The 263,062-nt window shown below is 42.9% G+C and overlaps 3 protein-coding genes, 2 long non-coding RNA genes and 1 pseudogene across 8 annotated transcripts; 3 read left to right on the forward strand and 3 right to left on the reverse strand.

The window, feature by feature from the left end:
* Window positions 1-11,117: 11,117 nt before the first annotated feature.
* On the reverse strand, window positions 11,118-12,520 carry LOC117999474 (annotated as a pseudogene).
* A 95-nt stretch (window positions 12,521-12,615) lies between these two features.
* Window positions 12,616-84,860, reverse strand: LOC118005797. Its single transcript, XR_004677878.1, has 5 exons — window positions 84,385-84,860; window positions 74,327-74,437; window positions 16,576-17,649; window positions 13,975-14,020; window positions 12,616-12,631 (listed from the first exon to the last, which is right to left on the reverse strand). It is a non-coding gene; the product is annotated as an uncharacterized LOC118005797 (long non-coding RNA).
* On the forward strand, window positions 83,769-91,399 carry IL12A (interleukin 12A). The gene is made up of 7 exons (XM_034998050.1): window positions 83,769-84,460; window positions 85,148-85,302; window positions 88,412-88,525; window positions 88,876-88,917; window positions 88,993-89,034; window positions 89,132-89,275; window positions 90,748-91,399. The coding sequence occupies exons 1-7, from the start codon at window positions 84,445-84,447 to the stop codon at window positions 90,901-90,903; spliced, it is 669 nt and encodes a 222-aa protein (XP_034853941.1). The 5' UTR covers window positions 83,769-84,444; the 3' UTR covers window positions 90,904-91,399.
* Window positions 91,400-96,946: 5,547 nt separating this feature from the next.
* Window positions 96,947-128,472, reverse strand: LOC118005801. 2 transcript variants are annotated; one of them, XM_034998071.1, is made up of 17 exons: window positions 128,326-128,472; window positions 118,654-118,688; window positions 118,447-118,533; window positions 116,261-116,302; window positions 115,908-115,937; window positions 112,548-112,592; window positions 112,151-112,198; window positions 111,937-111,983; window positions 111,786-111,835; window positions 111,294-111,511; window positions 110,933-111,183; window positions 108,983-109,117; window positions 105,665-105,803; window positions 103,385-103,438; window positions 102,819-102,899; window positions 99,979-100,248; window positions 96,947-98,421 (listed from the first exon to the last, which is right to left on the reverse strand). In XM_034998071.1, the coding sequence occupies exons 1-17, from the start codon at window positions 128,355-128,357 to the stop codon at window positions 98,402-98,404; spliced, it is 1,584 nt and encodes a 527-aa protein (XP_034853962.1). In that variant the 5' UTR covers window positions 128,358-128,472; the 3' UTR covers window positions 96,947-98,401. The 2 variants fall into 2 exon arrangements, with proteins under 2 accessions (XP_034853962.1, XP_034853971.1); XM_034998080.1 differs by lacking the exon at window positions 118,447-118,533.
* A 32,586-nt stretch (window positions 128,473-161,058) lies between these two features.
* On the forward strand, window positions 161,059-190,208 carry LOC118005811. Its single transcript, XR_004677879.1, has 8 exons — window positions 161,059-161,201; window positions 162,049-162,254; window positions 163,805-165,461; window positions 166,224-166,448; window positions 171,172-171,250; window positions 187,415-187,559; window positions 188,608-188,680; window positions 189,206-190,208. It is a non-coding gene; the product is annotated as an uncharacterized LOC118005811 (long non-coding RNA).
* A 66,102-nt stretch (window positions 190,209-256,310) lies between these two features.
* CUNH3orf80 (chromosome unknown C3orf80 homolog) lies at window positions 256,311-261,141 on the forward strand. Of its 3 annotated transcripts, XM_034998099.1 has the most exons (4): window positions 256,311-258,493; window positions 258,861-258,965; window positions 259,094-259,187; window positions 259,528-261,141. In XM_034998099.1, exons 1-4 carry the CDS (start codon window positions 257,927-257,929, stop codon window positions 259,581-259,583), a joined length of 822 nt encoding a protein of 273 aa, XP_034853990.1. In that variant the 5' UTR covers window positions 256,311-257,926; the 3' UTR covers window positions 259,584-261,141. The 3 variants fall into 3 exon arrangements, with proteins under 3 accessions (XP_034853990.1, XP_034854010.1, XP_034853999.1); XM_034998119.1 differs by lacking the exon at window positions 259,094-259,187; XM_034998108.1 differs by lacking the exon at window positions 259,528-261,141 and having other exon boundaries at window positions 256,311-259,181.
* Window positions 261,142-263,062: the final 1,921 nt, after the last annotated feature.

Below are 263,062 nucleotides of genomic sequence, written 5' to 3' on the forward strand. Positions count from 1 at the left end.
AGAAACACTGGCCCCACAGATACTGATTTAACTGGTCTGGGGTGTGGCCTGAACTCGATACTCATACTGAGAACCACTGCCTTAGACATTCTTCTTTTTTAGCTTTTCTTTAACTATTTTTGAAATATCTACAATTTTGTCTAATTAAAACACGTTCCTGCTAATTTGAAACTTCTGGAGAGAGCTGACCCAGGAAGCGTGCCACAAAAACGCCTGAGCCCACAGAAGCACAGTAGCGTGACCTAAGCCTCCTGGGTCGTCCACAGCCTCGAGTCTCGACACTAATGCTCAGCCCACCAAGAGAAACTATCCTAGTTTTTTGTTTTTTTTTTTTAAGATTTTATTTATTTATATGAGAGACAGAGAGCATGAGAGTCAGAGGGAGAAGCAGACTCCCTGCCAAACAGGGAGCCCAATGCGGGACTCGATCCCGGGACTCCAGGATCATGACCTGAGCCGAAGGCAGTCGCTTAACCAACTGAGCCACCCAGGCGCCCCAACTATCCTAGTTTTTTAAATCCTTGCCAGAATTGCCAATTCCAACAAAAACTTAGAAATGAGTTTTTTTCTTTGTCTTCCACAATGCTATCTCTGGCTGGAAATGTGTTCTGAAGAAACCCACGGCCTCTCAGTTCTTCAGTTGTTGGAAGCGCATTATCATAACCAGAGAGCTCCTAACTGGAGAAGGAAGAGAGTGAGCTGACACACACAAGGGCCCCCGAAAACACCTCTGGGGGCAAAGCGGTTCTCTGCAAAAGTAGAGCGGTTCTTCCCACTACCCTGAGACCCTCAAGAAGATTATAGCCAGTGTACTTCTCTGCCCCCATATGGCTGTCACCAAGTGACTCACCTCCAAGGGGATTCTTTCAAGATTGGGTCTTTCCAGTCCTTTTGCTTATGTTTTTCAGCAAGGACTGGGATTATTCCCAACAGGATTCTGACCTGCTCTAGGTCACCCTTCTGCTCATGAACTAGGAGCCTTACTAGTTAACCAGGCTTTGTTAGAATGCTCAGTTCCCTGACCTCAGAAATAGAGAATAGGGCCACCTCTCTTCCTGATTTTAGGAGCGTGAAGTCCAGACAAGAGCACACAGGCTCTGGGGCCAGAGGGCCTGGGCACAAATGCTCACTACCATCTTCCCAGGGATTTGACCCTGAGCGAGTTACTAAAGCTCTGTTTTCTCTTGTTTTATCACCTGTAAATAAGATCTCTCAGGATTATTCTAAAGCTTGAATAAAATAATGTCCATGAAAGCACCTGGCACCCAGTAGATCCTCAATAAATAATTATTGAAAGGAGAAGTAGATGATCAGGGTTTGGATGGAGGAAGCATTCTGTATTTTATCAGTTTCTGAGATTTAAAATACCCTTGTGGGTCCTTTTTTTTCTTGTTTATTAATCATTAACTTACAAAACAGATACTTAAGGAAAAAGTTAAAAAACTCCAATCTCTAACACCTCCCTCCTCCAAATATCAATGTTAAAACTTGGAATGTATTCTTACACACTTTTCCCCATGCTTACACAAACAGATACACACATATAGGTTTTGTGTTTCACTTTGTTTATACAAAGGTGGGATCACATCAAACAGGGCTTTGCAACCTGCTTTATCCATGGACGTCCTTCCAGGTCAGTATATACAGATCTAAGCCATTCTTTTTAATAGCTATATAGTAATGCCCTTCAGCCATTCTCTTAAATGATAGACATTAAGGATCTTTCCAGATTTCTGCTACTAAAAACAATGATGCGATCAATAAGCATGCATGTACTTACATCTACTTGTGCTTTCATTCTGTGATCACCTCATTTTTCTTTAACTGTTACTTGGTATCATGTTTAGATACTTCAGATTACAGAAAGCTAACTAAGGTAGGAAAAACCAGGTGAGGCCTCTGCAGAGAAGTTCTGACAAACACCAACTCATTTTCATCTGTCATCATTTCATCTTTAAAGAGCATGGGTATCACTTCCTTGACATAACTGTATCTCTCCCTCTGTGTATTACACAGCCTCCAAGGACCATCATCTGCTTCCTGAATACAGGATTTTCTCCATTTCCTGTTTGAGGGTAGAGGCCAGCCTCAGCCACTCCAGTAACTATAGCCCTCAGCACAGAACCAAGGAGGGAGGCTTCCCTGGAAGAGAAAGTCTCTGATCATTGGGACCCACCCTTTTGACAGTGGCATTAACTGGTGGCACTCTAGTCTTCCTGATGTCTGATGCCTCTCCTCTTAGCTGAGAGGTGAGCTCCTTGACCTGGCTTTTACCCAGGTTTAATCTCACTGTTCTCAAGCCTGCTCCCCCATTACTGGTTGACTCTTTCTTAAGTCCTTCACCTCTCCGAACTTTTCATCAGCAATCCAGCGACTTCCCTTCCACAGAATGTATCGTCTCTGATAAACAGCCCTATGGCAGATATAGCCGGCCATCTGCCAAAATGTATGCCTCCTCATCATGTTCATAGTTAACAAGAGTTTTTCCTGACAAGCAGCTGAACAGACAGGGACTACATTTCCCACTCACCATCCCCTTACGTCGAGATGCAACCCATCATCGATTTTCACCAATGGGATGTTAGTGGGTGTGAGGTGTCTTCATTCCAGCCAGGGCTTTTAAGAAGTGGTTTGCGTTCCTCACATGTTCTCTTTCTCCTTACACCAGCTGCAATCCCAAGGACCTAGAGGGTGGCAGAGCCACAATATGGAAGGAGTCTGGGTCCCTTCGTTCGCTGCGTGAGCACAGCTGCCTGCTGCTTATAGGATTTGCCTCAGGCAGTTACAGGAGAAATGAACTGTGATTTTGTCTGAGCCATTATACCGCATCAAATCTCCTTGTTACGATGGCTAGCATTACTGTAACTAATGCAAGTCCAAACAAGAACAGCCACAGTGCTTTAAGAAAGAACTGGAACACAAACCCAGGTCTGTGAAGACAAACCCTGTGTTCTTAACGATCATACCACATGACTGCTAGAGACCCACCTCTTTCCTCTAGAAGATCTTCTCTAGTCAGTGACTCACGCTTTTTCAATTCATAGACCTCTTCAGTTTGGTTGAAATACTGTCCCCCATTCTCTCTTTTTCTCTAGCCATTTGGCAGAAAGCAGAGAGGGCCAAAATGAGATTTGTCATGAACAAACAATTCATGCCAGAAACAAAACATTTTATTATGAAGCTAGAAATAAATATTTATCAAGTGACTACAGGATACTTCTTCGGTGTCCATCTGGAAGAGCCTTGGGTTTCTACAACCCTCAAGACCACATTTTGATTACCATCCCAGCTGAATTCTGATGCTCAGAAAACCCAATTACCTTTTGCGCTGACATTCATTTATTTTCTCTAAATAAGATATGACACATTCATTATGAGATAGGTTGATGGGTAATGAGTTTTCCAGAATATTTTAATTGAGGTTTACAGTCAGTAGTCGGTATAAATTAATATTATATTAAATAATTTATGAATTCATGGTCTGGCTATGCAAAATGAAAGTGTCTCCCTAATTTCCGAGATGAGAATCCAAAAGGTATTTCATTTAATAGCTTTGGTAGGAAACAAGTCACCAGAACTAATTAATTGGTTGTAAGAAATTCTTCGCCATAGCATAATTTTCTTCATACCTTTCTCTATTCTAGAGCAATATTCTGCTTGTGGTTATAACATGGCCTTTGTTTAAAAACTATTCAATCTACTTCCCTGCACCACGCTATAAGAATACAAGGTAGAAAAGCAATACTTATGGGAAAAGAGATTTTATTCTCACCCTCCAGACTAGGCATTCAAACTTTCTTGGTGATTATTTACTACTAGAGTCTCTCTTCTTTTATATTCAATCAATATCTTATTTGCTTTTAGGCTTTGCAGAAAATAGTGGCGTGTATCCTGACTCTGGCAGACCATAGACGAGGCTAGAAGTGAGTTCTTTAATTTTCTGCCTCATAAAGTTACTTCGCTCCAGATGTCTCTTAGTTCTCGGTAGAAATTACAGTCTGTAATGACGTGTCATCTCACCTTGTGAGGGGGCTTTTTAGGTCACAGAGCATCCCCACGTATTAGGAATGGCATTTCAAAGACAGCCGGGAGCCCATACTTCACCTTAAGAGCAATTTAGATAGGAGGGTTCGAGGTGAAAACGGTGGTGACTCTCACAGGCAAGGAGGAGAAAGGACTTTACTAATCTATCACAAAGCATCTATTTCCTCTTTCCAGTGATGCGAAGGACTCTTGTCCTTCTGCTTAAGGAGGCTGGTTTTAAGAAATTTCATTGTCTCAGAGGCAAATCAGACTGAAAATGAAGTGCCAGGCAACTCTGTCAGGCCAAGTAATTTTTTAAGGGAAGTAATACATGCCTCAGGAGGAATAATTACACGTGGGACGTTTTGTATGGCGGTAATAAATCCGTCTCCCTACAGTTCTGGCTAAACCAAGAGTGGGAGTGGAAGAGAACATGGGGCTTCTTGGAGTTCCCACACTGGTCTCCCCCACTGCAAGTGGGGGTGCCGGTCCTTAAGGAGACAGAGCTTTCACTTTCTGGACCCGAGGCCAAGGGCAGGAGAGGTGAATGTGAGGACTGAGGAGAATAGAAGTGCTGTTCAGTAAGAGACCCCTGGGCCCCGACAGCATCTGCTGATGGGGGCGGCTCCACTCCAGGCCTTACCTCCACTTCCTCCAATGCATTTTGGTGCCTGGAGCCCATTTGCCAAGCAGGTGCTTTTGGGGGTGTTGCCTCTGTGAGAGTCAGAGCTGGAGAGCTACCCAGTGTGCCTTTCAGGGAGGCGCCATTTCCTGTGAGGACATTCTTCAGTCACCACCGTGGGTCCCGGTGAGCCTTAGAGCCAGGGCCACCCCAGGAGTGCGGGGGCTTAGAAGGCATTTGCCAAAGGCAGCCTGGGAGGGGCTGAACAACTGAGGTTTTATGGATTTTGTAGGCAATACCTAAACAATTAAAAACCTCTTTCGAATACGAAAACAATGAATCGTGGCTCACTACATCAAAAACTAATGATGTATTGTATGGTGACTAACATAATGTTAATAAAATAAAATTTAAAAAAAAAACAACCTCTTTCTAGTTTCCTCTACTTCCCAAGCTGATCTGGGGGCTACCTCCCCCAAAACAGGCAAGGATCATTAAGGAAATATAAATGAATGAGGTTTGCAGGACAGGGGCAAATCCAACAATAAAAAAATTAAAAATTAAAGTTTTTAATTATGCCCTCTTTGACTACACTTGAAATTTGTTGTCCATTTGCCCCTTATCAAAAAGAGTCCTAGATAAACCACCGAGGTTTTGAAATCTCAGTTCGTTTCAAGTCTTATTTTCTTTCTCTCCCTCTTGTTTCTTTTATGGTCAGCCCAACCCCCTGATTTGCATAGCTGGTGTGCCAATATAGTACTAACAATGCTCTCCCCAATACACTAAAGTAAAAATTCTAAATGCCCACTTCCTCTTTTTGAAAGTACACACATGTGTATCACTTCCTAAATTACATTCATTGTCAAGAATCTTAGACGATAAAATCATCTAACAGTTGGTTTTCATCTGAGGTAGCTAGCTACTTCTTTAAAACGTTGCAGTTGCCTTTCTCCATCTTGGGAGTCTCTGTACTTACTAGCTGGAGCCAGATACGCTCACTCATCCTCAGAATCTGGAATTTCAAAGAAAGCAGGGAGTTCACGCGCAAATGCCTCTCATTTCAGGTGTTTGCATGGATCTTCCTCCACCACCCATTACTTAGGCGAGCACTGTTGCTTTCACATCACACCAGAAAATGAAAGCCAAATCTTTGGGCTACTTCAGATTTCCGAGACAAGCAGCTATGGTCATTCCGAACTCAAAGTTACCCAGGCTTCTTGGCTCAAGATGAAAGCATTTTCACTGGGAATTCCTTTGGCTTCAGTTTCCAGGCCAGTCATGCAAACAATCCAAAAACATGGATCAGTCTCACCACACTGCAAGTGGGGGTGCTGAGTCTTTAGGAAGATGGTAGCTTTACCTTCCCAGTCCTGAAGCCAAGAGCAGGAGGGGGTGAATGGGATGATTCACCAAAAGAAGATTGGAGGAGAATGGAAGGGGCATTTGATAAACTAGTATAAGAGGCAGCTAGGAAGGCGGGGGGTGGGGCAGAGATACCACAGTATCCTGATATGCAGGTGGAGAAATGTGGAGGGGGACTTGGACTGCTGGGTTATGTACATCTCTTCCAGAAGTCATATATGCAAATGCATTTAAGGGCTAGACTGGTAATACAAGTAACAGAAATAAATTGGGTGTAAGACACTAAGAATGATGGGGAGCCCATGCCCTGACTAAAGGGATTCACAGCTCAATAAACGCTAATACTCATCTAACTGTTGGATTCACCTGGCTTCTGCAAGACTTTTCCAAGATTGCAAAATATCCTGGATTTGTTACAGAGTACATTACTTCTCTTAACTAATGCTTTAGCTATATGATATTAGCCGCCACTGAAAACCATTCTAAGATCCCCACAAACTGTATTATTATGTTTACTGACAGAACGATATTACTACAAGCTTACACAATGACAACTTTATGAGTGCTGGAGAGATATTCCTTTTCAGGTTTCAGAATCAATAATGATCAAGTTTCTCTGATGGTCATCGCAAACTTTTTAAAAAAGACTTTACTTATTTATTTGAGAATGAGAGCGCGCAAACCGGGGACGGGCAGAGGCCGAGGGAGAGAAAGAATCTCAGGCAGGCTCCATGTCCAGTGTGAAGCCCAACACGGGGCTCGATCCCACCACCCTGAGAGCATGACCTGAGCTGAAATCAAGATTTGGACACTTAACCAACTGAACCACCCAGGCGCCCAATCATTGTAAACTTTTTGACTGATAACGTTGCCCCCTTTGCTCTGGCTTCCAGGAAGCAAAGAACTACATTTGCAGCCCACCTATAATACATTGGATAAGAACTTGGGTAATATGACTCTTAGTTTACTATATTATCCCTATAAGTTGCCTCAAATTCTTTGGAGGAACCAAGAAAGGTATCATAAACAAATATCTCTATTATCATCTATCTATCTATTTTTACTTATTTCTTTATCTCTATCTATTTATTTAGCCCTCTCTGGCTACCAATACTTTCAATCTTCTCCCAGTGGCAGCATCCACTGGGAGAAGGTAGCTGCCAAAGACAGAAATCCATTTTTTTAGAAGATCAGGGGAGCAAAAACCAAGTCTCGATGTCAATTATAGCCCCTGAAAACCTATTTTGTCTATCGTCTCTTCCATATCTCCACTGCCATATTGTAATCAAATTCTGCTCTTGTGGTCAGTGGTAGCTACACTTTTTATATTCCCAGCGTGTGTCTATTCTTCTAGTTTCTTTGGAGATCTCTTTCCCAGCTTTCTGTTGGGATTCTGCTGGAGCTGTCAGACTTGGTGCCTGCCCCCAAGATCATAGGAATGGCCCAGGCGGTCACCCAGAAAGGAATCCCCATTCCCCCAACCTCCATGAATAATTGGTTTATGATTGTGCATGTGACCCCACAGAGGCAATCAGAAACTTCCCTGGAATTGGTATATGGATATTGGAGTTGCTACACGGAGAAAATAAGAGTCTGGTAGCCATCTCATTCACTCTGGAGAGACACTATGAATCAGAAGCTAAGGAGAGCAGCAGAGCTGAGAGATGGTGGGGAATACGGAGAAAGAACTGACGACAACCTATGAGTTCTTGGATTGAGTCTGAAGCCGGATCCTCCCCTGGACATAATATCCCATTTTGCTTATACTCATCTTCCCATCGAGCCTAACTCAAGCCACTCTCCCTCTGATTTTGAGTGGGTGGCATCTGAGCTTCTTGTTCATCCCAAGTTCCCCCTGGCCTCCAGGGAGACACGACATTCTTTATTCTTGAACTGCCTTCCTCCCTGTCTTGAGCTCAAAGGCCATCTCCTCTGGAAAGTCTTCCTTTGCTTCCCTACGTAGAATTTGCTGTTTATTCTCCTTTGTTCCAACAGTGTCTTCATTTGGGTAATTGCATAGTATTGTCATTGTTTTCGCCTTCCTGCAGCCAGAGTATAAGCTCCCTGAGAACGGGGAAGGGCATTTATCTGCATTTCTGCCAATGGCATGACAGGAGCTAAACAAATATACACTGAACGAGTGAATGAATGAATGTGCTATCCCACCTGATGGAGAAATCCTACTCTAGCTTCTCTTTTCCTATGCAGTTCCCCACCACCATTTCCCCACAAGTTCTTAGACTGACGCCACAGCTTAAAACTCCATGACTTTTCAAGACCGCAGGTGTCTTAAAAGTCCTCATTCGAAATTCAGTGTTCTCATTAAGGCCTCCGAAGCAAAGCCAATTCTGAAGCACATTAGGCCCACCTGATAACACAACCTAATGAGCTTTATGAACTGGGAGGAGAGGCTTGAGGTCTAACTTTCCATTAATTGTTTACAAAATTACAAGCATCTTTAAGAGGAAAGGACTTGAGGAACACCTGGGTGGCTCAGTCGGTTAAACGTCTGCCTTCGGCTCAGGTCATGATCCCAGAGTCTTGGGATCGAGTCCCAGGTCGGGCTCCTTGCTCAATGGGGAGCCTGCTTCTCCCTCTGCCTGCCACTCCCCCTGCTTGTGCTCTCTCTGTCTCTCTGACAAATAAATAAATAAAATCTTAAAAAAAAAAAAAGAGGAAAGGGCTTAAATACAAGATGTCAGATAATCTACCAAGCTGAAGGGGCCCACGTGGTGTGGATTGACTCGCCTCAGTTACCTGAACAGGTGTTAACAGTGACAACACTCGGAACCTCAGACAATATACTCTGAGCTAAGATACATGTGCCCCATGGCCATCTGGGAAGGGAGTTCAGGCTTGTTGGCTTTTCTGTTGTAGAGTCTATGGTTTCTCTTCCTGACCACCAGAGTAGAACCTTGGACTGTGCCCTGAAATAGAGCGAGGTCTCTTCTTGCTAACCCCCTGATGCAGAGATGCAGAACTAATCCTATGAGGTTAGACTGCTTTCGTGAAATTCCAAGGGCTGAATCAAAACCGGGGAAAGAGGAGGCTACAGTGACATAAAGGTAGTAATAAGAATACCTTCCATGTATACTTTCTGGGGAACTAACCAGTATCCTGTTAGCCTTGAAAAGTTATTGAAACTTCCCAGAGGTGTCCAACTTGCCCCCAGGAAATAATCTAGACCTTTCACATTATTTCATTATCTCATATGATCTCAGAATTTTCCTGAGAATAAGGGAAAGGAAGCAGGTGTGCCCTTTTTTTTTTTTTTTGAAAGAGAAATGGACAGAGAGGGATTAAGAAGGGCATTTCCCAAGGCTTGATAACAACCCTGCAGCCAGGATTAGAACGTCACACTTGTTTTTTGTGTTTTTTTTAAAAATATTTTATTTTACTTATTTGACAGAGAGAGACACAGTGAGAGAGGGAACACAAGCAGGGGGAGTAGGAGAGGGAGAAGCAGGCTTCCCGCCGAGTAGGGAGCCCGATGCGGGACTCGATCCCAGGACCCTGGGATCATGACCTGAGCCGCAGGCAGATGCTTAACGACTGAGCCACCCAGGCGCCCCTAGAATGTCACACTTGTATTACTAACCAATACTCTTCAAACCTGTAGGTCCCCCCAAAATGTTTAAAACAACATACTCCTTGAGGTTGGTTGAGGAGGCTCAGTTGGTTAAGTGTCCAGCTGTTGGTTTTGGCTCAGGTCATGATCTCAGGGTCATGAGATTGAGCCCCACATTGGGCTCCATGCTCAGGGTAGAGTCCACTTAGGATTCTCTCTCTCTCTCTCCCTCTGCCCTTCCCTCTGCTCATGTTCTCTCTAAGTAAATAAATAAAATTTTAAAAGAAAAAAAAATACTCCTCATACATCACTAAATTCACTTCAAAATTTGTCCATCATAAGAATTTAAATTCTTAAAATCATAAGAATTTAAAGAATTGCAAAGAAAGTAATTTCCAGAACTTTCTAGATATAAACATTTAAAAATATATTTGGTACATCCAATAGAATGTATCTTTTAAATGTATCCAATGGAATTTAAATACTAAGGCAATTTGACTAGCACTTCCATTTTTTAAAAAAATGAATAAATGAACAAGCTCTTCTTTAACGGTTGGAAATTTTGTATTTATATCATTTATTTATTATTGAATTTATATTTCCATTCCACTTCTGCCTAAAATTTAGTCCTAATGTAATTTTATTTCATTTATGAAATGTTTTATTGATCAAACTTCTTTGCACAAAAATAGTATATAAATATCAATTTATTTTTTTTAAGTTTCCTGTGACCATAAGGTTCTAAGTAATAAAATTCTTCTATATTGTTAATGTTATAATTACTATTATTAATCAGTCAATTAAAACAATAGAAATATATTATAAACTTTGAATAATCATAGAATAAAAAGGAAATTATATTGGAAATGCACCTTTTATTGAGAGGAGCTTGTTTTCATTTCCAATTCATTCATGTATTCAATGAATATTACTTATTAACAGAATAAGACAAGAGTTTGCCATCATTTCTATTTCCATTTTTGTTTTTATAGATGTAAACCTTGAGAAACCCCATTCATAAACAAGTAGGTGGAAATGGAAGGTGTCTTGTTACAGCAATGTCAATCAATTCTGTGAGTTCCCTGTGAAGTATATGCCAAAAATCACATTGTGATTGATCCACCATGAAAAATTATTTTTAGCCATCTATCAGGTGACAACCCATTAGGTTCTACTTAAATTTTGTTGACGAAAGAATTGGAGACCACTTGGCTTGCAAAAATGTATTAGTCAGTCATTAGAGCCATTTACTGTCTTAAACCCACCCCTATACCACCAGGCATTTCTTCTCAGGTGCTTTTTACCACCTGGGGGAAAGCATCTCCGTAAGACTGGGAGAAAAGTCATTAATTTATTGAGTAAGAGAAGCTTGTAAGAGGGAAGATGGGGGAAATCCCAGCAGGACAACTTTTTCAGCAGTTCCCGGTCAGATCCACTTTGAGAAATGGTTCGTGTGGAAGTTGATTGATACCCCTAAAGCTATCAATCCCCGCCCATGTCATGGAAAGTCTTTGTAAACTTTCTTGGGATTTGCATACTGATGTTGGAAGACCATTGTATGAGCTCATTCTTCTACCACTTTTAAATATATCCTTCAAATCTGTGCCCCATCATTACACCTTGTACATCAATCACCAACGATGTGGTGGGTATTTTTCCAGTTACTGGAGATACAACCACCAATAAAAGAGACGGTCCTTTGTGCTAGTAGAGGAGATAGACAGGAAGTTATCGGAATTTGACTCCATTTTACAGTGAGCAAACTAGGGACATGATCATGACAGAGTCAGAAATGGAAAGCTCAGGCCATTGCGGCCCCTGGGACACAGCTGTCATGTCTCCCGGTAGCCTGCAAGGGCCGGGCGCTGTGACCTCCGTCCTCCGTTTCCCCAGCTCCAGGTGGAGTGCAGGCACACACGGGCTCTCCATACATATTTGCTTAATTAATTGTCTGATAAACTGTCCTTTAAATGAGGACCACTGTAGAGTCATTTACAAAATCACGGCAGTTTTAGATTCAGAAGGAAACTTAGTGACCACTTGATCCCATTTCTCCTTTACTTTTTTTTAGGAAACTGTTTATTCTCCATCAACCTTATATCCATTTTCTGTTTAAGAGTCTGTGGAAGAGCAGCTTAGGATCACGCAGGGGTTGTTCCTACCCACCGAGGGGCCTGAGCAGTGGGAGCTGCAGGGCAGTCCTGAGCCGCGGCTGGGAGCTCCAGTCTTCCGTAGGGAACTGCAGGACACGTGCGCACCAGCTGAGACCTCAGGCTGAGCAGCAGTAAATTCGGGGTCTGGGGCAGCCCGTTCGCCCGGAAAGTCCTCCTCGGTCACGGCCTTTTCCGGAGAGATCAGGCCTGGCCTCCCCTGGGGGTTCACGAGCGATGGTGCCACACGTGTGCAGAACTTCCCGGGCCAGCATCCCCCGCCCCCGACCCACTGCGCGAGCCCCGCGCTGTTGCGTGGGTGGCCGCGTCCACACAGCGCCGAGGAGAGTCCGGTTACCCAAAGCGATAGCAGGCCGGTTAACAGAAGACATCTCTGTGAGGGGCTGGTGGTCAGCCCGGGGATCCCTAACCACCGGGAGACACAGCCCCCTGCAGGCCGCCAGCCCCTGGTTAGCGAAGGTTCCGGGAGCCAAGCGGCCACAAGCAGAGTGGCTCCCGCGGCAGCAGCTGACTTGAGCACAGCCCCCGGGCCCCTGGGCCTGGCGGATATGACACTGACATCGGCCCGGTTTTTGATGGCAACAACGGCACCAGCTGCTGGCAGAAGCTTCTCATAAGATCTCTCCAGATTTGAAATACGCCATCGCTTTTCCTTTTGTGTATGTGCTGTTCCATTTGGAAGTCAGGGTTGGTGCCACCTAAGTGGGTTCCTGCTGCAAGGAATTACAGGACATCCTCCTCCCATCGCAGGAGGATGCCAAGGGCTCTGAACATTGTGGAAGTTTCCCTTTAAGTTCCATGGGGACCCAGAACAATGTGGACCCTCATATGGACCCTCAGCACAGAAAAGCCACTTCACCTTTTCTTGAAGAAGAGAAATGAAGACTGGAAAGGCAAAGTGACTTGTCAAGGTTACGAATCTAGTCAGTGATAGGTCTTGTATTTGTGGCCAGTGGAAACTCTAGATCCTTCCAATCCAGGCAAATTCTACATCCAGTGTCCTTTAACATAGCCCAACTTGACAGCCTCCACTGAGAAATATTCCTGCTCCATAACCAAGTAACCTCCCAACAAAGCCTTAGCATCTACATGAAATGTGAAATAAGAAAATGTTTCTATTTCATTAATCCCCTTGGAATTCACAGGAATAATGTATCATAACAGAAACAACTGGTCAGTTGGGTCACTGAGAGTGGCTATCCATATAATCCAAAATGTGGTTTCTTGTTTTCAGCTTGGAGAGTATGAATGAAATTTTTAATGAATGGGATTCTTACACGGTTTCACTGTGAATTTAATATCTATAAAGAAGCCCAGAGGCCAAACTTCCCATTAAGGGTTAGCAGGATCACTGGTCAAGAAGATTCCCTCAGGCAGAGAAATAACAGTTCAAGTGGAAAAGCAGTTGCTTCTGTTCTGAGGTCTCTGGGGTAAGTCCTTGAAGTCACTGCTGCCACTACCAGAGGGAAGTCCCTAGTGGCCAAAGAAAGAGGTTCCAAGTAAAAGAAAGAGTTGTTTAATTACACTGGCACAAATGGAAACCAAACAAGTAAATAAGAGAATTTGAGAGGAGAATTTGTTGCTTTGGTTTCTGAGTCTGCCCCCAGTGGTTTCATTTTGTGTATCTGTGGCATTTGGTTGAGGTGATGTGCGGTGAGAAGTTTCTGCTCATGGCTTTCCAATAAGAAATCCTGGAAACCACACTCAGGGGTAAGGACCAAAGGAACCCAAAAGAAGAAATCCTTTCACAGCTATCCTTCACCCTCTACGGATGACCCCCAGATAAGAAGCTCTATCCCTGAGCTCTCTTCTGCATTCCAAGCTGGATTTCTCACTCCCTCCTGGACGTCTCTACGTGAAACTTCCAAAGACATCTCAAATCCATTCTCATTGTCTTTGCCCCCAAAACTGATCCTTCTCCTGTTTTTTCTTGCTCAGCAGACCACCCTACCATTTACCCAGGTACCCAAGTCTGAAACCTAGAATTTCTTCTTGACTCTTTCTCCTGTACCACTTCAAACTCAGTCATCTCCAGGTCCTGTCATTGCTGTCCTCTAAACAAACTGCACACCTTTCTCTTCCTTAGAAGGCATAAAGCCAGTGCCTTAATGGATCATCAGTTCTCACTGGAGCTCCTACCTGGGCTCCCAGCCTCCCGTTGGTCCCCTCCAGCCCACCCTCCACATTGTTCCTCATGGTCTTTCAAAAATAAAAGTTCAATTACCTACCTTTCCACTCTTTAAAGTCCTTCAGTGACCCTGGCAACAGAAACATCTATAAAATATGATGAAACAAAAAAGGAATCTGTAAGTCTGGACACAAGAGTAGAAATTCGAGCCCTGTTACTCATCTTGGGCAAGTCACTGGGCCTGTCAGAGCCTCCATTTCCTTATCCATAAGGTTTTAGTCTATATTATTTATTTTTTTTAATTTTTAGTGATGAAATAATGTTAGTTTTGACCCACAAATTTAATTTCAGAATTCACTGGGAGGCTGTGACCTGCTGTTGATAAGTATTGAACCACACAGTTTCTAAGTTTCCTTCTAACTCTGAAGATTTGGATAGGCCAAGTCAGAAAAGAGAAGAGCTTAAAAGACTAGGAAGAATCCCTTTTAACTAATACCATAGAAACACTCACTTATATACGATGAGGCCATCCCATATCCTAGTCAACAGCTCACTATTTTGCCATTTGTAAATATGGAAACCACAGACACTAGTTAAAAATTAATCATGGGGGCGCCTGAGTGGCTTAGTTGGTTAAGTGTCTGCCTTCGGCTCAGGTTATGATCTCAGGGTCCTGGCATCAAGCCCCATGCCCGTGTCGGGCTCCCTGCTCAGGGGTGGGTCTGCTTCCCCCTCTCCCTCTGCCCCTGGCCCCCACTCATGCTCTCCCTCTTTCTCTCAAATAAATAAATTAAATATTTTTTAAAAATTAACCACATAATATATATAATGGAATATTATGCAGCCATCAAAAAAATGAAATCTTAACCATTTGCAATGACATGGATGGAACTAGAGGGTATTATGCTAAGTGAAATAAGTCAGTCAGAGAAAGACAATTACCATATGATCTCACTGATATGTGGAATTTGAGAAACAAGGCAGAGAATCATAGGAGAAGGGAGGAAAAAATGAAACAAGAAGAAACCAGAGAGGGAGACAAACCATAAGAGACTCTTCATCTCAGGAAACAAACTGAGGGTTGCTGGAGTGGTGGGGGGTGGGAGGGATGGGGTGGCTGGGTGATGGACATTGGGGAGGGTATGTGCTATGGTGAGCGCTGTGAATTGTGTAAGACTGATGAATCACAGACCTGTACGCCTGAAACAATACATTATATGTTAATAATAAAACAAACAAATACTTAATATATGTGCAGAGCTTTTTAATAACCACTTTGTTGCATAAAATCTTGCTATGGAAAATCAAAATAATAATAATAATTTTTAAAAAATAAAAATAATTAACCACAGACCTCAGTTTAAAATTGTATAATTGGTTTTATGATAGTATCCACAACTCCCTGTCTCTTTAGGTAGCCAGTCCCTTTTAAAAAATACAAAAAAGTGTGGAGAACAGGGGTGCCTGGGTGGCTCAGTCATTGAGCGTCTGCCTTTGGCTTAGGTCATGATCCCAGGGTCCTGGGATCGAGTCCCACATCGGGTTCCCTGCTTGGCGGGAAGCGTGCTTCTCCCTCTCCCGCTCCCCCTGCTTGTGTTCCCTCTCTGTCTCTCTCTGTCAAATAAATAAATAAAATCTTTTTTAAAAAGTGTGGAGAACAGCTTTTTTTTAATTTGATAATATACCTTGCAGATTATTCTGTATTAGTATATTCAGATACACATCCTTGGATGGCTGTATAGTATTCCATTTCTAGACAGAGGTTTATTTAATTAATTCATTACTGATGGCCATTTATACTGAACCACAAACATCCTAGAAGTGGAATTTCAAAGACAAAGAATATATGCAGTTTTCATTTGCTAGATATTACCAAGTTATCTTCCATGGAAATTTTACAAATTTACACCCCAATGAACCAGGTATGAGTGACAGTTATCCCAGATCTTCACCAACATTTGCTTGAGAATCAGCCACCTGGATTCATATCTCAGCTTTGGCATAAGATATGTGATCTTGAACAAGCTGCTGAATCACTCTGAGCCTCAGTTTCCCTGTCTTTTGGCAATACCCACAGGATTGTTACAAGGATTAAATGCAGTAACGAATGAAGAAGATATTTTATAATTTATCAGATGTGTTTGGCAACATCTCGTTTTCTTTTCTTTTTTTAAAGATTTTATTTATTTGCGAGAGAGAGAATGAGAGACAGAGAGCATGAAAGGGAGGAGGGTCAGAGGGAGAAGCAGACTCCCCGCTGAGCAGGGAGCCCGATGTGGGACTTGATCCCGGGACTCCAGGATCATTATCTGAGCCGAAGGCAGTCGCCCAACCAACTGAGCCACCCAGGCGCCTTTTTTTTTTTTTTTTAAGAACATCTCGTTTTCTACCAGCCCTATCCCAGTAACAGTAATATAATATTTAACTTTAACATACTATTGTAAATCAACTTATAATTGTAATAGTATAAACCCTTTGAAGGCTGTCAAATTTAAGTAGTATGCCTCCTAGCCTCTGTGGCAAACTCTGTGCTCAATCAATGTTGACACATGATGTCTCAGAACACACATCTTCATCTTTAAATATATAGTTTTCAAGTGAGTCTTGCTTATTGATGGTCTTGGAAAGTTAACGCTTTCTAAGCTCTAATGCAGTGCATGATGGACTGACGAAATCATTGCAGGTGACCAATATCTCTTACCAAAAATAGCTCATTTGTTCTGTCAGAAGTTGGTTTTGCAGTGCCGTAATATACCAAAGGAAAATTCTCCAAGCAACATTCTTTAGAGTCATTCACTAGAACCTAAGTATTTTTTTTTAACAGCTTTACTGATGTATCATTTACCTATCTGGAGTATAAAATTGGTGATTTTTGGTAAATGTACAGAGTTGTGCAAACATCACCACAATCCAGCTTTAGAACATTTCTATCAGCCCAGTAGGATTCCCACATGCCCATCCACATGTCCTCTGCAAGTCTGTTGTGTCAGTTCGCCAGGGATGTGTGGAGAACTTGGATCCTCTCTGCTCCCACACTGCACACTCTCAGAAGGCAGGTGTGTAGAGAATTTTTCAAGCTCCTCAGTGATTGTCTCATTTCCAGATCTCTCTATGAAATTTCTGGCTTGTTGGCCATAAGATTGCTTTTTCCAACCTGACAACAACCTCTGCTGAATGAAGTGCTGGCCGCCCTCATTCACTTGCCGCCAAGATCCTGACGACATGACTGGGAGGTGTTTTTCACCTTTTGCTGGAACTCAGTTGTGCTCTGTCCAGCAGCAAACCTGCCGTGGGTGCTTTCGGCTCGCCGCATTCTACTAGAAGCTTTGCACTGACTGAGCTGGGACGGGAGTGGGGGTGGTGGGGGGACAGTGCCAGGCAAGAATGCCATATCTTCCCATTCTTCATACCAAAATACAGCAGTTCTGGATGAAAAGAACACTTCTCAATTTGTTGTTTGCCTCTGGTCGATTTCCAGAGCCCTGAAGTGGATGCGGTTGACAATGCTGTCTAGTTTTATCATTAACCTCTAGGGGGATGACATACTGACTTGCTCTTTCTGCCCTATTGGAGTCTGGAACTTGAGTGTGAACCTGAGCAGCCTTCCTCTACTGGACTTCTCAGTGTTCCAGCAGCTCTGACCGGCGGCCTTCAGTGGACAGTACTGTAAGTGATGAATTCTTTGCAGGGAGAGCCAGGACCCAAGGTCACTGTGCCAGACCTGGCAGTCCTGAGGTGGCCGGACAGCAGTCAGCATACACGGTTGGTCTTGGTTCTGCAGGGGAAATTGATGGACAAAATGAGCCCAACAGGACAAAAAAAGCAGCAGTAAAAATATGTATTAAATGTAGCCTCTTGTGGCTTTTTAAACGCTAAGAGCTGAGCCCCTTCCCAGCTCAGGAAAATCCAGAGGTGAAGGACATTTGGAAGACAGCTGAGGGGCTGAAGGAAATTACTGCCTTGAGACTGAGACATTTTGTTGTAAGCAGTGTAGCAAGTCCAGTGTTCCTCTTACATCTACAGAGAAGAGCCCTTTACTAATATCCCAAGAAGCCAATAGAGCATAACAGCTTGATGTTTGGGGTTGGAGCCAAACTCGCTCAGGTGGAACAGCCCCCCACCTTTCCCACCTGCCCCTTTTACATGCTGTGTGACCCTGGGCGATTTTCCTAAGCTCCCTCTGCCTCACCTGCCTCTTCTGTAAACAATACTTGCCTCAGAGGGTTTGTACGTGTGGAAGGTCTTTGAATCATTCCTGACCGGTGGTATAAGCTCAGCAGATATTAGTTCTTATTAATATTTATAAACATTGTTTCTAGGGTTCCCCAGTGCATCCCTCATGAGAGGTTACTGGCTGTGAAATGTCCTTACCAGCTCTGGGATAGAGGAGTGGAGTGAGAGCAGGAGCTTAAGAATGGGGCTGCTTTCAGATGCACAATTGTGCCCCCCAAGTGGTACCAAATCCACTCAGAATGACCTGCTGGCCACCACGCTTCTCAGACAGGTGTTTGGGAGCTCCTCCGGACCATCCCTCCCCAAGCCCAATCCCTGAGCATCAGGCCCCACTGTGCCTGGCCCACATGCCTACTGACCAAGCACCCCTTTCCTCAGGCTGGGCACCCGAGAGTCAGAGATCCTCTCACCTAGATTCTCCTAGCTCTTCCCTTCAGCTCCTGTGGCCAGGTCCCTGGCAGCTGGCTCTCCCAGAGCAGCCTGCTAGCTCAGCCTGGCTCCAGGCAATGGCCGACACCCCCTAAGGTGACACTTAGGAGCCCTATTTACCCTGCCAAGACAGCAGGTATCTGCTTCTCTGACAATCTGAAATAACTAGCCACCGCTTGATAAAGACACACTCAGTGAAAATACATACATGTCATATTCTTGGTATAGGTCAAAATGGCAATCATTCCAAAATTTGACTTCAGTTCTTGTTTAGGGCTGCATGAGACACCACAGAGTGTTTTAGTAATTCTTGATCTCTTAAAAATATATGCCAGGCCCATTTACGGAACTCAGGATTAAACACACTAAGAGTCCTTATCACATCGAATTCCCATTTTCATGTGATAAAACATAAACTCAGATCTGAACCATATGGGTTTAAGTGATAAAATCAAGCTTAAGACAACCAAAACAAAACAAAATAAAACAAAACAAAACACTAAGAAAGCAGTGGGCCTAATGGCTCAAGGTGTAGCCAGTGAGCACAGACTGCCTGAGTTCAAAGACTTGCTCTTCCCCAGTAGCTGGGTGAGCTTGGATTAGTTCATTAACCTTGCTGTGCCTGTTCCTTCATCTGGAAAATAGGAATAGTCATAGTACCTGCCTCATGAGGTTGGGTTTGGTTTTTGGTTTTTTGAGATTTTATTTATTTGACAGAGAGAGAAAGAGAGAGCACAAGCAGGGGAAGCGGCAGGCAGAGGGAGAGGAAGAAGCAGACTCCCCACTGAGCAGGAAGCCCGACGTGGGGCTCGATCCCGGAACCCCGGGATCACGACCCAAGCCAAAGGCAGATGTTTAACCAACTGAGCCACCCAGGCACCCCCTCATGGGGTTCTTTTAAGAAATAAAGGGCGTGATGTGTGTAGCACACCCTTAGAATAGTACCACATTACTGATGCTCATAAAGTTTAGCTATTCTATTTGTTCTTATTGTATTATTTGCTGGTCAGATAAATCAGCATTTCCTACTTGTTGGTCCATGGAACTCAGAGAGGCCACAAAAACTTACCACTAAATGGACTTAATTTTTTAAATTTTTTATTGTTATGTTAATCGCCATACATTACATCATTAGTTTTAGATGAAGTGTTCCATGATTCATTGTTTGTGCATAACACCCAGTGCTCCATGCAGAACGTGCCCTCCTCAATACCCATCACCAGGCTAACCCATCCTCCCACCCCCCTCCCCTCTAGAACCCTCAGTTTGTTTTTCAGAGTAAATGGACTTAATTTTTAAGACAAAAACTCACATTGCGCTTAATCAATAAGGTAAATTATATGTGAAGTCAATATGTTGGAAAAATTTGTATTTTCAGTGATAAATAAAGCCAAAATGATTATTCAAATGTTTTACTCTCTTTATTGTAAATTTTCATAGAATGAAGTCTATGCTTGCACACCTTTAACAGCCTGTGAAGGAGAATTTTCATATTTGACCAATCCACAGTAAACCAGTGTTGGGAGATGTTGCTAGGAGAATAAGCACTTAGAAAGAGGCTGCTCCACTCCTTAATTCCCATGTGAATTTATAGGCACAGTAGATTAATGACTGTGCCGGGACACATTCAGCATCAATAACAACATTAAAATAATTAGAAAATAGTTATTTAAAACAGTGTGCTAAATATATTTGTAATATCTATAAGAAAGGCATAATAGTCACAATATGTTAAAACATCTTACTTATCAATAAGGCACAGGCTAACAAGGCAATTTATAAATGACAAAAGAGAATAAATGGACAACTTATAAAAGAAATACAAATGACTACACAATAGGAAAAGGTGCTTAACCTCACTAACAACACACAAAATGTCAAGCAGATATATTTACTCCTAACCCACTGGCAAAGACAAAAATAAATAATTGATGTTACTCGGGATTAGTAACAGTTGGGTGGCAATGTGAACTGGTAGAGCTTAGAGCAAGAATGCTGCCAGAACTTTCTCTCTCTCAGGTGCAAAGCCAGCCGGGAAAAGTGTCTGCCTCGGAGCTCCACCACGTCCCAAAGGCTCTAGTCTCATGCGCTTCCCTAAAGCAAGCACCGTGGCTGAGGAATACAGCACCACGGTTGGCTTAGTCTGAGCCAGTGGGGGGGGGGGTCCCACCCAAAGGAGACAAAAATTTAAAGTCACAGACCGCATTTAAAGCCACAGAAATGAACAGGATCACTCAGGGAGAAAATTTAGAGAAGAGCCCAGCACCATGCCAGTGGGAAACTATCATGTAACCACAGATACTGTGTGTATCTTTCCAGGGTGGGTCCATGCTTTCACATTCCTATTTATGTGCATATATTGTTTTATTAATATATAAGACATGACCTCATGTGTATCATTGTTTCCCTCACCAGTATGTCCCGGAGTAATTTTCGTGCCTGGTATCCCCCAGTTTAAGGCTTCCCTGGGCTATTTCTCTGAATTAACTCTTGACTGGGGCCAAGAAGAAAGTGGAGGTGGTCCGCTCCTTATGCCCCAACCCACCTCACCCCTACCTTCCTGATAATGGTACCACCATTTCCTGTGACTTGGTTTCTCTTTCTTACATTTTATTTTTTGTTATCCTTTTCAGAATTTATTATCCTGATTTCGTCTCTTTGGGGGTACATCTATGCTGTCATTTCAATGAGTTTTCAGGAGAATATGTGTGTAAGTCACATGGTCAGTCTGCTACAGCAAAGCAAAAGTCTCCGTAATGTAATATAAGGGATAAAAGCAAGTTGTAGAAATATCTATATATACATATATCTACATCTATGTATATAATACATATATGTTTACATATATACCATTTTTAAATTAACAAATGTATGCTCTGTATGTTTAGAAGTCAAGCAAGAACTTTGTATAGTATACATCTCTATATTTTAAAAAGTTTTTTGAATGGGCATCAAATATTTTTACAAAGAAATATTTTTAAAAATCAGTAAGCTGATTTTTAATTTTTTAAGAGAGAACATGGTCATTAGAGAAATCATTGAAAATTCAAGAAGAAAAATGAGTTAGAAGAAAACCTTCCATAAAGTGTGGAATTACTATATTGTACATCTGAAACTAATATAATACTGTAAGTTAACTAACTGGAATTAAAATAAAAACTTAAAGAAAACCAATCTCCTTTCACTTTGTTGATAACTATTTGTCAGAATAATATTTTGGCTTGTATCCCCTTTATCTTTTTTCCCTGCAAGTATGCACATGCTTTTTCTCCTCAATGCAGTAATTTTGAACATAATGATGTTTTCTCTTAATAATATGTCCTGAGCATCTTTCCAAATCAATAAAGAAGTATCAGCTAATCTAAAAGAATAGATTTAATATTCTCTTTCCAATAAAATTAGAAATCAATATAGAAAGATAAGGGAAAATACATTGGAATTTTAAAGATATCATTCTAATAGTGTATGAGTTGAAGAGGAAATTACAACATAAATTTCAAAATGTTGGAAACTAAAAGATAACCAAAGCTCTACAAATCAAGAATTGTAAGATGCAATGTATGTTATATTACATTATGTTAGTAGTCTTAAATGCATTTATTGGTAAGTAAGAAATCTTTAGTAACAAAGAAAGATTGAAAATAATTTGATTTTTTAAATCTGTGTGGTAGTTACATGGGTATTCATTACATATATATGTTTTTGGTTTTTTGTTTTTCTGGATATTTGGGATATCTCATATATTAAAACTTTTTAAGAAAAATAAATGAGTTAACTCAGGAAACATTTGACTCAAAGTAAACTCAAAGAAAGCAGGAAAAAAGAAATAAATACAAAAGCAGAAACTAATTATGATCAATAAAGCTAAAAGCCAGTTCTTTGAAAAGACAATAAATAAGCCCCCCGTTATACTGATCAAGAAAAAAGAGAGAAGACACGAATTAGGCACAAAATAACATTAGAAATGAAAGGAAGATATAACTACAGATGCAGTTGAAAGTTTAAAGTATAAGAGAAAAACATTATAAGTTTGGAAAATATAAATTATAAAAATAAATTCAAAGAGAAATGGAAGACTTGAATAAACCAACAACTGTTTAAAAACTTGAGTAAGTTGCAAGGGAAAGAAGTGCTCCTTTGTCCTCTCACAAGCAGCACAGTATGGTCATAGGCAGGTTTTAACAACATTCAATAGATTATTTTATCCAATACAACCATCACACAAAAAAAAACAGAACATTTTTCAAAGAAAAAAAGAAAGCTACCAACTTATTTTCTGGAACAAAACTGTTTTAGCCTGGGCTTCCCTGAAAACAGAGCCTGAAACTCAGGCTTGCGTGTGGGTCGTTTATTTGGAATATGATCCCGGGAAGTCGAAGTGAGGGACGGAAGATTGAAACAAGGAAGGAGGAAAGCTAACGTAAGGATACTTCATTGAGTTGGCTTCCACTAAGGGAGACCGAAAGGCCCTATTAATTTCATCTCGGGACTGTCACCCTGGGAAAAGAAAGGAAGGTGCATAGGCTCACCTGAGTAGTTTGGTCAAGGTCCGACCTTGGTCAAAAGTGCTCCCCTGGGCACCTGGGGCACCTGGGTGGCTCAGTCGGTCAAGCATCTGCCTTTGGCTCAGGTCATGGTCCCAGGGGCCTGGGATTGAGTGCCCATCAGGCTCCCTGCTCCACGGAGGGTCTGCTTCTCCCTTTCTCTCTCCCTCTGCTGCTCCCCCTGCTTGCACTCATACTCTCTCTCTTTCTCTCTCTCAAATAAATAAATAAAATCTTAAAAAAAGAAAAAGAGTGTCCCCCAACAGGTGTTAGCTCTTCACTCCCCAGCACAGAGCAGGTTTTGTGGGCATCGCTCACCTATGCATTGGGAAAGCCCGAGGAAGGATGTGAAAGGAACATGGCATGAACTGAGACAAGGTACGGTAGGTTGTCCTGGGACAAAGCCAGCATGGAACTGGTCATCCAGGAGTTAGAGGTAGGGCTGGAAAGATGTTTAATGCTCAAGAGATGTTTGATAAAAAAACTAAAAACAGGTTTTGCCACCAAAACCAGATCAAAACTATATAAGAAAAGGACTCTATGGGCCAATCTCACTTACACAGACGGATACAGAAGTCCTAAATAAAACCTAAGCAAGTCCCAAAAGGGCTTATCTCAGGAATACAAGTATTTACTATTAGGAAATACCCATCTGTGTGACTCAACACACTAACAGATTAAAGAATAAAAACAAAATATCATCTTCACAGATGTAGAGAAAACATTTGAATATCATTCACAAATTTTAAAAATCTCTTAACAAACCAGGAATGCAAATAAACATCCTTTTATTAATAAGGCTACCCTATCAAAAACTAACAGCAGCACCACAAAAAGATGAAGGCCTAAAAGTTTCCCATTAAAATCAGGATCAGGGGCGCCTGGGTGGCTCAGTCAGTTAAGGGTCTGACTCTTGATTTCGGCTCAGGCCATGATCTCAGTGTGAGATGGACCCCTGCAACAGGCTCAGTGCTCAGCAGGGAGTCTAGTTGAGAGTCTCTCTCTCCCTTTCCCTCTGCTCCTCCCCCACCCCTCAAATTAATAAATAACTCTTTAAAAATAAAATAAAATAAAATCAGGAACATGTCAAGATGCTCACTATCATCTCTCTATTAAATAAAGAAAAGTTCCAGAAATAAACCCTCCTATTTATGATCTGTTGATTTCAACAAGAGTATCAAGATGATCCAATGGAGAAAAAATTGTCTTTTCAATAAATGGTGCTGGAGCAACTGAACAGCCACATGCAAAAGAGTGAAGCTGAACCCCTACTTTACATAATATGAACTCAAAATGGATCAAAGACTTCCATGGAAGAGTTAAAATTATAAAACACTTAAAAGAAAATAGAGACATAAATGACTTCAGATTAGGCAATGATTTCTTAGATGTGACACCAAAATCACAAGCAACAAAAGGAAAAATACACAAAGTGGACATCATCAAAATTTAAAATTTCTCTGCTTCAGGGATGCCTGGGTGGCTCAGTCGGTTAAGCATCTGCCTTCGGATCAGGTCATGATCCCAGGGTCCTGGGATCGAGTCCTGCATCAGGCTCCTTGCTCAGAGGGGAGGCTGCTTCTCCCTCTGCCTGCCACTCCCCCTGCTCGTGCTCCCTCTCTCTCTCTTTGACAAATAAATAAGATCTTTTAAAAAATAATAATAGTAAAAATAAAATTTCTCTGCTTCAAAGAACACCATCAAGAAAGTGATGATACAACCCACAGAATGGGAGAAAATCTTTGCATATCATATGCCTGATAAGAGACTTCTATCTAAAAAATATAAAGAACTATTACAACTCAGTAATAAAAAGACAAACTGGTTCAAAAATGGGTAAAGGATTAAAGAAGATCTACAAGTGGCCAATAAGTACATGAGAAGATGTACAACATCACTAGTCATTAAGGAAATGAAAATCAAAACCATGCTGAAACACTACTCCAAACCCACCAGGATGACTATAAGCCAAAAGTTAGGTAATAACCATTGTTGGTGAGAATGTAGAGAAACTGGAACCCTCATACACTTAATGGTGAGAATGTAAAATGGTACAGCCATTTTGGAAAACAGTCTGGCAGTTCTTTAAACAGTTACCATATGACCCAGCAATTCTACTCTAGATTTATACCCAAGAGAAATAAAAACTTAAGTCTACACAAGACCATGATTTCGTGAACATTCATAACAGCATTACTGATAATAGCCAAAAGGCAGAAACAACCCAAATAGTCATCAACTGATGAATGGATAAATAAAATGTGGCATGTTTGTATCATGGGATATTTTTGGCAACAAAATGAAAGGAAGTGATTTGGCAATGACTTCTAGGATATGACAACCAAGGCACAGGCATCAAAAGAAAAAACAGATAAATTGGACTTCAACAAAAATAAGAACTTCTGTGCATCCAAGGGTACTATCAAGACAGCAAAAAAGACAGCCTACAGGATGGGATAAAATATTTGTAAATCATATATCCAATAAGAGAATAACATCCAGAATATATCGAGAACTCCTAAAACTCAACCACAAAAAAAGACCCAATTCAAAAATTAGTAAATTACTTGAATAGACATTTTCCCAAAGATCTACAAGTGCCCAGTAAGCACATGAAAAGATGCTCAATAACATTAATCATTAGAGAAATGCAAGACAAAACTCCAGTGAGATACCACTTCACACCTAGTAGGATGGCAATAATAATGAAAATGGGTGTTGATAAGGATACAGAGAAACTGGAACCCTCATGTGTTGCTAGCAGAAATATGAGATGATGCAGCCACTGTGGAAAACAGTTTGGTGGTTTCTCAAAAGGTTAAACAGAAACTACCATATGACCCAGCAATTACACTCCTAGGGAATTGAAAAGAATTTAAAGAACTAAAAAGTAGAGACTCAAACAGATATTTGCACATCAATGTTCACAGTAGCATTATTCACAAAAGCCAAGAAGTGTAAACAACCCAAGTGTCCATCAAGGAATGAATGGATATACAAAATGTGATATATATATATGATATATATATATATATCATATATATTTTATATATATTATATGTATATAATATATATGTAACATATGTAATGAAATATTATTCAGTCATAAAAAAGGAGTGAAATTTTGATATGTGCTATAACTTGGATAGATATTGAAAACATTTTGCTTAGTGAAATAAACCAGACATAAAGGACAAGTATTGTATGATTCCACTTACATGAGATACCTACAATAGACAAATTCATGGACAGAAAGTAAAATATGGGCTACCAGCGGCTGGAGGGTAAAGGGAAGGAGTACTACTTAATGGATAAAATGTTTTTCTTGGGGATGTTGAAAAAGTTTGGGATATAGATGATGGTGATGATAACACAACATAGTGAATGTACTTAATGCCACTGACACGTAAACTTACAAATGGCTAAAATGATAAATCTTATGTATATTTTACTACAATAAAAAAAGAAATGAAGTATTGATACATGCTCCAAAATGGATAAACCTTGAAAATATTATGCTAAGTGAAAGCAACCAGTCACAACAAATCACATATGGGATGATTCCATTTATATGAAATTCCGGAATAGGCAAATTCACAGAGACAGAAAGAAGATTAGTCCTTGTGTAAGGCTCAGACGGAGGGAGAGCTTAGGAGTGTGCAGTTTTTTATAGGGTGATGAAATGTTCCAACAATGATTATGATGACCCTTACATGACTCTGTAAATATGCTAAAGCCATTGAATTTCACAATGTAGATGAGTAAATTATATGGCACATGAATTATGTCTTAATAAAGCTGTTACAAAACACCAAAAAATATTCAAAAATTATTTAAATTATTTAAAAATAAGAAAATAAGACCAAAAAATTAAAAAGAAGAAGAAGAAAGAGAAGAATGCAGAAGAAGTACACAGGAAAATGAAGAGAGAATGAAAAGAAAGAACAGAAGCTCTTTTAATCAGTAAGTAAACACAGAATTATTTGTTTATGATATAACTATTATAGAAGAGTTGACTCTCAACCAAACGTTTTAAATGTTGTTGATTCCAAGATCAACACACCAAAATCAATAGCAGCCTCTAGTAGGCTGAATAGTGGCCCCCGGTGATATCAGGTTCTAATCCATGAAACCTGAAAATGTTGCCTTGTTTGGAAAAAGGATCTTTGAAGATGTGATAAGTTAAGGATTGAGATGAGGAGATCATCCTGAATTATCTGGATAGACCTTAAATGCAATCACATGTTTCATAAGAGGGCAATTTCACACATACACATACGAAGAGAGAGAGAGAAGGAGGAGAAGGCAATGTAAAGATAGAGCAGAGAGGGATTTGAAGATTGACCTTGAAGATTGGATTAATGTGGACTCAAACCAAGGAACACTGCAGCCACCAGAAGCTAGAAGAGGTGAGGAACATGTTCTCCCCTAGAACTTCTGGAGGAAGTATAGCCATGCCAACAGCTTGATTTGGGCCCAGTAATACTGATCTTGCATTTCTGGCCTTGAAACCGTAAGAGAATAAATTTGTTTTGTTTGTTTTGTTTTTTAGATTTTATTTATTTATTTTGAAAGAGAGAGTGGTGTGGGAAGGGGGATGGAGAGAGAAATGCAGGCAGACTCTGCACTGAGCATGGAGCCCAACTCGGGGCTCCATCTCACAACCCCGAGATCAGACTTGAGCCGAAACCAAGAGTTGGACACTTAACCAACTGTGCCACCCAGGTACCCCTAAATTTCTGTTGTTTTAAGCCATCAAGCTTTTAGAAATGGCAGCCCTGGGGAACTAATGCACAGCCCACCAGAAGAAACTAATTAAAAAACGTAATGAACAAAAGTTCCCACTCATAATAGCAGTAAACACTTTAAGATACTTAGGAACAAATCTAATACTGTTCAGCACTAATCACAGAGTTTCTGGTGAAGCACCAGGTCTTGCTTCCCTAGCAGACTAAAAAGCCCTTTGAGTTTTGAGAACACATTTTTATTTATGAATGATGTATCCAGTGCCTCCTATGAACTGGTTAATCTACCAGGTACTAGAGATTTAAAAATAAATAGACATAAAGCCTGACCTCAAAACAAACAGACAGGCAGTAACACTAGAATGCAACAGGTATTTCAATAGAATTAACAGTTTCATGGGAATTTGGCAGAAAGAGGAGCCCTACCTTGAAAAATTAAGTTTCACAAAGGAGAAACCTCCTGAGCTACCTCTTCAAACTTCAGGCCAAGAAGAGGTGAAGCAAGAACAGTGCAAGTAGAAGGAATAGTGAGTGTAAAGATAATGAAGTATCAGGAAAGAATCTTACATATTTGGGGAACAGGAAAAAGTTCACTCCGTGTCCACTGCGGGCACTATTCTGTATGTATTGCATACTTCTTAGGGAAAAAGCTGGAAAGGTAGGAAGAGGCCAGATCAAAAGGAGAAGGAGGAGAGGAAGAGGAATAAGGAGAAGGAGGAGAGGTAGAAGGAGAAGAGGAGGAGGAGAGGAAGAAGGAGGAGGAGGAGGAGGAAGAAGGGGGAGGAAGAAGAAGAAGGAGGGGAAGAAGAAGAAGAAGAAGAAGAAGGAGAAGGAGAAGGAGAAGGAGAAGGAAGAAGAAGGAGAAGGAAGAAGAAGGAAGAAGAAGAAGAAAGAAGAAGGAGAAGGAGGAGAGGAAGGAGAGGAAGGGGAAGGAGAAGAGGGGGAAGGAGAAGAAGACAAAGAAGGAGAAGGGGAGAAGGAAGGAGAGGGGAAGGGAGAAGGAAGGGAAAGGAAGAGGGAAGGGAGGGGGAAGATGGGGAGGGGGAGGAAAGATGCCTTAAGCCAAACAAAAGGACTCTTTGAAAAAAAGGAAGCTAGAAAAAGTCTTTAGCTATGGAAGAGGTTTGATTTTTTTCTAGTTAACTCTGATGGAGAGTGGGAACAGACTGGTATCATGGAGGCCAATTAGGAAGCAATGAAGCAATGAAGCAGTCCAGACAAGAGGTGGTGAGAGCTTCAGAAAAGCAGTGGAGGTTGAGGAAAGGTGACAGGTTGGAGAAGTTTTAAGCATCAAGCCCATGGAGATCAACTGGACGTGGAAGTGAAGGGGCAGTTGAAGAATGGCAACTCCATGAGAACAGGGGATGGTTGTCTGTCTGTGCACTGCCATGTCCCTGGCATTAACACCAATTCCTGGCACACAGTAAATACTCAAAAACCAATTGTCTAAGGAATAAATGTAGTACGACTCCCAGTCTGTAAGGTGGAAGATATATTTAATAGTGACATGAATAGGCAAAAACATGGGAGGAGGAATCTATGTATGGGCAAAAATGCAGTGGTTTATTTGAGTCCTGTTGGTTTATGTGCCTCTAAGTGGGGATTTTGTCTGGAACTCAGGAGTTTGAGACCACTGGAAATAGATGAGATTTCCAGGAAAAAGCATCAGAGCAAGGAGGGCTAAGATCAAGGATGGACCCTCGCCCTTCCTTCCACCCTCGTCCCCTCATATACGCTGGGTTTTCACCAACTCTCAAGAGGTAGTCAGCAAAGGACACTCAGAAGCAGCTCCAGATGTAGGAGGAGCATGTTCCCCTGATGCCAAGGGATAAGAGTTGAGCAGGAAAGAGTGTTTACCGTCTCATAGGCTGCAAAGAATCCAAGTAAGATGAGAACCACAGGAAAGGCAATTAGGACACTGGATTAGTCTGCTCGGGCTGCCATAACAAAATACCATAGCCTGGGTGACTTAAACAACAGACATTTATTTTTCTCACAGTTCTGGAAACTAGAAGTCTCAGACCAGGGTGCCAACATGGTTGGGTTCTGGTGAGGACTTTCTTGCGGCTTGCAGAGAGCTGCCTTGCCTCTGTGTGCTCACATGGAGGAGAGAGTAGGAGGGAGGAGAGAGAGAGGCTCCATTCTCACGACCTCATCTAAACCTAATTAACCCCCAAAGATTCCATCTCCAAATACCATCACATTAGGGGTTAAGCTTTCAAAATATGAATTTTGATGGGGACACAATTCGTCCATAGTGGAGACTGTTAATGACCCTTGAGAGAGCAACTTGAGAGGAGTGGGGAGAGCAGAAGCAGATAGTAATGGTAGAAAGTGAATGGGAGTAACCTTTGATATTTTTAGCTCTTTGTGCCTGGAATATAGTAGGACCTTACTAGATAACATTAAATGAATGTTTGTGGAAGATTCTCAGAACTTTTACCTGTCCCCTTATTCACTTAAAATAGTTACACCCTATCTTGAGTTTCTCCTGCATCCTTCTTCCAAATCCCTCTGGACTCACTTTGCTTCAGATGTCACAATTGTTCTGCTGAAAGCACCTGATGACCACGCCCCAGTGGAGAGCACGAGCCAGCTGCATGGAAGGACACTGAGCATAGCGACACCTGCATCAAACTGGGGAGTGTGCCCAGGTCTATGCAGGGCAACCTCTACCCAGCTCCAGCCAGCTCTTATCATAAAGAATTGTGGGCCCCGCACTGCGGTACATTTGTATTTTCCAAGAGAAGTCATAATCTCAGATTATTACGTGAAACTACCCAAGTTTTCCATTAGCAACTAATTCAAACTAGTTATGGGGTTCAACAAAGTGCACCTGCTGGACTCTGAGACACTCAATCCACACGCAACTCTCAGATCGCCATGCTGGTCCCTGCTGTAGATCTTGCAGGGAGTAAATTAAATGTAAATGACAGAAACTTCTACTACTACATAATAAATCAGAGAGTTCAGAACCTCATCAACTCCTAGGCATGATCTGGGTTGAGAATAAAAATAAGCTTCCCCTAAATTCATGGAAACATAACCCAAATTAGAGTTGCAGAGGACACTCAGAGATGTCAAGTACATTCCTAATGGATCAAGAAGGACAAGCAGGCTGTTGACGACGCAGCCCTTCATGTCTCCATCAGAACAGATGTTGGTTAGAAGAGGCCACAGGGCAGTGATGTCACTCAGATCCAGACTCTCATTAGGAGCAGGATTGGGGGGTGGTGAGGGGGCGTCAGAGAAAAGAGGACCAGAGTCTATTCCCTTGACCTCCCAGAGACCTGTTTCCTCCTTTATACAACCAAGAGGCTGAGCCTGGGTCGCCCTCCCCAGTCCCTTCTGCTCTGTTATGTGCACTGAGTGGTGGGCTGAATGTGTTTCTGTTCCCCTGTCGGGATTCAGGTTGTTTTCTGACCTGCAGGAGCAAGCAACACCTTTTCCATTGGATGAAAAGCTGTTGCCACAGGCCACAACCAGTCGGCACTCTGAACCAGTCTTGGGGGAGAATAAGCAGTGTCAGAAATTCATCGTCATAACTAGTAAGTGAAATTTGGCAGAGAAGAAAGACAAGAGACAAGACTAAAGGGAATAATTTGTTTTGTTTTGTTTTTCCACTCTGCATCCTTTCCCTTATTAAAATGAGAGAGACAATTTAAGAAAAAGTCTTGCTCTTAGAGGAGTAAATTGCATTCAATTTATTCATTCAACCACTCACTCAACAAATATTTATTGAGTGCCTCTGGGCTCTAGCCTCTGTGCTAGGCTTAGGGATAGATATATATATATACTATGAAAGAAAGGCACTGTGAGGAGGCAGATGCCTCCCTAAAAATGCTATTTAAGCTGGAGGGTGGAGGAGGAGCAAGGCACAAGAACTGTTCAGGGAAGGGTGTTCGAAGAATAGGAAATAGCAAGTCCAAAGAACTGAGTCAGAGAGAGCGTGGCAAGTCCCAGAAACTGTCAAAGGGCCAGCTGGCCAGAGCCTGCTAACAAAAGAGGGCGAGTAAGTGGATTCCAAGATTCCTGGAGTGGTGGCCACCATTCCGATGGCCGTCATGAGTTTGGATTTTACTCCAAGGGCAATGGAAAGTTGTTTGAAAGGGATACAAGTAGGGGGTTGACATTATCTGATTTCTGCAAAGATCCCTCTGGCTGCTGCATGAAGATTAGATTTGGGGAAGACAGGAGAAACCTGATCATGAGACGGACACAATCATTCAGGCCAGGATGATGGCTATGGAGAGCAGTGAATGGACTGGGATATATTCTAGAAGCAGAAGAGAGAATATGCTGATGGCTTGAATGTAGACGGTGTGGGAATGTGAGGAATCAAGGACGACTCCTAGATATTTACCCTGAAACACAGACGTTTGTGGATACTGTTTACCACAGTGGGGAAGGCTGGCACAGGAGTGGGTTCAAAGAAGAAAAAATGGTTATTTTAGTAAGTAAGTGATTTTTACTATTTTAGAAGAACCCCTTAAACAATGTCCCAGGTCACAGTGCTGATCATGTCATTGTCCTGCCTCAAACATGTCAATCGTAGTAGTAGTATTATTATTGTCATTCCACATAATTTGCAATTCCTTAAATATGCTTTTCTCTCCTCACACCTTTTAGCCTTTGAACATACTGTTTTCTTTCCCTAGAACATCCTTCCCTCTTCGTCCACTTGATGAACTCAACTCAACTCAAAAGGGATACTTCTTCATAGAAGATTTCCTTGATTGCTCCAGGCTGAGTTATGTGTGTTTTCTAACAGGGAGACATAGTACTAATTTAGAGCACAGAACATGGAGTCAGACTGCCTGGGTTCAAATCCTGGCTATACCACTCAGCTTCTGGGAGTCCGTCAAGTTCAGGCACTACACCTGGGTTGAGTCTATACCCCCCAAATTGACCGGGACAGTGCTTGGCACATCATAGGGGCTCAGGAAATCTGGAATGAATCAATGTGTATTGGAATGTTGCCAGGTAAAGATCTCGTGAAGATGCATAACTGACTTTCTTTATTGTTCTCGTTAGGCTTCAAACCCCCAAACCAAGTTTTCCAGTCTCCCTTCCAAACGAGAGGACATTCTCCAGAGACATATATCAGAATGCCCCAAATGAGAAGCAATTGCATTTATTTTCCTGCGGTGTTTTCTCTTCTTTAGAAGAATTTCTCTACCGTGAGCCCGCCGTCCACACTCTCAGTAAGCAGGTAATCTGCGTGCCTTCCTGGGCGCCTTGCCCGTGCCTGAGCTGAACGCCCTCCAGTGCTGACAGCTGGGCCCGCCGGCACATGGGTCCTCTCGCTCTGTCCCCAGTTCCCAGCAATGGTGGCACTAGCCTGAGAGTTTGAGCCATAACCACACACACCGCACGTATACGTTCTCCAGGTTTCTTCTTTATTCAGCCACCCAGCTAGATCTCGTGTTCGTCTGGAGATCTGTGCAGTGTGCTGGGAGGCAGAAGGGAAAGATGGCAAGATTTGAAGTCTGCAAATCTGGGCCCAACTCGTTAGGCGATCTGAGCAACCACTCCGAATCAAGTCTTTTAAATGAGGACAAGGATGGCTCCTGCCCTGCAGGAGTGTTCTGGGTGTGGCAAGCTATTGTTAAGAGCACTCTGAAGACTAAAAATATCTGTGGAAAACATCACATGATTGGGCATCCTAAAAAAGGAAGAGAGAATAATAGATTTAGTGATGCTCCTAGTTATCCATTCTCTTAATATTGTGAGAAGTGCTTTAAAATTCATGGCCTAGTTTATTAAAATTGATTGTCTGACATAGTATGTGCTCCGCTCGAGGCACATAATAGAGCAAAGCAGGGCTGGATTCACACTCTGGGCTCTGGGCTCTGAGTCCGCTAGTTTTTCCATTCTGCTGGACAGCTGGGGTCCAGGTCAGCTGGAGGCCCGTCTCTCTCTCAAGAGGGTAGGTCATAGCCTATGGTGAGTTCCCCCACATATTCCTCTACTCTGATTCCCCCAAATTCCTGATTCCCAAATCTTCTTGGTTTCAGGGCTCCTCAAGACCACAAATTCATCTGTTAAGACAGAGGAGGCCCCTCTTTTTTCCTGAAGGCCTTGGCCCCTGGCTGAGTCTAGCTGTTAGCGGCAGAGGGAGACCAGCATCCATTGCTTCAGAACAAGCCTCTCCACCTCTTCACAAGAGCCTCAGCAAGCAATTCACACACATACCTACAACCTGTTGGGTGCTGTCCCAGGCCCCTTGTGGGTACAGAGTTGACCCAGGTCCAGTCAATCCCTGACCTTGAGAATGCCTAACTGGGCAGCGGTGGAGTCAGGATTTGAACCCAGACAGGTCAGGAATTTTATACTGAAAAGGTTCTCAGAATTCACGAGGTCCAATATTCTCATTTTACAGATGACAACGCTGCTTCAGCATTTACTAGGTGCCAGGCCATATTCTAAGGATTTTTAAAATGTGAGATAGGTACAAAGGAAAAAATGGAGCCTAAGAACTTTTAAGAAACTTACCTAAGATCACATGGCAAGGAATAAATGGCAGAGCTTCGGGCTTCCACATCCACACCCTCAACCTGTCTTACTGAGTGAGGAGTAGCATGGGGACCTCAGGCCCCTCTGCCAGGTTACCAGCCCTTCCCCACACACTCGTCAGGTGTCCTGTCCCCCACTTCCGGCAGGCCCGACAAGGCCCAGCTTTGAGCCAGAGGGCAGAGACGCTGTCAGTGACAACCCAGAGAATGAACAAGAGAGGGGTTTGTCCTCTGCTGTTGTTCCTCTAGCCTTTAGTCAGCCAGAGAGAGTGGTTTCCCAGGATCTCCCAAGTCACACAGAAAAGCCCCAGCAACACAATGGGGACTGAGAAAACAGCCCTGTATCCTTCCAGCTGAGCCCTCTCCACTGTTCTCTCTCAAATCCTGCAGCCTCCTTTGCCCTTTACCTGACTGTGAGAGAACAAGTCCTCAGTCTCCAATTTGAGCTGACATTTGAGTGGAGAAACTTCAACAGATGGGTCGAGACAGATCTGCGGATTGGATCCAGGGGGCGGCTCATAAAATGTGGTGTCAGAGCCCCTTCGAGAGGGCTCCCAGGCAAAGCACTCCAGCTGGCCCTGGGTAAGGTAGGCCCATGGAATCTGGATGGAAGCCTCTAGCCTGCCATCTGAGTCTGCTGCAAAGACACTCTCGTCTCCGCATCAGAACATTTTTGCAGCTACTTCCTACTGCAGGAGAACAGACTCCAGTCTTTTCTGTGCTGGGGTCTCCAGCTCCCATCTGTGTCAGCATGAGCCCCTTTCATACCCTTGAAATACCAGGGATCTGGTCTGAGAAAACCCCGACCCTGCTGCTGGTTTAGGGCCTCACAGTTGCTTTCAGGCCATCATCTGCTCCACATTTATTGAGCATCTACTATGTGCCAGGCATTAGGCTCCATGCCAGAGATCAAGTGATGAAGAAAGCAAATATGGTCCCTGCCCTTAAGGAAAGAATGGTCCAGTGGGGATACAGGCCATCATGACCAGGACCATGAAGTACAGGACTAGGGAACTTAGCCCAGTGTGGGTGGTCAGGGAAGGCTTTCTGGAGGAAGAGATATGTAATCTGAGGCCTGAAGAATTAGTGGAGTTTAACCAAGCAGAAGTCAAAGGAAGGAGGACTGGGTGGGAAAGTGTTCTAGGTAGAAAGGAACGCGTGCAGGAATGAATGTTGTGAAGAACGTGAGGGGTGGGTTGGCAATGGACTGTGGAGAAAGGCTGGAGAGATTACAAAGGCCCAAGTTGGATTTATGAAGAAAATAGAGGCCGTTATTGGGTTTTATGTAAGCAAGAGTGTGTCTGGCTGACCCCTCATCGTACCACAGGCTGTATTCAAGTCGGTAAATGACCTGGCCCTCAGCTCATATGCTACCTTCTCAGAAAGGCCTCCCTGAGCACCTTAGCTTGCACGCAGAGAAGGCACAGAGCTCAATTTGAATGAAAGTTGGAAATTTTGATTGACATAGGCCGTGACTAATAAGTTATGGGATCTGGCTCGGGATTGGGGGTGGGGCTGGGGTGGGAATTCAACAGGTCTCAGTCATAGCTCTTGGAAAAACTAAAGCCCTCCAACTTATAATCAACATTTGAAGCTCTCCACTCCAAACAGTTCCACAAGGTCAGGGACCGTCTGGTCACTTGCAGTAGCAAACACCAGAGGGAACCAAAGCTAGGCGTTTGAGGAAGAAGTGGAGGAGACCATGGGCGTTTCACAGAAAAGGGTAAACAAGAACTTTCATTTTCTCTTGGCCTCAGAGCGGGTATGAACAGCAATACCAACACATTGAAGCCTTTCACCAGAAACAGCATTACTACGGCAAATAACCCGGATAGAGCCTCATTACTCAAGCTAATGGTTTAAAAACCCCACAGGGCTTAGCAGTGAGCATGAGGGAAGTGACAGAAGGAAAGACCTGTGAGCTCCCCCCAGGTGGGGGCGGGGCTCAGGAAGCCTAGCCCCGCCCTCAGGACTAGCAGGACTGGGCACCCGTTTCGGAAACCAAAACAAAGAAGGGGTTCCGGCATGGAGTTGGTTAGAAAAAAGAGGGAAACAAAAAATCCCACGACTGTAAACGGTGGCTCCCTGAGCACAGCCAGGGTGAGTGGAATTTCCTTTTGCTGTTTAGGAATGAGCATTTCATGAGGCAGATCTCCAGACAAGACAGAAAGCAATGATTCATTCCCTCAGCCTTCTGTTTCTGCCTGCACTCAGCTCAGGAAGACATGAGGCCCTAGTGCTCAAGTTCCCATTCATCTTTACTCTTGAAAGGTCACTTTGAAAAGACTGATGAAAACTTGACAAATGTAAATATTAGCCGTGTCTTGAATGATGAGCGTTTCTCAAGCAAGAAACTAGCAGTTATTTTACGGAGGAGTCTAAAATAAAAATCACCCTGTGGAAGCACGTCTTGCCCTAACACTACAGCTCAAGTACCCGGGGTTTGCAGTCCCTCAGGTTCTGGGTTCTGAGAAGAGAGGATTTCTTGATGCAGGTGAGACCCACATGGACAGGCATGGACCAGCTTTGACGAATTCTGGCTTCTCAAAATAAATCCGTAAACGAAGGGACTCTTTCAGTGATCACTGAAAATGATAAATGGGCTGGGAAATTGATAGTTATGTGAGAAGACACCAGAAATGGTTTGAAGAACTAAGTTGAAGAAGAAAACCCTGGGGAAGCTGAGGGAACCTTGGGGAGAAGAGCAGTTGGTAACAGTCATCAGATATTTAAAAAAAAGAAGTTATGTAAAAGATGGTGAGCCAGATCTTTTCAAATCTACAGGGGGTCGGGGCTCCTGGGTGGCTCAGATGGTTAAGCATCTGCCTTCGGCTCAAGTCGTGATCCCAGGGTCTTGAGATCAAGACCCACGTCCGGCTCCTGGCTCAGCGGGGAGCCTGCTTCTCCCTCTGCTTCTCCCCCTGCTCATGCTCTCTCTCTCTCTCTCTGTATCTCTGTGTCCCGAATGAATAAATAAAATCTTTAAAAATAATAATAATAAATAAATAAATAATAAAAAAAAATCCACAGGGGGAAATGAGAAAGTACACTTAACTAGCCACTTAGTCCTCTAGCCCATTTTTGCACACTCCTTCCTCCAACTACTAAGCTCTGATCCAAAAGCTACTTACTGAACCTGGAAGTTTGTGTTTCGAGACCATATATGCTCTTAATTCATTCTATGGCTTTATCTTCATAGCTATCACTTTTTAAAATGACTGCCAAACAGCTATTGACCACTCTCTAACAGAATATGCGATCATTGGTAAAATACAAGATTTTGAATAAGTAGACACATTACCTTAGCCATCACTTCTGTCCTTCAAAATCCCCTCGCTACCCATGGCCAAGGTCACTGGCACCTTATAAAAATGATAAACAGGCTTCAAAGATTTCAAGAACTCTCTGGGCTTCTCTCACACCGCATTTGGCATCAAGCCCTCTCCCTCTGGTGTGGCTCCCTAAGATGCCATTCTGTTGTCCCAAACCTGGAGTCTCCACAGAGCCTCTGGATGGATGACTCGGTTGTCCTGAAACTTTGGGTTTTTGGTTTTTTTTCAGCCCCAGTTCATTGGTTGTCTCATCCTCAGTTTCATATCTTGCAGCCTATCCGAAAATCCCACCCAGCATTACCAATCAGCTCTTATTCCACAACTCAGCTCCCTGAAGAAGGCTTCTATTCTCCGGGAGGAGAAGCTCACAAGTAATACTGGCAGGAATGCTAACATAAGATCAGGAAGACCTAGCCAACGTTGTACGAATGGTGCTCTTTGGAACAAGTTGAGTTAGTGGATTACACCAACACCAGGATTCCATGATCAGATAAGAAGGGAAAATATTAGGTTTATCACTCTACCCCAGTGACACACAATAGATACACAGTAAGTACTATTAACTGAATACATGAATTAAAGACATATCTGCAAGACTTTTCAAAAACTTTAAAGTTCTGGTATGCATTATAAATCTCCAAGAGGGTGACGATTTGCTCAAAACTTGCTCAAGGGATCCCTCTCTTATTTTTCACTGAACATCAACTAACATTTCATGGAACACTATTATATTGAAGAACTCAGTCTGGAAAATGCTGACCTAGTTCCTTTTTTCCCTCCAATGTGATTTCTCTGCTATGTTTTAGCCAGTCATATCTTTGACTCAAAACTACCTAAAAATAAATAACTATTTTTGTAATGCATATTTTTCTCCAAACCACGAGAGTTTCCTACCTGTGCAGTCAGTTTTTCAGGGAGTCCCCCAAAAAAGCACCACAGGAGAGAATTACTGGCCTTTTATAAGATCCATAGGCATTAAAGAACTTGACTGATTGTTTGGGTCCCAAATAGTAGAGGCTATTTGGTGATTTATTGTTATTTTCTGCCCAAAATACCTGATTCAAATAAATTAGGCACCCACAGTTTTTAATGTCAGTATGGCTTTTATGCAGTAGCTTTCCTTTGAGGGGCATGTATGTATCCTAGGAGCTTAAGTGCCAATTCACAATTCAGTTTCCCGTGCTTCCCTAGAGACACCTGCTTCCCTTGCCTTCTGTAGATGCCAAGAAAATGCCTGAGCCAAGAGATGTAAAGGAATCCACAACTTTTCATGCATCTGTGCCTTATATGCATTTACAGTTAATTATTATAATATTGTATCTATCCAGAAATCACTGTCAGAAGCAGGTAAGAAATACGAAGTTGAAACGGTCCAAGTGGCCAAAAGAGACATTTATTTCATGGTTTACGGCCAGAAGTGTATACACCTTCTTCATTGCAGTGCCCCTCATACTTTCACTCAGAGCCAACTTATTTTTTATCTCGTACATAATTGCAACAAGTGTAAGGACTTGTTTCAAAGTTTAAGAACAAGTTTAAAATCCTAAGAATTTTTTTTAAAACAACAGCCTGCTGGGCATGACTGGCAGATGGCACTACAGCAATGATCTGCTCCTTGAGCCGGCATCCCTTTGGTTTTGAGAGCCGTGGGCTTTATGTCTTTATACCCGTAAGGCTGGCTGGTCTCTCAACTGCGGAAGCAATCCCCCTTGGGAAGGACGGGCAGGAGAAGGAGCTCAGGACCAGTTCCTTGGTGGCTCAGCATCACGCTGGCTTCAGAGTCCAGTTCGGATGGTAGTACCCCACTTGTCCATCACTGAGTTCTGTCATGTGCCAAAGACACATCCCCACCTTATACCAATCTGGTCCCTTTTGAAGTTTGCTTTGGGTCAGTCCACTCTCATTTGAAAGTCGATTTTTTTTTCCGTCTAGGTATGATGATTCCACTTTTCAACACCAAAAAGCAGGACTGGAAGTATGATGACAAATAATTTTCTGACTTGTGTATCCTATTTAGTGACACATTTAACAAATTATCATTAAAGCCAAATCCATATAAAATGATAAATTCAGCTATATATATTTACTATATATATCATTAGCTATACAATTTTTAAACATTAGAAGTTGGAATTTGCCCTTTAAAATCTGGGTTATGAGGCCACCTTTGTTCCATGTACCTATAGAAGGACATATTTGTTTCTTGAATTTCTTGAACTTTACTTCTCTCTGCTGTGGGGATATTTTTGCATATAAAAACATGTCCAAGCATTTTAGTTTCTATGGCACTAGGAAAAAATGAAGCCCATTTTCTTTACGGAAAAAAAAAGTAGCCAATTTCTATGCATATAGGCATATGTGTCTCCCTCTGGGGAGAGGAACCCTGGCTTCCTGGCCAAGTCAAACAGGCTGGTTCAGCGCAGAGGCCTTTTATAGCCTGAAGATCTGGGCTGCATTTCCCTCATCTGTAAAAATATAGCACAAAACAGGGCTACTGTCAAGTTTCAAATGAGATAATATGCGTGCTAGTGCTTTGAGAAGGGCTATAAAAATACAAGCCATATAATTACCAGCGGAGTGGGGATTCCAGCAGGCACCATGGTAAATGTGGTCACAGATCAGGGGTAAAGACTCCCAGGACACCCTGCAAGGCCAGGCCCCGCTAGTTCTTAAAGCTGCAGAGAGGTCCCCACCCCCACCCTGGCAGGATGAGACAGAGACTCAACTTATCCTTTTCTGCTTCTTGTGGCCCTAGAACTCTGCTCCCCCAACCACTCCCTGATGACAAAGTAAAGTAAAACAGACAGCAGTAGAAGAAAGCAATGTGTACTCATTCTTATGAGCCTTGCCACGTTAATACTGATCCTTTCCTGGGACAATCGATTTATACCTATAAGTCTGGCTGACCTCTCAACTCTGGAAACAATCTACCTTGGGAAGGATGGGGCAGGATTAGGAGCTTTTATATTGCTCCATATATTGCTCCTATTTTAAATTTTTATATACATAAGACATACATATGATATATGATATATATATAGAGAGAGAGAGAGATGTAGCTGTAGATACATAAAACCAGGAGTTTTATATTGGTGTGAAGCCAGTCCTTTCACTGGAATCATCCATACCTTGTAATTCTACATGTCCTTTGAATTCTCTCTATTGAGGAGCCAATCAACTATGGAAAGAGCCCAGATGTCCATCGACAGGTGAATGGATAAAGAAGATGTGGTGTATATACATATATATACATATATACATATATATACATATACATGTACACACACACACACACACAATGGAATATTATGCAGTCATCAAAAATAAAATCGTGCCATTTGCAATGACATGGATAGAACTAGAGGGTATTATGCTAAGCGAAATAAGTCAATCAGAGAAAGACAATTATTATATGGTCTCACTGATATGTAGAATTTAAGAAACAAAACAGAGGATCATAGGGGAAGAGAGGAAAAAATAAAACAGACAAAACCAGAGGGGGAGACAAACCATAAGAGACTCTTGGTCATAGGAAACATACTGAAAGTTGCTGGAGGGGAGGGGGGTGGAGGGATGGGGTAACTGGGTGATGGACAGTAAGGAGAGCATGTGATGTAATGATCACTGGGTATTATATAAGACTGAGGAATCACAGGCCTGTACCTCTGAGACCAATAATACATTATATGTTAATTAATTGAATTAAATTTTTTAAAAATGTTTAAAAAACAAAACAAAGTACCTAACTAACTAGTTCTCTACCAGGACAGTATACACAGAAATGAAATAGTCTGCCTATGGTGACTTTGGCAGCAATAATGCATCTTAGTTCAAGACTAACTGTCTTAGTGTTTCCCTGTGTACAAAACTTACCCCAAGTGATAAGCTCTCTTTCTCTAGACTATGTGTCTGCCCCCCCACCCAAGTTTGTATACTCCATGCTTGGGTACATGTTCTTCAATCACGTCTTCGTTCATTCAACAAACATGTATCAATCTCCTTCTATTTCTAGTCAGATTTGCCTAAAATATCTTTTTTTTAAAGAGTTTTTTTTTATTTATTCATTTGAGAGAGAAAGAGAGACAGAGATAGAGAGAGACAAAGAGAGCACAAGCAGGGGGAGAGGCAGAAGCAGACTCCCCGCTGAGCTGGGAGCCCAACACAGGGCTTGATTCCAGGACCCGGAGATCATGATCTGAGCTGAAGGCAGACGCATAACCGACTGAGCCACCCAGGTGCCCCATAAAATATCCTTTTTTAAAAAACACATAAACCCTCTGCCTCCTCCTGTCTTTCAGAGCCAGCCCACATATCACGTCCTTAGGGCTACCTTATTTGTGAATAATTGCTCATTGACTTTATCATACAATATTTTACCTCCTCACACACCTACCTCCCTTACCAGGTTATGAGTACCCTCAAGGCAGGACTCAGTCTTGACTCTATTTTATTCCTAGTTCCAAATACTGGCACATAGTAGACAGTCAAGAAATGTTTGTTAATTTGAATTCTATGAGACGGAGCCTGGGTCAGAGTAAGATGAGTAAGACAAGGGCCTTGCCTCAAGGAGCTCACAGCTATCACCTTCCAGTTAGCCTTGCCTACAGCTGGGAAGTTTTCACTCCCCTCTCTTCTTCCCCTTGTTCTTTCCAGCCCTGGATTATTAGGCAAAATAAGCACTACTTAACTGACCAAGGGAAAGGGGCACCTTGGAGTTTTCCTCCTGGTGCTGATGCCCTTAACTCTTTCACTGCCATTCTTGACTTGAGTGGAATATCTTAATAATTGTCTTTATCTGCCTACGTTCACCTTGAACCAGCATCATTAAAAAGGCATTTTCTGGGACGCCTAGGTGGCTCAGTCAGTTAAGTATCTGCCTTTGGCTCAAGTCATGATCCCAGATCCTGGGATCAAGCTCTGCATGGGCTCCCTGCTCAGCCGGGAGTCTGCTTCTCCCTCTGTCCCTACCCCCCATGCTCTCTCTCATTAATAAATAAATACAATCTTTTTTTTTTTTTTAAGCATTTTCTTTGGCACGGTGACTCAACTCTAAGTTTGGTTTGAAGGTGTTGTCAGATATCTCCTTTTTTTTTTCCATCTCTCATGGCATGAGTGTTTCACTTCCAACCAGTGATTTGTGTAACAGACCCTTTATTTGAAGTGATGGAAGGGCCAAGAGGGTACCACTGTTGACTATGTTTAGGGTATCAGTTGACCTTAATCTAGCCCTGGTCCATTCATTATTTGTTAATAACTCTAGTGAAAGGCTTGTTGCAGGAAAATGAAACACCTGGATAAAAGGAGGCATCTTGGTCATTGAGTACAATCTGACCCCCATCCAACTGCTCAGTCTATTTGCTTACATGTACCCACCCCTGTGCTCTATTCCATTTCCACTTTGACATCCACTTTCTCCCAAGACAACTCCCCCCAACATAATATAGACGTCCTCACCGTCCTGTTCACTTATCTGGAGTTCACTCCTAGGAGAACCCAGCTCCAGTCCCACCTCCTGTTTGCACAATGTCTAGAAGTCATAGCACATTGCACCAAGTCATAGACATGGAGTGCCACTATCCAACAGCCCATGAGTTCTCTTGGATTATTTTTAAATGTGAACATATACATATATTTTAACCCTCAATTAGATGGCAAGTTTCTGGAAAACTAAGTCTGTGTTTTTTGGTATAGGGGAATGTGAGCAGTAGGTGTACGATAAATGTTTTATATTAAATGCTCTCCAGATTTCAGTTATTCATGGGACCCCATCTTTCCCCATTCTCCCCCTCCCCAAGCACAAATCAGTGTTGTCACTCTTTAGTCCAACTTCAGGCAGATTTAAGAGTCTTCTCTCACTATCTCTCACTCAGGGGCAAGTCTCCTGCATGAAGGACATCCCCATGAAAATTCAAATCAAGATATTTATGGGAAGTTTGAGCCTGGCGCCCTCACTTACGTATCCTCCTAAAGAGCAGGGATGTTCCACTTCCTTGTTATTGTAAAAGTTTTCTTCTGTCTTTCAACAAGTGAAGATCACCTGGGGAGGAAACAAGTAGTCCCTAAACAAGGAAGTCTCAAAATGTCAAGTATCTATAGTCAGCAAAACTGTCTCCAGGAGCCCTAGGCAGGGACTGCTGTCATGAGAGGGTGGGTGAAGTGATGAGCTTACAGTGGTGTGGGGTGGTGACACCAGTGACCTCAGCTGCCACTGCACATCTGCCCTCTGCAAAGTAAGTTACAGTCACCCTGTCGTTCACTCCTCACCACTCTCCGATGAGAGCAGAACCTGTATTACCCCCATTTAACAGACGAGCAAACGGAGGCTCAAACGGTTTAACAGCAGGCCTGACTTCCAAGCATAAACACAACCACTACAACACATTGAGAAGTTTTTTCTAACGACTCCTGAGGCTCAAGCCCAAGAAATGAAGTGGTGTTAAACACGAGCAGAGTATTCGTTTTGAGCACGAACTGATTCTGAAGTTGATTTTTCTAAAATGACTCCAAATGCAATTTGAAGTAATTCCCAAGTGTCTAGGTTTATTGTGTCAAGGAAGCTCTGAGGATTATAGAAGAAAGTTGTTACAAGATGCAGCAAGACCAACTGCTCTGGGTGATCTTGCAAGCTTCAACAACCATGGGCAGAAAAATAAATTCACCCAATTGTGCAGAGCAGAATGGTGCTCCAGGTGAGGCATCTTGATCCAGCCAGTGATCCCACCTTGACCTTGGGCTCTAATTGCCTTTATTGTGGACATGATACAAAGATAGCATTTAATTTATGAGTCACTCAGCTCTATGAGGGTATGGTTGGCAATTCAAAACTTTTCGTTCAGTGTTCTAGAGCTGTGTTTTTAAAACTCATTAGTTACATGTTAAATCAATTTAGTGGATAGTAACCATCAAGAGAGAAAGGGAAGGAGAGAGGGAGAAGAAAAAGAAAATAAAGTGCGTTCCACACATCATGAGCAATATTGTTTTGTGAAACAATTTTCAGCTGGAAGTCATTTTTTAAATATAGATGTTTACCTGGAACATGATGTAAAAATCACAGCCTGAAAACACTTGAAAAACACTGGCCTTGGGATGCCCAGGTGGCTCAGGCTGTTTGGGCCTCTGACTCTTGATTTTGGCTCAGGTCATCATCTCAGGGTCGTGAGATCGAGCCCTGCATCGGGCTCTGCACTCAGCATGGAGTCTGCTCAGGATTATCTCTCTCCTTCTCCCTCTGTCCCTCCCCACTCTGTGCTCTCTCTCTTTCTCTCTCTCTAAAACAAATAAAAATCTTAAAAAAAAAAAAAAAAAAGAAAGAAAAACACTGGCCTTGATTTTTGAAGTAAAGTTTCTTCAAAATACAGGCTATTGGGCACCTGGGTGGCTCAGTTGGTTAAGCTTTAGTCTGCCCTTGGCTCAGGTCATGATCCCAGGGTGTTGGGATCAAGCCCCACATCAGGCTCCCTGCTCCCCGGGGAGTCTGTGTCCCTCTCTACCCTTTCCCCTGCTCATGCTCTCTCTCTATCTCACTCTCTCTCTCAAATAAATAAAAATCTTTAAAAAAATACAGGTTATTGAGTTCCCACTATTACTGAGCTAAATGGAATCACTTCTAAGGTTGTCTTTCTTACCAACCTTGCTGAGCCTACTGAAGAAGTTATGCTTACTGTGTGGCCTTGGGTTAATCCCTGAACTGGAGGAAACCCAGCTACAGCAGCTCCTGCTCACAGCCCCCAGCACGAACCATGTGTGGAGCCTACACCTGCTGCAGAAATCCTCTAGAAGGCACCATGGAGAACAGGGAGTCACTCTGAGACCGAGGAGAGAGCCCTGAGGGGTGTTCGGGTCCAGATGGTTAGGTAGCTACTCGACACTAAAGTTAGCTTTCATTCCTGTCACCGTCATTAGCCAACCCTTCGTCTGACCTTTCCCACTGATGTGGCTTGGCAGAAAATGGGGCTACACAGCATTGTGTAAAATCCTTCAACATCAATCACATTTTTCCAGAGAATTCACATATCCGCCAGCCCAACTCTGAGGGACTCATTCAGGTCCAGGAAATGTGCTAATGAGTCAGGCCCTGTTAGCATAATTTCATTATTAAAAAAGGTTCCTATCCTATGAGGAACTATACATTTGCACTGTCTCCCTCAGCCTATTCTAATTTTAGGATGTGGGGTTCCATGGTGCAAAGCACACTTCTCTATAAAGCCACAGGAATCCCTTCTGAAATTACAGCTGGGTAATACTTTTTTGTTTCTATTCCATTATAACATCAATTCACTGACAACATGTACCAAAACATCTAGGAAATTTTCAAGTTTTGTACAACAGTTAAAGAGATTTATGCAGAGCAATACTGTCACGACTCATGGTTTCCAATAAAAGGGGAAAAAAACAGACTCCTTATTTCTTACGAATAATCTATCCATTGAAAGGTCATCCACTTGTTTTGTAAAGATCTCCAATGCTCACATGGTCTATAAGCTCTTGGGAAAGTGGGGTGTGTCCTCATGTGAAAAGAAAGAGAAAGCATTAGGAACCTCATGTTTTTAAGATTTTAATTTCAATGCTATGTATTAGAATGGAAAAGTAGCAAAAGAGCCACAACAACATTAATAGCTGCAGTTTATTCCATATTTACCATGTGCCAATTGCTTTATATGCAGTGTCTTATTTAATTCTCCAAACGATCTTACAAGCAGAGCTGACATTCAGCTAGGATGCAGTGGTAGACTGTGGAGTAACTGAAATGTTTCTTCACCAGTTAGTATATATTCACTGCCCTGAGACCACTGAGTGACAGTGCCCTCCCTCTCCATGCACACAACACCTTGTTCACCCTTTCCTCTTCCCTGGGGACATCCAGGACTATTCCAGGACTAAAGCATAGATGCCAGAGACTGTTGTGATTGGTCAGTGTCCATGCTGTACCCATGGTTAAATATTTCCAATGTCACCCCTGACTTAGGAGGTAGACATGATTATCCTCATTTGCAGATGAAGAACCAGAAGCTTTAAAGAGTATGGCACACTCTCTTCTCCAAAGTTGACTACAACAATATTTCCAGTCATGCATGCTCTTCAAGAACCTTGTCACTTCCCCATCAAGAGTGGGCCTCTGTTTCTCCTCCCCTAGAGATTGGGTTAGTGATCTCAATGAACAGAATGTGGCCAAAATGATGCTGTGTGACTTCTCAGGCTAGGTTAGCAAAGGCAATTCATTTTCTACTGTTGAAATACAACTACCACGTAGAAAAAGCCCAAGCCACATGAAGAGGCCATGTGTAGGTGCTCTGGCTGATGGTCTCAGTTGGGCTCCCAGCTGACTGCCAGCATAAACAACCAGACATGTGAGTGAATGAGCCTCCAGATGACATGGGGGGGGCAGCCCCCACCCGTCAAATTACTCCTCAGACTTTGAGTCTTCCAGCGAAGGCCCCAGATAGCAGAGAACAGAGACAAACTGCCCTGAGATACCCCATCGAAATTTCTCACCTTAAAATTTATGAGTATGCAAAATGGAGGGAATTTGTTACATGGCAATACATAATCATAGGAAGGTTAAACAATTTGTCCAAGGTCACACACCTAGTAAGTGGTGAAGCCAGAATCACCTGACTCTGAAAGCTAGCATTCTTAACCACCAGGTGACACTGCTCCTGAGGCAACATGGTAGCCAGAATATACCAGCTGGACCACCTTTCAGCTGGATGTGTGGAGCTGATGGACGGGCCAGGGTTGCCATCACTCTCCATGGTGCTAACCCACACACCTTTTATCCTGCGGCTCTCTTATGTATGGTTTCCATTTCCAATTATCATCTCCTGATCCAAGATATCTGCTCCAATTCTAGCCATCACATCTGGATTCCAGTCATTAAGAAGACAGAAGAGAAAAGCATGCAACCCTCCTCTCAAGAAAATTTTCTGGAAAGCGCCAATACTATTTCTATTTAACATACCACAGTTCAGAACTCAGTCACATGGTGCACCTTGCTGCAAGTGATGTTGGGTGGCCTAGTGTCCTGCTAAAACCTAGAAGCATGTTTCTGTAGATTCTAGAGTGTAAAAGAAGAGATCCGATATCAAGACACCTGGCAATCTCTGCCATAGAAAAGAAAGGGGATTGGGTAGAAATCAATGATTTCCAATTTGAGCCATGTTAATTCTTCACTTGCTCTACTTTCCCCCAACCTTTTGTTTCTTTAAAAAATATTTATAATCTATTATTAAATATTTTCTAGAGGATTTGAACTGATTTTGCTGTGAAAGTTTTGAATGCCCGGAGACAACAGGAATCCCCTGGTATGTTGCAAGGGGAAATTTGCCCTAAAGATAATCTGGGTTCACTCTACTGTGGCCCATCAACCCCCAAAGGAATAGAAATGCCGAACAGACCAAGAACCTAAAAAATATATTGTCATGTTCAGCCACACAGGATTAGCTGATGGTTTTGGCTTGGTTGAGAAATAAAAGTTACAACAAACTTTGCAGGAGCCCATTTCTAAGTTGCAAAGTGTATTTTTTCCCCTCTTAAGTGTACATCGAGAAAGTATTTCAGATGACACCTTCTCAGATGACTACAATGCCGAAAGTGATTTCACTTATCCCTCCCTAAAATTTGAATGTCTACTTTCTTTTCCATTTCTAGGATTCTTCCCAACATGAAAACCATTTAGGTGGGTGGAGGCGGAAAGCAGTCTTGGACTAAACAAACACATCACTTGAACTTCTCATCACAAGCCACTAAGATACACATTTTTCAGTGCTTGATGATTCAATCACAAATAATCCTTTAAAGAAGGGACCTGAAATGCCATGGCCAAGGCAAGCAAGTTTAAAGAAAGGAAAATGATATTATCCCCAATAGGCAAATCTGTCTTTACATCATTTTGATAAAAATTTGCCACCATGTAAGTAAATAAAACAGAAAGTCCAAGATGGCTTAGCAACAGGGAGAAAAGACTAATATAAAATGTTCCACTGGCACAAAAATACAAAATCTGCTTTCTGAATTGGAGTCTATTTGATCTTTTTTTTTTTTTAAGATTTTATTTATTTATTTGAGAGAGAGAGAATGAGAGACAGAGAGCACGAGAGGGAAGAGGGCAGAGGGAGAAGCAGACCCCCTGCCGAGCAGGGAGCCCGGTGCGGGACTCGATCCCGGGACTGCAGGATCATGACCTGAGCTGAAGGCAGTCACTTAACCAACTGAGCCACCCAGGCACCCAGAGTCTATTTGATCTTAATTAGAGATGTCTTCAACTTGTTTCTGCAAGAAACGGGACTAGAGTTTGGATGGAATGTTTTACCCAGGCTTCCAGGGGAGCTTGGGAAAGAGTGTGTAACAAGAAGGCCTAACCCTAAGAATTCCTCCCTGGAATCTAAAATCCTGATCCTGAAGTAAAACTGGGTAGGAACTCTGTGACCTGCACTTTCTGATGAGAAAGGGGGCGGGGGTCTGTGTTCTGCCCACAGGGGAAGACGGAAAGCTTGAGTGAAGATAAATTTTGCTATGGATGCTTCCCTCCACCACATAGAAAGCCAGCCAGAACAGAAAAGGAGCAAAAGTCTGCACAGCATTTTGTGATAGACAAACAGCTTTCACCCTTAGACCTCTATAAGGCTCTTTGCAGCTTGGAGGGAAAGCATATCATCCATACAATTCTGACCATGGAAACCAAGGTTTGGATCACTCATGATTTTCTAGGAATCACCAGCTGGTGAGTGGAAGAGTTCGTACTCCAGGCAGGTCATCAATACCAAAGAGATTATTCTTTCTATGACTTCACATTTCTCTCTCTCTTCACTTTTCCAGGTGTCCACTGTGTAAGGACACACCACATAGGCGTTGGTTTTTAAAATATGTCCACAAATTCTTCAAAACTCCTCCTTAAAAATAGAGCCTACCAATTCTTTTTCCTTTAAGCATGAACTGGACTTAGTGACTCGCTCCTAACAAACAGAATATGGAGAAAAGACCACGTAATGACCAGGTCATAGAGGGCTGCTGCTGTGTCTGCTGGTTCGCTCATCTGGGGGAAGCCAACACACAAGTTGTGAGGGCAATCAAGCAGCCTTATGGAGAGAATTAAGGCCCCCTTTCAACAGCCAGCAATGAACTGAAGGCTCCTGCCAACAGCCTTGTGAGTGAGCCATCTTGGCAGGGGGCTCGCCCAGGCAGGTGTTCAGATGACAGTAGCCTCAACTAGCATCTTGACTGTGGCCTCATGAGAGGCTCTGAGCCAGAACTGCCCAAAACCCACTCTCAAATACCTGACACATAGAGACTGTGAGATAACAAATATTTATTGTTCCAAACCACTAAGTTTTGGGGCTAATTTGGTACACAGAAGTAGAAAACTAATAGGGGTGCCTCAGTGGCTGAGTCCGTCGAGCCTCCGACTCTTGATTTCATCTCAGGTCATGATCTCATGTGGAGAGCCGTGTCAGGCTCTGAGCTGGGTGCCTGCTTTGGATTCTCTCTCTCCTTCTCCCTCTGCCCTTCCCCCTCTGTTCATGCTGTCTCTCTCTCAATAAATAAATAAATAAGTTAATTAATTAATTTTTAAAAAAGAAATAGATAACTAATAAACTAGAGAGCTCTTCATTCTGTTCCTTGTCTCCCGAAAGTGTATTCTTTTCACCATACCATGTGTTTTTGTTTTTGTTTTGTTTTTATCCCTCTCTACTTTTCAAAGAGTCCAGATTGTTCAAGTACAAACAACCCAGGGGACCCCTCATGCTATTCTTTGGCTCCCAAGCCCTAACTTTTGGGCACATTTTCCCAAATTCATGATATCCTTTAGCTATTCTGTTCATCTAATTTGAGTCAGCATGTTAATGTTTAAAAATCTGTATCATCCCTTCCAGATACTATGTTTATATTTTAACAGGGAATTTCAACATCTGAACCTAAAGGGCAGTTGCAACATCAGGTAGAGTGGGAGGGGAATTTCTGGCCCTTGAACTGCACTCATAGTATTCCACTGTATTCTCTCTTTGTGGACACCCTACAGGCTATGCTATGCAATTACCCAACATATCCAGGGACACAGATCCTGGATTTGAAAAAGTCCAACAAAGGAAGTAATTGAAAAATGAAAAGTAGAAGGTTGAATCTGAAAAGGCCATATACTGTATGGTTCCAACTCTATGACATTCTGGAAAGGGCAAAACTATGGATACAGTAAAGATCCATAGTTGCCAGGGGTTGGAGTGAGGGAGAGATGAATAGGCAGAGCATAGAGGATTTTTAGGGCAGTGAAACTACTCAGTACAGCACTGTAATGACAGATACATGTTCTTATGCATTTGTCCAAACCCACTGAATGTACAACACCAAGTGTGAATCTTAATGTAAACTATGGACTCTGGGTGATAATGATGTGTTGTTGTAGGTTCATTGATTTTAACAAATGTACCACTCTGGTGGGGGACGTTGATAGTGGAGGGAAAAGGACATGTGTGGGGAAAGGGGGCATAGGGGAACTCATAGTACTTTCTACTCAATTTTGCTATGACTCGAACTGTTCTTTTAAAAAGTCTATAAAAACCTAAAATATAAAATTTTTATAAAAGTATGTTAGTCTGGGGGTGCCTGGGTAGCATAGTCAGTTAAGCATCTGACTCTTGGTTTCGGCTCAGGTCATGATCTCAAGGGTCATGGGATCAAGCCCGGCATCCGGCTCCACGCTCAGCAGGGAGTCTGCTTGAGAGTCTCTCTCCCTCTCCCTCTGCCCCTCCTGCTCGTGCTTTCTCTCTTTCTCTAAAATAAAATAAATAAATCTTTTTTCTTAAAAAAATGTAGGTTAGTCTAGATTCATAGATTGTGTAGAAGAGAGGCAGACAGCAATGGAGGAGACCACAGTTTTAAGGAAGGCCTACATCCAACACCAGAATCCTTGATGTCCGTGCAGTGAGGAGCCAATATGGCACCTCACCAAGAGCAAAATCAATTTCTGAGCTATCTGTTTTCTGCCCAGCCTTGGACTAGATACTGGTGGTACAGAAATTATAAATGACTTTCCAGATCTACAATCTACTTAAGGAAACAACATAACACACAAGAAGAAGAATAAGCGAGAGCAACCAATACAACCCGGGATGATAGAGATTGCTGACTTGTGTGGTGGTGAAGCTAGGTGTGAATTAACTAGTAGGACAGGGGTGTGAGAAGTGGCTGAAGTGACAGTTAAATGATGCCAGGTGCAGAAGATAAAAGATAAAAGGTGCAGAATTGGGTGGGAGGAGTAGCTATCTCGGTGGGGATTCAAGTGAAGGTATCTTAGAGAAGCTGACTTCTCAGTGATGTGTTGGAGGGCTATTGCGCATGGATTTTCAAAGACGTTACTCTACTATCCAGGAACTTGACCTACTCTCCAAAGTCCCAGAAAATGGAGAGCGCTCCCGTAGACAAAATGGAACATGCCTGCATATAGAGACCTGCCTGGTGCTAAGTACTCGCTTTTGCAAGAGGACCTGGTGTTTTCACACAATCAGGTACTCTGCTCCCAGACGCAGGCAGCCTGTGGCACCACCCATCTGACCCCAGCTAGGGGTTTCAGGAGCCCGCTCATGATGCAGGTGAAGCAGGGCTGGTTTGTGGGCTGGGAGTACAGAGCCCAGGGCACTCAGAGGGCACAATCAACTGCCAGACATACAACAGAAATGAAGGGTGAGGGGGCTGCTAAGGGGGAAGCAAATCTGGAGGAAGGGCCAGCAAGATAGAGACTCTCTGAGTTCAGAAACTCAAAAGCTGAGACCATTTTATAATACATCACTCTTCAATGGGAAGAGGATGGCTAAGGTAGAGCCCTTAAGCTGTGCATCTTCATACAGCTCCTAGCTGTAAAACAGGGATGATGACAGAGCTTACCTCACAGAGTTGGTATGAGGATTGGGTGAATTCAAATACCTACAGTCATTTGGAATTATGCTGAGCACGCAGTACGTGCTTAGTAAGTATTAGTTGTTGCTGCTGATGTTACTAAACCCAGACAGAGGCAGCAACAGCTCCTGGAAAGAAAGTTGCCAGAGGAACCCACACAACACTCGGTGACAAAGGTGCCTCGTGACAGCATGCTAGAAACGTTTTCTAAACACATTCTGCCGGGCTGACTGCCCTCTCCCTGCTGTAGGGATGGTCCATTCTGGCCCAGCGCCCGGGATCCTGCCAGAGACTGTCTTGCCCCAGCATCGGTTTGGGGCTGCCCGGGACTGGGGCCCACTGGGGACCATCGAGCGGCCACCACAAGCCTCAGCCCCCAGCACGCGGTCAGCAAGGAAACACAGCCTCCTCCTTGCAGGGGGAGATGTGACCCGAGCAAATCACGTTGCCCTCATCTCTGGCACAGCCGACCCTGAAGCCTGCATTAATCCCCTTGGTTTGGCGAAGGAGCAGTTCCCAGGGTTATCTTTAGAATTCACCCTCCAAATGCTTTAGCAAGGAGAGACTTTTACTGATGAGTGAGGGGATGAAATGTGTTAGCTCAGTTGTCACAGTCGCAGAAGGAGGGGCCTCGTTGTGTCAGTAGGACAGAGAAAGTTAGCGTTTAAAAAACACCAATGGCATCTCCTGAGAACTTTCTCTTTTGCCCTGCCAAATCAGGTCTCCTCGTCACCATCCCCATTTTATGTGGCCAAGGGTGAAAGATGCAGAAGTCCCGGGAACCTCTTGCTTCTCTTTATAGAGACCCTCTCCCCACAACTATTCTTGGGCTAAAATCTGTGTTCTACTCTTTGGCTCAGCTGGCTCCTACACTTGGAAGCATTTAGCAATGTTGGTCACTCATTCAGAAATATTTATCAAGGACTTACCATGTGCCAGGCACTGTACTAGGCCCTGAGGGTGAAAAGATAAATAAGATAAATTGTGCTCCAGGGTCCCCGTCCACCTGGTGGGGTCACAACCATGAAAAAAGCAATGTAGTAAATTCTGTATCATAGGTTGGTTATCTTATTTTAAGACTTCGCGGAGTGTGCATGAGAGTCTATACCCATAACCCACCACCTGATGAATGTCTTAGAGTTTACCCCTGTCAAGGAAAATTACGTTTTAATAAAAGTGCTGAAAGGCAGAAAGGCTTTCAAGACAAAAAAGGAATTCATCTCTGTGGCAGACACTCCTTACTGGTGAGAGAGATGGGGGGCAGGAATTTTCCATGCACTTTTCAATCATCTGATTCCACCTTCCTTAGAAGGCATCCCCAAAAGCCAAGATTATAACTCAGATGCCCCACCTTCGTGCCGAGCATCTTATCAAAAGAATCACCTATACTAAAGGTTTCTCTCTGGAGAGGGGAAGGTTTGCGGGCTGTTAAGAAAAGCAGTGTTTTTTACCATATCTTTACACTAAGGACACTATTTCTCCCAAGACTCAAACCTTTTCTCAGGGGAACAAGATGTCAGCAGTCTATCGTTAATGCATCATCTTCTATCTGCTAAGAGATACCGATGGGTCCCTGGCCATGGAGGCGGGCTTGTCGTGGGTCTGCCCTACAGCTTCAGCTAAAATTAGGCTTTATCTCAGCTGGAAGGGTCTCCTTCTTTTGTGGAAAGCTATTTGGGATGGAAAGGGATATAGTTCTTATTTTTTATGAGCCACTTCTGGCTAAGGATAACTTCACTGGGTGATCTCAACAGTAAGGAAAAGGGGAAACACCCTACACATTTTGGGTATCCTGGAAAGAGCACCCCTTTGAACTCTGCCCTGCCCATTGCCACTGGCCATGGCCAAAATTAGGGATAGACTGTCCTGGGGGCCTATCCCTGCTAGGTGGAGACACTCATTTAAAAATAAACAAAACTGGAGAAAAAGCTACTGGAATTGGGTCTGCTGGTCAACAGACTATCCATAGGACAAACACGGTATGAAGGGGTCCAAGAGAGAAGCCAGGAGAAACAGAGACACAGAAAGTTAACAACCTACCTGCAAATTCACCCCATAGAGCAGACACTATCTAATAGCCACCTCTACCCAAGGCCCGCTAAGTGACTGAAATACTAAGTGCTGTAAAAGAGGAAAGAGCCAACGAGGAAAGCGATTCTGTGGGTCAGGGGGCAGCAAGTCAAAGAAAACTTACAGAGGACATGGGACTTGTGTTGGACCCTTAGAGCCCAGACCAAAGTAAAGTAAAGCAATCTCAGAACCAACAGCTGTAACTCAAATGATATTTTCAGGTATCTGAGTCAGGGATATGAATTGTATACATGAGGGGTCTAGCATACTAACTTACTGAAGCTTGAGCTGGCTCATGTAGTAATTTTTATTAAACTATGAATTGACTTAAACTGGAAAATATTAGTTTTTTTTAAATGACCAAATCAACCCAAGTGGCAATAAACCAACCATATTTTTCTAAGATGACCAATAAAAATTAAAACAAAGGCGTTCATTCATTCATTTGTTCCTTTGTCTACTAGTGCCAGTCAATGTTCTAAGAGAATGTAAGGTTCTTGCCTTTGAAGCTTACAGTTTGGTAGGGGGAAGACAGACAATAAAACAGATTGAATAAACAAGTAAGTATCTGGAAGTAATAGGTTGAAAATAAAACCAAGTAATGTACTAGAACTATTAATTCAGATTGGGTGGTCAGGAAAGGATTTTCTGGGGGAAGTGACACTGGATAAGAAAAGGAAATGATGAGTAGGAGCTGGGAAGGCGAAGATAGGGTACTGGGATGATTGTTTCAGGCCAAATAAACAACCATGAAGGACCTAAGGTAGGAGCACTTAATGTGTTCAAGAAACCAAAAGAGAACAAGGGCTAAAAAGTGGTGAGCAGGAGGAAGGTGGGACAAAATTAGTTAGGAAAGCTAGGAGGACCATGTCACGGTAGGCCTCATGGGCCACGGTCAGGGGCTTGGACTTTGCTCTAAGTGTGATGAGAAGCCACAGATGGTTTCAACTGCTGAGTGGAAAATGGGCTGTACAGAGTGAGAGGCGGGGGCAGGGAGACCACACCAGGTGCCGTGGCAGTAGCCTGGTGAGAGAGGGTGATGGTTTGGATGAGGCATGCATGCCCGCTGACCAGATCTCAATTTTTCCATTGCCATCATGGGAAAGCATCAGCAAGCTGTTCTTAAGTTACCTGGTGGTTGAAAAACAAAAATGAATTCTCCCAAATAAGATTCAATCAAACCATATAGGGATGCCCTTTTCCAACAAGCCATGCTAGAGTTGTCTTAGTCTCAGACAAAAGAATAGAGGAAACACCCCTTTTGGTGTCCTTGAATCTTTAATAGCTTTGGAATTTGAGAAGATGAGTTTGAACTAGCTGGACTGAGTCTTGGACAGCAGAGATTGAAAGGGAGTTTGGCTGCCATACTGAAGAGCAGGGGACACCCCTGCATCTCCAGCTAACTAAATCAGCAGTTATCTGTCCTTTTGGTGGAGGATTATTCCTGTGGAAACTGAGTTTTGTCTTCAAAGGATCATAGAGAGTAAGGTTAGAGAACGGGAGTTGGGATTTGAATATGAATCTCTTCTGGTACATTTTGAGCTCTTCAGCAAATCACACCCCAGTCTAAAACTGGTTCTTCTTGGCTGGGTGGGAGAAGAAAGGGTTAGATTTCATCAGTCACCATGTGCACAGAATATTATATAATGGTCTACAAGGTACACAGAAATTGTAAAATGCATATTATTATTTGCCAGATGCCAGCTGTGTTTACATAACTTGATTTTCTTGGTTAGTGATCTCCATTTTGTAAATTAGTTCAAACCAATAAATCAAACTCCATTTCATGCTATGAGAGAGCTACAGATTAAGCTAGCAAGCCCTATGTGGGGTTCTTTATAAAAGAATAAGAGAGTCAAACTTGTGTTCTTAATGCCCATTTTATATGCATGACTTGAGTTGAGTTCCTTATGCATAATTCATGTGGTCATTTACAGGCTTTTTCATGACTCTTCCTTTAAGGGTTAACTAACAAAGGACGTTATCAGCCATGGCAACCAAGATGTTATGCAAATCTATCTCAGAGCCAACGGAAAAGGGGGTGGGTTGATTAATTAAAAAGATAGAGGAGGAAAGAGGGATACACATCCCTCTTGATGTTACTCATCATTTATTAATGTATTTAACTGAAAAGAATTTTGAAGGGTAAATACGTGTTCGTGCATTTCCTCTGGGTGTGAGGGCACTACTTATCCTGTGAGCAGCCATTTGAATGAATGCAAAACTACTGATTTCATTCATTTCATTTCCTCTCCCTCCAAGGAACAGCATCATGAGAAGGTGGATTTGGTATCAGGTGACACCAGATTTTTGCTCCCCTTAGCCCATTAAACTAATCAAGTCACTTCTTTTAACAACTCACTTTCTTGCATATGCAGTACAAATAAAAATATTTGTCCCTATTTATTTACCTTGGTATAGGGTGGGAGGGGACTACACAAGGGTATGAATAGGAGAAGACAGCAGTTATTGGGAGTCATCTGGAAGCTGCATGTCAGAAGCAGAGACCAAGAGAGGTGACTCTCCCAGAGCTATTGAGGTGATAGAGAACTAAGTGAAAGCAAAGTTCCAGCAAAGCATTCCCACCACAAAGCTGACATAGCTGCTACTCCTTTAAATTGCTGGAGAGAAACAAAGTGGGATCCTCTAACTCGCCAACTGAGACTTTGCAATTTTCATTTCCAAAAACTGATCCAAAAGCAGTGATAGGGTCTGACTCCTGAGTAGTTAAAATGTTTACCCTTTACCTGAAGAACAAATGTTTCCATCAAGTGCAGCTATAAAGCAAGACTGAATCAAGAAGCAAATTAGTCTTCCTTTCTTCTCTCTCTTCCTCTCTCCCATTCTCCCACTGCCCCCCTGCCCCATCCTACCTCTCTCTCTCAGGCTTTCATACTGATTGAAACAAGGTCAGAGCTCCTGTCCAGGAGAATCTTCCAGAGACAGAGAGCGAAGCCATCAAAGGTCTTTCTGGATTCCATAAACAGTCCCAGAATAGCTTCAAATTAATGGATGACTACTCCTTGACTAATAGAATCCCCGTGACAAGACAGCAGCCAAATTTTCTATGACTACCTGGCTTTTGACCTTATTTCCTGTACCTGAGAATTGAAGACACCTACTCCCATATCCCGAGTGTTTGCTCTTCAGTATATTCTATTTAAAATTATGGTGTAATTACATTCTAATCCCACATTACAAAGAATTTGTGGATTGTTCTGAATCAACTGTGGAGTAGACAACACCTTGTTACTGTTCCAAAATAACCTCTGTTATTTTTTGATTATACAAATAATATATGTTTATTGTATAAATTTTGAAAAAAAAGAAAAGTCTGAATAAAGAATTAAAAACTCCCTGTCAGTATTTGATGTGTTTTCTTAGTTGTTTTTTTTTTTTTTCTGAACATATGTGAATACATCTGTAATTACAACATTAAAAGCATGGTCTATTTCCCCATAGAAAAAAATTATAATTGGGATTGCCTCTGATCTGGATTTCAGCACTTCATCCCAGGGGCCACAAATGATGTGCCATAAAACATAGCTACAACTACAGAGTTCTATAACCATTTAAAATTAGTCTTGAATGAGCAATGTTCATAATTCCTGCTAATATCCCAGATTACAATGAGGTCACAGAGGCTTCCAAGACACTGAATATCACTAATTTTTTTAAGAGGTGAGCATTCTTGGAACTAAGAATTCCCTTCCCAACCTTCCAGGAAGAGGAATCTCCAGAATCACCAGAACAATGGATTTTCAGAGCTTTGCTCTTTTCCTAGCAAAGTTGGTGCCCACAACCCCAGTCTCTAAGTCTGACCAGTTGTTGGATTGATATCACTGGGGTCTTTGCCTGTCCTCTCTGGAAACTAGAAGCCAGTTAATCCCATAATTCCTTATAGTAAAAAAGGTAAGCCTCTCTCAGTTTCTCATACCTCACATAGTCTTAATTCTGTATTCCTTAGAGCTTCTTTCTCATCTTTTTCCACCGTGATTTTTTTTCTAAGGAAACTTCCTACCATTCCCTTTGGAATCCTCACTCTGTGTAAAAAACAAAACAAAACAAAAAACAAAAACCTCCAAGTCTCCCATTTCTAGTAATATAGGTTATTTGGAACAACATCCTGCTGGAAACAACTAAAAAAGAGCTGAATTCACTTTTAAGTCTTCTTGAAAGAATCAAAGAAGTCAGCAAGGAATTCTAAAACTGAAGAGAAATTCTGATAGCCCAGTGAGTTCAATAAGCAGAAAAGTTACTAAGAGCATGTGTCCATTCTGAAAATTTTGAACTTTGGCTTTAATGGCCTTGTGGGTGAAGGGCATATTTACCAATCCCTGGACCTGCACAAGACCGAGGGTCTAACAGGAGACACATAGACAGGCTCCATAGTAAGCTAGGATTTCCAAAGAGTACAGCCTGAGAGTGAAGCTAAACTGGCTCACCCTGGGAACCTCAATCCTTAAATCTACAAGGTGGTCCTAGGTTATTAGTGTCCCAAGATCCCAAGCAGAAGCAAAGAACATTCTTTCTGTAGAATTCATCATAGGTTTTGAGTTATTACAGATTTTTTTCAACTATAATGACACACGCACAATCACAGCTAACAACTCCAGAGCAATAAGCAATAAACAAAAACCCTCGTGCACAACCTCAGATACTGAAAGTATCAGATAAAGACTATAAAACAATTATGCTTGTGTTTAAAGTTTATGAAAGACAGGCTTGAAGATATCTGCAGGGAACATAAAACCATAAAAAAGCAATATAATGTATTTAGAAAAGAACCAAATAGAACTTCTGTGAAAGAAAAATGCAATAACAAATTAAGAATTCAGTGGATGGGGCGCCTGGGTGGCTCAGTTGATTAAGCGACTGCCTTCAGCTCAGGTCATGATCCTGGAGTCCCTGGATCGAGTCCCACATCGGGCTCCCTGCTCGGCAGGGAGTCTGCTTCTCCCTCTGACCCTCCCCCCTCTTATGTGCTCTCTCTCATTCTCTCTCTCTCAAATAAATAAATAAAATCTTAAAAAAAAAAAAAAGAATTCAGTAGATGGTTTTTGATGCTGCTGAAGAGAGAATTAGTAAGCTGAAATATGGGTCAGAAAAATTATCCACAGTGGAGCACAGAAAGACAAAAAAATGGAAATCACAGAAGAGAAGGTAAGAAACAGAAGACAGAGGGATAAAGTCTAATGTGTATTTAATTGGTGTCAGAAGAAGCTAGATATTATTGGGGCAAGACAGTATCTGAAGAGATAATGGCTGAAAATGTTCCAGAGTTGGTGAAAGATGCCAATCCAAAAATTCAAAAATCACTACAATATTTAGCAATATACCTAAAAATGTTAGACACATTATAGTGAGAGTACAGAAAACTAGAAACGAAGATAAATAAAACCCTAAAAACCTCCAGAGGAAGAAAGGCATCAACTTCAAAGGAGCATCAATTAAACTGACAATTTCTCAACAGCAATAATGGAGACAAGAAGACAATGCAGTCCTATCTCCAAAGAGCTTACCAAAGATTACTGCCACTTGAATTTTATTTTTTTTAAATATTTTTATTTATTTATTTAACAGAGAGAGACAGCGAGAGAGGGAACACAAGCGGGGGAGGGGGGGAGGCGGAAGAGAGAGAAGCAGGCTTCCTGCTGAGCAAGGAGCCCAATGCAGGACTCAATCCCAGGACCCTGGGATCATGACCTGAGCCAAAGGCAGATGCTTAACCATCTGAGCCACCCAGGCGCCCCTAGAGCATAACTCTTTTATTTTCCACTGATATCCATGCCACCAAGCTCAGTCGCCCACTATCCGTCTTGATTTACACACACACACACACACACACACACATCCCTACCTTGGCCCATTGACTGAAGACATTGGCCCTGACTCCAGCTTTCTCTCTGACCCATCTCACAACATCGCCAAGAGTGACTTCAACATCCACATGACCAAATCAGCTCACAACCCGCCCTTCAATTGTGGACACCACCCCCACCCCCAGTTTCAATACTCTTTGATCTTAACAACCCATTCCCATGGTCATATCCTGGACCCTAAAGTGCTGTTTTAAACATTTTATCTTATTTTTAAAGCACAAAAGCAATACAAACTCACTGTAAAAGAAACAGTGTAAATACTATTAACTTTTTTTTTAAAAGAAAGAGACAAAAAGAAAATTAAAATCACCCATGATCCCACCCTCCAGAAATAACAAAACATGGCTGTGCGTGTCTGCCCCCAGGTGTTTGGGTGCCTAAGAGAAAGCCAACCTGTCTTTCACAGCATGGGCCTGTCCTTTCAACTAAACCATGTGCTTGTCTGCATCATGTGACAATGTCTCTTGATAGTTAACAGCCAACAGTTAACCTGTGTTCTGTTCTGGATGCAGGTAGACCATTGCTTTGACCTTAACAAGCTGCCTCCTCTCTCTAAATTATATTGCCTTTTCTGTAGAACAAAAGCATTGCCTCTGATGGGTTTGTTTTTTTTTTAAGATTTTATTTATTTATTTATTTATTTATTTATTTATTTATTTATTTATCAGAGAGAGAGAGCACAAGCAGGGGGAATGGCAGGCAGAGAGAGAGGGAGAAGCAGACTCCCCGCTGAGCAGGGAGCCCGATGCGGGACTCGATCCCAGGACCCTGGGATCATGACCTGAGCCCAAGGCAGACGCTTAACGACTGAGCCACCCAGGTGCCCCGACTCTGATGGTTTCTAAGGTCTCTTCTAGTATAGGATATTCATATTTCTAAGACTTCCCTAAAAGCGAAATTTGGGGGAACACCTACACAGTCAGCCTGGGCAGCTGGCTTACCGTACCATCAAGAGCCAAAGGCCCAATCTGACAAACACTGTTATCATCCAGAAGGCCCGCTGTACGGATTCACAGCGCTGGTGGTATTACTGTGCATTTTTAATCAAGGGCTATTATGATGAACAGCATTTTCCCATTTCTATTTCCTGCACTCCCTTGACACCTCCATTCCCATTTTCAAAGGATATGGAAACAGCTCGCTTCGCTTCAGATGTCAGTGTTTATTAACAATAGGGCAGGACAGATGTGCATGTGAACCAGCAGAGATTAAATAATGGAGACGGACATAAAAGCTTTTTATGTTGATGTTCTTACATATCATTTATTGACAATACAATCTTGTTTAATGCTTTCCAATCCCATTTCGGGGTTTGTCAGGAGCATGCTGGGACATTGTTCACAAGCCATTTTGTACCAATTCCTTGGTAAGCAAGTGAAAAATCTTTGGAGGGTAGCAGGCTAACGGTGGCCATAAGGAGAATTCAGACCGTGATTCTGTGTTTGGTGCCCAAAGGGTCTCTGCTCCCCCAAGCACTTGGTTCAGACAGCTCCCAGGCTCCATGCCTGAGTGAGGTCTGATCATCACCTTCCCCTTACTGAGCCCCTCCTGCTCACCCATTTTGCTTACTTGCAGGTTGCATGAATGACTGGCAAAATTCAGGACTGTGACAGAACTCTGAAACAAGCAGTTGAGGCAGACAAAACGCCTCGGTCTATGGGAGCGTGGGATCAAAACGAGACATTACGATTTGGTGAATAAGTAGAAGACTACAAACAGAATACTAAAATCCCAAACAAATGTAAAAGCAGTGTTTACATGGTACATCCAGTCCAGGGTCAAGTACCTCTGAGCATAAAGAGAGATCAGGAGCTGAGAGGAATACCAGGTGTGTGTACCGGCAATCAGAGAACCCCTGACCCACATCAACATACCCCCACACTGCATATTTAATATGGAAATCTATTCAAAAATAGTTGAAGCATATTTAACATCAGGTTTCTTCACATTTACTGAAAGAGTATATAGTACAGTAGTTAAGGGCTCAGGCTCTGGAACCAAGCATAGCTGAGTTCAAACCCTACTTCCACAAACTACACTTTTCTCAAGCCAAATGGGAATGATAGTAATACCCCCTTCCTAAGATAATTGTGAAAATTAAATGAAAGGATGCACATAAAGTACTGCGTATAGCACCTACCACATCCAGGAACTCAAAAATCATAAGCTATTGTCATGGGATGTAGGTGAGCTCTTTTTTGGCTACTTGAGATAAATGGTTAGAGATTAAGTCAGTTTCCTTAAATCTCGACCAATACCAGCAAACATATTGATATATATATAAGCTTAGTTCCAGTACTTGTGATTATGATTTTCTTTAATTCCACCTATCTTCCTCTTTACTTATTTATTTATTGTCCTGTGATGTTAGGACAAGGTTTTTTTGGTAATTTTATATAGTTGAAAGTCCCTGTAGAAATTTAAATGGTCATATTAATTTCTTTAGTTCTGCCTTTCTGAAGTAACTAGCACATGGTAGTGTGTCTCTTTAAAATAGGAACTTGTCACGTGTCAAAATTATTCTTTAAAAGTATAAACTTCTGGGGAGCCTGGGTGGCTCAGTTGGTTAAGCAACTGCCTTCAGCTCAGGTCATGATCCTGGAGTCTCGGGATCGAGTCCCGCATCGGGCTCCCTGCTCAGCGGGGGTCTGCTTCTCCCTCTGACCCTCTTCCCTCTCGTGCTCTCTCTCTCTCATTCTCTCTCTCTCAAATAAATAAATAAAATCTATAAATAAATAAATAAATAAATAAAGTATAAACTTCTACACAATCACTAGGGCGTATTTTAAGTGAGTCATTTTTTTTCTTTCAATAATTCCATGTATGCAAAGATTTAAAACTATAGGCCGTAAAATTCATGGCCCAAAAGGGCCATCAAAGTTCAGGCAGCCTTAAGGACACGGCACACCGTCAGCACTGAATAATAATGTATCTTAACCATTAACATTGACTCTTTCTTCGCGTTTCGAGTTTTATGAAAATCGTGTATAGAAGATGTGCCAACCTGTGGGGATCGTTGTGCACAGTGCTCGAATGTGGAAGCCACAGACGTGCACAGTGTCATGGGGGCGGTGCCTGCACACCAAGTAGATTGGGGGAGACTCCAGGATTGATTAATTCAGTGCTGGATCACCAAGGACCCAGATTCTACATTTCCACTCTGCTATTTATCCTCACTGGGTCACCTTGGTCCTCAGGCTGCTTGCCTTTCTGGTAACTTCCCATCCAGATAGAAGGGTACCCAAAGGGAGAAGAGGTAAATATCCGACTTATGCATTATGTTTTAACTTCCCCCTCTGGAAGAAAAGGATGTCGCTTTCTTTTCCCACCAAACACATGCCCCTTCTTAGTCCTCCATTCTCCCAATAGAGTTACATCACCATTTTGATTAGAGAGATATTCAGTGTTTACACTCTGATGACTATTTAGACATTACTCAGACTGAGTCAGATGTTATCCTATGATTTATAGTCTTTCTTGTAAGACTTTGGGCTTTCCCTGGAGTTTACAACTACCTATTTTTATTTACTTATTTTTGAACATACTTACTATTGATTCAACCAAAAAGTCTCCATTAATCATCTAAATTCCTCTCCAGATGTTCGGAAACATGAGAAATTTATAAAATCATATTCTTGAAGAATTTTCTCTTAGAGACTTCTGACCTGTTCTGATCAGAGCTAGCTGCCATTTGGGGATACTTGTTAACATCACCCTAAGATGTTCTTTTTTTCCGTCTCTTTTTTTCAGCAATTCTTTTTTTTTTCTTTTTTTTTTTTTTTTTTGGTTTACTACTGAGTTTTTGTGGTGCACACCCTTCTGTAGCCTCCCTCAAAAAAAGGAATGGATCAGAGGTAAATTTATAAGATCTTGAAAATGTCCTCATCTTCATTTGCTTGATAGCTTGGTGGGTATAGAATTATAGATTGTAAAATGTTGTAAAACATTTTGTTTCTGATATATTTGAGGACATTTCACCACTTTCTTCTAGCTTCTAGTTTTGCTGGTGAAAAATCCAGAACTGTTATGATTCATCATCCTTTGTTACATAATCTGTTTTCTTTTCTCTCTAGGAATTTGTAGGATCACATCTACATCCCTGTGTTATGAAATTTAATGAGATGATGCCTTGATGTGAGTCTGTTTTCATTTATGCTGATAGCCACTCAGTGAGCTCTTTCTGTTTCCTTTAGTTCCAGAAAATTTTGTTGAAACATTTCTTTATTGATTTTTTCCAGTTCCACGCTATAAACTTTTTAATTGCCAATGTAATAAGCAAAACACATAAATTTTTAAATGTCTGATTTTCATTTCTTTGGTTATAGTGATGTTGAGTATATTTTCATACTATCTTTACTGTTTTTATTTCCTATGTTAATTATCTGTTTGTGCCCTTCATCCATTGCATACCCTTTCTTTCTAGCAGGACTTTCCCTACTTTTAGGTGAAAGATTCTTCAGCCATTATTAAAGTATTAAAAAACAAGAAGAAATATAGGAAGACAATTCATATGATGCCACCACCCAAAGATAGCCAGCCACAGTAGATAATTTGGTGTTTTCTTCCATCCTTCTTTCCTTTTTGTTCTATGCATATGATTGTGGATCATGTTGTTATCTGACAAAGTTGTGATCATTCTGTTTGTACAATTACGTGCTCTACAATTGTATTTTTTTATTTTTAAACCTCTGAAGAAGGCACTTTCAAATGTTGAGTCACTCAATTCTTTTTTAAATTTTTTATCAAAGAGTTCTATCCTAAAATCCTAATTTTCACTAGGCCCACATAGCACTTGCTCTGAAATCAAGGCAGGGAAAGGGCTGTATACCTCTGGAGACATGTGTAATTGGAAATTTTAAAAATAGTTCTGTGACGAAAGGGAATAGGTTCAAGATAAGGGTTGTGAGTCTCTAAGATTCCAAACTCAGGAATTCCCCACTCTTGGCAGAGCTTCCTGATTTCTCTCTCTTTCCCTCAAGAACTGTACCTAGACCCTCTTTATTCTCTCCTTCCAACACTCAGGTCTTCACCCCACCTTTCTTTCCTCACTGCCCATTCTAGATCCTGGTGGCCCAGAGGCCTTCACCCCTGGTGAAGAACTCTCCAGATTTCTTTCTCCAGAAATCTTCATGACTCACTCCCGCACCTCCTTCCAATCTTCACTCCCTGGTCACGCACACCCACACCCACTTGGGCCACACTCCCAATTCCCTATACCTTATTCCACGGTTTCTTTTGTTCCTAACCACGCAAAAGTATGGTCTTTAGTATTTATTCTGTGTCCCCTATCCACCCCACTCCTGAGGTTAGAGATCTTTGTTATGTTCACTAATGTATCCCCAGAGAGACTAGGACAGTGCCTGGCACATGGCATGTGTCAATAACTTACTCATTTTGTTGAATGAATAAACGATCGCTCAAACAAGCACTCCACATGCCTTTACCACCCTGGCTCTCTCCCACCCTCACTGTGTCAATTTCCAAACTTGAATTTAGATAACACTCATTTTTTTCAGCCTCTGATGCTGTGGCTTCTACTATTTTCAGGCTGCTGAGAGTCTGCCAAGTGGATACACCACAAAATCATATTGCTAAGCCTCACGTGTGCCTTTAATCATACCTAACCATTTTTGTATTTAGCTCATGTTGCCTCCCTAGCAAATTCCACACTGTGATGTTCTAGAGCACCTTTCCTTTTTGAATTTGCACAGAGCCAGACTGGAGTCCCACCTATAGCCCATGTTCAGGCCTGAGTGGTTGTTTTCATTTTTGCAATACCTTTTTTCCAGCTCTTAATTTGTCCGTACATTTGTTGGCCTCTTTCCCTCATCTACTTCTAACTTAAGCACTCTTGCTGAATTTTCAATCTACTCACAAGCTGCCCTAAATCATTTTGTTTTAATAGAGAGAGTTGTAAGTTTTCGGTTTGTTCTTTTGTTTTTTTGTTTTTTGTTTTTTTTCTTTTAGAGTTCTTAGGTGATTTTAAAAGGCTCTTTGGAGCTTAAGCTTAATGGCTGCGTTATATTCCATTATGTAATAATGTACTTAACCTATACTATGTTGGACCCAGATATATTTTTCCAGTTATTTTGTTATTGTAAAAACTTAGAGACATAAATCTTTACTTTGCAGTTCTGCAAATTCCTTATGGTAGGTTTCTAGATTTATTGGGGCCAAATGGTATAAACACTTTAAGATTTATGATAAATTTTGCCAAGTTTCTTTTCAGAAAAGCTGTACTGATTTATGTTCCTAGTCACAGTGATCATTTCATTATACCTTCACCAAGACTAGGTGTTCTCATGTTACCATTTTTTCCCCAACTGGATAGCCAAAGAATAGTGTTTTATTTTAACTGCATCTCTTTGACCATTCAAGTTATATATAACATTTTTTCACATATTCATTAACTATTTATACTTGTCTTTTTGCAAATTGCCTATTAATGTTTTTTTTTCTCTTTCATCTATTGAGGTATTCATGTTCCTAAACATGATTATTTATTTATTTGACAGAGAGAGAGAGAGAATAAGCAGGGGGAGGGGCAAAGGGAGAGGAAGAAACAGGCCCCCTAAGTAGCAGGGAGCCAAATTTGGGACTCGATTCCAGGACCCCAGGATCATAACCTGAGCCGAACGCAGATGTTTAACCAAGTGAGCCACCCAGGTGCCCCATGTTTTTAAACATTTTGTGTGTGCACTTGATAAATTTAGTGTAGTAACTATGTGTAACATTCAGCAGAAGTAATTTTCCAGTTTGATGATTGCCTTTTCATTCATTTCTGCCTTTTTATATACACACACTGTTTTTTGTTTGTTTTTAAAGACTTACTTATTTACTTGGGGGGGACAGAGAGAAGGGAAGAGAGAAACTTAAGCAGACCCTGCACTGAGCAAGGAACATGACAGGGGGTGGTCTCACCACCCTGAGATCACGACCTGAGCTGAAACCAAGTCCAACGTTTAATCGACTGTGCCACCCAGGCGCCCCTGTGCCCACTGTTTTTAAATCTTATTAAAGCTATGTATCATTGCCTTTGGACTCTTTGCATTTGCTTTTAGCCTTGAAGAGTCTTCTCTGATCCAGAAATTTGATACTCTCCTCTAGTTTTTGTTTTTAATAGTTTGAGATTTATTCAAGTTGCTCTTCATATACTGGCATGGCAAGTGTTATCATATAAATTTTTCTTCCAACTAACCAACCACTAATGTTCCAGTTTTGGAGTTTTAGCTGGACCAACAAATAACACCATTTCCCCCTCGTGAATTAGAAACTACTTAAGAGATAAGGATACAATGTGGGCAGATGTTGTCTTCTTAATGCTGTAAAGCTGATTGAAACATGTAATGTTAGATAACCAGCCAAAATAATCTGCTAGTGCACCTCCTCCCTGGATTAAGCTGCCTCCCCCCGAGGCCCTGATAGACGCCCAGTGAATCCCAGAAGTGCAGGAGCAGGAACCCTCTCACTAAGGGACCCCCAAGCAGGGGGCAGACCAGCATCCAGTTTATCTGCAGGCCAGCAGATCCAAATGAGGGAGGAAGGGCTTGTGTCACAAGCACTCTTGTTTCTCTTAGAATTCTAAACTCATCAGTCAGGTATTTCCCTCTTCCTCCCCTAGAAAGGAGAAAGTGAGGGCTTGGGAGGGGAGCGGGCAGTGTGATTCTAGTTGATGACCCTGTACCTAGAAACACACACTCAGGAAAACAGCTTCTCTCTATCCCTTCCTCCCACCCCACTCTCCCCTCCCCTCCCCCCACCCAGTGACATCCAGCACCATTCACTGAAGAACCCTTCACTGCCGTCCTGTTTTGTGATGCTATCTTTATCATTCCTGTGGATGTTCTATGGGCTATTTCTGCCCTCTCCTGTTTCACTAAACTCCACTAACAGTAGAAACAAATTGATAACATTATTGCTATTTTCTGTTGTCTTTTACTTTCTGGGAAAGCTGATCCCTCCCCGCCACCCCTCTTCTTTTTCTTTCCTCAAAATGTATTAGTTATATTGTCTGTTGTCCTCTAGATGCACTTTAGAATGATTTTGTCATATTCCAAAAATAACCCTTTGGGGATTTTGACTGGAGTTATAACTATAATTTGGTAGGAATTGACATTTTTATAATATTCCATTCTCCCTCCCAAGAACATGGTATGGTTCTATTTATTGAAGCTTTCTTTTATATCTTGTAGTAAAATCTTGTCATTTATTCATATAAATCTTTCATATTTCTTGTTAAGTTATTCCTAGGCATTTTATCTCTTTTGTTGCTATTGGGAATGCAATATTTTTCCCGTTATGTTTCCTCACTGGTTATAGTTAGTATATAGAAAATCTAGGGGTGCCTGGGTGGCTCAGTCATTAAGCGTCTGCCTTCAGCTCAGGTCATGGTCCTGGGGTCCTGGGATTGAGCCCCGCATTGGGCTCCCTGCTCTGCAAGAATCCTGCTTCTCCCTCTCCCACTCCCCCCACTTGTGTTCCCTCTCTTGCTATGTCTCTGTCAAATAAATAAAATCTAAAAAAAAAAGAAAAGAAAATCTAGTAATTTTCAGATATTTATCTTTATATGTGTGTGTGGATCTTTCACATATTAAGTCATTCTTTTCATTCTTTTATTAATATCAATATTTCCCCGGGCCATGCTACTAAAATCATCTCAGATCTCCTTGCAAAACCCTGTGTTCTCTGTTCAGTCCTTACCATCCTTGACTTCTTTGCTGACCACTCTCCTCCTTTTTAAAAAGCTATTATTTATTAAGTACCTCTTGTGAGTCAGGAATTATGCTAAGTGCTTAATTTAGATTAATGCATTCAGTCCTCATGATAGCCTTATTTTAAGTAGGTCTTATTCTACCCATTTTACAGATGAAGCTGAGACTTAGAAGGATAAGCAAAATTCCCCAAGGTCACACAATAAGTAAGGGGTAGTATTGGGCATTCATGTGTTCAAAACCTTTTCAATCCTTCGTCGTCTTCTATGACATTTTTTTGCCTTTTTCCTTTTATCCTGTATTCCTGTTGTTCATTTTTAAAATTTGGGACATTTTCGGTCATTTTTCTTTCAACTGTTTTTTCTGAAGTTTCCTCCTTCCACACTCTCTCTGGGACTCTGATGACATGAACATCAGACCTTTCGATATTCTTCCATAGGAAAAAGGGGTTCTGCCTTTCCTATCCCCTCCAAATCTTTTTTCTCTGTTGTTCAGACTGGATAATTTCTATTGATTGTCTTCAAATGTACTCACTCTTTCTTCTGTTATCTGAGGCCTGCTATTCTGTCTATCTGGAGGGCTTTTTATTTTGGTGTTTGTATTTTTCAGTTCTAAAATTTCCATTTGGTTCTTTTATATTTTCTACTTCTTTGCTGAATCTTTCTATCTTCCCATTCATTTCAAGACTGCTTGCCTTTACTTCTTGGAGCATTTCTATAATCACTACTTAAAAGTTACAATTCCAAAATCCGTGTCATTTCAGCAGGGGCATCTGTCGCTTAGCTTTTCTTATGTGAGATGACATTTACCTGTATGACGAGTAATTTTGGATTGTACCTTTGACATTCTAAATGTATGTAATGAGACCTGGAATCATGCGAAGATCCTATGGGGAATTTTGATATTTTTGTTTTAACAGGCAATTGACCTGATTGGGGTCAGTCCACAAGTTCCAACCCGCCTTCTGTGGATCGTAGTTCCAACAACAGTTCAGTTTTCAGTGTCTTTGCAGGGCTATTCAGATCTGTGCCCTGTGTGTGCCATCCAGTGACCAGTAAGGGACCAGCATGATGTCAGTCCACAGGTCTGTTCTCATAGTCCAATAACCTGTTTAGGATGCAGGTCCAAGTGAGCCCAGGAGTGAGCCCAGGGGTTCATAAACTATCTGATGGGGTTGATTTCCTGAGCTGTTCTACCTCCATGATCTTCTTGATACATTTTCATTCCCGGGCGCTTCCCTTTCAATCTGGGTGTTTAGTCTCCCCCCACCCCCTGGCTGTGTACTTCCCACAACACAGAGTATGCATTCCCAAACGTGAAATACACACTCAATATGATAAGGCCAATTTAAGTGCCGTGTCTCCCAGCCTCAGCCCCACACCCAGACCAGTGACAGTTTGCAGGGGGATGCCTTGAGCTGATTAGCTCACACCAGTTAGGATGTTCCTCAGGGGCTGAGGATGGGCTGGACATCTGACAAAATCAAGGTGCTGTGAAGAACAGGGACATGGCTGCTGGGGAGACAACGAACAGTGTCTATACACTGCTTCTTTCCTCCTTTTCTTCCCTAAACCACTAAATGTTACCATCACCCTCCTAATCACTCAGGCTTTTAAAACCTCTGTGTTTTCTTCACCTCTGTGCTTCCCCTTTCCGACCCCTGTGAACATCCAGTCGGTGCTCAGCCTAAAGATGCCTCTTCAACAGGGACTCTCTCTTTGATGTTCTCTGTCTAGCCAATTTTAAAGCTTCCTCTTATTTCCTTGCCCTCAGATTTCTCCTCTCCATAGTCAGCTTCCTTAGCATTGTGATCAAGCCTCCCCCCCCATCTGCCCTCTGCCTTTCCAGAAGTATCAGTTTTGCATGCCCCTGGGGTCACCAGACACCCGCCTCTACCGCATCTGCTACATTTGACTGAATGTCAGTCCTTAAACATACACTGCAGTTTCTGCCTTTTGTGCCAGCTGTGTCTTCCCAAAAGACCCTTTTAACCCAATCACATTAGCCAAGGCTCAGTGAACACGCCATGTTCTCCCTGAAGGCTCAGTGACCTTACCAAGGTAGAATCTGTCTCTTTCCCCTTAGGTTTTAGGACATCTCTACTGTAGCTCTTGATCACATTTGCCCTGAGTTCTACTATTATCTCCTTCATCAGGGCATGAGCTACTTAAGATGCAAGACCATCTCTGATTCTCTTTTGTAGTCCCCAACGTATCTGGCCCAGTACCTCAGACGCAGTAGATACTCAAGATACGGTTGTTTCATTAGATTCAATTAAATGGGCTAATCTTTAGCCTCTACTGTAACATTCTTGGGATCAATGCAGTCCAGAAAAATTATCCTCCTTCTAATGGACTTCTGTAGGTATCTTGCTCAGAAAGGAATTTAATAAGAGAAATTATTCTCTCCCCAACATAGCCTGGGCACTCACCTCTATGCCACTGTAGTTCCTTACAGTACTCCTCATTTTATATCATTAATCATTGTTTAATTATTTGGTCAGTATCTCTCCTGCCCCAAACTTTGACATCATTCTTTGAGGGCAGAAACTGATAATTATTCTTCTCCACTGTATGACTAACACCTACCACAATTTCAGGTTTGCTGAAAGCACTCACAAATACTTATTCCTTGAATGGAGTTCAATAATTAAGAGCTTCTGAGGAGAAATAAACAGAGGTTTAAATCTGTTATACAGCACTGCAAATTGCAGTGATAAGAAATAAACTCAGAAGTCTAGAAGCAACTGAACAACAGAAAATAAGAAACACCATAAAATATAATCTGTCCTTATCAACACAATCTCAACTTATCCTTCTCCCATTCTCTTCACTCTTTCTTAACTTCCCAAATTCTTTCATTCTTTCTTTTCCTCCTTTGTTCATACATGGGGATGGGGTTGCCAATTGTCTCCTTGTTTCCAGTCTCATCTTCTTACATGTGATTTAGAGTTTTTAGCTTGTCTTATGGCTGCCTAGATAAAGTTGATATTTCTTTGCCCCGTCCCTTGCAGCTTAGTGTGGTCATGTGACTAAGTTCTGGCCAGTGGAATGAAAATAGAATGATGTATGCAACTTTGGGGTCATACCCTTGAGGGAAAGAAGTATGCTCTCCCTTTCCACTTATCCCCTTCCCAACAGCTGAAATGCAAGTGTGATGTCTGGAGCTACAGCAGCCACGTTGACCCACAAGGTGGAAGCTACATGTTAGGGTAGAGCAAGAAGATGAAAGTAGCTTGGATCCCTAGCCCCATGTAGTTACCAAACCCACCTTGGCTATCCACCCACATTGTTAAGAAAGTGAGCTAGAGAAATGCCTACCTTATTTAAGCTGCTGCTACCTTTGTCTTTAAAATAACATCAGTATTTACATCCTTAATAATACAATGCATGGCCATCTTTATGACCATTTTTCCCAACAGAAAAAAAAGGGGGGGGAAATGAAGGTACTTTTTGAAAAAATCCTGCACCTATAGACCAAAATTCTTGGCTATTTACCTTGTGACAATACTTCTTTCATCTGGAACCTATCTCCAGAAGAGAATGGTATGAGCTATAGGTGCAAGATGTCTCATTCTCAAAGGATAATGTGTTTTACCACAGGGGAATTAATGCAAGCATAAGACACTTTGCAAGAAACAACCCATGTCCATCAATAGATGAATGCATAAAGATGCAGTACACACACACACACACAATGGATTTCTCAGCCATAAAAAAGAATGAGATCTTGCCATTCATGACAACATGGATGGACATAGACGGTATCATGCTAAGTGAAATAAGTCAGACAAGACAAAGACCATATGATTTCACTTACACGTTGAACCTAAAAAACAAAATGGACAAAAAGCAGAAATAGACCCATAAATACAGAGAACAAATTGATGGTTGCCAGAGGGGAGGAGGACTGGGGGATAGACAAAATGGACAAAGGGGAGTGGGAGGTACAGACTTCCTGTTATAGCATGAACAAGCCATGGGGATAAAAGGCATAGGAAATATAGTCAATAGTACTATAACAGTGTTGTATGGTGAGCATAGTATAACATGGAGACTTGTTGAATCACTATATTATATACATGAAACTAATGTAATATTGTGTGTCAACTAATCTTCAAAAAAAATAAATTAAAATATTGATAGCTTTAAAAAAAAGACATTTTTGGGGTTTCCTGGGTGGCTCTGTTGGTTAAGCATCTGCCTTTGGCTCAGGTCATGATCCCAGGGTCCTGGGATTGAGCCCCGCATCGGGCTCCATGCTCAGTGGGGAGCTTGCTTTTCCCTCTCCTCAGCCCCTCTCCCTTGCTTATACACGCTCTCTCTTTTTCTCTCAAATAAATAAATAAAATCTCTAAAAAATAATAATAATAAAATATAAAAAAAGACGTTTTCCAAAATTTTATAACATGCTCTATATCTTGAAAACATATAGATGCTTGCTATCTTGTGATATTTCTATTAAAAAATAAAGTTGACCTTTCAGTATCTAAATGAGAAAAGAAAAGTTGTGATTGAATGTCTACTGAGAATCGTTTTGGTTTTAAGTAAAGGGTTAGAAGTCTGTCCCCATTTGGACTTTTGGGGCCAGAGGGAAAAAATCCAGCAATAGCATTACCCATTATTATTTAATGTTACTTTGAGTAGACAGCAAAAGAGGTTCTATTGAAAAAGTCTTCTGAATTATGTTTGTCTCTCAGGGTTCTGAATCTTTCATTCACTTCCCCCAAAAAAGAACTAAATACTTACTTTAAGGTCTGAAAAAAGCAAGGGAAATTATTGGCCAAGGATCCCCCTAAAACACTTAGGGTGAGTACTGAGATACTGCGCATTTCATTAATTTAGGGGCTGAGAACTGTGATTGCTTACTAATATTTATGCAACTTCTCAAACTTATTAATGATAATAACTTCATATTTTGTATTTAAAAGAAACAGTAGACTCTTAGCATTCTTAGATTTAACCTCCTGGTTTTTATCCATGAAAAACTTGGGATGTGTATAATATGACATGATCTTATATTTTGCTGCATTTCACAGAGGAAATCATGCCCTTGAATGATCCATTTGACAGGTTCACAAAGGTCTATGAATGTCAGGATCTCACCTTCAGAATTATGACTATCCTCTCTTCAGCAGGAGGCTTGCCTGGTTCAATGGACCTTGTTCATCAGAAATCTGGAGGGCTTCCTTCTATAGATCCTAGAGTTTACAGTGCCTGAAAGACCAAGAGAAGAGACCATCTCCTTTCAAAACCCTTTTGTTAGTCATTAATAATAGAGAGAGGCAAGTGTTAGTTACTGATCCCTTTTCTCTACAAATTATTCTCTTGCTAAAGGGACAGAGAAAATATTACTAGTAGATGTGCAGTTTGGAAGGAAGACTCAATCAAGAGATCTCAAATGAGTGAGGCCCTTCTCAGTGGCTTCCTGGATTAGAAGCTCTGATGCATTCATTGCTCTATTCAAGAACCTAGCACAAGGTCAGGTGCACAGGAGGTGCTCAACAAATATTTGTTGAATGAATAAATAGATTCTATGGATAATTCAAGGAAACATAAGAAATATTCCTGCCCTTAAAGAGTTTACCAGTTATACCGACATAATACATAAATAAAAAGAAACCAATTTTCTAAGAAGCTAAGAACTGGTACTGATTTTAAGTACTGTAGCTTTGCTGGAAGGTAGTTCTCTAAGGCTTAGATGAAAAAGTTGAAGGTGAGATGAGCCTTAAGAGAAGGGTAGGTACAGGGGAAGGAATTCCAGAGAGAAAGATGGGCATGAATATGTAAGGTAGAGCCAAACACACTGGGCAGATACGATGGCAGAAGACGGTTGGGGTTGAGGATGAGGTTAGAAAAAGAAGCAGAGGCTCTGTGTGGAAGGCCTGAGCCAGCCAGCCTGAGCCAGCCAGACTTTTCTATGGGTCACAGGAAGCCCTTGTGGTTTGCTCCCCTGGAGGAGAGAGCCAGGCGGGGGCAGGAAGACCAACTGCTCTCTAGTCCGCATGTCCAGGTAAGAGTCTAACTTAAGGCAGTGGCAGGAGCAATGGAGAGAGGAATGAGATCGGGAAGCACAGTGAACCACCCCTGTAGGATCCGTGAGATAAAGCTGCAACACTTTTCACTGGAATCACAGGAAGCGAGTCAGTTCACTGTGGGCTGCTTTGACATAAGATGCACTAGAATAAATTCTAAAGTAGAAAAAACTTTTCACTTATAAAACAGTTCTATTAGCTTGGCTTAAAACATTTTTTCAGAAATATTCAAGTTCATTTATTTTTAAAAATACACAAGAGTAGGGGCGCCTGGGTGGCTCAGTCATTAAGCATCTGCCCTCGGCTCAGGTCATGATCCCGGGGTTCTGGGATCGAGCCCCGCTTCGGGCTCCCCGCTCGGCGGGAAGCCTGCTTCTCCCTCTCTCACTCCCCCTGCTTGTGTTCCCTCTCTTGCTGTGTCTCTCTGTCAAATAAATAAATAAAACCCTAAAAATATATATATAAATATAAAAAAATAAAAATGCACAAGAGTATACAGAAACAAGTAAAAACTACCCCAAACCCACTCCCATCCACCAAGATTACTGTTATTATTTTGGTGAATACCTTTCCACACGTTCTTGTATGCACAGATATATACAAAGTATGATAGAATTTTATTAATGTGTTCCATATGTGTTGTTCCACAATCAATTTTCCTCAGCCCCTAATATGTTGTAAACATTTTTCCATGTTGATAAACATTGACCTACATATCATAATGTCAGTCTGCCTATATCACAATGTTCCATTAATGGATATTTAGATTCTCTCTCTGTGTGTGATACCATAAACAATCCTGTGATTAACCTTATATGCATATAATTTCCCATCTGTATAATTATCTCCAAAATCTAAGAGGTTTTGGTTAGGTCAAAAGCATATATAATTTTATGTTTTGATACCTATTTCCAAACTGCCCTCCAAAAAGTACATCCCTTCATTCATTTACTCAATAACTATTTCTTGAACACCTACTCTGGACCAAGCACTATTCTATATGCTGAGAATAGGACAGTGATTAAAATGGACAAAGTCCCTGCCCTCAGGGACTGTACATTCTAATGCAGAACAACAGACACTAAACAAACAACTAACAGGTAACATATTGTCAAGTAGTGGCAACTGCTAGGAAAGCAAAATAAAACAGTAGCAGGCTGGAGAGTCACAGAGTGGACAGAGGAAAAAGCGCATTTTACACAAAGTCGTGAGGAAGCAACGATGAGGAAGAGACATGTGATCGGACCTGTGAAGATAGCCGAGGGTAACAGTGGTGCAGAGAGAAGAAACAGGAAGTGCAAAAACCCTGCCGTGAGAACCTGCCCAGCATGTTCCAGAAAGGCAGTGACTCCTGAGAGTCGCAGGAAATGTGGGTGGATAGGGAGCCAGGTCAGACCTGAGAATGCACACTAGGAGCAGTGTCCGTGAGGGGCTTCGCAGCCATTCGTAGAGGTGTTTGGATCCATTATATCGGCCAAAGGGATCTGAGATTCTAGTCTGAGAATAGTAAAAGAGAAGGGAGAAAGATGGGACCAGATCTGCTTTTGTGTTTTGCCCCTTCTCGGTCTCCTATTCATTAGACACTCTGCTGAGCATGGAGCCTGACGTGGGGCTCGATCTCATGACCCTGAGATCATGACCTGAGCCAAAACCAAGAGCTGGACACTTAACCGACTGAGCCACCCAGGCGCGCCAAGACCTGTCATCTTAATAAAAACTCAGGCACATGGGCTCATGATAGCTGATTTATATTAATTTTCCCCAAGCCATCTAACACAGAATCTTTAACACAGAAGGTGGTATAAATATAAATATTTGCTGGATAAACAAAAGAATGTATTGACAAATCTTCTCTAAAAGTACCTTTACTTTGTAGGTGCTCTTCTATTGTTTTGATTAGCGTCAATTTCAGAGGCTACCTTTTGACTCTCTTCTCCAATTCTGAAGCTCTTTGAGGACAGCTCCCTGAGCCCTGCCTTGGCATCTTCTTACATCTGCGGGGAAGGTCTGAGGAATTTAAATGTGACCAAAGAGAGCAGTATTTAAGACACAGGTTTGAGTAAACCCAGGGCTTCACTCTGCCCCAACATATCTGCCTGAGATCACAATTTCTTCTACAGTGATACTTTAGAAGTCACACAGAAAAAAAATAATACTAAATAAGAGCAAAAGAAATTTAAAAAAAATTAACTTCAGGAGAAAACGTGATTTGCTGACAATGAAAATTGCAATGTTGGTTAATTTACTGTTCTTCAAACAAAATTAATAATAATATTTTCTTCCGTTATAAAAGTAATTCATACTCATTGTAGAAAAATGTTTCAATACTGAAAAGCATAAGGTAGAAAATAAAAATTACACAATAACCCATTATCCAGGGACAGCCACTATTGAAATTTAAACATAATTTTGATCCTACTGTACACACATAGTCTTGTATCTTTCTTTTTCCCCTGACAACAAATTCTGAACATTTTCCCAATAACATGTGTTTTTTTTTTTTTAAGGATTTATTTATTTATTTGAGAGAGCACGTGGAGGGCGGGGCTGAGGGAGAGAATCCAAGCAGACTCCGCACGGAGCAGGGAGCCTGACGCGGCTCGATCCCACAACCCATGAGATCAAAACCTGAGCTGAAACCAAGAGTCAGATGCCCAACTGACTAAGCCACCCAGGCGCCCCCTAATAACATGTTTTTAATATTAGTAAAAGATATGTAATGTTCCAACTATGCCTTTGCCATAATTTATATTATGTGCCTATTATGGACAATTATTTTCAACCTATATTATAAACTCTTACAGTGTTGCAGTGAACATTCTTGTACATGATCGCTGAACAAATCTCTAATCAATGCCTGAAGTAGAGCCCAGAAGTGTAACTGTTTGGCCAAAATATACGATGTTTTTAAAGTCTTTTGTTAAGTGTTTCAGAAGTTCTTTCCAGAAAGGTCGTATTAATTTACACTTCCTTCCTACTACCCTCAACCACCCCTGTCACCCCATTATAGGCTAAGAGATTGGCAAGGATGTGCTGGGTTCAAATCCCAGCCCCACTCTCTTAGGAAAGTTATTTAACCTCATGAAAGCTCAATTTCCTCATCTGTAAAGTGGGGATAGTAACGGGGTATCCAGCTCATAGGCTGTTATAAAGATTAAATGAAATGGTAACATAAAATTGCCTATTATAGTCCCTGGCACATAACATGCAGTCAATAAGTATTATCAACTGGTACCAGTAACCAGTAAAATCACTCCACCCGATTCACTCCTAGCCAGCGTAATATTTGGGTGCAAAATTCCCTAACACAGTCGGGAAAAGTACCACGCTTCCCTATTTAATAAAACTATTTATAGCTGAAGTCACGCAATTATTGTATCCACACACAAAGCCTCGGTATTCTGAAAATGGCAGCCTCTTTAGTTACCACCTGCAAGCAAAGAGGATCTTCTGAAAGGTGTTTTCTGCGCTTTATACATTATTTTCACAATGGCATTTCTCTTATTATTTCAAGGGAAACATATCTACTCCAGGGGCAATGGCCACAATTTGGAACTCTTGCAGCACGAACATTTTGGCCATAGGCTTTCAAAAGAGATCAATGCTTGCTTGTTTGTTTGTTTTAAAGTCCCTAAGCAACTTAACTAAGAATTTCATTCCAATTAATTTGGAATTCACTGAGTTTGCTGTTTGGCTGCCCCGGAATTTTTGGTTGAGGTGATCCCAAGATAAATGAAATCATTTGTAGAGAGCCGTTTATCAGATGGAGGCCCTAAAACTTGCATGAAATCAGTTTAGCTCTATTTAAATCCAAAATAGATCATTTTCAGTTGTTTTATGAGAACACATTAGCTTAATTTTTTATAGAGATATTTATTGTGTGTGGAAACATTAGTCTTCAGCTCTAGAGAGAAACAAAACTGTTCTGTATTTGTTGTCTGAGAGGATCTTCCTACCAGTGGCATGAATGTTCAGAATGTGTTCTAGATTCTTTGAAGTTCCTTGACAGTGGGTAAATTTGTGTCATTATTTAGGAGAGAAACCCTGGGACATTTTACATTGTAAAAACAACAGAGGAAATGAAATTGTAGGATATCAGTTAAAGGTCCGGGTTGTTGTTTTCACCTGGGACTTCTTTGGAAATCTACTAAATAAAAAGCTTGGGTCTCCTGCCAAAAGGTAGTATTTGGGAACAGAAAACTGATTCAACTCTTCCCTTTCAGAAGTACAAATATGCCCAGTGTTTTCCTGTCCCATTTTCCTTCTCCATACTCTGAGATCAGTGTTATCAGACCCTATAAATTTCCCATGCAGTGGGTCACCAAATAAACAGAGGTATATGATACCAAACAGTTGAGTTTAAATGTCTTCCTGTCTAACTGTTTTGGCCAGAAGAGATGAGTCATTCCTCCTGTGAGATGGATTAGGGAAAAATTCTCATTTTGAGTTGTCCAGAACCTGATCCCACCCAGATCAGCTTCCAACTCCCTACTGCTACAAAGAATGACTTGCTGGATGTCCTCATATATGTCCCTTTGTGAGCCTGCGTAAGAATCTCTTTGGGATAGACACCGAAGGTAGAACACTGAGTTCTCAGGTGTGCATGTATTTAATCTGACCGAGTCAGATGACAGGACATAGCTGCATCGGTCTACTTGCATTATATAAAGTATTCTGGAGGGCGCCTGGGTGGCTCAGTCGTTAAGCGTCTGCCTTCGGCTCAGGTCATAATCCCAGGGTCCTGGGATCGAGCCCTGCATCGAGCCCCGCATCGGGCTCCCTGCTCAGCGGGAAGCCTGCTTCCCCTCTCCCACTCCCCCTGCTTGTGTTCCCTCTCTCGCTGTGTCTCTCTCTGTCAAATAAATAAATAGTCTTCAAAAAAATAAAAATAAATATTCTGGAATCCGACATTCCCACCCGACACTTGTCAGTATCCAATGTTCTAATTTTTGCCAATCTAATAGGTATAAAGTGGTACCTCATTCTTTCTTTCATTTGTGTTTTTCTGATTATAATATATTATGCTGGTTAGCCTTGGGAGTTTCCTCTCTGTAAATCACTTGTTCATAAGCTTTACCAATTTTCACTGGGGTTTCTGTCTTTTTCTTGTTGACTTGCAAAGAGGTCCTGGTCTACTCTCCTATGGGACAGTGCAAAATATCTTCTCCCCTTCAGTCAGCTGTCTGTTAACTGTCCATGCTTAACAGAAATTCATACTACAGAAATTCTTAGTTTCAGGGCACCTGGGTGGCTCAGTCAGTCAAGCGTCTGCCTTCAGCTCAGGTCATGATCTCAGGGTCCTAGGATCGAGCCCCACATAGGGCTCTCTGCTCAGTGGGGACCTGCTTCTCCCTCTCCCTCTGTCCCCTGCTCATGCTCTCTCTCTCTCTCTCTCTCTCTCTCTCGATCTGTAGCTCAAATAATAAATAAATAAAATCTTTTTAAAAAAATTCTTAGTTTTTCGGTAATCAAATTTATCAGTATTTTGCCTTATGGCTTGGAGCTTTGATGTTTTTAAGAAGTCCTCCCCATTCATGAGTGACAAAGATAGCCTCCTACATTGTCCTCTAGCACTATAACAATTTTACTTTTCTTATTTAGTCTTTAATCTGCTTCCAAGTGGATTTATCTCTGTATGCTGTTTTAGGTTGGAGTCCAGTTTTATATTTCACCATATAGTGAACATTTTCTACTAAACAATCCATGTTTTCTTCACTGACCTGGGTGCCATCTGAATCTTATACTAAATACTCATATGTACACGTCTGTCTCTAATTTCTCTATTTTGTTTCAATGGTCTATTTGGCCATTCTTTTGCCAAACACTATTCTTATTACTATTGCTTTGAATGATGTCTTTATATCTGGGCTACTCCCCCTGTTTATGACTCCTTTACAAGTTTAGCTTAGATATTCATGGCTTTTATTCCTACATATACATGTTATGGTAGGCTTATTATTAAGTTCCTCAGAAAATTATTTGTAATCTGCATTGGGATTGCATTGAATACGTGAATTAATTAGGATAGACCTGAGCTCTTTATATATTAAGATCTTCTACCCAAGGGTATGGAATGTGTTTCCATTTAAATTAAATCACTCTATGTTCTTGATTAGCCTTTAAATTTTTTTTCCAAAGACTATTCTATACTTACACTAACTCATGTAATAATCACAACAACCATTTAATCTTCTAGTATCACCATTTTCCAAATGAGGAAACTGAGCCCAGAGAAATAAGGGACTTGCCCAAGAACTCACTGCAAGTGAGTAAAGTAAGTAACAGAGCCTACATTCAAATAATTTATAGTCCATACTCTTAACCACTGTATTGCCTCTCAGTTTACAGGCAGTAACTTTATAAACTTTATAGTTTGGCTGCTATTGTGAATGGTATCTTCTTTGTATTATTATTCATTCATTATCTGATAAATTATTTTTATTATATTTTCTAATTTATTGTTGCAGTTGTAGAGAAATGTTGTTCTTTTTTTTAATTTTTATTCCAGTATAGTTAACATAAAGTGTTACATTAGCTTCGGGTGTACAATATAGTGATTCAACAGTTCCATACATCACCAGTGTTCTTTTTTTTTTTAATTCCAGAAATGTAGTTGATATTTGCATCCATTGAAGTTGCTGATTTCTCTAATTAGTTCTATGGTCTATTGTTTCTGTTGCCTTTTTTTTTTTTTTTTTTTTGGTATATCAACTGTCAATAATGGCCATTTTGTCTTGTCCTTTCCAATTTTTAAGTCTTCTCATTCCTTTTTCTTGCCTTATAGCACTGGCCAAGACTTCCAGTAAATGGTAGACTCTCTGTAGAAGAGATCAGGGACAAAGAATGTCTCTTAAAAAAAGCAATGTTGTCCTAGAAGAAGGTTTTCATTTTATCTTGGCTATACTATATGCAGCATATCAGAGAACTGTTTCACAGAGTATAGGTTAGAAATTGTGTCTGGTGGTCAAGAATCCATTCTAAGCAGACAGGCCCTGTGCTTATTTATGCCACAGAAATTACTTTTCCTTAGGAGATAGCCCTTCCAGGGGAGACATAGCTCAGTTGTGATAAATTTGACTTCATTCTGACTTTAAGTACATTTAATTCCATCCTAAAGCCCTATAGCAACAACACAGCTCTGCACCTGTCACTTGCTTCACACAATCTGCTAGATGCAATTGCTTCTGACAACACATTGGTCTCCATCCCCATGGGGGAATTCACAGACAGCAGCATTGGAAGGAGCCTTAGAGATCAAGTGTTGCTCTCATTTTACACACATCTGAAAGTCCCTATAGTGGGTGCCTCATCACCCTTGAGCAGATGATACACCTTGGGGGGCTGATGCTAACAACTGAGAGAGCTTGAGTCAGACTAGAGGCTAACACAGCTTTCTCCTAATTGGCTTCATCACTCCAGCTTCAATTGGCCATGCTTAGCATTCCTGGCAGCATCTCAAGGCTTATAGTGACTCATCCATCCTGACTTCAATGGGGACTTAGAGGAGAGAAAGAGGAAACATCCACTCTTCTTCCTTGCATCCTCAAGGCTTTTCCCTATTCAAGATTGGTTCATCTGTACAGAAGTGGGTATTGGTGGCTCCATTATGTAGTCCTGGAGCCTGAGCACAGTCAGACCCATCAGAAGCTCTGAGTAGGTGACCAAACACACCCTTTCCTTTTACACATACCCAGGGTGACTAACACTTGTGGTAGAGATGAGTGAACTGAAAAGCCCCACAGGAACCTTACACCCAGTACATCCAAAATGGAACTTCTCACCATCTCCTCCAAAATCACTCCCCTCTTACAGTAACCCCTGCCCGGGCCCTGGAACAATCTCCATTCCACCATCCTCAGCACCTTCCTGCCCATCACACCTAAGGAGTTACCAAGCCTTGGCCACTCAGCACCCTGAGAGTCTCTCTGGCCCACTCTCTCCTCCCCATTCTGATTGAGGCCTTGGCCATACCCTCCCAGCTGCTCCCTGTGCTCTACTCCTGACCCCTGGGATCCACCTTCCATACTACTGCCGAAGGGAATCTTCCTCATGCCTCTCTAACCATGTCTCCTGCCTAAAACCTTAGAAGGCTCCCCACCACCGTCAGAGCAGATGCTCCCTAGCATGGCAGCTACTACTCTCATAGCACAGCCCCATTGCTCTCTCCAACCTCACACCCTGATGGCAGGACCCCCAGATCCCCACTTCCCTCTACCCTCCCTGACTGTGCTTCTGATCCCTGTTCCCCCTACCTAGAACCTGCATCCCATTTAGTGGGAACAGTCTAATGCCCCTAGAAGCATGTTGGGGGGCCCTGCTCCTGGGAGCCTTCATTGCCTCCTCACCCCTTTGTCCTGCTGAGGTGCCCTCTCTCTGGGCTTCTCCTAAGACCCTGTGCATCCGTCCCACTAAATCATAACATTGTCTCACTGTAGGAAACCGGATTCTCTATGACAATAGTTTATTGCATAACCAGTCTGGTTTCATCTCTGTTCATATTTAAGATACAACCGTGAATAAAATACATGGAGTCAGATTGAGTGTGGGAGTGCCCCCAAAGGGACCTGTTCACCACTGGGTGCCAAACGCCTAGCACAATGTCAACCTGGCACACGGGGGCCCCTCTGAATGAACAAATGATGAGCGGATGAATGACGAACGCCCCTTCAGGACTGGGTGGGCGGTCACGATCAGGGCACATGCTGGATGTAGATGGATAGTGAGGGGCACCACTCGGCGCTGCGTGGGGAGGGGGCGCTGCAGGGCGGCGGGGCGAGGGCTGGATGGCCAGGGGCGGGGCGTCTGAGGCCGGGACCGAGGGTGGCCCGCGAGGGCTCGGGCTTGCCCGCGGACCCTGCGCCGCGACTCTGCGCGAATTTCGCTTTCGCTTTGGGCCAGCTGGAGGCGGCGGGGCCGTCCCCAGAAGAGCTGCGGCCGGGCACCGTGGAGTTAATCCGAAAGCGCCGCAAACCCCGCGGGCCGAACTCCACGTGTCACCGAGAAGCTGATGTAGAGAGAGACAGAGAGAGAAAGCAAGCAGGAGACCAGAGTCCCGGGAAAGTCCTGCCGCGCCTCGGGACAATTATAAAAATGTGACCCCCTGGGTCGGCCTCCCACCACCGCCCTCACCTGCTGCGCCCTCAGTCCGCGTCCAGCGCCGGCCCAGCGTCCACGCAGGGCCCGCTCAGCATGTGCCCGCCGCGCGGTGAGTCCCCAGCCGGACCCGAGACGCCGCGCTCAGCGCGCTCGCCGCCGCTCGGGTCGGGAGGGGCGGCAGCCGGGGAAGAGGAGGCAGAAGGTTGGGAGCCGCTAAGGGAAGCCGGGAGGGCAGTGCGCAACCTCGTGCGGAGGTGGAAGAAAGAATGACTGCGTGCTTACCATGCCCTAACTAGGACACTGTCGCCTTATCTAGAAACAGCCTCGTGGGCTATCATTATGCCCACTTCACAGGTTTGAAACTGAGGCCCCACGCGGTACCTTTCTTTCTCAGGGTCCCTCCGCTACAGCTATGAGAGGGCAGATCCCAGCCAGCAAAGTGAGGCTGTCTCCCCGCTGTTTCCAAAACATTAGGCCGTGAGTCTAGGCTAGTCACTTCCCTACCTGGCCTCAGTTTCCCTACTGGTGAAACAGAGGCTTTTTCTGGGTGAGCGCTGAATCCAACATCCTTGTCTGAGCTCATTAGGGGGCTCTCACAGGTTGGCTTCTAGCCCTACAATAGAGCCCTGCCTTCCAAGAACTTGATTCATTTCTCAGGTGTTGAAGGAAGATTGGAAATGGTGGAGGGAGGTTGGTGTGGTTAAGATGTGGATGGGTGGAGATGACCAGAATGAATAGAAGGTAGAGGCAGGCCAAACCAAGCTGACAAGCTCAGCCTGCTCCTCTTCCTTTCCAGGCCTCCTCCTTGTGACCATCCTGGTCCTCCTAAACCACCTGGACCGCCTCAGTTTGGCCAGGAGCCTCCCCACAGCCTCACCAAGCCCAGGGATGTTCCAGTGCCTCAACCACTCCCAAAACCTGCTGAAAGCCATCAGCAACACGCTTCAGAAGGTGAGTTTTTCAATATTCTTGTTCCCACTTTGCAGCCTCTCTAGGGAAGGGGCTTCTCTGAACCCCTGGTCACCTGAAAAGAACTGCGGAGAAATTGGGGACGTTAATCAGGAGCTGTCAAGACAGGGAGACAGAACTTTACAAAGGGCCCAACTATTAGCTAAAGAGTCTCAATGGAATTGTGTCTCCAGAGAAAGCAAGAGTGGTAATAAATTATAATGGCACTCATTTTGGCTATGTCTACACAGAGGAAAGTGGATATTTACAGTGTGCCCTGTAGCCTGCCAACAGAGATGGAATTGTGTCAGGCCCACACTGTTTTTCTGACACACTTATCAATCCAGGAAACCATTATTAGGTGCAGCCTCTGTGCTCCAGGGGCTACAAAGATGAATTAGATTTGCCCCTCACATTGCTCACCAGCTTCCAGTGTGGTAACACAGTTCTCTGTCTGAGCAACACATTCCAGGGGGCCTATGACAGTGGGCATCCAGCCTTCATTTTCCAGGGAGAGAGTTATCTAATATTATTTACAGCTTCATTCATTTTTTTAGGTTTCATATTTTAATGCAAAAACATCTTCTTTCCTTTTAAAAGTACTTCTATACCTATAGCTTCTGCTGGAACAGCCGAAGACTGACGTTTTAAAAGTTGTCTTTTGGCTTCTTGTTCTCTAGTAAATCTTTCCTGAATATTTTCTAGCTTGTTGTTTTATGAATATATTAAAATAAGCTCAAGGCCACAAGGCCTTCTAAAGAATTCTTTTCCCCCTCTAAGCTTTCACAATGTGCTGCCAATTGCTTCTCACAGTTCAATCTTAATTAAAAAGGCCAAGTGAAAACTGCAGAGAAAAGTGCTTTGACTCCTGAAGAAAGTTTCAATATGGATACAATTGAGGAGCTGCAATTTAAATAGATGCTTTATGTGAAAAAGCTAACTCTTCGACTCCCCAGTATAGCATTAATGGTCAAAAGACTGCAGAACTCAGTTTGATATTTTTTTATACCATTCCTTTGTCAAATTAGCTAGAACAAATCAGCTGGCTACTTACAGAAGAAAGAGGTGGCAAATGCATGCGATTTACAGCCCACAGATTTGTAGAGTTTGGTCCATACCTTTTGTCTTTGATTTTGAGTTTGATGCCATTGAAAAAGAGGACCTTTCATATAAGAATCCAGATTTCCAGCTTCTCTTGAAAAGATCTAAAGAACTACAACAGAGGGACCATATTTCCAAAATGTAATTCTTTACCACCTGCTCAGGATTGTGACTGCCCAGGTGTGTGTGAACACCTCCAGGACCAGTGTGTAGTTTCCCATTTCCCGTATAACGAATTACCACAAAGTAAGCGGCTTTAAACCACACCAATTTCTTATCTTACAGCCCTGGAGTTCAGAAATCTGATATAGGCTAGAGTCCAGGTGTGAGCAGAGCTATGTCCCTTCTGAAGACTCTAGGGGAGAATCCATTTTCTTGCCTTTTTCAGCTTCTAGAGGCAACCCCCATTCCCTGGTGTATAGCCCCCTTCCATCCTCAAAGCCAGCAATGGCCAGTTGAGTTGTCCACATGCTGCATTATTCTGATGGTGACCCAGGAATTACATTGGACCCACCCAGATAATCCAAGATAACCTCCCTATTGTAAGTCAGCTGATTAACAACCTTCATTTCATCAGCAACTGCAATTCCCCTTGGCCGTGTAACATATTCTCAGGTTCCAGGGGTTAGGAAGTGGATGTGGGGTTGGGGGATAGGGCATTATTCTGCTTACCACAGAGATTTTACTACTTGTTTCCAAACATGCTCTGCATCTCAAGTCTCGATTATGGTTCATGCAGTTCCCTCTGCCTGAAATTCTCTCTCCTCTGCCTGCCACCTTCTAATCCTCTTAATGCAGATGTCTCATCTCTGGTGAAGCCTTCATACCCTTCTCAGTACTTCTCACCTGCTGACATGACTCCTCATCATTTGGGCACTTTCCTGTCTCTGCAGTTGAACTTGGAATCTGGGAAGGGAGCAGCAGATGATAGTCCTTTTCTTTGTCATGTTCCTTAGTACAGTAAGTCCCCCCTTATCCAAGGGGGATACTTTCCAAGACCCCCAGTGGACCTCTGAAACTGCAGACAGTACCAAACCCTATATTGTGTTCTTTTCCTATACACACATACCTATGATAAAGTTTAATTTCTAAACTAGGCACAATAAGAGATTAATAATAATAACTGATAATAAAATAGAGCCATTCTAACAACATAAGTTATGGGAATGTGGTCTCTACATACCTTACTGTACCGTACTCACCCTTCTTGTGATGATATGAGATGATATAATGCCTACGTGATGGGGTGAAGTAAAGTGAGTGACACGGGGCACTGCGACGTAGCATAAGGCTATGCGCGTTGGAAGGAGGAGCGTCTCCTTCCGAACCACGGTTGCCGGCAGGCAACTGAAACCAAGGGAAGTGAAGCCACAGATAAGAGGGGGGACTGCTCATACACTTGGGGCTCAATGAACAGAAAAATGATCTCAATCTTCAATCAAATTTACGGACTTCTTAGATAAATTTCATAATTCTAATTCAACAGTGCTTTCCAGCATGCTCCTAAGATGACATCTGTGTGTGTGGTTGTGTATGTGTATCTGAACCGCAAATTAAATGTCCACTTGTCTTTAGGGCTACATGTTTGTTATATCCATCAGGTTGGGACCTTAACAGTTCTGCCTTTAGAAGTTCTACTTGAAAAGGATATTCATAAAACACAGGTGCTTTGGCAAAAGGAAAAAACTGTCTTCACCAGAAACAAGTGTCACAGCATGGTGTAGATGCTGATTAGCATAGCCTGTTGAAATGATTTATAGTGTTTACATAATGGAAAAATGGATCATCCAGAGAAACAGGTCCTAAGCAAAGGGAGAGGAGGGATGGAGAGAGAATATAAATAACCTGTTTCCTTTTGTCTTAGGAAGATCCCAAATTTCCTACAGGTCAAAGAGATGGATGTCAGAAGCAGCCGGCTCTCTTTTTGCTGGCAGCCTGCGGGGCCAGCCTTATATGAAGCCAGGTGCCTTATTAATAATATAAGCTGGGTTACTCTTTATGTTTTTTACAGGCCAGACAAACCCTAGAACTTTATTCCTGCACTTCCGAAGAGATTGATCATGAAGATATCACAAAGGATAAAACCAGCACAGTGGAGGCCTGCTTACCATTGGAATTAACCATGGTATAGATGATTTTCTTCCCCAAGCATGTAATACAGTTAAGAGCTAGGCATCAAACCTCATCTTCTTCCAAAAATGTGCATGTTTCTGGTTTCTATCATCGTGAGATTTTAACAGGTCCCACTTCAGAAGTTGAATTTAAATATATATATATATATATATATACAACAAATATGTGTTTTACAACAATGTGAATATACTTAATACTATTGAACTGTACACTTAAGAGTAGTAAAGATGGTAAATTTTATGTTATGTGTTTTTTACCACAATAAAAAAGATATGTGTGAGAAAAGCCGGGAAGACGTATATTAAGAATTAATATCTTTGATGTGATTTTTTTTTTCTCTAGAATGAGAGTTGCCTGGCTTCCAGAGAGATCTCTTTGATAACTGTAAGTCAGAAAATTAAAGGTTTCAGCCTACATGATGAATTCATATCATTGATGTCTCATTATTTTTTCTTCTAGAATGGGAGTCGCCTGGCCTCCAGAAAGGCATCTTTTATGACGGTAAGACACAAATACTCTTTCTTCCCTCAAATGCAATGTGGGGGAAACATTTTTAGCCATCTCAGTGGTTCTTTCCCCATTTTGTCATATCACTTAGACCCTGTGCCTTAGCAGTATCTATGAGGATTTGAAGATGTACCAGGTAGAGTTCAAGGCCATGAACGCAAAACTTTTAATGGATCCTAAGAGGCAGATCTTTCTGGATCAAAACATGCTGACAGCTATTGATGAGCTGTTACAGGTAAGACCTTTATACTACCAGTAAGAGCACCTTCTTCATGCTGAGACAGCTAGTCAGGGTCCATGATGAAGTATAAAATCGCCCCTTCCTGGATTGGGAGAGGCCCGAAATCCCCCTCCTATATCCCCTACAGAGCCTCTTGACAAAGGGCACTCATGAGCAGGCCACGGCAAGAAAAGCAGACTCCCACTTGTTGATCATGTGGTATACACCAGCCTCTCTGCAGATGTTTTCATAGATTTTCTCTTACCATACCCACAACAACCACATGGGGTGTGTACAACGGAGAAAAGCCAAGCTTAGAGTCAGCCGCTTGTCCAAATGGCTTGTAAGTGACAGAGCCAGGATTGAAACCCCCATCAGAGAGATTTCACGAGACTTATCTTCTCTTTCACTTCTAAAGGCTCCAGGATGTGCACTGAGGGGCCAGCATGCATACCTGCAAATACTGTCAGAGAAAACAAGTGGGGCTAATGCCTGGGTATGACCCATTTTGAACTAAAATGTGTATGAAATAAAAGAATGACCTATCACCTGGGACATCCACAGTGTCACTCATAGACAAGAACTGGCTTTGTAATTTTCTGAATCACCATAGCACATGATGCTAATACAAAACAGAGAAATATTCACATAAGAAAGAGCAGGGTGACTACCTTGGTGACAAGGGCATGGAATACAAATAAGTATGATTTCTCTCTTTGTGCCAAATCACTGTTTGAAAGGCAATGAGCTTCCTGCAAGTATCAAAGAATGTTAGCATCTAGAGAGTTATTTCATTTTCGGGGGCCCAAGAGTCGACTTGAGCATTGGAATCCATTCTACCAGGAATCAGCCAACCATGCCCAAACCATTCACCCCCTCCGGGAGTCGGTATTTTCCCTTGTAAAATGGCGTGGCTTTACCCACCTTACCTTTCTCTTGGGCTTTTTGCAAGGAACAAGTGGAAGTATTGATCCTTGTGAAAATATAAGATCTTGCATTGTGTTATGAAATGAAAGGGTAAAACTGAGAGATCCATTGCCAGGTTTATGTATCTGGTACAAATGAGTGTCTGTAGCAAACAGGTCTGTTACTCAAGGAGTTCCAATCAGTAGCAATTCATCACCTCTCTGTTCTAAAAGGGACTTAGCTTCTTAGTATAACATACAAAAATTAATTAGGTATTGCAGCAGATGTCATCTGAACAGAATTGTTCCTTTCTAAAATGCAACTCCCACTGATGATTTTCTAAATAGCTTTAAGTGTCTTTTCAGAGCCCACTGAAGATACATGTGCTTGGATAATGAGTATTTCTTCTCTCAGGTTCTGCCTGGCCATCTGGCTGGGAGTAGATTTGGGTCGAGTTTAGGAGATATAATGAGGGAGTGGGTTGCAGACTCTGAGACATGTATTGGCTTCACCCATTTTTACGGATGAATGTTTTAATTTTGGAATACCATGTATGTCATCCTTAATATTTATCCTCATAGGCCCTGAATTTCAACAGTGTGACTGTGCCGCAGAAATCCTCCCTTGAAGAACCGGATTTTTATAAAACTAAAATCAAGCTCTGCATACTTCTTCATGCTTTCAGAATTCGTGCGGTGACCATCAATAGAATGATGAGCTATCTGAATTCTTCCTAAAAAGCTGAGGTCCCTCCCGACCTTCAAGTCATTCTTATAATAATGTGAACCAAAAATATTTTTCACAGGATGTGGGTTAAGAACCAGGGAGGGGGTGGCTTGACCTGGTCCTACTTAAGCTAGTACAATAATTCTCATGCTTGTTTACATTAGTTGCCCCCGCAAATCTGAAAGATGTGACTGTTATATCCACAGGCTGCCTTTGATCAAGTATATTTCACATTTACTATGGATAAGTTATTTTTTAAGTTTTTGTGAGCAAATTGCTAAAGAGGGAAAATGTCCTCACTGAACATGTTTTTCTTTTCCCTTTAATAGAAGAGCAAGAATTTATAAGCTATTTCTGTACCAAAGTGTTTGTAGAAACAAACGCTCAAGCATAATTTATTTTAAAATAATTATTTATATAATTTTGTGTTCATGAAGGCATGTGAATTAACTTATATTTATTTATGTTATATTTATTAAAGTATTTATTATCAAATGGATTTGAGAAATACCTTATGTTCTAAAAATAAAATGATTGAATAAAATAAGTCTCATATTTTTTCTAATATAATTGGAATACTTTAAGCGTTAAAATACACATTGTGGGAAAACTGAAAACTCCAATGTGAACAAAATTCCCTTGGAAAGAATGCCACAATATTCTTACCCAAGTCCTACTTCCTCTAATCTCCCATTTTAAAGGGAGACTTCTAAGACTAGATACGCTTAAGGCCATCGGGTGAGTTACGGTTTTTGAGAGTATATTTTGTTCAACACCTGCATCTAAAAGTAAAATACATAAAAATGTTTTTTCCCCGTAAACCACAGCCCCATAACATACTGTGTGCATTAGACAAATACATAATAACATCCTCCAACTGGGAAAAACATCATTTAGAGGTCTTCTAGTTAAATTATTCTAATTTTTGTGACCCTTTGGGCCCTCAGGGGGAAGCTGTTTCCAAATTACAATGAGAAAAATTCTCCATTTGCTTCTAATGATACAGAACTTCTGCCTGAACCACATGGATAATTGCCTCTCTTTGACTTAAGAGATGTGCTCTTAATGACCCAATATTAAATTCCATCTTTTTAATTCTCTAAACCATGTGAATTTTAAAAGATTCACCTGGCAGAATACCATGTAATTTTAGTGCTCTGATAATCATCTTCCTCCTTCATATGAAAAGGCTATAAGAAAGGCACTATTTAGGGGGTCCTGCCCCCTTCCTCATGTGACTCCTCCCCACCACATCCCAGCTTGTATCCTTGGGGACCCCTCATCTATGTGGCAGACTGACTCGTTTGTTGAGATTCTCACCCCACTTGGTATACAATTAGATAGAAATCATCAGAAACTAGATCCCAACACCTACTCCCTTTTTCTTGAGGAACTCCTCCACAACCTTGAATGACCTGCAAGTGATTCACAGACAGGAGTTTCTTGCCTGTAAGTGTTGGGTTCGGGGTTTCAGTGGCTTTGATAATGGGAAGAAGAGCTCGATGGTGTGATGGGCCATCCTTACTTGGAATGACGACTAGTCTGTGGTCTGTGCCCAGAAACAAGGAGAGGCAAGCGGATCATCTGTCTATGGACAGGGTTTGTATAGAAGAACACAGGTGTTACTTTGGTTCTAGAAATTACCATGACTGGCCCAAGAAACCTCTTCCCAACTAATTCCATTCTTCATTATGTGGTTAGTTTGTCTCTTTTTTCTTTTAATCCTGGGCCTACAATCTACAAGTTGTATAACATGACCAAGTTGTTTTAACCTCTCCTTGTTTCCTCTTCTAAGAAGGGAAGACGATGCTAGAACCTACCTCAGAGGATCAGAGCGAGGGTTCCATGGAACAGCTCATGCAGAGCACTCACACTGCACCCGACATGTAATACATACACCATGTGAGCCATTTTTGAAAATTATTAGCAGTCTTTGGGCTTGGTGACTGGGCCAAATTGGTGAAACCCTCCTTTGCTACTATTTTCTTACCTGTGAAATTCAGAAAACCGTAGGCCCTATTTCATTGCTGTTGTGAGGATTCGATGACACAGTACAAGGCCAGCATCGAGTCAATGCTCAACATCAGTTTGTTAAAAGTGTTAAGATTGTTTAGATTTCCGCAATGCCCTGTCCCTGCACAGCACTCAGCACATCATAGGTGTTCACCAGGTGCCCGGTGCAAGTCCCTGCCTTCACAGAATAAAGGATGGGGAGCAAAGGAACTTAATAGGACCAAGGCCCCTCCTCCCTAAAAATATTCCCCAGCCCTAGCTTATTAGAGATTCATTTGATCAACAAATTATTTTTAAAAGGAAATAAAGAGTGAAAGTGTTTCTCACACCTGAGAATGACTTAATCCGAGAATCAGCATGAAAACAAACCGCTGACAGCTGCCGCACTGAGGGCCCGGAGCTTTGGACAAAGGGAACGGTTCTGGGGAGCAGCCTGGCCAGACATCCAAAGGCAGGTATTGGACAACTCAAGAGATGCAAAAGCACCTTAGACATCCTAATGAGGAAAGAAAACATGGGGACAGAAAGAGAAGAAAAACCAGCTTTTTCTTTTTTTAAGATTTTATTTATTTATTTGACAGACAGAGAGACAGCGAGAGAGGGAACACAAGCAGGGGGAGTGGGAGAGGGAGAAGCAGGCTTCCCGCCGAGCACGGAGCCCGATTCAGGGCTTGATCCAAGGACCCGGGGATCATGACCTGAGCCAAAGGCAGGCGCTTAATGACTGAGCCACCCAGGTGCCCTGAAAACCCAGCTTTGTCTGGGGCGAGCACCGACAGACAGGTGAGTCCCCTTGGCTGTATCACTCTGAACCACTCAGGTGCTATCTTTGTTTGAAGACTAGACGCTTGGTTCTAGCCAGCATGATCTGGCTTCCTAGTTTAGGACAAAGTGCATTACAATATTGCCACAGAGTGAATGTTTGTGCCCCCTTAAAATGCCTACATTGAGGCCCTGATCCCCAAAGTGATGGTACTTAGAGGTGAGGCGTTAGGAGGTGAGTTAGGTCATAAGCGTGTTGCCCTGATGATAGGATTTGTGCCCTTGTAAGAAGAGAGGGGGGAAAGCCCCACCCCCCCGTGGGAACACAGTGACAAGTGGCTGTCTGCAAACCAGGAGGAGAGCCCTCACCAGATACGAAATCTGCCTGCACCCTGACTTCAGACTCTCTAGCCTCCAGAACTGTGAGGAATGAATGTCTGTTGTTTAAGCCACCCAGTCTCTGGCATTTTTTTGTAACAGTCTGAGCTGACCAAGATATCTATTTTAAATAAGGGAGAAAAAAAAACAAACAAACCCAGCCACATTTTCAAAAATTGAATTGTATCAACTTTTTGGTTGAAATGTATTTGGTGAGAACAGGTTAAAAACTTCAGTTGTATTTATGTTTCTTTGAATATGATATTAAAAATATGAATGTGAGGGGCACCTGGCTGGCTCAGTCTGTAAAGCACGTAAATCTTGATCTCAGGATCGTGAGTTCAAGCCCCATGCTGGGTGTGGAGCTTACTTAAAACAAAAAAAAAATATGTAGGGGCACCTGGGTGGCTCAGTCAGTTAAGCATATGATTTGATTCTGGCTGAGGTTGTGATCTCAGGGTCATGGGATTAAACCCCACATCAGGCTCTACGCTCAGTGTGGAGTCGGCTTGGGACTCTCTCTCTCTCCCTCTGCCCCTTCCCTCACTTGTTCTCTCTCTCTTATTATAAAATAATAAATAAAATCATTTTAAAAATATGAATGTGAATTATGACATCAATTTAACATCAGAGAATATATTCACGTGACCTTTTTTAGAAGCAACATTAACTAATGCTTACCGGGTGCTAACTAAATGCTAGGCGTGTTTCTAAGTGTTTACCACAAATGCATCAAATCTTCCCAATAATCGCACGAGGAGAAACTATTACCTTCCCCTTTTTATAGATGAGGAAACTCAGGTAAGAAACCACGTAAGCTTGCATGACGCGTAAGTGATGCGCCATGATTCGACCCCGGGCAGCCTGGTTCCAGCCCATGTAGCCACTGCAGCCTTTCCCCTTACTGGGTAGTAAGGGCCCAGTAAATCAAGGGACATTTTCATCATAAGCCTACAAACACCATCATGGTTATTTATACATCTCTCCCCCTCGAGACACTATGAGAACCTCAAGTGCAGGAAATGCCATGCTGTTACCCATGTCTATGTGTTCTTAGGCCCTGGCACTGAAAGGTGGTAGAAAGGAAGAGAAGGCAAATCTTCATGGGCTTCCCTATGTTTCTCATTTCTTTTTCTAATCTGGGAATAAAGAAGAAAGTCTTTAGTCTTTAAAAATCAAAGTATTCCCAATTACCAAAAAAAAGTTTAAAATTGTAAAAAAATGCACACATGTGCTTAGTTCAAAACAATTTTACACGCTTATGCTGGAGAAAAGTCTAAATTCATAAGCCTGTTCGTTTATGTAACCCACATAGCTATGGCTTGGCATTATGTGGTCACTGTCCTTCAGAAGCCACACGCCAACACATCACACTGGTGAACCGAAGAGTCGTCCACTTCCTCGTGTGCCCAGGTCTCACACACACACACCCCTTGACGGCAGTTCCAAGAGGCCCAGGTGATCACGTCACTGGCTGGTTCCCACACTGCCCCTGACCGGAGTGGTTCGGAGATCCAGCCAAGCTCCTCGACAACCCCCCATAGCCCTCAGTAACCCCCCAACCAGAGAAGCTCCCTTTCTGATCACTTTACCCATGCAGGTTCCAGACGAGATTTCACAAATGGCTTTTACAGCTAAGGAAAAGTTAAAAACTCACTGAACTAGTCCAAGTCTCTCCTGTAGTTGAGTTTTTATAAGTAACAAAACCATCTCTTAGACTTCCCAACCTGCTTGAAAATAAAGCACCACTGTAAATGCACAGAGCGCACCTTTTTTTTTTTTTTTAAGATTTTATTTATTTATATGTCAGAGAGAGAGAGCGCGCACAAGCAGGGAGAGCGGCAGTCTAAGGGAGAAGCAGGCTCCCCGTGGAGCAGGGAGCCCGATGCGGGGCTCGATCCCAGGACCCTGGGATCATGACCTGAGCCGAAGGCAGACGCTGGCAGATGCTCAACCGACCTAGCCACCCAGGCGTCCCTAGAGCATACCTCTTCTAAAAATGAAATTCAAGCCAGAGGTGACAGCAAACAGCAAGAATGGACTTCCACAGAATAAAGATGGCTGACTAACTCCAGGATGTCTTGTCTCACCAGGAATCTACATCATGACAGGAACACACTGGATCTAAATTCCACTGGGGGGCTTCAGGGCAGAGCTGGAGGTCCTCATTAAGAAGCAGGAAAAACCTCAGAACTCTGTGCTCAGAATTCAACCCCAGGACTTCTGCTCCAGAGCCGTTATCAGAAACACTCAAACCACAGGCTGTGGACTGGAAAAGATAGAATCCCAGCAGTTCTCCAGTTGGGATCACACCCTTCAGCAAGCCGTATGCAGCTTTAGCCCCAAGAAGAACTTCCAGCAATGGGCAACGGGTTAGACCAACAGCTGAAAACCACCCTCCTCCTGAGAATCCCTTTAAAAATCCCTTTAAAAAATATGATGGCCTCTTCAGAAAATGGGAGTGAAAATGTACTCCCACATGACAAAGCAGAGGAGGAAAATTTTCCCCTAAAGCAATTCAATAAAGCTACAAAATGAGTCCCTAATGTGCAGAAAAATCCCATTAGGGAGATGCACAGGTGAGGAACTAATATGAACCCACCTGGTTTTAAATAAAAACACACCTTCCAATAACGAGGGGGGAGGGGTGTCGTCACACACTCAGTCATTCCTGGAGTGAGGACAGTTAAGGGGACAAGGGGATGGGCAAATTCTCCTGAATTTCTACAAACTCCTGGGTGAACCAACTTACTGTGGTTTATGCTCAGTCCCAGTTCAAGAACTGGAGAGCTGGCTACAAAACCAACTAATGCCCAAACAGCCAGGATAACAGCAATCGAGAAATATGATGCTTTAAAAAATACTTTGTAAGTAAATAATAATACAAAGAAGACACATGAGTACTATACAAATGCAGATTTATTTTTCTTCCCTTCATCCATAGTATGAAAAAGGTTGAAAATTGTTAGGAAACCGCTTACATACAAAGCACCTCTGAAATTATGCTTTTCTTCGGAAAACAACTTATAAAAAATAATAAACATTTAAAAATTCAAGTCCTTTAATAAAGTATTTTACACTCCTGAATGTTAAAACTCCTGTGTTTCCTAAAATATAGTACAATTTAAAAAAAAACTCATAAAGTGACACTGATTTGAATTCCACAGGATCCCTGACAATTAAAAATATGTTCTCCCCTATAAAGTGAATCTGTTCTTCACAGGCAAAACAATATTAAAGTGTATTTCTCTGATTAATTCATTGAGATTTATTTTATTCTCCAGCTAATTCTTACAGTAGACTAATGGTAATTTATAGTTTCTTCAAATAAGTTAACAAAACATATCCAAAATGTTAATCACCACATGCATGATTCTGGGAGAGTGACAATATCTATACATACCCCAAAAAACCATTTCACCAATTAACAAGAGCCAATGTGGCTCATTATTCCCTGGGGCAAATCTTCTTCAAGAAGACATGACAGTTTTCCCTTGGTCCTGCTACAGCTATTTCTGAGTGGCATTTTTCCCCCCAGAAAGTAAATGATCCCAGGGTGAAAGTCAAGAAATGTAGTGTTTAGCGTTGCGATTTTGGAATGTTGATGAAATTTCTAGGGACTCTCTGACCATCCATCTATCCTCACCACATGAGATAAGACTGCCTCTGAGCATGCACCCCAACATGTGATGGGGACAGGATTACCTTCCTCTCATCACTCTAGGACCAGGTAACATGATTGGTTTTCCGGTTTAACAGACCACCAGCCAGACAGGTTAGTAAAGTGAGCTAGGGAAAGCATCCCACCTAAGGAGATATATTGTACCTGGGGGCATGTGTGTCTGTCTGAGTGAGGGCTAAAAGAACAGGAATCTCTCGTCATTATTAATGTCACAATGAAAAAAAGCTCAACTAAATTGGTGCAAGTCTAAGCACACTACCACTTACTTGCTAAAAAGTTTTCAAATACTTGATATGAATTTCATAGTTCACAGACTCCAAAAGGAAAATTACCACATTTCTCACCTGACTGAGTGGAGTCATTTTAAGCACCTTTGTAAGGATAGATGTTGGATGGGGAAGCAGGGCAGGATGGTGTGAGCAGGAGGTGCAAAAAAAAAAAAAAAAAATCTCAATGTTGTGAAGGTTTTTTTCTTCCTTTAAGTTTTCTAAATATTTTACATTTTCTGTGCCCCTGAATAATGCGAGCTGCAGAGTGGCTGCCTGTGTGAAAGGAGCTGCCTTCCAGACTGTGAAGTTCAAGGTCTCATCAAGTCCATACCCAATTACCAGTTGAAGTGGTCTTTTGCAGATAAAAGTTCCTGAGGCTTCCTTTTTCAGTTCATCTTCCAAACTTCACCTTTCCTGTAAGAAACCTAACAAAAGAAAGAATCAAACAAATTCAGGGATTCACTGTTGGGGAGAAAAGGGGGCATGCTTTTAGGGAAAATCACTTGGCCATTTCAAAAAGGATCTTCTGCAATGGCTGGGTTTTCCTGAACTGAAGATAAGCCACTGCAATTTAAAGACTACAGTTACAAGATAATAAAACATCCTGATAAAAATACAAAATTCCACCAATTAACTGGATATTCTGGCCACACAAAGGCACAAAATATTGGTAAATTTTGATTTTTTTTTTTTGCTTGTTTGTTTTTAACTCAGAAGAGTTTTGTTTGCCTATTTAATGAGGGAATTGGGCTAATAAGCTAGCTTTTATGATCTCTTTCAGTGCTAAAAAAAATCTCACAAACCCCTTTATGGTTCTAATGTATCAACAAGTCAAGTGTCTAGTGAGATCAGGAGCAGAGACAAAAAACAAAATAACAACCCATTTTAAAGATTTTTCTGTGAGATTATTCAAAGCTTATTACTCTGAAGGAAGAGGCTGTGATTATTTGGTTATGACAACACAGAGGCCATTGTTGGCAACAGGCAGAAGCGCCTATATGCAAATAAGCAGATTTCCACACGTGGGCCTCAGTAATTTACAAAATTTCAACATATCCAGGAATATGAATAAAAAAATCGGCACCAAAACTCAATATTCTATTTGAATAAGCTTGAGGCTTCTGCATCCAAAATCTACTGGGGAAATAGGCCCACAGTATTTCAAAGAATCGGGACAGATCACAGAATGATTTTACTGTTCATATAAACTTGTGGGGCATTTACACATTTTTGCATCCTTTTTGGAATAAAAAGCCCAAACAGAATTCCAATAAAGCCCTCTCTCTGACTTCCTGAGGCTTTGGAGAAGTAACACTGCATTTATCAACTACAGTAACAATAGGTAATAAAGGTTTGAAGTGGTTTGACCCATGTGCCAAATCAAGCCACACACACAAAAAGAAGTAATTAAAGACAAAGGAAGGAACTGTGTAGTTTTCTGTATTAAGCCTAGCAACTTTAGCCCTGCTCTGGGCTCTCGGCTTTTCCTCTTCTCTGCTACTGGAGGTTCACTGGCGCCACCCAGTGGCCTTCCCCAGCACTGCTTCAGCGCCACAAGGCCTAGAGGCTGAATGTCTCAAGTACCATAATGTAACATCCTTATCCACCCCTTAGCGAGCCTTACTACCTGCCTGGAGCTTTCCATGCATTATCTTTTTTTCATTCTCACAATAAACCCAGGACATAGGGGTTTTTGCATCCATTTGCCAGATGGGAACACAGAGGTTTAAGTTAGGTTGAGAATTTGCTTAGTCACAAGCCAGCCAGCACCTGAGATGGGATTTGAACCGTTCCTCTGAGCCCACGCACAAATCAGCTTTACTTAGATCTCTACTTATGGCAGTCCACACGCTTACTCGACCTTTACATAATTCTCTGAACCCAAGCTCACAAATAAAGCAACACATTCTACGGTAGAAAGTTGCTATTTGCAAAGACACAGCTTGATTCTAAGTAAACGACTAAGATAATTTTCTGCTCACCTTTCATCACATCTTGGACTTCAACAGAAACGTTTTTCAGGCACTTATATAAATTCTCGGCTGTGGCATTACCCTGCTCCCTTTCTTGCCACTTCTTCAGCATCCTAAAGTTACACATCGTAATGTCTTCTTTCTTCTCCCGGATATCATCAATATCGCCAATCTCCAACTCCAGGTTGGCAATGGCAATTTTTATCCACTCCTTCCCCAGCTTCGCGGCGAGGGTAATCAACTGTGCATCTGTTAACAGCGTTCTGGTCTTTGCTCCATCTAAAAGCAAACAAGGAAGTCCACCATTCCTTTCAACATGTCAATCATTTATAGCAATTTATAATGAAAATGTATTCTCCTTATGTAAGAAAGGACACCATGATTTGTAACATTAGCTGCCTTTAAAATATATTTAAGTCTCCCTGCTTTCCACACTATTATAAGGACTGAAGGGAACGATTTCATATAATAACATTAAACTGGAGTATAATGTTCACAATGGTAATTCAGTAACTCGGGGAATGAGACTGTTTTACAAAGCAGCACAAATTGGGTGGGAATAAAAAAAAATCAGACTCCAAAAATAATTTATATAGCTCAAAAAGAAAAATATACAGTTACATCGTTGCCTAGCTCTGTGTCTTTGTCTGAATGTTAGTGCCACACATAGACGGTACCTTAAGGGCCACTAAAGCGGGCAGCAAGAGATCTGAATCGCAATTTCCATTATGCCATCTCCTGGCATTCAGGGAGAAACACAATCCACAGAAAAGTCATGAGATGTATCTGTAATATCTGTTGAACTCTAAAAAACAGCATCATAATCTTGGAGGGACATGTGTTTGCTACTGTTAAACCATCGGCCCCATGAAAAATATGAGCCCTATCACTAAGCTAGATTTTTCTCTTTTCATGTTTTTTAGTTGGTTGTGCAATAGTGTAGCAAAGCTCACTGGTCGCCTAGATTCAGCAAAGGATCATAAAGGCATTACAAATACTAGAGGTGAAATTAGAAGGGAGTGCGAGGTAGAGTATTTTCTGCCCTTCCTGCAGGACCACAATACCTCTGCTCACCTACAGCTGACAATTTACTAATAGGAATGTAACCTTTGTGCTGGGACCCTTCCCCACCTCACAGATCCCTAACCTTCTAGATTGAAGAATGGGTCTAAGCAATGGCCTGCGCCCTCTAGTGGCTTCTTGAGACGTGGTGCATTGCTCCTAGCTCTCCCAACGGCCGCTGCATTGGAAGCTGCGCGGGCAACCTAGGAAAAATGCAAGTTCTCAGGACCAACCCCAGATCTGTTTCTGATTCTGAACCTAAACTTTAACAAGATCTCCAGCTGATTCCATTGAGCCTGAGTGCTGACCATATTTAAAAAGTATTAATCACACTCATAGAGTAAATCTAAAACCACCAGGATGGTGGTGACTTAGTATCTCAAAGAACGTTGTGGAAGTACCTAAAACAAAGTAAATCCTTATTAAATTATTTAGATACCACACTGTCAACTCCAAAAAGGCTGGAAATCCTTAATCTTTCTAGGGAGCATTTAATAATTTTAATTCTATTTCTACCTACTTGCTATTGGAGCTAATTTTAAATAGCCAGAAGTTAACTGCATGTAACAAGAAACTTATAACTGTGTCCCAGTTATAAGATGAATACGGTCTGAGGATCTAATGGACAGCATGGTGACTAGAGTTAATACTGTATTATATACTTGAAATTTGTTGAGTAGATGTTACATATTGTCGCCACCAAAAACAAAACAAAACAAAAAAGTGAGGTGATGGATGTACTAATTAACTTGATTGGTAAATATTTTACAATGTATATGTGTACCAAATCATCACATTGTACGCTTTAAGTATACACAATTTTATTTGTCAATTACATCTCAATAAAACTAGGGGAAAAAAACGTATTCCAATATAGTTAGGTTTTTAAAATAATTCTAGAGCCTCACTTATTTTGATGTTTACTTAACAAAAATAACAATAAACATTTCTATAGTGATACACAATAAAAATCATCCACATGCCACCCTCACAATCTGTTCTAGAAAGTAGAGAGTTAACTTGCTTCACTTTACAGAGAGTTTATCTGCTTTCAGAGATTCATACCTTACAAAAATAGTAAAAGGATAGGTATTTTGATGAAGCAGTTAATTTATGGAGTTATATGAGGTTCCTGAAGCCTTGAGAACTTGAGTCTCACATAATTTGAGTCTGTTTTTAAACTTAAGTTTGTAAATTCTGGCTGGACTTGAATTTTGAGCTACATACTCCATCTTCTGGTTCCTTGGAGTACTGTTGTTAAACATTTAAATCTCGTATTTTCACAACTATCAAGCCTTGGTCTCTGCCATTTAATTGGAAGAAATTGAGACTTGCCTCCAAAAATTGAGCTGGAGGCTCTTTACCCCAGATGTAGCTAGTAACCATGAAGCCAATGAATGCACACAGGGACATTCACAGTTTCATTCAATCGACATTCATTGTCTTCTATATAAAAGGCTCCATGCTCATTGCTACAGGAAACATAAAGATGGACAGTTCATAGCCCCTACGCTTACAGACTATAAGGGAGCTCCCCCTGGTGCCCCATTCTATTTAGACTGAGTGAAGGGGTTCCACTGGAGGACTCAAACTGGAAAAAGGGTGGGGCCGACCAAGCACCCATTCTCTGGGCCTGAAGAGCTGGGACACAGGAAGAAGGTATCTGGGAGGACAGGCACAACTGGGATGCGGCTCCAGAAGACTGACCCAACAGCCGGGCTTGGATGACTATCAGTGGGGGAAACGAGGTAAAATAATTTATAGCCGCTGATGATCTTTTTACACACCTGAAGTGTCAACCTGCTTCATTCTCTTGTCATAGACGTCCTCATCAGGTAAGCTGCTAGTCATTTTTCGCCGCCTGTTACCTTAAAAAAAAAAAAAAATCAACAAATTGGCTTTCCCTTGTATTTCTTATTTTCTACCTACCTTTTTTTTTTTTTTAAAGATTTTATTTATTTATTTGACAAAGAGAGACACAGCGAGAGAGGGAACACAAGCAGGGGGAGTGGCAGAGGGAGAAGCAGGCTTCCCACCGAGCAGGGAGCCCGATGCAGGGCTCAATCCCAGGACCCCGGGATCATGACCTGAGCCGAAGGCAGATGCTTAACCGACTTAGCCACCCAGGCGCCCCTCTACCTACCTTTAACCTGGATTTTTAAGGAAATCATCATTCAGGTAGAAACAAATTGAAAATTTATTCAAAGGTTGTTCAGATGATTAAGAGAATAACAGAATACTTAGCAGATCTTTAGTGATACCACATTTGCCCAGCAAAATAAAAATTCTAGTGGATAGAAGGAACAAAAGAATAGGTTAAAACTCGTTCAACGTCCAGTTAACTAGCACTTACAATTTGTGCTTCTTTTCGAAATGTTCTGATTCTGATCATGTTGAACCCAGTCACCTGTTAAAGGATAATAGGCAGCAATTGGAACAGACAAAATTTGATTTAAAGCAATTTATGAAAGTGTATGAAGCTCTACAGTCTTGGCAGTCTCTCTCAAGTTCAAATATGAGTTTGGGGTTTTAACTTGGTATGTAGGCCAATGCACATATCTTTGAGATAAATACTGAGCACCCCTTCCAACAGGTCCTACAAGACAAATGCTTCCCAAACTCAAGTCATCTGCACACAACTATCCCAATTCTTGCCAAACCCATATGCCAGGTGAAATGCTACTTATTCAGTATTTCTTTACATCTCTAACTACTGTAAACAGAACACTGGTATCACTTGCTATATGGATAAGGAAGTCATTAAGATAAAAAAATGTTTATTTTAAATGTTATTTATATGTACCCCACCTAAAACAATCTCATATATTATCATTCTGTACTTTGGAACATTGTAAATGGGGAGTTCTTTCTGAACCCATCATTGTGATTCTACATCACGTCCACCGTTTGAGATGCTGTCCCTGCTCTGTAAGGTGTCTGTGCCTCATCCAGGCCTTCTGTAGGTGCCTAGGGTGAAAATGCCTTAATAGTGATGAGCAATCTCAATTAACCATTAGTTTAGCCCCTCCCCCCCAAAACACTGGAGACCAGAAACACCTTACAATGCAGAGTTTTATTAAATATGTTTTTAAAAACCAAGCATAAAAGGTCTTATAAAGTGGTCTTTAAAATGACCAAGAGACTTATTCTTAGCCTAGAAAATGTGTTATTCAGATTGTACATGTTGAGTACCTCTATTACAGTGGCATTAGCTGTGGCCAAAAAGTAACATCTGGCTAACTTAAGAGTATAATACTGGGAATAAGAATCAATCCCATCTACGGAAAAGGCTCGTGCTTAAACAAGGACTGAGAATTCCAAACTGCTTCGATCCGGTTTCACTGCTAGAGTATAAAGACACGACAGGAAAGGCAGACTATGCAGACTATAACAGGCAGCAATCTGCATGGCGGAAGGACATAAATGTGTGACCAGCACACAGCACGCATCCCACGTCATCATTAGCAGGGACCTAATTCATTTGTCTACACGTGACCCAATGGGTACAAAAGAAACTAGCTGAAAATGGACTCTAATGTTGTTCAGATGATAAAGAGACTTACAGAATACTTAACAGACCCTTGTTATTATTACATTTGTACAGCAAAATAAAAATTCTAGAGAATAAAATTAATAGAAGAGGGGGTTAAAATTCCTTTGATATCCCGCTAATGGCACTCACCGCTTGTGCTGTTTTTTGGAATGATACTGGATTACGTATGATACCGGGAAAAGAGTTAAGGTATTATAATTCAATGCAAATGATGCAAAAATAATTTCTACTACAAACATGTGGCATTGGCAGGAGGGACCCCAGTGCCATGCGCAGAGGAGGATACAACAGCCACAAGCAGGTTCAGGGTCTTGCCCACACTCACTCACAGAGCTGCTCAATTCTAGGGCTGGAACTAGAACTCATAGGACCTCACTCCCAACCACTCTTCTGCCTCCCTTTTGGCTCCAAAATGTGCCCACTAGATATATGTCTGTTGTTTTAATAACTTCCTTCAAAGAGAATTGAAAGTCAAGGTCAGATCTGCCTGAGGAGGCGGCCAAGGGCAGCTATGGGGTGTCCCCCTGCATCTCCCCTCTTCCAGAGGAAGTCCACATCAGCCGCAGCCCTCTCCAACTCCTCCCAGCGCAGGGGAGGATGTTGAAAAGGTGATTGCCAAGGGACTTCCCAGCGCAGAAATCTTAAACAAGGGGAATGCGTTCCCACGGCAGAGCTGTAATCACACAGAGCAGGGCTACCAGCTGCAGATCAGATAGGCAGGGTGAGGCAAATGAGACAGGAAATCAGCCAAAACGCAGATGTACATCCAGGTCATGGGACAGACTTTGTCAGGATGTCCCTAATTCACATTAAAACATCTGAGATCCAAACCTCAGAATGTAAGGGGGGGGAGCGAACCAAACCCTCTATGGGCTAAGCCCACCCGCTGCCTGAAGCTTCCACACCTCACTGAACTGCCCACTGACCAAGGGGTCTGGCTGTGGGTGCCTGAGAACCAGAGCCTTGCCGGGGTCTTTGTGTCTCTTAAATCAGATTTTTAGATGTTATGGTAATGGAACAATCACTCTACTTGTTTGCCCCCCCAAACCCGAGTTTTCATTCAAGATACGAAACACTTACATTCTCTCAGTTTTGCTTTCCATACAATTTCCTCAGAATCCATTTCGACCAAAAGTAATTTAAACTCCACTGGTTGCTCCAAATACACTTCAATGTAACTTTTCAATTTTAAAAGTGAACCATCAACAAATTCAATTTCCTTTAAAAAAAAAAAAAAGTGATTTTTTTTTTTTTTTAATAAAAGCTGCATTAGTTGACAACATGAAATGTCAAATAAGGAATAATAGAAGGGTCAGTGCTGACTTGAATGCTCACTGAAATTCTGATGCTGGAAATCTCACTCCTTAATCACAGACCCTCTGATTCTCTTGCTTCTCCTAGTCCCTCTACTCAGACCTGCTTTTCTCCCTCATTGAGGCTTCCAGTACTTTGGCCCTATTTTTTTAAGGTGTAACTTTTCAGCCCTTTCTTGGTTTCAGTGTTTCATGTTCCCAAACTAATCACCCTTTCATAAGTGCTTTTAAGCTTCCTCACCATCTTTCACTTCGATCATTCCACAACCTGGAATTGATTCAAGACATTTACAGAACTACACTGTGTGTTTCATCCACATCGAATTCCCTCATCGAATACCACCTTGCCCCAGCAAACCCTTTCATTGCTATTTTATGGATAAAGGATCTCAGAGAAACTAACTTGCCCAAATCCACACTAGGAAGTGGGAGAACTGAATTCGCATCCACACGTTCTGACTCAACCACCACATTTAACCTCTACATTTATCCACTATAGAGCCTGCCCCATGCCTTGGACTTCCTCTGCTCCTCTCCAGACTGGCTAGCAAGCCTGCAGGGAGAAATCTACTTTAAAAAAAAAAAAAAAAATCATTGAACTGCACTGGGCATCACCCTTAAAAACCAACAGTCTTACCCTGTCCCTCTCCCTTTCCATTATAAACCCCTACCATTATCCTCACCATGGGTCACCAAGGCCTACAAAGCCAAGATCTCTCTCTCCCAAAGCCCTCTGCATTCCCATTTCTCATTCCCATTTCTCTGGTGCCTTGGGCCTGGCTGCACATCCCCATCACCTCACTTAGGCACTTACAGTTCCCTCTTCCAGGAGGGCTGTCTCTCCCAGTGAATCCCTCTCCCTTCAAACCCAGAACAAATGTCACCACATAGGAACACTTCCTTCCTGGAAACCCACTGCACCCATCGCTATGGTAATACCACATTACACGTTAAAATTATTTCTTTACATGACTACAGTATGTCTCTCTCTATACTGGCATCTTTTGAGGGAAAAGATCATGACTTACTCATTTTAGTTCTTCTCCCAGACTGACTTGTAATTGGTACTTTTGATAAATGTCAGTTAAACAAATCATTAATGGTCTAAAATCTGTAAGAACACCTTAGATTTAACAGTTTCACAACTCTCAGAGTACCCCAAAACCAGTACCTTATATGATCATTAGGGCAATCCTGGAAGATTATCCCCATTAATCCAGAAATTTGGTTAAGAGAGAGCACACAACTGGTGACAGAACTCGACTATTTAAAGCCCTCCCACCGTCATCATCTTGTGTAAGTGAGACCTCTGGGGACCATCTGAGTCCCTTCCTAGACAGATTTACCCACTCAATGTGTGTTATTCCCTCTCCTAGTGGCTCTTAATCTTGGCAGCACATTACAGTCACCCTGGAAGCTTTAACAAGCTCAATGCCGAGGCCACTCCCAGACCAATTAAGTCAGTATCGCTGGAGTAGGACCCAGGCCACAGACTTTTTTAAAAGCTCCCCTGGGAATTCCATTTGGCAGCAAAGGCCAAGAATCACACTGTTCTAAGCAAACCCTTCGAATTTCATTTCACGTCCCAGACAAGACTGCAGCTGGCTTCTCGTGATCATCTTGAGGTAGCATCTGCCAGGGCTTGGTCAGCTGGCAAGGGCTAGGAATCAACCTCTCAGATCCCAGTGGGAAGACTGCGGCATTAGGGCCACAGGCAGAGTGGGCTCAGGGCCAGGCTCGTCTGCCACCTGGGCATGGGACCTGGGCAGTTCGCTCGCCCGCTTTGCACATTAGTCCCTTCAGCTTCACTGTTGTGAAGCTCAAAAAAAAAAAAAAGAACAAAAAAACACACCAGGTGGGAAGAAACCCTTTGCAACTGGAAAGGAAGGTATAGAAGGCTGTCTGACCAACCTGACTGCTTCTACAGGGCCCCAGGCCTCTGATAATATAATAATGCAACATGGGCCACTGCCATCAGCTCTCTCATGTTTCCTATTTTAACGTAATGGAATCCAAACATGTTTTCAATTTTTCACAAACTATAAAACAAACAAAAAGAGGTGTACAAAAAGAATTTCCACACAGATGTCTAGTTAGATAAGCTACAACACGCATTCAGAGCACGCAATGAAAATAAGTTTTAAAAATAACTTTGTCACTTTACAGGAAACCGAAATCACTTACAAATGTCATGATGTGTACACTGAATAGTTGAAATCTAGTGACAACTGGTTCCCATAACTATTTTTCTTTTTTTTTTTTTTTTTTTTTTAGATTTTATTTATTTGCGAGAGAGAGAATGAGAGACAGAGAGCATGAGAGGGAGGAGGGTCAGAGGGAGAAGCAGACTCCCTGCTGAGTGGGGAGCCCCATGCGGGACTCGATCCCGGGACTCCAGGATCATGACCTGAGCCGAAGGCAGTCGCTTAACCAACTGAGCCACCCAGGCACCCCTGGTTCCCATAACTATTTTTCAAATGCCTCCCAGTAAGAAAAAGCCAGTATCCTTGTTAGCAACTCTTTCCCATTAACCTTCAGTGTTCTGTGACTTAAAATTAAACTTAAGGGGGCGCCTGGGTGGCTCAGTCGTTAAGCGTCTGCCTTCGGCTCAGGTCACGATCCCGGGGTCCTGGGATCGAGCCCCGCATCGGGCTCCCTGCTCAGCAGGAAGCCTGCTTCTCCCTCTCCCACTCCCCCTGCTATGTTCCTTCTCTCGCTTTGTCTCTCTCTGTCAAATAAATAAATAAAATTCTTTAAAAAAAAAATTTAAAAAAAAAAATTAAACTTAAGGTTTTTATTCCTTTGAAACTAACATTGTTTCAAGAATTTAATTTAAAAAACTCAGGAAAATTTAAAATCTTTTTAAAGGGAAAAAGATTAAATTGCCTATTTTTGCGACGGTGGCAGATTAATTCTGAAATTCAACAGCATCTTTGGAATAAGCTACAAGTTTAGCAAAACAATTGCTTTCCTATAAATAAATTAAAAATGAGAACAAAATGCATTCTTCTAAAACTTTCAAAATAACTTATCCACAAAATACACATCCCTGCTGCTACTCCAAGTGGTTTTTTAAAATATATACCTCTGGGGTGATTTCAGCTTCTGGTTCACTGATCAGTCTGTATTTCTTCCCATTCTGCAATAACTTCTGGCAAACAGGAGGCTTGTCAATTTTCATGAATTTCTTAGAGGAGTGCTTTACCGACTTGGAAATATCCTACAGGTAGAAATAGGTTTTGGCTGTGAAATGTATCAGCAACAACTCGAAGAACCGTAAGTGCCCAGCAGTGTACGTGCCGCCCTGCATTATCTTCGTGTCCCCCTACAGAATGACAGCGATGGCAAAACCTTCATAGCGCTCTAAAAGGGAGGCTAATTAGGCACCTTGGACCCATGCTGCAGGCTTCCAGGTCTCCAAACATCTTTCTGCCCAAGCACACCAGCCAGAAGCAACACACGTGCCCTGTATGGGACCGAAAGTTTGCTTCTGAAGGATTTGAGAAAATTGCATGAGCACTAGCATTACATATTTGTGTCGATTATCTGCCCATCGTGTGAATACAAAGCAACGATTTTATTGTATACAGTTCTGCTTTACCCAGAGCTTGCTTCTACCCAGCACTTCATGTGTTTCTACCCCCTAGTTTCCCCACTGTCCCAGAGGGGTCGCTGATCTTATATGCGCAGTTCAGATGCCCCGAGGAGGCGAATGGAGACTTTGGCCCAGGCTCACTTGTAAAGCAGCTGTATAGCTGAACATGAAATCTGGGTTTCCTGAATGCAAAGTGCAAGGAAATCTTCCTACAGAGGAAAAAAAAATCAACCCCAGAAGGTGTAAAAGTACAGCATCAATAGGAAGCACATCCTGCCCTAACCATGCCATGCTCCTATGGTTCCAGCGATATAATCAGCTCCTCACCCCCGCTTCCCAGGAAGTAGAGATAACATCCTTTTAATTAACTGAATTTACTTTTAAGAAACATAAAGTTCATTGAATAATGGTACTTATTCCAAATCCATGCTAATTCTACTTTACTTTACTTTTTACACCATTTTGAAAAGTAGTTTCCCAATTTAAAGTATGAACTTTAACAGGATTATAGGAAGCATATTTTACCTTCTTAGGAAGAAACTAAAAACCTATTACTCAATAGAGTTCTTAAATTTTAATATATATTGCCAATTACAATCAATACAACTTATGTTTAAAGCCATCCAAACACTGTAACCTAAAAACACTGGAAATAGGTAGCTTGATATTGGAGGGGGCCAAGGTCTGGCTACGCCAAGATGGGCCACTGTGGCATGAAGATCGTTTTTAGTTAAAAAGCAATCAAGGGTGGGGGTTGGGTGAAATATGTGAAGGGGATTAAGAGTACACTTATCATGAAGAGCCCTGAGTAATGTATAGAATTGATGAATCACTATATTGTACACCTAAACTAACATAATCCTGTATGTTAACTATACTGGAATTTTTTAAAAAATTAATTAATTCAAACAATTTTTTTAAAAAAGGCAATCCGAACCCAGCAGATTCAGGGAAAGCTCTCCCCCACCTCCTGCCTGACAGCTGCCTAAAAGAATCTGCATAGAGGCCCTGCTCCAGGAAGAGAACTGTCACCACAGATAACTACACTAGCACATGAACTAGGTAAGAGAGACAGGGAGGGGAGGAACGTAGCAAGGCCTGTGGGATCAAAGTCCTCTAGGTCCCATGGCTTCTGAGTGGCCCAGCAGATGCTTGTTTACCAGACATTTACTCTTTTTCATTTTCCTGTGAATTGCATTTCTTCCCTTTGAAGTCCCAGACCCCTGCCCCCTTCTCCTTAGATCAGAATGACCGCCCTCCAGGAATCAGAGAACTTGGCATGCACCTAGGCACTGACCCTATAACCTCTCTAGATGAGTGCCAAATGAGACCCACAGTGGGGGGACACTTCAATCAACAGGAACGGGACCCACAGACACATGGCATCATGTTTGAACACAAAGTAGTCAAACACTTACTATTCATTTTCATTAACTTTACCTTGATGAAAGACTCGTTATTGGTTGCTATGTACACTCGAAAAGACAAGGATGGGTTATGGTCAATGGCTTTGTAGAGAATCACAGCCCCATGGTGGTATACGGTCTCTTCACTTTGAATAACAGGTCCCACAGGAGAAAGAGAGTTCACACGCCATTTGACATGGGTTGTAGAATGATCCACGGTAGATTCTAACGAGGCCCCAGAACTTTTAACATGTAAGACTTTGAATGTCATATTGGCATCATGGTCTGTTAAAATATGAAGGTAAATTAGCGCTCCAGGCAGCACACGGGTGCACACATACTCTCACATATACACACACGTGCACACGAATTACTTTTAGGAAACAGGTACTTACGACCCAAGCAGAGGGAATGTGGAAACTGAATGGAGGTAATACAGGTTGGGTCACATTTAACATCAAACAAGGGTCCACCGACAACCCAGGGTTTAACAACCAGGTCTGCATATTTGCTCCAGGACAAAACGCAATACTTGATGTCAACTTTTCTGTTAACCTCAAATATCAGACCAGTTTCCGTGCACTGGTAAGTTCCCTCTGTGTCCAACTTCAGTCTGCATTGGACAGATAAGAACACCTTTTTAGTCCTTATGTTTGGTCAGGAGAGGACTTCTTAAAATTATTTATGTTTTTAATTTCATTCAAAAGCACTAATGAAATTCTATAGCATTTTGAAGAAGCATCACTACCAAAGAAAACAGTCCAAGTAATTACATAAAGTATGTGAAATTAATTACGTTGTTTTGTGTTTCCCCTACCTGGGGTCATTTTTATGTACGAAGTTAAATTACTGACGATGTTAAATTTTCTCTATTCACAACTACTTACAAAAACTGTTCCCCGGAAAGGAGCCTGGGGGTCACTTGTTCATTGTGTTTCTGGAGAAAAAGTACAGACATATTAGCAAGTAATACACAAGTAAATGTTATTTTCTTAAAGCAAATTAGAGAATCATATTCTATAATGAAAAGATACTTACATTTTCAGCATTACAGTGTTCACAGTAAGGTTGGATCTTTTTCAGTTCTAAACGATAGAGAAAAAGTTTCACTTCCATGAATGTGATTGGCATTTTCAAATACAAATTTTTAAATAAATATATGTGATATGACCAGATGACAAAATTCAGAGGTACATGCCCTTTCAGCAGTAACAATATTTAAAAGAATATTTTGGAAAACGTCAGTTTATACCTGAATGTGAATGATCTTTGGGCAATTCTTTATCCTCCCAGTCTTCCCCTGTGAACGAGATCATCACACATACATCGGCACAAGTCTAGTCACAGGGTAAATGGTGTACTACTCAAGCACCCACCTTCAGCTTCCCAACCAACAGAACTTTAAACATGTATTTAAACACCTCCACAAGTCGATCCAATGACACATTATGTTTGTCAATCCCATTGTAGGTCTAAGGTGCAAAAATGAGCTCGAATGTGACTCGAGTTTCAGTACACCCTATTTTGGCACATAAATCTTTATGTGATCTTTCTATGCGGCAGCAAAGGCTTTGTCATCATCCTTTACACCGACCCTCTCACCCAAGCATGGGAGAGAAGCAGAGGAAACCGCATCGCCCGGTTCTTACTCTGAGCAGAAGCTTCCTCCGCGCAAGACCCTCCTGGCTCCCCATCTGTGAAGACAAGAGGGGCATATGAGCAATCTCTTCATTAGTTATTCCTCACCGGGGCCAGTGTCTCCACTGGAGAGCTGCAGCCCCCACTGAAGATTCCTTCATGGCCCAAGATAATGCCTGGTTGGCATCAGCCCTCCAGCTATTAGGGCTAGAGATTAGCCTGGAAGAAAAGAATTGACATCCGATTTTAAGCATATTTAAACTGGAACGACTGTAAGAGTCTCTGATTTAGCATGCAGATTCCTTCCATATGGCTCAAGGCCCTATACGATCTAGCTACCCATTACCTCATCTCCTGCCTGCCTCCCCGCACCTGCTGCCCTCCAGTCACTACCCACCATTTCTCCACCTCAAAACTCACTCCTGACTCAGGGCCTTTGCACGGACTGTCTCCTCTCACAAATATTCATGTTGTTTGCCTCCTCACATCTTTGTGGTCTCTGCTCAAACGTCCCCTTATCTGAGAGGCTTTCCTGACACACATGCACACTCCCCTTCCCTGAAACAGGGCCTGCCTGACATACTCACTCTGCCCCCTTCATTTTCCTCTGGGGCATCTCCCCCACCCGGCGCACTGTAGTTTAGTGTTTTCTGCTTCTTGTTTCTCTCCCTACTAGAATGTAAGCTTCATGAGTACTGTACCACAAGGGCCTGGTAAGTGCTCAGTCACTATTTTCTGAATGATTAGAATTCTGTAGTACAAAAATGTATTAAGAAAGGGAACAGCAGGGGCGCCTGGGTGGCTCAGTCGGTTAAGCGTCTGCCTTCGGCTCAGGTCATGATCCCAGGGTCCTAGGATAGAGCCCTGCATCGGGCTCCCTGCTCAGCGGGGAGCCTGCTTCTCCCTCTCTCTCTACCCCTTCCCCCTGCTCATGCTCACTCTCTCTCTTTCTCTCAAATAAATAAAATCTTAAAAAAAAAAAAAAAGAAAGAAAGAACAGGAACAGCAATGAATTTTTCTATTATCTACGTTGGTCACTAGTTGCATGAGCTTGGGCTCTCTGGCAATATTACTAAGTCTCCCCATGCTTCACTTTCCACATCTATCCAATGGGGATTAGAATAAATACCACCCCCCCCCAAAATTTAGGAAAATTAAATGACCATTCCCTAATGCTCAGTAAATGTTAGATAACTATTATTAACTATTATTTTGCTATGATGATAGGTGGGACTCATTAAAAAAATTTAAGAATTCTAGACAACAACCCTGTCACTTAAGGCAAGACCTAATGTGTCAAATGCTTGGATTTATATTGTAAAGGTCAACCTTTGGGAGGGTCACCCCATGGGTAAGGCACTCCTCAACACATATACAAGGTCCTATGCCATCACCAATGCCCAGGAGGTACAGACACCCCCTGCCCCCAGGATAGCGCGCTCCTGCCTGATCTCCTGACCTATAGGGTCAGTATCCAGGGACCAGGGCTTGCAAGAAAGAACCAGCTTTAAAAAAATAGCATGACGATAATGTGGCAAATAGAGACTAAAAGTATTCAGGGTCCTGGACTCAGAACACGATAGATCTGAAATACTGACCCAACTCCTGCATCACACCATCCTCCGATCATATTTCCTCAGTTACTGTCCTATAAAGGATCATAAAATTCTAAATTATTGATTGGCTGTCTGTCTACATTGTATTTGATCCACAGCCCATGGGTTTTCTGCCTTAGGAGCAGAGGAAGTGAAAGAGATCAGAGAATCCTATCCAGCTGGCAAACACTGAGTCTCTGACCAGGTCTTCCCAGCCAAAGCAGAGAAATCGAAGCAATTCTCCCCAATTTATCAACCATGGCTTCCCTTCAATCCATTGGACATGGGTGACCCCACATTCATGCCTGTGAGTAGAAAGCATATCCACTCAGGAGGAGGACAGGTGGGCCTGCATCGCCGGCTGGCCCACAGAGGAGCAAACATTCCAGTGTGGCCTACCCGGTCTTTCCACCTGACCTGAGAACGGAGGTGAATGGGAGGGTACCTCTCTGATCTCTCCCCTAATGGGAAGGATCAAAGACCTTTTAACAATGAGAATAATCTTGGGGGAAGGCAGGACCTCTTCCACGACCTGGGGCTCCAAGGACAAGCATCCTCAGCCCTCCCACAGAAGATGCCAGGGCACTTTGACTGCCAAAGAGTACCAAGATGTTTGACCCAGTCAAGGGCCAGCCCCTCCGAGCTCCACATATGCCCTGCGGACCACACTGACCCCACCCACCCACCAGATTTTGAGCCTATCTTGAGCCTCCTTGACTCCGAATGCCTTCCACCTAGGTTGCCTGCCCTGGTGTGGCCCAGGCCTAGCTTTTGGACCCTGAGGGTCCTGACCCTGGACTCCATGTCCCTATGGCCCATTACCCAGTTGTTACCAGGGACAACATCAGAAACCTGGTCCCTATGCCAGCTTTCTAATTTCATTTCTATCTTAATCCAACCTATTGAGGCTGGACTTTTGACTGCATTTTGAAGGATGAAATAATCCATAATGTACAGAGAATTGCGGGTGAGAGGATTGGCACACATTTTTTCTTTATGGGTATCAGAATAGGACATTTCCACAAGGGTGCTACACACTATTCCAGCTTCTTATCAATGTATAACATGATTTCAGGAAACTTACAGTTACCATCACAGGTTCTCCACAGAGAAACTGCGGAGAGAATCAGATCATATACAGGACTTCTGAATGAAGAGATTTCATTTATTTTCAAGTACTGCAAAGGAGCCCTCTGACTGCCTTGCTACAGTGTTCATGGGCAGATCAGAGTCTTAAGACCTGGGGGAAAAAATCCTACAGTAAAATAAAATCACTTAAAATACAAGCTTAGTCACTCACAAAACTTTAGACAAAAACCATATTTTATTTTTAGAATCTATCCCCTTCAAGTGGTTTCATACTCAAGTTGTTCACAAATAGCTAGAACAGCATGCCAGAAACTCTAAACCACAAATGGTACATCTGGAGCGGCAAATAGTTGCGTCGGCCCTAATCTGTGAGCAGCGAGCACCACAGAAGGAAGCTCAGGCTGCTTGCGGCCAGCCTCTCAATCTTTCCTCCTTAAGGCACCTAAGAGCAGAACGGCACACATACTATCTTGGTATCAATGCACATCACGAGCATATGCTTTGTATGCCCGGTGTAGGGAGCTCACATTCTCAAAACACTTAGAGAAGTTTCCTAATGTTAACCTTAATTTTGCACAGAAAAAAGATAATGAGCAAGCGATCGGTAATGTAAAAATCCCAAAGGCTATCCTTCCCTTTCTTCCTTTCAACAACAAAAAATAAAATCGGGAGGAAGGATATACTCACTTGTTTGTTCTGGTTCTGGTTCCTCATTATCTACAAAAAGAAAAAAAAAGTCTAAATCAAATTCTTTTGACAACCAAGAGGAAACACAGGCTGATGGGAGAATAGGTAAAATGTTTGGCTTTCGCCAATAGCAACCATTTCCTGCCTTTCTTCTTCAGCTCATCCTGTTCTCCCACTTCGCTTGCCAACTAGAAAGTATTTACCATGTATGTATTTCTTCAGGACTTCACAAAACCACGCTAGTAACAGGTCCTCAAACAATATAAGAGCTGTGTGCATTACTTTAAGATAAAAGTAAAGGTTCATAGGTTTAACCAGAATTCCATAATTAAGGAAAGGCATACATTACTCACCAGATTCACTTTCAGAGCTGCTCTCAGAGCTGCTGTCCTCCCCTGAATAAAAACATACACCACAGGAAGTACACAGTGAATAAAAAATATTTTTTAATTATACCTATTATAAAATAGATCCGAACTCAACTGATTTCTTCCTAATTTAATAAATTCTCATTGAGTCCAAAACTAGTCTGGTTCCTATAAGAGGGGGCTTATTTTTCTTCGGAAGTGGATAAAACATACTTGAGTTATTAAGTATGAGCTCCGATCACCCTCTGGCTGCAGTAACGATTTCATCTGGTCGTCACGCAAGCCCTTCCCAGTCGTGACTTGCCCTCGCTGCTCCTATCTGGCTCCTGCATTTGCACATCTGGACAGTTCACACGCACAAGGCCAATGACACAACCGTGCAGAAATTCTGGAGTGTGTGTGCCATTGACTGAAGCACAGGACAAATGTAGTCCGTATTATCCAACTACTTCTGGAAAGAGTAGTCCCCAAGAATGCTCCCTCCACTTCCTCACCCCCGACTCAGTGCCTCAGCCCACTGCAATCACGCTTCTGTTCCCACAGCTAGCTGGAAATCCTCTCCCTGATGTCCCCAAAGGACCACTAACCCCCAGAAAACGACTCCCACAGGTAGACACCCACCACTCCCTCCTGCCCGCATGGCCCTCCGGTGATGTCTGTCCTGGTTCCCCTACCTCTCTAAGTGCTCTCCCCCGGGGCGGCCTTGCAACTCCTCTCTGCCACCACCACCCTCCCCCCCAATTACTAACGCCCCAGGCCCCACTCCTCATTCCCAGCCTCCTTTCCCCCTCGAGAGCCCTCAGAAGACACGGCAACCACTCCCCAATCGGATCCTGACCTCCACCTCCAGGGGCACCTGGGCCTCTCCTGGCAGACCCCAAGAGCTCCCCAGGCCCAACCTGCCAGCCAAGCTCATTCCCCACTCCCACTCCTCATCCTCTCCTCCTCCCAGTTTCCAGACACTGCCTCCCCCTCCACGCAGGCTCTGGATTCAGCATGCACACACATGGAAAGCTATTAGCATTATTCTCAAACCCTCCTCCCTACGTCCATAACGAAGGAGTGGCAGCAGTTACAAGGAGGGAGGAAAAGATCTGAGAATAATGAAAACAATAATAACAGCGCTAAAAGCAGCTTGTTTTGAGTGTTCCATGTGCCAGGCATGTATGTATGTTTACTCGTTTACATGTACTTACTCATATTTATTCACTCATTTTGTATATGTATACTTCACATATATTTATGTAAAATGCTTCACTTGTATTTACGCATGTCTCCTCACGACTGCCCAATGATGTAAGCGGAGGCCAGACCACCCCCACCCTACCCCCCACCCCCCACCCCCAGGAAGTCTGGAGCTAAGATTTCAACTCTCGCAGTCTGGCCAGAACCTGCACCCTCAACCACGTTGCTACACTTACACACATGCTTATTATTACTCCAGCAGGTCAGCCCCCGGGAGCTGGTGACTGATTGGACGTGGGCCTAGAGGGGGTAGTGGGAGGCAGGTTCCTGTATGAGAGGATGCCTGCGGGGAGGTGAGGCACTGGCTATGTAGGGACAGACGCTGGGAAATCAAGTGATGGGACGTGGCCTTGGTCCTCCAGGGCTGGAAGCACAGAACAGTGGTTCTCAACCTTGGCTGCACCTTGGAATCACCTGGAGAGCTTTCTCAACACATCCATGCCCAGGACTCGGCCCTTCCCTAGAGGTTCTGATTTAGCCGGCCTGGGGTGGGGCCTGAACAGCAGTATTTATCTTTAAAGTCTCCAGATGATTGCAATGAATTTTAACCACTCCCCTGTTCCCCAAACTTGAATGCCAGGATGACTGCCACTCCTCCAAGCCTTTCCAGATACCTTCCCACTGCCTGGAAGCCCCTCCCCAAGGCCCCACCTCCAGAGTTCCCAGGGATCTGTTCAGACTCAGCCCAAAGTCACATCTGCTGTCCTCCACCCCACCGAGTTAGCCACGCCTCCTCGATGATCCCTCCTGTCACATTTATCCTCTGGCAAACGGCGGCTGATTGTCTTGCTGTTGGTCTGCCAGGCCTGGAGCTATGTCTTACCATCTTGAATGCATGAATGAACATCTGCCCGGCTTCTAAGTACCAAGCAGACCAAGACCAGCCTCCTAGGTCAGTTCCCTTGCTTATGGAAACTGCCACCTACCAATCTGGAGCGGTTTGCCTCCTTCTTCAGTCTCTCCTTGCCCTCTGTGTAAGGAGGCCAGCTTGCCAGCCAGCAGCCAGGGAATGCCTGAATGTAACAAAGCAGCTGCAGTCCATAAGTAAAATAAATTATAATTTTCTAAAACTGCAAATGCTTCATACAGTATCAGTTTTTTAATAACTCAACATTGACTTAGGAGTACCATACCTTTTTCTTCTGAAGAGACATTGTGACGGTCATCACTAGCACAAGAAAAGAAAAAGACTTTTAAAAACTGATACTAATTTTACATAAGATAATTACGAAAATCTTCAAAATGTTCATTATATTGTTTCTCCAGAAATGTTGCAAATTAAAGAACTCTCTCCCTCCTCAATGGTTTTCCTGCCCCTCTCATTCTCCACCTATGGGCTGACTCCACCTACAGCCAAGCCAAACACACCAATAGGGCTTGTTGGATGTGCACCTGACCCCCTTCTCGTCCCGTCACACCCCCAGGAGCCAGCACCACACCTTCAAGGTTCACAGGATTGCCATTCCATGCCCAGCCATCTGGCTTTCCTCTGTCCCGTCCCTAGGCACACAGTCCTAACGGCCCAGCCTGCATTGGCCTCTAGGCCCTCCATCTGGTTCCGTGAGTCATCCTCCTTCTCCCAGGTCGTCTCATTCTGCCTCTCTGGCCTCCTCCCTCAGATATGGCACCCTGAGCACTGAGGGCTCTAGAAGTTCTCTCCCTTGTCCTCACCACGGCCTGAACTCTCTGTGCCCTACGCACATGGTCTCCACTCTCCTGCTCCCCATTCTCCCCTGGACTCAAAGCTACCTGGCTTCTGCTCTCCCACGCTACCAGTGACTCCTGGCCAACAGACCCAATGGGCCCTCTTCAGTCCTTAGTGACTATGGCCTCATTAGATGAAGTAGGTGGCGTGCTTCTCCATGGCTTCCACGTCCCTTCTTACCTGGTCTGCTGCCACCTCCCACCTCCCCTGTGGCAGTGACCTCTCCCCTCTCTGTGTGCTTCATCCACTGGCTCCATCTGCTCCAGCCTCCCGGGCAGCAACGTGACCCGGAGTCACCTCTGCGTACCCTCCTCTTCCCACCTCATACTGCCTCATGCGCCCTTCACACCAGGGTTTCCCATCCTAAATCTGCACCTCCTTCCCAGGCCTCTTCTCTGAGTTCCAGGTGCCCGGGGCCTGGGGGGCACTTCAGTACTTTAAATTAACCACAGTCAGCACCTAATCGTTGCTTTCCATCCTCATCAGAACCTGCTCCTCCTTACCTGCCTTTGCAGAGAATCACATCCCTGGGGCACCTACCTGGAACCTCCGGCAATCACCAGCTCCTGCCCCCTCTTCCTCATCAAGCAGCCAATCCAAGTCCTCCTGAGCCTCCCTCTAGACATCTCTCAAATCTGTCCCCTCCTTGGCATATACTCTCTGCCTCAGTTTAAGTACGTTCCCTCTCTCTCTCTTCCTCTCCCTCTCTGTCTCTCATCATTGGCTCTCACCTGGTTAGTTGTTTATAATTTTCTCATACTTAGTATACATGCCTGCAGTCTCCCTCTCTTGGTTCATCATGTGACTATCAGTGTGATCTAATCACGTCTTTGCTTATACCCTTCTGTGGCTTCTCAGTGCTTTCTGGCTAAACCTAAGTTCCTAGGCAGGGCGCACAAGGACCTCCACCTGCTCCCTTGTCTCCCACCCATGCGCTCCCCCAGAGTGAAAGATCCTCAGTGTCCCAAGCACACCCTGGATAACACACACACACATATACCACTCTCTCTGTATCACCACCCCAGCCAGGGTCATTGCCTATGGCCTTGCAAGTCATATGCCCCAACTCTGGGGGCTCCATGAACATGCACTATGATGTTGGGGCACCCCCTGGAGTTGTGTGTGCATATAAGTAACAGCCCTGCCCTCCCCTTGATGCCAAAACTCCTATTTATCATGTAAGAACAGCACTTCTCAAAGTATAGTCTGAGGAACATTAGAGCTATATGAGGTACCCTCTAAAAACAGTTGTTCTGGGCCCACTGAATCAGAATCTTTGATGAATAAATGAAAATACAGAAAGAAAACAACAATGATGTTATTTGCACTTATACGTGTTTAAAATCTTTATTTTCTCATTCAATCACCCCAAAAAGCCTCTGAAGGCCATTTTACGAATGCAGAGAGAGGTTCAGACAGGTTAATTAACTTCCTCAGGGTCACAGAGCTAACAACTAGAGAAGGAGCACTTGACTCTAGGCCATTATGACTTCAAAGCCCACGTACTTGCCTGGCCCAAAGCCTTCCCCGCCCCGTGCCCACCACTCCACCCCCAGGTCCCAACCCTGGTTGCAAACTGAGGACCAAGACCGCAAAGGCAGCAGACCAACTGCTTTCCCTTTCCCTCCTCTTCTTCCCCCAAGTCAGTTGGGACCCCCAGATGTTGTAAACCTCCTTGACTCAGGATTTTAGCTGGTAAACTTCCCCAAGTATTTGGTATTTCCCAAGCTCCATGGTTCTAGGAAATACACACATTCTCATTTTCAGACTTAAATCCTTTTGTTTTTTAATCCACAACTCTTGCTCAAAAGGTCAGGCTGTGGTGGTGAACTTGTAATTGGGAAATGCTTCAAGAAACCAAGAAAGGCTAAAATATGGTTTTTAATGAAATTTATAAAAGGACAAGCCAAACATGACATCTTTTTTCTCTAGACTCCTACCTCTTATAATGCAGTCACTATGCCTTTTAATTTGAAGATAAGTATGAGAACATGGATTGAAAGTTGGCCATTCTTATTGCACAAAATATGCCTGGTTAAAACCCACTTCTGTGTTCTCAACAAAACTGTGTTTTTCTCCTTACTAGCACTTTCATTTTCCCCTTTCTGCAGCTGCTTATCTGTTTCCAGACATGTATCCATCTGCTTAGATATTACAACTTTTGCTAAAACCCAGAAAGCCTCTGCATAAAACCTTCATTTTCTCCGTGAAGTAGATGAGAGTGAGTGGTGTCCAAGATGAGATTAGTGAGGCTGCGGGGTACAAGGCCAGCTCCCGGCACAGAAACACCCACACGAACGCCAGGACAGCGAAGGGGGAGGGGCTTAGACGCAATGAGGAGGAGCCCGCCCCCAAGGCAGCTCCCGCCCCCAAGGCAGCTCCCTCCCACCCCCACCCCCGCGCCGCCTCAGGAAAGCCACATGGGGCAGGCAGACCCTAGTGGACCCAGAGGGCTCCTTGCCACTGCATGAATGCTAGGTGCCCGCCCTCTCTTCTATCATGGACACTGTTACCACCATGGAGAGAGAGCACCCATTCCAAATGTTTTCAGTTTAATTCAGGGACTAAAGATAAGTAGGAAAGGGGCATGGACATCTACTACTCAGCACTTAAAACTCCTTAAATGTTGATGTGGACTCCATCTATATTACTAGGTAGAATTTTACTGCAGTTCCAACACCAGCATCAAATATAAATGTTGCCTCATACCTATCGGCTTCCAGGCCCCAGACTGGCACAGCCCCTTCCCTTAGGGGAAGGGGGAAACAAAAACACCCTGCATCTTGGCACAGTAAAATCCCTGAGCTGCTGCAGGACAGAAAGAACAGGCTTAAAAACCTCAAAGGGCTAATATTAAATGAGGGTGTTTATTGAATGTTTGTTGGAAAAATGAGGATTCTATGAAACTATGTGCAAATGAGCAAAACCAAATGTTGTCGGAATTAAGTCATAGCTGCAATGAAATGAAACCTGAGAGCAATACCAAATCTTCATGTAGGTGCAGGACCTTAAAACTTCCAAAGTGCTTTCAGACCCACAAGAGCACCAGCTCCTCACATGAACTCTGCCAGGAAGGCAGGGCAAGGCCTGCCATCCCCACGTGCAGATGAGGACACTGCAGCTCAGAGGTGCCCAGTCACGTAGCCAAACCTGCACGGGCCGGTGAAGGATGCACGAGAACCAGAATGCCTGGACAGGCTGATATCAGGCATAAGAATGATTTCACCCAATCTGGCTCCATAAGTAATAATTCTCCACCCAAATATTTTTTAACAATACTTAAAGTAAAAATAAAACCTTAACATGATAACAACTTGTATTTGTTAAATGTTTACTGTGTGCTGGAAATTAAGTCAAGGACTTGGCATTATGTCCATTAGCTCATTTAACCATCACGACCATCTTTTAAGTGCCTGACACTGAGCTAGTAGTATCCCCATTTCACAGAAGAGAAAATAATGCTCAGAGATCTTGGGTAACTTATCCAAGAATCGTGGTCCATCTGATTGGAGAGCCCAAGCTTTTACCAGTACAGTTTTACAACAGAAAGCTAAAAATTCTGCCAAGTAGATAACGACAAAACACCAGTCTTTCTTCCTACTAAGGCTCCTACTGCCTATGTTTTTAGGCATACATAATACGCCCCAAATCCTCGTCTAACTTTTCACCAGAATTAAACCAAGCAGTATTTTACTTCTTTTAGCCCCTATCAACCTTCTAGAAAACAGACCATAACAAGTAAAGTAAAACCCATAAGTAAATCAGTTAAAGAAAGTGGAAAAGATTTTATGTTAGTTACAAACCAGAGTTAAAATGCACAATCATGAAATAACTATACTTCCTGGGGCATAATCGCAATGCAAGTAATATTCTCTATAATATAGATCTCTTTTCCATCAATTCAAATTAACAAACGCCTATTTACCATATGACAGATGCTGCGCTAGGCAGAGGGGATATAAAAGTAACACAAAACACATGAACCCTGTGCCCAGGGGGCACCCAAATGGAGGAGGAGACAGATCAGAAAACAAATACATATGTATACGATGCAGGAAGAACAAAATAAAAATAAACATAAGCTATAGTGTTAGCCCAGAGCAGGCTCTGAAGAACTAGGAAGAACCGAGCTCTTATGCTAAGATCACAGGCACATGACTGACTACACAGCCAATTAAACCATGATGCTAAGGCCATCTTGCATTTTCAAAGAGTACTGCATCCCCACAAACAGGATCCTCCAGCTGTTAGGCTCAGAAAAAGCTGAACATGAAAGGAACCTACAAGATCTTCCAGTCTGATGCATCATTTTACAATGGGAGATGGGAAAATAGGAGAGGGCAAGTGAATAAATACCCAGGATCACATAGCTAGTTATAAGCAGACACAATCTCACAACTTGTCTTAGGTCTCCTGGCTTATCAATTCATTCATTCAGCTAACACATGTGGAGTGTGTGTGCCAAATATGAGCGAACAAAGCAACTGATCTGTGCTTTCCCCAGCCCAGCAGCCTGATGGGGAAGCCTGACTTCCTGTATCTAAGACAGGAAGTGCTTTGAGAGAATGACAAGAGAGCTCCTCTAAGATTGAGGAATTGGGGAGGGCTCCCTGGGGAAGTGACATTTAAGCTGAGCGACAAAGGACAGCAGAAATGGACAAGAGAGAAGGACTGGGAATAGTAGGGGCAGCTCCTGTCTGAGACAGGAAGGAGTGGATCAAGGTCCAGGAACAGGAGGAAAGCAAGTGTGGTCAGGGGGAGAGAAGCAGGAGATGAGGAAGGTCAGGGAGGTGGAGAAATCCTAACTCTGTAACCAAACTGATGGTAACCCCAAGGATGCTAAGTGGCAATTATTCAGTCTGCTGAGTAGTATCTATATTTCCATCTTGGGAAGATTGACATCTTAAAAGCAGAGGAGGAAGTCAATAGTGCAGGGTCCCAGAATCTGCTGTCCTCAATGTCTTACATGGGGACCACGTGAACCCGTGCAACCCTCTGACAACCTGCAGGTTAAGACACTGCTTGTGTTGAGTCCAGAGGCCTAAGCATTTCCCCAAAGAAAACCTCAGTCCCCCAGGCCACAAGAGCCAGTCCCCCTGCCCAGGCAGTTGTAGTAGTAGGTGATAAAAACCTCCCACGGGGCTGTGTAACTTTAAAACACACTCCAAGGAAACTGTCTGCATTCAGAACTGAGCTCTAGAAGCCAAAAGTCCCCTCCATACAAGCCAGGACAGAAAGACTTCCATCCATGCCAAGCTCTCCAAGACCAGCCCTGGGGTAGGTCAGAGACTCAATAAAGGGAAGGTGGGGGCAGGTGGAGGAGTGGGGGACAGGAGAGATGTGGGTACCCTAAACCACCAGCTGTCCAAAACCTTGAGGATACTTTCTGAACCAAATTGGCTTCCCATCATGACCTAGTTTCTTCTCTTCTTTCTTCCCAAAGATCACCACTTCCAATCAGCTTGCCCACAAAAGAAGCCATCCTATGGGTCTTTTTCTTCAATGTTCAGGTCCCTGAATGAGAGCACAGTCTTGGGTTCCTCCAAAGGTACTCAGTGCTGGTAAAGATGGAAAATCCACAGGGCTGGCTCAATAGGCTGGCTCCTTCACCTACCCCTATCCCCTTTTTAAATTTCTCCAATAGGAAAAAATAATGGTGGAACTGGTAGATCTTTGGGTACCAAAAGGCTAAAGGATTCATTGCATATTATTTGTAATAGGCAAAAACTGGAAACAACTACCATGCTCATTAAGAGTAAGAAATGGATGAACAAAACGTGATATAATCATATAATGGAATATTATGAACAATGAGAATGAAAGAACTGCTTACACACAACAATGTGGATCAACCTCACAAACATAATGTTGCATAAAACAAACCAGACATGAAGGTTATATGCTATATGCTGCTATTTTTATAAAGCTTACAAATAAGCAAAATTAATCTCTCATTCCTTTGGGAAGGAGAAACAGGACTGTGAGTAATCAGAATATGAGAGAGGCTTCTAGAGTGCCATATTTTATGTATTGATCTGGGCAATGGTTACATAGATGTGTTCACTTTGTGATGTGCCACTTAAGATGCTTGTGTTTTCTCTATGATTGTGTACACACACACACACACACACACACATGGGTTTTCAGCATCTTGGAAAAGGAAAGTATCTAGAACTTTGGCTTTACAGGCCACAGTTGTGAATGGAGAATAACCCTGGCTGGTAGGGGAGCAAGATGAAGAGGCTAAGTGCATTGAGGATATGGCCTAAAAGGCAGCTAGCTGTGGGGTGGCAGGAACTGGGGGAAACAGTTTCAGGGTTTACTCCCTTCCTCCTTGTACCTGTCAGTGAGAGCTTAGCCTAATGTACTCCAAAGGGAAGTGGGGCCAGGAGAGAAAAGGGCTGGGGACCAGGCTGGCAGGGAGAAGGGAGGCCACTGGGACATTTCCAGCAGTGAGAAGACAAGGAGGGAAGGAGGAAAAGAGAAGAAAGAAATCCTGAGTGAACAAGGAGAGCTCTCCTGAGCTGAAGATGTGTGGGGTGGGGAATTGCCATGACTCAGCCCCGCAGAAGGAATTTCTCTTCTCCGCTCCTTGAGCCAATAACATCTCATGCACACCTGGATTAATGGAGTTATTGCACTGCTCTGCGGTAATTTGTTTACAAGTCTGGGAACTGATAAAACAATGAGTGCGAGCGAGGGGGTGTGTATAGCCAAGGATTCCACATCCCCAGCATCCGGCACATGGTTTGGCATAGAATTTGCACCGAAAAAAAAAAGTTCATTGAACAAATAAATGACAGAAAGACTAGGGTAGACATAAAGACTCTATTCCTCAGTATTTAAAAAATCTGTAACAAACAGCTTAAATGGTCAAAAATATGAGAAGGGAATGCTGTGCAGCTACTAAAAATTACAAGCAATTTTACAGCTTACAGAGACTTGCACCTCACCCTTGGCTGATACTGAATTTTATGGACTTTGTTGCCATGCTGAAACATGAAAATGACACATTAGCAACAATCTCCCTGAAGAGGCCAGGAAGATCAGAGATGGAGGACTAAGGAGTTTTCGTGGAAATAGGTGGGGAGGGTACATATCCTACAGTAATACCAACAAGGGCTGGTAGTTCTGGGTGGCCAGCAGAAAAATTCGGTTAGCTCTGTTTGTGTAAATAACTGTGTTAATGTCACATACTATATTTCAATTCACTTCCTCTCTTTATTGCTTTGGCAGGGGGAAAACTTCACTTCTAGCAATAATTTAAAGTTCTCTTTAACAATCATTCCCAAGACTTGCTGTTGGGTGAACACCTCTGTAAGAAGAGTTTTTGATTTTCAATGTGGACTCAGTTCGTGTCCTACTGTGGTTTTGTTCATGATCCGAACGTCAAGAAATCAAATAGTAAAACCTATCTACACACAGCCTTTTCTAGGCTGCCTTCCTGATTGCAACAGTGTTTTAAAGAAAGGACAGTGGCAGAAAAAACAAACCTCCCTCCTCCCTGTGAGAAACTGGGCCTAATGTTTAATGATCCACGAAAAACTGAAGTCGTGGACACTTTAAACCTTGGCAGTCTCTCCTTGTTCTAGTTGTTCCTGTAGAAACTTGGTTTTGCAGCAGTGACTGTCCAAAAAGAAAATTTTCTGCAGTCTGAATCCTTGCTGAGCGTTTATGCACTGCTTTTGGGTGACTTCCTGCAAGCGCTTAACGGCAATGAAAGGATTACCTAAAGGATATATTACACAAACCGCCCATCACACGTCTTGTTGAAACACCACATCCGATGCTAAAAGCCTCCTCCTGCAGATGACAGTAACTCTGGAGAACACGCCCACAACATCCTTAGAGCATCCCCAAACTAGCTCTTAATAAACATTCCCATGTAAAAAGCAGCTGCTTTTAAAGCTCTGGTGAGGGACGCCTGGGTGATTCAGTCGGTTAAGCGTCTTTCTTCGGCTCAGGTCATGATCCCAGAGTCCTGGGATCGAGTCCCGCATCGGGCTCCCTGCTCAGCGGGGAGCCTACTTCTCCCTCTGGCTGCCGCTCCCGCTTGTGCGTGCTCTCTGACAAATAAATAAAATCTTAAAAAAAAAAAAAAACTTAAAAAAAATAAAGGTCTGGTGACAAGCAGAAGCACTGGCTACCTTTACAGTTATAGCAGAAATCCTTCAAGCACTGTTGACTGGAGCCTTCTGTGAGCGAGACGTTGTGTTAGCGCCACATGGGGGGTGAGGGGCTGCCGGGGGTGGGGCCTCCACGCATCGGCAAGGGCGGCGTTAAGGGAACTAATTCTACCCTCGACTCAAACAATTTAAAAGCCGAGAGTGTTCAGCAAAACCCCGGGCACCCTCCTGGAGCGAGTCCTCTTCCAGGTACAGAGGGCGCAGGGGCTCCCGAGAGCTGAAGCCCGGGAGCTAGGGGCAGATGAGGACAGCAGAAACCGAGGCTCGGGGGCGGGGAGTCACCGCGGAGGCGGGAAGCGCGCGAGTCCACCCGCGGGGAGCAAGGGGGCGCCGCAGGGCGACCTGCCCTCCCCGGCACCCGCCGGCGACCCGCAGCCGCCTCCACCAGAAGGATGTGAATACGTCGGGCCCACCTGCCACCGCTGCGGCGCCGAGCAGCAGGCGCCCAGGAAAGCGCGGCCGCTGGGAGCCGCAGCGCCGCCTGTAGGCCCCGCCTCTGGGCCGGGAGCGCGGGGCCTCCGGAGCTGCGCGCCCCCGCCTCCCGCGCGGGCACCTGCGCGCGACCCCGCCGCCGCCGGCCTTACCCAGGTGCGGCCCGCCGAGACCGCGGAGCCAGGCATCGAGGGTCCGAGTCGGGCCCGGGGGGCGCACTGGCTCCCCACGCTCTGCGCCCGCGCGGGGCAGGCGCCGCCCGCGAAGTGTGCTTTGTTTGTGCGGCCGGAGCGGGGATGCCGGGACGGGAGTGGAGCCCTCGCCCCCGCCGGCACAGGGCAAAGGGCAGAGCCCGGGAGGGGCCGGGGGTGCCGAAGGGGGCAAAGCCTCTTCTGCAACGCGTCGACGTTGGGCCCGGCCGTCCCCCGACCCTGCTCTGCCCCTTCTCCTTCCGAACCCCCCAGCCCCGCAGATGCGCTCACCTGCTCTCCACGACCCCCACGCCGCGGTTCATCGTCGCTCTGCCGCTGGGAGGGGGCGCCACGCGCGCCCCGGGCTCGGCGCTCAGTGCGCACCCGGGCGGCTGCTGCAGGGACTCGCGTGCGGAGCGCTGCCCTGCACACTCGGAGGCGGACGACGCTGCGCGGGGAGGGAAGAGGGCGAGCGAGAGCCACCGGGGGAGGGGACTGACTGGGAGGGGGTGCCGGGCGCGCATCCGCAGCGGCGGCCGGAGGCTGCCGAGGCTCCGGTAACGGAAACGCACGCTCGCCGGCGGCCCCGCGCGTGCACACTGGCGTGCACACCAACGTGCACACTCGCACACGTGCGTGCGCACACCGGCCCAGCCCCGGCTGCTTGTCGGCGCCCTCGCCCCGAGGGAACTCGGCTTGATGACCCTAAGCGGCGGTTTCTGTGAAGAAGGACCCGCGCCATTCTCTCAGGAGGGGTCAGAGAGCTCAAGTCACATGGGAACTTTTTAAAAACACCCCCCCCCCACGAAGGGGTTCCCAGATTTGCTTCTTAGGATCTATAAACCCCCTGAAATTCTGTCAGGTTTTGTATCTAAAATACAAGTGCCTGGAATGAGGTACCACAGCTTTTATCAAATTAACGGCTTCGAGACCTCCCCCCGCCCAAAAAAACCATAAAGATGGATGGATTAAACCAGTGGTTCCCAAACTTTGCAATGTATTAAATCACCCAGAGAGTTTTTTAAATAGCGATGCCCCACGTAGCATCTCACACCAATTAAATCCGTGAAGTGGGACCCAGGCATCACTATTTTTTAAAAGTTCCCATGTGATTCCAATGCTCAGGAAAGCATGCGAACCACTGCCTAGACGGTTGGTGGTCCTCACCACACACTGTTCTCTTTTACCCCATTTTTCAGCATAGTTGCTTGTCTGTTTTCCACGAAGTGGTGGCTGTCACAGCACCTAGCCCAGGTCTGGCTCACTTCAGGGCGACTGCAGGAAGGAGGCAAAGTCAGAGTCCAGGATGGGTCCTCTAACTGGCAGCCTTCTCTTTGCTGTTCTGAAATTCTCCACAGACTGAAATACCCCTGGCCTCCTGGAAATGGCCTCATGTAATGCTTGAAGCTGGGGAAGAAAATGGCTCATTGCAGCTTGAAGAGACATCTGTCTTTGAGATTCCTCCAAAAGGCTCAGCCCCGTGCCTGCCTCACTGTGACTGGAAGGCCCTGCGCTGGCAGTGTGGGTAAGCACAATCAAAGTCATAACCCCTACTGGTGGAATACCTGTGAGTCCAACACTGTAGTCGATACTTTATATTCTAAGAAAGAGCTGTCCTGGCCCTGTTACTGGGCCTTGGTGTTCTCCCGCCGAACATCAACAATTTCGCAGAAGATCAACACCAGACAAGGCCTCTCTGGGACCATGATGGATCAAGACAAGAACAAGATCACTCAGCAATCATGTCGGAACACAGACAAAATGTGAACATGGTCCAAGCCACAAAATACCAAACATACAGCTATCCTGGCTAATAAGAGGGACTGCTGCTTCTTGGCCACTCATGCCTTTAGGCTTACTCGAGTCTGCCCTCTCTATGGCTAAGATTTATGAAGATACACATTCATAGAACTACCCCTGCTTTCTTAAGCCTGCCCCCAAGTCAGTTAACAAGAGCCCAGATCCTTTAATGATATTTTCTAACATCCTCTCACTGAGATACCTTTATGGTGTCCCTCACCAATGAGTAATAAATCCAGCTTGTATAACTACAGGTGTATTCCAGTTGGTCTTTGGCAAGAGGACATTAAAAATAAACTATCTTGCTTAATCATTGCAATAACAACACAAGGTAAATATTACACCCTCTTTACATATACACTAACTGGGGTTCTAATAGATCATATAACTGGAGCTCACACAGGGCCACCAGCTGTCCGTGAAAGCTGGTTCATGTTCACATGGGCTTGTGGGGAGCCAGACTAGTCTGTTGCCTACCCACACAAACTTTGGCTTCCAGATGAGCCTGAGCTCTAACCCCAGCTCTGCTATGGGAATTTGAGCAAGTTATTTAACTTTTCTCATTCTCAGCTTCCTTGCCCCTCCCCCCAAAGAGGGGATGTCTAAGAACTGGTATTTTTTTAATTGAGATATAATTGACATATAACATTGTATCAATTTCAAGTATACAACATAATGATTCCATAATTTGTATATATTGTGAAATGATCACCACACTAAGTCTAGTGAACATCCATCACGGCACATAGTTACAAATTTTTTTCTCATGATAAGAACTTTAAGATATACTCTCTTAGCAACTTTCAAATATATAATACATTATAATTAACTATAAGGAATTGGCATATTTTGTATAAGCTCCCCAAGTGGCCCAACCCAGCACCTGTTGGCCCACCGCGGTTTGGGATCTACTGGCCCTATACTCCCTTTTCCTCTTTCCCATTCACTTCTCAACCAATTGTAACATTGTTCCTGACCCACTGCCCACTCTTGCTAAGGTCAGCAGTTACCTTGCAGCTGCTACATCTGAAGTATACTTTTCCATATGCTATTGACTCACTTGACCATTCTCCCCTTCCTGAAATTCTCCTTCTTTGGCTTCCAGGAGGCCCACATGGTATGATAAGCAACTGAGGCCCAGAGAACTAAAACACTTGATCCAACAGCCTGTGAGACACTAAAGCCTGTAAACAACCATGTGAGTGAGCTTGGAAGTGGATCCTTTACCCCAGTTGAGTCTTTTCATGACTGCAGCCCTGGTGGGCCAAGCTACTTCCAGATTCCTGACCCACGCAAACTATGACATAATAAATGTTTGTTGTTTTAAGCTGCTAAATTTCAGGATAATTTGTTATGCAGCAGTAAACAACTAATACAAACAGGAAACAAGATCTTACGGTTAGTGCAGTAGAATCACATCATTTGCACTTCAACTTAGGTAAATTCAACCTTAGTTGGTTTGAAAAAGAGGGAGAGAGAACAATTTACACAGTGTCGACAATTCTGCCTTCTATTTCAGTGAAATAACAGGATAAGATGAAAGAGGTGGGTCTGGTTTCATTAATCAGTCTGTTCCAGTCCTGGGCACCTCTCACAGAGGAGAAAGTCTTGATGGTGGCTGTGCAGCTCATATTTTTAACTATCCATATTTAGTACAAAGTGGGGGAAATGAGGCTAATTCACTGACTTGGGTTCGATATATAATGCAGTCAAAATAACCCCTGAAATTCCTTAAGTAATCAGGACCTGAGCCCAGAAGTCCCCAAGCAAAGAATAGTACTGACGTTAGGCCAGGGCCACCCTGGAAACTTGCTTTAGATGGCCCCACTGTGGCCCTCCTCCATTCATACCTCCCACAGGATGAGGAGCCAATAAGGCCCAAGGGATGTGCCCTTCTGGAGACTGTTCCCCCCCCACCACCCAACTTATCGACCAAATTCAGGGGATAAGAGATCCCAAATTCCCTGTCCAAATGGTCCTGAGCCCATTTCTAGGGCCTGCATAGGCCTTTTTCCTCGGTCCAACTTTCTGTGGGTGGAGCATATCACCAGAGTGTACAGGCCAGGGTAAGAGACACCAAGGGCAGCTGCTTAAGGGGATATGGATGGCGCTTGGGTGGTCCACATGGGAGCTGAGTGGTCCACATGTGTGTACAGAGCCCTTCACCATGCGGACAAGGCAAGCAGTGGAAAACCAAGAGGGTGGCCTACGGACCCCGAGCCAGCTCTCCTAATGCTGCCTCACACTGGTAATGGACTCTGAGAAGTCTAACTTGACCTGATCTTCCACATCATTTTACAGGAATATCTGTCAGGTCAGGAAAATGGAATGTATTTCATTTAACAGTGGGCTAGCTTGATTTATAACTTTTAAATATTTAGACATATTACTTAGGGACATGCATCATTACTGTAGCCTTGGGTCCAAATGATCAGGAAGCTCTGGCCAAGAACCAAATTGCTTGTATTTACTTCAATTTACTCTAGTTTTGGCCTCTCTTTGCCTGAGGAAGTGGAGGCCAAGGCATCATTTGAATGGGAGAGGACACCACAATAAAGTGATTACTTTTCCATCTCCTTCTCCTTTTATTTAAATATATTTGTTTATTATTTTTCCCAACACATTTGGTTAAATCCATGAAGATGGTGTGTCTTCTCTCTCTGAGGCCCAAATGAGGCTTGTTCTTGGGAACCCCTGTTGGTAAAGTCCATACTTGGATTTTTTGTATTGTGGTGGTTGTTTAATCTTTTCCCTGGGGTAAATACTCATCTCAGGAGTGTTCATTCCAGACTATTTTCCCCAAACCTTCCTATATATTATAGAAAATACCATTTTTATGTATGTTTGTCTCAAAAATTGTGTGACATGTGCACTGCTTTTCAGTTTGTTTTTACTCTACAGTGTATCTCAAAGGTTTATCTATCTAAGGACAAATTTTGTTATTTATATATTTATCACTATTTGATTTATATAATTTTTAGTCTCATTTTGATACTAAAGATACTATATGAAATTTGTATGTGAGTCCTGCTTGTTTTTAGATTAAAAAGTAAGTTTATTTATCTTAATATTTGGAGAATGGAGTATTAGTAGAGAGAGATTTGAAGAGAGGATTTCCTGAAGATATCTTGGAGAATTCCTTAAATACTATAATATCAGGGGCACCTGGGTGGCTTAGTCGACTCTTGGTCTCAGCGCAGATCTTGATCTCAGGGTCGTGGGTTCAAGCCCTGCATTGGGCTCCATGCTGGGCGTGGAGCCTACTTAAAAAAAAAAAAAAGATACTGTAAGATCAGAATGAGAATCGTTCCTTGAAGCTGTGAACAGGAGAAGATCAGGCATTTCCTGATTTAAGTATGTCAAAGACTACTCAGTTTTCTCTCCACATCTGTTTTCTCTGTGTCATAGACTCTTATCTTCTAGTACCAGGCCTAGAAAAGCAGATGCAGCCAAGATATCACCACTAAGAAGTTCTTTTGCTACTGACATTATCCAGTAGAAGTCTTTAGTTATGTATTCAAACAACTCTTGGTTTTCTTCCTAAAGGCCATTGATATATTCTCTTGGGTTCTGAACTACCTTAGAGCTTGCCGTGTTTGTTTTCTAGAATGAGGGCATCCAGGTTTTTTTTTTTTCATTGTTATGTTAATCCCCATACATTACATCATTAATTTTAGATGTAGTGTTCCATGATTCATTGTGCATAACACCCAGTGCTCCATGCAGAACGTGCCCTCCTCAATACCCATCACCAGGCTAACCCATCCTCCCACTCCCTCCCCTCTAGAACCCTCAGTTTGTTTTTCAGAGTCCACCGTCTCTCATGGTTCGTCTACCCCTCCGATTTCCCCCGCTTCATTCTTCCCCTCCCGCTACATTCTTCTCCTTTTTTTTTCTTTCTTAACATATATTGCATTATTTGTTTCAGAGGTACAGATCTGAGATTCAACAGTCTTGCACAATTCACAGCGCTTACCAGAGCACATACCCTCCCCAGTGTCCATCACCCAGTCACCCCATCCCTGCCCCCCCACTCCAGCAACCCTCAGTTTATTTCCTGAGATCAAGAATTCCTCATATCAGTGAGGTCATATGATACATGTCTTTCTCTGTTTGACTTATTTCGCTCAGCATAATACCCTCCAGTTCCATCCACATCGTTGCAAATGGCAAGATCTTATTCCTTTTGATGGCTGCATAATATTCCATTGTATATATATATACTACATCTTCTTTATCCATTCATCTGTTGATGGACATCTTGGCTCTTTCCACAGTTTGGCTATTGTGGACATTGCTGCTATAAACATTGGGGTGCACGTACCCTTTCGGATCCCTACTTTTGTATCTTTGGGGTAAATACCCAGTAGTGCAATTGCTGGATCATATGGTAGCTCTATTTTCAACTTTTTGAGGAACCTCCACACTGTTTTCCAGAGTGGCTTCACCAGCTTGCATTCCCACCAACAGTGTAGGAGGGTTCCCCTTTCTCCGCATCCCCGCCAACATCTGTCATTTCCTGACTTGTTAATTTTAGCCATTCTGACTGGTGTGAGGTGGTATCTCATTGAGGTTTTGATTTGGATTTCCCTGGTGCTGAGCAATATTGAGCACTTTTTCATGTGTCTCTTGGCCATTTGGATGTCTTCTTTGGGAAAATGTCTGTTCATGTCTTCTGCCCATTTCTTGATTGGATTCATTGTTCTTTGGGTGTTGAGTTTGATGAGTTCTTTATAGATTTTGGATACTAGCCCTTTATCTGATATGTCATTTGCAAATATCTTCTCCCATTCTGTCGGTTGTCTTTTGGTTTTGTTGACTGTTTCCTTTGCTGTGCAAAAGCTTTTTATCTTGATGAAGTCCCAATAGTTCATTTTGCCCTTGCTTCCCTTGCCTTTGGCGATGTTTCTAGGAAGAGGTTGCTGCGGATGAGGTCGAAGAGGTTGCTCCCTGTGTTCTCCTATAGGATTTTGATGGACTCCTGTCTCACATTGAGGTCTTTCAACCATTTAGAGTCTATTTTTGTGTGTGGTGTAAGGAAATGGTCCAGTTTCATCCTTCTGCATGTGGCTGTCCAATTTTCCCAACACCATTTGTTGAAGAGACTGTCTTTTTTCCATTGGACATTCTTTCCTGCTTTGTCGAAGATTAGTTGACCATAGAGTTGAGGGTCCATTTCTGGGCTCTCTATTCTGTTCCATTGATCTATGTGCCTGTTTTTGTGCCAATACCATACTGTCTTGATGATGACAGCTTTGTAATAGAGCTGGAAGTCCGGAATTGTGATGCCGCCAGCTTTGCTTTTCTTTTTCAACATTCCTCTGGCTATTTGGGGTCTTTTCTGGTTCTATACAAATTTTAGGATTATTTGTTCCATTTCTTTGAAAAAAGTGGATGGTATTTTGATGGGGATTGCATTGAATGTGTAGATTGCTCTAGGTAGCATTGACATCTTCACAATATTTGTTCTTCCAATCCATGAGCATGGAACGTTTTTCCATTTCTTTGTGTCTTCCTCAATTTCTTTCTTGAGTATTTTATAGTTTTCTGAGTACAGATCCTTTGCCTCTTTGGTTAGATTTATTCCTAGGTATCTTATGGTTTTGGGTGCAATTGTAAATGGGATTGACTCCTTAATTTCTCTTTCTTCTGTCTTGTTGTTGGTGTATAGGAATGCCACTGACTTCTGTGCATTGATTTTATATCCTGCCACTTTACTGAATTCCTGTATGAGTTCTAGCAGTTTTGGGGTGGAGTCTTTGGGGTTTTCCCCATAAAGTATCATATCATCTGCAAAGAGTGAGAGTTTGACTTCTTCCTTGCCGATTTGGATGCCTTTGATTTCTTTTTGTTGTCTGATTGCTGTGGCTAGGACTTCCAATACTATGTTGAATAGCAGTGGTGATAGTGGACATCCCTGCCACGTTCCTGACCTTAGGGGGAAAGCTCTCAGTTTTTCCCCATTGAGAACGATATTCGCTGTAGGTTTTTCATAGATGGCTTTTATGATATTGAGGTATGTACCCTCTATGCCTATACTCTGAAGAGTTTTGATCAAGAAAGGATGCTGTACTTTGTCAAATGCTTTTTCTCCATCTATTGAGAGGATCATATGATTCTTGTTCTTTCTTTTGTTAATGTATTGTATCATGTTGATGGATTTGCGGATGTTGAACCAAACTTGCAGCCCAGGGATAAATCCCACTTGGTCGTGATGAATAATCCTTTTAATGTACTGTTGGATCCTATTGGCTAGTATTTTGGTGAGAATTTTTGCATCCATGTTCATCAGGGATATTGGTCTGTAATTCTCCTTTTTGATGGGGTCTTTGTCTGGTTTTGGGATCAAGGTAATGCTGGCCTCATAAAATGAGTTTGGAAGTTTTCCTTCCATTTCTATTTTTTGGAACAGTTTCAGAAGAATAGGTATTAATTCTTCTTTAAATGTTTGGTAGAATTCCCCTGGGAAGCCATCTGGCCCTGGGCTTTTGTTTGTTGGGAGATTTTTGATGACTGCTTCAATTTCCTTAGTGGTTATAGGTCTGTTCAGGTTTTCTATTTCTTCCTGGTTCAGTTTTGGTAGTTGATACATCTCTAGGAATGCATCCATTTCTTCCAGGTTATCTAATTTGCTGGCATAGAGTTGCTCATAATATGTTCTTATAATTGTTTGTATTTCTTTGGTGTTGGTTGTGATCTCTCCTCTTTCATTCATGATTTTGTTGATTTGGGTCATTTCTCTTTTCTTTTTGATAAGTCTGGCCAGGGGTTTATCAATCTTGTTAATTCTTTCAAAGAACCAGCTCCTTGTTTCGTTGATCTGTTCTACTGTTCTTTTAGTTTCTATTTCATTGATTTCTGCTCTGATCTTTATTATTTCTCTTCTCCTGCTGGGTTTAGGCTTTATTTGCTGCTCCTTCTCCAGCTCCTTTAGGTTTAGGGTTAGGTTGTGTACTTGAGACCTTTCTTGTTTCTTGAGAAAGGCTTGTATTGCTATATACTTTCCTCTTAGGACTGCCTTTGCTGCATCCCAAAGATTTTGAATAGTTGTGTTTTCATTTTCATTGGTTTCCATGAATTTTTTAAATTCTTCTTTAATTTCCTGGTTGACCCATTCATTCTTCAGTAGGATGCTCTTTAGCCTCCATGTATTTGAGTTCTTTCCGACTTTCCTCTTGTGATTGAGTTCTAGTTTCAAAGCATTGTGGTCTGAAAATAGGCAGGGAATGATCCCAATCTTTTGGTACCGGTTGAGACCTGATTTATGACTTAGGATGTGATCGATTCTGGAGAATGTTCCATGGCACTAGAGAAGAATGTGTATTCCGTTGCTTTGGGATGGAATGTTCTGAATATGTCTGTGAAGTCCATTTGGTCCAGTGTGTCATTTAAAGTCTTTATTTCCTTGTTGGTCTTTTGCTTAGACGATCTGTCCATTTCAGTGAGGGGGGTGTTAAAGTCCCCCACTGTTATTGTATTGTTGTCGATGTGTTTCTTTGCTTTTGTTATTAATTGCCTTATATAATTGGCTGCTCCCATGTTAGGGGCATAGATATTTACAACTGTTAGATCTTCTTGTTGGATAGACCCTGAGAGCATCCAGTTTTTTTGTTGAAGTTGCTTTTCATGGCATCCTAGGACTTGCTATGCACCGGTTTCTCCAAATGACAAAACAAGCAGTCCTCCAGCTTCCATGGAGGAGTGTTGCCCCCTGGCTCCACTGTCATTCGGAGCTCACCACAGTACACCTTCCTTCCAGTGAAACACACCACAACTGACAACATGGCCTTTTGCCCAGAACTAACAGATTTCCAGCACTGAAGTTAAATCATTTATCTAGAAGAATCTTTATCTAGTTGTAATGGACTGAATGTTTGTGTCCCCTGCCCACATAATTTAGATGTTGAAACCCTACCCCCTGCTGTGGTGGTACTGAATGTGAGGCCTTTAGGAGGTAATTAGGTGTACATAAGGTCATGATGGTGAAGACCCCCGCCCCCCCAATAATGAGGTAAGTGTCTTCTTAAAAAGAGAAAGACAGGACACCAGAGCTCCCTTTTCATCTTGTGAGGAAATACCAAAAAGGCGGCGACCTGCAAGCCAGGAAGAGAACTCTCACCAAAAACCAAATCTACTAGCACCTTAGACTTGCCCAGCCTCCAGAACTGTGAGAAATAAATGTCTGTTGTTTAAGCTGCCAGGGCTGTGACATTTTGTTATGGCAGCCCAAGCTGACTCACACACTGGTCTTTAGGCTTCTGTTGTCAACCAATGTTATTATATTTTGGGGAGGACTATTCTGTTTCTGCCTTTATCTGGCTAGACTTTATCTCTTTGCTTCATTTACTTTGAGACAAGTATGTGAGGAGGAATTTGAGGAAAGTAACTTCAGCTAGGAAGTTATCATTCTTCCCTCCTACAACCCCTGATATCCCCATTCTAATCGTGCACCTGAAGATATAACTACTCAAAGAGTGATTTCCAGAACTAGCTTTATGACAGACACATCATCATGTCTCCGATGAACTCTAGGGCTGCTACAGACCAATAAAATATTGCTCAACACAATTTTAACTCGCCTTAATTTTTAAAATTAAAAATCATCTGGGGTTTTTTTAGGAGGAAATAGGATTAATTATAATTCCAGAAAAACTGGAAATTTTCCTTTTAGTGCGATTTACTATCATTTTATGTATAAACCCTGTCTTCCCATTTGTGATGACAGAATCCATAAGTACAGGTCAGGATGTTAGTTTGAGCTGAAAACAAATTTAGTAAAGGCCTTGCTACACAAAGTGGGGTCCACAGGCCAGCAGCATCAGCATCACCTGGAAACTTGTTAGAAATGCAGAATCCCAGGCCCACCCAGACCTACTGAGTCCCAATCAACATTTTAACACAACCTCCTGGTGATTTGTAAGCACTGCAGTTATGAGAAGCACTGATATAAAGATATTGGGTAGTTCATAGACTCTCCAAGAGGGCCAGAGAGCAGATTTGGGATATTGCTGTCTGGAAGAACACCCCAATCATTCCACAGAGGGGCTCAGCGAGGACAGGAGCCTGGACAGCCACTACTGGGCAGCAGACTTCATTCACTTTTGGAGCCCATGTGGGTCCAGTCCCTTTTTCATCTCTCTAGCTTCCAAGCCGAGGCATAAGGCAGATGCAGAAGGTTGCTGGGGCCCACGTGACAGCTGCCCCTCCAGCTTGGGGGAGGCCAGGAAAGGGAATGGCATTTTCAGTTTAAGTAATGACGGGAGGGGTGTGCCTCCGAAGGGGAGGGAGTCTTCAAAATATAGGCAAGGAGGTTCAGCTGCTGGGTGGCCATAAAAAATGGCAGATCTCCACTTCCTACGTATTTCTTTTTGGAGGAATGGTGGAGTCCAGCTCTGCCATTATCTACCCAGTCACCTTTAGCAAATCCAGCCTCTATTCCCTCATCTTTCACATTATTTTAGTATGATGGCTTCTATTTACACAGAGCTTTATAGTTTGCAAAGCATGTTTTCCTTTGAGCCACAGAACAACTCTGGGTAATAGATAAGGAAGGGAGTATAATCTCCACTTTATAGGTCGGAAAAGAGAGGCACAAAGTGACCTGTCTGCAAGTGCTGAGACCACGAATCTTCAAGCTTCAGGTACTGTAACCCGGAACCACAGTTAAATCAGTTAATTCATGTGAAAGTAAATTGGAAGTGTAATGTGTTATTCCAGTGAAAGGTATTTCTTGTCACTCCGGTATTGTTCCACAAATACACTTCCTGATGGACTGAATCACCCACCATGATTCTGTGGGTCCCAGAATCAACAATCCCCTTTCTCTCCTTGTGGTATGGTAAAACTATTGCCAGGAAAAGTTAATAATTAATATCAGTGCTGGTGTGAATATTAATGAACAACAAAAAATACCACAGGAACCCAGATGGAAGAAGTGACTAAACTAAAATTGTTTCATTGTTTACAGTCATCTGCAGAAAGTGACTGAGAAGACATTAAACATTTCTTCTGAACTATTTTTGAAGAACTAAAATGGCCGCCAATTCAATTATTTGTTCTTTGTCCTCATACTTTATAAATTCTTCTATAAGTTCCCATGTCCAATTCTAGGAGGTAAAAAGGCAGCTAGAGAAAGGCCCAGGACAATGATTAGACCAGAATTCAGGTCTTCTGTTCTCAAAATCAATGTTTATTTTGAGTTCATAAATAATGAGGCTTTTCTATTTTTTTTCTAGAAAGACACAACAGTTTCCTTTTATCTCTTTTAACAGTAGGTCACACCGTATGGTTCCTTCATCATCTGTTATGAATTCCACTAACTCCAGTTCTTTCTTTGTCATTGATGTTACATCAAGTGAAAGACTTTTCAACAGGGTTTTTAACTGGGTGAAGTCTCAAGGTCAAATGTCTTTGGCAAAACCTGCCCAAGGAAATAAGTTTTCAGCTAACATAGTGGAGGAAAGATTATTACACTTTTTTTACTATTATGAAGTCCCTCTGTGCAAATGTATGATAATAAATGTTATCACCATCCCCTCTAAACTAAAATAATTTTATTCACATTCATTTATTTGCCTAAAATTGAGAGATTTTACTAAGAAAGAAAGGAAGAATGATTATTAGGACAACCAGGAGTCTTCTCTTCCTTGAACCTCACTGCTCTGTGACTGTGACCTTGGACAAGTAACTTGTCCTCTCTGAGCTTCAGTTTTGTTCTTTGTACAATGAGAATAGTAGGATCATAAGCATATTGTTAGGATTTAGCTAGTGCGTGTAAAGTAATAGTTCAGTGCCCAGCACAAAGTGAGTGCCTAATAAACATTAACTACTACTAATACTGAAAAGAATTGCATGATTGAAGCACTAGATTGGAGCTACTATGACGAGAACTGTATGATGGCTACAAAACTTGGATTAGAGTGTGAGCATATAACAAGGATTATTTTGCTGGGTATTATATTATTGCTGAGCTTTCTCCTATCGCTATTTCAAGGAATTCTGGTAGCTAAATGGAATATTAAGATTAGATAGTTTCAGATTCTTGGAAAACTGAGGTTTAATTTCCCCAGATAGAAATGGCGACCCCAGGTAGAAATGGTAGAAGAGTTGGATGTGTGTTAACCTGCATTTTCTAGATACAATATCTAGATAGTAGCCTAGAACAATGACACTCAGCCTCAGTTTGACAAAACTTCAGGTTGTCTCCAGATATTTGTAAGCATACAACGAATTCTTCAAAATGAACTTAACTAAGATAATTTTTATGCATATGCAGTATACACTGTGTTCTGACATTATTTTATGCAACATTTACTGAGCTCTGACCACGTACCAAGCACCCTGGTAGGTACTGGAGATACACTGACAAGTGAAAGTAGAGATGGGCCCTGCCTTCCTTGAGTGGGCAACCTCTTAAGGGAGAGACACTTTAATCACATAATTGCCCAAGTCAATGTTAAAATTGCAACTCCAGCATTATGAACAGGAGGTACATGGTGCTCTGAGAATATACAATAGGGGAAAAAGCTACACAGGAAGATAAGGAAGGTTTTCCTGAGGAAAGTCATGCCCTTTTTCCGTCTGAGGCATGAGGAGCATAGTGGACATGTTCTGATGCAATCTGGAATTAATCCAGGTTTTGTGGGGCCTAAAAAGCATATAATTTGGGAAGTTCTCTTTCAGAAAAGGAATACAAACATATTTTACTTTGGAAATTTTATATAAACACATTGACCCGGGGTGCCTGGGTGGCTCAGTCATTAAGCGTCTGCCTTCGGCTCAGGTCATGGTCCCAGGGTCCTGGGATCAAGCCCCACATCGGGCTCCCTGCTCGGCAGGAAGCCTACTTCTCCCTCTCCCACTCCCCCTGCTTGTGTTCCTTCTCTAGCTATGTCTCTCTCTGTCAAATAAATAAATAAAATCTTAAAACACACACACACACATCAACCATGCAAACACATTAAGGGCCCATGTAAGTGAGCAGCTCTGAGGCTCAAGCTTCATCGGTTGTAGGTAACCCTCTCAGGATGGGATAGACTAACTTGGTGATGGCTTTTGAATGAGCAAGCGAAGTTTCCAGACCCTGCCCAAGGTGACAAGTACTCCAATTCCCTCTTAGAGCTGGGGACCAGTGAGAACTTTTAGAGCAGTCTTTATAGTAACCTCAATTTTTAATTAAAAGGCCCAAAAGAATGGGGTACCTGGGTGGCTCAGTCAGTTAAGCGTCTGCATTTTTGGCTTAAGTCATGATCTCAGGGTCCTGGGATGGAGCCCCACATCTGGCTCTCTGCTCAGCAGGGAGTCTGCTTCTCTCTCTCATTCTCCCTCTGTACTTTCCCTCCCTCCCTCTCTCTCTGTCTCTCAAATAAATAATCTTAAAAAAAAAAAAAAAAGCTCAAAAGGGTTTGCTGGGTTACTCTAGGGCCTGGACTATAACTTTCAGATTTTTTGAAAGTGGTATTCATGGGCAAAGAGATTTTCCATCCTTCATACCCATGATGTGCAACTCAAGGCAAAACTCAACTAGGGTGACCATCCATCTCAACTGGCTTGAAACTCTCCCAGTTTTAGCACTAAAAGTGCCTATCCTGAAGAAACCCCTCAGGCAAAAGGGGACAGATGGTCACCCTCACCCAATAGAGGGCGGCTCGTGAGTCCTTACCACTGGGATGCCTCTTCTGGTGGAAGTGGGTGTGACAAGCATAATTATTGCTCACCCACTTTCCCTTCCCCTCTATTTCCCAACAGGAAGGAGGTGTACACTTTTCTGTTCTTTTGAAGTTAGGTGATGTCATGAGACTTGCTTTGTCCAATAAAACATGAGTGGAAAAAATGTTTGGGACTTCTGGGTAGAAACATTTAAGAACCAGTACGTGTATTTCTCCATATTTTCTTCCTCATACCATGACACTGGCAATGTCTTAGATGGTGGAGACTTTGTCAACCTGAGTCCCTGAGTAGGGATGACATGGAGCAAAGCCCCCCCACCAACCCTCAAAGTCATGCAGTGTGTGGAATAAACTGTTATTCTTTTAAGCCACTGGAATTTGGATGACTTTTGTTACTGCAGCATAACCCAGTCCATCCTGACTGATACAGAAAGTAAAGCCAAGACCCTACTTAGAATCTACAGAAGTAGTATGGTTTTAATGATTTTCTTGTGGAAAATCTTCTATATTATTACTATAATAAAACTGTTGTACATATCCTGATAGGATACTGAAAGAAGAGAAAACCAGTGTCACTTTTCCAAACTCTCTGGCAGGAAAAAGGTCCTAGACTATCCTGAAGACCTAGTGAGAAAAACTCCCTGGGCTTGGGATTCCTCTAGCAGGTGTTGCCCTCTCGACGTCACAGGATTAGGCAGGTGCATGATGCCCAGACCCTTCAGAGAAAATGAGGCTCTGCCACAAGTGTGCTGCACTATAGATTACAAAATTTAACATGCGCTCTGATAGTAACAGGGTTAAATTAGATATGACATATAAATATTTAAATAAGTCTATGGAGGTATCATTTACATACTGTAAAACAATTATAAGTGTACAATTCCATGAGTTGTAGTAAACTTGCCAGGTTGTGCAACCATCACATTTTCACCCATTAGAACATTTCCATCACCCCAAAAAGATCCCTCTTGCCCAATCACAGTTAATACCCATTCCCACGTCCAACTCTAGGCAACCACTAATCTACTTTCTATCTTTACAGGTTTGCCTTTTCCGGACATTTTTCAAGTTTTTTTTTTAGATTTTACTTATTTATTTGAGAGAGACAGTGAGCGTGAGAGAGCACAAGCAAGGGAAAAGGCAGAAGGAGAGGGAGGAGCAAACTCCCCACTGAGCAGAGAGCCCAACATGGTACCCGATCCCAGGATCCTGGGATCATAACCTGAGCTGAAAGCAGACGCCTAACCAACTGAGCCATCCAGGCACCCCTGGACATTTTATATAAATAGAATCATACGTTATGTATTTTTTTGTGTCTTCTTTCAGTTTACATCATGTTTGTAAGTGTCATCCACATTGTGGAATGTATTAACACACACACACACACACACACATCAGTATCGGTATATATATTTTTAGGTAGCCATATATTTTTTTGAAGAGGCAGGATATGGTGGAGAAATCACAGGCTTCAGAGACTGTTAAACTTGTGTTGAATCCCAACCCCCGGAAGCTCTCAAACTGTCAGTTCAATTATTCCCCATGCCTTTAAAAGAGTAACAAAGTCTCTGTACTTGAATACAAGTATCCCTATCATTCCCCAACATCTTCTTTCTCAAGGTTTCTATGGAAAGGTGTCTGTACATCAGAAACAGTATCTCCCTGTGGAGGGATTAACTGAGAAGGGGCAAAATCCCAGAAACCTCACAGTGACCATTTCCTCCTCGCTCCACACAACATTTCCTCAGCCCTGCAGACAGAGCACCTGGCATGGTCCTTCTCCTTCCTTGGGCCAGGTTTCCAGAGGTGCTGAGGAGCCCTGGAGTAAAGTAAACTGCCCAGAGACAAGCAGCAGGAGGAAGACAGGAAGGCAGAAGAAGGGGGCAGGATAACTCAGAAACCCAACAAAGCAGCAGCAAACAACCCTGCAGATACAGCCCAAACAGCCTTCAAGAAAAAAAATTCTGGCATCAGGGTGTGCGTTTAAGATACAGATACCAAAATACCTGTGTGTAAAACTTTGGATTTCCTTACTATAGATTTTATATACCTCGCTGTTCCCACAGTGCATCAAATATTTACTCCCCTAAAAGATAACACAAATGTAATTAAGAAGACATCATGATATTGCAGAAAACATTTAAGCCCTGAGCTGAGGGAAAATGCCAGGGGAGACACTCTCGAAATGCCCTATTCCAGTGGTTTCCAGCCCTGGCTGCACGTTAGAATCACCTGGGGAATTCTCAAAAAGACTCGATGCCCAGGCACACCCCAACTGTGTTAGTTCCCCCTGACTGGCAAACAAATTACCACAAGCATGGTGGCTTACGCAACTGAAATTTATTCTCTCACCGTTCTAGAGGCTGGAAGTTTGAAATCAAGGTATGAGCAGGGCTGCGCTTCTTCTGAAGGCTCTAGGGGAGAATTCTTCCTTGTCTCTTCCAGCCTCTGGTGGCTTGAGGTGTTCCCTGGCTTGTGTCCACCTGGTTGCAATCTCCACTCCATCTTCGAGCGGCCTCCTCCTCTTCTCCATCTGTCTCTTCCCTGGTGTCTCTCTAAGGACACTTGTCAATGGATTTAGGGCCAACTGGGATAATCCAGGATGATTTCCTCTTAATATCCTTGGCTTAATTACATCTGCAAAGACCCTTTTCCAAAAGAGCTGACATTCACAGGTTCTGGGAAGTAAACACACCTTTTTGGGAGCAACCATTCAACCCACAAACAGCTGCTAGAGAATGAGTGTTCGTATGCCCCCAAAATTCCTATGCTGAAGCCTAGCCCCCAGTGTGATGGTATTTGGAAGTGGGGTCTTTGGGAGGTGACTAAGTCATGAGGGTGGAGCCCTCTTAAATGGGATTAGTGCCCTCACTAAAAGAGGTCCCAGAGAGCTCCTTCACCCTTTCCTACCATGTGAGGACACAGCAAAAACACAGCCATCTATAAATCAGGAAGGTCTATAAATCTCACCACACACTGAATCTGCTGGTGCCTTGATCTTGGACTTCCCAGCCTCCGGAATGATAAGAAATAAATTTCTGTTCTTTATAAGCCACCCAGTCTATGGCATTCTGTTTAGCAGCCTGAATAAACTAAGACCGAAATCAACCAATTAAATCAGACCTTTCAGGGTGGAACTGGGCATTAGCAATTTTCTTTTCTTTTCTTTTAGAGAGAGATTGAGAGCAAGAGAGAGATTGAGAGCACGAGTGGGAGGAGGGGCAGAGGGGGAAGCAGACTCCCAGCAGAGCCGGGAGCTCAACAGGGCACTCGATCCCAGGACCCTGGGATCATGATCCAACCGACTGAGCCACCCAGGCATCCCTGGGCATTAGCATTTTTTAAAGTTTCCCAAAGTAATTCCAACTTGCAGCCAAGTTTAAGAAACACTGATCTATTTGAACTGCCACTTCCTGCCCAGCAGAGGCCCTGGGGTGGGAACAGAAGAGGCCCAAAGAGAGCCCAGACAAAGATTGAATGGACTGCCCATCACAAAAGGAGGAGAAGAAGGGAATGGTTGGGAAGAGGGAATCCCTATGGAATAATATAAGAAATGCCCAATGGAATAGGAGAAGCTTCTGGCTTCCAGGGTTTAGAATTTGCTCATAGGAGGGAGTTTGGCTAAAGGTTAAGGGCAAGGCCTTGACATCAGATAAGGCTGGTTTCAAATACTGGCTCTGTCATTCGTTTGCTTGTGACCTTAGGCAAGCCACCTAACCTCTCCGCACTTGAGTTGTCTCATCTCTCAGAATGGAAAGGAGACAGCAGCTACATGCCATCGGTTACTGGACTTAAAGGTTACCAATGGAATTTAGAAATGATAGACCAGGGGCGCCTGGGTGGCTCAGTCATTAAGCGTCTGCCTTCGGCTCAGGTCATGATCCCAGGGTCCTGAGATCGAGCCCCGCATCGGGCTCCCTGCTCGGCGGTGAGCCTGCTTCTCCCTCTCCTACTCCCCCTGCTTGTGTTCCCTCTCTCACTGTGTCTCTGCCAAATAAATAAATAAAATCTTTAAAAAAAAAAAGAAAAGAAAAGAAAAAGAAATGACAGACCAAATTCCCAAAGAGCTGGCTTTACTAGGTACAGAAAAAAAATGCAAAACGATGGGAAAGAAGTTTAATATACAATCCCTTGGCTGTTTTTACCTGTAATAATTAAAGTGAAAGTAAAGGGGAGCATTGTGGCAAATCCTGGTGCTGGGCCATACTCGAATTTGGCTGGTCAGAGCTAGGGTTAATAGCCTCATGGTCATGACCAAAGGGACAAATTATGCTCAAACAACAGATAACACCTCTGCAACCTCTGGACACCAAGAAAGCAGTCCAAATGGTGCAGGGAAGAGGGTGTGGAGGGTATGCAAAACCAAGAAACTACTAAACCAGAGGACATGGTGTGAAGGAGCTGTCTCATTTTGTAGATCGATATCATCAGCTTCCTAAAGAACTTTTACTAAAATAGATTGTGCGAGTGATTAACTGAGGAACAGTCTTCTTGATTTTGAATACAGCAGAGTACAAGAGCATGTTTGGTTGATGCGGGACCCACCACTTACTATTGAACAATCAGACATGGCGGTACACACTCCAAACACACAGCAGGCTGTTCCAGAAGGGAAGCTAGCCCGGTAGACTGGATAAAAGCCACTGTAAACTTTGTTTACCCTGAGAAGGTACATTGGTGGTCCCAATCCTTAAATGCTGAATGGAACTGCCCAGATGAGGCAGCTCATAGGCTGCATTGGCAATCCATGCTGATTTGGCTTTATGATGATCAGGATGTTCATCCTCTTAATATACCCCTTACCCAGGTCATAGCAAACGCTGTGATTAAGGGAGCCCCTTTTGCATAGATACCCCATATAAACATACTACTGCAAAGGCAAGCAACAGTCCAAGAAACCATATCAGAATTGTTTTCTCAGCTTACCTGTAGTCTAAGAAAATTAGGCCCATTCACCAAAGAATGGGGGAAAAAGGAGGATAGTCAAGGAACGAGTCCCAGCAGGATAGTCTTTAAATAGTTATTAGGAAATGGAATGAATATGGAGGACACTGATGATGTTAAAAAAAACACTGATCTTAATATTCCACTATGGGAGATTGAGTGGACTGATAGCAGCTACTGCTGGTGCCCCAACATTGAAGGGCTCTAAACAAATCCACTCTACTTACCCTGGTTTGGAGGAAATTCAAAAGCTGGAAGGCAAAGATAACAATGAAAAACATGACATCGTATCACTGGTGGCAATGGTCAGGCAAATTAATCAGGATGAAGATTGATAAAAGTAGCAGGGTGTCTTGGCCTGATCCCTAGCTTGGGAACCCAAGGCCATATGCACATGTGTGGCCAAAATGGCCAGGGGGTGGACAAAACTTTTTCTGGGACTCCTTAATGCAGGAGCCCAATGTGTAATTTCAAAACCTATTGGTGAGGTCCTCAAGGGGGCCACAGTTAGCTTGGGAGCATAGGGGGATGCAATGGTAGAAAGTTTGGATGAAAATTGGATTGTCTGAACAGACTATGTGAGATAGTTGTATCCCTTTTATCTGGATGTATTATGGGGATGGATATTATGTCTGATCGGGAAACACTTCCTACATCTTGTATTGTAAAAGTGAAGGCATGTAATTGTACCTTTGGCCATTATTAATTGGACATGCTAAATGAGAACCTATAGATTTGCTGGTGCCCACACAGGTGGTTAATATGACACAACTCTTGGATGCCTAGTAGACAAGAGATGTCCACTTTAATGACATCTCTGTAGGTTAGCCTTGTGTGGCCCATGAGAAAGAGAAATGGCTGATAGAGACAAACAGCAGATTATCAAGGCTTGAATAAAGTACTATATCACCTACAGCATTAGCAGTCCCTGGTGTGGTTCCAACACTGCAAAAAATATAAGCCAAAGATACTGGTACTTGGTGCTAGATCTTGCAAATGCTCTTTTCTTGATCACAGTCTCAGAAAAGAGCCAACCACAGTTTGCTTTCGTATGAGAAGGATACCAGTTTACAATGACTGTGTTGCCACAGGGTTATTCAAATTCACCAGCTTCCTCCCATAATTTGGTTTGATAATATACTACATTGATGATATCATGATAGTATCAGACCCTGAGGAACGAGCCAAGACTACTTAAATGAAAGGGTGACACACATGACGAACAGAGGCTGGTTGACAAATCCAGCGAAGATCCCAGAGCCCATCCAAAAAGTAAAATTATTAGGAGTAACGTGGGCAGGAGCCCAACTTTGACATGCTACAGACAACTAAAAACCAACAGTCATCGTTGCCCACCCCTGGAACTAAGGCCTGCGGTGGTGCTTGGTTGTGGAGGGCATGGATTCCACGTCTGGGCGCATTGCTTGCTTCCATCATAAAACTACCTGAAAGAAGGCCGTATTTGAATGGGAGACTTCACAGTAGCAAAAAGTGATAGCCCGATCAATATTGGGCCCTCATGATTCACACTGAGATATGATCTTGGAAGTATCTGCAAACTCACACTTAACACAGACTAGAGCTTATGGCAATAGCCCCTGAATACTTTGCTGGGGGTGACTGCTGGGATTTGAGGCCAGAAAATTTCCAGATGCAGCAGTATGGTACATATCATATGAGAGATGAATATTGGCTTGCTATTACTGGGCATTAACTGAAACTGTGTCTGTGAGTGAAGGACCCAAAATAATCTTGAAACCTGAAATATGCATTAATATCTTGGGTGATGTCACAGAAACATTCCAATAAGGAAATCAGTACCATGAAGAGCTTCATAATAAAATGGAAATGGGTCTACTCAGGAACATGCTCCTGGAGGAATGAAAGGAGGTTCTCATTATTGCTGGAGTCCAGCTCCAGCCGGGGTGGGTCTCTCGTAGGAGAGAGGACGGCGTCGGCGAATGAGGAGACACAGACACAGGATCAGGTTGCAAGCATCTTCTCCTGACAGGCTCAGAGGAACTTTGTTTATATGTTAGGATATTTTTGTTTTTCCAAATCTTAGATCATTTTCTGGATTACAGCCATAGCCTTCTTTCATTTTTCCTTTGTAATGGTTAACATGACCTTTATTGATTTCTGCTTATTGGCTTTGGCTAAAACTAAAAAACAGTACGCAAAGAGAAAGGTGCTAGACAGAGCGTGACCGTCTTGTTATTTTGTTCTATAGAAACTAATTCTTCGTGGAAATATTCCCACAATTATAAAGATTGCCATAAACAAAATGAAAGAGAATAGCAAGAGCCAGCTGTGGAGTCTCCTGTTTTCAGGATCATCCCCCATACTTGGACTTTGTCAAACAGCATGAGTAGCTTGGCTCGCGCCACATTATATTCAGGAGTGGGTAGCCTCATTTCTACAGAGCCAACTTTGGGATCATTGGGGGAGCTGCCAGATCCTATTGACACATTGGTGGTGTCATATGAATGACTCTTGACTGACCAACAAAAAGCTATGTGGTTTATGGATGGCAGTTTACAGTACAAGCAGCATCCTATTTGGAAGGCTGCGGACTGTGACGAGCTGGTGAAAAACTATAACTGAAGAAGGCGAGAACCAATCAGCACAGTGGGCTGGATTACATCTATTTTCCTTGCATTGATGGAGGAATTGAACAACCATGAGAAGAACCCCGAGGTCAGAGTGTGTCTGGCTCATGGGCTTGGCCATACAGTCAGGCAGATGGACAATGAAAAATCAGATTATTAGGTGGCGGTCAATATGGGACATAGTCCTATGGGAACTTAAGGGGTGCATTAAATAGGATGTGTCAATGCCCAGTAGAAGAACTTCTTTCCCAGATTGGAAGGTGATTGGAATCAGCAACTGGTTATCTTGGTTCATTCACCTGAGGTGTTCAACTGGGTCCAAGGAGAGGGGAGCTGCAGCAGCACAGAGATGGGCTGGTCATCAGCATGTTCCTCTTGCACCCCCAGCGGCACAAAATGCCAACCAGCGCTGCCCTTTCTGCCAGCTAGGAAGACAGAAACTACAGGCAGCTGGGGGGGGCGGGGCAGATCCCCGGGGAGAAGACTCGTGCGCACAGCTGGCAAGCCGACTACGTTGGGTCAGGGCCAATAGTGCTGGGAGCCTATAAATTGGTCCTGGTGGAACAGACACTTAATTTGGACTGGGCTTTGCATACCTAGTGGTAATGCAAATGCTCAAAACACTATAAAAGGACCAGAGCGGAAGATATAATTTGGAACCCGAGTTACATTTCTTCAGACCAAGGAATGCACTTTACAGCCCATAGTGTCCAAGAGTGGGCAAAGAGCTCTCTCTCACACAAATGGATATAGCATGCTGCTTACCATTCTCGGAGTAGTGGTTTGATAGAGAGCTGGCAGGGACAACTGAACATTTACTGCCTACATTTGGGGAGATAACGGCATGAAGAGCTGATGCACACCCCTTCCTGAGAGTGTGTTCACATTCAAGCCCTCCTTGGCTCCCCACTCATTAGATTGCTCTGCTTCTCTGGAGGATTTGGGGGATAGGGGGTGGGGAGGGTGCTAGGATGACTATATAATCGTTCCCACATCACCTCAACTTTCTTTTTTCGTAACTGGTGGTGATCATTCTGGGACCAGGACTGCAACTGTAGGTACCAAAAGCAGGAGAAAGTCGAGATGATCCCGACCAAGAAACTCTAACTATGCCTTTAAATCTGTATGTCAGAATTCCTAAGGGCCTATGGGCTGCATTGTACCTTCACTGCATCTGGCAAAATTCAGGTTGACCATGAGTGCAGCTGTGTTGCTCAAAGCTCTACAATGCCTACTCATTCTGCACCTGTGTAGCCCTACTCTGTATGAAGAGGAGTGGATTGAGGGAGAAGCACTCTGGATCAGCACAGGGGCTGAACCTCACATCCCTTCAAATGGTGGAAAATTTGGGTAAAAATAAATGACACATGGAGAGGAGAAACAGTAGCTGGGGGTAAAGGAATGAATAAATGGGTTTATGCAACAGGAGAAATCCAATATTGCCCTGATGCCATTAGTGAGGCTCAAAGTAACAGAAGAATATTGTCTCCTAGCACAGTTATATCAGGTGCCTGAAAGGGTAAAGCCATATGTTTGCCAAGACCATCTCTGCTTTGGGAGTCTGACAAGGACAAGTGGAAATCTGCAGATCTGACTAGCATTGCTCTGGGTGACATTTTAGTCACCTGATCTAATGAACTGAACCAATTATTAAGAACCAAATAGAACTCTAGTCATGTTCCCACATCTTTTGGCTCTTATTTTCCAGGTTACATCTCCTACCAACGATATCATTAAGTTAGGAATTTCCAGGAAATACTTCCTACTGGGCCACCGAATTGTGTAGTATACAGCTTCTGGCCAACTGATTACTGTGTAAACCTCGAGGATCAGATGCCTATGAAGGTCTCGAGTCACAGGGATCAAAATATAGCAGTGGTATACCCCATATGCCACAGAGTACTGAGAACAAATACATACTACCCTTGTTTTGGTGGATGGCAAGGTATGAAGCAGAATAGGAAAAGACGATGACTTTCTGGGGAATAAAGCAGTGGGCATCACATGGTGGAGCTGAGTTCCCCTGGAAACGGCCTCACCCCAAGATGAAGAAGGCTATGGTAGGCCTGATGGCACATTCAGACTATACTACACTATGTGGGACTACCACTCATCTCGCCCCAGCAGGGGAGTATTCCTGAGGACAAAACATGTATCCCAACTGCACCCAGGCCATCAGTACACAATCACAACAGCGTGCATGGTAGATTCAGCCGCATTGACCCCCTGGACAGAAAAGGGTCTTAGGGGAGATAGGTACCCGTCTCGGTGTCAAAGGACAAAATGAATTTGCTCTTACTGAGGAGCCATATTCAGAGGATGACAATAGAGTTTTGTTTTGTTTTGTTTTAAGATTTTATTTATTTGAGAAAGAGAATGAGAGAGAGAGAGCACATGAGAGGGGGGAGGGTCAGAGGGAGAAGCAGACTCCCCACTGAGCCGGGAGCCCGATGTGGGACTCGATCCCGGGACTCCGGGATCATGACCTGAGCGGAAGGCAGTCGCTTAACCAGCTGAGCCACCCAGGCGCCCGACAGTAGAGTTTTCCTATTACTGGCATGAAAGGTAGCCTGTAAAGGCCTACTGTGCAGCACCCAGGGACAAAAGCCATCCAAGTCAGGGATAATTAAAGACATTTTTATTGGATGCCCAAGGCAACTTCAGAATAAAAATCCCACTTTTTATTGGGCTAGTAGTCAAAGAAATGGACCCTGTAAATTTATAAAACCAGTTTCCAATTAAACTCACTTATTGCTTTTAGAGTCTGTGTCGAGAGCATTCTTATAAATCCTTAAACAGATTTCCATGCAGTTCGATTTTCTAAGGGTCACAGTTTTATGTCAGAAACACTGAAGTTCCAAGTAAATCAAAGAAGATTCTTTGCATAAACCGCGTGGTCTCCCGTATTTCAACTCCAGCTCCCAAAGCGCTCTTCCATGGGCCACAGAGTCCAAAGGGCTCATTTTAAACTAGGTTTAGACGCCTGTTCCTGTGCCTCTGTTTCAGAAGGCCCCAGCCAGCCTCACTGGCCTCATTCCCTGAAGCTGCAGCTCAAACTACAGTTTTACTGGGTTGGGAGGAGGATAGGAAAAATGCCAAACCATGAAGCAAATGGTAAACAATGAAATATTGATGGCGTCAAAAAGAGCCTGAGGGAATCACAGAGGCTCACATTACTCAAAAGCCTTGCGGGTTTGATAAAATTGCTTAGCAATGTACCTAAGGATAGAAAAGCCCAAATACACTGCACAAACTCCAACTGTGGGGGTAATCAAGTTTTTCAAACAATAAAGAAAAAATTAAATTCTGGATTTTAAGATATTTATTGTCACCTTCCTCTCTTAGACCTATAGGCAGATCAGTTGAAGAAATATTTAGATTTGAAAAGAAATGTCTAAAAAATCCAACCTCAGAGCTGTACACTGTAAGACAAAGCCTCCAATATGCTATCACCTTTTAGATACTCATCAGCTTCTAATAAAGAAAAAAGATAGCTTTGAAATTTTTGGAAAACATGCTTTGAAAGAACTTTAAAGTACATTCTCGGGGGATATTAAGTAGCTGGGTTGAGAATAAAACACTGTACCATTTAGCTTCTGGTAGAGGATGTGAAAAATCTCTTTAGAAAGTTCCAAGCCAAATAATTTGGGGTAATTGCTTGAGCATCTGGAAATACCAACTCTTTCATGACTTTGGTCTGACCTCAGAGAGATGCAAACATACATGGGAGAGCCCATCAACTTTTCCATTGTTTATATGTCCATGCTTACAAAATCATGAGCAAAAATGAAAGTAGTTTGATATATTGCAGTGGATGGAGGTTTTATGGGTAATTTTTTTTCTTTTCTTCTGATTTATGTTAATGTTGCTACTCTTACCTGATTTCACAATCACATTTTCACAAATGTTTCCTGCATGATGCTTCCTCTACAGCCAAAAAGATCCAGGGTTACACAAAAACAGTTGTGGGGCAAGTAGGTTCTTGACCAGATTTGTGTGAATTCTCCCTAGAGCCCAAGATGAGGGATCTTAGGATAAAAATAAAGACTCCCAGCAAAACCAAATACCTGATAACCTTCTAAATAAGTGATAAAGGAGCCGATGAACCACTGGATTTCAAATCTAGCCGCACATCAAGATCTGCTATAGAATTTTAAAAATACAGCTGCTCAGATTCCTAGGCATTGTGATTCAGTAGCTCTGGGGAAGGGGCCAGACATCTGTATTTTTTCAGATCTCCATAGACTATAGTTAGGAATGAGAATAGACAAGTTCCTGCAAGCATCGTGGGGAAGTTACTTTTCATTTTATATCCAAATGTATGTTTTGACCTTTTTTTTTTAGCATGTAGATGTGTCTATAATAATAAATAGTATAAAAACAGTTTATTTTAGGGGCGCCTGGGTGGCTCAGTCGGTTAAGCGTCTGCCTTCGGCTCAGGTCATGATCCCAGGGGCCTGAGAGGGAGCCCTGCATGGGGCTCTCTGCTCAGCGGGGAGTCTGCTTCACCCTTTCTCTCTCCCTCTGCCTCTCCCCCTGCTCGTGCTCGCGCACTCTCCCTCTCTCTCTCAAATAAATAAATAAAATCTTTTTAAAAACCAGTTTAATTTGCAATCATATATACATATGATTCACAATCACATATACATGGAAATTTGTTCTTGCTACAGGTCCCACAAATGCCTCCATTCTCTGCTTCTCCCAGAACAGTTGGTAGATCCCTTCGAGTTCTATCCCTTTGACATGCAAATGCAATACCCCTTGCGAATTGGTCCTCAAACAAGGCTGTGCGTCAGAATCACCTGAGAAGCTTTTCAAGCTATAGACTTCCAGGCCCATCCCAGGGAGATCTTATTCGTAACATACAAGGTGGCATCAAAGATCTTCATTTTTAAAAGGCTCCCCAGGGAGTTCTATCATGTTTAGAATCTGCCACCTTAGGGGCGCCTGGGTGGCTCAGTTGGTTAAGCGACTGCCTTCGGCTCAGGTCATGATCCTGGAGTCCCAGCATCGAGCCCCGCCATCGGGCTCCCTGCTCGGCAGGGAGTCTGCTTCTCCCTCGGACCCTCCCCCCATCATGTGCTCTCTCTCATTCTCTCTCTCTCAAATAAATAAATAAAATCTTTAAAAAAAAAAAAAAGAATCTGCCACCTTGGGTTGAGGGGGAGCAAATTAAGCAGTTCCCTATCAATCACTGATATCTTACGAATATGAGGATGCAGGGCAGATTGGGCCATAGTTGGTCAGAGGAAGGAGAGGGTTTATAGGAGGGCACTACATTTGGGAGGTGCAGAGAAAAAAGGACATCGACAGACCAATTCTCCCACCCCATAGTTTGGCTAGTTTCTAGCCAAAACCTTGCACTGAACAGATTTTGGCTGCATCTTTTACCTTTTCAGACTTCCAAGTTATAAAATACAGTAAACTCAGTTGCCTTTCAATTGTTTTGGTCTTTGGGACTATTTTCAAGTAAATAATATATGCAAAAGCCATGACATTAAAATGAGAAGCAGAACATACTAAACCGTAAGTTCGCAAGGGCAAAGGTAGGGCTTGAGATCCCTTCCAGTTCCAGCCATGCCTACAGATGGCTTGGTGGATGCCCAGTGAAGGTCCATTGCTCACTAAAAATCCGGCAAGCCACCTGGTTTTTACTTTAGCTCCTCCTTTTGAGTGCATTGGGACAAATCATTCAATCAGGACTTCAGGCTTTTTCTGGCAAATTAACAAGAATGTTTCTTGAAAAACTTTAAGGACAGACTCCCCCCCCGCCCCCCATGAAAGTTGCTACAAAGTTGAAAATTTGTTAAATATAACAGAATCAGTTCTAGACAGGATTATAGTAGAGTAAGATATAGGGACTCTAGAATAAAAATAAATTAGAAAAAGTCCAGGATAGGTTTGCAAAATCCCAGAGAACTTGTACAAATTGAACATGAAAGGTATTTAATGATTTAAAGAGCTAGTGAATCTAGTCACGATGGTAATATGATATGAACATGTCACAAGACAGTATCAAAGCTTCGAAGAATTTCTATAAGCCAACATTTTAAAGACATATTTACTTGTTCAGACATATTCACATCTGTATTGATACATTCAAACAAGATTCATGAAAAGATATGGATGAAGGTAACACTTAAATGACATTTACTTTTGCTTTTGAAATGGAGATTCCCTCCCTCGCCTTTAAGCTATTTGGTTCCCAGTAACATCTTTTCTTTCAAATTCACTCCCTTAGTTTAATTTTTCTAAGTGCCTTTCTCCACTAGCTTTCAAATAAATTATTTACCCCTCTGAAATGTTTTAAACATCAACCCAGCCAAAGCTGATGTAAGTGAACCCAGAGGAATTGACCACACAAAATGAAAGGTTTTTTTTCTTAAATGGGGCTACAGAAAAACAAGGCAAAATTGATAGAAGAATAACCTTAATTCTCCACTCAGGAGAGGAAATGCGTGCAAGACAAACTGGGGTATGATGACATTTTCCTAGACGTTTCCTTTTCTACCAGGAGTCAAAATGTAGCATATTCGGTGCCTGTTAAAATGGATAAGTTGCTAACATACAAAAATTAATTGTCGTATAGAAAAGTGTTAAGGTATTTTGTCGAAAAAGGAAATATTGCAACAGCATACAGTATTTAGTATGACTGAGTTAGCATATAGGATTTAATTAAAGAAATGTTAAAAAAAAACAAAAGGCATAAATTCCACAAGGTTTTATTTTCTGGCAGATGACCAAGGACACAAAAAAATGAACTGTGATTTTTCTCAGGTTCACAATGCAAGAATGAAAATTTTCAGACTTTGACTTTTACCTTAAAATAAATGCAGAAATGGGGACAGCTTTGGCCAGAAAGGGGATTATGTACTGGGTATGTTCCCACCTCGATTTAGAAAAATGCTCCTGGAGGATGAACAATAAACCTTTTAAGTCTCTCTCACTGCAGCTGTACACAAAGGAGCAAGAAAGACCTAGAAAACACAGCAGACGCTGAGAAGGAATGGGACAGAGCTTCTCCGTGGAAGCAAGTGTGGGCGAAGCAATGAGTTGGGATCTGTTCCCACAAGAATGTTTACATCTTCATTAAACCAGAGACTCCAGCCAAAGAAATACCTCCAGGGATTAAGAATCAGGATTCTTTTTAATGCTTTAGCTTGTAATGAACTACTAAAGAAATTAAGTTGATACAGGAAGAGAGAACCCACCTTATTTTCCTGCCCTCCGACCGCAGATCCGTGGTTTCGAGTGAGAAGTGACCTTGGAATTCACAGAATCTATCTCCTCCACCTTATTTCATCATTGAGAAAACTGAGGCCCACAGGAAGTTTTTTCTAATCTTCCCACCTCCCCTCCGTGCCCCAGCGTGGTCACTTGCTAAGTCCCTTCTGCTTGTTACTACTGCTCCAACACTGGTCTGGAGGCCTCTTAGAACTCTTAGATTTTGGTCAGCAGAGTCCTTAGATGACTTAACAAACCACCAGCAAGCCACTCACTCATTCACACACACACGCACGCACGCACGCACACGTGGGCACGCACTGCACACACAAGCGCAAAAACTCGCTCACAAAGGACAAAAGCAAAAACGAATCCCTCACGTAAATAGAATAACAAGCAGTAACTACAGGGTACATCAACACAACGGAGTTATTGTAAAAGCACAGGACTGGAGACTGCTGCTGTACAGAAATGTGAGAATGAAGTAATATCCAGGAGGAAAAGGCAGTCAAAAAATTCCCTTTATTTGCAGTGGAGAAACCTGACATACATCAACAGTGATCAGTCCTGTGGATAGGGCTTACTGTTGATATGATGTGAGGAAAATGACACTCTGTCTCGGTGGCCTTTTCCGAAAACGTGTAACCCCAGTCTAATCAGGAGAAAAAGATGAGATAAATCCCAAGTATCTACAAAGTACTTGACCGGTACTCCTCGGAACTGTCAAGGCCGTCAAAAACAAGGGAAGTCCGAGACACGGATACAGACAAGAGGAGTCTAAGGAGTCACGACTAACCGCGATGTGGCATCCTGGATGGGATCGTGGGACAGGAAAAAGACACTAGATAAACACTAAGGAAATCTGAATGGACTTTGGTTTGTTAATAATAATATAGCGGTATTGATTTGTTATTTGTAACAAATGTACCGCACTAATTAATATGAGTCGTTCGTAACAGGGGAACCTGGGTGCAGAGTATATGAGAACTCTATGCTATCTTTGTGATTTTTTTTGTAAATCTAAAACAGTTCTGAAACAAAATGTTTATTTACAAAATTCTATTTATATAGTACATATACTGGTGCTTCTGAAGTCAGAAAGATCAGCTTACAGTCTAGTTTCAGCTTCTTAACCTCATCACCCTGGACGACTCTTGCCTTCATTTTCCTTCCTTGTCTCTAACGATTGTAGAAACTGAAGGGGATCCAGATACTTCATCCCGAAATAAGCCACTTTGGCATAAGGATTATTTTTATTATTTTAAGCTAAAGGCAACTGAGAAACAGCAGACATAGGAAGAGCTCTCTGCCCTCCCCCTCTCTGCCTAAAAGCAGGGCATAAATTCCCCTTCGCAGATGTGACATAAACTTCCATTTGTAAAGCTATTCCTCTCTCCCATACCAGGAAGAGAAACAGCTTAATCACTGCAGAGGGTGCCTGGAGTTGAAGTCAGCACAGCAAATCTTACTTAACAACCCTTGTCTACCACACAGTTCCTAGTCAACTTCCCACACTTGACTGTCCTTCAGAGCCCCAACACCTTTTCCTTTACCTAATCACTTCTCCACAGTTTATCATTCTTTGTAAAATAATATATAAGCCCCCAACGCTAACGACTTCTTTGGGTTTTCACATCCTTCCTGTGAAGTCCCCATGCATATAACCATTTTAATAAAATCTGTCTGCTTTTCTCTTGTCTGTCTTTTGTCAGTTTAAATCACAGGCCCAAGTTCCAGAACATAAGAGGATAGAGGAACCATTTTTGCTCCTCCAAAATCAAGTGAGATCAATGAACTATATGTGGGATTGTAGCTAAGAGCATTGGAAGCTTCACATTATTTCCTGTTTGTATGACTGATAAGTACCTTCTTTAGAATTCAATTTCCTCATCTTTTAAAAAAAATTTTTATTTCAATTCAATTTAACTAACATTTACTATATTATTAGTTTCAGAGGTAGAATTCAATTTCCCCATCTTTAATCTAGAGGTGATCATAGTACCTTTATCTCAAAGAAACACTGTAAGCAAAAGATGAGATGATGCCGATGGAAAGTGCCCAATGCAGTTTAGGACATGTGAGCTATTATTATACTTAGTCAGTCCCTGCTGCATAGTTGACCCTCAGTCAGAGCTCATTCCTTTTTCTTGGCTCTCCTGATAGAGGCACAGCAGGGGCAATATCTGGCCCCCGCTTTGTTAGTTTAAAAAACACATTTTATCCATCCAGTTAGGTGTGATCAGGTCCAGAGAAACTGAGTCATCTTAACCAAACTTCAGGAGATTAGCTCACCAACCAGCAAGCTAGTGTATTAAGTTTCCTAGGAAATATAATGGTCAAAGAGGCTGAGTCTGGCTGTGAGGCTGGTTCCTCCCAGTTGGAACATCCTCTGATGCTCATCTCAGGTTCAAAAGTCTGCTCAAGAAGGACTGGGGTGGGGTGCAAAGAATGTTATGGTCTCTAGGGAATATGTAGCCAGCTCTTGGGAATTTATGTTGCTAGTCCACTGTTATGAGCTGAACTGTGTCCTCTCAAAACTCATGTGTTGAAATCTTAACCCTCAGTACCTCACAGTGTGACTATATTTGGAGGTGAGGCCTGTAAAGAGGTAAGTAATATAAAAGGAAGTCATTAGGGTGGGCTGCCTTCCAATATGACTGGTGTCCTTATAAAAGGAGGGGATTAGTATACAAATAAGCACAGAGGGAAGACCACATGAGGACACAGGGACAAGGAGGCCATCTGCAAGCCAAGGAAGAAGAAACCAACCCTGCTGATACCTTGATCTTAGACTTCTAGCTTCCAGAACTAGGAAAAATTAATTTCTGTTATGTAAGCCACCCAGTCTGTGGTACTTTGTGATGGCAGCCCTCACAAACTAGTACCCACCCATTATAGAGAAACACCTAGAGGGCCTGGCACAAATTCTCCCTCCTAACCAATTCTCTTTTTCAGCTCTCCTTCTCAAACTGTGAGTACAGCACACACTGAGACATGTTATAATTCATTTGTATAAATCACCTTGTGTATAGACTTACTTGTATAAATATTTATTTTATAAATAAACTTATTTATAAAAATATATACAAGCAGAAAATCAGAATCCCTTGTTGAAATTAAGAAAATACTCCAGTATGGAGCTTGCCAAAGTAGATTTGTCTACAAAAAATGATTCCATAGGACACCTGGGTAGCTCAGTCAGTTAAACGTCTCCTTCGGCTCAGGTCATGATCCTCAGGTCCTGGGATCTAGCTTTAGGCTCCCTGCTCAGCGGGGAATCTGCTCCTCCCCCTGCTCGTGCTCTCTCTCTCTCTCTCTCTCAAATAAATAAATACAATCTTAAAAAAAAAATGATTCCATAGTAAAACACATTTGGAAAATACTACATACTATTGCTTCTCTTCGAAGTTCACAATGTATATCAATACATTAAAGGTTCTGAGAAACCCTACAATAATGAATGTGTTTCAACATTATTTAATCCAGTACTTGCAGAAATTATTTGGCCATGAAACTCTTTCTTGTAGGTTTCTTTTTACAATTCACTTTGAGAAACGTTGCTCTGGTCAAATGCATCCCACTAACCCATCATCATTTAAATGTGTTATTTCCACAGGAGTCAGTTATGTCATTCTTCTTATTCCCACAGTTTTTGTTTTTCAGAGGGTGACATTTCTTGGCTATCTTCCCAGATTCTCAAACTGCTCACGCAGTATGGAAAAATAAAATTCTCCTTGCAAAGCAAGGTAAAGAGGAAACAGAAATCATTTGAGCTAGTGTCGTTATCTTGTTACATCAGTTAGCTCTGAAAGTTTTGACAGGGACCTAGAGAATACAAGGATACAAGAGAAGACCAGAAGCTCCCACTGAGGGCACCCAGCTGGATTGGACAGTGGAGCATGTGACTCTTGCTCTCAGTATGGTAAGTTTGAGCCCCATGTTGGGTGTAGGGATTACTTAAAAATAAAATCTTAGGGGCGCCTGGGTAGCTCAGTCATTAAGCGTCTGCCTTCGGCTCAGGTCATGATCCCGGGGTCCTGGGATCGAGCCCGGCATCGGGCTCCCTGCTCGGCGGGAAGCCTGCTTCTCCCTCTCACGCTCCCCCTGCTTGTGTTCCCTCTCTCACTGTGTCTCTCTCTGTCAAATAAATAAATACAATCTTAAAAAAAAAAAAAAAAAGAAGCTCCCACTTGATGAAATGTACTTTTTAAAGGGTCATCTTTTCTGAGGCTTTCTGAGGATCTCTAATTGCAACTGATATTTTTAAGAGCCAGATAAATAGGATAACTAGTGGGAAACTGTTACCCGTGTGATGCAGAAGGGGACTTTCTGGAAACTAAAACTTATCCTATCTCTGGACATCTTCAATCTGAGTTTTATCTTGATGATAAGAGAAAAGTTAACTCAATGAGTTAAAAGCCATTGTTATTTGTACCTGATTTTTGTCTTGCCCCTTGGCCAGCTGACCAGTAAAATAGTTATTCCTTTTTTGGTCTGTTCTTCACCTTCGTCTCTCTTACGACTCTGATTGCCATTTTGGATTCTGCACATGGGGAGAGAGCAGCTTCTGAAAAAACAGATGACCAGCTTGAGAGTGAATAATGAAAAATTTATTTTCTAAAATGAGTAAGCTAGGATGTAACTTACAAACTTGCTGAATTCCTCGATGGAATTACAAATAGAGAAGGTGCCCAGAATATTACAATTGAAAGAGAAAATGATGGCTATCTCATACAACATCCACCCTCCTCCCATTTCTCTATTAATAGAAGAGGAGACTTGGGATTGGACTGCAAGGGAGGGTGTGTGGTCCCCAGCAAGAGCCGGCACAGTCATGGAGAGCTGGCTTCCACCTGAGCAAGGCTACTTACCAGCTGGGGAACCCTAAGCCATCAGTCACCGCCTCTGCAGAACTTGGAATCATTGCTGCTCTGTCCTCCTTTATGGGCGGTCGCAAGGAGTAAAGTAAGATCAGGTGAGTTTGCAACTGGGCAACTTCTACATGAGAGGTTGCAAACTGATGGCCTGTCATTTTCCTGATGTGTTTTCCTGAAATTTATGATAGCTTCAACTCTTAAATTAGGAGAAGTTATTTGAAAATCTTGCCATTTCTGATAACATGGATGGAGCTAGAGGGTATAATGCTAAATGAAATAAGTCAGACAGAGAAAGACAAATACCATATGATTTCACTCATATGTGGAATCCAAAACACAAAACAAGCAAAGTTAAACAGAAACAGACTCATAAATACAAAGAAAAAATGGATGGTTTGACAGAGGAAAGGGAGGTGGCAAGACGGGTGAATAGGTGAAGGGGACTGAGGTACAAACTTGCAGTTATAAAATAAATAAGTCACAGGGATAAAAATTACAGCAGAGGGAATAGAGTCAATAATGCTGTAATAACTTTGTATGACAAATGGTAACAACACTCACCGTGGTGAGCATTTTCTAATGTGTATAAATGTCAAATCACTATGTTGTACACCTGAAACTAATATAATACTGTATGTCAACTATACTTCAGTTAAAAACAAATTGGTTTTCCATCAGGTTTTTAGATACTTTGTATAAATAAATTTATTTGTAGAAATGTAAGCAAGCAGATAATCAGAACCCCTTGTTGAAATTAAGAAAACAAGGTCTTTCAATATTGGGCCCTCATTCCTACACACATGGAGCTCAGGAGCATTCCCCCCTTTTGATGGGGTATATGATCTCCAGGTTACATCTGTGCCTGCCCCTACCCATTTGTTAATGAGACTTGTGTGGTACAGAGAGGCTTTGGATTTCTTAACCTTTGTAAAAGAGTGAGTTGGAATATTGGGAGTCAAGGTATCTGCACTCCAACTTCCTCCTGGACATAATGTATCATTTCTTTACACTAAGGTTGGAGCTTTGATTTATTTATAAGTCCATAATCACTGACAACACTGAACTTTACCAGATCCCTGTTCTTCTGGAAAACAGGGAAGATTAATCCTCCCAACCTTTTGTTTCCTGAAATCCTCCACCCTTCTGTGTTACTAGAAAGGGCTCCTGTAAAGAATTATCCTTCCCCTTAAGACATGCAAACACTCCCTTGTTTACCCATGAGAGAGCCAGACACAGACCCTTCAAATTCCTGTTCTTTATCTAGTTAAAAAACAAAATTCAACTGAGTGAATTTGAAGATCTGTTTGGCTTTATTCAAAGATTCATGAACTGGGCAGCATCCCATGTAACAAATAGAAAATTGCTCCAAAGAACTATATAAATTGGGAGATTTTCATAGGCAGAAGGGGTCAGGTCAAGGATGTTACTAGCAAGGAATGGATTGTTTCAGGCAAGGCCACCTTCCTTTGGGGGATGGTAAGGGTCTATCAGGCAGATTTCCTCCCTAGTGCTGACCAGGAAATTCCAGACCAACTGGTTAAGATTATATTCCTGGAAAAGGCTGCAACTGTAGTTCGGTTGGGTATGATGTTTGGTGATGTGTTTTTACACAGGTGACTCCATTTGGGGCCTGTTGTCTCTTTAATAGTCTCAAAAATGACCGGATGAATTGACCCCTCCCCACTGGGGAAAGAAGAATTACCTCTGCCTTCAAGATCCTTCTAGATGGACTAAGAATCAAATTGACATGAGACAGATTAACAAGAAAATTCTGCATGTATGGAGAATCCATACAGACATGGAAATTCCAAAGACACTCAGGCAAATATATGTCATTCTGAACTAAGGAGAAGGGGGCAGGGGTCTGGGACTTCAAAGGGAAGGAATGCAATTCGAAGGACAATGAAAAAGAGTAAATGTCTGGTCAACAAGCATCTGCCGGGCCACTCAGAAGCCATGGGACTTAGGAGTTTGATCCCACAGGCCTTGCTATGTTCCTGCCTGTCTCTCTTACCTAGTTCATGTGCTAGTGTAGTTATCTGTGGTGACAGTTCTCTTCCTGGAGCAGGGCCTCTATCTAAATTCTTCAAAGTAATTGTGGGGGAGCAAAAAGTTTCTTCCTGAGTCTTTTGAGTCTTGATTGTGTTCAGTTCAGCATAATCTGCATGCCATAGTGGGCTATCTTAAGGCAGCCTGCCCTTGGCCCCTACACCACCCCCCCCCAAAAAACCCCACTAACTAGACACAGATATAAATTTTTTTTTGATCGGCTGACTGACTGGGGCTTCCCCTGAAGATAGAAGCAACTCCACCTGTAAGATCACCCCACCTATAATTTGCGTACTCCTCCCTATAAAAAGTCTTAGGGGAAACCTGCAGTGACATTGATCTTGACATCTAGAAGGCTCTTTCTATTGCAACAGTCTGACTAAAGTCAGTTTCCTTACCTTATTTGTTCAGGTTTATTTGCTTTTGACACCCTGGTTCCTAAAACTGTATAGGATCTTTGCACAGAGCACGAATCCTATTAAGCATTTCAGACTGAGTCACAGTGTTGGACAGTGGTTGAGTGTTCTCCTAGCTTAGGGGCTGATGGAGAAAGGGAAGCTCTAAGGAGGCAGGACGGGAGAGCAGGACAAATCTAGAGATAGTTTGAAGAGAATAGTGGAAGGTGTGTCTTTGTGATGGACAGAAAATTCTCTAAAAGTCATTTCCATTCACTCAAGACAATTCCATAAGCTAAGACATGCCACCTCCAGTGATCTCATCAAAACCCAGCCCTGATCACTGCACTGATCTATTCAAAAGACTGTGGCTGTTCTCCATTGCCTTTGGGGTCCAGACCAAAATCTGTAGTGTGGCACAGAAGATGCTTCACAACGTGATCCTATCCAGTCTTTCCCGTAGCTTCTCCCCACCAATCCTCAAGCCACACCCTCCCCCAATACAGCAATACAAATGAAGTATCCAATTTTGGGCGAGCGTTCCTGGGGAGACCTGAGCTCCACGCCCCATATTAGGACTCTGGCACGACTCCAGGAGCGCCGTTTACTGAGGAAAACCAGTGGCCCTGGGAGAAACGGGAAAAAACCAATGTGGGAGCTCCGGTTAATCCCGGGAACCTGGCATTAAGGCAGTCCCGCTGTGGACCGTGCAGGGTATCTGCTGGCCATTAAGGGAGAGAGACGAGGGCCATAGAAGAGCATCGTGCTTCCTGGGAAACCCGGCGCGGACCGAAAGACAGCCTCCGATTTTCTGGTTCTAATCTCTCCATGGCTTTGAGCTATTTTACAACCTTTTCAGTTGTAAGTAGTTGATAGCAATGCAAAATGTTCTCATGAACATGCAAATTTTGTCCTGAGAGAGGTCGAATTGATTTCCCTAGCCCCTGTGGAAAAACCAGTTTGCTTCCGTTTACGTATTAATGTCACTATTTCTGATCTATAAACACATCCGTTCTTAGAGTTATAATGCCTGCCTGGTTCCTTCATTGATTAATGAGCAAAATTAAACCTTTAGCATATACATACAATTGATCCTTGAACAACACCGGGGTTAGGGGCAATGACACCCACAGTCAAAAATCCACACGTGGGGCGCCTGGGTGGCTCAGTTGGTTAAGCGACTGCCTTCGGCTCAGGTCATGATCCTGGAGTCCCGGGATCGAGTCCCGCATCAGGCTCCCTGCTCGGCAGGGAGTCTGCTCCCTCTGACCCTCCCCCCTCTCATGTGCTCTCTCTCATTCTCTCTCTCAAATAAATAAATAAAATCTTTAAAAAAAAAAAAATTCACACGTAACTTTTGACTCCCCCCAAAACTTTACTGTTGACCAGAAGCCTTATGATAACAGTTAATTAACACATATTTTGTATGTTATATATCTACATTATTCTTACAATAAAGTGAGTAGAGAAAAATCATAAGGAAGAGAAAATACATTTATAGTACAGTACTCTACTGTATTTATTGAAAAAATCCGTGTATAAGTGGACCCATGCAGTTTAAACCAATGCTGTTCAAGAGTGAACTGTGTGTGTGTGATGATGATTTTAATTATCTTTTAATAGAGCGTTAGATGCTGTCTGGTCCCACCCAAAATTCTTCCAAATCTACCCAGAGACAAGTTGTCTCATCATCTTGAGAGAGTCGCAGGAGATGGAGGGTTGATGTCACTATGCCAGGACTAAAAAAATGAATTGTGAAACATCATGAAAGAAGACCTTCTTCACCCTGGGAGCAGCTCCAGCAGCTGGGAAGACACCAGCATCAACAGGTGGAAGATCTGTGCCCAGGTCAGGCGGGGGGGGGGGGGGGGGGGCAACATTGGTCAGCTTCTGTGCCACAGTGGCAGTGGGTTAAGGAGAGCTGTGTCTAAGGACAGACATCACAGCCAGCCATGGACAGAAGGGAAGCCTGGAGGCCTGAGGAATGGATGAGCCTGGGAGCCCAGTGGGCCTCAAACCTACAGGGTTTTCTTGTCGTCATTGTTAAATATTCCCAACATTCTTTGAATACCCTTTTTTTTTTAAGATTGTATTTATTTATTTGACAGAGAGAGACACAGCGAGAGAGGGAACACAAGCAGGGGGAGAGGGAGAGGGAGAAGCAGACTCCCCGCCGAGCAGGGAGACTGACGCTGGGCTCGATCCCAGGACCCTGGGATCGTGACCTGAGCCGAAGGCAGACGCTTAACGACTGGGCCACCCAGGTGCCCCTGAATATCCTCCTTAAGGCAGACATGGGACTGGGGAGGAAAGAAAGGATTAGGTTACTTTGGTGCTGTATTCAAGTTCTTGGATCCTGATGTGGGAAACAAAAGCAGAAGAAAAATTATTAAATTTCCTTACTACCTACAGCCCACTGACAAGTCCTTGAAACAGGCAGAGTGACTTTCCTCTAGGGACTCAACTGCTTCGATGTTAATACTTTGCTAAGGGCAAAAGGCAATCTTAGCCTGACCCTCAGGATCCTGTAAGTCTACTTTAACATATAAAAATTCCTTTAGATATTTCATTTATCTCTAAACCTCCCCCCTCAAAGATATGTGTTGGCAATCATCCCCCAAGCATATGGCTCACCGATACACATCTGAAGGGTCTCATGACTCAGGTTTTATTAGCCCGTAATAAATGACCATTTCCCAACAATAGCTAGCCCCCTTAAGGTCCTGGAAACCTTGCTTCTAAATTCCTTAGAGACTTACGCTATCCCTAACCCCTGCCCCAACTTGAAAGTATATAATGAACCACCACCTTTTTTCACCAAAGACTTCTCAAGAATTCTTTCTTGGCCATTGGCTTCTAACCCTAACGTCTTTCCTACATCAATCTTCATACTCGTTATTAAAGAATCTGGGATACCAGGTTATGTAAGAAAGCAAGTATCTTATGGTATAGAAAATACGCTCTTGAGATGTCCATCTGTTGAGATCACCCCTTCTTCAAACATCCCTCCCCGAGCACACTAGTATCCATACCAGTTATCAATCAAAGACTATGGTCAGTCTCTCCTCGGCGGTCAGGGATTGTCAACGTATCTGCCATTTTCAGATGACATTGGTGACTACGAAGGCTACAATGCAATCAATTTCAAAATGAAATTGCAAGTCTTCTGAAAGATGTGGGTGTGTGAAACAATGAGTCTGACACTGGAGGAGTGTTTGAAGTGTGTGCGAAGCCATGACAGGCAGGAAGAGACAGTTAATAACAGAGGGGAAAAAAAAAACTGACCAGATTTGGCAGACATGGTAGGTGACTCATTCAACATCTTCCACCCCCTTCTTTTCCTGCCTGTCTCTACTTTAGAAGCTGGAAAAGCTGAAATAACCTTTCTCCCTGTCTTTCCTGCAGCCAACGTGAACCGGACTGCCCAAGTTCAAATCTGGCTTCACCTCTTCCTAACTACATGATCCTGAGCAAGTCATTTAGCTCTCTTTCCCTCAGTTCGCTCATCTGTAAAATGTACCTGCTTTGTGGAGTTGTTCTGAGGATTAAATGAGTTAATATATGCAATGCCCTAAGAATAGTTCCTGGTGAAGAAAACAAAAATGCTAACTCAGGGGTACCCGGCTCTTGGTAGAGGATGCAACTCTTGGTCTTGGGGTCATGAGTTCAAGCCCCATGTGGGCCATAGAGCCTACTTAAAAAAAAAAAAAGGCAACACTAACTCAAAAACCTGGGTGGCTCGGTCATTGGGCATCTGCCTTCAGCTCGGGTCATGGTCTCAGGGTCCTGGGATCGAGCCCCGTGTCGGGCTCCCTGCTCGGCGGGGGGCCTGCTTCTCCCTCTCCCTCTGCCATTCCCCGTGCTTCTGCTGTCCTGCTCTCTCTCTGTCAAATAAATAAATAAAATCTTTAAAAAAAAAAGATATCTGCACCCCCATGTACGCTGCAGTATTATTTACAATAGCCAAGATATGGAAGCAACTTAAGTGTCCACTGATGGATGAATGGATAGAAAAGATGTGATATATATATGCGTGTGATATATACACAGACTGGAGTACTACTCAGCCATAAAAAAAAAAGAATGAAATCTTGCCATTTTCAACAAAAGTGGATGGACCTTGAGGGTGTTATGCTAAGTGAAATAAGTTAGACAGAGAAAGACAAATACTATATGATCTTACTTTTATGTGGAATTTACAACAACAACAAAGACACCAAGCTGACAGTTATGGGGAACAGACTGATGGTTCCTAGAGGTGGGAGGTGGGCAAAATGGGGTGAAGGGAGTCAAAAATTACAAATTTCCAGTTATAACATAAATAAGTCACGGGGATGTAATGTACAGCATGGTGACTATAGTTAATAATACTATATTGTATATTTGAAAGTTGCTAAGAGAAAAAATCTTAAAAATTCTCATTACAAGAAAAAAAATCTGTTAACTATGTGTGGTGATGGGTGTTAACTAGACTTATTGTGGTGATCATTTCTCAATATATACAAATATTGAATATATACAAATATTGAATTATGTTGTACACCTGAAACGAATATAATGTTTGTCAATTACACCTTAACTGAAAATAAACAAAAAAAAGAATAGTTCCTGGCAAGTAGCAAGCACTCAGTGTGACCAGGAGTGTAACTGATCTAGAAGTAGGGGCACATGCATGTACACCTCTCAGTGTGGAGGTGAGGAGACACAATTAACAATCCCACAGACTGCATATTTTGGAGGAGGTATGGTTTGCTGAAGCAAATTCTGGATGCTGGGCTGGCTAACACCCTAGAGGCCCACCAGCTCCGCTGAATCACCAGCAGCCCAAGGCGATTGCCATAAGTCAAGCACTCACCAGCAGCCCAAAGAGAAGGTGTATAACTATTGAATTCCAGACTCATCACCACTGCACCCTTGGAAGGCTAATCCAGAGCCAAACAAGTTTGGAAAGTTCTTTTCCTCCTCTCCTGATACTCCTTTTACCTTTTCCTCTGCTTAATTTTCTCAGGCTTAATTTTCTCAGCCCTGTATCTATTCACACAAAATTGTGATAAACACTCCTCTCCCATCTGTAATGTTAATCTGGAACTGTGTGGAAGGCATAATCTTGCCAACACTTGGTTGGCTATACATCATCATTAGCAGAACAATTCTGCCCCCCTTCAGCCACATTTGTCAAGTTCCTACTGTTTTCTTGGCTCGAACTTTTCTCCCTTAGTAACTCTTCTTGGTAAGCCCCTCAATTTCTTCCATCTTGATGACTGTGTTTCCTTAATAGTCCCTCAGTTTTCCTGCCCCCTACCCCAGACTCTTCAGGGACTCAGGTTGGCTTTTGCTCACCAAAGGGCAGTCTGGCTGAATGTGCGGTGTCCCATTTCTTGGCTACTCTTGACCCCTTGGCTGTTGAGTTTTCCTCTAGAGCACGGTGGTGAGTAATTGCACCCAAATCTCTAGCAAAAGCAGTGCCAAGAACTAACAGGAGGCCCTCTGAGCATAAAATTACAATTTCAAGCTGAGGAAATGTTTCTCTAATCATTTCCTGCCTTTCTCAATTCCTTCCATCCCATCTATAATCATCCTCCTTAAAGATAAAAATAAAATAAAATCTGGTTATAGAATTTCTGAACTTTAAACAGATTCATTGCAACACAGGTTGTAAAGCTTCCATTTTGTACAAATTCCCAATTTGAAGAGAATAGATATGCAATCCATCTGTGAAATTCATAAAGCAGAACTTTATTTCATTAATAGGCAGGCTAATTCAATGTAGACATATGAAAAGGACCATGAGTAGTATCCAGCAAAATATATGGAGCATGAAATAGTGAAATAGTATTAACAGCACTCTAAAGTTGAGGCTCTAAAAGCAGCATAAACAGGAAAGGCATGCTGGTGATTTAGAGAAGGGATTTCTCAGTTGTCATTTTGTGTGGCCAGTGATACTTTGACATTACTGTTCAAAGCATAATTTTTAACTTAAAATATTATGGACAAGCAAACATTTCACAAAAGAAGATATACCAAAGGCTGAAGCACATGGAAAAAATGTTCAACATCATTAGTCATCAGGGCAATGCAAATCAAAATCACACTGAGATATACTAGAATGACTAAAATGAAAAAGACTGACAATCCAAAGTGTTGGCAAAAATGTAGAACAACTGGGACTCTGGTTTTCCTTTCTGGTGGAGATGAAAAATGGCCCAGCTGTTTTGGAATAGTTTAGCAGTTTCTTAAGAAACATTCTCTTACCTTATAACCCAGTCATTCAACTCCTAGATATTTATGAAAACAAATGCCCGCACAAAGATTTATACACAAATGTTCTTAGCAGTTTTATTCATAATAGCCACAAATTGTCAAGAACCCAAATGTCTCCCAACAGGTGAATGGATAAACAAAATATGATATATTCATACAAGGGATCGGCAAAAAAGGGACGAGCTACTGATACATGTTACAAGGATGATCTCAAAATCATCATGTGGAATGAAAGAAGCCAGACACAAAAGAGTATATGCTGTATAATTCCACGTATATAAAATTCTAAACAATGCAAACTTATCTCCAGTGACAGTAAAGCAGTGGTTGCCTGGACACAGGAATGAAGACAGGACAGACTGCAAAGGGGCACAGGGAAACCTTTGGAGGTGAGGAAATATTCTTGTATCTTAATTCTGGCAATAGTCTTATAGGCGTGTCAAATCTGTCAAAACTCATTGGACTGTGCACTGTTTATTTTTTAATTGAAGTAGAACTGACACACAAGGTTACCTTAGTTTCAGGTATACAACATAGTGATTCGACAATTCTCTACGACACTGTTACAAACCATTGACTGTATTCCCTATGCTGTACCTTTTATCCTCATGATTTATTCATTAAGTAGCTGGAAGCCTGTATCTCTCTCTCTCCCCTTCATGCATTTTGTCTATCCCCCCACCATCTCCCTCCCCTCTGGCAACCATCAGTTTGTTCTTTGTATTTATGGATCATTTGGGGTTTTGTTTGTTTGTTTATTCATTTGTTTTCCTTTTTAGATTTCACGAGTAAGTGGTATGGTCTTTGTCTTTCTCTGACTTACTTCACTTGGCAGAATCCCCTCTAGCTCCATTGAACTGTGCATTTTGAATAGGTGCAGTTTCTTGTATGTAAATTACACCTATATTAAATCAATAAAGTTGATTTTTAAAAATATTATGGGCCAAGTGAAGAATAGCATTACTATTGCAAAAAGCAGAAGAAAACCTTTTTCTTCTTGGAAGACATCTCCTAAGCAAGTCTTCAACCGTTTAAGCTTTGGCTACTATCAATAGGAACAAATGCGGTGTGTCCAAACTGAGTTGGTTTACTTCCTGGAAACCACCTGGAATGAGGCACTCTCGGACCTGGCTTCATTCATAAGCAAAAAAGACAATCCCTTTCAAATTTAAAATAGTTCTTCTACCTGAGTGCCTTAGGGCAGGACACTCTTTTGAAAGGGATTTGGACAGGAACCTGAAGTTTCTCCAATACCCTTTGTGTATGGTGGAAAGGTCCTTCTGTCTCTGGGAACTGAGCTTCTAGATTCAGGAGTAATATCCATGAAGATGACCATCACCCACACTCTCTAACCATTCCCTCTCTGCTGCCCGTCTCCCCAAGATAACCGAATAAACCCATATCTGGAACTGCCACTGGGCACATATTATAGCTAAGCACTTCACATGCATTATCTCATTTCATTTACTACAGCAACTTACATAAGGCCATTACTGTTGAGATGTCTGTTACATAGAAGACAAAACTAGGGCTTGAAGAATTTGTGTGATGAACCCAAGCTACATTGCTCGTTATTAGCAGAGCTTAATGAATTAAAATACAGACATTCTGACTCTAGGGCCATTTTTAACCACCTTACTCCCTAACATGGAAATCCACAGAGTCGACCATTCAGTTAAAACGACCCTCATGTTTGCTAACTATAATTAAGGCACCACCTGGGGTTAAGCATTCCCACTGTAAACCCAAATCTAGAGCTCTGGGCATCGCTAGTGCTTTGGCCCCTCGGGAAGGGGGGGAACCGGTCAAGGGTAGGGAGGCAACGTGTTTCCACCGAGGCTTTCCTGGCTGCCTGAGTCCCCACACTGGGGATGGCCCACAACTTCCTGAATAAAGCCAGACCCAAGAAGGGACTGATTATCCCAGTGACACCCCCAGAAGAAAGTATTTCACGTTTAAATTCTCCTCCTTCGGGAGCATGTCTCTTACTCTTTGTGTAGAAGCCATGGCTGTTTTGCCATGAACATTTGTTGAAGGGACATTGTCTGGATACTCTGACAGAGTCCAGCTCCAGGCCAAATTCTCGGTGTGATTTTTCAGGTCCCACATAGGCAACTATAAAGGCTTTCCCTGGCCCTCCCTGGCCAGCCTTGCTCTTACGCATACCTGCGCCTCCATTAGGAAGTCTCCTTATCAAAGAACTGGAGAACTGTAAAGATACTTTTCTCCACTCTTGACTCAGTACTCAGATCTTCTCCACTCCTAACTCTTCCCTCCTTACCCCAGGCCCTTGGGTCCACAAAACTGCTCAGACCTTTTGTCTGGGGCTCCCTCAGCAGTGAGATGACCCTTCCAACACTCCACATCTGCACTGATCTACCTGTCCCTAGACTCATACGCTGTTCCATGGGGAAAACGGATCACTAGGGAGCTGGCGCTTTCTATGGATTATACTCTTGCTTATACTATTGCAGTCAGTGACAAAAGCCTTGACTATTTACTTTTCATTTTACTTTAGTGGGCTACTCCCCCACCTGGCCGCTCAGCTCTCTCAAGCTCAGCTGAGCTGCTGCAACTCTTGTCTCTAAAAACCCTGCCCCAGAGACACAATGGCCTGTGTCCCACCTTTCTTCTGATCAATCTTCTTAACTACACCCTCTTCTTCCGTCCTTTCCTCTTTATTATAAGGCTTTGCACGCATCTTTCTTTTTAATTCCTGCCTCTCAGGGCCGTACATGCAGCTAACTCAATGTCCAGATAGCGATACTGCTCAGCTTTCAGGCCTGACATTCACGTGAATAACTGCATGGGTGGTGACAGGCATCCCTCCACCTCACCTGGGAGGAGTCATGTTGGCAGTGACCTCCCACTGGGACAGCAAGTAGTGAGGTTACCCACCGCAGCAGGTGATGCTGACTAGCGGTGCGTCCCACAGTGGCCCCTCCTTGAGTTAGGGTGTACCCTAGAACTTTGGGGAGAGTGAGGCTCTGTGAGTTCCCGGTCTGAGAGACCACTTAGTGGAGGCGGTTGTAAGCGACTCGAGTCTCTGAATGTCATTACAGAGGCAATGCCCACTTCTCTGACAAGACAAAGTTCCTCGGGGTCAGGAACACTGGTTAGTTCACCTTTGCATCCCCGGCACTAGGTGTGACTCAATAAGTGGGTGCTGATGACATGAAACAAGCCACAAACATATGTTACTTCTGGAATGTTGTCATAGAGCAACTTCATTTTCCTTATCACCGTTGCTCTAAGGTTATCTAGTGGCACTAGTTCTCCCCTCACCCTTGTATAAAAAGTCAGGCAGGTCCTATGACTTCTCTGTCCACTTCTTAAGTCACAAACCCCGTCTCAGATTCAGTATTTACTACATCTAGGCCCAAATTAAAATTCAAAACTCCAACTGTGGCTTATGGTTGAGCTGTTCCCCTTGGGTATATGGTGCCCAGGGCCAGCTGCCAACAGGAAGACTCAGTTTGGGGAAGAGGCTGTTTTCTCTCTTGCTCCTACTCTGCCGATTTCTGCTCATCCACTTCACCTGCTGCGGTTTCTGATGTCTCCAGGGTCTGAGGGTCACAGGAAAGTTCCGAATTGACTGGTTCTGTCATCTGTGGGCCCCAAGCTTTCTGAGTCTGACTGATTTTTAAAGTAGATGATCTTTCTTATAGATATTTTGTGGGTTCTTTGGAGAGCTCTGCTCCCCCCTCCAAAGAAACCATAGATTATCAAATTTGCAGCTATGTTGCCCTAGGTGAGTTCCATTTTATTCCACTGGTACCTGACCTAGGATTCCAGCCAGACCTTTACCTCCTATCAGCTCTGTTGGCCCCTGCATGAATCTCTGGGATAGAACCTAAGATAAGCCTAAGCCAGCTCTCTCTTGTGTTATGACCTACATTTGGTGCACAGGAAATATGCCCTCTTAACCTGACAAAGTCTGCAAGTGTTATCTGGTCCCAACCTAACACCCCTCCTTTGCTTACCACCAGAGCTGTTGGCCATCCCACTCTTCAACACTGAGGTTCACTTCCCAGGCCAGAGTTGAGCCCAGATCACTGTAACCCAACTGTTGAGACCCCCATCTGGCTCTCCTGGGCCCCCTTGCATTGGGTTTGAGAGGAGAGCATTCCTTGCCCATTGGCTAGGATCAGACTCCCAGTGAACCCATAATAGTTTTTGCAAAAATCCGCTTCCCCATATCTCTCTTGTCCCTACTCCCTTCAGTCCTTTATATATCCTTGATGTGGGTGAAGAGTTCAAGAGTCTATAACCACTTTTCTGCTCAATCCTTTGGAAGTTTGCGCGTTGGAATTCGGTGTCTATGGTACCTCTGGTGCCTCAGCAGTTACGCATTCATCTGAAGGAACTGAAGCACAAATGCTATTAAGCTTAACATAAAATTAATTCGCCTGCTCAGCGAGGAGAAAAGTGGCTGAAGAGCTGTCATGGCTCAGTGCCCCCAGATGACTCATATGTGTGCCCTGACCACTTTAGGGGTGTAGAAGGGGCCCCATAAACATGAGGTCAAGCTTTTTGTAGGTGGAAAATCAGAAGAGTTTCCTCCTAGGTGAGTGTCGAGTGGCCATGGCCCAACGAGAACAGCTAGAAGGAAGTGATGAGCCCCACCCACCCTGCAGCCTCCCACGGCTGTGGCCACAGAGAACTTGGGGTCTGCTGACAGTGTTTTCCGACAGCCCCTGTGGGAATGGTAGTAATTAATACCCATATTGAATGGAACTGAAAAGTCCAAAATAAACTCCCCTCAGGAGGTCAGGGGGTTGAGGGAGGCTGTAGGCAGCTGGGGCTGGCTTTAAGATTGATAATTGATAACAGAATGGATAATTCTGCAGACTGCTGGGCAACGTAAGCCATTACTGCTGCTGGGGTTCAGAACACGCTACCCCAAAATATAGCACCTTGGCCTATTAAATATTTTAAGCTGAAGGGGTTTGAGAAAATGGCAGAAGCAGGAAGACCACTCTGACACCCCACCCCTCCTCCCCCCACACCTGACCCCTGTTGCCCTTCTTCCCTGAAACATGTCATAAAACCCTCACACGAGAGGTGGGAAAAAAGGAGCATCCCTATCTCCAAAGACAAGGAAGCACTGAGAAGAATCCTCACAAACAGGCCTTGCTAAGTTTCCTCAAGTTCATTACGATTACCTCATACTCCTAGCTTATTATATTTTTATATGATTGTTCGCTCTTCATCAAACCTAGCATAAAAATACTCAGGTCTAACGGTTTCTTTGAATCTTCATTTCCTTATGAAGGCTCCTGTATCCCATAAAACTTATATTAAATAAATGTGTATGCTTTTCTCCTGTTAATCTGCCTGTGTCGGTTTAATTTTCAGACCCAGCCAGGAACCCCCAAGAGGGTCAGGGAAAACTTTTTCCGCCCTTACACGGCTTAGGATTTCTTTCTGTCCAGCACTATATGTAGTGCAGGATCCTGAAAAATAAAACCTGTAGGAAGATCCGGGGCCTGGCTTTTCCGAGGGTCCTTGCCCATCCTTTAGGCTCAGGAAGTGGGCGAGACCATTAAGAAGGAAACCAGGAGGCTCTCTTTATTCCTGGAGCCCAGGATCTAAGGAGCCTCTTCTTGCCTCCTTCACATCTGAGCCACCAATCAGAGATACCACCCCAAAACTCCCCATGCAATAACCAACTCTCTTGGTCCTTTGCCAAGAAGACTCCAAAGGGTTCACCAAAAAAGCCTCTCTAGCTTTCATAATATCTTCACTTTTTCAGAATTTCTACCCACTCACCACACCCTCTCATCCTCCAGAAATTTTCTGGGGAGGAGAGAGGAAGGAAGGATACAACAGCCAGTCCTCTGAGCCCAAAGGGGATTCTTTCTTCTTCCCAAGATCTTATTTGTGAAGATTGAGATAAAGGGTAGCAAAGACTTCAGAGAAACAAAACTCAGAAGGCCAGGAACTGATAGAAGTGAAGGTTCTGGCTGGGAAAACTCTGAAGACGCAAGAGTTCAAGACTGAGGTATGGGACATGGGCATAGAAGAGTACTTTGGATTGGGACCAGAAGTTGTCACTCAACCCTCAGGTGAAAAGGCCTGGCTTCCCCCATAGCTGAGAGCCAGGACAGTGGGGGAAACATTTCAGACTCGTGTATTATCCTGCCTAGCTGAATTCCATGACTCTACCGAGTTGCTGTATATGACACCAAGACATTCTTCATCCCAAGTATGCTGATTTGGATGACTCAGCCAGAAGCAAAGCAAAGAATAGGACTGTGGGACCACATGAGAGCCCAGCAAGCAGTGTGGAGTAGAAACTCTTTAATTTGTTTGATTGAAGGGGAGCCAGGAGGACTTTACATGGGAAAGAGCCTTCGATAATTGTGTGTCTGACTCAGGCCTTTTTGTGACAGATGTTTAAAAAAAAAAGACATACATTTAGCCTTCATGGGAGAATAGAGGAACTATATCAATGCTTTTCTTTTACTAAGACATAAATATTATATAAAAAGAAAAGATTAAATGGCATGGAGTGGCAAGTGATAGTGTAATCCCTGAAGGTTTGATTTCAGATTAAAATTCAAGTTTACCAATGTTTATACTAGGATAATATACTCCCAATGAAAATCCTAACTTTTCAGCTTGTTTGTTACAATCTGCTTTTTACTTTTTTTTGCCAAAATCTCCAGCTGTTTGAAATCTAACAATCATCCCTTAAGCTGTTTATTATCCTTAGCATGTTCTTCATAAACATAAGACACTTGTTAGGAGGGAAAAAGGAAGCTCTGAAATTAGACTTTCTGTTCAGAGGGTTTCTAATTCACAATAAGATAATTGTAAGGGACCTAACAACTAATTTATTTCATAATATAAATATTTTTGAATGTAACTTATTGTGTGTGGGGGTGTGTGTGGATGTATGTCCTCATCTGTCACATGAGACTTGGCATTCCTTGGGGTTTCAATGGCAGATTTCGAGCACGTTGAGCTGTGTTTTAGATATTCTCAGCAGACCAGCTCTGATAGGAAATTGAGCTCCTTTCATTCAAAAGAAAAATGAATCCAATGCCTTTTAATGGGATCTATATTCAATTAGTCAACAAATGGAAGAAAGAGTCTACCAGTGAACACATTCCAGACAACGGAATTAAGCTAATTTACTTCAACCTGATACTATTGTTTTCCTCCTAGAACACAGGATAAAGTATAGAAAATTCTCAGGTTTCCTTTAATCATCACAGTTCTTTCCAATTTTGTCTGTGCCTGAAAACATAGATGCCCCTTGTATGATTGTGTTACCAAATGTGATTCTTCTTTCTTTAATTGGAAGAGACCTTAATGTAAGTAACTCATTATTTATCATTAGCTCTCAGCCACAACAGTATGCTTTTCTGCATCTGCACAGAGCTGTCATCAAAAGGCCAATTTATTGTTCAAGGTGACCGTGGACTGAAATAGGTATTTTTCCTTCGAATAATCGAGGTTTCACAGTTTAAATGAACGTGTACAAAACATACAAGGTCAAATAAGTAATAAAATGTAGCTAAAGGAGCATAAAAGCCCCCATTTAAAAACAAAACAACTTTATCCTACCCCTGTGTAAGTAAGCCCTCTGGCAGCAAAACAGGGACTTCTGCTGGGATAGTCCATCTCTGCAGGTGGCCTCTTGTTGAAGTTCTAGAAGTTGGAGCTTTAAAATGGATGCAGGGAGGTAAGTTTTTGAAAATCACATCAAGGGGCACCTGGGTGGCTCAGTTGGTTAAGCGACTGCCTTCGGCTCAGGTCATGATCCTGGAGTCCCTGGATCGAGTCCCGCATCGGGCTCCCTGCTCAGCAGGGAGTCTGCTTCTGCCTCTGGCCCTCCTCCCTCTCATGCTCTCTCTCTCTCATTCTCTCTCTCTCAAATAAATAAATAAAATCTTAAGAAAAAAAATTTAAAAAAAAGAAAATCACATCAAATAATGACAAGTACAGACATTGCCCACCAAATATGGTTGTGACTAAATATATCTGATAATGCAGGTTTGTTCAAATGATTGTCTTTCCCAGGTTCGCCCTGTCAAGTGTCATAGCCTCAATCCTTTGGTTTTACTGAAACAATGGCAACATCGTTAGCAACTAAAATCACAGAGGTGCTTCGGCCTTTGGAGAGCAAGGGCAAAGCTTGATTTTTTTCTCCAAGCCTTCTTCCCAGGGGAATGGGTCAATGAACCAGCATTTGTTGTTAGGTTGAAGGGTTTGAAGAAAGTGGGTTTGTCACTCACTCAGCTGCACTTGGCCATTTTCCCTGGCTATTTACAGTGGTCTGGGGACTTGCACTAGGCCTTGGTGGGTCAGATACTCAGCCTTGGGAGGGTCCCAGATTTGCCCAAAGACAGACTCATGGCCACGGGAGGCTGATGGACAAAGCCACGTGCTCATTTGTTAATTTCCACTGAGAACTAGAACTGTTAGGTGGGCCAGATGTTCGTGCCATCTCAAGTAGTCCCTTCTTCTTCAGAGGCCGGGGAGGCCAGGTTTGCTGGTGGTTCTCTGGCAGCATGGCCTCAGAGCTAGGGCAGGAGGCGCATGAGTCAAGGGCTTGGTCCCAGCAAATTTGGGTGGCCCATTAGACCATGTCTACACAGTTATTCCTGTACCACACACTGGCTGGGCACTCCTTTTCCAGAATGGTGTTTGAATAGGCACCAGTAACATTTGTTTCGGGGATTATCCTTTCTCTAGTTTCTATAGCTAACCAACTGCCTCTTACTGATGCTCTCTTTCTTCAGATAATTTAGCGCATTTGATCAAGTTTTCAGCAGTTGGGCTACCTGGGAGCCACTCTGTATCTTTTTTTTTTTTTTTTAAGATTTTATTTATTTATTTGAGAGAGAGAATGAGAGACAGAGAGCACGAGAGGGGAGAGGGTCAGAGGGAGAAGCAGACCCCCAGCTGAGCAGGGAGCCCGATGTGGGACTCGATCCCGGGACTCCAGGATCATGACCTGAGCCGAAGGCAGTCGCCTAACCAACTGAGCCACCCAGGCGCCCTGCCACTCTGTATCTTTAAGGTGACTTGTACACCTCTGCTCGGAGCCCCTTTGGGCTCAGAGGATAACTTATTTTCCTCTCTGTGGGGTGGGACACTCAGGTCATGGTTGCCTCTATTTAAAACCTACATGTAACACCAAAGGAAAGCAGAGAAAGCTCCCGAGAGGTTATGTATTATCAGGAAAGTGTGTTATCCTGGGGGGGGTGTCTTCAAGGTTAGGTAGTCACTGACCTGGTGGAGAGGACAAGGAAGTCATACCAGATGGATGGTGTGGGCATTAGTGGGGGATGGAGGCTAGGAGCCCTGGGCACAGTGAAGATACTATTTGAGCAAAGATAAGGAGGTAGGCAGGTTCACCTTGTCTGATAGTCTGTGGGGTGGGGCCTTGTCTTTTTCTCAAGTATATCTCTAGCACTTAGCATCTAACACATAGTAGTTGCTCAGCAAACACAATGGAAGGGCAGAGACCAAAGAAACCAATTGATTTGGAGTGCAAGGTTTCATCCTGGAGTGGGATTTCAGGTTGGGGAGTCTGAATCAATGGAAAGAAGACTGGAGCTAGAATCAGCAGATCCAAGTTGAGTGATCCAATATGTGACTTGGAGCGAGGCAGTTCACCTCTTGGGGCTCAATCTCCTCTGTACAACAGGGATGTTGACACTGTAGCCACTTCACAGGACTGCTGAATGGTAGTGAGTACAACTGTGAATGGGAAAGAACAATGGCGAGTGGGGAGCTACTTTAGAAAGCACAGTGCTCACAGAAGGTAGTGGCAGTGATGAGAAATAACCCAGCTCCTTTTGCTGTGCAAGGAAAAGCCACTGAGGAAGAGGGGTGCGGGTCCATCTCTGTTGAATTCCCCCTCTGTTATGCAAGATCATGGGCAGCCTGCTGATGAGGTTCTTCAGCGGGGCTGGAGAAGGAAGTGGGGTTTCTCACCCAAGGTCGGCAGATTTGCCAAAATTAAGAGAGCAAGCAGAGCTGAGAGCCAAATGAAAAGCTGGGTTCAATTTAACAAAAAAAAAAAAAAGGAGATTCCAAACAGGACAACAAGGGTGAAGCATCAAAGACAGAAGCATGAAGCCAGGAATCTGAGTGCCGTAGAGAGGAGATAAAAGCCAGGCCCTAAGTATAAGCACATGCCCAGAAAAGAGGGACTGTCTGTGGTTGTCTTTTTTTTTTTTTAAGCTTTATTGAGATACAATTCATATACCACACAATTCAAACATTCCAAAGGTACAATTCAATGGCTTTTAATGTATTTGCAGGGTTAGGCACCCATCACCACAATCAGTTTTAGAACATTTCATTAGCCTGGGAAGAGAACCCACACCCTTAGCCATAACTCCCCAGTCTCCTCACGCTGCCTTCATCCCTGCGCAGCCTCCTTTCTGTCTTTATAGATTTGCCTATTCTGACATTTCATATAAATGGCATCATACACTATGTGGTCCTTTGTTCCTGGCTTCTTTCATGTAGCGTGTTTTCAAAGGTTTCAACCAATATTGTAGCATATAGAAGTACTTCATTTCTTTTTACCGCCGACTAATATTCCATTTTACGTATGTGCCGCATTTTGAATATCCAGTCATCCGTCGATGGGCAGAACTCTATACCCAGAGTAATTATCACTAAGGGTGAGGGCACCATAAAGACTGTTAGGCTTTGCAACATGCCAGTGTTTTCAACCCTGTTAGGATATGCCTAAAAAGCTTATGCTGAAGAAAAAGACTGACATCGTTACTGATTGGATTCATATCCAAGTATGAAAAAAACAGTCCATGTCATTCAGTTAAAAATTTCAATGCCTCCACGTCCTCTAAGGGGCAGGCTTCCATAGAGCAAATGCTCATTTGGGAAGTGCTAGGGAGTACTTGAGTGTGTAATGCTGTTCTCATTGATAGCCATGAGAAAATTAAATGTCCCATTAAATCCACTTAAAAGAAAACTGTGAACTACTAGAAAGTCCTTACAGGAAGACACTCTTTCCTTCCCTGATGTGCCATTAGCAGAGCAAGTGATTCAAGCTGTTTTCTCAGCTGTGAGAGTTGCACTGAGCCCCAGTCTTGTGGCCAGAAGACCTGATGACTAGCCGCTGAGGCCAGGGCTCCCCCGGGACGGTGGGTCTGGAGCTTCTACTGCACAAAAGTCACAGTCTCATCCTGGCAGCACACCTCCCACCTTTCCCTCATCAGCCACATGAGCACCCGGCCCCAGACTCCAGACCCTAGCTGCAGTTCTGCAAGGGGAGCCCAGAATTCAACATGACAAGGTTGGCTCCCCTCTTGCTGGGAACCCCGATCAATGAGATGAGGGAAATCATACATGGATTGAGCCTGCTTGCGAGGAAGACCACAGGCAGCAGATCTGGCTCGGCCTTCCCCACATGTGACGGGAAGCTGGAGGAAACAAGCAGATGATATTCTCTTCCAGCTAACGCTCACCTTCGGTTGAAAATGATAATCATACTTATTTCTAGCCGTCCGCCCGAGATCCCTTCCAGCCCTAGAAGACTTTTCTCTACTGAAAGAGGAAGAAAACAGGGCCTCTACACTGATTTTCTCTTCTGAATTGTGCGCTTGTTGTAGCTTATGGTTTTCTGGGTTTATAAGTAGCACATTCCGTGAACATATGAAGGAAGTGAAAGCAAAGCAGAAAGTATGATGAAGAAAAGAACAGTAACTTTCCACTCAGATTTAATCACTGCATCTGCTCTGTTTTCTCATTGTGGGAAGTCTCTATATATTTGGCTTTCCTGGATTTGTGCATCATGGTCTCTCTCTTCTCTGTGTCATTTTCGTCTCTATTCAACTGTGAGAAAATGTCTCCTTGGTCTTCTTGCCCTAATTTAGTACCCGCCGTGTCCACCGACTCCATGCATTTCCAGATGTGGCTACTGTGTCTTAAATAGTCTTCCTGCACCCATTGCTCCCTTTTGCCGTGTCTACCTGCTCCTGGGTCTTGGGTGCGGTATGCCCTTAAACTCCCTGAGGACACAAATTAGAGATGCTTTAAGGTGCCCTACTCCTGGGCTTGACATAATACTTCCAGAAGGGTACATTTTTGCTTTGATTTCTCAGGTTGGACCTCTTGTCATAAAAAAAAAAAAAAAAAAAAAGCTTTGAATATGTCTGGTGGTTTTTCTCCATAGAGAGGGGCTGTCTCTTTGTGTCCAGTATTGGGAGAGGAGATAGATTCTAGCAGCAACCATGTGGGTCCCTTGTGAAAATCCCACAGACCGAGTAAGGAAACCGATGCGGTAGTTCTGCTTTTTCAGATTAGAGGTCTGCTTGCAAGTGGGAAGTAGGTGGGGCCTGACCGCCGAGGCCAGATTTGCAGCAACGCTGCCCTGGCGGGCGCAGAACTTCCTTCTCTGGCTTTGCTGTGCGGTCAAAGGTTCCTGGGGGGCATCTCACCCTTCCTCAGCCCCCACCGCCTTCAGCAGGACCCGCTTCATATTTGGAGACACCGTCTGCTCCCGAGCTAGGCGTGAGGGCCAGGGACAGCCTCTCGCTGGTGCGGGGCTCTGGCCCTGATGGGGTTGAGATTTCACCCTTTACCCAGGTCCCCTCGTCCCGCCTCCGACTTCCTCATGGACGGGGCATCCCCCCAGCTCCTCCTGTTCCGCGAGAAGGGCTTTTAGGGGGGACCTGCTCCAGCTTCCTCTCCACTCCCTGTGGCAGATAGGACATCGCCAGTTTCCTGCCCAGTGTCTGTCCCCCTGGCCCTTTGCCTACAGAGCCCTGATTTCGTTCACCCACACTGTGTCCAACCCAATGTGGGCCACGAGTGATTCACCTGAGCCAGTACTCCAGGAAGGTGGTTAACCACACCAGAGGGTGCTTTGGAAATATGGGGCTGGGGGGGAAGGGTGGAAGGGGGTGTAAATGTCACAGTGATTGAGGGGCACCAGACAGTGGGGACAGGGGTGCTGAAGGAGGCCCTGCAACACGTGGCAGAGGTGTGTGGCGCGAAGACTGGCCCTGCACGTCCTCATGCCCCCTGGAAATTCAGGTAGGTGAGAAAACTATCGTTTGCGCCTCCCGATCAAACTCCATTTTACAAGGAAACACAAATACATGTTTCATAGCTTTAACCAATGCTGAAATTTTCCAGAAGTACAGCGATTGCATAAATCGAAGAAAGATTGTGCTAGGCTATGTTATGTTCGTGCTGTTTTGAAATTTACCAGGAGCTATTGCCTATTACAGACAATGACATCACCGCTGGGCCTCACTGCTTGTGTGTGAGTTGACAGGGCCACACCCCAACATTGTAGCTGTCACATGGACTTATGTGTGAGGGGGTTTGAGTCCCTGCTAACAGAATCGAATATGATTAAATAAGGGGAGGTGCACGAAACACGGAAATCCGAGTTAAATGCATTCTTACAAGTTTTCAAAATAATTTCATGTTTGTCATCCCATATTACAATTTTTTTTTTTTGGTTTAGCATAATGATAAGAAATCTATGGTGTGAGAATAATAACATTTATTCATTTGGGGGTTGCCTATTGTTTTTCAGCTTTATTTTGATCTTCTTGCCAGAAGAGTACCAAAAACCTTCTCCAGAGCCTCCTTGATTATGATTTTTTTTCTAGAACATCTCCTGGTTCATTGCTTATTGAAGCACAAGGCCTCCAAGGGTTTGTTTTGGTTTGTTTTGTGTTGTTTTTAGGTCCTCAAGGCTAAGGGTTTATTGTGACATGCATTAAGTCTTCAAGACAGGAGATGGGTTTCCTGTGGTCTTTCCCCAGTTCGCTGTCCCATGTCATAACAATTATTTTTTAAGGCTCAGCTCACTTGAGAGTATATCATAGTCTTCATCGTCTCCATTTCCACAGCCTGTAATTTGCCTGGACAATTAAGGGTTTTTTTCTTCTTGCTTTTATCCTATGCAAACAAGTCTGGTTTGTTCCTACTTATACTTACACTGGTTTTTATTCTAGTGCACATTTGAACCTCTGCTCTTTCATCTTCCTGTACTTCTTGTATGGAATATCTTCTGATCTTTTTTTCTTTTTTCTTCTCAACTATTCCTTAAAAAATAGGGGCAAACATCTGACTGTGACATTATGTCTTCTAATGGAGTCCTACAGAGGCAATTATACACTGAAATGCATACATTTTCTTATAAATTACTTTCCTCTTATTTCTTATTTTTATGTCACATTTAGGGCATTTTTCTAAAATTATGGATCTAGACCGGTTATGTGATCTATTCATTGCCTCTCTGGATAAAGGAGTATTACAAAATATTTGTGTACTAAAAGGAGGGAGTAAAAGGGGAAATTTTTTTCTGATAGGGTTGAGTTTAGGGCAAGTGCAAAAGTCCTCTTCCCCAGGGTCGCAGCCTCCCTGGAGCCAGGGTGGGGGCGCATGTGACCCAGTTCCAGTCAATGAGATCCAAGCAGATGTCTGCTGTGTGGCCCGGTTGGAAAAGCCTTGTGTTCTCTTGACAAAGGGAGACATAGTGGCTTGCCTGCCTCCTCTCCCTTTGTTGTTACATGGAATACTGATGCGTGTGGCCGCGGAATGACTAGTCCGAGGAGAAAGCCAGCCTACTCAGGATGGCAGACTGGAAAGAGAAAGCTTCCGAGCGCCCACATGCCATCTTTGACCCACTGAACCCTCTGCTTCTGGAGATTTAGTTATGTGGGGGAAACTTTTGTTTAAGCCATTATAAATGAGGCTTCCTGTGACCTGTTTCACTAATAACTGACTGTTTCTTTGCCTGCCCTGAACCCTAAGCTTGCTGCTCTCACGTGTAGCTGCCACCCCAATGACTCCACGGCATCCTAAATCCGTAGTGACTTGGGAATCACTATTTAGAAAATTCTGTGAATGACTGTTCCAGTGGGCACCACTATGTTTAGGGAAACTGCCCGTATTCTCTCCAGGATGCTCCTCCATTTTGATTATTCAATCTTTTGAACAAACCATAGGGGAAAACTTGATCTAGTGACTCTTTGATGCCTTCTTAGGGAGATAGCTGGACGGTACTAGCGTGGCCTGGAAGCCTAGATTGCTGCAGCCGAATGTTCTGTGGAACAGCATGTTGCTGGAGTTCCGTTGTTAGCTAATGCCAGTGGCGTCGATGAAATAAAAGTAAATCTGTTAACTCTGCTACTGTAACCACTTCAGGCTAATTACTTAAGTGAAGTGGTTTTGCCTTAATATGGAACATTAGTCAATTAAATTACATTTGACTACCCATAACTTTTGTTCAAGGAGCACTTCATATACAGACACCTCTAATCAGAGCACGAAGCACTTAAATACTTAATCTGGTTAAATGGAAGTGAAAACCGTAATGCATGACATTCTCCCTACTAAGGGAAATCTTCAGCCATTATGTCTGTGCAAGACCAGGCTTTAGAAACAATGAGAAAACTACCAGCAATCACTTAGAGTATTTTGAGGAGTATAGGAAAAGCACCCAAACTGTATTTATTCTCCAAAAAAAAAAAGTCCTTGAAATTATTCCTGTACCAAAATATAAAATGTTGGGGATGCCCAGGTGGCTCAGTCGGTTTAGCGTCTGCCTTTGGCTCGGGTCGTGATCCCAGGGTCCTGGGATCAAGTCCTGCATCGGGCTCCTTGCTAAGTGGGAGCCTGCTTCTCCCTCTGCCTGCTTCGCCCCCGCTTGTGCGCTCGCTCTCTCTCTTTCTCTCGGACAAATAAATAAATAAAATCTTTAAAAAAAAGAAAAAAATATAAAATGTTGGAAATTATAGTACACTTGATTTATTCTCTAACCAACCAGCAGACAATACAACAGGGACTTTAAGAGACCATTTGCCAGAGGACGTGGAAGATATTTTGTCCAGAAAATAGGTCACTTGCCATAATTTTATGGAAAAGTTTTCGTTGGCACTCATCAACTGCTCTTGCATTCTGTGCCTAGTTTGCACCAGGCCATGTGCTGGGCATCAGCCAACATCGATAGCAGGAGAGACCCTGTCCCAGAATCGGTGGTCCAGAGGCTGGGGCAGGTGAGCAAAAGAGAAGATGCAAAGGTTGACCAGGTCAAGATGAGCCTTGGGAACAGACATGTCAGGAGTTTGGACTTTGTTCCAAAAGCATAGAGAAATCAGTGGATGTTTTGCACTGCATTCACTGCATCACTTTTGCATCGTAAAACCATCTCTCTGGCTGCAGAGTAGAGACCAGATGGAGCAAGCAAGACTGGAAGCCAGGAATCCAGTTGACATGTGCACAGGTAGGGCAACAAGAGGAAACAATGAGATGGCCTGGGGAGATATTTAAGAAGCGGATTTGAAAGGACTTGGTGAATTACTAGACACTGGGTTGGGATGATTATGATTCAGTGGGTCTGAGTTGGTGCCCAGGAAACTAAATATCTTTAAGAAACACAAGCCAAGAGTTTTAGAAGAACATAGCGTTTCCCTGAAGAACTGGACACCTAAAAGCTAGTGAATGATGGTGCCTAGGTCACTCAGCCTGGCTTCTCTCTTGGCTAGCTGGCACTTCATAGCAGTTTCTACATGAGTGTTCTGTCTTTCTTTCCCCTCCAGCAAACCTCTGGGCAAAGCAGAGGTGACAGATCCATCACACAGGGCACAAGATTGAGCAGTCTTCAAGGGAAACTTTCCACGGCCCCTGTCCTAGTAGAAGAGGTTAACAACATTTGTTGAAGGTCTGCGCTCATCTCTGACTCTGGTTAGATGCTCCATTTTATCTCATTTAATACAATAGTATTATTATCCCCATCCTGATGAGAAAAAGGCTGAGATTCAGAGAGGGTGAGTGTGCTGTCTAAAGTCACGTGATTAGGAGTTGATGGCATCTCAGTTCAGGTCTGGCTGGTTCCACAGGACGGGTATGGCTCGTGCCATTGCCTGGTGCTTCTGCTGGGCAACAGTCATGGTGGAGTGGGAATAATGGGGCTACTCCCATTTTTACCACCCTAAAACTACAAGATGGCATCTGGCTGAGCCCAGTTCAACCAAAGTCCCATCATAAGCCTACGACTTATTCCCTGTTGATGGGCCCATCAAGGAACACATCTCCTGAAATTTAATACTTTAGTCAATCCTTGGCTAGCATTGTAGATCTGACCTTCCACCCACTTAAAGAAAGTGTGGAGATCTTTTCCACTGTCAGATACAAATGAGATCCAGCTGCCTGTGACTTCAACCCCAGGCCAGATGTTTTAAATGTTAAGTTTCCTGCCCAATGTATCTTTTCATTAACCAAAAATTTTTTAACTGCAGGCTGCAACCCGTTAGTGATCCTGAAATCAATTTAGTGGATCACAACAGCCTTTTAAAATATTGGAACAGAATAGACTAGAATAGAACAGAACAAAAAATATCAGAATGTACCCCACAGAGTAGAGGGTGTTATCTTGTGAAACTTACATGTCAGTTGTGTTTGTATGTGATGATAAAAAGTATATTTCTTACTCTGAGTTGTGGTTTAAAAAAAAAAAAAAAGGAAAACCGCTGCTTTGGAGGGCTCTGTCATCCTTTCTTTACAGTTCTTGAAAGAGCAGCTCTCTCTGCCCATGGGAGAAAGTTAACTCACAAACAAAGGAATGGGAAGGAAAAGACAAGTGGAAGGCAGAGTCTTACTGAAGGCAGGAAAATAACAGCTCGCAATAAATGGACATGTTCTTGTCAACAAGTCATCTGAGGCTAGTGTCCTCAGAGAGACTCTACAGTAAATTATTTTGTTGTACCAACTGCACTGTTTTCCCACGTCTCAGGATCGCTTTGGGATACTGCTTTGTGGATACTCAACAGTTTGGCTTTCTGGATGCTGCAGCACGAAACCAAGAAGTACATGTGCTTTCTTTTCTTAACTTTTCATTAATGGAAACATTTTAAAGATTTACAGAGGTAGCCAGGATGGTTTAATTAAACCTCACATACCATCCCCCGGCTTCAATAATGATCAGGTTCTGGCCAATCTGGTTTCATCTATACCTTACCCACTTTCCAGATGTGCTATCATTTTATCCACAAATATTTCAGTGTGTATTCCAAGAGGTGATTTGTGAACACTGGGTCTACTAGGGTCCTCACACACTGCAATTGAAGAGGACTGCATTCTTTGAGACATGAGGCTTTGGCCAAAACACAAGAACAGGCAGTCAGGTCCCATAAAAAGTAGGTCAGATGGCTTATGTTCCCTCTGACCAAAGACCCCAGAAAGGAAAACTGCTCACATATCCCAAGAAAATCTCCAAGAAACAAAGGAGGCGTGGGGGACAGAATGGCTTTATGAAAAGTAGGATATAAATTAAGAGCTCATGTTCACCACAGATGACTACCAGAGACTGGTCCAACTTTGTCATTTTGCAGATGAAATAACTGAGGCCAGAGAAAGTGACTTGGACCTAAGGGCCAGAGGACAGTCCTCTTGATCTTCAGTCCACAGAATCGACACAGTACGTGAATACGGTTCTCATTCAAAGTTAGAGACGGAAAGTTATTATAGGGCCTGCTAGTCAAGAAGGTGGACCAACTGCAACATGGGATATCTACTAAATTGACATTCTAGATCTTTGTCTTTCCTGAGTCAAATCCCTGGACCATTAACTGCCTGAGACCAATTCCATCTTTAAAAAAACTCAACATTCCAAAACCTTCCTCCAATGACCTGCTTCTTCAAACAACTGATTCCTTCCTTTTCCATGGCTCTGCCCTGCCTCAAGGTCTAGTCCAAACTCCTCAGCCAGGCCTTTCATGGCCTCCTGTCCCATAACCTCCACCCCATTCATCTCCACAGAGCCTCGTTGTTTTCCCCTGTGACCCCTGAATGCCCCAGGCTGGTTCCCCTTTCAAGCCCTGCAAATGTGCTCTCTTGTGTAGAACTTTCCTTGCTCCTCTTGCTCCACAATTTATCCATCCTTCTTGGCCTCCTTCAACTCTCTAAACTTTGGGAAGCCTGGTATTCCCAGACATGCATGCCTCTATCTCTCCCTTTGTCCGAATGCCTGCAGTATTTCAAATCTGTTTCATTCACGGCAGTGCTTTTTAATACTGCCTTTTAATTATCTTACCTTGGTTCACCTAGTGATCTCATCTGGGGGTCTCTAGTCCTTGAGGTTAATAACCGAGTGTTCTGGGGCCCCTGGGTAGCTCAGTCAGTTAAGCGTCTGCCTTCCCCTCAGGTCATGATCCCAGGGTTATGGAATCAAGCCCCGCATCGCATTGGGCTCCCTGCTCAGCAGGGGGTCTGCTTCTCCTCCCTCTGCCCCTCCCCCTGCTTGTGCTCTCTAACTCTCTAAAAAATGAAAAATAAAATAAAAAAATAACCGAGTATTCTCCTTTTATGAACTATCTCCTGCAGTAAATTAAATACGGGCAACTTGTGGTGCCTGGGTGGCTTATACAGTTAGGAGGCTGACTCTTGATTTTGGCTCAGGTCATTATGATCTCAGGGTCCTGGGATCCAGCCCCACATGGGGCTCTGCACTCAGTGGGGAGTTGGCTTGGGGATTTTCTCTCTCCCTCTGCCCCTCCCCCAGGTCATGCTTTCCCTCTCTCTCTCTCAAATAATCTTTTCAAAAATGCTTAACTATTAAACAATATATAAAAATAAATAAATAGGGGCAACTTGTCAGTCAGGGCAGCAGGGCACTGTGGAATGAGCTTTGGAATCAGAATTCCCTGGGTTAGAACCCCAGTCCCGCTGCTCGGTAGCCATGTGACCATGGCCCAGTTCACTGACTGTCCTGAATCTCATTCTTTTCTTGTAACATTCTCCTCTTTGTAGCATATACAGAAGATATGGAATTGACTACCCACTTACCCAGATGGTATTTAGAATTTCCAGGCCTGTGTTAACTAGAAGCTACTGAGTAGTTTTGTGCCACATCACTGAGGGGACAGAAGCAAGGTTGAATTCTATCATTATTTTCTCAAAAGCAACTCCAGGATAAAACTGTGCCATAAGCCAAGCCCATGGAAGCTGAAGTCGAACGCTGCTAATACTGGAGGGGTTTGACAGCTATGATTCGCAGGGATTGTTACAGACGTGCCCAGAGGTGCGGGAGTGCCTTGGGAGGACTTTTAGCATAGTAATTAACAGCAGATGCCGCCACACCAACCTGAACCCTCAGGGGTTGGGCCCCTTGGAAGTTCATTGCTGTCCCTGCTGCCCCTACGGCTCCAGTAAAGTTGGACACGGGTCAGGAGGCCATCCTCCATCCTGCAACTAGGAACTTGCAAATGTGACGCCAGACCACTGCAACGTTATTTAATACCTCTGGGTTCTAGTTCATGGTACTTACATGGGTCCATGTCTCACAATACCTGTTGTTAAATATTAACAACAGTCAGCCAGCCGCTCAGGTCCCAGTTTGCCCTGGAGTGTGGTGGTACTGTTTGTATCAGCCATCATCTGAGATGAAATTCAGATTTTGCTGCTGGGCCTGGGAAAGCACCTTCAGGGAGAATTCTGCCCGCTGCCACCCCAGGCCGGGCAACTTCAGGGCGGAGGTCACCTGCAAAGGTGAGCAGGGAGGGCGCCTGGGTGGCTCAGTTGGTTGAGCGACTGCCTTCAGCTCAGGTCATGATCCTGGATTCCCGGGGTCAAGTCCCGCATCGGGCTCCCTGCTCAGCGAGGAGCCTGCTTCTCCCTCTGACTCTCCCCCCTTTCATGTACTCTCTCTCATTCTCGCTCTCTCAAATAAATAAATAAATCTTTAAAAAAAAAAAAAAAGGTGAGCAGGGAGGTGGCCGTATGGAACACAGCAGTTGTCCAAGGACCCAGCCAGCCTCTCTCTGCTTGTTCTCTGGGCTTCTGTAAACATCCTCAGAGCCGCCTGTTTGCCCAGCACTCCCCTGCCCCCTCTGCCCTTCTCCCTTCTTTCTGTTTGTTCGGACTTTGCCCCTACCACCTGCTAGAGGCAAATTGGTGGAGGGAGAAGAGACTGGCTGGCCACGCCAGGGGCTATGTGGACCCAAAGTCCTCAACTTTCCCATGAGACCCATAACTCTCTGATGGTGGAGATCATTTTGTTTTTTTGTGCACACAGTAGGTGCCCAATACATATTTACAAGTAGGACAATAGGAACCCCTATGGTGGGATTAGGAGAATGTGCATTGAAGTCAGCCACACCTTCATTCAAATTCTGGCTCTGCCATTTCCTGGGTCTCAGACCTTTGCAGTGTTATTTAATACCCCTGAGTTCTAGTTCATGGTACTTACATAGGTCCATGTCTACAATACCTGTTGTTAAATATGTTTACATTAAATATCACCCCTAGTTATCAAAGATAAAATAACACTGTATGTATAAGGCGCCTAGCATGGATGAAGTCCTCTAGAACTGCTAGTGATTATTATTAGTTTCTCAAAGGCAAAACTCATATCTGACTCATCTTTGATCCCTAGTATTGTCTTGTACATATTAGGGGCTTCATAAACTTTAACTAGTTGAATTCATTCTCCCAAAATTTATCTATTGGGTGCCTCCTCCATGCCAGGAGAACTGGGGATACAAAGTGACAGGCACAGTCCCTGCATTCGTGGAGTTACTATCTAACAGGGAGAGAATGACAGTAAATAAATGACCCAGTAGGGTGCCTGGGTGGCTCAGTTGGTTAAGCGACTGCCTTCGGCTCAGGTCATGATCCTGGAGTCCCTGGATCGAGTCCCGCATCGGGCTCCCTGCTCGGCAGGGAGTCTGCTTCTCCCTCTGACCCTCCTCCCTCTCATGTGCTCTCTCTCATTCTCTCTGTCTCAAATAAATAAATAAAATCTTTAAAAAAAAAAAATGACCCAGTAACATTCCATGTGTGGTCAGTGTGTCGAAGAAACACCCAGTGGATCAGAGCTAGCGAGATAGGAGCGTACTGTTTGAGACCCTGTGAGCCCCGGAGCCTGGCTAAGGAGGTACCAGAGAGCAGATACCTGGGAGGACAAAGGAGCCATGGAGAAACACTGTGTCACTGACAAAAATGCTACAATCACATTCGCTTCAAGACCAACACGGTGGTAGATTTTGATGCTTTGATTAGAGTGACATTAACATTTCTCATTTTTAAGCAGCCCTTAACTGAAAGGTCTCCATCCCTGTTCTTGTCCTGTCTCCCCTCTTAGCTCTAAATACCGAACAAAGCCTTCTCCCTTCTCCTGCTTCTTTTCTCCAAGCACTTCATTCAAATTTTATAGTCCCTCTTTCCCTCTTGTGTTCCAAAACCACTTGGATCTTTTTGTCCTTTTCCTCTCTAAGTGTTCCCCGGCCCTTTTCTGCAGAAGACGCACATTTTCGGCAAAGCTCTCATCTCCACGCCCTTTGAGACTACCACAGAACAGCGAAAAGTGCTGAGCGCATCAGGGAGGTGAGAGCCGCAGACGGGGAAGGTCAGAGCGAGCTGAGCCGACAGAACCGCCTGGGCGGGAGTCCCGGGGCAGCCGCAGTGGCTCATGGCCGGCAGGGCTCTCAGCAGGGCTCAGAAACCAAGAGGCCGTCGCCTGCACACCAGGAACTGCGAAGCCGGCATTCCCCTCCTGCCATCCCAGGCTGAGTCCTCTGGCTTCAGCGGGGCTGTGCCAAGCACGGGCCTCAGGGGGCTCGGAGGGGGAGAGCACGCCCACGTGATGGGCTTGTCAGCTTTTCTTGATGGTGACAACCCAAAGTAGGGCCCACAGAGTGTGGGGACGTTCGCTGCGGTGGCCTTTGTGTCAGCTGTCTGGGACCTTCATGCCGCATCTTGCACCATTTCTTATCTCACTCTGTTTTAAACGGATTTATTCTTTCTCCTTATCTCCAAGGAAATCTTTATGTCAAGGTGGGGGGGGGGGAGGAAGTTAGTAATGGGCCCAAAGCTAAGTACAATGAAAACTAAACAATGATCTCAAACAATGTTATCTTAGATACTGCAGCCCGCCAAATACTCCGACCGAAGGTTAGATGTTTCATGAAGCTCTCTGCTAAAATGAAAGCAAAGAGGCAGGAAGGTAGGTTAGCAAGTGTTAGATGTTAAAGCCATAGTAGCAATTATGTTTTGACTTTATCAGAAGGATCGAAGGAGAACTGAAAAGGAAAAAGCATCCTCAGTACCAATTCAGTGTTGAAATTCTGTGTCCACATAACGCCTTAACATATAAGGGAGTCCGCCGGTGAGTTTGGGTTACCCCGCCGGCTTCTGCGGCCATGTACACTGAGTTCTCATGGACTCTGGCTGGGACAGGGCACTGGCCACACTGAGTAGACTTCCCAAGCCAGCAGCCTGTTATAGCCCCCATTGGAAGAGTCCCAATGACCACGCAATAGTTACAATTTTTGAGCTCTTATTATGTGCCAAGCTCTTAACACAGAGATTTTAAGTCTCCAAGACATGTATTGTTATTTGCGTTTTAGAAATGAAGAAGCAGGGGCTGGGTGCCCAGGTGGCACAGTTGGTTAAGTGTCCGACTGGGTTTCAGCTCCAGTTGTGATCTCAGGATCTTGAGATCAAGCCCCATGATTTGGGCTCCACGCTCAGTGTGGAGTCTCTCCTCCTCTCCCCACTGCTCACTCCCTCTCTCTAAAATAAATAAATCTTTTTTAAAAAAGGAATGAAAAAGCAAAGAAGTTAAGTCACGATCCAATCCCAAGACCATCTTCCTCCAAAGTTCTTGTCCTGTCCACTACACTCCACTGCCTCCCTAGCTGTGAGATGTAAGCTCTCTGAGGTCCCTGTAAGACCATTGATTTTGCCTGGTGGAGTGGTTTTCAAACTCTGTTTAAACCTTTGCTTCAATTTTCTATTGCTGTGTAACAAACCACCAGGAAATGTAGAAGAAAAGAGTGTTTTATTTTGAACACAGCTCTGAGGTCCACAACAAGACAAGCGGGATTGACTGGTCTCTGCTCCACATGATGTCTGCTGGAGACAGAATGTCTGAGACAGTGTCCTCACGTCCCCTAGGATGGCTCACCAGGCTGGGGGCTGGCTGGAGCAGCTCACCTGGATGCTTATGTCCGTGCCTCCAGCCTACTCTTTGGCTGGTCCCTTGGCTCACTGCCACATGGTCTCTTCAGCAGGGTAGGGCTTCTTCGACGGCGGCTGAGGCCCCAAGAGCCCACTTGTCAAAGGAGAAGTGGAAGCTGCCAGTCATCTTAAAGGCTCTTCACTTCTGCCACATTCTTGGGACAAAGCAGTCACGAGAGTAGCCTCGATTAAGTGCAGGGTAAATAAAGTCCACCTCTTGATGGGGACGTGAAAGAACTTCTGGCCATCTTTCATCTGCCACAACTTTGAAATCTTTGAGAGGCTAAATCATACACAGAATTTGAATGTGCAAATCTGATAAAGGGAGGGAGACATATTGGTTTGAAGTGGGGACATAAGGGGAGGGTGCAGAGCTTGTCCACCCTGCTGCTCTCTTGGACTTTAGATGAAACCAAGGTCTCTAGGGAAGAGAACTTGTAAAGACTGACTTGGATGACATCAGAAGAACAAGACTCTCCAGGACCCTGCCTCTGCCTGCCTCTCTGACTTTACCTAGATTCATCATCTCAGCCCACCCCACTTTTACTCTCTGAGCTCTGTCCTTCTTCCTGTTTGTCAAACACAGGCCTACCACTGCGGTTTTGCATGAGACTGTCCCATTGCCTGGAATTCTCATCCCTCAGGCTTTCACACCGTGAGCTCCAGCCTGCCATTCCGATCAGGGAGACCTTCCCTAGTGAAGGTGGCCCTCCCCAAACTCCAAGCACTTTCTATTGCATTAACCTTTCTTATTTCCTTGGTAACACTTAATATCTAGAATGTATCTCATTGAAACGTTCCCCAAGGGCAGAGGCCTCGTCTGTCTTGTTCACTGCTGTCATTCTTGGCACCCAGCGCAGAGCTTGCCACTTAACTAGGCACTCGATGAATACTCATTGAAAAACAGCATGAATAGTTGAATGGATGAATGTGTAACAGTGAAGGGCTATTTAGCCCTATCTTCTCCTCCTGATGTGTTCCCAGGGCATTCCAGAAGAGGATGGATCCTTTGGGATTATGTAACTAATGGTTCCTACACAGGAAACAATAATATTAATACAACTAAGAAAAATGGCCTCGACAGGGGCTCAGTCACTACCCCTTCCTGCAGCCCAGGTCTCTGAGTCCTCTTCAAGCGCCCTTCCAAATCAAGCAGTCCCAAGGCCGGCCCAGGGCTATAGACAGATCTGACTGATAAAATTCACACAGGTCCTGAGCAAAATGTTTCCCTGCAGCCCTGTGAGAATCCCTACCAATCAACTCTCTGGGATATGGCCTTTGTGTGGAACCGTGCCCCCCGGGTGTAAAGTGCTCAGTGATGGATGAGGATCGGACTTCTTCATCCTCCTGCCCGACTACAAGTGCCCAGCCAAGTATCCCACCTGCGCCCTGCTTATTTCAAGTTCACTGTACCCAGCAGTGATATGTATGTCCAAGCATCCCCTGTGGCTACTCTCAGAGAACCCAGCTGGGTGAAGCCAAGCCTTAAAGGGATCTTGTCAGCTTGCAGCTCAGAGCTATGACATAAGACATTTGTCCCAGAGACCGAATAAGAAACAAGAGAAAGGCGGCTTCATTCCTACACAGAGCCATCCCTTTGGACAGAACTATTTTCAGAAAGGGTATCTTCAACTCCTAACCATAGGGATGTCTGAGTTACCAAACACTAAACTCAGTCCTAAGACTCCAAAGAAGGCCTCTGTTGAGAATATGATTCTCATGACAAACAGCTTTTGTGCTATGGCAGAGCGTTTCAGCAGTTCGTTCTTAAAGGGTTCTGAACAAGTCACTCGGGACGGCCACTTGAACATAAAGCTTTTCCTGTTCCCACCCTAGGGAAGATTATTTTTTCTTACAGATTTCAAAAGATACTATGGTCGGTATTAAGGAATTCCAAAAAAGAAGAAATAGCTCTTGCTTTTAATTTATTCATGAATGTAACCTTTGTTTCCCTGGGCTATACCAGCTGTGGGGGAAAATCACAGACATGGGTTCTTTTTTTTTTTTTTTTAAAGATTTTATTTATTTATTTGAGAGAGAATGAGATAGAGAGAGAGCATGAGAGGGGGGAGGGTCAGAGGGAGAAGCAGACTCCCTGCCAAGCAGGGAGCCCGATGCGGGACTCGATCCCGGGACTCCAGGATCATGACCTGAGCCGAAGGCAGTCGCTTAACCAACTGAGCCACCCAGGCGTCCCCAGACATGGGTTCTAATCACAGCAGGAATTAATTTCCAGTCCCTACCCCATTTGTTACTGGAATCTAACTCTTTCTGATTCTATAAATATCACCCTGGGGCGGCCGACAGCCCCTGCCATGTCGCCCGTGGGTTCCAGGTGACACACACCATCCTTAGCTGCTGCCAACAGCGCTCCCACACAGGAGAAAGCCAGGGGGATAACTGGTCCCCCAAGTGTCATGTGTCTTCCAGCCAAACTCTGGTCTTTTGGTCTTGTTTATTCCCCTTTGTAATTCCTTGGTATGGGGGGAGGAGGGATGTTAATTAAGAGACTCCTTTGCTGTCCCTGAAACTACATCTAGAAATGGGGCCCTATCTTTGATTGTCTCTAACTTCAGTGGCCTTTTCCACTCTCTTCAGTGGCCTAAGGACCTTTAGGTCCTGAGACAGCCATTATCTTTGTCTTCATTTCGATCCTGTCTGTAAACCCCAGTGACCACTTACTTGTTTACCCCAAGGAGTCCTCATGAAACCAAGAATATTTGGTGGTCTGCTTTGTAGTCCCGTAAAAGCCTGCAGATTTGTACCACCGTGGCCTCTTTTTTTTTTTTTTTTAATTTTATTTGTTATGTTAGTCACCATACAATACATCATTAGTTTTTGATGTGGTGATCCACGATCCACTGTTTTCGTATAACACCCAGTGCTCCATGCATTACGTGCCCTCCTTAATACCCATCACCGGCCTAACCCATCCTCCCTCACCCCTCCCCTCTAAAACCCTGTTTGTTTCTCAGAGTCCATAGACCACCTTGGCCTCTTTAACCAGAGAATTAGTAACCTAAGTTTGGTCCCACTGAAAACTAACTTTTTTTTTTAATTAACATATAATGTATTATTTTTTTCAGGGGTACAGGTCTGTGATTCATCCGTCTTACACAATTCACAGCGCTCACCATAGCACATACCCTCCCCAATGTCCATCAACCAGCCACCCCATCCCTCCCACCCCCCTCCCCTCCAGCAACCCTCAGTTTGTTTCCTGAGATGAAGAGTCTCTTATGGTTTGTCTCCCTGTCTGGTTTCGTCTTGTTTCATAAACATGGCAAAAGAAAAATTTTCTCTCTTCAGACACACTGTCTATGGATCTGAAAATTTTTCTAGATAATAAACATGCTATACTGAAGGGACTAATGGAACCCAACAGGCACACTGTGAAGGCCCCACAGTGTTAGTGTTCCTTAATTTCATACAACCTCCAGCTCCTCCCCCAAACTCAGTAACTCTACCTGAGTGCTCTAAAAAAATATCCCCAAGGTCATCAATTTCATGACACAGCTCCAGATGGATTGGGAAGCCTTTCTCTCAAAGACGGTAGGTCTTGGTTTATTGTATGCTACCTTGATATCAGTCTATGCAGCTCTCCTTTAAGACAGTGGTTCTAAAAATGAGCCAAGGATCTTTTGGCTTAGAGCATTAATCTGCACAGTATGTACTTTAGGGGCATGAATTAATAATTAAGTTGTGATCAATTCACTTGTGATAGCCCTTCTTGGTGTTTCATCAGGAACACCACCACCCAGAGGCTATTTGTATCTACAAATAAGAGATTTGGGGGTGTGTGGGGGGAGAAAAGGGAAAGGAACAGTCCATAGACTAAAGCTATGTAGAGAGATCTGTGGCCCCAGGTGCTCCGTCAAATGCTCGGGCTCACTTGGAGAATGCTTTAGAGTCATTTCTGTGGTTGCGTCCTGGATGATTCACCATGAGCAAGACATTTTACCTGGCCCTATTCAAAACTTTGGAAACAGAAACCACCATTTGGAAAATACCACAATAATAATCATAGCAGTCCAGAATCATCAAAGGATCCTAAAATCAGTGGACAGTTTAATGAAAACCAGCATTATCTACTTATTCCTACATGATACTAATTAATTACAAAGGAAAAACAATAACCTCAGAGTGGAGAAACCCACCAGACCCACCCGAGCCAAGTGATTAAGTTTACCTGGCCAGCAGTGGCACGTATGCATCATATACCCCAGAGATGATTCGCTGAGAAGGCTATTCTTGGCAAAAACGTAAAGCCCAAAGATGAGCAACAAGAAACACCACACAAACCCAGTTTGGAGATCACTGTAACAAAAAACTGGCCAGGGCCCTTCAAACATTTTAAGGTCACGAGAGGCAAAGAAAGACTGAGGAATTGTCCCAGATTGAAGGAGATTAAGGAGATATGGCAACCTAATGTCATGTGCGATCCTGGATTTGGACCCTGGTTCAGAAAAAAAGCATTAATGGGACAACTGACAAAATTTGAATAAGGTCTGTGGATTAGTTGTATTCTATCGATGTTTATTTCCTGGTGTTGAACATCCTACTGTGGTTATGGGAGAAGTACTGGGGTTGTGTAATGTTTGGGGAACGTAATTGAAGGGTGTATGGGAATTTTTTGTTACTGGTTTCACAACTTTTTTGAAAGTCTGAAAGTACTTTGAAATGAAAACATTAAAAGAGTCTTGAGACACGGATGAAATCAGAGGAAAATAAACATCAGAGCAAACTTGTGCAACAAGTAAGATTTGAAATAACAGAACTACTCATTCGTTCAGCAAACTGAGCACCTACTTTGTGCTGGGGGCTGTGCTGGGAGCTGGGGATGCAATCCTTACTAGTTAGGACATGTCAGTCTGGACTAGAAGGATCCAGACACATAAATGATGGGATGCTGTGGTGGGGGCTATGTTAGAAACTCGAACAAAATATTACAGTATCACAGGGGGAAAAGAAGTCATAAAAAATTAGAATGTATCATTAATGGGCAAAGAGCAGCTTGAAGACGTTACAAAAGCATGGGAAAGAGACCCCGAGGAGGGAAAGAGGAAGTGAACGGGGAACCATCAATCGCAGAGCAGCAGAGGGCAGGCTAGAGCAGAAAGAGACACAGGGGGAACAGGGAGGAATTTGGGAGAAGTTGGAGAAGAGATGATGAGAAGGTTGGTAGGTGGCAGGAGAAGCCTGTGATTAGGGTAAGAGTGATGAGAACAGGAGAGGGCTCCTCAGAGAGGAGTCCCTTGGGAGTAGGCATGCAGTGAGGCCACAGTGAATGTGAGCATGGGAAATGGGAAATGGATTTACCTGGATGGCCGAGGAAGCTCATGCCCTCTCAGCCTGCTCAGATTGAGTCCCGCGTTGTTTTGGTAGCAAGAAGGCAGAAGAGGGCAGACCAGCTGACACGGATTACCTAGAAACCCCAAAGGCAGGTTGGAGGGTCTTCTCAGAATCGGCTGCTCATGCTGCTCTTTTTTCCCCCTCCTGCCATCCTGACCTGAGTCACTGCACTAAGCCAGCCCCCTGTGACCCACAACAGTGGGACCCCCCCAAGAGAGCAGACTCTGAATAGCCACTTTCCTGTGCCTCAAGGAAAGCTCTCGTGGAATGTACTGATCTCAGAAGTTTCCAGACTCAAAGGCCAGTTCCTAGCATGGCCTTCGTGATTCAGTCTGAAATGGTTTTGTTCCAAGCAGAACTTAACTAGAACTCTCTCCAGCAGCTCACTTATTAGCTCTTCTTATAATACCTTCAACCAATTAAAAAATAGAATGGCCAATTAAGAGATATTTTCTTTCCTGTTTCACACTGATGGCAGTTAGTAATATAATGTGCTTTAGTTATATGGCATGCCTATTGGTTCTGAGGGTGACTTCAGCGAGTTTTAAGAAGGAAAAAAGAAAAACATTAGGTGCAATCCCCTTCTTGGGATAAAGATTCAAGACTTGGAAGGACAAGTCTATGAAATAACCAAGCCAGCAAGAAGGAAAACATGTCCAGTCTGCATCTAAGACAAATCTAAATTCCAAACTGAAAAGAAATGTTTGCCTTGACTAAATAAATGTGTCAACAATTTTGACCAGCACTGTGTGATGAGATGCTAGTTTGTTTGAGAGTGTGTGGGGGCGTGTAAGAGAAAAGTGGGGTGCTCCCTGCTGCAAAGATTGCTACAAGTCACAGGAACTGCAAAATGAAAGATTTCCTCAACAACCGCGTTTGGACAGACCTTTATTTTTCATTTGTGAGTATGGCCAGCAGGTGGGGATAGTTCTTTATTGGTAAGTAACTATCGTAAATCACCTGTTTTGTAACTTTCTAGGATGCGCCAAAAAGAGAAATCAATTTAGAATTGTTAGGTCTGTATATTCCTCAGATAACATCAAAAGGATGAAGATATGTATTATCATTCCCCTACTGAAGTAGTAGCCAGAATGATCTTTCTCAAATATTTATTGGGTGCTATGTGAATAGGTAATATACCCATTTAAGTGGTCCTAGGCCATAGAGCTGGTGTGTGCTGGACCTAAGATCTCATCTCAGCCTCTGTGGCTCCAGCCTTCACTCACCCATTCCATGAGATCCTGCTTCAGAGTAAACTCTAGAAAGGCCATGCAAAGTTAAGGCTATCTAGTGTAATCTCTACAGCAATCACAGAAGGAAAAAAAAAAAAAAGGAATGCAAAGAGCTAGAGCTACAAAGCTCAACAAAGGTTTTTCGCAGAACTTGGCACATTAATCCCACCTCCTTTGGGAAGAGCAGATGACCAAGCAGAATCAAGACAAATCTGAGGGGCAGGTTATTCATAACGAAGGAAACCCAAATGGCCAAGAAACATTAGAAGGTTTTGAAACTCAGGAAAATGAAAATAAAGCAACACAATACCATTTCCTACCCAGCAGACTGGCAAGACAAAAGTCTGAAAAATACATGTCTTAAAGATGTGGGGAAATGGGAGTGCTCATAATTGCTGGTGAGAGTATAAATTAGCACAGCTTCTTTGAAGAGCAAGGTGGGGGTACCTAGTAAAGTTGATTTAAAGCAATTATGGTAGAACATTAACATGTATTTAATCCCACTAGTGTGCACATAGTTGGGTATTATAGCTCTTCTGTACTTTCAAATAAAACTGGAAGTAAAACAAAGATTTATGTTCAATGATGGTCATAGAAGCAATTGCTTATAAGGCAAAAAACAAAAACACCAGAAATTGGAAAAAAAAAAAACAACCAACCAACCAGAAACATGTCCAGCAATAGGGGGCTGGTTACACAGGTCGTGTATAATAAAATAGCATGCAGCTGGATAATATAATTTACATATGTATGAAAAATGTTACCTTAGTGTATTGCTAAGGGGTGAAATGAAGCTATGAAGCAGTAATTCTCCCATCTATTTGCTTAAAAGCTACACGCTGCTGATGCTTTCATGTGCGTAGAAAATGCCCGAAAGGATGTCCAGGAAACTGTTAATAGTAGTTACCACCGAGAGTAGAACTGGGAGGGGGAGGGGGAATTCTTATTTTTTGATTTATATTCTTCTAAATTATTTGAATTATTTTTTTAGCGTGAGCATGTATTACTTTTATATTTTTAAAAAAACAAACCTTTAAAAAGTTACTTTTGTTCATAATAGCAGTCTACTAGTTGATTTGCTGAGTCATTCCAGTTGCAAAATTTAAAAAATATTTTTTCTCAAGTTTCAGCTAGTGGAAGGAACTTAGGTTTTACCACCATTACTCATCTCATTATGTCCTTTATCCCTGTTTATGTGGCCTCTACAAGAACCCAGGACTCCAGGTCACCTCCCTTTCCTGCCCTGACCCACTATTCCCAAACTCCTGAAGCCTTCCCCTGGGTCTTTAGGAAATTCAGTCACTAGAAAAATCTCCCACTATCCCAGCCTTCTCTCTAGAGGGAGTCTTCCCCTTGCTCTCAGGGAACCCTGCTGTTCCCTGAGGACGCTGCTCCCCAGCCACCCTCTCTCCAGGCAGCTACTCCCCTTCTCACAGGCCTCATGCCCCTGGACCTGGGCAGGTGGGGCCCTCGCCTCCCTCCCTCCTCACTATCTACACCCTTTGGTATCTTTGAACCTCAGGTCACCAGGTGGGAACACCCATGTCTTCTTGTCATCTACCAGCTCTGGGACTCACCCCTGAGACCTTGAAGATGATAGTTCATGACTCAACGTTGCTTTCTCCAACTCTGCTCCTGCCTTAATTCTTGATGATTTCAACATCCACTCAGATGATCCTCCCAAAGCTGGCCTCTCAGTTTCTTTCTTCTCATCCAGTGCTCCCTCCCTCCCCGCCTCCACCCTGGCTACTCACATCCAGAGACATATTCCAGTCACATTAGCAACAGCCACAACCTCCCTAGTCTACTCTCTGATACATCCCCCTTGTCTTTCCATTTCACTCTTTCTGGTACCTCAGCTGGACTGAAAAATCCATCTGCCCTATTACTTCTTACTTGTCCTATAGCCCCCTGTTCCCCTCACTTGTTTCTTTACCCAGTTTAAATTCCATGGTCAATCTCAATTCAACTCTGTCTACTCTGCCTATGCCTGCACAGCTGGATGAGTCTGGAGAAAAAACATAAGACATCAAGGGGTTGAGTGGGTGAGCCATATGATATCTGGGAGCAGAATAACCCAAAAGTTAGGAACAGCATGTGCAAGGGCCCTGAGGCATAAAAGTACATGAAGACCTGAGGCATAAAAGAAGGCCAGGCAGCTCTGAGCAGAGTGAATGAGGGAGAACATGAACAAAGATATGCACATGAACACAACCAAGTCATTTAGGGTTTTGTAGGCCACGGTGGTAAAGATTGCCCTTTCTCTGAGTGGTAGGGCACCATCAGAAGGGTTTGAGAAAGGAGTGACACCAACTGACTTCTAAGGGCAGATGTTACTCTGGTTGTGGTGTTGACAATAGACTACAGGGAACAAGGGCAGGAGCAGGGAGAGCATCTAGGAGGCTATTATAATAATATAGGCAAGAGATGGTGGTGGCTTGGGCCAGTCTGGTAGCTGTGCAGGTGCTAAAGAATGGTCTGATTCTGGATATATTTCAGAGGTAAACAGGATATGGTAACTGATTAGATGTGGGACATGAGCAAATGAGAGGGATTATTCCAAGCTGTTGTTCATTTTTATTTGTTTGTTTGCTTTTTGCCTGCACAACTGAAAGAATGGAGATGCCATCAACTGAGATGGGAAAGACTGGGTGGGTAGAACAGGGTTTATTTTGGGAGAGAGCATCAGACAAATCTTAAATCTTAGGGAGGCCATTCTTGACCACCCTCTTTAGGTTGTACTCCCACTGCAGCACTATCCATCCTCTGCCCTGCTGCATTTTTCACAGCATGGATAGAGGAGAGTCTGCCTGGCTGACAGTCCCCCACCCCCATCCTTGGCCGGGGAGGGGGAGGGGAACAAGGGACCTCGTTAACTGTCTCTCTGAGGACGCATTCAACGGAAACTCCAAGAAGAAATGAAGGTGAATGGGAGGGAATGGAACCTGAGTGAGTAAATAAAAACAGATGTTCCCATTACACAAACTATAAACAGAAAATAAATCATTCCCTTTCCACTTATTTCTTTTGAAAATCAGGGACAGCTCTAGGAACAATACATATTTTTCCTTCCCCATCAGGGATTTAAAGCTGAACCTCATAAGTTAAGGTTCTTGTATGCCGCTACCACATCCTTTTCCTGCTTTCTACTGAAACAGGTGACCTTAGCAAATTGGCATCTTCTGGAAAACCAGGATCCCTGCCTGAGGTGTGATTTGGCAAGAGGCCAATCGATGTGGTCTGGCCATAATTTTATTTTGACTTTAAGCACTCCAGCTGAACCAAATAAATACCTTGCTCCATTAAGAACAGTCTCAGGTAATGTATCTGTTCATTCTTTTAGACATTTATCTCTCCAGAGACTTCAGACAATGCTTTTTCACAGGTAATATCCATGTAAGTACCTGCCTTTTGCAAACTGAAGCAACAAGTCATTTAGAACACCAGCTTACCCTTTTGACTGTGCTTGCCTACCCTTCAACATACCCTCAGCTGAAGGAGGCAAATAATATTCTGGGATATTAAGCCAATACATTCTCACTCTTGCTCATATCTACATAGTACATCTGATGGGCTCAGAGCACAGAGATTTTCCACAATCCCTGGCAGAAGCTGGGTTTGGGACAAAAGCCACAGTGTTTTGGGACTGCAGAACCAGAGGCAAATGGCTGAGCCAGAGGCTTCAAGCATGTGCCAGCATGATGCCCAGAAGACTCAATGGGGTCAGTTGCTCCCCCGCATGCATCAGCTTAGGGCTTGTCCCACGCAGACAACCAGCAACAGAGACCACCAAGGATGCAGAGGAAAGACATTTCTTTCTTTCTAAAGAATTGGGTCGCATGATGATGGAAGCTGACAAGTTCCAAGATCTGCAGTCTGTAAGGTGGAGACACTGAAGACCTGATGGTTTAGTTCCAGTCCAAAAGCCAGCAGGCTCGACACCCAGAGCTGATGTTTCGGTTTGAGTCTGAAGGCAGGAAAAAAGCAATATCCCAGCTCAAAGGCAGTCACACAGGAGAAATTCCCTCTTACTTGCAGGAGAGTCTACCTTTTTGTTCTTGTTAGGCATTCAACTGATTGAACGAGGCCCACACATGTTAGAAAGGGCAATCTGCTCCACTCAACCTACCTAGTCAAATGTTCATCTCATCTGGAAACACCCCCACAGACATACCCAAATAGTGTTTGGCCAAATATCTGGGCATCCTATGGCCCAATCAAGCTGACACATAAAACGAACCATTACATTTATGTTTAGTCACCCTAACTCATCTGCATAACCCAGAGCCTGCCTCATAGCGTGGCTGCACAAGGAGAATTCATCCTTTGGGATCAGAAATTCTTAACTGAGATTATTTGGCTGATTGAACAGGGACTTTATGGAAAAGAATAAATTTGGATTTCTCCAAACTTCCTCACCCATACTTTTATATTCCTGAGGTTTCTATGCAAAAAAAACCAAAAAACAAAAACAAAAACAAAAAACCACCTGCTTATTAGTTAACAAGAGGAGGCTTTTTCAGGGCAGCTGGGTTTTAAGATATTCCCATATTTATAAATGAGAGCCAAGATCTATCAAACCTTGCCTCTCTTTCAATGCCAGCTCAAATTCAATTTCTTCTCTTAAACTTTTCTTGACTGTCCTACCCAGAACTGGCCTCACCCATCTCCAAGTTTCTGAAGCCATTACAGTGTGAACCCTGGAATTTAATACATAACCACATAATACACGGCATTGGGACTGCCCTCACTTGCTGGTACCTCCCACTCACTCTCCTTTGGCCAGTCCTATCTCCATGGGATCACAAGCAGGTCAAGAACTATGTGATCTCATGGTTCAAGATGTCAGCCTCCTGCTTTGCCACCTATTTCCTGTTTCAAGTGAGGTGATTCCCTAGCTGTCCCCGGCACAAGAATTTAGTAATTCTTGCTCCTGTCACTCAAGGTTCTTAGTTGCAAGCAGCAGAAACCAACTCTGGTTGACTTAAATTGAAAAGTAATTCATTAAAAGGAGAACTTCAAGAATTTTGTGAGCTAGTTATTAAACACAGCCACTACTTAAAAGTTAGATTATAGAAACTTATAATTAAATAAATTGTATCAAGAACAAAGGTCAAAACTCAACTCAAAACACAACACCTCCTAATTATTTTACATTTTATTAACATCTATACTATTGAAGTCATTACATGAATTGTATCTGTATAACAGAAATACCATACAGCCGTGCTTTTATGTATCTCTTCCCAACTCCATGTTCAGGGATATTGTGTTGGTAGCTTGAACTCAGCAATGGTGAGTACATTTATACCATGGGAATTGGCAAACACTACAAGGCAGGTGGTTTGTCTGTTTGTTTGTTTTTACTCAAAGAGCTGATTGTTAAATATTTACCAGCACACCATTAGTATTAAGCAATTCACCAAACTTCCAGATTTGGCTAAAAGAATAGGTTTAGATTACTCAGTCAGGATCAACAGTCAAATCTTCAGTGAGATCAATGCTGCAGGACCAGTTACGTAATTTGCAGGTCCCCTGTTCAAAATTAAGAATTTTAAGACAGCAATGGCCAAGCATGCATCAGACCAAGTGTGGGGTCCTTTTAAGTGCAGGGCACTTGTGGACTATATAGCCCACATGCCCGTGAAGCCAGCCCTGCAACACCCAGAGCCATGCTAAGTCCAAAGACCCCACTGCCTTAGGTGCTAAGAACAACCCTTCAGACTCTTCCACTGACCCCATGTACGTTCTTCATGGACACTGTATTAGAACCACTGCTCCGGCTGCTAATGGCACCTCAAAGAATCTCATCAACCACAATCATGAAGGGAAAGGATAGAGATCTGTTTCTCTCCAAGGGAAAGAAACAGAGACAGAACCTATGTAGGTTCAAGTCCAGGCTCAGGACACCACTCCTGAACAGCACTGCCAGCCCTGACCAGTCACAGGGACTTAGAAAATTTTGAGTAAGGCACTCCAAAACGTGGGTGCTCTGAGGCACAAGCCTGGGGGAGGGAGAGGGCCTGGGTCCAAGGGAAGTGACAAGAGGTGTGTCCAATGGGCAGCACCCACTACATCCCCCGATATCCTCGCTGCGAGGGAGGCTAGGAAATAGGCATCTGGCATTTTTTGCTTCTAACATTTCTCATGAAGTGGAAACCACCCCTTGGGAATGAGCTTCTGCTTTCATCCTCTACATCTCCAAACATATCTTTAATCATCCTTTCTGCTTCTGCTTTCTGCCTCAGAAGAAGACATTTTTCAATTCCTTTGTCAGATAAATAACTCCCCTAGCTTTCTTGATCTCATCCCTCCTGCCTCTTTCAGGACTTCAAGGCATCGATTATATTCCCTCTCGTATCTTTAGTCCTTTTCTTCTCCACTCTGTGGTCTACAGACTTGCCTAAAGCTTCCTCACCCTAAGAAGGAAAGAAGGGAGGGAGGGAGAGAAAGGAGTCTCCCCCCTCCTGTGTTGTGCTCTCCACTCAGGCTTCCTCCATTTTGTTGTCACCCTCTTAAACAGCAATTTACCCACTTATTAACGCCTTTACCCTTCAACCCATTGCAAATTTGCTTCTGTTTCCATCAATCCTTCGAAACTACCAGAAGATATTAGAACAAAAATTATAATTTATTATAACAAGAGACAGAACATACACAGATCTAACCTTAAGTAAATTATTGCCCCACTGGACTAATGCCCTTTATTCTTTGTTTTCCTAAAGTCAGTGGAATACAAAGTGTTCCTCAACCCAGGCCAGACCCTAGCAATTGTGGAGCATGGATCAATATTACAAATGGTGGCTCATATATCACTGTCTAAATAATTAGAATTTATAAGTCAAGATGACAAACTATAAAATAAAATATATCCTGTCTACTGACCTTGACAAATAAAATGCTATAATGACAGAATAAAAAATTACATATGTAAAGCTATGTTTTTAATATGACTGAAAATTGGTAAAGTATCAAAGATAACTGAATTTACTTATTATTGCATAAGTCTGGATGTTCTGTGGATATGCCAGAAATATTTAGATGAATAATAAAGAGCTAACTAATTCATAAGGTATTATGTGTTTACTCCATAAAGTTTATTTGTGCCTTTATTTTAGCAAAATCACTAATTATGTTTAATACTTAAGAGTTCTCATAATTCATATTCCATCAATAGTAAAGATTTAATGGATTAAAAAATAAAATATAAGCATATTCGAAGTAGTCAAAATTTAAATATATTTTCATCAAAATATAAAGTAAATATAAAATGCAAAAAATCAAAATTATTTTTCATATCACTGCAAATAAGTTATTCTCATTAGTTACCTATTAAATTAGAAGGCTACAGGCAAATTACAGTTAACAAGTATCAATTTTTAAATAATCAGATTTAAATGAAACTAAATTTTATTTAATTTCTTGAAGAACCAATGAAATATTATTTAATATTTTTTAAATCATAATTTGCAATGCTAGCATTCAGATACGTCTAGCTGCCAATGTAGGGAATCTATATCATGTTTTGTGTATTTTAGATCTAAAGTTTTATATACATGCATACAAATACACATATACACACACAAATATGCATACATGTATACAAATTTAAGAGTAATATGGATTAAGCTGAAAAATATTCTTCAGCTACTATGAACAACTGCTGCAACCCACACTAATTCATAAGTACTTTTGTGACTAAAAATTAGAACTTGAAGAGAAGCAAGACTATACATGTTCTGTCTATTAGAAAATACTTTGTCACACAAGCATCTATTGTATCCATGCTCTCTGTAAGGAAGTTTGTTTTTTTCTTTTTTTTTTTTTTAAGATTTTTATTTATTTATTATTGAGAGAGAGAGAGAATGATAGAGAGAGAGCATGAGAGGGAGGAGGGTCAGAGGGAGAAGCAGGCTCCCCGCCGAGCAGGGAGCCCGATGCGGGACTCGATCCTGGGACTCCAGGATCATGACCTGAGCCGAAGGCAGTCGCTTAACCAACTGAGCCACCCAGGTGCCCCGGAAGTTTGTTTTTTTCTGACCAAAATGTTTCCACCAGTCTAATCTTACTACACTCCAAAAGCAGCATCCATCTCCAGGATTGGCCCTGGTACAATTCCCAAAACTTTCCACCACATGTCCTATGTTTCAAGGACATAGCAGGCTGGGACTTCAAAAGCCCACTGATGCCAAACTCAAATTTTTACACATCCAGCTCTTTTCAACATAGCCCCAAATAAGCAGGGTTTTAGCTATTTAGATTGCCTACTTTGCATACTCCGGGATATTACACCCAACATCTGCCAGCCATAAATAATATAAACTCTGTAGATATAAAAGACCCCAGGCCACTGCTGTTCCAGAGACACCCAATCATGCAACGTCACCTAGACACTAAGCCCCCTCCAATGCCCCTCTTCCTGGGGGTTCCCTTGTCCTCCTCCCCTTCTAGATAGGGGCCCCCACAGCGTAGCCTGTGGACAGCATCATTCTGTGAGGGACTTCCCCCACATGAGAATCTGTCGAAGTGTTATCCAATAAAGCTTGTGAGCTACACCACCCTGTGAGCATATCTTTTTCCTTGACCAACCCCCAAATCACTCAAACTCACTCTTAGGGCCTTTCTCTTAGGTTTGTCTAATGTTTCCTCATGTTTAGACCCAAATTATAAATCTTTGGCAGGAATATCACAGGAGTGATGCTATGTTTTCCTCAGTGCATCCTGTGAGCTGGCAAATGATGTCCATGTGTCCTGTTACTTGTCTGCACATTTCTCACTGTAAAGATACTCCCCCCACCTCTGTAATTAATTTTATACGGAGCTATTTTGCAACTATATAAATAATCTATTCCTTATCTTTCAGGCACTATCTTTAGCATCTATTGATGTTTCTTGCCTGAATTAATAATTACTGTGATGGTTGCCACATTGAGATTTTTAACTCCATTATTCCTTCTGTGTTTATTAGTTGGCATTCTATTGTGATGAAGAGATTTCTCTGTGTTTACTTATTCATTTGTTTATTTAGATGCAGAGGTAGATAAACTGTGACCCATGGGCCATATCCAGCCTGCTGTCTTTTTTTGTAAATAAAGTTTTATTGGAACACAGCCATTCATTTATCTGTTGCCTATGGCTCCTATTGTGCTATAGTGGCAGAACTGAAAAGTTGTGTCAGAGACTGCATGACTCATCAGACCTAAAATAGTTACTATCAGGCCCTTTATAGGAAAAGCCAATTTCTGATTTATATCATGTAGACTCATGTATTCTTATTTTATTCCATTACTATCATTGTTTATTTGATGTTCGAATTGTCCTAGCATCGGCCATTGGAAGCACCTTCAAACTGGCTCCTGTGTCCTTTTGACCAGTTTCCATTGTTCTTTGAACCCTTCCTTACTTTCTGATACAAGATTTTCTAGGTTTTCCCTACGTTTTCCACAGAATCAGCCATTTCTCCAAGGAAACTTGGTTTCTTTTAGTTGGAAGTGGTATTTAGAAGCCAATGTCTGGTATTGTCCCTGGGGTGTTGCTGGAAAACACCAGAGAGGTCATGGTTATAGATCTAAAATTAGACATTGTTAGCCAATAGATGAGCTATATTGCTATGGGACTAAGTAAGATTACTCAAGGAAAAGTGCAAAGAGGACGCAGACTAGACCCAGGATCTCCAACATTAAAGGAAAATAGTCTGAGAAAAAGATATTTGTAGTAATATGGCTTAGGGTTTTAATGCCTATATCCACAAAGTGCTTATGTAAGTAAGTAAGAAATAATTAAGACCTCACTGAAGAATAAAAGGTCATATCAGACCTGTAACATAATTAAAATGAGAATTAGTAAATCAACAAGAGGAAATATATTCAACTTGACTTATGAAAGCAATGAAAATTAAAACAGGATACAGTTTTGAGTAATTGCCTTATTTTTTTCAAATATTTAGTTGGACAGTTTTCAAATTTATAGAGAAGTGGACAGAGGAGAATAATAAACATCCGTACAGGCATCATCTAGATTCAACATTTGTTAACATTTTGCTGCTTACTCATCTTTCTTTCAACACACATACCCACAGCACACACATTTTTTTTCCCCACCGGACCACTTGAAAGGAAGTTGCATATAGCTTGACATTTGATCCCTAAATATTTCAACATGTATTTCCTTATATATGTCCTTATATAGGCCATTTAAGGATTTAATAGTTTTTTAAATTGTAATTAAAAAAACATAACATGAAATTTAACATCTTAGGGAGTCCTGGGTGGCTCAGTCGGTTAAGCGTCTGCCTTCGGCTCAGGTCATGATCTCAGGATCCTGGGATTGAGCCCTGCATCGGGCTCCCTGCTCAGCGGGGAGCCTGCTCCTCACTCTCCCTCTGCTTGCTGCTCTGCCTACTTGTGCTCGTTCTCTCTCTGTCAGATAAATAAATAAAAATTTTTAAAAATAATAATAGAATAAAATTTACCATCTTAATCATTTCAGTAATGTTAACTATATGAACATTGTTGTACAACAGATTTCCAAAACTTTTTCATTTTGCAAAATGAAACAATTTCCTATTTCCCCTTCCTCACAGAAAATTAATTTTAATTCAATAAAATATCTAATATATAGTCCATATTCAAATTTCCCCAAATGTCTTTGAAAAAAAATTTTACAGCAGTTTTTTTAACTGCCATGTCCCTTTATTTTAGAACAGTCTCCCTGCCTTATTTTTGCTGTTTAAGATACTGATTTTTTTTAAGAGTCCGGTTTTCTTGTGGAAGGTCTCATGTTTTGGATTAGCCTGATTGTTTCCTTATGATTACATCCAGACTAAACATTTTTGGCAAGAACACTACATAGGTAATATCATGCACTTCTTGCATCATATCAGGAAGAACACAATGCTGGGTTTATGCTGGGTTCTTCACTATTCACAGTACTAAGTTTGATCATTGGTTAAGGTTGTCAGCCAGATCTCTCATAAAGATACTTTTCCCCTTTGGAATTAATAAGTAGTCTGTGGTGATACTGTGAAACCATGTGAATATTGTTTCCCAACACCCTTTCACACAATTATAAATAAGAGGTTGCAAAATGATTTTATAATTGGTTTTTAATTTATTTTCTGGCATTCTACTGTAAAGAAAAGCTTTCTCTTCTTTTTCCCCTTTCTCTTTCTTATTTATTTATTATCATAATGGCCTCATAAATTTCTGTATTCAGTAATTACCATCCACTACTGCCATTATTCTTTTTTTTTTAAATATTTTATTTATTTATTTGATACACACAGAGAGCGAGCACAAGCAGAGGGAGCTGCAGACAGAAGGAGAGGGAGAAGTAGGCTCCCCGCTGAGCAAGGAGCCCGATGTGGGGCTTGATCTCAGGACCCTGAGATCATGACCTGAGCCATAGGCAGATGCTTAACCAACTGAGCCACCCTGGAGTCCCTATTGCCATTATTCTTTCTGATGCTCATATTGTCAGATTTGGGCTGTCGGACCCCCCCCTTCAAGCTATGCTTTTTTGACATGACCGCATTAGCCTCTGAGCATTTTCTTACTTTCTGACACAACAGAATTTTCCAGGCTGTTGTTGTATTTTCTCTGTCCTTGACATGGTATCACTCATTTCCCCAAGGTACCCCGTTTCTTTTTAGGGAGGAATGGTATTCAGAAATCAGGATCTCAGCTCTAGGTGTGCTCATTTCTACAAGGGTGTGTCCTTGTTTCTAGGTCTTTTCACTGTACATACTAGAGCGCGCACACACACACACACATTTACTCATTATCTTCCATTCAAATCCAGTAGCACAGGGTTTTCCTGTAGCCTTCCCTCATTCCATGTTTGTATCTCTCTCTTTACCCATGGTGAAAACTCTGGCTCATAAAAATGTTAATATATTCATTCATTATTTTTTTAAGTAAGCTTTTATGCCCAACATGGGACTTAAACTCACTACACTGAGATAAAGAGCTGCATGCTCTACTGAGTGAACCAGCCAGGCACTCTTTTTCATTAATTTGAATCTAACCCATAATATACACAAAATTATTTCAAAATTGCATCACCAATACCACTACTTATCACAAACCTACTGTAAGTCCAAAATTTCTTTGCCATTCTTTTTGTTCTCAGAATATACTCCACTAAAAATATGAAGCGTGCTGTGTTCAAAAGTTAATTGAATTTATTTTTTATTTCCCAAGTTATTGATTTGTTATACACTTATATTCATTTGTTTCTGTTTTTATCTAATCTTAGGGTTTATTATACACTTAAGTTTATTTTTTGAATATGTAAAACATTTAAGAAGTTCAAAAGTTAAAACTACATAAAAGGTATACTTAGAGAAATCTCTCCTCATCCCTTTTCCCTCTATTTGCTCCTACACCTTAGATGGAACAATTCTAAATAATTTCTGGCCAATTTATCTATTTTTTAAAATACATCTGTATTTTTTATGTATATATGAAGTAACTCCATATAAATTCATAAGATCTTCCTCATACTAGACATTGTGCTCTAGGACCAAAGAGAATGTAAAGATGAATGAGATATGAACTGTGGGAGAGCAGGGAACTATGGTGAAAAGATGTGACATGTATAATTTTTTAAAAAATTAAAACTTTCTTTTTCTTTTTCTTAAAGATTTATTTATTTATTTTAGAGAGAGAGTGCACAGGTGGGGAGAGGAGCAGAGGAAAAGGGAGAGAGAAAAATCTCAAGCAGACTCCCTGCTGAGCTTGGGGCCCAATGTGGGGCTCAGTCTCCCAACCCTGGGATCATGACCTCAGCCAAAATCAAGCATCAGACGTTGAACTGAGCCAGCAGGCACCCTCCAAATAAAAACTTTCTGATAAGAAAGCAGATGAGCTTGTAAAACTTCAGAGAAGACTTTCATGAAGGAAGAAGTGGTAAGCCACGTCCAATGAGGCTGAGAGGTCACAGAAGAGGAGGGCCAAGAATTGACCAAGAGGCAGCCATTGGTGATTTCATCAGAGTGGTTGCAGGGAATGATGACGATGAAGGAGTAATTGAACTGGAGTGGATTAAAGAGGGACTGGGAGGTGAGGAAGTAAGATATGAGCACAGGCATGTCTTCTAAGGGACACTTCAACAAAGCAGAAGAAAGAAATGGGGCTACAGCTAGAGGCAGACTTGATGCAAGCCTTTTTTTTTTTTTAACATGAGAGATATTATCTACTACATGCTTGGGTGCTGATGGGAGTGCTCTAGCACAGAGGGGAGATCGAGGTGGGAGATCGAGGTGTGAGGGAGAAAAAAGAGGATTGCAAGAGCAAAGCCTTGAATGTACAGGAGGCGGAGAGGATCCAGTGTACAAATGAACTAGCATTTAGTAGAAGCTTAATAAAAATGTATTGGATGAAAAAGAAATGGTAGGTAATGGACTCTTCCCTCAAGCTGATCAAGTCAAAAGATGGAAGACAGATGAGTGAAGCACATACCAGAGCACAAACAGCACCATATGAACTGTGGCTTCATGAGAATGCAAGAACTTTGAGGAAGAAGCAGCACCTTGTCAATGATGAGGCTTCTCAGATCAGGTGGCATCGGCTGACCCTCAAAGACAAGGAAATGAAGCAAAGGATTCTGGGAGAGAGAAAGGATATCCGTTCAGCCTGAAGAAATAACACGAACAAGAACAGGGAGAGATAAAGTATATAGCTTGTGCTTTCGCTTCATAAAACTTGTTTTTACTACAGCCAACATCAGACACAAATGGGATTTTCTTATAAATACTTGTGGCTAAAGTTTATTGATGGCACTCTTAATCCACAGCTATGGCAGGCGGACCAAGGTTTCTGATCCTATCTGTGAATGTCACTGGTCAGCCCTGAAGAATTTAGTGTGGAATCCTTTCTTGCTGCTCTCATACATAAGCCCTGGATTTCTTGAGCACACTGCATGTGGGGAGTGTTCTCATCTACCGGAGAGGCAACTCCTTCATTGATGAGTGGACAGAAACTAGCAGATTCTTTAAAAATTTCAGTCTCAGTTTCCTCATCTGCAAAGTAGGGATGGTAATACCTTGCTTGTAGAGTTTTGTGAGGATTAAAGTAGACAGTCTATGTGAAGAGCCTACTCCCTGTGTAGAACAGAATATGTGCTCAATAAATATTTAGCTATTTTTGGTATTAAACATAGAGATAGTTACCACGTACTAAGCACTTATGACATATCCAGTATAGCTCTAGGTGCTCAGTAGGTATTAATTCACTGAATCCCCCCTGCGTCTTATGAGATAGACATTATCATTGCCTCTAGTTCCACAAATGAGAACAGCAAGGTAAGCAAGCAGTAGGACGGGGATGTGAGATGAGGCAGGCTGGCTTCAGAGCCCTGTCTCTCCTCTTCTGGGCCACACTGACTCTCTAATAATTAATGGAATCACATCAGTTCCAGAACCAGATAAGTCTGTTATCCCAGACCCATTTCCCTTTTTAACAAGGAATCCATGAAGTAAAGCCAGTTCTTCACAACCATGAGAGCTGGCAAGAAGCGTAGAAAATGATCCACAGATTTTATTCACATGCTTTAGTTTGACCAACTGTCTTCACTCACTGGTTATTACTCCAGTAATAAAATGCAACATACTTTGATTTATTTTGCAGTTAAAAATTTAACATTATTCAAGAATAGGCTGAAATGTCTAGGGACTTATCCAGCTAAAACACACAAGCCAGTAAAAAAATATAAACAAAAATATTCATTGTGGTACATTTTATAATACTGAAATATTAGAAGCCACCCAAATATCTTTCATAGGGGTCTAATTAAAGTGTGGTACATCCACAACTGTTTTTTTTTTTAAGATTTTATTTATTTATTTGAGAGAGAGATAAAGCAAGAGACAGAGCACAGGGTTGGGGGGGTGGGGAGGGAGAAGCAGACTCCCCGCTGAGCAGGGAGCCTGACGTAGGGCTCCATCTCAGGACCCGGAGATCATGACCTGAGCCGAAGGCAGACGCTTAACCGACTGAGCCCCACATACACAGCTTTTAACAAGACTGAAATAAATTTAAAGATAAAAAATTCTCCTCTGTAATGTGAAGTGAAAAAGCAAGGTACAGAACTGTGTGTCTAATTTGATCCTACTTTTGAAAACTAATGCATATGTTGGTATGTGCCATTTTACAAATCTAGAGAAATAAGTCACAAACCCTTAACTGTAGTTATGAGGAAGGGATAACAGATGACTTTTGACTTCCTATGTTATACACTTATGGATCGTTTGAATTATTTATAAGCAGAAGAAAACAATATATGTTTAAGTAGGAGAAGAGGCAAAGCCTGCCAAGAATGGAGCAGGGAAGAATAGAGCCTGAAGCGGGGCTGGAATCTCTCAGTCCGTTAACTGCTGCCTCACTTCCTAGCAGCAGAATTTTATGACTGGCTGGCTCTCCACACATCCTTCAGCCAACGGAACACTGGTGAGCAGCGTCGTTAGAAATCTTCCTTGAGAGAACTCTAACACAAGCGTAAGAAGCATTACGACTTGGAAATATGGCCGAAGGGAAAAATCCATAAAAACCATCCATCGCCCCGAGTCTCTATCCATGGTAGGAAATGTGGCCATTAAGCCAATGAAAGGAATTAGGACCAGGATGAAATCACACCGGGCTGGCTGTGGAGAAAACAAGAGACGTTAAGTGCAATTCATCTTTAGAGAACTCCATCCTGCCCATCCGGCCTTGGGACCTACATAGCCATAAAAGCAACAGAGATAAGACAAATAATCACTAAAATATATGGCATTTTTACAGTGAGCCACAAATTTCAGAGTCTTTCACATCCATTTTATGCCACATTGTGTGTCTGCCCCATCCAGAAACTCTGGGAAGCAGGTTCTTCGGAAGAGGAGGCGTTTTGTAAGAGACACAGCAGGACCAGACCCCAGACTGTCTCATGCCCACTAGCAAAAAGCGTCATCCTAGAATGAACTGGCATAATAATGAGTACAATTCATTTTTAGGCAAATATGTCCTTTCCAAACAGCCAGATAAACAATGTATCCATCAAAGAAGAAAGATTGACAGCAGGTGAACAATGCAGAAAATGTAAGGGAAACTGAGCCTCTGAATGAAGCCATAGATAAAGGGAATCATTGGTCAGCCTGGCTTTTCCCAGATCTTAGAGAGGGGTGTGGAGTACATTTGGATGCAGTGACAATGCTCCAGAGGGTCTTGGGCCTGTGGGCACATGGTATGGTCCCCTCGCCATTCCATCACCACCAGAGTGGTCTGATATGCAGTAAGGAGAATGGGGATATGGGGACGCTCCTGTCAGTCTCATCTGAGGGCTGCACCCTCCTCCACTGGGGCCTCTGGGATGGCCAGTGCTTATTTCAAAGGCAAAAATTGAAATGCAAAATCATTACGGAAATTCCTCAAGGTGACTGAATGACAAAAACAAGAATAAAATTGACCTTTTCTCAACTCCAACTTCAGTGCCAGACCTCAAAATGGAGAGACATGAGGACTTGAGTTCAAGCCACACCTCATTTTAATTCTCATTGTATATATAAGCACAAACCTTACCATTGTTCTTTTTCTTATTGGCCACTTTGCTTCCTTCCTGCTCTCACACTGAGCTGAATTCATTACTCTATTAAGCCAAAGAAGGGAGAGGGAATAGATTGATAAAGTAAGGTAAATAAAGAGATGATTTAAATAGTTTTTAGGGGCACCTGGGTGGCTAAGTCAGTTAAGCATCCAACTCTTGGTTTCAGCTCAGGTTGTGATCTGAGGATTGTGAGATCAAGCCCTGCGTTGGACTCATGCTCATCGAGAAGTCTGCTTGGGACTCTCTCTCCCTCTTCCTCTGCCCCTCCCCAATGTGTGCACACGCTCTCTCTCAAATAAATAGTTTCTAAAATGGCTAGGTATCATATTTTAAGACAGCTTGTTCTTTTTTTTTTTTTAAGATTTTATTTATTTATTTGACAGAGAGAGACACAGCGAGAGAGGGAACACAAGCAGGGGGAGTGGGAGAGGGAGAAGCAGGCTCACCGCCGAGCAGGGAGCCCGATGTGGGGCTCGATCCCAGGACCCTGAGATCATGACCTGAGCCGAAGGCAGACGCTTAACGACTGAGCCACCCAGGCGCCCCAGCTTGTTCTAATAGCTTTGATGTCGCATTATAGATACAAAACTAGTCTTTAAAAATTAGAAGAATGAAAGAAAACCTAGAATATTTTTTCTTCTCAGTCTTCAGCAGGCCTTTATAAAGGAAAGCCTCTCCCTTGTCCACATTCCCAAGTAAGACTTTAATAAATGGACAGGCAGTTTGGAAACAACAATAAAAAATATCCTGAGTCTACTTCTCCAAAGTGAACCCAGGTTTTCTTAGCACTTTCTTTCCACTAGCAAATGACACAGCCTAAAAACAGACATGCAGAGAATGCTGTCTTTACAAATGAGGACCAGATTCTACAATAGGCAAAATCCATTATTCTTCCCTTAACCCTGCTAGAAACATGGATCAACAAAATGTGTATGTACATCTATACAATGGAATACTATTCAGCAGTGAAAAAGAACCAAAGTACTAATAATGCTACAACTCGAATGAACCTCAAAAGCATTATGTTAGGTGAAAGAAGATAATCACAGAAGACCACACCACGTTATGATTCCATTTATATTAAATGTCTAAAATAAACAGACCTCTAGAGATAGGAGGCAGATTAATGGCTGCCTGAGGCTGGGATAGGATGGAAGTGAATGGTAAGCAAGCATAAGAGATCTTGCTGAGGTGATGAAAATGGTCTAAAACTGGATTATGGTGATGGCTACACACTCGCTAAATTTACTAGAAGTCATGAAAATGCACACTTTAAATGGGTAAATTTTACAGCATGTAAATCACATCTCAATAAAGTTGCTTTAAGCAATGCGGGAGTCCCCTGCAAGTCTCAGGTTGCCAGATTTAACTTCACATTCCTGCTAGTGTTCGAACCACAAAATGACACACATATCATTTTTGTAAAATTGTACTATGTCCTGAGACTTGCTGCAGAAGAGACCCAGAAGCAAGTCCAGATGACAAAATCCCAAAGTTTTTTTCATTTAGCAAAGCTGACGATAGTCTTCTACATGCTTCCCCTCTGCCTGCTGGAGATGACTTTGGTTTGCTTACTTTTTATGAGAAATTTGCTATTGTCTAAACACTAGTTTCACTTGAACTTGGCTGCAGAATAATTGACTTTTGGGTGGTCAGATGTGACATCCAAATGTTAGTCAGCATGGGGTAAAATTTATTTAAACTACGGCATTCAATCCTATTTTTCTCATTTGGCTAAAAAGCAACTCAGAGGTTTTTCCAGTCTTAAAAAATTTATGGATAATTCTTTATCTTTATTTTACTTATATTTGTATTTCATGAAATCTGAGAATATCAATTCATTCTTTCCTTTTAAAATATTATGCAGGGCGCCTGGGTGGCTCAGTCGTTAAGCGTCTGCCTTCGGCTCAGGTCATGATCTTGGGGTCCTGGGATCGAGCCCCACATCGGGCTCCCTCCTCTGCGGGGAGCCTGCTTCTCCCTCACCCTCTGCTTGCCTCTCTGCCTATTTGTGCTCTCCCTCTCTCTCTCCTTGTCAAATAAAGAAAATCTTTAAAAAAAATAAAAATAAAAATAAAAAATAAAATATTATGCAAGTGCATGTATGTACAGGATTTCCGTCTTATTGGGAGCAGCAAAATATTGTTCATAAATAGGGAACTAGGTAAAACATTATACATCCAAACATGTAACAAATTACTATGTAGCTATTAAAAATATGGAGCAAAATCTATAGGAATTGGTGTGGAACTACCTCCAAGATACATTGTTAAGTAAAAAAAGCTGTGGAATAGCATGCTTATTATGGTACCCTTTGAATGTTTTTTAAACTAATATACCTAAGCATAGATACACCAGATTGGTAAGAGTATGTTCTCGTAAGAAAGGGAATTGAATATTTGGGGGTTTGCCCTGATAGGGCCACTAACTTTTCAGTACATATTCTTTAATATTGTTGGAATATTTACCATGTATGTTATCATTCACTGAAAATTTTTTTCACAAAAAAAATTTTTTTCATTTGATAAACCATACATTTGATAAACCATAACAAGAGGCAATTCAAATACTCTAACAACTTCTGTTCAAATGCAATAATAATGACATGTAATAAGAACTCTGCCCAAATTTTAATACATAGTTTAATAAGAAAATTATTTGAAGACTTCAATTCCTCCATCTCTAAAACAGAGACATTATTATGAAGTTGACAGAATAACACTTGTAAGATTTTATAAGATGCAGAATCATTGAGATGGAGTTTTGCAGGGGCAGCTCATGCTTGGATATAAGTAAACTGAGTTCATCTGTAGAAGCAATAGATCTCTCTGTACTGGACATTTGTTTCTTATTCATCATTGGATCATTCAGGTTGAATTGGACTTGACTTATGGTGATCAATTATGGCTTTTTGTATTACAGGACCAAATTCATTATCAGATCCTTGGGGACTACGTTTAGCATCAAATATGTTTGCAGTAGCAGACAAATTCATAATCTGCCTGTCAATTCACTCCACTGCCTAGTCATTCTTCTGCCTATACAATTAATTTCGCTGAAGAACAGTAATAAACATATCTTAAAACTATGATGGCACATTATAGTTTGCAAAACACTTTTACATATTTTATTGCATTCGACCGTCTTAACAACCCTATGGAGGAGGCAAGACAGACATTATTATGTCTGTTTCACAGATGGTCATAGATTACCTAATCAATCAGGAAGCAGAGAGCTAATATTAGAAGCTGGGCTCCCACTATCCCATTCCATCTAGCTAGATGCATTTTACAGTACGTGTGTGAGAGTTCAGAAATGGGTGTGTCTGTGTATAAAATCTGCTCTTTGTATCAGAACATATAGACCATCTTTCAACTTTATAGTTTCTGGGTTTTGTGAATGGAATTCACATGGACATTGTTTCGCTTGCAGTTCGAACTTACCCTGACAAGTGCTCGCTTCGGCAGCACATATACTAAAATTGAACTTACCGTGACAATTATATCATCTAAATTCACCTGGGTAGCCAAAGAGTGCTCTTGTGCGACAGGGACCATTCATTTTCATAGTCTCATTTATGACTCATGGATTTGTGTGGGTGTTGAAAAGACAAATCCAAAGAAAGAGGAATGGGAAAATATTTCTTTCTATATTTAGATATAAATAATAGAAAGAGGCTGAGCTAGGTTATAAATAACGATGAAGTGAAATGTTCTCCAGAAAATCCATGGCAATACCATTACTGCTGCCTGAGAAATGTGACTGCTTAAAACTCTGGTTTGGAAAACCTATTCATTGTAAAATAAAGGCTTTTTTTATTGCTATTATTGTATCAGGTCGTTGTCCTGAATTTTTTCCAAGCTTACAAATGTATTAATTGGTTTTATACATTTCAGTGATTCAAGATGTTACGGTTCTTAGTATGTATCATGTATTAGGAAAAGCAACTTGGGCTATCATTGGGTTATTGCTCTAGCTTGAGGTGGATTTTCATGATTTTTTTGCAGCAAGGTGTGAAGACATGTTTATTATTTTAAACATTAGCCAGTAATTGTATGACAAAGAAAATATTATTAGGTTCAAATAATCATTATTATTCTTACATGCACATTGACAAAGACATTGAATAGTATACCCAAGGCCAGAATCTGGAAACTGATAATATCCATGGCATTGATGTGACTTTTTTGCAGTACTTTTCAAGATTTAATGAAGTTAAGTAATTTAGCTTGCTTTTGGACATTATCTAACTTGTTGGAAGAAATCACCTAATCTGAGAAGGAAAGTATCACAATCTTGTGGAAGTGCTGAATCTGCCTTTCTTCGTAGCTTAAAAGGAAATAGTTGGTTGCAGCAGAATGTTTTACATCCCTTTTGTTTGGTTCCAACTTGCAGAGTCATCTTGCTTCCAAAATGATTTCAGAGCCAGAGATGGGAGGTTTTCAAGCCAGAAAGAAACTCCCCTCATCTTTGAATATGTGCCTTTATAGAATGTGAATCTCAAGGGCCAACTGTAACTGAGATCTGAATTTTTTTTAAGTTTCCATCAGATATATTTAGCAAGACTTAAGCATCCATTTGAAGACTTGACAGGATTTTATTCCAATAATCAGGCTCAGTATAAATAAATAACTTCTACTTCTTCCATACAGATGTTCTGAGAAGGCGGCAGGAGAGGGCCAGCTGAGGTGGACCCATTAAAGTGCGAATGGACTTCTGATTCTGTTTTTTATTCTTCAAGACTGATTTCAGCTAAGCTAAAGGAAAGCTGATTATGTCGTGTTAGAGTTAATGTGAGAGTTTACACTGTATTCTGAAACAGTAACCAGTCTCTGAGATAACCATTCATTAGCCCTTTATTAAACATTTACAGTAATGTAGATGTACACATACATATCATTTTATATGGCTTTTATCCTGAGTAAGGGTTATAGGGAGCAGGACTACTCCAGAGAAATGCTAGTAATGAGAAAAAATAGGCAATAGTATAAAAATATAAATTATCAGAGCCACAACATGCAAGAGATCAGAGATAAAAGTACACAAGCTTAAAAGAGCATGCTGTTATTAAAGGCCAGGTAACAGAAGAGATCAGAAATCCAGGCAGTTAATTCATAGCTTTAAGGGAAGTCAGGCACTGAAGGTCTGAGAACCAGGGCAGGTAAGGATGAGCCATGCCCCACGAGAATGCCACGAGAACTACAGATCTGATTCTGAGGCAAGGTCTCCTTCACACTCCCCAGGAAGATGGAAAATCTCCCACTCAAAGTCTGTGATCCTTTTACTGCCAAGTAGACTTAGGATCACCTAAATGAATTTTGTTAACAAGACAGACTTGATTTATGCATTATGGCTGTTCTATGGCTTCCTCAGCTCAGTTCTCCTCCTTGGCCAGTAACAGGTGAGAAAATTGAAACGGGGTGGGGACAGCTGACAGTTGTTTAAAAGTCAGGAGATAAGCACTCCACCCCACACCTCAGAGGCGGAACCAAGGTGCCTGCGTGCTTGACTCACATGAATGCTGAAGAGGTTGCTATAGAAATGTTATCAAATTGCTGGGATCAGCTGTGTACCTAACAGAACTTGAATTTCAAAGTCCACAGGAAGCATAGTTAGAAAGGACTTTCCTTGGCTGCTGTGTGTTTACAAGGCAGTTAGTAGATCAGATTGCATGTGGCTAGCCATCTCTGAGAACCTGGGTAGGGAGGGTAACATTGCCAGCAACCCCCCCCCCATGCTTGCTCATTAACAAGGAGGGGACTGGAGCTCCTAGTAGTGAAGATAAGGGGAGTCTGAGGGAGTACTTGCAGACACAGATCTCAGCCTCTATAAATGGGCAACACCACTGTTTCCATCTGTCACCAGGGACTGTAATTAGAACAGGGCTCACCCTGCAGATTTCAGGCTGAGAAATGTTGAGCACTAAGGAAAGGGGAGGGGTTATCAGAGGTGGAAAAATAATGGAGAGGGAGTCGGGGAGGGGCAGAGCAGGACAAATCCAGGGTGCAGAAATCCAAAACATAGGGAAGTTCCCAAACCCAGGTTGTAGGATAGCTTAAATATCAAATATCAGGTAGGCAAAGGGTAGAACAGAACAAACAGATATGTCAGGATAGCAGTTCTGAAATGGAGCCCTGTGTCTGATCCAAGGATTGTCTCATCCCAAGACTCTTTGGTTATTCCTTGCCAAAAAACTATTGCCCCAGCATGAAGAGAGAGCTAGACTTCACAACAAGAGTGGATTCTGACAATGTGTATTTATTGGAGTTTCCTGATGTCAAAATATGCCAGATACCCAGGGATCAGCTTGAAACAAAAGGAAAAGCAAACACGTTTGTGTCCATTTCCATCAGCATCCATAGCAGTTAGAGCTAAAAGAGGCCTTGGAGATGTCCTAATCCAGCCCTTCATTTTGCAGATGTGCAACCGAGGTCCAGTGTGGCCAAGTGACTTGCCTGAGCACACACAGTGAGCGGCAGTGCAAGGACTGAAACTCGCTGCTCCTGACGTTCTGGCCAGTGTTCTTTCCACAGCCAGGTTTTTAATGTTCACAGAATATTGTGGATGAAGGGCTAAGTCTCCGGAACATTAGCATCCATTTGCATCATAAATTCAAACTCCCACAGAAAGGAGGAAGTGGGGTACCTCCCCACCCCCCAACAGTAGGAAGTTAAGTGAGAAAGAAGTGTCCTGAAAAGTTTAGTAAAGACAATTTATATTTGCCCTGGAAAAGCAGATGTAGGATCTGGGATGTATTAGGAAAGCATTCATTCAGCTGGCAGTAATAGAAATCCCAAGCTTTGAGGGCTGAAATGAAGGGGGGGCGGTATTTTTCTCACCTTGCTGGCAGTGTTTTAGCAGCTCTGCAAAGTCAGAGGCAGCACCTCTGTGGCTCTCTGTCACAAAATAGCTGCCAACACATGTCCAGATAGGAACTCAATTCCAGGCCACCCCTTGCTGCGAGGAAACCGAGGGAAGCAAATGTTCAGGTTTTTCCAGTACTTACGGGAGATATAAGAAGGGAGAGAGTGTTTAGAATGGGGGTTGGGCCAGGCAGTTCATAAACCTGGGATGGCAGGGTTGGCATGCGCTCCATCACTCCATCCTTGCGCCAGACATTGCTAATCATGCAAACTTGGGGTGGACCTTGACGCTCGTCCCTACAGAGAGTTCCAAGCAAGTTCTCCCAATTAATCAAACCTGGCTCATGAGAGGAAGCCCATTTGCTCTCCCTGATTATTTTCTGCTTTCATGGCAACTCCAAGGTATGACAGGAAAGCTCTTTTAATAAAGATAATGACAGAGCTTAAACATCCAAATTGTAGACCCGAAGAAAGAGCTGAGATGGTCTTTCGTCCTGATTCTATTTTACAGCTAAAGAAACCGAAGCCCAGAGTGGCTAGGAGTCTTAATCCTTGTTACACAACAAGCCAGTTGAAGGTGGTTCCTTTCTAATCAGTTACGTTGGCAGGCTTTATACTCATCCTAACGCTGCTGATGCCACTCAAAACATCTCTGAAACTCCTCAGAATTTCTTTTATTTTAGTAAATGGGCTGCTAACACAAGAAAATTCAGCTCCTCTATTTTATAGATGCCTTCTGTCTCCCTCCCAATACTCCGCCCCTACCAAACAGCACTGCCCAGCTCACTCACTCATTAATTCAGCAAAAATTCGTTGAGCACGAGTCCCCCAGATCTAGTGTATGCCTTGGCTCCAGTGACTCTGCATTATGTTGGAAAATCCAATACACTCTTGGGCCCTTAACATTCAGCTGACCATCCCCCACCTCCTACCCCGCCCCCCCAGTCGTATTAAGGTTGCTTTATGAAACAAGTTGCCTATTACAGGTAGTTGTTCTAGAGTCAACACAGTCCAATAGAACTTTTTGTAGTACTGTAAATATTCTATAATCTGTGCCACCCAAAACAGGAGTCACTAGCCACTTGTGGCTATTTAGCACTTACAATGTGACCAGAGTGACTGAGAAACTGAATTTTTTAAAAATTTATTTTAACTAATTTAAATTTAAGTAGCTGCATATGAGCCTGGGTGGCTTAGTTGGTTAAGCATCTGCCTTCGGCTCAGGTCATGATCTCAGGGTCCTGGGATGGAGTCCCGCATCAGGCTCCGTGCTCAGTCTGCTTCTCCCTCTCCCTCTGCCCCTACCCCCTGCTCATGCCCTCTCTCTCAAATAAATAAATAAATAAATAAATAAATAAATAAATAAATAAATAAATAAATAAATAAATAAAAATCTTTAAAAAAAAAAATAGCCACATGTGGCTAACAGCTACCATATTGGACAGCACAGGTCTAGACCCTTCCTCCATTTCCTCCCCAACTCATTCCTCAGATACCAGGCTCAATCAAAACTTTCATGCATAGTTCCCTCTTCTCTGGAACCCCATGTGGTTGCCTGGACCTCATCTCTTCTCTGACTCCACATCACTTTCTGGGTTTGGCAACTCCATGATTCAGAGGGTTCAGAGGGATAAGCTCTGCTCTAGCCCTAGCTCCATAGACCTTCATAGATGCCCCCTTCCCGATCACCACATGCAAGAGGGTCAGGAGAGTCAGGCATTTGCGGTCCCACTGGAGACATTCAAAATAATGTTCTGAGGGCCCTTTGCCCTTTTGGCAAAGGAGAGTCACAAAATTAGAAATTTGCCCTCGGGTGTCTTTATCCTTAAGGTAAGACTTAGAGGCACTGCAACAAGTAGTCTGTGGGAAGTCTTCCCTTCTGTGAGCAGGGAACACTTGGGAAACAAGACTGGACAATAATTCTTATTCTTGACACTCAGCACCTCAATAATTAGTCATTCACTAGAATGCAGTATTTCCATGGTATAGTGATCCCATCCTTGGTGCTTTTAGTGGATATGCATTTGTCTGGAGATGAAGTTCTTTCACCTGCCACTGTTTGAATGTGAAATGACAAAGCCTGGAGACATGGGGCGCCTGGGTGGCACAGTCCATTAAGTGTCCAACTCTTGGTTTCGGCTCAGGTCATGATCCCAGGCTCATGGGATCAAGCCCCGCATTGGGCTCTGTTATCAGCGCAGAGTCTGCTTGGGACTCTCTCTCCCTCTGCCCCTCCCCCAAACTCGCTCATGTTCAATCTCTCTCTCAAAATAAATAAATAAACCTTTAAAAAGAAAAAAAGGCTGGAGACAGCATGTGGGCTCATAAGACAAGTTGTGCTTTCCAAAGATGACCACAATAGCTCCCTTCTCATATTCATCTCCCCTTGAATCTGGGAAGGCTTGTGACTTAGGAAGGCAAGTGACTTGCACTTGGAGCTCTAATCTACCATGTAAGAATTCCAGCTTTTGTGAGGCTGCCATGCCAGGAAGATGCACAAGCCAATGGAGAAGAGGCGTGTAGATGCCCCATTGGCAGTTGTCTTCAAGTCCTCCCATCCAGGCATCACACATGTGAGTGGGAGCTCCAGATAGCTTTCCAATCTTCCCAGCTGAGGCCCCAGACATGTGGAGCAGGAAAAAAATCCATCTGCGTTGTGCCCGTTTCACATTCTTGGCCCACAGAATCTGTGAGCATAACAAAATGGTTGTTGTTTTATGCCACTAAATCTGGGGCAATAATACCCACAAGTGTTCCATAAGTCCCAAGAAATTAATAACAAACCACCAATCCCCACCTCCCCACCAGCAGCTCCCGAACAGAAAGCACTCATCACCCCTACCATGACTAACTCAGTCAGCCACTGCCCTGGGCAACGTAGAGTGGGTCTGGAAGGACTTTTCTGACAGGACAAATCTCCTGGAGGGTTGACCTTCCAGCATGATGGGCAGTGAATAAAAGGAAGAAAACCACTTTACAACCTCAGGAACATAGGCTCCCACAGAGAGGGCTTTCAGTGGCAAACTTGTGACTACGAGCTAGTGAGAATTTAGACTGAAATGTTTTCCTGCCCCTGGAACTTACCCAGTACTTCAGAGATGACCCCTCAGGTAGAGGTCTCATTGATAAAATTACTAAATTCTCCAGGACTTAGCTCAAAGAAGGCTCCCTTCTAGGCAAGAGACACCCCCATAGCTGAACTGCCTTGGGCTTTCATCACGGAGAAGAGGATTGGGAGTAAGAAGGAGGAGGAGGCCTTTGGAGGGAGAACTGTATTCATGAGGATAAGTCACTTTCCTCCCCACCCTACAGGGGAGAGGGAGTGGGTGCTGTTTTGTTCCTTAGGGATTCCTGATTAAAAACTGAAGTTTAGAAAGGAGGTCCCCAAAAGACTTGCTCATAAAGTTTGGGTTTTATTCCAGAAAGGAAGACTGATGTCTTGTCCTTTGTTTGGCTATTTGCTTGGCCACTACCCAAGTGCTTGCAAATTGGGCAAGGTGCCCTGAGGGGAGCTTGCACTGGAGACGGGCTGGTGGGAGGGATGCAAGGGTACCTCTCACATTCCCAGGTCTCAGAGAGATAAAAGAGGGCTCTGATCAGCTCTCTGGTGCCAGTTTTGGAGTTTAAGCAAGGAAGAGGAGATTGGGGCTATAGGGTTACCAGATTGCTGAGTTTGGAATAAAGAGACCTGCAGAGCTGAGGAGCTTGGGGAAAGGCACGTCTTGGAGGGGCCACCAAAGCCATGCATTGAGTGCCACGGGGGTGAGAGGCTGCCGGCAGTGGATCTGGATCCATGTGACAACAATCAGGAAGGGGCCAAACTTCAAGGCAGGCTCTTGCTTAAGGAGACGGCCTTCCTTCTGTGCGGAAGCATGGCAAGAGGAGGTGGGCGGCCAAGGGAGCAGACCACTCCCCCTCTCACACTCCAGGCCCCTGGAGCCACAAGCTTAGCCTGAACTTAGGAAAGGAGGAAAGATTTGAATCAAATATGAGGTTGAAGTTCTAAGACAAAACTGAATTTTAACAACCGGGTCTCACTATTTTAATAACTGAAATAATGCAGAGTTACAGAAGTGGACTGAAATGACATTAAAAAGAACCCTCTGCCCGACTGCAGAGCAAAGTTGGGGACAGATCTTGGAAAAATAAAGCTCTTTTATATATGCACCCTCATGGGTTGAATAACCAGCAATCAAGCTGGTTACACGCTTCATTGACTCCCGGGCAGAGACTGCGGGTAGGGTGCAAGTCCAGGGTCTCACAACCTGGGGTGAAAGCTGCACTTCCCAGCTGGGTGCCCTTCAGCACATTAAGAGAAGTCCCTGAGCTCTCAGTTTCCTGTTTGTGAAGGGCTAACCAATCCTATGTCCCAGAGTTAGGAGATTTAAGTGCAAAAACGTCTGTACACATCCAAAAAAAAGGAGTTGCTTTTTGCTCTGTTTGCTCCTCCCCGTGTCATCTTCCTGGTAAGGTGACCTCCTTCCTCTCAGCTCTGGGGGTCACTGCTCCTTGCATGTCTGTGGCTGAGCAGCTTTTCCTGCTCCCATGTCACTGACCACTGGTGAAGTAAGGTTCTTTCCTGCCCAGAGGTCCTCTCAGATCCCCCCTCCATTCCATGCCAGAGAGGTTTCCCTTAGGCCCTCAGCAGTGACCACCAGATGCATCTTCTTTCTGCCCCAACAACTATCCTCTGTCCCTTTGAGAACCCGGGACCCCAGAGCTAGCACTGCCCCCCCGCCAGGACTGCCTGCTCCAGACCCCCTTCCGAGCACTGACTCTCCTCAGCAATGTTAGCTCAGAAGAGCTGGGCCCAGCTCACAGCACAGCACCTTGCTAGTGGACATTTTTTAAAAATCAAGGCAAAATTTATCTATGGTAAAGTGTACAGATTGATGAATTCTTACATATGGATACGCTCATGGAAGCACTCCTCAGGGTCAAGGTTTTTAAAAAGTAGATCACCCCACAAGGCTTCCCATGCTCCTTCCCAGTGAATCACCCCCTCTGCCAGAGGCAACCAGCATTCTGACATTTAAGTCACCGATTTGTTCCACCTGGGGTTGAACTTCTGCACAGAAGCATATCGTGTGTGGGGCAATTATGAATAAAGCTGCCGTAAACATGCACCTAACGTGCTTTCGGAAACATACGCACTCCCTTCTCTGGAGTAGACACCTAGGAGTGAAATGATGAGTAATGGGGTAGGTGTATGTTTAGCTTAAACAGACCGGGTGGGCATTTGATGAATGCTACCTGTTAGAAGAAGTGAGTGAGTGAATGGATGACACTTCAGCGCCACTGCTCTAGGTACTAACGTAGGAATGTATGAATTTGGGGGTAAAGAGGGGTTTCTTGTAAATGAAGTCCTTTGGGCTGACAATGGTTCAGGAAGGAGCATGAGGCTTCAAAGCGCAGGAAGGAAGAGGGACTGCACGAAAGACCCCTTGGAAGAGGCAGGTCAGAACTGGGGTGGGATGCGGACTGGCCGGGGCTTTCCCTCGGTGCTGAGAGCTCGGGCCCAGGACGGACACAGGGTCCACACACGGCCGGGCCCACACGGAGAGCCGTGGAGTACGCCTCCACCGATTCTCCGTCGGGGTCCCTAATTGGTTGCCGTCGCCGTGGGAGTCTTTAGTCGTAAAACATTTAGCTGTCAGAGCGTTATCAATCCAGCCATACGGATAATATATCAGCAGTGGAATCCGCAATTAGAGCAGCTGTATGTCAAGACCACTCCGGGGAAACCAGCAGGCCCAGAGCCCTGCCCCTCCCTTGCTGTTCCAGCTTCCCTCCATGCTGAGATCCCCAGTGCCACCCTGCTTTCTCCAAGCACCGTGGAGTCTGCTCTTAAAGCTTCACTCAGCCTTAGCTATGACCACTTCAAAACTGGCAGCCCTCCCCTACCCCCAGCAGTACTGGAGGGTTTCCTGCACCTCAACAGGAATTACGGGAGAGCATAATGACTGCAATTAATGGTGAAATTTCAGACACTAAGAGGAAGGGGAGTTGAGGAAAGAGCAATGGAGACATCCCAATTTCCCAAAATCTCACCTGGTTTGCCTTTGCATGTGATTGGTCCAACTGATAATGCTTCTCTGAGCTTCTGGCTTTACTATGAGGCTCAAATTAAAGATCCTTAACCTGCCTTAGGGGGCCCTTACTTATCTCCAGGCCTTTGCCCCCCTGCTTCTTTCATTCTGGCCACCCCCGCCTTCTCTCTGCCCTCTACACTCCAAGTTCTTGTCTCAGAGCCTCTGCAAACATGGCCTCAACCTACTTGCACCCGCTTCCTACCTCCCACTTCTTGCCAATTCCCTTTATTCCTTCATCTCAACGGACTGTCATTCCTGGTCCTCCATTCTACGGAAGGTCCCCCTCGGAGACTCAAGGACCCCTCAGAGACACAAGTTTCCTGCCTACCTCTTATGACTCTTGAAATTATGAAAGTTCCTTGTGTGGTACATGGTTGACATCTACCCCCTCACCCCCACAGGAACAAAAACCACATTTGGACATGGGTTTTTACTGCCTAACTCAAGGGTTGACACATCATACACGCTTAATCTAAGCTTATGGCATTAAGGAAGGAAACAAATGGTCTTTATTCACCCCTAGGCCTTCCATTATAACTATCACCTTAAGGTAAAGTGGAACATCATTATCATTACTACCATTAATGGACCAAAATCTTCAGTTATGTGATCTCAATTGTACAAATTTGCTGAGGAACAAAAATGTTAGGTTTGTCTCCTTCCATTGGAAAACAAAAATTCTTAAAGATGGTTTTGCCCAAGCACTGGAATCCAGTTAAAATTAGCCATTTAACCTTCAAGTTCAGCTATCAGCTCTGATATTGGAATCAGCAAGAGGCTCTTGCCGGGTAGTTCTCAAGTAGTGACCATTCTGAATTAATCTAATTATCCAGTTTGCTGATCACTCAGCTCCTGGGCTTTCCTTTCTTCGCTCATCCTCTATCTCCAGGGGTTACTTGGGTGGCCTCGGTGATGACCACGGAAGCTTCAGTTGCCCAAGTGCTCAAGCCACACACAGCATATCCAGGCAAGAAGGAGCCCCATAAAAATGACTCTGGCACCCCTAACTAGGTTTTCCCACTCTGGGCACTGGAATATGGACTGGAGGTTCTTCATTGAGAAGGCTCAAGTCTAGAGACAGATAAACCTCAGGTTTAGTCCCTGCTTTGCCACTGACTGGTCATGTCCCTTCATAAGATGCTTCATCTCACTCAGCCTTAGCTGACTCTTCTGGGTGATAGATGTTTATTTGAAAAGCTATCTATCTCTAAGCAGTGAGACTTAATTTATTTAAAATTTCTGTATCTTAGATTTCTTTATCTGCAAAATGGGGAAGACAATAATATCTATTCCTTGGCGTTGTTATAAAGACTAAATACGTTAATATGCAAACCTCTGCTAAAAAGATGCAGTTGATGCTGGTGATGATGTTGTTACTAATGATGATGGTGGTGGTGGTTTTGTAACACTGTGACCCAGTGTTACTTTGGAGTCAAACTTAAGTTCAAATCCCAGGTGTGTGACCTTGAGGAAGTTGCTCAATCTCTTTAAGTTTCCATTTCCTCTGTAAAATGCGATAATAAATCTGTGAAGTGGGATAATAATGAGTGCCTCCCTGGTAGGGTGGTGGTGAGATTCGGGTTCAGCACAGGTCCTGGCACATAGTAAGTGGTCAACAAATGGTAGCTATGGTCCTCGTTGATATCATTCCTATTACACAACACCTCAAGGGAGTCTTTAACTTGAGACCTTGTAGAGATGGCAAAAGGATCTTTTGGAAATGTCTGAGCTCACAGTCTATACTGATAATAGATAACTCGTAAGGCGAAGTATAGACTGATGGCCTATAAAAGAAACACAAGGATCTAATGTTGAGCTCTGGTTCCTCTTATTAAGCAACATCCTTAGCCAGGAGCGGCTGGGCTAACAGTCTCAGGGCTGATCCTGGCCAGTCAGCAATTGGTGGGCCCACACCGCCCTTGTGCCAAGCCGACTGCTGACATCTGGAGCTGAGTCTTAGTCGTTGCTTAAGCTCCTGGCTGGCGAATGTTCTGACGGAGGTTGGGTTTTACTTGTTGACAGGAGAGGAAGGAAAGAGCTCCTTTGTCCAGACAGTGTCATCTCCAGGCCTGCAGGGCATCCTCTGCTCTCTGCCAGGATACACAGTGCATGAGGTAGGCTTCAAAGCCCATCCGAGAGTAGAGGTTGGGGGGGTGGCCTTGAGTTTGCCTGGAAAACAGTCCCCCATTGAAGCCACAGCAAGATACTCCCTGGGACTGTCAAACCTTTCCTAGCAACAGCCCCCGAAACAACTCAGGTGAGCTTATCCCTCTCCTCACTGCTTAGTTACTGAATGTCTCATACCTGGAGCAGCAGATCCCATCGGGGCCTCCTGCAACACTCTGAGGGAGACAGGATAGTTATAAGGCATCTTGAGTTTACAGGTAAGGTGATAGAGGCCAGGGGACAGGCTTTGCTCAGGGACAGCCAATGATTAAGCAGAGAACCCAAGCCTCCAGCTGTTTTTCTAAGTCTTAGCCCATGTTTCTCTCTTCTTAGGCATGGCACAGCCCCTGCTGACCTCGACAGACACAGCTTACCTCCCACTGCCCCCAGCCCTGGCCACCTCCCTGTGCTTCAGACAAACTAGCCCTTTCCTGCCTCAGGGCCTTTGCACTCCCTGTGCTCCCTGGGCTGAGAAAGATGTTATTTCCGTGTACATGCCACTGCCTCTAAGAAGCCGTCCCTAGTTACTCTAAAGAAGCATTCACCAGTCACTCTCTCTTTCATCACCCAGCTCAATGCCTTCACATTCCTTACCTCAGTCATTTTGTTTATTTTTGTTTCCCTCATTTAGGCAAGAGCCTAGGAATTGTGTTTGCTACTGGCTCCCAGCACTTGGCACACAGCACCATCCTCAGACTCCGCAGCTAAGACCGTTGCACTGGACCCCAGAGGACCTGCGTCGAGCTCTTGAAGCTGTGCCTGCCCTGTGGGGTAAGGAGTCCACAGAGCCCCGCCCACCCAGAGTTACTGCCTCCCCTTCTAGACGACACTGGGGGACTCCAGAGCTGGGAGTTCCCTGGCCACATGGCCCTAAACCAGGTTTAGGGCTTGTGTGAGCCTCATCTTCCTGAGGGCAGATCACACCACTGGTATGAGACCTTGGAGCCTGAGGAGTGGCCAAGGGGAAGACCGTACAGCTGAGGCTCCTCAGACCCCTAGGCAAAGGGGTGCAGGGGGGCAGGAAAAAAGGAGGGATTTCCAGCCGAGGGCTAGAGGTCTGGAGATGGTGAGGAAGCTCTCTGTGCCGTGGAGTTTTAGTGCAGAACTCCAAGTAGCCCTAGAACTATACGTTTGAACCTGGTCTTCCTGGTCACTACAAAGGTATATTATACAACAGTGTATTATTTTGATTTATAACTTAAAATTTAGGCATGTGGTGTGGGGACCTCCAAGTATTCTGTCCCCAGAGCCTGACAGATGTTAGGGGCAGGCCTGCTAACATAGCAGACAACCATGAAACATTAGCTAACTGAGATGTAAAAAGGAATGACCTAGTGAATGAATCAAGTTTAGGCCCCTACACACCAGAGCTTCTAGAGTGGCAGCTGGGAGAGGTTTCCACAAAGAGTAAAGCTGAGCCTCTCAGTCAGTCTGGATATGCACAGCCCAAGCGAGGATCTTGTGCTGTGGTGGGTCAAATCAGTGTGCCTCGGGGATTGCTGTAGGACAGAGTCAGCCTCACTGATGAGATCAAATTAGAACCATGGCCAAAATAACCAACCAATTTCTAAGGTGGTCTAGAAGGCAGCTTTGAGTTTTTCTGTGGATTTAATTCCCCCCACTATGCCTTCCTTCAACTACTGACATGGCATATAGCCAGCTCCATCCTGTTCTTCTAGAAACTCTGAAGCTCATGGATAACCCCCACTAAGATAATATATTAACAAAAGAAGAAAAAAGAGTTAATTCCATAAAATGCAGTAACTGCTAAGTCAACTCCTTTTAAAACATTTTAGAGATTTTAAGGTCAAGAATTAATGGTCTGCTTACTTCAAAAGAATCAATTTATTTCTTCAGTGTTCATTTTCAGAATCAATCATTTTGCATCACCTAGAGAACTTAAGAAATTGAACTCGAGAGCACATTACTGTAAAAACACTCATCAGTCTATGTATGACTTCCAGCTACTACAAGTCTTTTTCACATAAATCTGAAAGATAGTTGATTTCTTGTTGCTTTGCTCTAAATGTAATAGCTAGTAATAATGTAGTTCTGCAGAAGAGTTCTAGATAATGGGTAGCAAAGCAAAGGGCTTGCCGGGATCAATGCAAACCAACAAACATGTAGAGCAAACCCACACAGGCCAGGCATGTGCTAGGTTCTGGCAGGGGCTTCCCGTGTCATTGAGCAGTACCAGCAACCAACCCGGGAAATGCATATAGAAATATGTGTTTGCTTTTCCCTCCGGTAGCTGAGTTATTCCCCCAAGATGGGCTTGTTTGGAGTCCTGAATTCTTTAAAGATTTATGCTGAAAAGTTGGAGGGCAATAATTAGACGTCAGTGTATCTTTGGTCACATTTGTTCGGTTTCTGCTGTATAAAAACATCCATTCGATTTAACCTAAAGGCTGATGCTATTGTCCCAATGCTGCAACTAATAGGTGGGTGACCTTGGGCGAGTCACTCCACCTCCCCAGGCTTCAGCATGGACGGATGATCTATAAGGCTGTCTCCAATGCTCACAGTCTGTTAATCAACATCACCAGTGGCTGGGACAGACCAGCTGTTGGGCTTTGGAAGATGGAACCTCCAGATGAATGAGGGATGTTTACTTTGGGCTTTTTGGCAGTTGCACACCCAGGGAACAGTGCTGAGAGCAGATTAGTAGGGGAGGCTTGCATAGAGAAAACCTTAGCAGTTCAAGCCCCTAAGCATCCTCTTTACTGAGAAGTGGCTCTGGATTAAACACACATTGAAATTACACACTCATCCCAAATTAGATTTCAGGTGGAGTGTCATTACTAAAGTGGAGAAGAGATAGCTGCAGCCCAAGGTCACCTGTTCTCCTCAACCTTCAGTGCTAATTGGATCAAGGTTAAATTTTCCCAAACTGCCACATAGTTCACACTGCATTTGTTTGGATGTAATGAGAAACTTGGAGTTGTGAGGCTGGCTTACCCTTTGGCATCTTGCCCATTGTTTTCTTGTTTTCTTCCTTCCTATAATATGGATGTCATGCCTGGACCTGCAGCAGAAATATTGTAACCAAGTAGTCAAGAGCCAGACGCTAATGTAAAGATGGCAAAGTAGGAAAAGAAAAGGGGCCTGGATCCTTGGGGTCTTCATGACCTGTGGTATCTATCTGTCCTACTCCCCCAGAACTGCTTGATGCATGCAATAAATTAGTCCCCTGACTTCTTTCAGCCACTGCCAGTCATGTCTCGTCTTGCATGCAGCCCAACACCATCCTTAAATGATACAGAAATGAAAGGTCTTAACAAAAAGCGCTCCACCTTCTCAAGGTCTCAATCTTATAGCATGGACACAGAGCTAGAGACAATTTGCTTTGTTTAAAAATAGCCATTATACGTAAACCACTTTTACTCTTAAGCAAGAAGTCATGTTTTTGTTTGCTGTAGAAGGCTCCCCACAGGGCTTACACTTTGACAGAATCATCTGGAGCCTAGCTACTTGCTTCAGGTAATGCATCTTGGAAAACTGTGCTAATATTTAACTACCGATGAGATCACAACCTGCCTCACCAAAGCTGGGTAGGTACAAGGCCTATTGTGCTCTAGGGTACCAGGGTAGAAAGCTGAGAGCAGAGTTGAACAGAACAAAGGTTCAGTAAACCTCAGGAGCTTTCTTAGAATATATGATCTCAGAGGCCATAATTCTAGCAATCATTAATAACTAGCCCAGACTCTATGTTGCTCGGTGGGGGTGGGGCAATTACTTCTCTTGCAGCCTTGACTTCCTCCCTTGTCCTCTAAGCCTCCTTTCTACACCCACACTGCCGTCTCTTACAGGGAAGAGACTAAATGTCAGCCATCCTTATGTCCCCTGCACCTAGCAGAGAATCTGGCAGATAGTAGGTGCTCACTAAATGTTCATTAAATGAATGAACACACACTTATCCTCACCCTTGGCTCACACTCACCTACATGTACCCACCATTACTACCCCTTCCTGGGCAGTGAGAAATCTAAATTGTTTTTTTCTCTTCCTACCTTGTCCAGGTGACCCTACTGCCATTCCTACCTTCGATTCTGGTATTAAGAAAGAGAAATGGGAAAGCAATGGGAGAGACTTACAGGCTGAAGGAGGTGATTTTTTGTTTTTAAGGACATGCGTGTCTGCTCATGGTAGTAATCTAGTAGAGCAGGACTGGTTGAAGATTCAGGAGACAGAAAGGAGAAACAAAGGGCCACGGTCCTTGAGAAGGTGAAAGGCACAAGTGGGGGTTGACCTTTGAGATGAGGAGGGGCACTTCCTCTACTGAAACAGGACAGAAGGCCGGCTTATGTCAGTAGACTTGTAAGTTTGGCTTCTATTTTTCTAACAAAATAGAAAATTTTATTATTGAGCATCCGACTCAGGTCATGATCTCAGGGTCATGGGATGGAGCCCTGCATTGGGCTCCATGCAGGCATGGGGCCTGCTTGAGATTCTCCTCCTCTCCCTCTGCTCCTCCTCCTTCCCTGCTCATGCTCTCTCTCTCTAAAAAAAAAAAAAAAAAAAAAAAAGAGAGAGAGAGAGAGAGATCCTCAGCTGAGAATACCAGTAAGGGTATAGAAGGTTGAGAAAAAAGAGCTAGTTTCTGAGATCCAATCAACCCAATCAGCCCGTCAAACTGTCTTAATTGTCTAATACCAACTCATGCAGAGAATAGGCATGGAGTTATTTTCTCACACTAGATCAGAATAAGTTTCTGCAGTCTCTCCCCTATACTTCAGCATCACCCATTCCTACCCTTTTCCTGGTGATGGCAAGGGAAGGAGAGGCAGAGAGTCTAATCTGGGCTACAGCAGGTAAAATTTGGAAAATTCAATGAAGTAAAAATGAGGCCACCTAGAATCTAAAACATGATGACTGAGAGAAGCAAAGATTTAATAAGTAGTCCTGAGGACTCTGGACATCTTTTGGTAAAGCTTCCAATGCTTATAGAAGTAAGACTTATAGTAGAAACAACAATCTTAACATCCCAAGATTATAGTAAATTTACCTTCGTCAACCTCAAGCCATTCTACACAATGACATTAATAGAGATGTCCTAAAACATGGGGGTAGGAGTATAGGAGGTAGGGGAGAAACTATGGCGTAGTTTTCCCTTGTTTAGACCCCACAACATTCTCTAGGAATACCTCCTGGCACACGCTAGGAATCCCTCACCAGACAGGAAGAAGAGCCATCTCCTAAAAGGGGATAGGTAGGAATTGGTTCTGGCCCAGAACCAAGAATGGGGAGGGACCTGAACTCCCATCTGGTCCTGGGGAAACATGATTCTTAGCCTCACTTGTACACAGAGAGAAGGGTATGAGGCTCACATCTTGTGTGCAGAACTGAGGAAAAATACTGACCAATATTATTCAAGAGAGTCCCATGCCTATTCAGCAGCCACTGTAATTCCCATCTTCCTTCTCCTTTGTCTGCGCTTCTTCCAGTCAGAACTTCTACATCTTCTTCCCTTTTCTCAAAGTGATCAAAGGGGGAAAAAACCTAGAAAACTCCTAATCTCAACACAAGTTTCAAATATTTTTAAAAAGATTTTATTTAAATTCAAGTTAGTTAACATATAGTGTATTATTAGTTTCAGGGGTAGAATTTAGTGATTCATCAGTTGCATATAACATCCAGGACTCATTACATCAAGTGCCCTCCTTAATACCCATCACCCAATTACCCCATCCCCCCACCCAGCTCCCCTCCAGCAACCCTCAGTTTGTTCCCTATAGCTAAGAGTCTCTTACGGTTTGCCTCCCTCTCTGTTTTTATCTTATTTTATTTCCCCTTCCCTTCCCCTATGTTCATCTGTTTTGTTTCTTAAATTCCACATATGAGTGAAATAATTTGGTACTTGTCTTTCTCTGACTGACTTATTTCACTTAGCATAATGCCCTCTAGTTCCATCCGTGTCTTTGCAAATGCCAAGACTTCATTCTTTTTGATGGTTGGTCCATTGTGTATATATACTACATCTTCTTTATCCATTCATCTGCTGATGGACATCTGGCCTCTTTTCATATTTTGGTTATTGTAGACATGCTGCTATAAACATTGGGGTGCATGTGCCCCTTCAAATCACTATTGTTTGCATCCTTTGGATAAATACCTAGCAGTGCAATTGCTGGATCAAGGGGTCGTTCTATTTTTAACTTTTTGAGGAACCTCCATCCTGTTTTCCAGAGTGGCTGCACCAGTTTGCATTCCCACCAAGAGTGTAAGAGGGTTCCTCTTCCTCTGCATCCTCACCAATATCTGTTGTTTCCTCAGTTGTTCATTTTAGCCATTCTGACTGGTGTGAAGTGGTATCTCATTGTGGTTTTGATTTGTATTTCCCTGATAAGTTTCAAATAGTTGACCATGCCTCTTCTCCTGTCAAAGTGACCAACACTCATAACACTAGAAATTTGGAGTTTCCGTGGAAGTAGAGTCTTGTGGTGAGTGCCTTTGTAAAGCACTGACTTTAACATTGTGGAATTTTATCCACTTGAAAAGACTGCTATTAGAGGAATTAAGATTAATGAGTTGACATGCTTTTATGATGGGAAAGGAGTTAGATAATTTTGAAATCCATATTCAGCCTTCTTCTATTAAAATATAAAATCACATGGCAGAGCATCTGGATGGTTTCAAAGCAGTGGTGGCCAGAGTATGGGACCCAGTGGCTTTTGGGAGTGCACATTTATTTTTAAAGGAAAAATAAAAAAGAAGAATGTTGGAGTGTAGGGGTGGTTACATTGAGAAAATCTGCCTAGAGTCACTTGACACCATGGGAAATATCCCAGTTCATTTGGCAGAGGAAATCCAGTGCTTCCACCCGGAGTGGTAGGAGATAATTCTGAGGAATTTCATGTATAAAAAGAAAAAAGTAAGAGAAGGCAAAAGTAGAGAGAAAACAACAAAGGATGTTGAGACCCCAAATATACATGCCCTTGGATCACAATTTTCTCTGCCACTGGGTATCTAACCACCCGTCTCTCATATATATTCATCCTCATTCGCCCTTGACTCTCCAGTGATTTCCAATGGATTGTGGTTAGAATCCTAACAGACCTTGTCCAATGGTCTTTAATCAGGATCACAATGAAAGACAAGCCAAGAACCCCATTTGCTCCGTTTGGAATATCTCTACATTAGCTCAACTTTCCATTAATGCCACTGACTTTGGACTTCTGGATAACGAATATAAGAAAGTGGTTCTGTTATCAAGCATCCTCAATAGCTCCTTGTTATCATCACCAAGATCTGAAGTTACGTGTTGTCCCACTCGTGAGCTGATTAATCTCCGTTTTCCAGAAGGAGCTGTACAATCACAGAGAACTGCTCAGTGGAGGTCTGTAACAGCTGTCCAACTGCAGCACCACCAGGCCACAGGTACACTTGCCTGAGTGGACCAGGAATGCATATCAGGGGCAGGCAGGGCAGGCAACAGGGGGTTTGAGCTAATCAAAGTACGAGGCTTGTTTAGAATTTATTGACGTGCTGTTAAATGGTATTGCAGCTTTTCCTAGTATGATGGCTGTTTATTTATTGATTTTTCAAAAGAGCTTTCAATATTGTGGTTTGTTTCTCATGGAGGTTTGAGCTGTTGGAAGTTGACCTCAAAATTGATGTAATTAACTGGTTTTCATTTGCTGTTTAATTGATGTTGAATTGCAGACAAAAAAGTTTGTGGGGGGGGGTGTCATTTTTAGTTAGTTGGATGTTGTTTTTGGCTTTTAGAGCCTTCTGGTTACTCAACAATAACTTTCCAAATGTTAGCTCCTCTCTGATTATTAGCTTTATGACGATTACTTTGCCATTATGCCTAATCAACAGCTGTGCAGAAACTCATTTTAATCATATTTTTCCCGCTTAGAAATTAGCAGATGAAGGATAATTACTACCAAAGAGCTCCACAGTTCTGACTGGCTGCCTCCTGTCTAACATTGTTGAAAATAAAAAATGAAAACAAACTAAAAGAAAATATAAAACTTTTATTTTTACTTCATAAATAAAGTATGAACTCTTGGCCTTTTTTTCCCATCCAGAGGCTGATAATGAGCTTCTCATTTCTCTATCCTGAGACTAACCACTTTTACCAGACTATGGTTATTTCATTAACTAGATTAATTAAACCAGATTAAAGGTGATCTTTACAGCATATGCCTTATAAGCAGCCACAGAGTTGTGAGAGATTTCAACATTCCTTAATTCCTTCTCCAGAGTTTAAGAAAGGAGCTTTTCCTTTCTGCAGGTTTCACAGAAGCATCAGAACTTTGAACAAGACCAGGGCTGGAATGGCTCAGAGAGACCATCTCATCCACAGCCTGCTCATGGACCTGGGAGTGGATGTACCCCAGGGGGCTTCCAGAGATTCCCAAGGGGACCGTGGCTCCCAAGAAGTTAAGACTTGCAGAACAAACTCAGCTCTTTCATTTTACAAAACTAGAAACCAAGAGGGTCTCAGAGTCAGTGGTGGCAGAGGTGAATGGAGAAGCAAGGTTCTCAGGCGTCCTAAACCTCCTGTGTCTCAAAAAAAGCCACCACATTCTCTAACCTGGAGTAATTGTTAGCACCTCCTCCTGAAGACTCAACACCCCCTCATGGCACTGCCCTCTGACCTCTGCTCTGACAAGAAATTTGGATGAGGGTGTGATGTGCCATGAGATCCACTGGACAAATGAATCTTTCTGACCTCAAACAGTGACTAACAATGGTTGGTTGTTTCCCTGGTACCACTGATTTTAAGTATAGTAAGGAACCTATGAAGCCATGGCTTAGAAAAATTCCAGTTTCACAATGAAATAGCAAGTTTACAATACCATCAAGGACCAACCCTGCAATGAAGTACTGGTCTTTAGATTTAAATGCTTTCGTGATCCCAAAGAATAGCAGACTATTAACAAATAATAGTTTGGAAACTTTGAAAATACAATCCATATAACTTCAGATAATTTCATTAGGTTTCAGATGTTATTGATATTTGATTATGAAATAATCTTACAACATTGAAACCAACATGACAAGAACAGGTGAAACCTTCATGGTCTAGAGTATTTTTTTTAAAAAAGACTTTAAGTAATCTCTACACCCAATGTAGGGCTCAAATTTACAACCCCGAGATCAAGAGTTACATGCTCTACCAACTGAAACAGCCAGGTGCCCCCATGATCTAGGATATCTTACAGTCTGAACATCCAAACAAACAAAGAAAAAACCTGAAGAACTGATACACTTGAAAACAATGGTTCTCAAACTTTATATGTTAGAATCACCTGGAGGGTTCGACAAAATACAGATTGCTGAGCCCTACCCTGGAAGTTCTCATTCAGTAGATCTGATATAGGGCCTGAGAATTTGTAGCTCTAACATGTTTCCAAATGAGCCTGCTGCTGCCGAACCAGGGACCACACTTTAAGAACCATTTGTCTAAAAGCTAATGATTATCAACTGCTACTGGCTTTCTAGTACCATCTTCACACTTACATATACCACTAACATTTGAATTAAATGCCTCTGAAATGCCCATTGCTTAGCAATCATCTGTCTGTCCGCCTTACCTTCCATTATACATACATCTGCCCCTTCTTCTTGCTCCCTCCCCGCCCCCCTCCCACACACATTGTGCATTCCTTCAGGGCAGGGGCAAGGACAAGGGCAAAGTAGATTTGAGTTCTTTTTTGGGTCTCCCACAAAGTCTAGCACAGTGTCTATAAAGCGTGTTGCCTTGATTTGCAATGGAACTAAAATTCAAGATAAGGGAGATGGACTAAATCACTTTAAAAATCCATTCTAGCTCTAAGGTTTTATTATTCAAAGGTTACCTCTTCAACCTGGTATCTGTTCTCATTTCCATGGCAGGCACCAGCTAGCTGTTCACAAACTCCATTTCCCCCTGTCAATCCTGTGCACACAGCTGGATTGCGCTTCCCAGACTCTCCGGGAGTAAGACACAGCATGTGACTGATTTCCAGTCAATGGAATGTGCATCACTTCCAGGATTGACCCACAAGAACCACCTACACAAGATCCTCCATGCTCTTCCCCCTCCACTAGCTAGCTCTAGGCAGCTTAGCAGATAAACTGATGATGAAGGACCCTAAGATGAATGCAGCCTGGGTTCCCAAATCACTGCTTGAAGGAGAATTGCTCCAATCAGGACCTGTTTTGAACTTTCTAAGGGCTAAAGGTAAACTTCTATTGTACAAGTCCCGCGAGATTTCGGAGTGTCTGTCCACCCTAGCCTTAAATCATTTCACAGCTACAGCTCTTATTTCACAGGTGCCTAGACTGTGGAAATGGCATCTGTGGGGTCTTCTTGTTTCTGACTCTCTTCCTCCATAAGCATCCATCTCATTGTGTCTTAACGTAAGTGGTTTCCACTGTCATAATAAGAAACTCATCAAAGCCTTTAAGCCTGCCACCAGCTGACAACTCTTACCTTGTATTCCATGCAGTTCACATCCTATGGCTAAGGAGAGATACTAACCATCTAAGATAAGCACCTCTTTGAACACAGAACTGTTCATTAGGCATCCCCAATCTACCTACACAGTCCTGGATTTCTTCAGGAGAGGAGACACAGAGTGGTCAGTGCCCTGAGATCTGCAATCCTGCTGCATGAGTTTTATTTGTCTCCCCCGGCATTCAGGGGTTCAGATCCCTTAGGACCCTCCTTCCGGCTGAGAACATGGTTGGGAGGTTTACTCCCTGCTTGTGCAAAAAAGCCCAGGAACTTGGCAGAGACTAATTGGTCCGGACTCTGAAGGTCCTAGCTGAGATCCCTTGGAGACCCTTGTAAGGAAGAGGAACTAATTTTTTTGCAAGTGTCCCATGTCCAGGTGTTGTGCTGGACATTTTATGTGTATTTTTTTAATTAACACAATATAACTCTTATAGTTGGGGATAATGAGGCACAGAAAAAGGGAGTCTTTTACCCACATCACACAACAGTGCCATGCCTGAGTCCTTCTGACTCCAAAGCTAGTGTTTTTTTCTAGCATAGCATATAGCCTCTCTAAAATCTGCCCAGGAATATGCCACACTGGGGAAACTCCACACCCCTTGTGATAGACACTACGTTTTTACCAGCAGATTCCCCAATGTGATTTAGTTAGGTTTAGAATGCGCCCAACTACTAAACTACATATCCCAGATGCCTTGCAACTAGGGGGTGGGTACACAACTCGTTTTAGCCAATATGGTGTCAATAGAATTGTTTAGGTAGAGCTTCTAGGAAAGCTCCTTAAGGCAGTAGCAGAAAGCTAGAATATAAATTTTTTTCTTTATCTGCATATGTTTTTTTTTTATATTTTGTCCTTCTTCCTTTTTTCTGCCTGAAACTCAGATGTCATCACATCTGGAAGTGGAAGTGATGTATTGTAACCATAGGGCAACAAAACGACTTCACAGAATGGCATACCAGCCCTGTGCTGCCTCCCTCTGGATTTCTTTTACGTGAGAAAAAAAATAAAAACACATATTTGTTTAAGCCACCATTTCTTCAGGTTTTCTGTTACCAGCAGTCAGACAAGATTCTAAGAGCTTCCCCTTTGAACAAATCCACTACGGAAGTGGTAGTAGATCTCCTGGCTCTTCTTGCTAAAATACATACCAGCTCTTCTGGCTGCTCTTATTTCCCAAACCACATCCCCTAGAGTTTCTCTGGAGGGTCCCTAGAGATAGGAGTATGCTGGCTGACATCCCAGCACTGAAGAGGCACCAGCCGGAAGGGCAATGTTGCCTGTGGTTTGTACTCTGCGTGGAACGTCACCCACCCACTGCAGCTGAATCCCCCTGCCCCACCTTGAGAATGCCGCCAGTGATGTATTCAAAAGTACACAGAACGGCACTTATGTGCCCATTCCTAAACCGCTAAATCATGGCACAGGTAATGGTCTTCCAGCTTCTCTCCAGCTTCTTTCAAACAACAGTCAAGATTCCCCAGCGACATAGGAAGGGTCCCAAATGAGCCTAACCTGGTTCTAATCACACCAGCCCCCGGCCCCGGCCCCCACAATGGTGGCAGTACTGAGCCATTGTGCTTTGTATGGCTTCTTCAGCAGGAGCCATTGCATAGGAAACCAAGATGAACAGCATGAGGAGACTGTTCATGAGACACATTTGAAACGCCCCCGGGGATTCACAGAAATAACTAGGGAGGGACATTTGTTCTGATTACTATGGCTGTGTAGAAAATCACCCAAAAACTTAAAGATTTAGGACAACAATAAGAATTCAGATCTAGGAATTCAAATGGGGGCACAGAAGGCTGGCTTGGCTCTGTTCCTCAACGTCCATGGCCTTGGCTGCAGACTCAAAGTAGGAAGCTGGAATCATCAGAAGACTCATTCATTCACATGTCTGGTGGTTGATGCTGGCTGTTGGCTGGGGGCCTAGGTTGGGCTGTGAGCTGGAGCATTCACATGAGGCCTCTCCATGTGGCCTGAGTTTCCTCACGACACAGTTCTAAGGGCAAGTGCCCCGAGAGAGCACCATGTTACCTTTCAGGACCTAGACTTGGAAGTCATAAACTCCAGCTCTTGAGGGAGGCATGTTAATGTCACATTGTAAGAGCACATGAGATAGAATACACACACACACACACACACACACACACCCCAGTACAGTTATCTTTGGAAAATACAATCTGCCACAATGTTGAAGGAATTCAGATGCCCTACTTTTACACTGCAGGCTGGGGGTTGGAGAGGAGAGGCAAGAGGCAGGGATATATGGTTATTGCCATAGACCAGGGAAGAACTGAATTACCGATTCAATTTTATAGTTACATGTATTCTCAGGCCCTTGCTATCTTAGCTCAGGCTGTTATACCATAGACTGAGTGGCCTATAAACAACAGAAGTTTATTTCTCATAGTTCTAGAGGCTGGAAAATCCAAGATCAGGGTGCCAACAGAGTCAGGTTTTGATGAGGACCCTCTGTGGGGTTGCAGACTGCCAACTTCTCATTTTATCCTCACGTGATGGAAGGGATAAGAGAGCTCTCTGGGGTCCCTTTTATGAAAGCAGTTATCCCACTTATGAGGGCTCCACCCCCATGAGCTAATCACCTCCCAAAGGCCTCATCTCCTAATATTTTCACATTTGGGGCTAGGATTTCAAAATATTAATTTTGGGGTGACACATTTAATCCATTTCGGGTGCATTTGCTTCATTCTTCAGGCTGTAAGATCTGTTGTACACACTTTGCATTATTATGATCCACAGTTCTCAGTGTCTTTTCCTGTCGCAACTCCTCTTTCAAGCTCCAGCTCACATTTCCCTTCTATGGTAGAGCTGTCCCCAACTTCCCAGGGGAGTACCTCCTGCTTCTGCTCCTCATCTTCCTTGCCAGGCTCACAGAATTCAAGATATACTTTTTGTAACACCTAAATGCTTATATGACTCCCGATCAACAGTAGTTAACATCAAACATTGGTGGGGCATTATCTGACTATTCCATTCTCTGGTGTTCTTTAAAGCATCTAATAAGTGTAAATTCCCAATTATATCTAGAAATATATATTGACTTACTGTAACTACAAACCCAAGATACAGTAAACATGCTCGGAAGAGCTTGCCAAAATGTTACTTTTAAGAGCCTATTAAGGAGCTTTAATATTTTATTTTGGGTTATGCAGATAAAGTTTATAAACAAGGTTGTTAAAAAATAATGGAGATGAGAAAGCCTTTCTATCTCTTTCTTTATATATGGGTAGAGGGAATAAAATACAAGTATAACTCTCCACCCCGCTGGGCAAGAACTAGGGCAATTCCTGTTCTCCCCAGATTGAGACAGAGGTCCCTAGCCCCATGTCACTTCTCAACAATGACCAGGATCTATCGAGAGCTTATCATGTACCAGCCACTTTAAGTATATCATCTCACTGAATTCTCACAATGATCCTGAAAATGTACCCCTTATCCCAATTTCACAGAGCTAATAAATGGCACCACTTGGATATGAACTCAAGTCTGCCTAATTCTAAAGCTCTGTACTCTAGACCACTCCACATACGCTCTCCACTGATGCTGTGGTAGATTACATGGTAGGTTACATGCTCGAGCCTTGTTAGGTGGGGTCAGCAGGGAGGTTACACAAGCAGGGATCCCCAAGCCCTACTGGAAATAACAAGAGCAAAGTTCAAATCTTAGCTCTTGTTTTTTTCTGCAACCTTGAACAAATGACTCTTGAGTCTCATTTTCTTCTACATCCTTTAAAATAACTTATTTTGGGGGCATTTGCAATGCATCGGGCACTTTGAAGTATCTCATTTAATGCTCACACAAGCTTAAAAATTAGATTCCATTATTACTCCCATTTAAAGAGGAGGAAACTGGGGTTTGGGGTGGTTAGGTAACCTCCCCAAGACTGTGGAACTAATGGTAGAGCCAGGTAAACCCAGGTCCATCTGACTCCATAGCTTTAACTCCCAACCACCCAGGATAATTGCCCCTACTAACACTTTCTTCATCCATCTTGTTGTAACAAACATGATGATACACATACAAGCATTTTGTAAGCGTTAGGTATGAAGCAAGTGTTAGCTGTTCCAATTCTGGTTACGAGGAAAACTGTGCTGAAAGAGGGAATAAATGTCCACATAAACAGAGAAATCTGGAATTCTGGAGCCAATGCTCTCTGGAACCAAACATAGACCGGCAGCCGGAAGGCTGTATTATTAGACAGTCCCACTTAGCAGGATCCATTTTGTGCAGCTTTGAGAAAAAGTAAATCACTGTACATTTCTTTCCAAACTGCTTTAATTACAGATTAGCCTTGTCAATCTTAATAAAATTGTGCCTCATGTTTAAGGTTTTATACAGAAAAGTGCTCAAGAGCAATTACTTTTATTTCCCAAGTATGTCATTTAAAAAATTCTCATATTCACAGTTTGATCCCCTTAACTCTATTCTTAGACTTATTTTTAATCTGACTCTGTTGAAAACTAAATCATGGCCCCGTGATATTGAACAACTTAAATGTCACAATAGTGACATAGTCATTGATTTTATATTTCTGTCCAGACTAGTAGACCTGAAGCAGAAAACAGTGAGGACTGAACACTAAAAATGTGCGTTTCCTTCCAAATAATCTGACTTTATGATTAAAATAAAATGAACTCTTTAAAATGACGAAATCTTCAAGATTAAGGATTCTAAGGAATGCTCTTAATTGATGGTGGACAGCCCTTTCAGATTTTCTTGTGGACTTAATGAAAAAATGGTGATTGCTTTGTTGGCCTGGCAAAACCCAGTCTATGGGACGTTAGCCTATAGTAAAGAGCCCTCATTTCTTTTTAAGATTTTATTTATTTATTTGACAGAGAGAGAGAAAGTGCACACAAGCACAAGCAGGGGAAGCAGGAGAGGGAGAAGCAGGCTTCCCGTCAAGCAGGGAGCCCGACGCGGGGCTCGATCTCAGGACCCTGGGATCATGACCTGAGCTGAAGGCAGCCATTTAATGGACTGAGCACCCGGGCGCCCCAAAGAGCCATCATTTCTTAAAATATTAACTGGAGTTTCAGTTAAGAAAAAAAGTGGCAGCAGAGTGTGGAGGGAGTTCCTTGGTCACATACATTAGAAAAATGCTACCTTATATTGTTCCCCCTTAGAGAATCACCATGTACCTTAACAAACTAAAGGCTCTGAAAAATCCTGAAGTAGTTAAGCTCACATAATTTTCTGTAACTGGACATTTCCCAAACTTACTCGGTCATCAAACTATTTTTCCAAGTAACAATAGCATCACAAAGAACTCCTCCTCTGTGAGACTTTGGTAAAGGCTGTTATAATTGGTTTTGAGATAAAAATGTCTGAGGCATGTGACCAAGCCACCTGAACTTCCCAAGACATATTGTAGTTGAGAGTATAATTTTTTACACTGAGATTATATTCTAAAGGAATTCGGTGATGCAGAGTAACATTAGAAAGCTCACAACATGCTCTAAAAACCCTACAAATTTAGCATTACTTATTTACATTGTAAACTATTCCAGAAAGATTTGCTATATTACATAAATAGAAATGGCAAAATATGAATAAGAGTCAAACAAAAAATAAATTGAATTAGAAAATCAAGGCTATATTAAAGAAGAAACATAAATATGGAGGGAGAAAAGGAGGGGCCAGCACACATGTCGTTAAACTTTAAATTTAGTTCTGAGCTCCCCAGCAACCACAGCAAAAAGGAATTCATGGCCATTTACATAATTACCATGGTGAAAAAGATTAACAAGTCCAGTCCATAAGGAAAACAAGGCTTTTTTGGACTGAATTCTAAAAGTAATCATTCAAAGGGAGAATTTCATAGGAGACATAATGCCTCCAGCCATTTTCCAAATGCAGTAACAAATTTATGTGGCTAATTCTTATAACAATGCCAATGATAAAGCTCAGGGCCAAATATTAAATTCTGCAAAGTTAATGGGTTCCATTTGTCTTTGGCTGATTCAGGAAGACAAGTTACAAATCTAATAAAACCATGATAGCCCTAAGACAAATTAGCTTTGTACTTCACCATTTTCAGAATCAAAATAACAGGCAAGAAAAGATAATGCACTCTTTTTGGTTAAATAATAATAGCTGACACTTATATAGACCTTGCTATGTGCCAAGCAGCGGTAAGCACTTTATATGTATCCATTCATTTAATTTTCATAACCACTCCATAAGGCAGGTATTATATCCTTTACAGATGAGGAAATACAGACTCAGAGATTCAGTGCTCAAGGTCACAGTCTAGCAATTGAGGCCAACTTTTCCATGCAGCTGGGTGGGAAAATGGGACTAGTCTTAAGCAACAGAGGAGAAAATACCACTCCCTTCAGTCTATAGAATCAGAGGAATCATGTCGTGTGTTATGGCTGTATCCCTAGAGCTGTAGAAGGGGGTTTGGGGCCACTGTACCAGTCAAGGTCCAACCAGAAAAAGAAATCATTCTGAGTATTTAAAACAGAGAGAATCAGATTAAATACAGAAAGAGCTAAGAAACCCCCAGGAGAGAGCTTGAAGCAGCCCAGAGATTAGCAAGAATGGGAGGGAAGAAGTGGTTTTACAGGAGCCTGGGGGCTGGGGTTACTCACAGCAAACCTGTCCATGGGAGCCATGGAAGAGTTCCAGGGCTCCCACCCCAGCTTCTCCCTCTGCCCCGCTCTAGTCTCCCCTGGCTGAGCCCTGCCAGAATCCTGATACCCTCAAGGGATCAGACCTTCTGTGATACAGGACAGAGCTGTGAAGGCTGAGAAGTGGATCTAAAGGCAAAATCGCCCCAGAGGGGCCCAGGTACTAACAGTAGGCAAATTGCCGGAAAATAATGGTTTATTTTGTAAGGCAAAATATTTTATTCTGCAGGCAGCAAAACCATGGAATAGTTGAGGGTGGTACATGTTGAAAATGTAAGTAGATTCATAAATTTAGGTAAATTAATTCCATAAAAATGCATTCAGCACCTACTGTATGCAAGTTGCCAGAGTTTCCTGCATGGTGCGGCCATGGCCTTCTAGAGTTCTGGAAGCTCTTCATGGATGTGCTCCCAATACTAATCAGCTTGTGCTGTCCCATGTGAGCCCAGCACATATGGGGATGCCTGTCCCGTGGAATGGCGAACAGAGTGGGTCCTGTGACTTGTGTGCGGCAGGATAAACCTTGCTGAGTGACCTAACAGCGAATCAGGACCATAGAAAGATGGCGCGCTGCGAGGACATTTGAGAACTTTGCCTCATGAATTTATTTTTTTTTTAAGATTTTGTTTATTTATTTGAGAGAGAGAGAATGAGAGAGAGCAAGCACATGAGAGGGGGGAGGGTCAGAGGGAGAAGCAGACTCCCTGCCGAGCAGGGAGCCCCATGCGGGACTCGATCCAGGGACTCCAGGATCATGACCTGAGCCGAAGGCAGTCGCTTAACCGACTGAGCCACCCAGGCGCCCGCCTCATGAATTTCTAATAGAGTACAGGCAGGCAGGAAGGAGTTGCATTCAAATAGCATAGCAATGGGTGAGGAGGTAATGTGGGTTCAGGGGAACCCTTCAGGTGAGCCTCCCAAAGTTGTCAAAAGGGGGTCAGTACACAAAAAAATGGAAAACCACTGTTCTACAGAGGCACAGATACAAAGCCTACCGCTGTGAACTGATTTCTGGAAGCCTGAAGGTTAAGATAGGTACACAACCTCCTAAAGCAGAGGTAGAAAATGAGAATTGCCACAAATGGGAGATGGTGTTCAGGGAGTTCCTAGAAGAAAGAGACAAGTTCTAAATGAGGAAAGTGGCTTTAGGGGTGAGTAGTATAAATTATGGAGGGTAGGTGACATTGGAGCTACATCGAATATGGTTTTGACCTGTGGAGATGGGAAAAGAAAATTGTGCCCTGCCACAGGGCACAGCCAAAGGGAAGGGAAAACATCTCCAAAGCAGGGGGTTGAAGAGCTATGTCAGGTAGTCATTTATTGAAACAAAGGGTGCAGGAAGGGAAGGAGTGGAAAATAAAAATGAAAAGGAAGATTAAGGGCGCCTGGGTGGTTCAGTCAGTTAAGCATCTGCCTTCAGCTCACGTCATGATTCCAGGGTTCGGGGATCAAGTCCCGCATCCGGTTTCTTGCTCAGCGGGGAGTCTGCTTCTCCCTCTGCCCCTCTCCCCATTTGTGCTCACGTGCATTCATGCGCGCGCTTGCTCTCTGTCTCTCTCAAAAATAAATACATAAAAAATCTTAAAAAAAAGAAAAGGAAAATTAAGATTATACTGAAAAGGCCCTTCTAAAATTCATAGTTGGATAAATCTGCAGTGGAAATTGTTAACCCAAAATTTGGATATTTGGTCTATTTTCACAATCTTTTAAGGCAAGTGTCTTGGAAGACGGTTATCCATGTCAATTAACGTTAGAAGCGGGAAGCCGGGTCCTGGGACTAATGGCCGGCTCAGATTCAGTGCTACTCATCCAGATGCCTGGTAACTCTAAAGTCCATGGACAGGGTGCCCAGCAAGAGAAGCACTTCACACTCTATCCAGGTGTACAGAGAATATTCAGAAGAAAGTATCAACAACTAATTTTTCCTTGTAATGAAAGGGAGGCAAAGGGTATATTACTAGTTTCAAGTTAAAATAATGGAGTGTAAAAATGTTTCACCTTATTCATTTCATGCTATATGATTTTTCTGCCTATGTGAGCATTTGACTGGTGCATCAGCCTACTGACAAATATATTCTACTTCAACAATCTGACCATTTAAAAAAAGAATGAGTGAGAATGAATTCATTCAGCTGATATAACTGGAATTCTAATTTCAGATCTTCTTGGCTTCACTAAATATATCTCATAATATTTATGGTTTAGTTTTTATATCTCCAGCAAAAAAAGAGAAAGTTTACCATTGGGAATTAACTGATAAATTGTTATAAAGCAAAATTTAAATATGGATGGTTAAGTCACTCATAAATACTGTTTCAGAGCCCAATATATCCTTGTTTCCCCCAGCATATAACTTAGCATACTGATGAGCACTGGATGGCTTAGTTCATGTATAAAGAATGGAACATAATGAAGGAGGGGAATTTATTTTTTGTTTACAGAAATGCTTACAAAAATAGCTGGCCTGTCATATTATTATCTAAACCATTATTAATGTGTTACTGAAAATGGCCACAAAAGTAACAGAAATTATTTCCTCAGAAGAACCTCATATTCCTGGTCTAGAACACAGTCCAGCTCGACTCTCATTTTCCTTATAAATTGCCTGGTCTCTCAATGCATTGGAAATTGTCAGAGAGAAGACAAGTGCCTCCCCCACAGGAGCCCCTTGAGCCATGCCCAAGCCAGTGAGAGAGTAAGATGCTTGCTCACACTTTTGAAGTAGCCTTGGATTCCAGTTTACTGGAATCCAGTTACTGTTCCCCCCATTTGCTCTGGGATTCAGGTGCTTTTTAACCTCTCCTCACCTGGAAAACTTCAGCCCGTCTCACAGGAATGTAGTGAGGAGAAAACCAAACAATGCATGCAGAAGTGCTCTGAAAAGCTAAAAGATCAAATACAAATGTAGATATTATTCTCATAAGGTCCTGAATGTAGTCACCCTTTTGTTTCTGATTTCAAGTGGGGGAGAAAGACTGCTATTTCCTTTTGCACCTAATTTGAACAAAAGATACAAACATCTCACTTTGACTTTTCTCCTACTTCAAGCATTTGGCTTGAAGAAGCCTTCTGTCAGCAAGCTGCCAACTAATAGAGTTGAAAGGAAATCCAAACTCCACTCCAAGTCAGGGGTGTGGAGGTGGAGAGAACAGGAAACACTGCTGGAACTTTCCTGGTCTCCAAAAAGAAACTGAACAGGACTGCAGAGGTAACTATAATCACACAACCTGTTACAGACCCTGCAGAGAACCAGATTTGTTTAAAAATTGAATAACAGGGGGAGATGGCTTGACTCTGCTTAAAGCTTATCTAGGACAGAATCTCAACTGTTGAGGTAGAAATGACATAGGCTTTGCCCCAAGCATAAGAGATGACGAGTGAAGGGTCATCCCGTCTTGGGAACTTGTCCCTATGCAGTTTCCTCTGCCTGGAACGCACCTTTCCTCTTCTCCTTGTCTTTTCTCAACGAACTATTTCTTAGGGAAGACTCTCTGGCTGACACCCCCACCACACCCCATTCCAGATCATATCTAGTGTAAAAAAATGTGAGTAAGCTAAACTTCTCCTTTATAATCGCTGATCATTGTTGGAATTAGTAATTCATTAATTTAACTGATTAGTGTCTGTTGTTCTCTCTCCCCTCCTCAGTAAGCTCCCTGAGTTCAGGGAAGAGTTTGATTTTTATAGAAACCCCAGAACAGAATAGAGTATCCCCTAGCTCAAAGTGAGTCCTCATTAAGTATTTATTAAATAAGTGATGAAAGAAATACGATCTGAAAAGAACTTCAAAGCAGATTATTTCAGATCACTAATTATTTCTATATAGGCACATTTATGCAAATATATGCTATTTACAATAAAACCCTTAATTTACTATTGCTCAGGGAGAACATATTGCAAATGGAGGGAAACCATAAAATGAAAAGGTTAATAAATCAATTTTAATAACAAGTTAGTAGTAAGGAAATATGCTACACACCCTGAATAAAGAGTTCTTACAGACTGGATGGTTTACAAGGTCCCAATTGCCCACGTTTACACATTTTGAAGAAGGGATGTGAAAAGGGCAGAACTATTGCTCCGCAGGCTTGAAGGCACAGCTCACAGTCACATTCTGTTTCTTTTCTTCTGCTCCGAAAAGTTGCAAAGTATGGCTAATTTGGCATTTATTCATATGAGCATAAATAAATGAGGAAGGTAAATTTTCCAAAAAATTCAAGCACTATGGCAAGATAAAGCAACTAATATATATATTTTAAAGATCTTTTATTTATTTGAGAGAGAGCATGAGGGAGGGGGCGGGGAGAGGCAGAGAGGGAGGGAGAAACAGAAGCAAGCTCCACGAGGAAGCCCCACGAGGGGCTCAATCCCAGGGTCCTGGGATCATGACCTGAGCGGAAGGCAGATGCTTAACCAACTGAGCCACCCAGGCGCCCTGCAATTAATATTCTTAATTTCTATCAAGCTATACTCCAAGACACCATGCTTTTTGGATAAAAGTCAGTCCCCATCCCCCTTCCATCTGATTTTTTTTCTCTTGCACACACTTATTTACATACAATTTAGTGCCAATTTTCAACAAAATAAGGTTTCTTTTTAATTTTTACATTGCGATCTTCCTTTACCTTTCAATTATTCTATGGAACATATAATTATATTCTATCTTCCTCACTAAGTTGAATTTCTGAACTTCTGCGAGCTAAGTCTACCCCATTCATTTGTGTGTTACAAATATAAAGAATACGGATGCTGAGTAATAAAGATCAGGTCTTTTCTGGAGCTTTTAAAGCTATAGTGTTTCTTTTCTTTCCTTCGAAAGGTTGTACACTATAAATTACATTACAAATAAAAATGAATTAAGTGAGACTGAGGTCAGAGAAGAAAAACAGAGGCGCCAGTTTCTGTAGAGGGTCTTTAATGGATGATACTTTGAGGCTATCAATTTGGAAAGAAAAAAATCAAATAAAAATCCATTTCATACTCATTTTGCAGACCTCATCCTTTGTCTTCATATAAGTAACTCTGCCAATGTCTTATTTTATATAGGATCTATGTTGTTCTTCTACTCTGTTCTAACGTTATACAAATTCTAACTCCTTAAAGGCAGACAGAAATTAAACCATTCAAATGCTGTTTGTTTAGTAATTTCAAAATAACAATAAGTAAGGCAACCTTCACCTATGTGGTTTGTTTTTTTTTTTAAGATTTTATTTATTTGACAGAGAAAGAAAGAGAGCACAAGCAGTGAGAGCGGCAGGCAGAGGGAGAGGGAGAAGCAGGCTCCCCGCTGAGCAGGGAGCCCGATGCGGGGGCTTGATGCGGGGGCTGGATCCCAAGACCCTGGGAAATATGACCTGAGCTAAAGGCAGACGCTTAACCCACCGAGCCACCCAGCGCCCCGCACTTTCACCTGTGTATCACCAAACCTGCCACTCTTCCTTTATTTTACCATTGCTCCTACTACTACTAGCAGAAATCCTAAAAGATCAGATAATAAAAACCCAAAGAGATCTTCATATTTTCTTCAACTTCACAGTCAAAGCCCATCTCAAGTTATGAATTGTCTTTATCCTCGAGATTGTTTGATACTTGTTAATTTATTTTTTTCTTTGGGAAAGTAAGAATAAGTCATGATCAAAGAGAAAACTGCCACTTGTTGCCCTTTGTGGAGTCTCTTCTTTACTCCATTTAGTGGCAGCTGGGAGTGCAGAACTAGGTTTATTCCATGCTAGGGGAAGAATTCCCCCCCCCCCCCAATAATGGTGAACATCTAACAGAGTTCCTTGAATATAGAAAATGTTCAATGTAAATTTGGCAAAAGAATGGGTGAATAAAAGAATAATGCAGTGTTCACTGTTTAAAAATGAATCATTTCCACTCCTTTATCTGACTACAATTTGAAACCCCTTGATAATCAAGCTTTACAAAATTGGTTTAAGGTCTCCCTACAGAGAAATAGACAATGGCACAGAGAAATGTTGTGGCTTCCGGAGAGCTTAGAAAGAAGGACCTGTGCTCAACCAAGTTTCACATGAAGTAACTTGTCTGAGGGACACTTCCAAGCTTCTCCAGAGGAAGAAAGGATTGTTTTGGAGTATGAGGCAAAGTAAGGTGTTCCCAGGAGCAGAAATATTTTAAATGTTTTCACTTAGGAAGGTCAATGGCCTGTTTAAATCAAACCACCACCCTTAGCCTTGGTCCATCAGGCTATTAGGGAGATACAGTGTGACTTACTCTTGGAGAAGTCTGCTTTTATCTGGCCTACATTTGTATCCTGCTTGCCTCTGTACTTTTCCTTTGCTTTTACTTTTTTCTCTCAATGACTATGGAGTTTCCTGTTTGATTCTTTATAGGGGTCTTAGTGTTTAAGGTGTGAAGGAATGAATAAATCCTAATCCTAAAACGATAACTGTCTGTTTCAGTCTTCTTTAATAAAAGCGCCAGCTCCTGGCTTCTCCACGGTGTCGCTCTTTTTTTAAGAGGACGCGGAAGGCCACCACCCAGCAGACGTCCCTGCGGGTCAGGAACCGCGGCAACTGCCTTTCCTCCCAAGTGCTCTAAGGGCCACCCCCAAGGAGTAGTGACTTCAAGGGCCGGTACTCCGTCCCCTGTGCTAAGTGAGAGAGAGAGAGCACAGACTCCCTTTAAAGGCGAACTCTGCAAACAAGAATAACCTTGAGAAAGTCCCTTTATATGCAGATCAATGCTCCGGAACGTTGCCAACCACTTACAACTCCCCTTTGACATTTCACAGATGCGTTTTCATGCTGGAGAAGGGGCCTCTTTCTACCCCGGAACCCAAAACCCCGCTTTGTGCCTCGGGTGCAGTTGGGTCTTATCGGATGAGCCGCTGGGGAAATGTGGGCCCCCTGTCCTCTCCTTGGTCAACTAGAGTCACCCTGACAGAGGACCCCCCTGCCTCCCAGGGGCTACTTCTGTGGTGCCTTGACCTGAGTCTCTCCGGGGAATCCTCTCTCTGTTCTGGAGGTCTCGTGGAATTCCAACTTCTCAGTCCCAAGGATCTGCCCAGAACCATCCGGCGGTCCCCAAGCCCCAAGCTCTGGGACGGCTGCGGGGCTGCGCTAGCCATTAATGGCCATCATCCATTTTTAATCAGAAAGATCACAAGAAAGATGGTAAGCGAATCCCAGTCGCAAGTCAATTTAAATAACATTCCTGGGGAAATCCAATCACTTAAAACTGAGACACCTACGCGAGCAAGAGCCCCCGCCCGACCGGCGGGGAAGAGCGCGACGGCGGAATTAATCGAGATCAGGGGGCTCCCGGGCTCAGCGCGGAGCGTTAACCCTTCCAGCCCCGGAGGGTGACAAGGGGGGCTTGGAAGAAGGCCGCCGGCGGGGCGAAAATGCCCACGGCGGCCACGCACAGGCGGTCCCTGTCACCTTGGGCAGCTCCGAGCGCCCTGAGCCCGGCCCGGGCGGCTGGGCGCGCGGCGTTAAGGTCAGCAGCTCAGGAGGCCGCTCCGGCGGCGAGGAGCTGCCGCCTCCCGCAGCCTCGGCGCGCCTCGGGCTCCTCCTTCCGCCCAAGCGTGGCCCAGTGAGCACTGCTCCGGCCGCAGGTAGCGGAGGCGCGGAAGGCGGCGCGCGGGACCCAGCGGAGCGCCCGGGGAGGGGCCGGCGGACACGCGGACAGACGGCTCCCCCAACCCCGCCCTGGACAGTAGCGACTGTCCGCGCCGGCCATGTGGGGACCCGGAGTCACAGCGGAGGGCCTGTCGGTGGCGCCGGCCCCGCCGCCGCTGCTGCCGCTGCTGCTAGTGCTGGCGCTGGCGCTGGTGGCGCCCTCGCGGGGCGGCGGGGGCTGCGCGGAGCTGGCGTGTGGCGAGCGGGAGCGCTGCTGCGACGCGGCCAACGCCACAGCGGTGCGCTGCTGCAAGCTGCCGCTGCACGCCTTCCTCGACAACGTGGGCTGGTTCGTCCGCAAGCTCTCCGGGCTGCTTATCCTGCTCGTGCTCTTCGCCATCGGCTACTTCCTGCAGCGCATCATCTGCCCCAGCCCACGCAGGTACCCGCACGGTCCGGCGCGGCCCGGGCCGCCGGGGGCCGCGGGGCCGCCCGACGACGACGACGACGACTCGCCCGCGCTAATGCGCGACGAGGCGGCCGCCGGCTCTCAGGACTCGCTGCTGGACAGTGGCGGCGGGGGCCGAGGCCGGGGAGGCGGCGGGCGCTCGGCCCCCGACTGCGCCTCGGAGCACGAGCTTCGCGTGGTCTCGCCGGTCTTCCTGCAGCTGCCCAGCTACGAGGAGGTCAAGTACCTGCCCACTTACGAGGAGTCCATGCGGCTGCAGCAGCCCAGCCCCGGGGAAGTCGTGCTGCCCGTGTCGGTGCTCGGCCGCCCGCGAGGCGGCTGCGCCGGGGAGCGCGACGGCGGCGAGGGCCGCTCCCCGCTCATCTGAGCGTCTGCGGCCGCTCGAGGGCCGCGCGGGCCGAACGCGCCTAGGGGGGCTGCGGGTGGGACGCAACGACAGAGGTGGCCGCTGCCACCGCCGCCCGCCTCAGACCCGCGCTGGCACCCGGGCCGAATCGCCGGTCGCCCGGCGCCGGGGTTGGAGTCACCCACGCTCCAGCTTTGCCCCGGGATCTTAAGTTTCCCTACGTTTCATTCGGTTCAAGGAAACGTCGGGCGCGCGCGGCGGGGGCGACGGCAGCGGACGAGGCTGCGGTGCAACTTCGAAGGACGTCCCCGCCCTCAGCCTCTCCTCCGCCCTGTGTTCACTCGTAAGTGCCTGCCTGCTTTCCGAATCAAAGAGAACACGTGAGCCCTTGAGTGCGTCGAGCGAAAGGCAGTAACCTTTAGGGATGAGGGGAAGGACGCAGGTCCATCCCTCTGCCTCTCGCCTCGACAGGGCACGGTCTCCCAGGATGGGCGGAGGGCGCGGAGCCGTAGGGCCGAGCGCCGACTGGAGACTGCTGCGCGCGGTCGGGGAGAGCAGCACCTAGGTATGATTGAATCCCTCCCTGCCTTGCGGAGAACCGAAATAAACCCGCTTGGTGTATTCCTGGCCCAGCATAGTCCCAGCTGATGGCTCACAATATGGGGGGGGGGGGGGGGGATACCTGTAATGTCCAGTTGGGTGCTGTACCTATTGAAGATACAGCAGTTAGGTATATAGAAGACCTTATTCTTAATAAGGTACAGTTGGACTTTGGATTTGCCAGTAACTGAGAAGATATTTATATTTATTTGTCTTTTATTTTTATATTTTTACCATGTATTGAACGTATCAGGAGTGTATTTGTGCAATTAATGACAAGATAATCGTCTTTTCCTCTTTTTTAGGCCTTAATGGCCCGGGAATTGTCTGTCATTATTGTTTAAGAAAATATTGGACATGATTTCATTTACAATGGGGAAGAAAAAAGAGGCATGGGCAAAGGAGAAAACGTACGTGACATAAAACACGTGAAGGATATCTTATTTTCGCTATTTGAGAAGAATATATTTTATTTTTAGTACTGTGGCATAATATATAACTTTTGTAATAACTGTAGATTGTGTAGTCTGGGTCTTAATTGCATCATTCACCACGTAGTTATATGTAGATATGATTGATACATATATGCCATACCATGAAGCATGATGTCATGTGCTTTTCCCTTTGTTTTGAAGTACATTCCACAACATGATGCAAAACATAAGAACTTGTGACTTCTCTTCAAAGCCATAATTGTGCAAGGAATGTACTGCAGAAGGATTTAGTCAGCATATCCTAAGAAAAACATAAATGTCATTGTATCAGTTCTACCATTCTATGAAATGTTTTTTAAGCAAATGGTAATATAAAATAATATATTAAAATGCATTGTGTATAATGTACATATGCACATAGTCTATGTACAATATACATATTGTATACCATATAATTACCACAGTTTATGACTGCCATGAAAGGAAAAGAAGGAAAACAAAGGTTTCTCTTCTTGGGGAAGGATGAGTGTTACATTAAGAAAGATTTTACATGTGAACTTCACATATGTATCTAGAAACATTGTTCTTATGATTAAAAAAGTTTGACAATCCTGAGATTGTATTAGAAGAAACTGATCTGATTAATTTGAGAAGTGATTTAATTGTGAAATTAATTTGAGAAAATGATTAAACTTTTAAAAGCTAATAGAAAAAGTCTGACAGTTCTAAGGAAGTCTGAATTGTAATAGAATGGTTTACTCTAAACTGCTAAAAGCTAATGACCCTGTCATTAAAATCATTTGAAGTGTTATTAAAACACAGAAAAACTTTAAAATTTTTCTCTGTGCAAATTGTATCAGATGTGTGACTATATGGCAATGCATTAAAATATGAAATGTGTATCTTTGTTATTTAAAAGCAATTTTAAGCTGTGTTTGGCAAAACAATAAGGAGTTGAGACTATTTAAATTGAGACTGGTACAAGATTTAATGAAATCACATCATATTGAGTAATTGCATATGTTAATATCATTCAAACACTATAAATTTTAGTTACATGTGGCTATCAATACCACCCACCATTCAAACAAACAGGAAAGTAGCCATAAATCTTTTAAATTATTTATCCTTTGGGGGTATCCTGTTTTAGACACATCTTAAAATTCACCCATATCTGAAACATCAACGTGAATATCCAGTACCAGTATATGAAGTATATCCTATATGTTGCTATTAGTAGCATCTTGAGCTTTGCAACAAAATCTTGTAAAAATACACTTAAATATGAATCAAGTGTATTTCCCTTGTATCAACTATGGAACATTTCTCTCCCTAAAATTCAGAATGTCTACAATGTAATACTAGTCATGCAGTGAGGTTCCACTGAATTTTAAAGTTACAACAAATTTTACACTTGTTTTTTTCCTACACAGCACACAAGCTTTTATGCACATCTCTCGGTTAATAAAAATGAGTTTGACTCTGGTTTTTTTCTTGCACTTCATTGATTTACCAAGCACGATTTGGGGGGGGGGGGAGGAATTCTTAAAAACTATTTTTATTAGTGGTAAATGAACATGTTTCATGGTAACACACACACACACATATATAGCATACCCTGTTAATACACACACAACCTATGTGTTCACAATGCTAGAAGGCCTGGATAGAAACATTTTTAAAGCACTAAGCATGGTATCTAGGTGTATCAATTTTATAGATTTCACCTGGAAGTTATTTATTATATAGAACTAGTAGAAAATAGAAATGTAGAAAACATTAATGTAGAAAAGTTATTCTCTCACCTGAAAATAATTTGTGATGAGATGCTGATTTTACTTATTTTCAATATTTTTTTATATAGGTGAGGGCACAGATATGTATATATATGCACATATTTATATATATATAATCATCAGTTGCTTAAAAGCATGACTGTTTTCTACTCATATTTTTCAATTATGGGTATTATATAATTATATATACATACACACATATATATGAAATCAGTTGCTTAAAAGCAATTTGTTGTTGGTGTTCAATATCATAAACAAGGGAGAAATGTCTTCTTGAGATAGAATGATAGTTTCAAGAGGCCATTAATTCAACCATGGAAAATGGCTTTGGCAACTATGCCAAAGGGCATGAGGTGTACTATATAAGGAAAACAAGATTCAATTGTAAAGGCTAAAGGGAATATTAAGGAAATAACTTCAACAGTTTAAAAAGCAATAGGCCAAGTACCTCAATGTTGTACTTCATGTATACAGTTTCTTTCAAGTGTAATTAATAAAGGAAACAGTTCACAGCTGGAACTTATAAACATGAATATGGTGTTCAGATTTAAACAATGTTCTGCATTGATTTCTGTAAAAATTTCATGAACATAATTAATTTGGATTTCCAGTTTGAAAGAAACAATGATGAGTTGTTTTATTTTGAGTAGCCCAGCATTAATCATCTCTCCAAAACTGTACATTACAGACAACCATTCAGTAATAGAATATTTGGCAAGTTTGTATCTGACCTTACTAGTTTACAATTTACTTTCTCACTCACCTTTCATCCATTGGGAAAAGATAGGAGGTTAAGGGACGGTATTTTATCAACAAAGAATGAATCAACAACCAGCTAATTGTAAAGAATTAAGACATACTTTCTTCCATAGAGATGGAAAGGATGTCTTTTTTTTTTTTTTTAAGATTTTATTTATTTGAGACAGAGAGAATGAGATAGAGCATGAGAGGGAGGAGGGTCAGAGAGAGAAGCAGACTCCGTGCGAACAGGGAGCCTGATGCGGGACTCGATCCTGGGACTCCAGGATCATGACCTGAGCCGAAGGCAGTCGCTTAACCGACTGAGCCACCCAGGCACCCGGAAAGGATGTGTTTTTTTTTTTTAATTTTGCCTGTAAAATAATCAAATGTCAAATAAAACCAATACTTTGATTATATTTAAATACATATAGAACCTAATTTTACTTATTTTCTTTTACTTACAGAATTCACTTTTAATTTTACAGCAAAAATTTTACAATGGAGGACATTTATGCTTGCCATTGAACTAAAGATCATCACTTTTTTTTCCTCTTCAACTTCTTAGCTAAGCACCTTCATTGTCTTGATCTGTCCTAGTTCTTATTTTCTTTCTTTGTATGTTATCTTGCTTTGAATTTTCAGTATTTGTTTTCACTAAAACACATCTCATAGGACTCCCAAATTGCTCTTTTCTGTGATTTAATATTGCTCTGGCTATGGCTTGGTCTTTTGCACAAAGTTTCTTCTTTTGGTAAACATTATTTTCCAAAGTGTTCTTTTTTTTTTTTTTAAGATTTTATTTATTTATTTGTCAGAGAAAGAGAGCACAAGCAGGGGTTGCTGCAGGCAGAGGCAGAGGGAGAAGCAGA

Source organism: Mirounga leonina, unplaced genomic scaffold (assembly GCF_011800145.1).
Source record: "Mirounga leonina isolate KUSES-001 unplaced genomic scaffold, KU_Mleo_1.0 Mir_115, whole genome shotgun sequence".
NCBI classification, from domain to species: domain Eukaryota; kingdom Metazoa; phylum Chordata; class Mammalia; order Carnivora; family Phocidae; genus Mirounga; species Mirounga leonina.

Bases quoted from the DNA above. Each gene is read 5' to 3' on its own strand.
- IL12A (XM_034998050.1), top strand. The intron at 88,526-88,875 runs GTATAGATGATT...TTTTTTCTCTAG, and splicing joins TACCATTGGAATTAACCATG to AATGAGAGTTGCCTGGCTTC. The intron at 89,035-89,131 runs GTAAGACACAAA...CATATCACTTAG, and splicing joins GAAAGGCATCTTTTATGACG to ACCCTGTGCCTTAGCAGTAT.
- LOC118005801 (XM_034998071.1), bottom strand. From the start codon at position 128,357: ATGAACCGCGGCGTGGGGGTCGTGGAGAGCAG. The intron at 112,593-115,907 runs GTGAGTATATCC...TTGTCTTCACAG, and splicing joins ACCAGAACCAGAACAAACAA to ATGGGGAGCCAGGAGGGTCT. The intron at 111,836-111,936 runs GTAAGTATCTTT...CTTTTTCTCCAG, and splicing joins AACACTGTAATGCTGAAAAT to AAACACAATGAACAAGTGAC.
- CUNH3orf80 (XM_034998099.1), top strand. From the start codon at position 257,927: ATGTGGGGACCCGGAGTCACAGCGGAGGGCCTGTCGGTGGCGCCGGCC. The intron at 258,494-258,860 runs GTCAAGTACCTG...ATTCGGTTCAAG, and splicing joins AGCTGCCCAGCTACGAGGAG to GAAACGTCGGGCGCGCGCGG. The intron at 259,188-259,527 runs GTATGATTGAAT...CCTCTTTTTTAG, and splicing joins TCGGGGAGAGCAGCACCTAG to GCCTTAATGGCCCGGGAATT.